Source organism: Melopsittacus undulatus, chromosome 8 (genome assembly GCF_012275295.1).
Source record: "Melopsittacus undulatus isolate bMelUnd1 chromosome 8, bMelUnd1.mat.Z, whole genome shotgun sequence".
NCBI lineage: Eukaryota > Metazoa > Chordata > Aves > Psittaciformes > Psittaculidae > Melopsittacus > Melopsittacus undulatus.
Window position 1 is genome coordinate 46218836 of NC_047534.1, and position 288358 is coordinate 46507193.

At 39.3% G+C, this 288358-nt stretch overlaps 3 protein-coding genes and 1 long non-coding RNA gene across 11 annotated transcripts in view; all 4 read left to right on the forward strand.

Annotated features, from left to right (window-relative positions):
* The window catches only part of LOC115947098 (uncharacterized), a 19487-nt gene extending 2083 nt beyond the window's left edge, over nt 1–17404 (forward strand). Inside the window, exon 2 of the long non-coding RNA XR_004081058.2 lies at nt 16868–17404. This is a non-coding gene — a long non-coding RNA (uncharacterized lncRNA). The remainder of the gene's footprint in view (nt 1–16867) is intronic.
* An 8253-nt stretch (nt 17405–25657) lies between these two features.
* Nucleotides 25658–176387, forward strand: RBMS1 (RNA binding motif single stranded interacting protein 1). 6 transcript variants are annotated; one of them, XM_031052086.2, is made up of 14 exons: nt 25658–25990; nt 108264–108439; nt 134795–134853; nt 137748–137839; nt 151409–151566; nt 154030–154109; nt 162368–162483; nt 163354–163403; nt 163494–163587; nt 166756–166806; nt 168912–169022; nt 169578–169658; nt 170909–170993; nt 173440–176387. In XM_031052086.2, the coding sequence occupies exons 1-13, from the start codon at nt 25916–25918 to the stop codon at nt 170984–170986; spliced, it is 1221 nt and encodes a 406-aa protein (XP_030907946.1). In that variant the 5' UTR covers nt 25658–25915; the 3' UTR covers nt 170987–170993; nt 173440–176387. The 6 variants fall into 6 exon arrangements, with proteins under 6 accessions (XP_030907946.1, XP_005152714.1, XP_005152715.1 ...); XM_005152657.3 differs by having other exon boundaries at nt 25659–25990; nt 173838–176387; XM_005152658.3 differs by having other exon boundaries at nt 25659–25990; nt 162368–162474; nt 173838–176387.
* Nucleotides 176388–206922: 30535 nt separating this feature from the next.
* On the forward strand, nt 206923–238762 carry ITGB6 (integrin subunit beta 6). Of its 3 annotated transcripts, XM_031052300.2 has the most exons (15): nt 206923–206983; nt 207733–207812; nt 210510–210714; nt 211602–211848; nt 213467–213632; nt 214181–214342; nt 215088–215183; nt 220207–220296; nt 226043–226177; nt 226517–226934; nt 228250–228472; nt 230994–231091; nt 235611–235730; nt 237159–237325; nt 238480–238762. In XM_031052300.2, the coding sequence occupies exons 1-15, from the start codon at nt 206923–206925 to the stop codon at nt 238579–238581; spliced, it is 2370 nt and encodes a 789-aa protein (XP_030908160.2). In that variant the 3' UTR covers nt 238582–238762. The 3 variants fall into 3 exon arrangements, with proteins under 3 accessions (XP_030908160.2, XP_030908162.2, XP_030908161.2); XM_031052302.2 differs by lacking the exons at nt 228250–228472; nt 230994–231091; XM_031052301.2 differs by lacking the exons at nt 207733–207812; nt 210510–210714.
* A 7593-nt stretch (nt 238763–246355) lies between these two features.
* Nucleotides 246356–282127, forward strand: LOC101875397 (secretory phospholipase A2 receptor). The gene is made up of 30 exons (XM_034065737.1): nt 246356–246452; nt 249759–250142; nt 252324–252491; nt 253568–253741; nt 254855–254968; nt 255584–255727; nt 256717–256905; nt 258397–258554; nt 259884–259991; nt 262981–263093; nt 265085–265254; nt 265551–265753; nt 266034–266179; nt 266497–266581; nt 267471–267603; nt 268066–268101; nt 268633–268790; nt 270031–270095; nt 270486–270589; nt 271735–271877; nt 272672–272789; nt 273668–273798; nt 274428–274572; nt 276921–277159; nt 277680–277848; nt 279198–279338; nt 279757–279873; nt 280262–280438; nt 281111–281140; nt 281372–282127. Exons 1-30 carry the CDS (start codon nt 246356–246358, stop codon nt 281587–281589), a joined length of 4377 nt encoding a protein of 1458 aa, XP_033921628.1. The 3' UTR covers nt 281590–282127.
* The last annotated feature ends 6231 nt before the right edge of the window (nt 282128–288358 follow it).

Sequence of the window (288358 nt, forward strand, 5' to 3'; positions counted from 1 at the left end):
ATGGGTAGAAGAGGAATCTATCACAGTTCTCTGTTCTGGAGGTAGAGGAGGGAGAGGATAAGAAAAGGTGGTGTTACCTACTTGAAGGAGGATCATTTGTTCTGGTAAGGAGACACACAAGAACCTTAATAGATTGGGTGTTGCAGATACTGATTTTTCTGTTTTGTCTCATTGCTCTCTTGTATCCAAATATTAACAAAGACTTACTTTTATAGCAGTTTTGCTATGGATCCCTGTACCTGGATATTGGCAAAGCCAAGCTGTGACATGAAGCAGATATTCATGAATCTATCCAGTGGCTGGGTTTTGGGGGTTTTGTTTGTATTAATGTCAAAAAAGTTCAGGTTTCTCTATTGTAAATCACAATAAAGCTAACAAGTTTGGTAAGAGATTACACCTCTGGAAGTGAAAACTGATTCTATTACCCCAAATGGTAAAGATAGAGAAATTAACATGGGAATTAGGAAATAATTATTCAAAGCACTGTCACTGAAATAGCGATCTTCTTCTGCTGCTCTGAGCTTTATTGCTGCTTTGCTTTGTTTGGTGATAAATTTCATATAATCCAATTCAAGAGTTTTTTGCTGCTGTGAAGCAAGTGTTACAGGCAGTCTTGATTCATTGCTGTGATAGCAGAAAACTTCTATTCCTAGTTAAGATGCTGCAGTGCGACTTCTGAGGCACTGTCAGGAAGAAATTTCAAAGCTGATTTTTGGCCAGAAAGGAGAGAAATTCTTTTATCTTTGTGCTACGAAAAAAGTGGGAAATGCTTTTAGATCTCTTCCTCTAAGATGTAACTAAGAAAAATTATCATTGTTATTTAGGAAACTGGGGAATTTATAGATCATTGTTAAGAACAGTAACCTGAATGATGGACTGCATCAAAAAAGGTGTTGTAACAGTAAAAATGGTGAATTAAATAGAAAGTGCTTGAGGGCTGAGAGCTGGAATTTAGTCTTGGAATATTAATTAAAATTATAAAAGTATGTGGCATTCCTATGAAACAGCTAAGTCTATTGGAACAGACTAACTCCCATTATAACACTGCTGAAGACACATGAGTCACACAGAATAAATTTGGTTCACTGAGTTAAATGCGGCATCACCACTATGGGAGACAACTGTACCTATTGCACCAGGTGCAATTATAGAACTCACAAGATGCCTAGTGTTACTATAATAATGACTTTTCTTTCAACAGTGAAGAGAATTGAAACAGAACTGCATATAGGAGGGTGGGGTGAAAGCTTATTTTTATATGGTTATTTTTCTTCCCATTGAAGTGAAGGGGGACAAAAAAGAATTGTGTGAAATGGCTGTTTTCTTCCAAGGCAAGTTTTGCAGAGTATTGGTCCAGCATGTTCATTCTTTATCCAGTATATTGAGGATAATAAATCGTACTCTTTTGATTTTGATTTTGTCAGTATTTTTGCAAAAAAAAAAAACCCCACCCAAAACATCCACAGAAATGACTTTCTGGTCTTGATCAGCTTTGTGTAGATGCTAACACATCTCCATAGTAATCAGTCTGTAACAACTAACAATCTATTATTTTTTTTGTATTTTTTTCTTACAATGCCTCCTGATAAGAAGGACAAAGGAACAAAAGTGTGGAAAGAAGCACAATCAGAAGAATTTATTGGTAGGAAATAGTCTCAGTAAGAATTTGCATATGTTTTCACAAGTCCAGAGTTATTTGGCACTGTGCAATGAATGCGTAAGGAGGAAAGAAGTATATTCTCTGACTAACATAAAGGTAGGGAGCTAGGCTTCAGTCTTTTTCTTGGAAAACTGGTCCTAATACCCTTCAGTCTCATGATAGGATATTTGCTACTTAATATGTACAAGTGTGTACTCAATGGTCCCTTCTTTGGCAGACTCCCAAAACCTCTATCCAGAGCCCTATTCATGGTTAGCGTAGTATAAAATGGGTCAATTTAACAGACTTTAATTGGATCAGTTTTCAACCATGAGTTACAAATATGGGTCTCTTCTTTTTTCACTTAACTCTAATTGCTGCTTGCTGTATACTACATGCCTGCATCAACTTGAATGCTGAAGTACAATTATATTGCTGTGAACTGAGCATCTCATTCTGAAAAGGGAGGCCTACGCTTGTTTCTCAGCATAAAGCATAGAAAACCATTGAACAGTGGGTTACTTAGTCTACAGAAAGATTAATTTCTACTCGCACTTATCCTTATAAAACAAAAGTCTTCTCTATTTTCCAGCTACTTTTTAAAGCCTCTTGTTAAATCAAGCACAAAGTCCTTGATGGTGGGAAGGGGAAATAGCTGGAAGATCGCTGATGATCTGCTTTAGGATGACTCATTCAATATGAGCAATTATGAATCATGAACAAACTATCTACAGGCAGCACACATAAGGCTTAATATCTTCCATGTTACTAGATGCTTCTAATGTTCATCATTAGTGTTGCTTTTTTCTTAAGAGCAGAAAAGTTCCCAATGTGGAATTGAAGAATCACTGATTTAAAAGTTGCACAGAAATGTCTGGGACACTATTTACCAGTTGCCATTGCATGGGGGTTTAACCAATTTTTTCAGATTCCTCCATATGTAACTTCAGAATTCTTTAAAAAAACAAAGAAAAACGTAAAGGTTTATCCCTGGGCAACATATCATTACTCCTTCTGCATGTGGCCATCACATGTTTGAACTTTGTGATGCACTGTTTCAGCTATGTCAGCTGCTGTAGCCAGTAGCAGGGTGTTCTACTATATGCTACTAGATGGTGAAGGGACAGTGGCAGAGTGGGAGAACAGCTCAGTAGGATTAACAAGTGTTGCTAATAAGAGAGAAATTATGAGATTTTAAAACCTTCAGGCTTATAATGGCTCCGGTATGGAGCATCCAGTAATGGTAATAGGAAAGTACACACACATATTTGATTTCTATTGCTGTTCCAGTCTCTCTTTGTCCCAGTACAATGTACTTTGACATCTAAGTAATCCATTTAATTTCTCAGCCTAGCCTTTGTGGTTTTGTTCAGGCAGACTTTTTTTTTCCTGATGTTGCTTTCTGGCACTAATCCCGCAGTTTCCTAGTCCTTCTGGTACTACCTGTCATGTTCCAGGCTTTTTTTGCCTCACCCTCTACTCCCTTTTTAGTTTCTTCATTCAGATTTTTGCTCTACTTTGTTCTCCTGCCTCTTCATTCACATTCTTCTTTACTTTGGGTCCCTATCTCCCTCCTCTAGATCTCATTTTCAGTCTTCACCCAGCAATCAGCCTAGCTCATTGTCCCAGTCTAATTGTCCAGTCAGTCTTATCTCAATAGGCTGTATATTCTGGCTCTGTATGTAGGCTGAATGGCCTATATTCTTGGCTGTTATCAAACCTGCCTGAGCTGTCCTATCACTTTCCTATTCTCTTTACTTCCTATTTTCAGTTCACTTGCTGAAGGAATCAGTTTTTGGTTGTTTCTACCTCGAGGTCATTCTCCCTCAGTGAACTGATTCCCAGGCCTCCATTTGTCTTACCAACTTCTTGTCCCTAGTTCAGACAATCTTCCTTCTTATTAATCCCTGTTTCCATTTATGAGCCCAGTCTCCATATCACCACATTCCTTGCTCCAGATTTTCTTTCCTCTTTACCTCTTTACACTGCCTGGTATTTTGCCTGCATTTAAATCCTGAAGCTTCCTGTGACATTTTGAGTGCCAACAGGACAGTCTCGGAGAAGGTAGCTTATCTTACAAAGTTACTTTTCCACAAGGATCCCTCTCCTGCTGTGTACCCAGCTCAATTTATACAATTCTCAGTCCATTCCCTGAATGCGTGTGAGTTACCTCAAATGAAGAGGGCAACTGGGAACAGGCTCCATGACCTTCCTGAGTGATCTCTTCTCTCAGACAGTCCTGGAGAACACAGGATTCAACTTTGGTGGATGTGCTTGCAATGCATATGTGATAAAACTAGTACTTGTACTCTGAATACAGTGTCTCAAACATGTTCAATTGCTTGCATGGGAGTGGCTGAGTCGTGCAGTGTCCCTGATACTGAAAGGAGCAAGGAACAAAAAGGTTTTGTAGCACTTCTGAAATAATTTATATGGTTTCAGCTGGGTAACCACTCGATCTTAGGGAAACTTTAAGTCTCCTAAGAAATAAAACCTGAGGTTTCCTTTTATGTTTTATGTATCTGTTTACTTAAATTAGTGAAGTGATTCATTTTAAGCACCCTCATCTGTGGTTACATAGTAAACACTTTTATTAGTAGAAGTGTGTACAGAACATGAGAAGCGAGAGAGTATAGAGAAGACCATTAGGAAAAATAGCTTCTTATGACAAGTCAGAGAAGGTATGCTCTACTTTCGAAGAAAATTAATTTCCCTTCATAAATTGGTAAGGCTTTTGATGTTCCTTGTTCTGAACATATACTCCCCAATCATCTTATGTTGCCAGTGGTCCTTTATGCAAGCATCCCCAGATTAATCCTAAATGCTGCTCGCGTATATCCAAGCACTACACGATAACTAAACATTTTGTTTCTGATAGTGCCCTCTTAATGAGTTGCAGGTGCCACAAACTTCATGTTCCCTATAGTGCTTTACTGCTTACTAGATGCAGTAAAACAGTTGGCATGCTGTAAATTATCAAGTGATAATTATATTCATGGCCTCAATACAAGAAGAAAATCCTCTGCTAACAACATATTTCTTCCAAAATGTGGTAATGAGATGTGTTGCACCTCCTAAGAAGAGCTTGCAGGGTGACTCTCTATTTAGAATACTGCAATCACAGTTCTATTTTTGGCCAGCATCTCTATGGTCAGAACAGAGAGTGACTCTCTACTCCCAAACGTGTATTTCTCATTCACTACACTCTTAAATTTTTACTCATCCACTAAAAGAAAATAGTTCTGTGGTTAAAATTGGAAAGATGTGATATTTCTTTACCAGGAAGGTATCAGTGTGAATTTTTCATACGATCTGATTTTAAAAGGTTGACCTGTGAGCCATAATAACCTGATGGCTTAGCCAAACTATTCTAGTGTTTTTCCACTCTTCCAAATGTCTTCTGTATGTGAACACTTCATGACAGCCACATCTCAAATGGTAATAGTTCTCTGAATAGCATAGGATGCTTCCTATCGCTAATAGGCTCCTTTAATATACCAGTCATATAATGATGCTCATCAGTACAAATTACCACCGCAAGGTCAATGAATGTTAATGTTTCCTGCAACAGAACCTTGAAGAATAATATAACCCCCTCCTCCTTTCGAGCAAAGATAATTCCAGGCTGAGTACTGTCCTACAGCAAAATAAATTAAGGAATACAGGAGTGTGTGGTGATGCTGACCATGATTTTGTAAAAAAGAAACCTCATCTTAGAATTCTTCTCAAGTGCTATAATAATTATTATTTTTTGATGATTTGTATTAATCTGTCAAAATTCTGCAATATCTGCAAGCAACTAGAATATTTAGGGAGCAATATTCACACAGATTTAATTTATATCATTTCAATTTTAATGTTTGGAATCTTCCTCCAGGCTGCAAAGCTCTATACAAGCAAACAGGCACAAGGGGTAAATATATTAGTTACACAATGTGAGAGAGATGCAAGGAATTCTGGCTTAATCATGAAAGAATTTAGGGTTTTTAAAATAAATTCTGTTTTGGGGTGTTTTTTTTGTGAAACAAATTTATTTTATCACTTTTTAAACAGATTATCTGATTTCTCATTATTTCTTAGGTAATTTATGTTGCTCTTTGGAAAAATAGAGATGTACACTGAAGCTGTTAGTCATTCCATCTGCAGGCACTAATTCAAGAAAAATTTAAAGCTGTGTTTTGGTGCATCCCTGTTTAGGACAGCATGTGAAAAACTAAGAATAAGTTCTGAACAGGTGCCTCACACAGTTTAATTTTAGTATATGAAGCTTTAATTCAGTATTGTCACCAAAAGTTGTTTAGCAAAGAAAAAAGGTTTTCTGAATATTCTGTTCTGTTTTCTTTCACAGCTAACTTAGCCACCTGTCATATTTGTAGCAGATAATTAATTTCAGAGCATACAATTAGTCTAGCTAAGAATAGTCTTTGCAGCATACTACCTTCTTATTATTTCTTTATCATACTTCCCAGCCCATTGACTCATTACTTCTCAGCTACTACATTTACATTTTACTCTTGGGTGAATTCACAAAATAATAAAATGATAAGATAACAGACTGACACTGCTCATTATGTATTGTAATAACCATAATAAGAGGGATAATCATATCATGCTTATATTTCACGCACACTTCATTGCCTTAAACTCTGGCCTGTACTCATTGATGATATTGGGTTTTTGTTAGTGCTTTCTAGAAGAATTTAATATTAAATGATAATACATTAAACAGTAATGGAAAATTTATTGGAAAACATAATGGTAAAACCAGGATAACTAGCTATTTGAAAAACACTTCTAAAAAGAATATCTTTAATTAAAAAGCTATTTCATCATTGAAATGATAGACAAATTAATAAAAATCTTTTTTACTTTACAGCATATATTACAGTTAAAAAGGGACTCTCATGAGAACAAAAATGCATAAACCATAGTGTACTGCTTTTTACCCAATACATAATTCATACATGCAAATGTTCTGCAGATATTTCACTATAAATATAATTAATTGCTGCGGATTCACAGATGAGGCTGTGTGACTGTGCATGCACATATTGCCAGGCACACTCATTTATGTTGATTTCAGGCTAGAGACTCCTGTGACAAGCATAATAGGTAAAGAGGGGAAAAAATCAGCATTTAGAGACACACAGAATCATGCAATATCTATGCAGACAATTCCTTACAGAAATGACAGCATTCACCAAGAAACTGATGGAAGTGGCCTGAGGTAAATAAGGAAAGGTCTCCCATGCTAATAAATAGATGTACGGTGGAACATTGCATAACATTAACATCCGGCAATTTAGTGGAATTTACACCATTATCATTATCTCTTTATGCTGTTGCTGATTGTAACTATTGGGGAAACACTGAAAAGGAGGGTGAGAAGTTTTAACGATTACATCTGTTAAGAGCTTTGCAAAATAGAAAATCTATCGCTTATGTTATTGAAGATTTTGTGATAGAAAGCTACATAAGAGTTTCCAGATAGTCTTGCAAAATGGGGAAATTAGGTCCGTAAACACATAGGGGTCATTTGGAAAATTCCAAGCAGGGAGGATCTATTCAGCTTTGGAGGATGGAAGCAGACATGAGATGATCTCTTCTTTCTTTTCTATTCTGTATGACTTCATCACTGACTACACAAAGCAGCTGCTGGCACCAAGTAAAATAAATTATGTAGTAAATAGATTTTGCTGTCATTTCATAATCTCAGTATCACCATTGTAAATACCTAATCATATTTTTGCTAAAATGTCAGTAAGACCATGCACAAAGAAAGAGATTCTTCATGTGTATGGATTTTTAAATTTCTATATAGCATTGTGTAAAAGAAAAAAAGAAAATTAGGGGTTTGCATTAGTGATTTATTGCCTATGGCATGAACCAGTGGAAAGGATATGCTCTGAAATTTCATTATAATTCTACCATCAGTTACATCTCTGATCAGACTCCAAACAAGATATTATTTTGAGTTCATACTCTTTAAAATCAAGATAAACACCTTGATTTTTAGAAGTTTGATCACCAAAGGCTTCCAGTGCCTTCAGTAGAAAATCAGTTATTCCCTTTTGAATCCTAATGCATTCTCATAAATAATTAGAAATCATGTTACCATCCACTTTCCAGCAAAACTCCAAATTCATGTTGGTATCTAAAAATTGATGCCCTAGTAAATTCCTAGGGTAGGCTTTTTGGAATTTTCATGACTGCTGTGCTCAATCTTGTCCATTTCTGAACATAAAGTTTACAGGAATTCTCAGATTTATGACTTCACTAGACTTCTACAGTGTTCAGGTAATTCCTTCAGCCTTCCATTCTAGACCTTTTCTAATTACTTTAATTACTATATTTAATTTCTTAGAATTTTTTTTTTTATTATACTTGGAGATAGGTTTGATAGATCAGCATAAGCTTCAGTTCCTCCTATTTTATTATTACCCTGTAAATATCTGTTCAGAACACATTTGATTTCTCATGGCTTGTATTTGGTTCAACTTGATTTAAATTTTGAAGTCTTCAAGATGTCATTTAGGTTTCTGAACCTTTGGGTTCTCACACATAAAAGAAAATAACCTGTCACTTTTCAATGCTTAGTTGGTTTTTACACCAAATCAAGAGGGAGTTAAAAAAGGTGAATTTATGATGTTTACCTACTGGTTTGAAGGGGTCTCCATGCCCAAGGTGCAAGAATGCATAAATATTTGTAGATGAATGGGAATTCTGATACACTAGAAAAGCCAAACAGCAACCAAAGAAGAAAATTAAGAATTACTTTAGTAAAGGCTTTCTTCAGATACTTAGGAATATTGGTCAACTCTCATTTTGTTGTGTAATTTAAAGTCATAACTCACAACAGCTTTGGTTATCAGGTCTGAACAGGAATGGAAAGAGCTTCTCATTTCTTTGCCTGCTTTTTTTTCTTCTTCCTGTTTTTATTTGCCCATTTTTTAAAATTGCAAGATTTTGACTGTGTCAGTAAACCAAGAGAGAGGAAACACAGATATGAATTAGGTGAAATAGTTTAGTGTAAATAAGAAAAGCAAATAGCCAAGATAAAATTTAATGGATTGAAATTTCCTTTCAAATCTGAGTACTGCTGAGCTGATAAATGATGGAACAGGACAAAACCCCATAATAATAAAAAACAGACACCACCCCCCCAAAAAAAAAACCAACCTAAGTTAGTTACACATTGTTTTCAGTAAAGACAGTTTTCTTTCTTTCTACTGAGTCTGAATAACTGCTGTTGTCTTGAGTGACTTCTCTTGAGTACCAAAGTGACGTACTGGAAATGCTTCATTTTTTATTGTTTTCTGTACAATATTTAAACTACTATATATGTTCTATATAACAATACATGTTGTTTTTCTTGATAGTTTCTCTGGTTTATGAGGTTATTGATGTTGTCTGCATCTTTAGCAGCTTAAGCACAATTTCACAGAAGTAAATGGGACACAGATTCAGTAAATCTGCTCCGCTTACACTGACATTTCTGACACAGTATCTTTCAGAAGGAAATCCCTATTTTTGTGTATTGTTACTTAAAGGCAAAAGAAAAATTAAATAACTTCCCATAGTCTATATGTCCTAAAATGTGCAAAATATCCTAAAGCGTGCAAAACAAACCCTGATCAATGTAAAATTTTTGTCAGGTTCTCTTCTTCAATCTGATTCTCTGATGGGAATGTGAACAAAAAAAGTCTTCAGAGTTTCCAGTGAAATCAGAACCTAGCCATTAGTCTTCAGCACTCAAAAGCTTCTTGCAAGTGAAGATGTGTGGGAACATTTTTTGTCTGGCCACATCTCTGTTCTTGCTATAAAAAATTGCTTACTATCATCTTTCCTTACAAATAGACACCCCGCAGGCTTTTCTTGTATATCCTCTGAAAAGCTGTAATACTTGCTCTTCCACCTTTTCCAAGCACACAGAATTTGTAGCCTACTATTCTATTATCTCAAAAGGTTTCTTAAGAACTGCTTAATTATTCCAATCTTGTCATCTACTTTTTTCAGCTCTTTGTTTGAAAAAAACAAATCTATCCTACCTATAAGCTAGAATGATCTTCCTCTGGTGAAATGTTAGTGTTAGAAAATAACCATAACTCCATCCTGCCTTTGATTATTCTTCTTCGGTCACTGTAGATCTTAACTAAGATACTGAAAAACCACTCATCCTTTGTAAACACCATAACTAAGATACTGCAGCTAGGAATCTTAGCAAAGAGTAGAGGAAAAAAGATAGATCTGCTTCTCTTTAAAAGCAGATCTTTTTCTGATTTTCATCAGTTTGCTCTGTCAAAGAGAGTTACTGTAGAGCAACCAATGGAGACAGAGAGGTTTTCCTCAGAGGAACAAATGCTTGGAGAAACCACAGCAAACATGAGAACAAATGGCATATTTAGCAAAGATTCACTGATCTAAATCCCAAGTCCTGTCCAGAGAGATGCTAAAACTAACTTGCTCAGAAAGTATAAATTTTCCTGAAACTTGACTTCATCAGTTCAACTTGTTGCTGTGTCATGCTGAGGCTAAGCTATTCCACTGCATTAAAGTATGGGTGGTAACTAGCAACACAGCTTCATTGTTATAAGATTGCCCTATAAAAAGCTGTCCTTGACTACATTAAAAATAATTCATAGTAACACTATTCACATATGAGAAATCATCATGGTCCTTCTAATAAGTAGGTTCAGTAAAGTTACACTACCATTGTTTTATATTATGCCTATCATTTATATCATGAACCTATCACAAACTCAAAAGACGATTGAGAGTATCAGCACTGATCCCATTATTCTTGGTGTTTGGTACCAATGCTGGTGAGCAATTTAATCTCTGAAGAGTCTTTACATGCCTAATGATTTGGATGTCATCAGGAAACAAAGTTCTGCAGTTGCATTATGTGTGTGTCCCTTAGTAATTCTTGAAGCTGGTGCTGAAATTGTTGAAGTTTACTTGAAATTAGGAAGAAAGGCAGAAATCTCTCTGGTCAAATTCCAACAGGTTTTGAAAAAATAACTCGAATGAAAAGGAAAGAGACACCAAGCAGTGCCCCCAAGAATGGAGAGGCTGCATGAAGAGCTCAGCAGTGATCAGTCCTGTTTAGCCTGTTGCTAGTCAGTCAGCACGCAAATGCTGGCTGGCCAGTAATCGCTTTCCTGACTAGAAACCAGTGACTGGTTATGCTGCCTCTGGCCGAAGCAGTTGTTGCAGGCAGAGAAGTGCTGTGGAGATAATGTCAGGGAATGTGAGTGGCTGAGACATAGTTGGAACCGGCTTTATCCCAGGACTTGTGCAGTCAGATTGGATATGGAGCTGAGTATCTGGTGAAGGGAGGTTTCCAGGGTACAGACGCACAGGAAATCAAGCTTAGGTAGTTGTGCTCTTTGTGGAATACTTCGAAGAATTTTATTCCAATATATGCAATAATATATTTGCTCTGAAAAATTTCTCCATTTTGTACTCTCTTTGTCTTTCATCACTCCCAAATTCTTCCACTTTGCAGAAAGGCACAGATGTTGTTATTTGTCTTTTATCTCTGTGTAGAAGTTGATCTGGATTTCATGGCTCTGATTCTTCCTACATTAATTAACTTGTATTTGGATCTCTCCTGTATAAGAAAGCATTATGTGTACCTACTTTCATAGTATGATGTATAGCTTACTTTGCTGTGGGGCCTTCAGGAAGTGCTTTGTAAGTGAAATTGTCAGTGCACAGTTTCTGAGTGATGTAAGCTGTTAGCGGAAGGAAGTGAACCAAGGCCAGCTAAAACACAAGAACATGTATTTTGCAGGTTGAACAAAGAGGCAGCAGATCTAGATTTACTCCCTCTGTGTCATTCATTGTCATTTATCTTACGTGCTCTGATGCAGGCACACTAGGTTTGAGTTACTCTGGATTTTGCCTTCAATCAAAGTCAAGTACTCTTCAGAACTGAATGCTCACATGCTGTTGAAAGGGCCTTCTGTGGCTATGAAGAGAGGTCCACACCACAAAACTATAAGGTTTTTCATCACTGAAGTGCCATTGCAAGCTATAAAGAAAGTAAAGTACCTTAGGTTTGAAAAGAAATTTCTCTCTGTTCTTGAAAGCGTAGGTGCATTGCCCTGTTCAGAAAGATTCCCATTGTGATAGATGAATCACTGTAATTACTTCTTACATATTAACATTGAATTACGCTCAAAATTTCTAGTGGGTGGTCAGGATAACACTATGGACAATGACCACCTTTTCATTCTATTCCCTCTGCATCTGTCCCTGTGAAGATGCCTGGGAATATTTTTTTGCTGAAAGAAAGCACACTGCAGAGTCAGCATTTTCTCCCTCCACTCATGGGCTTCCGTCCTGATCACATGGAGATATTAATTTTTATCTACAATGAAAGGTAATGAAAGCATTCACATTATTTTTAGAAGGATGTTAGATGGAATATAGGCAGACTGGTTATGTCTATTTTTCCTCACTCTTACCTTCCCTGTTTATCCTACCTGTTCCATGTCTGTGTTGGATTGTAAGCCTTTTGGAGACAGAAATAAAACACCTTATACAAAGCATTGTCAGTGTACAGCCAATAATAATGATGACACAGGTGGGAGATCGATTAGTACCCTACTATTATAATTCCCTACATACTTTTCTTAATGTATGTCTTGTGATGTACGCAATTCAGGTTTGGTTTCTTCACTAGGTCCATACATTTATTGCACGTTTTCTCTAAAAATATTTATAAGGCAAGCAAATTTTTAAAAATTTAAAGCATCATAATTTTATGCTTTATATTCAGAGAGACGTTCTCTCTTGTGTATATTTATGTTTATAATTCAATGGGACTTCTTGGTTTTTGCTGGCAGTGGAACTGGCAGCAACAAAATATAACGATAAGGGTTGTTTATGCAATACTTCCTGCCTTACCAAAGCCAGGAAGTGCTAACACCCATAGAAAAATTACACAAGCTTTGTAATCCAAAGTTGTTCAACAAAGCTGCTGAGCTTTCTGGATGCTAATGCTAACTGACCTTTTTTCGATGGTTGCCTACCATTAACACTGTGCTTAAAACGATGCCAGTTTGTCCTCTTGAGTTGTTGGCTGTCCTTGAAGACTAAACCCTCTACTTAGCTGAACTTTTCAGTAAGACCTATGAGACAACTACAGATCGCCAGCTTCTTTGCACTGTTTGTCCAATGTATCCCAATTCATTTGTGGAACAACCATCTCAGGAAGACATTTAGTTTAGGCTGAGCTTGTTAATTCTTTACGGTGTGACTGATGGCAAGCCAGTTGGGATAAGGCATTGTTGAGAATATTCCACAAGCATAAAAGAGAAGTGTCTAGCATGATGGTTTGGAAAGAAAAATACTTCTGTGCATCTCTTTTTGCCCTAGTTTGTAGGAATAATGCACAACCAAGTATCTTCAGTTGCTGTGAGTGTATAGGTACTGATGGCTGGGTTTAGACTGTCATGAGACAGATTAGTTTTACCTTACTGATGCTGTGTTGTTGCAATAATAATCCTGCTCAGTACGAGAGGAACCACAGGTTCAGACCCCTGGTGTGTGCACTTGGCTGAGGAGCCACAGGTGCGAGGCTACCATCTGTGGGCTTATGACTGAATGCCTCTAAGTCAGAATTACACCCTGACGTAGCGATACGACAGCACTGCCAACACCTTGGTGGGCTTGTGGTAGCGGTTGCTGGAGATTGACCCAGGAAATGACAGTGTTGCTCAGAACATAGGAGAAGGAGAACTCCTATCTTCAAACCCAGGCTGATGGAGCTCATCCAGCCCTGTATAGTCTGCCATCTAACAGAAGGGCACTCTTACAAAACCTATGACCTGCAGACTTTGCTGTCACCGTCCTAGCTCGCCAGGCCTGGCAGTTAAACCTGAGGTGTAAAGGGTGGGACCAGTTCTGTGCATGCGCGGGCTGGAAGGGCTTGACTCTCACCTGTCGGTATGGACAGGTGAGGGTTGAATTGGCAGGTGACAAGGTGCACGGGTAGCAGCAGATTCAACCTTGCATGCGGGCAGACCAGGGCATGGGTAGCTTGAGATTACCCAGGAGATGACAGTCCTGGTCAGACACTCCCTGATTGCCTAAAGCACCCTTTTCAAACCAGATTTGCATATCCCACTTGCCTTTGGTCATTGTGCTTGAAGTAAGAGTGGTTAAAGCCCTTCCCAAAATCTTAGCTCATGAAGCCAAGCCATCAATAGGTACTGAGAAAGGGACAGACATCTCATTTAAGATCATTAAAACTTTTTTTTTTTAAGGAGCAAATGGTTTGGGAGAATTGTAAGTCCATGGTAAATTATTACTGTGAACAGTACAGCTGAGAGTCAGCATTTGTCATAGAACTTTCAAAACTCTTATTCTGACAGAGGTCTCATGGAGTTTTGTGATACGGAAAATGCAGGACTGTCCACTATTTAGTGCAATGGGTTTTTACTTTTGCATGTAAGAAAAGACTTGATAGTAAGATTATTTGTAACCCATATGAGAGCACACATGGCAACTTCTGTTTATAACCCAAGAAATTAATGTTTCATCTTTCCACCTAAGAACCAGGTTCAGTTTAGGTGTTTGTGTATTTGTGAGCATACTTAAATGAAATAATTATAAATGACAAATCTGCAAGGGAATGCAGTTCTTTCCTCATAAGCACCTGCCCCCATCCCTACTTTTTCACCTGTACCTATCAGAACCCAAACTCCAGAGCTGAGAGCAAAAGAGCCCAATGGTATTCTTCCTTGGAATAATACTCCCTGAAGGACGGAGTCATTACAGGAACACAGGACACTATAATAGCAAAGTGACACAGAGAAAGCAAAATCACTTTTTCCATTCCTTGTGGGTTAGGTGCATAAATCAGTAACCTGCATCTTGCTGAGATCCTCTGCTCTTTCTTACTGGCAGTCTACTCCCAGAAGGACGGAGTCCCAAGTCCATGACATCAGCTTCCTCTTTATGAGTAAACTGTTTACAAGTTGTCTGCTTAAGGGGTTTTTCTATCTGAAAGAAATACCTTATTCACTTACCTTTTTTTTTTTTTTTTTACAAATTGCAAGAATCTATATTTTTAAGACCTAAAGAACCTTATTATAAGTGACCCTGTATCTCTGGTCCTTCACCAACTGAAACTAACCTGATAGGAATGGAGCTGAGGGAAAAGATCAGAGATGAGGAGATAAACAGGGGCACAGACAGCAGCATATAAACAGTTGTAGAAGTAAAAATAACTGGGTAACTATAACACCCAAATGAAAAGGACTATTCATAAGAACTGGATCATCAGACACAAGCCAAGGCCAAACAACCTACCAGTGTCAAAAGATGTGTAATGCTTACTTTTTAGCAATAAAATAAATATTCCTCATGAGAAGATATGATCCTTCCTAAGCAATGTTCTCAGTGTCCTGAATGTACAAAGCAAAGGAAAAATTGGGACAGAAAATTTGACTTTTGGATTTGAGTCATGCCATAATTGAATGGTAGACTGAAGAAAGGTCATTATCAAGGTTTTGTCTGTGAACAACTATATGAGTAACTGGGACTGCAGTTATCCTTTCCTTTGATAAAGTGAAGAAGCTCAGCTCCAACATGAAGTCAAATAGCAGCATTCTTCCTGTAAACATGTAGTCCCTTGCAACTTTAACTCCACTCTGTTTTGAAAAAAAGGCTTCTCCCTGTTTGAAGGCTTTTCAAACCCATGGTCTTAGACCAGACCTGCTTCTCTGGGTTGAAGATGTCCATATCTGTTTATGCCTACAAGAATAACCATGCACACACCCACAAATGGGCTCACATGCTCCCAGCTGAATTGATGCATAGACACATTTTGCAAAAGGACTCTATATTGAGCATGTGCTCTTTTAGGAATATCTTCACCTCCAGCATCCTACTGAGAAGTTCGTTTACGTTGCTATCTTACCATATCCTGGGAAGAAAGAAAAAAAATGGTATTTAAAAATCAAAATAGAAGAAACCAAAGAATAAAGCAGCTCATCCACCGATTCTAGAATCTGTATTTAGAAAAGACGTTTTCCTAAGGTGTTTAGGTTTTTTGAGTTGTTTTTTTTTAAGTATTATTATTTTTGGCAGGAACTTCGACTGGTAAGAATCTCAGCATCATACTAAAAACTTACATCCCTATTTGAAAGCTTGTATAAATATAACATACATGATTAATTTGCATTAGTCCTGTTAAATACTCATGTAAATGTATTATTAACAATGATTAATTTCAGTTCTTTTAATTATTCACTTTTTCAGTTCTCTCAGATTAATTTACTTCCTTTGTGGGTGTTCTGAATACCTAATTGGATTCTGAGATGGGGAATATGTTCAGAGCTTGTCAGAAAAATACACAACCAATAGCCAAAGAAACTTCTAAAATGTGTGATATTTGATAACAGTGACTAAAACAATATGAAAGAAGAATATGAAAGGTAGAAGGGCTGAATAGGAATCAACTATGTCAGTTACTTTTCAACATGGGATGCTGTTTTTTTCTTTTTAAATACAAGAAAAAAAGGAATACATTTTATTTTATTTAATGTGCAGAGATAATGCTGTAATAAGCTTCAACATATTCTTAATAGAACCATCATCATGGTGGTATGTGGGAAATTTTAGAATATTAAATAATGGAGCTGATCATGAGATAGGCCATGTGCAGGACCGCAAATTTCCTACAAGGTGCTGCATCCCTCCGGTGGGAGACAATCTCCCTCCATCTGAATCCAGTGGGAATGAGAAGCATGCAGCGCTTTGGAGAGTCAACCGTTTTAGACACCAAACTTGTAATCAGAATTGCAGCAATGGTGTTTCTCTGGGTATACCCATGATGGCATCACTCGGGATAGAGCTTTTGCCGTTAATAAGTTTCTCGTGTTCTTTAAATCAGAACGACGTACCTTTTGACACGTTGCGTAGTTACATCCCCATGGAATGGGAGCGAGCTATTTCCGCGGCTAGACCCGTTGTGAAGAGCCGGAGGAGGAGGCGAGCATCACCAGGTGGCACTGTTACCCGCCGCCACCGGCACCAATACCAACACCGGGCACCCACCGGCACCCGGCTCGCCTGCCCCAGCAGCACCGTGGGGACGTGGCTACCGGCCTGTCCAGCGGGGCTATCGCGTGGGCCCTTGGCCTGTGAGGAAGGGAGGGGAGTCCCCCCAGCGCCACTCTTTATGGGTTTAACCTTGCCGCATTCTTTCTCCAGGCGTTACCGGCAAGCCTTGAGAGCTGGGGATGCCCGTGGTGCGGCGAGTCAAACACCGGGTTTCTGCAGAGAGGGCATGGGACTGGCCGAACAGCTACGGCGCTTGGTCTCCACTTCCACCCCTGGCAAGAGTCACTTCCCGAAGGACCCTTTTCTTGAGGGATCAGGAACTGGTACTGGTCTGAGATTCCCGAAAAAAAACCCCAGACTGGCTGTGTTAAAAACACTGTGGCCGTGTCTGCCCATGCACAGAGTTGCATGCTGATATTTCAAAAATGCTGTATTGCAGGTGCTGTCACACATGTTCATGTTCTTTTTGTTATGCCCCATCCCTGGCCGTGTTCAAGGCCAGATTGGACAGGGCTTTGGGCAACCTGGTCTAGTGGAAGGTGTCCCTGCCCATGGCAGGGGGCTGGAACTGGGTGATTTTAAGGTCCCTTCCAACACAACCCAGGCTGGGATTGTATGATTCTATAAGTAGGGAGTCTAGGGTTGCAAATAAACTAAAAATCATAATAAAATAAACCTGTAAAATCATTGTGAGTCACTAACGTGTTTCACCAGCCAGTATAAAAATATGAAACTCCAAGCCTATCAATCTTAAGGATAATTGCAAAGTTTAGAAAACACTCACTAGTCTCTAAGTCCTCTGAGACAAAAATTATTAGCATTCTTCATTGCTAGAGACGTGTTGATTACAGCTCAGACTTTGGCTTGTTTATTTACAGATTTTAGGTCCCATAGGAACATATGTTTGGAGGTTTTATATCTTTGTGGCTCCCCTAGTGAAAATGGAGGCAAAAAATGCTTTAGAAACATCAAATTATACAAAAATGGATCAAAATTCATAAAATTATGCAATAAATACTACTAGCATCTGATAGAAATATTATCCCACGATCAGTGAATACTTGCTTAAGTTTCTCAGTGGATTAAAGCCCCAGAGACCAGAACTGGAAATGCAATATTTTTATTTGGGTAACTTTCCAGCAAAGTAAATACACACGGTTTTATAAAGAGTTGTTGCGAAACACAAGATCTGGAAATAATTTTGAATGCTAAGGACATTTTGGTGGACATCTGAAACACTTTTTTGATCCCACAGTTTCTGATATGCATGAGATCCTAAGGAAGAGCTATAGTAAAATGAGACTCTGACAGTTTTGGAAACAAGAAAGATGCAAAATGGTTAAATATAGTCATGAGAATTCAAAGCTTTTATTCTCTCATTTATGTTAGCAACAACTAAAACTATTAAGCTGGTCCAAAACCGGAGATCTAGCCTTGGAAGCAAAAAACCCAAGATTATTTATGTTATTTTTATTTTCTTGTATTTTTATTTTCTGTTATTTGCAACAAAATTTGTCATACATAATCTTGTAAAAGCCACATAGTCCCTCCACATCTCAGTGTTGTATGTGTAAATGGGCTCACAAAATGGGTTCAGAAAAGTGTTGTGAAAGTTAATAAAAAAAATACTGTGATATTTCACAGTATAAAGGGCAGGATAGAAACATCTTAAGTGTTTCCAGTTAAATAAAAAAGGGTTTCTCTTCTTAGTCCCAATAGCATGGAAATTGGCATGTCTTGACATAGCACAGAATGGACCCAGAAGAATCACAATTTATCAGTTTGACACTTTTCCACTATCAATTTTCAGAAATGAAAAAAACTTTAATCCCCTAAGAAATACACAGTAACTGGGACATGGAGCTGGGTCTTGCTCTTAGTTCCACAAATTCACATCAGCATTAGCATTACTGTCTGTGCTGAACAGAGAAAAATAAATGAAGTTGCTCAACTCTGCTTTGTCAGTGTTGCATGACTCAAGAACTGTTTTAGCAGGGAATGCTGTGTCTTCCACAGAAAGGGCAGCACACAGAGTGAACCACCCCAGCTTGACTGAGGCTCTGGTGCTCCATCTAGAAGACAGAAATGGATTCAAAGCCAAGGAGGAAGCTTCCATTTTTACAGCAGATCAAGGGTGATGACACTTTGCTTTTTGAAATATACAGTAGAGACACAGCACCTATTAGCTCTGACAATGTATTGCACTCTAAGTGTTAATTTGCATGTACATGGGGCTGAGTGTCCAGCATTTACAAATAATTTGTGATAAAGCTAAACATGATAAATGGCGAATGAAGCTCAAATATGTAAACTAATTCAAAAGGGCAATGTGTTGTCGTCCTTTTGTGAGAAAGGCATTCTCTCTGTGTAAAGAAAATCTAATACAAAAGCACTGAAGGGAAACTGTTGAGATACAGTTTAAGGGCTTGGTTCATATGGAAAAGGAATTTTTTAAAATGGAAAAGGATTTTTAAAATTATTATAATTCCTCATTCTCTGGTTCTAAAAATACACAATTTTAACAGTTGAAAAATATAGAACTTAACATTGTATACCTGGTAACAATTAAAAGAGCCTTTGCTTTTTCAGATGTGCATTAGTAAAAAGATGTTCTTTGACTTACTAATGCACTTTCTTAAGGAAATAAGGCTCATGCAATTGTTTGCCTACTCACCTTCTCGTTCTTCATCCCTTATGGCATTCTAACTTTTGAAGCCCATGGATAATTTCAGTGAAAGGTGATGGTGGAGCAGAGGTGTCACAATCAGGATGGCCCTAAGAGTTGAATGAAAATCAGTAGCTGAGAAAAGATGTGAAAGCTGGTGCTCTGCTCCAGCAGGTGAGGTTCAGCCTGGACCATTTGGCCAGACAGCAGCCTGCTGGCCGGTCAGCGCCCAGGTTACATCAGCTAACTGTGCAGAGGGTGTGGGACAGCTGAAGGTATTGCTGTGGGTGATGGAAGGAGTAGGAGGAGTTTGAGGCTTTGGAAAGACTTGTTAGATTTTTCGTAAGCTACAGAACTTCTCTAAAATACAACTGTATTTGCATTGGAAGGTTGACATTTCATGGTTGGGAATAGTTTTATTCAAAAAATAGGAAATTTTAGGGGTACTTTAGGATAGAAGCCTGAAGGATGTATCCTTCACCTTTTATTCAGAAATTGCTTAAGATATGCATAAACCTAGTGCAATGTGTCCCTGGAGTCTGTGGAAATAAGATGTCTGTTGTCTATGTTAATTAAACTTTTAAATTTTGTTTGCATGGCAGGAAAAAAGTGTTTGGACTGAATTATCCACAAATATTTAAAATCAATGGTTTGAATTTGATCAGGACCAACCACTACTGGTGGGTCAAGCTGGTTAAAAGACACCCACAAAACTTATTATGCTGCCGCCAGAGTAGCCTGGCCTTTGTGCTTTCTTCATCTGTTTGTGAAGGATGGGAAGGCATGGCAAATAGTGCCCTGAAACTGAGATGAGGAAAATGAAAGGGAATGTCCTAATGAAAGAATTGTAGCCGGTCAATATTTTATAGAGATACAATTATTCTCTTCCTTGTTCATCTGCTAGCACAGTGAAGACTGTATTGCTAGAGAGACTCCAGGGCAGTTAGGAGCTGCATGGGATGGAAGTTTCTGATAAATAATGTATGAATGGAAGTTGGATTCTTAACTACCTCCACCCTAGGATGAACATCTATAATACAGCTATTTTTTTGCCATCAGTGAGAAGACTGTTTAAATAAAATGTACATGTATTAAATAGATCTATAGAGCTGGACCCACAAGAAGTGCCTCACAGTTTTAATGAAGAATACCAGAAAAAACACCCAATTACTTTTAGCATGAAATAATTTTTATGAGCTGGGCATCTTAGGGTGAATAAAGTAAACCAGAATACAGAAAACTCAGAAAATGCAGTGCTTATGTGGGAAAGGATTCTCTCAGACATATCTGAACACAAAGAAAAGGTTATTACTGGCAATGTACCCAAATTCATGGTGATATGCTTAGTTCCAAATACAGAAACTGTTTTCCTGAGCAGTCTGGCTGCATTGTCCACCACCCATGGTGGAAGGAAGCATCGCCTGGACCTCATGAAATTTCATGAGAGGGGGAGCCTGAATGCAGAGGTATGTTAAAGTCCTGTATGTTAGTACCAGTTAAATACTTCAGTTGGGCAGCCTTAGAATAGTGTACAGCCCTGAAGATTACACAAGTGTGAATTACACTGACTGCAGCTGTCAGGAGCAGCTGAGGCAGATCGGTATACAGCTCAGCTGTAAGGATAAACAAGGGCACACCACACTCAGCAATGTTTCAGGGAAGCATTGCTATACCAAGAGAGCTACTGTAAAAATACAGAATTGTAGTCACTCTGTTCAAATAAATATTTAAGAATTTGCTGAAAGGGTTAATAGCCACTAAATCTAGAGAGTTGATTTAATTGATGAAAACAATCAAGTGCTTTTCATCCTGGTGGCCCATTAACAATGGCCGTTTATTTAGCCTTTGTGCTTAAGAGTGTGGCCTACTGCGACCTGAACTGAAGAGTCTTTCATTTGTGTTGCAAAGCAGTCAAGGCCATATGATGAAGCTAAGGGTGGCATTACAACAAGGAGGTTTTGCAAGTAATTGGAACAGTGTGTGTTGGGGGTGAGGGGAAGAGCAAAGAAGTAATTGGTTGAGAGTTTAAACCTAGCTGCATTTCTGTAGCCCTAACACACTGTTTGGGGGTATAAAGCAGATCTTAGGTTTGTTACCACTTGTATATGAATTAGGATGCTGCACCTGACTTCTCTGCATCCACAAGTGATGCACTGCTACTGCTTCTGTTTATCTTAGTCCTTTTATGTGAATCACACTAGGCAGATTCCTAGCAAATGATTGTGGTGCCCTGCATTCCTTACAAACTGACCACACAGGGCAGAGAAAGAACAGAAGAGGGTGAATGTTTGACACAGTTTGCAGACTGGGGAAGTAAGGCACAGGGTAATTCAGTGACTTGCTCACCCTCTTGCCTACATTCCATGGTAGATCTGGTATCGGACAAGTATCTCCCAAGACTCAAGCTAGTATCTTAACCAGTAAAAAAAAATATATGTATATATATATGTATCTCCTTGTTCAAATATTACTGACTGTGTCAAAGTAATCATGATTCCAGCATAAACATATCTCTTTCAGCTTAAACCAGTGCAAAGACCCCAAGTGGTGCAGAGTAAGGCAGCCCCCTTGGTTCCTGAAGTGAGGTGGATTAAGTATACTTCCCTCCTGTTCTATGTTGCATTTGACTTTTTCTGCCTCAGGGTAGAACTTGAAATGTTTGACTTAGTCTGTAAATCTTAAAAGGGATTTCTCTTCCAACACTCTTAAGAGTCAGTGGCTGACCATTGATTGCATTTACCTGAGTTGCCCTAAAACCCCTCTGACACAGCAGGACATACAGTGCTTCTCAGGTTTTTGCAGCAACAGCCCAGCTGTGCTCTCATCACGGTTTAATCATCCTTACCAGTTAAGAGTATAATCATTATAAAGAAGTAGTAAGTATAAAGAAAATAGAATTCAGTATTGTTCCATCCATAGTCAGGGAAATCTGGCCATGGACAAAATTATGGATTACCTTTTTCCTTAATATTGACAAAGCTGCAGTACCATTTGTAGTGGCACAATGGGCAGGGGGCATCTCTTAAAGAAGAAAAAATCTTTTTGTTACTCTTGGGTATCTACTTGCCTTCAGACCACAATTCAGTGTTTACTTTCCTTCTTAATTCTATACTTTGTGTAGTGTGTAAACGAGGGAAGCATTTTTAACCTTGTGGGTATTTAGTTATGATGGCAGAAGCTAGTACTGCCAGACAGCAAAAGCAGTTTCAATTTAAAAGTGTTTGTTTGCCCTTGCTATGAACACAGAATAAGCAATTAAAACCAAACATTTCCATCAGTATGAAAAGTTAAGAAATTAGTCATTTGGCTTAAAGTTTCTTCTGCAATGCCATCCTGTCTCTATTGCACAACTTGCCTTCATATTACTAAGCTGGCTGAATCATCAACATATTAAAAAGATACAAGCAGAAACTGCCCTGAGTGATGCTAAATTAAGATTTTTTTTTGACTAAGAATTCTTCACTGATCCATTCTTTATGCAGTAAACGCCTTCACTAGCATTTTAAAAAAACCTATATAAAACAGGCTCATATAAATGATTCCAATAAAATAATTATATTTTCTAACCTGATTTTAATACAAACTGATCACCATTTGAAAATTCTCATTAATTGTCAGTGGGATCAATGTACTGTAAAAGTTGGCAGTATTAAGCTGCAGGCTTATTTTTTAAATTCAATGATAAATATTAAACTATTCATCTTGAACTTCTGCAATATCAGCTTTGCTAAATAAATTAGAGCAGATATTCCAGTAGAAGTAGATATTTAATTAGAAAATATTCTAGTTGAAAATGGAACCAATTGGTTTCAACCTTACATTAACAGTGACACACGCCTGGGGATGAGCTTAAGCTTCTAGAGTGAAAGACCTCATTTAGGAAAGTTATAAGTCTCTGCAAGGAGAGACTGGGAAGGTACGTGGAGATCAGCTCTAGCTGTTACAGTTGTAATCAAATACTCTCTTAGCCAGATTTCTTCTTTCATCACTCTCAGGAACCCTTGTGGCAGAGTGCATTGCTGCTCCTCTTGCTGGCAGCCATTCTCAGTAACTTGACACAGCTGAGCTGGAGACTTGCAGTTGTAAGTGCTAGAATGTTATAGGCTGTATTTCGCCTCTCATTTCCTAGAGAATTTTCTTCTGGAAAATGCTTCTCTCCCCATTCACGATTGCACAACATACTTGTGACAATCAGAGTAGCTGTTTATATGAAGATGGATTCTAGGAAAATACTCTTCTGTTTCTAGCTGTCTTCAGCAGAATATGTGTTTCCTTTCAGATCTCATTCTTTCTTTCTCCTCAGAAAAATCCCCACAAAATCCATCCATCACCTACCAGTCTTCTTGCTTGCTCTGTTTTTTCTCAGAAGGAAACTAAGTGTACTAGCACCCATAACCTGTCAACTTAAGAGAGGCCAGCATCACATTCTTTGTAGTTCAACCAAGAACTTCAGACCACAGCTTCTTAAAGCAACCTACAACAGTATCATCATGTGTCTGGTCTGTAGCAACACATTTCCCTGTGAAGATCTGAAACTTCATTTCTACTATCTTTTGACCATGTGCTACCCTGGAGCCATGTTACCTTGCATTCTTCGGATATAACTGCAGCCTGGATGCTTTTTCCACTGCGTAAATGTCAGTGCAGTCAACAGAAGGCAGCTGATTTTGGCCATGGCCATTTCAGCTTTTCCAGACACGCATTCTTAACCCCCTCAAATACCTGATATTTCTGTTCTGCTCAACTTTTCTCTAACTTTAATCTTCGTCCCTCCAACAGAAAGTTACCATTGTGGACACAAAAGTATTTCCAACTCATATGCTTTTTGTGTTTGTCTGTCTTTTCCTAGTGAGTCTAGCTGTATATTAACAAAAAAACCCCAAACCCCAAACCAACCCTCACAAGCCTAGCTAAAACTCAAAAGCTCCCATGCCTCTTTCTTTGAGAAAAGGATGTCTCTGAAAGATGCAACTAGTCTTTTATATATCTGTGTGGACCATAAAGTGTGTACAAATGGCTTCCCTGCAAAAAGCATGTGAAGTAATCTGAATGGCTAGCAGGAGAGCTGCACTGGCATTTGCATAATTGTTCTTTGCTCAGCTGGAATTTGGTGGAATATCTGCAGTTACTTCTCATTGCTCTGCCTGCACCAGAGGTTCACGACTGCACAAAAGCTGCCTTTGCTATTGCGCTGGGATGCTTGTAAATCCATAAGGTTTTTTAATCTTTCTTCCCACTATTATCACATTTAGCCTGGCTGATGCCAATGCACTCAGGAGTTTGGATGGACCCCACATATATGTTTTATTAATAAAACAGTGCTGCGAGACAAAAATGGTTGTGATTCGTGTGACAAAGAAGGAGCATCTGCTTAATAGCCTTGAGAATCACTTTTTCTTTGGGTCAGAAAGAGACATTTGTCAGAAATAAACCAACTGGACAAAGTGGGTTTTTTTAACAAATAACAGTGGGTTATAGCGTGCTGCTGGTCCCTGCTTTTAACATTGGGGAAATTATCTTTCAGAGGGAAAAGACTCAAGTGAAAAAAATAAAAGTAACTACTGTCGACTAGAACTGAAACATTTCCTGTTTGAGAATTAAGTGTACTCGGCACCGCTGGCGAAAGTACAAATTGAAGGATGCACGATGGGCCAGACAGAGAATTTGGTCTGGTTTTGCGGTTGCTGTTCTCTAAACTCATTCTAGCGCTGCAGTCCCTTCTGCTCCCAGCACATAAATGGACCTTCTACCGCCAGGCAGAACCGAAGCCAAATGTAGTTGTTCGAAAATTGTATCCAGTTCTCCCCTAAAGCCTGCGCCTCACACCACTGCTCGGCAACGAGATGCACAAAGAGCAGAGGCGGTAACAAAGCGCAACCCGGTTAATTAGGTCAGAGCCGAGCCCTGTGCCGATGAGACCACTGCAGCCCTCCTCCTGCTGCCGAAAGTGGAGCCCCGCTCCGCTCCCGGCCGGGCACGGCAGGCTCCCCGGCGCTGAAGCGGCCCCTGGGCCGCGGGGCGCCGCTCGCTGCCCGCTGCAGAGAGGCTCCCCCTGCCCGCAGGGTTTGCCCGGCCGCCGGGCCCGGGCCGGGGCTCTCAACGCGGGCGCTGAGCGGGGCCAAGCGCCGCCCCTCGCCCCTCTCTCCCTCCTTCTCTGCCTCCCTCCTCCCTCCTTCCCTACGCCAGCCCTGCCCCGCCGCCTGGCACCGCCGCCGCGCCGGCCCCGAGCGCTACCAGCGCCGCCGCTCCGCCAGCCGGCCCGCCGCTGCTGCTGCTGCTGCTGCTGCTGCTGCTCGGCCCCGGCCGGGCGGGGACTTGGCAGGAACTCCCGGGGAGAGAGCGAGAGTGCCTGCCCCCGCGGCCGCCGCTCCGCTGTGGCTTTTGGGTGGAGGAGGAGGAAGGTCTGCGCTCGGCCGAGGAGCAGCAGCCGCCGCCGGAGAGGAAGAGACAGGAGGGAGAGAGAAACGGAGAGGCGGCCGGAGCCCCCCAAAGTGCCCCCCCATCCCTGCACTGCAGGCTACATTTCCAGCTTCATGGGCAAAGTGTGGAAACAGCAGATGTACCCCCAGTACACCACCTACTACTACCCCCAGTATCTGCAGGCGAAGGTAGGGTACGGCACGCCGGGCGGCGCGGCGCGACGGGTGCGAGGCTGGCCCTGCTCCAGGGCGGCTGGCCGGGGCCGAGCCCGGACCGGGGCTCCTGGGAGAGAGGCACGGCCACGGGGAGGCCGTCAGGTTGCACCGGAGGACGGAGACAGGAAAGAGCCGGCAGCCCGTTCCTGCCGCCCGCCGCCGCCCTGGGAGAGACGCCGGGCGCCCCCGGGCCGCCTTGCTCCCCGCCGGGCTCCCACCCTTTCCCTTGCTCCCGACTGTGCCGTCTCCGACCCGTCTCCTTCCCTCTCGCCTCCCCCTCCCTCCGGCGGGCCCTCCTCCTCCTCCTCCCGAGGGCTCGCAGTGTATCTCCTCCTTCCCCACCACGTCCCCGGCCACCCCACTGCAAAGCGCAGCTCGGCGAGCCCGCGGCCCCGCTCCTGCCGCCCTCCCCGGGCGCAGCGCAGCGGCCCGAACTGGGGTGGCGGGTCCAGGCCGAGAGCCGTATCGGGGTAGCGCTGACAACCCGGGGGGGGCAGGGCGGGCTGACTGCTGGGGGCGGATGGCCGTGATTCCGCTTAAATACGGACGCTGAGGAGGCTCCCGGATTCGGATGGACACGCATTGTCTGTGGAGTTTGAGCTTTGTGAGCTGCCACCTCGCAGTTTGCAAACTGGATTAAGGGTCCAGCGCCCGACGGCTAATGTTGTACAAGGGTGGCTGGCGTTTGCAGGCAAATTGGTGTTCGTAGTGCTTGTGGTGGGGGGTCCACACCTTTTCTTCTCTCCTTTCTCCTTCTGTGAGGGCAGCCAGCCCCACCGCTCAAGCAGCATCATGCTGCAAACTGGCAGATGCAGAGGTGGTTGCATCAGCTGTCTGGAACATTTAGCATAAGCCTCTCCAACCACCAGTGTCACTCCTCACAAATCAAAACAGACCCATATGAGGCTTCAATGTGTGAACTTTTCTAGGGGTTATAACCGTGGTGTGTATGTGGGGTTTGGTAGCTTGTCTTCTTTTTCCTCTTTTTTTTTGCTATTGAAGTGTCCTGCCTGTGTGACAATGACAGGACAAGATTTCCCTTCTCTTTATCTGCACCCTCATTAGGATCTTATTGTGTTCTGTGTTGCTATATTGTGAAATGTCATTTATACTGCTTGGCTTAAAACTAAATTCAGTTAGACGTGAAGTCAGCAATGAGGAGACTTTGAAATGTGCTTTCCTGTAGACAGAAATGGATAAAAATATGATGAAGGTCTTTAGGTGATTTGAAATGACAAATCTCTTAAATGTGTAATTAACATCAGGCTAAATAGCACAGTCTGTAGCCATCTAAAGATTATGTGGCAGAGTAATCACTTCAGTACTGTTTAGATGTATACTTTTAATGCATTGTTTTAAAGAAAGGTAGAGTGCCTGAAGGACAGCCTTTTGCATCACGTAGCTGTATAACTATATAAATATTCTCAATTGAAAAAAATGTCTTTGTTTAAAAGCTTGTACCTTCATGATATTGTGTGGCATTAGTAAGTAATGAACCAACTGCATAACATTGAATATATATAAAGCAATGTCACTTGGCTTTTTTGACCTGTAAATAATTGAAGAAGGAGATGAACTGTAATAGCTTACTGTAGTTATTAAAGTATGATCCTAGAAATCTATGATCCTATGAGAAAGCTTGATGGACCATCCTTTGAAAATGTTTCCTGTACAGATAATTTAATATTGATTTGTATTACAGTCAGTGACATCTTCAAAACATCTTGCAGTATTTGCTATAAAATTATACAGCCAGAAATTACATTACTGTGTTTCAGCAGAGCACACACAGCCATTTGACCTACACACATGAAATCAAATATCTGGGATCCAGTGAAAGTTCCCTGTTTCCAGAGAGATTGATTTTATAAGAGAAATAAAAGAAATAAAAGGTGGCCCCTTGGTATAGATAAAAGGAACAGTGGGTTTCAATATTCAGGTATGCAGATTTCAGTGATATAAGCAATCTTCTCACTGTTGATCCTCTTAGAACATATAGAAAAATTAATTTGATTCATACTTTTCAGCTGTTTTGTCCTTTGGGCCCTAAAAGAACCCGTTCTGCAGTACATGAGCTATTTCAGTAATTCTGGAGAAACCTTTGGGTTTTGTTAAAGACAAATGATATTAGAATTGAGTAGCTCAGTATATGGTGGGTAATGGTTATACTGGGAGATGGTTTTGAAACTAGATTTTGAAACTGGAAGTTTTGTATCCCATCTTATCCTTATTTAAATAATGATGGAAAATCTGCTGACTAATAAACTGCAAATTGATAATTAGGAGATGACAGGCATTGCCTGAAGATGTATATTTCTGTAGAGAGCTCAAAAATCCTCATTAGAAATTGCATGCATTCCTAATGGATCTTTGGGTTAAAGTGTTGATGTGGTCAACTATTTTAATTGCTGCAAAATATGGTATAGATTGTAAAAACAGATTTTGCGTTTGCCTGTTATGATCTTCACAATCTTATTCGTGAAGCATTCAAGCTGGTTCAGTCATATATTCTGGGAGGAAATACAAACATTTGCTGTGATTCAGCACCTCTGTCCCCCTAATCTTAGGGAGCTCAGCATCAAAAGAGATTAGTGAAAATACGGACTGAAATGAAACAAACAAAATAAACATTGGAAGAAGGTGTGAGGCTTTTAATATGAAAGATCATTATAGCAATGAAAATAGTTTCAAATTGAAGCATGTAAAACCTGCATTTTTGGGACTGCCACGGTTTTTACTTCAGTAAATGATATGTTTGACATATCTGTTAGATTTTTGTGTTTGCTAATGAATGTATGTTTTGGGACAGTTCCTGTATTGCAGCATTGTATGGCATGTCAGAGACCATCAAAATATTTTTCAAGTTCAATGGCTGTTTCTGAAGGTTTAGATACTTTCTTTAATAATATTTCCTTAACATTTCAACTCAGTTGTGTATCATTTCCTTCCTTAATAGTTTATTTGTAATGAAATGATTTTGTATTTCAACATTTTAGAAGACTATGTTAGTTAAGATTGTATGTGTTTTAGTAGTGCTCTAAGGCCCTTCTGATCAGGAGTAAAATCTGACTGTGCCAGGGAAAGTATTGTAACATTTAACAAGGCAGGGTACTCATAAGCAAATATAAATGTGTATGTGCATCTCTAGTCCACAGTCTGTTTGCTTTGGTCAAGGAAGAAATAGAGCTGAATTTATGTTTTAGTTTCCTTTACTAAAATATCGAATGGAATTTAGTGACATGATGCACACAATGATTTACAAATAAATTGTGATGCTAGCGGTATTACTGGATTTTCCCTTGGACAACAAGGAGATATGCAACAATATGATTAATTTTATTGATAGGCTTGTGTTTTGTAAAGGAAAGGTCTTTGTGTAAGAGAGATATAGTAGAAAATGACAACATTCCCTGCAGATAACATGGTTTATTTAAAGTGCAAGCATTTAATAGTCATAGGTCATCTTTATGTGGTATTTGAATTCTGTTCTGTTTCTTTTGTTCAGTATTGGCTAACAACCACTCAGAAGAAATGAAATCATGTGAATCTTGTTAAATTATCTTAGAGTGGGCTTCCAGCTGTATAATTTGGTAGCTGCAGAATTAGTGCCCTGGCAGCTATGAAAAGCACTAATATTTCTAGCAGTTTGTGTAGGTTTGTAGGCAGGACTGTCGACTGATGTAAACTTGCAGGCAGGTTCTATGTGTCACAAACTTCTTTCAGGCTGTTGACAGAGAATTTTAAAATGTGAACATTTAATTTTTATCCATGCCTATTGATGGCAACGGAGTAGGAAATCAGTTAGCAGGGAACTTACTGTAGGATGAAACAAAGCAGATATGGAACTTTTCATATTAAGAGATGCAGCTTAGTGTCAGTGTTTGAAGTTCACAGACTGAATGAAGAACGTTCTGGTGTAGATGTTTCTAATGCAGAAGTGGTAAGACCCTCTAATGGTTTCCTGCTAATGAAAACCTTTACTCACTGAATTCTATGCCAAGCACAGGTCTGCTACCCTTTAAAAAGTGATCCTAGCTTACAACCTGATTTCAATCAGCATATGCAATTACTAATTCTAATCAGTTTAGTTAGATTTATTCTGCATGCACTGTGACTGCAAAATCTGTGCATAGTAAAAGACGAGTTTACAGTAACACAAAGTGTGTGTTTATGAGGTCGGATAGAAATATCTTATTATAGGAAGTGGTAGTGTCCATAATTGTGATCCTGCTTGTTCTTGACTAGGCTTAGAAATCCATCAGTTACCTGATCTTGAGATCCTGTTAGCCCTTCAGCCTCTTGAATGTATTCTCTTCCATTCTGGGCAGGCTGGGATTTTATTATGCAACTTACAAAGAATTCCTTCAAAAAGTGTACCAGATTGTGAAAGTGTAAAAGAAAGAAGTGTAAAAGCTAGCAATTTCAAGAAAAGATTGAGCGTGCTGGTGGTGAGGTGATCCCTCTGGCTCTAGAAAACAATCTCAGGGGATGTAAAATATGGAGAATGTTAAATGTTCCCCAGGAAGAGTATTTTCTCTTCTTCCAACCATCCCAGTCCAAAAGTGGAAGCGCCTGTATCATACTTCAGAGAGACAAGTGACATTTTGTCACTGGTCACAGTGATTGTTTTATGTAGAGGTTCCAGCTAGCTTACTTTGTGTGGGCATCTCTATCCTTGTCGCAGTTACAGCTTCTTTTAACTTTTGATGCTTAGTTGAGGTGGCTTGGTACGAACTAGAAATATGTCCTTCAGACAGTATTTCTAGAAACTGTTGCTAGAATCATTCTTGTATATGCAAAAGGTGAAGCCTTTCTAGAAATGGGTCAAGTGAATCTCATACAAAGCTCTGCAAATGTTCATCATCCTTGCCTTTGAATTACTCCAGTTTTGAATTACCCTGTATCAGGGTCTCTCTTCAGAAGTAATGTCAGATTAGCCCCATGGGCAAATACACATTAGAAGCAGAATGTAACCAGATATGTTTTTAATAGTAGTGATTTCAGGAAGGTTTAATTCTAGATATTCCACACTGGAACCACTGCATTGTTAGGCAGGATCAAGAAGGATGTATGTTAATGTGTCACATACGTTAATGTACATCATTGTGACTGTCTGAATAACTCTGATAAAGATACAGGAAATGCAGGAACACTTCACAACATCATCTTCAAGACTGGCTTAATTCAAGACAACATGAGTTTTACCTTTGATTTCAGATGAGCAACATTTTATTTACTAGAAACTTGATTCACGCTTCTGTTATGATGACCATGCTTAATCTGGGGGTGATCTGCAATGACATGATATTCATAATCTTCACTTCGGAAGAGCAAAGGTTAGGCAGTGCGACATATAGATTGTGTGATGGGGGCTGGAATATAGGAGAAGTAGCAGTGGCATCCATAAGATTTGCAGATTTTTATTTTTCTTCTAGGGAATGTTTTAAAAAGAGTTTTTAAGATGCTGTAACTTTCCTCCCTTAATTCACTGCCTTAGAGAGCGGGATGATATATATGCACTGGAGACTGGATTCGTAAATGGCAAAGTGAAAAATATTTCTCCCACCACATTAATGGTAGAAATGGCAGGTTCTTATTAGCTTTGCAATTTCTAGAAGTTTGAAACTAAGCTCATCCCTAGAGTGCACTGTGCTCGGGGCTTAATTTGATACTGCGTGATTGGCCTCATTTAACAAATGTCAACAAAATCTTGGTCCCTCTCCTTGATTCAGTAGTAACTTTACTGCTGATGTATGAGTCAGATTCCAAGTCTGATAGTCTTATGGGACTGACTTTCCGAAAAGTTATAAACCAATATATGACTTGAAAAAGGCTCGAAAAACTTATTTAGTGCTGTTTTCCTTTTGTGTTTGATGGTTAACCCCCCCTCTGGGTACCTGGCATGCTCCAAAACCATGTCTATGAACTTTATATCCAGTAGGTAGGCAACAACTGTAAGAGACCAGAATGTCTGATGTGTACTGGTGTATTTTCTAGCTTTGCCTTCAACACAAGCTCCCAAGGCAGTCATGAAAGGTGTGCAATAAGCTTGTGGGGGGAGAAGTCAATTTTATTTGAATAAAATAGTTCTTTAAAGTATGTTTTCTTTCTCGGCTCAGCTGTTACCCTTGGTAATGAGTGTAGTTTCTTCTCATTACTTTTAAACCAGAGCTGAGCATGCTGTTTAGAATCTAACCTTCTTTGTAACATGAACCCTGTGCTTCACAATACTTTGCTTCTAGTTAGCACATAAAGCTTCAGGTGTCAAGGATGAAATCTCCTGAGAGTAAATTTGTGAGCTTCCACTTAGTGTTGAAGGATCAAGGAAGAGATAGGCAAAAACATTGAAATTTTCCAATGGAGAATGACGTGTACCAAAGCATGGTTTTCTAAGTCTACTTTTCTATAAACAATACCTTTCATAAACTTATCTATTTGGGATATACATCAAACCCCCACCTGGTATACATTTTTTAAGTTGCCCAGCAGTTTGAGCTGTCAGTGTGGATAGTAGGTACATCTGTCTTACTCAGAAAGGTAATTGATGCTACTAATCTAGTGCTCCTAATGAAGGACAATTGATTGTGATAGCAAGTTTGAACAAAGGTGTAGTAATAGTCTGGAAAATACAGCTTGATACAGTTACAGATTTAAGTTTCAGTCTTCCAAGTTGTCATAATCAAGAACGAATAGCAGTGGTTTAAAGAATAAATTGTTTTTCATTAAGTTATGCTTTTGGTGTAAGAAATAGTCCTTTGAAGATACTTGCTCAGATTTAGCCAAAAATATGCCACAAATTATATATTCATTTTTGTTGTATTGTATGGACTTTCTATGACCTGTGCAAAGTACTGATCACATCTATTTCAGCTGGAAAATCACCTGCTTTGTTGAAGAAGTGAGAAGTGTTGCACAAACATGCTGATAAAAATCTGTTCGTCTGAGTTCAATTAATTTCAGTCCAAACACAAGCACACAACAGGTTCAGGTCATACTTATTGTAGCTAATAGGTGATAATTAATTATCTGACTTCATGATTCTCTTAGTCTTCCTCAGCTGAAAATACTGAGTCCTGCATTTAAATGTAATTCCATTAAGTTCTAGCTGAATTACATGATCTCAGAATCGAGGAAGATGAAGAGCTTGGACATGAGCATAATCAGGTACTGTGGTTCACTTGTTTCTTGGTAGTTTTTGAAGCCACAGTGCTCTGTTCATGATGTGAGACCATAAGAATACACAGTCTTAACTGCTCTGACGTAAAGCAAACATTGCAAAACACATCAGAGCAAAATTTCTGAAATCTCAGCATACACCTCAGGCTGGTGAAAAGTGTTTCAGAGTCATTCCAGGGAGATAAACAGAGCTTGTTGATGCAAAATGCATCCTGGAATGTTCTGTGTGGCTTTTGTGCACTGAGAGGAAAGTATTGATCTGCTGTAGAGAGGTAGAGTGAATGGGCTCCACTTTGTGGGTTTTGCTGCAGGTTAAGAACTGAATTCCCTTGCTTGTCTCTTGGCAACACATAATTCCTATAGCAGTTTATAGGCTGTGGTAGTATCTGTGACCTCTTCTATCCCTCAGGCCATAGCTACATAATCACTTTAATTTTACATAACTATGTACAGCAGCCAAAAAGGGCCATCTTGTCTTTCCCCATTGCCCCTCAGCAACTCGTTCCTGTCCCTTGCCCTGTGCTGGCACTAGCATTCGTATGATCAGTCAGTGAGCTGAATCAAGAAACCAGTCTTGGCTGAAAATGAACCCCAAAACCCCAACTGCAATACATTTTTATAGTGGAACAACTGAGCTGTATTGAGAGTTTGACATGCATAGCTATGGGTAAAGCTGTCTCTGAGAGAAGTACACCCTCTTGGGTCTCACTTTTGTACAACAATATGGTGGGGCTTAACTTGTCTAAGTAAAAGGCTTTCCAAGTCCTTGGCCAAATGGGCCAAAGATCCAACCCAAAGGAAGATACAACAGAGCTCTTAGGTTACCAAAAGCTGTTGGTTGCATATATGTGCAGATAACTGCTAGCATAATTTTTCTGTGACTTTATTTTCTTTCCCTGTTTTGTTTTAGATGTTGGTGCACGAAGTGTTTAAAACCCACTTGAGTCTCTCTTTCATTCTTACAACCAATAAGCATGGAAGAGAGTGTGAAGTAAATTGCTGAGAGGGCTTAAGTTAGGTATAGGCCTGGGAGGAAAGAAAGAATCAAATGTAAATGTGACTTCTAGTGGCCTTGTAGCGTAGTGTTACATCTAACTTTCCATTTTCAGCACAGTGCAACATTGATATTTTATTTCATTCTGGGGAGAGAGGGGAGAAGGCTGGCACTTCAAATTAGCAGCAGCTGCAGAATTAACACAAGGGTGTTACTGACTCATTTGGAAAAGTACTAGCTAAAACAGTCTGTCTCCTAGAAAAAACATTTAAGAAGGGGTTATGATACAAACTTCGAATTTCATGTAAAGTGGCTGTGACCTTCTGGTTTCCTCTGGATAGCTTTTCTGATTAGCGACCATTTGATTGTGACAACTGCCTGTTAAGGGGAGAAGAATACATGGGGACATTTTAGAGGGGGAAGCATCTCTGTTAACAGGGTCGGACTCCAGAATGCGTCTTACTTGTTTTGACCCAACCAGTCAGCCAAATATTCAGATTCTTATTGTTCCAGGTAGAAGGAAAAAATGGTGATACTTAGTTGCTTCTTTGATACAGCTGAATTATTGACAAGGAGCAGTTTCCCTGAACACAGAGATCTTGAATAATAGAAGCAGTTTCTTAGTCCCAAATTCCTTTTCCCTATTCACTATTCTCTCTGCTTATGCCTTTTATGAGGATTTTATCCCCAGTATGCTTAGTTTGTTCTCTGCTCTTTCCATATCTGTACTTTGTGTGAGTTTTTTCCCCTCCTCTGATGAATATGTGTATTTCCCTGTTTTATCCCCAGGTCCTTACAAATGGCTTTATTTAACTTTAAGAATAGAAGGCTAAGGGGAGATCTGATTGATGTGTAAATCTATTGAATGAGAATGTATAGACAAGGTGGAGCCAGACACTTCTTGGAGGTGCACCAGAATAGGTTCACAAGATAATTCCAGCTGGAAGGGACTTTAGGAGCATTCTAATCCAACTTTGTGCTCAAAGCAAGGTCATCTAGAAGATCAGACCAGGTTGCTCAGGGCCTTAGCCAGTCTGGGTCTTGAAAGCCTCCAAGGGTGGAGGCGCACAGTCTGTCTGCACAACCTGTTCCAGTGCTGGCTGTCCTCATGGTGGTTGTCTTTTTTTATCTCCTTATTTCCAGTTTGAAGCTCTCTTGTTTCAGTTTATGCTCATTGACTCATTGTCACACCATGTACCACTGTAAGAAACTGGCTCCTTCTCCCTGATAACCTCCTTAAAGGTTTCCATTCTACAAATGGAAAGCTGCTAGTAAGTCCCACCAAAGCCTTCTCCAAACTGAAGAAGCCCAGTTCCTTCAGCTTTTCACAGAGCGTGTGATCCAGCCCCCAGCCATCTTGGTGTTCCTCCACTGAACTTACTCCAGCTTATTAATGACTTCTTTTACTGGAGGCCCAAAGCTGCATGTAGTATTCTGCATGCGGTCTATTAAATATGGGGATACACACTTCCCTCACCAAATACAGCCCAGGAGGCACACCTTACTGCCAGAGCATGCTGATGGCTCATACTCCGCTTGCTATCTGCCATAACTCCCCACGGCTGTTCCAGCAGAGCTGTTCCCAGCCAGTCAGTTCCCAGCCTATGTCATTGCAAGGGACTATTCCTTTCCAGGTGTGGAACTTCGCACTTCTCTGATACGAGTATGTTGAACGTGCAGTCCCAGGATAGACTCTTTTAGTGCTCCCCTTGGTGCTGGTCTCCAGGTAAAGTATAACCCATTATTGTGTGGCCATCCTGTTAGTTTCATTCCAGTCTAGTCCACTTGTCCAGACTATCATGTCTTTACCTTGGGTCCAATAATGTAGTGGGACACAAAGCCCTTGCTAAAATCAATGTGAATGACATTCACTGCTCTTCCCTTGTCTACAGATGCACTAGTTTTGTCCCAGGAGGGAATAGGCAGTAGGATGCAACACAGTGGGCACAAGTTGTGACCTGAGAAAGTTGTAATTAGATGTGCGGATTTATAAATTTTTTTTCCCATAAGGGTGGCCAAGAGTGTGGACAGGTGCCAAGAGAGGGTCTGGAATCTCTTGGAGAGAGACAAAACACAACTGGACAAGGTCCTGAACAACCTGGTCTAGTTGAACCTGCTCCAAGAGGGAAGTTGTACTAGATGACCTCCAGACATCCTTTCCAAACTACTGTGTGATTCTGTGAGGGAGGCCCTGAAATAACTGCTACTATTCCTTCTGTGTTTCATCATTGTATGCTGTGATAAGGTATTTGGAAAGGAAGGGTATTCATGGAATTCCCTTTTCCTATTTAATAGAACATGCATTCTACAAACATGCAAATGATATTTCAGTAATCTCTCCATCATGCAAATTCCCTTATCCCATTTTAGCAAATATCTTCTTTAAGCTGCTTGAAATGTGAAGTTTAGGTTTGTCTGTTCATTTCTCCTGGCAGAACATCATAGTGCTACAAGACTATGCTGTAAATCATGACAAACATGTATATATTCTCGTACCAAACCACTCTTTAGACTGACATTTCTTGCTCCTGCATCAAATCTGCATTTGTTGATAAGTGTTTGTCTTGGACATGGATTAAAAATGAAATAAAACAATAACCCCAAATTTAATCTTGTTTCTTTCCAAGTAGACATTATTCAGAAGAATAGCAGAGTACTGAGGAAGACAGTGTTCTGACTTTCTAGTAGTAAAAATGGGAAGAATTAACATGATACTGTTGCTCTTCACTGACAGTTCTGCTTCAAGTGACTTTTATTCCAAATTACTGTAAATCCATCAGCTGCAGAAGCTATGGATATATGAAGGGCCTCCAAACCCACCCACCCAGCTTCTTTAGCCTGCTCTGCTTTTATTAGCACTTCTTTCCAGTGTCTTTTATATACTCACTCCCACATCTTTTCTAAGGATTTTCAATGGCAGGTATAATAATAGGAAGCTCTCATGTTCTCAAACCCTCAAGTTAATCTTAAAGATGCTGTTTCTATTAGATCTTAAAAAAACACCAAGCAATAAAAAAGTCATGGCTGTAGTTGTCAGCCAGATTGATGATGAGGAAAAATCCAGAGGACGACCACGAGGATGATCAGGGGACTGGAGCACCTCCTGTATGAAGACAGGCTGAGAAAGTTGGGGCTGTTCAGCCTGGAGAAAAGAAGGCTGCGTGGAGACCTCATAGCAGCCTTCCAATATCTGAAGAGAGGCTATAAGGATGCTGGGGAAGGACACTTCATTAGGGACTGTAGTGATAGGACAAGGTGTAATGGGTTAAAACTTGGGGGAAGTTTAGATTGGATATAAGGAAGAAATTCTTTACTGTTAGGGTGGTGAGGCACTGGAATGGGTTGCCCAAGGAAGTTGTGAATATTTCATCCCTGGCGGTGTTCAAGGCCAGGTTAAGTAGAGCTTTGGGTGACATGGTTTAGTGTGAGGTTTCCCTGCCCATGGCAGGGGGTTGGAACTGGATGATCTTAAGGTCCTTTCCAACCCTAACTATTCTATGATTCTATAATGTAAACCCCACCAAATGGTCAGTTCATTTTTGCACTGTTAACTGAATCGTGATCATGGCTCTTCATCAATTCTGAAAACTGGATTTCTTGTTAAGTGCCAGAATATATATTTAGGGATCTAAGACAGGGTTAAGCTGGCCTTAAGATGACTTCCTGGTGGTCAGAAGGTTGCAGAGACAGCAGTGTTATCACTCCAAATCATTATCACAGAGCAGAAATTACCTAATTGAAGACTTCTTTATTTGCTTCTTTATCCTAGAGTGTTTACCTTGATGGTGACAGCTGTTTGAACATAAATAAAAGTGAAGAGTTCCACGAAAAGATAGGATTTGGAAGAAATGAAGAGGTATTTGTGGACTGGGGGTGTTTCTGCACTTATTGGTTTTAAATGCTATTCTTGGACTTTTACTTAGTTGAGGGCCTGAGACTAGGGAGGAGTGTTCTCCAGCATCTAAGAAACTAAGTAGCCATGCATCTTTCTGGGAGAAGTAACAAAAAAAACCCAGCCCATGGTTAAAAATGACAGAAGAATAACAGAATTTTTCTCTGCATATTGCCCCCGAAAGAGGCAGAAAAACAACTATGCATATTTTATATCTGCTACCACTTTCTGTCTTTTAAAACCCCAAGTGGAATTTTATGTCAGATGAATAATTGAATAATGAACAAATGAATAATAAATCCTTTTTTTTTTTTTTTTTAACTCATATAATGGGTCATTTTCAATGCTCACACTCTATTCCACTCTGTCAAGGTTAGTATAGCTGGCTCCTCTTCTAATGATGTTTATATGAAGTTTAGAAATGCATGTATATTGGACAACAGAACTCTTGGCATTTCCATAGCACACCTTTTTAGGAACAGGGATTTATCTGAGTGTTGTCTTCTAAACTGTGTTCTAGCTTTCTCACTGGTGGAAAGTGTGCTGCATCTCACCTGATTGCTTTTGTCATCCAGAGAGGATGCTGCAGATCCCTGTGCTCTGGTGGTGGTTGCTAATACTTGAATATACACACATTTGTAAGATGTGTTGGACCTGCAGTTTAGTTTAGATTGACCTGCCAGTTGTTACAAAATATTCACTGTTGGTTCAGTTTCCAGTTCCTTGTTATTGTTATTCATTGATTCTTAACAGTGTGGTGTCTACTCTGCAGGATAGCCTGTGCTTCAAGTAACCTAGATATTGGGCAGTCGGGTGAAGGATGTATGTATGTGCATTATTTATAAAGTATCCTGGGTTGCTGTCCGTACAATGAAGGCATTCCTGTGTAAAGTGGGCACTAGCTGTGATTTTTATTCATAAATTAAGAACTTAGTCTTTCTCTTGACACTGACACTGAGCTCCATGTGTTCTCTAATTTATATGGCCATAGAACCTAGGCTGTGCAGGAAAATCATGCACCAGAATCTTACTTCCATTTTATCCCAAGAAATCATAAACATTAATTTTCACATTTGTTTCATTACAGCTCCCCTTTTTTTCAGTTGCAATGAGCTGCAAAATCTCCAGGCCATACCATGCTATTGTTCATGCCAGCCTATACCTTTAAAGCGGGATTCAGGAGCCATTTGCTCTGGATCCTTTGGGGACAGCAGAAAGTAGGCTCACTGGCATCAAGGGTTCTGTACAATTCTGAGCAACTCTGGCTTGCCTAATGACTGGAGGATGTCAGGAGACAGAGCTGGGACTTCTGGGAGCAGAAAGCTGAGAGCCACATCTGGGAATGACAAATATTTTACAGTTTTAGTGAGAATCTTTTGATAATTGATACTTATAGGAATAGCATCTAGAAAAGAGGAAAGGAAAGCATGGCTCAGGATACCAATGTGGAAACAACACAGAAGTAGTCTGGCCTGTGTATTTTCATATGATCTTGGCTTCACTGAAATGATAGACACCTCTGGAAGAACTACCTGCTGTTAGTCCTTACTTCTACACTGAGACCTGTTGCAGCTGGCCCTGGGAGCAGTGGGTTTGCAGAGAAGGCAGGTGGTTCCACAGGGAGGATCCTCTTTGCTTTCTTTGCCCTTCCTGGCATGGAGCTTATCTCTGAAAGTGGGTTAAATAGGTTCCTAAAAGCTGGCTGTAGGCCTGTCTCTTGAGCCTTGTGTTGTCATTTGAGATAGGAAAAGAGGAAAAGATAAGTGAAAAATACAAAGCTGGACACAGGGAAAATGTAAGGAAAACTAATTTTGAAAATTGGAAATTGCTGTAGAAAACAGATAAGGGAGAAGAATAAGAGAGAAAGGAGCAGGGGGGAGAAAAAGCACAGTTGAGTGGAGAGGCTGTGGCATGTGTGCCAGAGTATGGCACAAGAACACGCCTCCAGCTGCCAGGCCATCCATGGGGAGTTGCATCTCCAACAAAGGAGACTGAAGGCAGTATTCTGCGAGAACTCAGTTAGGGGATTGCTAAAGTTCACCAAGAATTAAAGGTTATTTTTGCAAAAACAAAGGAGAGTTCTGGGGAACAGACAGGCAAGTCCTCTGGGAAAAGCCTTTTTTTGTATAGATTGTGAGAGGACAAAAGGTACTTGTGGGGCAAATTTGGCAGTTGTCTTTGCCTTGTAACTGGTACAGCCATATTGTGATACTGTAGATAAAGTTTCAGAGGTAAACTCCTCAGAATTTAAGACTTCACCATTTCTTTTTATTTCTTATGGATTTCGTATCTGTTTTCTTGTTACACTGAAACAAGAGTAAGTGCAGGGGCTTCCTGAACGCCATCTTAAGTAACATGATGATGATGTTGCTATTCTTTTTGATATCTTATATGTTCAGAAACTCATTTATCCCAATAGATCTGGTATGAATCTGATCCAAGAAAATATACAGTATAGCAAAGACTAAATGGAGTTAGCATCTACTTGGCAGCCAGAACGTCATTATTGGCAAAAGTGGCTAAGCAGTGAAAAAAAAATAATGAGAAGACATCCATCTCAATATAAAAAATTAGAAGAGTATGCATGAAAAATAGACTTCAGTTGACATTATACAGTGTATCAGCCAGAGTGAAACTCTGAGTGAATTCATAGCAACATGTTTTCCTGTCTTTTAAGTTTTACACATACAGAGGCATGCTTTCTTATATGGAAGTCTTCCTAATTCATTTGTGCTGTTTGTACAATGCCAGAACACTTATGTATCCAAGCACGCTATTCTGGTCAAGTGTTAATCAACTCAGAGACTAGGGTCAGTCCTAGCAGCCTGAGCAGATCCGGTGTTTGGGCTAGAAATAACATTCCAGCCTGCTTTGGTGAGCAGGGAGGTGGGCTTTCTATTTGGATTAACATCACTTGGAGGGAAAAGCAGTACCAAGAGGAGGATTGAAGTCCTGAAGTCACCACCAGAGAATAGCATTTTCAGTTCCTATAACTGAGATGGAATGATTTGTATATTTAAATTCATATTTTTTTGTGAAGTCATTAGAATCGCTCTCAGCTGTGCTGTAGCATTTGGAGGTGGTGGAGGTCATATTACAAAGGGGTAACACAGAGCTTGTTTTTTTCTGTCAATAGTCTACCCTGTGGAGCAACACAGCCCCAGAAAGAGCTTTAGTTTTGTGAAGAAGGGGTCACAAATAATAAATAGTGACTTTACACTTTGAGTATGATATTCTGAAACCACATCTGACCAAGAGACGATCCTTTTTATTTTGCTTAGCTTTAATGTCTCTTTTTTGGTAGATTCTGGTTTTATTTCTTTTTGTTGTTTTTTAATAATTAGCTCTATAAGTGACATTATCCCTCAAAAAATGATAAAATCCCAGAGTTTTGTGGCATATGGTTTCATTTCGCATCTCTCTCATGTGCAGAGATCCTCTAAGAATGGTATTTGGCATCTAGTTTCTTTATTCTGACAGCAGGGATCTTTGAGAGGTAATTGCTGTGCAAGCACTGCACACAGTGCTAGCACAGTGAGTGCTGGTGGAAGGCCAGGTATAAGGATTTATTTGGTATTCTAGAATAATTATCCCCAAATAATTTTAAGTGAGGAGAGCTTTCTTCTTGAATGAGTGCCATTGTCCAAAACAGCTTAATCACTTTCAAAGCCACCTGAACAAGGAAAATTATTCATATTCTGCAATGTGATTGCCTTCATTTATAGTGTTATTTATAAATATTGTTATGTTTTAAACTTAATCTGATACAATTTTAATGCATACATGAGGCTTCTGTTCCTACTTCTTTCCAGGACAAAGCCTTAAACGTTTGATGATACTGAAGTAAACGCACTGGAATGTTAGACTGTAAAAGCTATCAAAGGTGGAGAATATTGATGCCAACAAGATTTTGAGCTTGTCTACACTTAAAAATATAATGGGATTTATAAGGAAATACTGTTCTGGAATTACTGAACATTATAAATTCCCATATATATGTTCACATACCCTCACCTCCATATCAGGGGTTATTTGAGAGTAGTTCTGGTAAACTTCCAAAGGTAGACAAGACTTTTAATTAAACTGACTTGATGTGCTAAATTCATGTTAACTAAAACTCTGTTAACTGTATTGTCTGCTAATTCATAATTTTAATAGTTTCAATTATATGACTAAACCCAGTAATACCAGAAAACAATAAATGCACTATGAATATTTATTCACTTAGCAAAGTGAACATTTTGCCTGCATACAGTATTCACAACTGGGCTTCAGTGCACTCGGCAGAACACAGATGGGATCTGTCTGTGTTCTTTTAGATGTCTTTGTTCTTGAAGATTCCAAGTACTGAAGTTACACAGGTATCTTGAATTAAAGTGTAAATGGAAAGGTTTCTAGGATATGCAGTATTGCAAAACACAAGTAATAACATGAATATAGGTATCAACTATATTAACACTTTTATATTAAATAGTATACCACTAGTAGTAGTTTTATAAATAATAAGTTATGTTGCACAGAAGAATGGATTTGAAGTTGCTTAGCTTTATAAAAACCATGTTTACAATGATGTATAGATATACCTATATTTAACTTAATTGCACTAAGTGTTGGCATGAGAGACCAAACTCCACTCAGTTCTAACCCTCTAATTAAAATTGAAGGGGAATGGAATTAAATAAGTAACACTGAGTAGAATTTAACTCTTAATACAGAAAAAAACTCAGTTTCAGTCTGTAGCACATTCTGCTTTTGTACAGTATGAGCCTTACAGACTTCAAAGAGAATTGTACATTTGCATCCCAGGGCAGAAATTGGCTGTGTGCTTGGAAGCATGAAATCTCTCAAGGTAATACTTCATAACTATGGAATGTATCCCATGACTGATACGTAGCTAAGAACAGAGAATCAAATTACACATTAGAAATACTTGAAATTAAATATTTTTCTAGCAAAAGAGAGCATTATGCTGGGTAAACAATATATGTTTTATTTTTCTATGCATTGGAATATAAATACATGAAGTATTTAAATGTGTATGGTTTTATTTCCCTTTTTAATGAATTTTAGTAATATTTCTTTAAGGAATAAGATATTTTTTTCCCCTTGAGTTTATTTGTTAGAGTTTTATGCTTGATGCTTTTAGGGATTTTTAATTTCTTTTTACATTCTTTTCTGCACTCCAATTAAGTTTGGAATTTCTGATCTTAAGCAACTAATTTCCAAACATACAGACTTGTTTCAGCAAGGAAGGAACAAACATAATATCCCTAAATTCTCATTGGCATCTGCACAGAAGCATCCACTAACGCGTCTTTTATTAAATAAAGAATTAAAATTACTGAAAACAAAAAATTAATTGGTGAACTTTCTTGTCCATATTACTGCATTTAAGAGCAACAAGAATTACGTGACTATTCATTACCCTTGCCATTATAGACAAGCTGTTTTGTCCTCATGTGGATGTACATACTGTGGGGTCAACTCCACTCGCATTTCTTGAATCTATTTGCAGTAAAAACTTATACTGGTGAGGTTTAATTGGGGGCATTGAACACCATCCATCTTATCTTATTCCCATGATACTCCTCCCTGCCTAGAGTGTTGTTGTGCCAGGTGGGGAAAGGTGATGATCATAGTTTTGGCTAAACAGCTCTCATAGTTGGGGAGACCCTTTTCTCTTGCCTTTGATCAATGTAAGGAATTGCTGAGGATTCAACCAAACCTGCAGAAAGCAAATACTTGTAGGAAATAGAAAACAATGCTTATTTGACATAAAACACATAATAAAGGAAATGCAAATTTTCTTATATTTGTTATTTTACCTGAGGTTCTGTTCATGGGAGCCCAGATGGGGCAGGAGGGTTGTCTCTGGAAGCTGGGTTTGTCACTGCACAAGATAGACTACAAGGTACTTTGTAACTTATTTAGTTTACCAGCTGTTATTCTGTATATCATTAAAACATCCTAGAAGTCCTATGCCCAGATCAGGAATCCTTTACATAAGGTGTATGGCTGCCACAGGGGCCTTTCATGTCTCAATGAAACACAGGAGACAAAATGGATTTAGGAGCTTATAAACAAACTGAGTAGTAGTTGTGTTTTGTTCGATCATCTTTGGGTTTAAGATAGACATTTTTGGAAACTCTTGCCTAATATGCATTCAATACCCTTTAAAATGGGTACTAATAGAGAAGTCTCAATAGTTTATTAGGGAAATCTAGGAAGATAATATCAGGCTCCTTGAACTCCTGATAAAGAACAAAGCAACACATTAATCTCATTGTCAAAAGAACTATGTATACACCTCAGCTGCAACAAAGTGACACACTTTTTGCTAATGTTTCCTTTACGGTAACTTTTACAACCTTCAGCTCTGTGTCATGATTCTTCCAATGCTTAATCTTGGAACAGCATTTGGAACTATTCATGTAGTTGAGAATACTCACATGATTAAAAATTTGACGTGCTATTTGACCTTTGCAGATCAGGTCAGAAGTATTTTGCCCATATTTACTATAGCTCAGAATTGTCCAGATTCAAGCAAATACATTGATAAAAATGTAGGTGTGTTGAACTTTGTGTAAGTTTTTAGACACATGTAGTTGGTGATGGAGAAACACTACACTGGTTATTCTGTTATTTTGCAAAATAAAAGCCAGTTACAAAAAGCACATCATTCCCTGAAAAGGGATTTCACATGAAGACTGTGCATTTGTATGAAATCTAATGGCCATTTGTTCAGTGAAATTTCACTGCCCTGCTGAGCACAAAATACAGAAGCACTTATGAAATAGAAACTTGCAATGTTGTAAGTTACGCACTTTGAACAATAAATGAACTCTCTCCTTATACTGATCTGAAGTTTAGGAATGTAGTCATCTTTGTCTCATAATTTTCTGCCTACACACACCCAGTCTGCACTTCTAAGAACAACTCGCCATTGAAGAAGCACACAAGTCCTATATTTTTGGTGACAACTGTATATTTTTGTAGTGAAAAATGTCTTTACATTAACAAAAATAACTTCATAATGATTATACATTAGAGTTAGTGGTGCCAGTTTTGCATTATTATGTGCATGCATACTTGTTAGGACATGAATGATATTTTCAGAGTAACCATACAGTTTGTGGAACTACTAAGTGGTTTTGGCTCCATTCGAGTATTCAACAACATGTCTGTTGAATATGCACTTTTTTTTTCTCATTAATCTAATATTGCCGTTTGTTAGGCTGTGATGAGTATGTTCTCCAGACAAGCTAACAAAAGATAACAGATCAGTTCTCTGTCCAGGAAAATAACAAGACATAAACAAAATATTAGACCAGGGCTTTAGAGGACAACCTGTCATTCTGAAGAAGAAAAAGGTCAGCCCAGTGTGATGCCTCTAACTGTGCTTCAATACAGGTAAATACAAAACCATAAAGAAAAGCAATTGTCATTTAAAGCCAAGTGTAAGAAGCATAAGCTTCATTATCACTCTGATCTGGATGAACCTTAAACAATGTTTACAGTAAGGTTTGGATAGTTGCCTAGCACTGGAGTATACACAATTAAACAGCATAGCTGAACTTTTCTTTCATGTCAGTGTACTGCTAAAATGACCTCCATTGTACTCATATGATAGTAATTCTTGGAACTTACAACATAAACAGGAGTAGAGAACGTTTGCTTGTAATTCTATCCCGTGGTAGCTGAGGGCATGAAGGGCCAGAGCTGCATTTTAATCTATAGAGCTTCAGAAGTAAATGAGAGATACAAAACAGTGGTAAGGGCATAGTAAAACATGAACTCAATTCTGACATGTGAGCGTTTATACCTGAATGTGGGAGTTGCAAGTATGGACTAATAGTTACTTAACACTGCAAAACCAATTTTGATTGAGTCCGTGCACTTCTGTTTCTGTGACTAATAAGCATCTGTGTACTCATCTTTGCTTTGATATAGTAACCCAAGAAAGGTAAATACAAATTACTGAAGGACTAAAGGAAAGCTGAAACAACAAGCCAACTGGTACACTTTGAAAGTGGATCATCTGAATTGGAACTGCAGTTTGGCATGTCATTAATCTCAGAAATACTTGTGTTTGACATTGTAACAGTAGGGATTTCTAGAATCACCTATATGATTTCACACTTGTTCTAGTTATTTCTAAATTTTATTTTAAAAGAAATTATTTTGGATACCACTTTTGCATACACGTGCATTATAATAGTTCTTGTAGCCCTTGTAAAAAATGTTATCTCATTAATTTGCTGCACTCAGTTTCTATTAAACTGTTTATTTTTATGTGCAGACTATATATGAATGAACATTTTTAATGAAAAACTATTAATGGCTGTATGTAAAAATGAAACTTAATGTAGGATAGGAATTTAAATGTGCTGTATATGAGTTGTTTAAATCTACAATTAACTAGGCTGGGTGCAGTTGGTGACACTGCAGAAAGATGAATGCTAATTATACTGAATATGAAAGATGCTCTGAACTTTTACCAGCATCCAGAAGAGCAGTTCAAAACTTACGAACAAATTGTAAACATAAATGCTTCAAATAGACAGTGTTTTCTTTCAAATATTCTTTTCTTTTCAATCAAGACCTCTTCACCTTTGTTTTTGTAAGAATAGCACTAATCCTGTGCAATTACAGATAGTCACAACACTCACTCATCAGAGATTAAACTAGGTTTTTGTAGTATTAGTACACATGAAATCAAAATGTTTAAATTAGACATTTTCTTCACTTTCACTGAGCAGTTTTTACTGCTCATTGACCAAAATTTATTCACACTATTGTCTGAAATTGCAGTTTATTGCAGTTATGATAGAATAATTATATTCTACTTTGTCTGGACAGATATTCAGCTGAAGAGTGTATTATGTATGCCAGTATTATTGCTGTAAAAATACAGAATTTGGGAATAGTGCACGGGTTCTTGTGTGAGTAGTAGATAAACAAGTTTATTAGCAGTCCTGCAGCATGCCAGCTAACAGTGTTAGAAAGTGCTTTTCCAAGCACTCCCTATCACAAGTTTTTTTTGTCTGTGAATGTACAGCAACTTTATTAGCTTTGAAATGAATTTTCTCCTTTGAATTAAGCCTTTGTGCCAGATGCAATTGACAACATTGCCAGCTATTGCCAGTACCTTTCCCTCATATTCTTAATACAAAAAAAAGTTCTTCAATATTTAATGAATTCTTGCTTTTTAAATTAGATGGGGTTTTGTATGTCCTGGGAATCCAAAGAAAGTCACTGGATTACAAAGTCCAATTAATATGTTAGTTCTCTAAGTACATAAATCAATGGAAAGTAACTGTGTAGACTGTGAGAGAAATTCATCGTTTGCTACACATGCTTGGTACACAGCTTTGTGCTTGTAGGCTGGAAACAAGCACCCTGTGGGGACATTCTGGGTTTAGGTGGTGACTGGTATTTAGGTGTGCAAGAATGGTAGGCTGAGGGCAGTAAAAGAAAATGCCAAACCTAAAGGCATATGGCTGGTGAGAATCAGTAAAGTTACAGCTGTGTCCTCTGTAGAGGCTTACCTGCTAGTTTAGGTGGGGAGCATTTTTTGTTGATACTGATGGGTAACTTCACCTGTATTTCCACCAATTTGAATGGGCTTACACCTAATAGAGAAACTCTGAAAGCCATTACAGTTAGTTCACTTTCAATTTCAATTACCACATTTACTGTAAGAATATTGTGCTACACTGCACCTCTTGTGCCTGTAAATAATTCTGTATTAAGATAATTTTAATGTCTGCTAATATAATTCTACCATCTCCTCACTGGCAGCACAGTTTTCTTCTAATAATATCTAATGGAATGCATCTGTAGCTAGTTCCTCTGTGTAGTGGTGCCAGCCATCCCATGTGCAGATACAGGGTTGTCACTGCTTCTATGATAAAATTGTATTAGCTAGGTTTAGAGCTAGCATGTATTTTATTTGTTATGTTCACTTATAAACTGGGACTTCTCTCAAAATGAGTTTATAGAAAATAATTTGTACAAAAATATGTTTCTGGGTTTTTTTTTTAATTGTAAAAGGAAGATAGCATCCTGTTTAAGTCATATTTGCTTTCAACGTTGATATAAATTACCGTGAGTGACTGTTACCTGATATTTCATGACGTCCAAATGTCTTTAAGTTATATTGATAATATGGCTGGTTGAATTTTTCAAGACTGTCACTCAAACAGTAAAATAAGTGTTAAAACAACTATCAAAAGATAAACTGTATCTTCTGGTAGGTATTTTCTGCTGCATGTTTGGATCCAAATCATGTAAGGTGTAAGGTGCTACACAAAGATGAGGTCCTACTTATGTCCCAAAATAGGCCTGAAGTGATATATGAGTAATGCCCAAACATTGCTTTGGTCTGCTGTCCAGATCGATGAATGAGTTTCATGGCTATTGTGATTACCCCAGTAGACTTGAAACACCCAGTTGATATACATCCACGTCAAGATCATTTCAGCTACGCAAATCATGATTTCAGTGGAATTAATAGTCGCATGTTTTACCTCAGAAAGTCAGTGATATGTTCACTCAGTCTCATTCACTGTTCCATTGAAAACTAAAATGCATTTGTAGACCTTTCTGTCCAACAGACCCAGATGTGCAGGGTTAATTTTGTCCAAGTATTTTTTATTTGCACAGTCCATAACCACTGATGTGACTGGGATTAGATAAATGAAGAATCCAGATACAAATCATACAGTAGGTTTCCCTCCTAGTCAGTTTCCCCATAGAGTTTTGCTGCTTAGCCTATAAATTGTTTGAATAGTTTTGTGGGTATTTTTCAATAGATAAATTCTAAGTATGAATTGCTAGAATGTTGCTGTCATAAAGTGTCACTATTTAGTGAATTTACATGTCTTCATCAATTCTTTCAGAAATTTGTTTATTTTTTCATGACACAAAAAGCTTAACAAAAAAGGCACAAGCCAGTTCAGCTTGTAGGAGACACCAAAAATACAAACCACTGTAACCCATTTAAACTAATTATGATATTAAAAATTAACATCTCCAGACTCTATGCTTCCTTTGTTTTTTTAACTTCTGCATCAGGACAAATATGGATTTGACATGCCTGTGAATCAACATGAATTTGCAATCAGAAACAAGGACTATTAACAATAAACCTCCACAAATGCAGTCCTGAAGGACTTTCTTTCAAAATATGTCCTGTTGTAAAGCACTGGGATTACTCATAGTAGTAAGGATCTGTTCTGGGACTTTACAGGGTTGCCACCCAACCATTTTGTGGCTCCCAAGATATGCAGACCTTTCATAAAACACAGGAGCTGAAAAGCGAATGGAAAGTACTTTTTTATATGTAGCCTTGCCACTTTGGAGATGCTCGGATGTTTGGGCCTTACAGTGCCATCACATTTTAAGCAAACTCTGCGGTGCTTTCACTAGCAAGTTCTACTTGAGAATTGATGGCAAGAATATGACCCTGGTGTGGTGTGTGCTTGCAGGCTGAGCGGTGGTGGGAGGCCAGCTGTGGAATGTGGGAAAGCGGCTGAACTGCTGAAGTCATGCAGGGAATGTTAAATGTGTCTCCAGCTGGCAGTGAGCTGTGGCTTAAACACAAGCTCCAGGTCCTGGGTATTGCTGAGTGTTCCCAGCACCCTCAGCTCCTGCTGCCCTGAGCACGGCGCCAATACATGTTGCAAATGGATCGAGCAGAAAATGAAATGCCTGTCGCCTTTTAGAGGACTTTAATGGCAAATGATGTGAGGCAGCAAAGGCTTAAACTTTATTATTATAAACTATTACAGTAGCCCTACCCGGGCAGTGAGAAGCTCGGTCCAGGAAAGTTAATTGTGCAACTCTTAGTAGAGAGAAAAAGGGTTCTTACATTTTTCTTTTATATTTCCTTGGGGTATGTTCCTCTTAAGAGAAAATGCAATTAATCCTTCTTTAACAACCCTCTAGTTTAGTGGGGGTGTTCTCCATCAATTTAGCTGACAAGTTCCAATTTCACAGTAAAACCAACAAGGGAAGTGGTTGCTGCCTACCTGGCATGAAAAGGGTAGAGGGAGAGTAAGTGAGAAATGTGTTGCAACCTTTCTTCTGGGTGGACAGTCAGAATTTCCTCAGGTCCCCTGGTGTTCCTTGATTAGCAGGGCAGCTGCTGTGAATACCCCCTAAGGGATACCTGCAGGTATTTTTATAGGATTTTTGTCATGCTGACATAAGCTCACTTTGTCTCAGCCCTGAGCTAAAACGAAACCTTGTGGGGCAGTGCCTAACCTGAGCTAAAATGTCCTGCTGAGGTGTCAGCAAGGTGACTGCTGGTTCAAGGGCTCAGGCTGTGTAATCTGAGGCCTATTGGAAGAAGGCTGTGTAGACATACTCTATGTTGTCTAAAGGTATGCTGAGGAAAGAACTGGAGAGCAAAACTACTGGGGAGTAAAACTCAAGAGATGGCAACTGTGTTAAGAATAACAAAGGAGTATAAAGTCCTATCTATTAAATATGATGTAATCAACAGTTGCAAATGGGTTATTACAAACTGCAGTATCTAACTGCCAGACCATGTAAGGCCCTACCAACAGTCCCCAGCTGGAAATTCCTTGATGCCTTCCTAAGGCAAATTTTCACAATAAGATTGCAACTTTAAATCATCAAGAGAATGCATTGATCGACTGTTTTTCAGCTTTTGTTTAGCTAGAGGCTCCACCCAAGTAACTCTGGTCATAAGACATTTTCTTCTGTTGGAGTCATAACTCAGGATGTGTCACAAATGCCATTAACATTGAAACAGCAGTGGGCTGTGCCTCCTTATTTCTAATCCTGACCACAAACCTCTTGACTCTGGATCAGAAACAAAATGGGGAAACATTAGAAAAATACATTTTTTAACTTTTCCTATGCAAGCAGTAATTTAAGGGGGTTTAGAAATTAGCTCTGGTGAATCTTGCTGCACATATTTCAGATGTTACTTTCACCAGCTAACTGCACTTTCACCCTCACCTGCTTAGGCTCTCCCTACTCATATACCTTCCTATTGGAGGCAGCAAGGGGACATCTGCCTATGCCTCTGATCTTGCCTTGCAGAGTTTGACACTACCAGTCAAGTTTACTTTCCTTGATGCAGAACACTGCTTCCTGAAGCAAGGTGTTCCCTACCTTGGTAACTACAGAAGGCTGCCTGGGAGCAGAGAAGAAAGTTTGCTGTAGACAGCAGGTGAAAAAGGAATACATCTGGGACTGAAACAGAGCTGCATTGAAAAAAATCTAGTTGGGAAAGGGGATGGGGACACAGCAGCTAAGGGAATAAAGAAAAGCAGAAGCAGAAAGAGTACTTTGCAAGCTCATGAAAGCTCACCTTCCAGCCTCCTCCTCAGTCTCCCCTATGGGAATAAAATGCTTCTCACAGTCAGGAGGTGCACTGCCTGGAAAGTAACCCTAATGGTGAGGGAAGGAGGGGAGATGTGGGGGAAAAAGGTTGTTGAGCTGAGGTACCACATGTCATACTTGGAGCAGCTGAGGCTCAAGCATTCCCTTCTGCTTACTGCTAGTCAGGCATTTTTGGCAGAAGAGCAAAAAGGACACCTGGAGGCAGCAATACCTCAGACTACTAGAGGAAGGATTGTAAATGCTCATCTGCCAAAGCCTAACTTGTAGCAAGAACATTCACTGCTCTCCAGTAGTCAACAAAGTCATTGCTGTATGGTATCAATAGAAGCAGCTGGTGCAAGTGGCGGGTCTGAAGGAGATGAACAGGAGACGAACGTTAAGTGCTCGTAATTTGTGCTCGAAGGTCTGCAGCTCAATTCAGATCAGTATCCTATAACACAGAAGATGCATTGTAAAACTAAAGCTGTGTTTTCAGATGTATTCTTTTGTAGCAGTACCAACTTTAAGCATCCCTCTTTGTCTCCAGCTATTCTTTCTCCCCACATTACCCCATCAACAATGCCAGCAGAGCTGTTAGTGGGGCCATACAATGAAATAGATCTGGGAATCGGTCCAGGTTAAAAATAAACAGCAAAAATGAATACCAGGAACAAGGAGGATAAGGGGGGAAATGTTTATGCTAGCACTGTTGCTGAAAGAAATGTAAGAAACTTTGCACTAGTGAATTCTCATTTATGGTTGGGGAAAATGACAGTTGAAGATGTGCAAAATAAAACATCAGATCTCTGTCCTAACAGTATGAGAAAAGCAACTGTGATTATTATTTACCTTCATATCTTATAAAAATGTAAGCTAGTATTCATTTAGTACATAAATGTTACTGCCATGGAGAATGTGGCCTAGTAAGGCCCCCTGTAAAATCTGTAAGTAAAAAAGGGGCTACAGAAGTTAAATATTAAAAATTGTTTTTGTGTTACAGTGGAGGAAAAAGTAGTTGTGAAACTCAGACTAGAGTTAGGCAGTTTCTAGATAAAGTCCTGTGCTACAGTATCAGAATATTTTAATGCTAGATTTTGTAGTCTTTGGTATAAAGTAGACTAATAGTCATGATAAAAGGCTAATTGATATATATAAAGAATGGATATTTATTTTCATTACTACAAATTAAATGAGGAACTTAATTTAATCTCAAAGTATAGAAATAGGGGAAAAATGAGCTACCTTTTCCAAGTAGAGATTAATGACTGCTGCTGTACAGCATAAAAAATAATCCACTCAGTCAGTCTGTTCTTACTGGTGAAATCATACCACCGGTTGTGAAATAAGCTCATGATGTGAAAATGGAATGAGAAAAGCATGCTATATTTGGGGAGAGATCAGATTTACAAAGGCTAGGGCACCCTACCTGATGTATTTGTAAATAGGTCTTTTGATTCATGTAAATAGGGCATGCCACATTATATTTCATATCTGCAATTAGTTAAAAACAAACAAGAGAAACACAGCAGGGAACAACTGACTGGGTGCTGAGATGATGGCGTTTCTGTGTATATGGTGAAGCACAGTGCTAAAGGCAGAAGTCTTTCCACACCCAAGGAACTTTGCCAACCTCTTCTAACATCCCAACACCTTGAAGAAACTTATTGTGTCTTAAAGCAAGATTCTCTTAGTTTCAAACATAGCCTTATCTGTCTGGGTTTTATGCTTTATAAAGTGGATTAAAAGACTGGGTAGTTTAGGGGGACTAACACTTACGTGATAAGAACTATCTGAAGATTTTTTTTTTTAGTTGAAAACAGTACACCTATCATCCACTCAAACTGTAACATTTGTAGAGATTTCAGTGAAACAAGAACAATTCTTTGCCCCAATTAATTTGTAATATGTTTAAAGTTAATTTAAAATTAAGATAATTTTGGAAGTTTGTATTTAATGATTTAGATTTAGATGATTCAGAAAAAGGTTAGAATGATGTAAATAGGTGTACTGTAAATAACTTTAGTGAGGTTTATTCTTGTTGCTGTCATCCCTGATGCCACTGTCAAAATTAGCTCAGATTTGTTGGTCTCTGGAACCCTCCTTGCTCATTCACCTTCCAGATCAAACAGTTCCTTGTATATTTAAGAGCTCTTGTCCTTATTCTATGTCCTGATTTCTGGAAGATAGGCGTATATCCTTTACCTTCTTCCTGGCTAAAAAAAGGGTTGATTGAACTACATTGCTGTAAGATAAATAATTTTTAATCAACTTTTACCTCTGCTCTTCTTTGCTTTGCTTTTTGCTGCTTTTGCTTTCCACTGATTTTGCAAGTACTTCAGCAAAAATTACATAGTTTATGAGAGTTCATTTTCACTTAGTTTATGAGTGTTAATTTTTCACTTATTTTACCTCTGGTAAATTGCCTCTTATTTTACAGTGTTTAAGATTTGACAATGAGAATATAGTATATAAAGGTGTGAATGGTGTTGACATGGTTTTAGTCCAACCACAGCTGATTCAAAAAATCCTTAATTCCCCAAAATATGAAAGATTTCCAATCTGATGTAACTGTCTACGGACACAGTAGCTAGTAAAAAGTGAGCAAAGTTGTCACCATTCAATGGCTGTTTGTTGGTAATGTGAAACGAGATGCTGGTCTGCTGGTCTCAGGCTGTGTTTGTTGTAGTTACAGAGGCCACTGTCTCAGCTGTCATCCTTGGTATGCTCAGTAGAGAGTTAAAAAAGCAACATTGTATCCTCATTTCTTTTCAAAAGAAAACCTAAAAAGCAGGATTAAAGCAAATCCACTGGGCAGGTTGGGGAAGCTTGCTCTCCCACTGCCCACATTGTACATCCTTTTGTGGAAATTATCATAGAATTATAGAACAGTTAGGGTTGGAAATGACTGTAAGATCATCTAGTTCCAACCCCCATGCCATGGGCAGGGAAACCGCACACTAAACCATGTCACCCAAGGTTCTACTCAACCTGGCCTTGAACACCGCCAGGGATGGATCATTCACAACCTCCCTGGGCAACCCATTCCAGTGCTTCACCACCCTAACAGTAAAGAATTTCTTCCTTATATCCAATCTAAACTTCCCCCAAGTTTAAACCCATTACACCTTGTCCTGTCACTAGGGTCTCTAATGAAGAGTCCCTCCCCAGCATCCCTATAGCCCCCCTTCAGATACTGGAAGGCTGCTATGAGGTCTCCACGCAGCCTTCTCTTCTCCAGGCTGAACAGCCCCAGCTTTCTCAGCCTGTCTTCATATGGGAGGTGCTCCAGTCCCCTGATCATCCTCGTTGCCCTCCTCTGGACTTGTTCTAACAGTTCCATGTCCCTTTTATGTTGAGGACACCAGAACTGCACACAATACTCCAAGTAAGGTCTCACAAAAGCAGAGTAGAGGGGCAGGATCACCTCCTTTGACCTACTGGTCATGCTCCTTTTGATGCAGCCCAGGCTACGGTTGGCTTTTTGGGCTGTAAGCACACACTGAAGCTGGCTCATGTTCATTTTCTCATCAACCAACACCCCCAAGTCCTTCTCTGCAGGGCTGCTCTGAATCTCTACTCTGCCCAACCTGTAGCTGTGCCTGGGATTGCTTCAACCCAGGTGTAGGACCTTGCACTTGGCATGGTTAAACTTCATGAGGTTGGCATCAGCCCACCTCACAAGTGTGTCAAGGTCCCTCTGGATGGCATTCCTTCCCTCCAGCGTATCAAATGAACCACACAGCTTGGTGTCATCGGCAAACTTGCTAAGGGCACACTCAATCAAATTGGGATCTTGTAATTTCCAGATCTACTAAACTAGCTTTGAGTGAGACAAGGAAGGACTTTCATGTTTAGCTTCAAGATGAATTTAAGTTTTAACTTCAAGATTAATGTCTTAATTCAAATTTAAGCAAGTCCTTAACTAAAAAAAAACCCCAAACCCCCAAACTTTTTGAGATTTAATGTGAAAATCATGCAATGCTGGCTGTGGGGCAGTAAGCAAGGGCCCAGGCCAAATGCAGAACACCTTTTCTGTGAATGTCTTGTCACCAGTCCCTAAGATTTCAAAGGCAATAAGTAGGATCATGCTCAATGATAAAAAATAAAAATACAGGTCATCAGGTAAGTTTTAAGGCTGTAAAGGGGCTTACAATAAAAAACAGCTTCATAGAATCATAAAATACCACTGTTACCCTGGGATGATTCACTACAGCTAACCTGGGAGCTGTTAGTTACTCCCTATTTAGTCAGGAAAGTTTAACACTGGGGCCATTTATCTGCTGGCCCTCATCAGTGAGGTTGAGCATGCCATAGATGAGCAACAGATTTGATTGTGAAGGTGTTAAGATGCTAGATATTCAACCTGATAATGAGTTACTGAACAGGCTGTTAAAAACTGATGCACAAATGGAGAAAAGTCTTTAGAATCATAGAATGGTTTGGATTGGAAAGGACCTTAAGATCATCTAGTTCCAACCCCCCTACCATGGGCAGGGACACCTTGCACTAGACCAGGTTGCTCAAGGCCCTGTCCAGCCTGGCCTTGAACACTGCCAGGAGTGTTCATGACTTCCTTAGGCAGCCTGTTCCAATGCCTCACTACCCTCACAGTAAAGAACTTCTTCCTTATATCCAGCCTAAATCTTCCTTTTCAATTTGAATCCATTGCTCCTTGTCCTGTCACTACAGTCCCTGATGAAGAGTCTCTGTCATCCCTGTAAGCCTCCTTCAGATGCTGGAAGGCTGCTATGAGGTCTTCACAGAGCCTTCTCTTCTCCAGGCTGAACAGCCCCAACTTTCTAGCCTGTCAAAAAAAACTTGCTATCTTCCGCTTACTTTTGAGGATAGCTCCCTAGGATGGTTACAGATGTTCCACCATCTGTAAATGAAGAGTTTAGTAATAGTAAACAATAATAACAAATATTAATAGTAGTAATAATGTTGAGAAGATGCATTATTTGTTCAGTGCATCAAGAATGAAAAGTGTTAAGTAAATCCAATTAGAAATTAAAGTTTGTGTGAGTAATAGAAAAATATGCTCAATGAATTAGATTGGAAAATCATTAGCCAAAACTGAAATTGCCATTCCTTCTTTGGTCCATCTTTTGTGGAAAGATGAAACCCAGGATTGTTATTTTTATACACTGTGAAAACTGAGTAAAAATTAATGGGGGTCTTATAATTAAATGACAACACATTCATTAGCGTGGAGTTATGGAACTAAAATATTCCCATATGTGACTGTAATATATTTTAATTTTTCTAAAGCATTTATGTACTGAGTGCTGCACACAGGCACAACTTCTGCAAAGCACAACTTCTAGTTGCACAGTGAGATCTGACATTTCAAATACTGAGGAAACAAATTGCCGTCAACAGGCTTGCAGAACTTTCTACTTGAAAATAATGAATTCAGGAAATACCTTGTGCCTGACTCCAGCAACAATCTCTTCCTCCCTAAGAGTGATTCCTGCTCTGTGCTCCACAGTGATGGAAAACATGCAGGCTAGGGCAGGGAGAAGTGGAAAAAAGGATCTATATCAAATTCAAATGTCTTCTTTCTGTATGGATTCATGTCACCGTTTTTGTTTACATGAGGCAAAGTTCTATTTCTCTTAGGAAAGGTCTGCATTCTGCAACTTTTTTTCTCAAATAACAGGCAAATGCATCCTAAGCTGTCTAGGGCAGCAGCCACTGTGGGATAACATTTTAAATCCAATCCATCTCTGCTATTCAGCCACCATTTCCAATTCACTATTGAATTATTTCCATAATTCTCCTTCTCTCTGACCCAACTTATGCTCTCTATGACTAAGGGAGCAGGGAATCTATACATAGATCAAGAGAGTCAGCATCATTTTATGCTGTGAACTTGCCTTCAAATTTGGAAGAAAGTGGTACTGTGGAGTTGTTCATTTTAGCTCTAGTATTAGTTATATCCATTCAAATACCTCTGAAAGAAAAGAAGATACAAACTTGTTAAAAAAGCAATATTTTGTGTTGATGAACACCCTTCCCCCTCCCTATGACCCATGTATAAAAGAAAACAAGGAATGTCCTTATTATTATATGAGGGTCATCATGTTTTTTTCTTTGTGTTCCTAACCAGGATGGACAGGGGCTGTAATTCTTCATTGCCTTGCCTCTTATGAAAGTATTTACAGCAAAACAAAGTGGGCATAAGATGTCTGTTATTCACAACCTTCAAATTAATCTAAATCAAATCTTCAGTAGTCTTCTAACACTATCATGAATGAGGAATTCATGAGTCAGATCCCAGATCACCCCCTTCCCGGGCTACCTGTTTTGTCATCAGCTTGCCAGTAATGGACAGCTCAGGTAGTCTGTAAATAGCACAAAAGGTTGGTCCAAGAGTACAAGACAGTAGGGAGTCTAGCAGTAGGGACACCTCCCAGAGCACTGCAATTCCTAAATCATGTCTTTGGTTAAAACCCTTTTATACCTTCAAAGAAATAAATCCTGACTTCTGCATTTGTGTAGTCCTGATTTACTTTCAAACAGGGGCCTGATTTCCTATTTCAGGACTGACCTGTCAACACAATGTCTAGTTCTCTTGTCTAAACTAAAAATCTGTACTGGTCCACCAATATATATGTATCTTTTGTCAATCAGATGCTTAAATCAGATCTAATACCCATTATGAATGTTTGCAGGCTGCAGATGCACAGCTTCCTGTCTGATGACTGCCTCCATATTTCCATTTTCTGTATTTCATATAGTCATTATCTATTTCATAATATTTGTAGTAGCCTGCCAGATCACTTCAGCAAGGTAGACAGAAAAATGCACTTTTCCTTATGTGACTCTCATGATTTCTGTTTTCTCCCTTTGTTTCTCTCAGTTAAAACCAGCAACATACATGATTGAAATGACATATCACACTATTTTCGTTTGCTCATGTGTTATCTCTAGAATCTTTTGTATTCTTCTGTTGACTCTTGGGTCATAAAATAAATTATCCCAATTGATTAGCATATAAAAGTTTGAACAGTAATCTGTGTGAAGGAAACAATACTGTCTCCAGTTCTCCACTCAGCTCTGCAGTGCAAAGAACTTTTCAGTATCCCACCTGAATGTATCTTACCTAAGTCTCCTATGTTGACTATGTTGACAGAGGTTTTAAGGTACTACAGTAAGGATCAGATGATGGTAATCACTAGGGGTGCTGTGCATTCTATCGTGATCACCAAAAGACTATTGTTAACCTACTTTATGTTGTGCTTATACCTGGTTTATGCAGTTTTGATGCTCTTAAATGATTAAGATATTCAAAACCTGATACTATAAAAAGAATTGAAAAATTATCTGTGTAAAACCTTAGTGTTTTTCTTGATCATTCCTAAACCAGTGCTTGTCGAACAACTATTGATTGTGCATTTTAGTAACATTTTCTTTAGATGTCATTTTCTTTAATAGTAAGTGATGTTTTTGAAATACTGTAAGTATCCTCCTCTCTCTTCTATGTTATGAAGAGATCAAAAGCAGTACTGGCTTGAGAAAAAGATTGAATTGGATTCCCAAATATTGTGTGAGTCAACTACTTTAAGGAAAACATCAAGATTACAAACAGGTAACATGAAACATGGACAAAACTATCAGCTATTATACTGTTTGGGTCATGCTGCAAGTGTACAAGCCGAACTGCTCTAAAGTCAATATTAATAACCAATATCGGATTGAATAAAAGGTCAAAGTACATCAAATCCTATTTAAATTCCAAATGTAAAAAAAAATTTGCTAGAAGTGTATGCAAAACCAGGCTTTTTTAAATATCTTCAAGTATGAGTAGAAAAGTAGCAGCAGATAAAGAGCAACCATAGCTGTAATATAATAGTTTAATGCCTCCTTTTTCATTGCTATGTTCAAAATAGTTTTAAATTACAATCCCAGGATTATCAGTGTCTTTTACTACAGAGGAATGAGTTCACAGTGGAGGAATCATGCAGTGGCAGAAATAGAATAGAACGTAGCGCGCTTGTATCCTAGTGTGGTGCATTGATTACTAGAACCCTTTACCTTTTTTTGCTCACAGGCTCAAAAGGACAATCTTTAAGCTATGTATGTTGTCATCTCCCTTTTGTATTGGCTTTGGGTACTTGGATATTTGTACTGTAGTCCTTTTATTGAAACTTCAAAATTAGTGTACAAGTTAGAATCTGAGGAGTAGTAAACTGTACCGGGGGGGGGGGGGGGGAACAGATACTCAATTACAATGATAAATGATATTCCAAGCATACCAGCAAGCTGTTATGAAAGTTTTAAGCAAATTTGTAATAATACAGATTTCAGTGGATGCTGAAATAAAAGCACGTATTGTCAAACTTGATGTGAATAGACTCCCATATGTTGTCACAAAGAGTGCCTTTTTAATGCTCAAATGTATGGCTCAAGCTTTTGTGCAAAGTGGTTGGCTCTTTTCTCTTCTTGTAGCAACTGTATTTCCCAAGGAGCAATGTTGAATTGTAAAGGCAGAAACTTCTAGCTAGGCTCTTAGTTCATTTGCTGAAGGCGAAACTCCTCCTTTCTGCACAAACCCCACTTTGCGAAGGTGCTGAACAGCTGGCAATCAGGTGATAAATACATCCCAGGACCGTACCCATCTTTGAACAGCATTTTTATCTGATGGCCTGGCCCAAAAGCTGCCTCATTCTTGTAAATGATGGGAAACCCTAGAGCCTGTGGTTTGGAGAAGTGCATAGGGACCCCTCCAGTTCCCTGCATCTAGAGCTAAATCACAAGATTCAGAAGAAAAATGTCTGATGATTTTAACAAAACCAGAATGTACTCCCTGTGCCACCACATCTGCCAGCGCAGCCTTGCTAGGGCTGAAAAAAACGGGTGTTTTGTGATCTGCATTCCGCATGTGTTCATGAACATGTATCAGCTTTTCAGACTAAGCATACGCACATACGAAATATTTTAGAGAGAGTTTTGACTTCCATGCTATTTTTAAAGTGCATTATGAACTGGTGAGTTTATATAAATACTGCGTAACAGTGATAGCCTCAAAACTTCAAGGTTGCTTAATACGTTGCGATGAGTCAGTGAGGCTGTTGGCAATGTAGAAGAGGCAGTTCTCTGCAGAACTGGAGGCTGCGGGTGCGTGGTGAAGTGTTCTAAATACATCATACACAAACTTTCCGAATAAGTAAAAATGCGATTTTCCTAATTGAATATACTTCTATTCTTCCTACCGCGGGGATTTATGGGCTCCCTCTAGTGGGTAATTGCAGCGTACGAGCTTTTCTGACGGGTTTGTTCTCGGAGTTTACAGCCGACAGACAAGATGGCTGACAGGCCGTAGGAGCCTCGACATTTAAAATCCCTCCGTGCTTCTTGTCAGCCCATGCCTGCCGCCGCTCTCAGTGAAGTTAAGGGGAAAGTTACACAGGGCGTGCGATGCTCCCGTTACCACCCGGTTTGTGCGAGAGCGGAGGCCCCGACAGGGCTCATGGCTCAGGAGCCTGCGCTGCCCCTCCCTCGGCGGCCGTGTCTGAGGCCGGCCGGCACCAAGAGTTCACCGCCGAGGCGCCGGAGGAGCCTCCCCGCTCGCTCACGGCCTGCCCGTGCTCCCCTAGCCGCGGGGTATCCCCAGGCCGCGGTAGGAAGTGCGGGGCAGGACAAGCGAAGTGGCTTGGCCCTCGCGTAGCCGGCTGTGTGTCGAGGGCTGGGGCCGGGCTCCTCGCCCCGCGGTCGCCTGCCCTTCAGCGAGTGGGTTAGGCCGTCCGCTGAAACCAAATCTTAACAGTCTTAAGCCGCATTATATGATGAAAACCTTTTATTATTAAAACTGAGAGCGTTTTAGGGAGCTCGCTTACTCTCAGTTGCTTTCAGAGAAAACATTTCGTTGTAGAAAGTAATTGGTTTAGCTTTTTTTTTCTGTCCTACTTCCTGGTTCTTGTAACAGAGAGCTGGAGTGTCTGGGGTGCAAACGCTGCTGGGGAGGTTGGTTGTTGCCGTGTATTTCTTCTTGTCTTACATTTTAGTGTGCTTGGTAGCATTTTTCCGAGATTCAGAGGTTTGGAGATTGTTGTTTTTTTGGGGGGGGATTGGTATATGTGTTTGGTTTTGTTTAGTTTTCTTCTTTTTTTTAACGAGGTTTTTAATAGGGTTTTCAATGAGGGGTTTTATTTATGCATTTGGGGCTAATTTCACCAGATAGTGTCCTGCTGAGCTTGCATTGCAGGAAGAATATGTGCATGTCATCTGAGATATGCTTAAAACAAACTGTGGGTTACTTCAAGAAGTGAGTGTCTGGACTCTTGAATTCTGAATCCTGCAGTTACCTTAGCTGCAAAAGTAATTAAATTTGATTATTTTTTTCTCATTATACTGGCACAAAATAAGAGTGGGAAAATGTCACTGAAACAATTAAAACTGGCAGTGAAAAATAAGAGTTGGTTTGGGCTGGGTTTTTTTTCTTCGTTCCCATACCTCCAGCATAGTTACATTTATAACTGAGTGTGTGTCTCTTGTGGTCTCGATTACATCCTGTGTTTTTAGCTGGCAGCGTTTCCTCTGCAGAGGCCCTGTTCTGTATGCCGGCATGCATTTCTGTGTATATTAAAAGAACAGAATCAAGATGAAATAGTAAATGAAACTACACCGCCACCCCCTCACCCCCAGTAGGTGGGTTTTTAATATTAATGCTTGGAACAAAACAAGCAGTGTATCTATCATTGTGTTTCTTTTTGTTAAACCAGCGAGTGCTAGCTATGCATTGTCAATGAAGATTGAACCATTCATTTAAGTCATCAAATCTGTTACACAGACCTCTCTTCCATTCTTTTAAAGACTCTTATTTCTCCAGTAACATTTTTTGGTAGTGGAGCTTGTCTTCTCCGAAGTATTCTGTGTTTCAGAATCAGGATGTGAATCCTCACCTCCAGGAATGTCTTTTTATTTCAGTTTGCATAGAAGCATTTATGGAACAGTGAACTCCTCTAACAGCTGTATTCAATCTTGAGTAAAATCACTTCCTGAAAAAAGTGAAATTAAACTTAATATACAAGCTTGCTTGGAATATAATACCATGGAATTAGGTAACTTTGTGATTATGAAACCGAATCCATTCACCCTGCTGAGGTAATTTCTTGTAAATTGTACACTATGGAAATCTTTAATCAATGTCAGTGTTTTTAAAGCTAAAATTCATACTTTTCAAATGTGCTTTTTATTTCCCCTCACCCATAGAGTGCATTAGTTTACTGGGGTTGTTTTGGGGTTTTGTTTTTGTGTGTGTGTGTTTTTTTTTTTCCCAAAGAATTTTCAGCTGTGGTTGTGCAAGGTGGGAGAGGAGAGGAGTTAGGGCATAAAGAATGGCACTCTTACCTGCTCTAAGTGTTTGGCATCATAAATCCAGTCATGCAAATCATGCAACTGATTAATAAAAGGCAAGTATGTAAAAGCTGCATCTGATTTTGAAAAAAAATAGTAATTTAAAAATCAAGCAGTTCTTCAGTTTAACATTGCTTGTTACACAGAAGGGGTGGGAGGTATTCTGTATTTTTTACAAATACATATTAAATATGAAATATGAGATTCTGGATGTATTTATATTGTGATCCAGAGGTAGAAACTGAGCTAGCCTGCATACTGGTAAGCATCACTCATGTGGTATAGACTAAAACCACAGAATAATGCTCAGCTCACAGCCAGACTTAAGCCAGTGAAGCTAAAACCCACCTTGCGGTTACTAGTGCTCAGGGTGCATGGGCTTCAAAATGCAAAACATAACCAAAAGCATCCATGCAGTGAAGCTGCATGTTAGAATTGTTGACATAGGTCTGGCGTTCTTCTGACTTAATGATTCGGGACTTCAGAAAACAACCAAGAAGACCAACACACTAAACTGAAATTGCTTAGTTGTATTCAGATTTTAAATAGAGGAATAACATGTTTAAATTCTTGCAGGGGCTGAGGAGTTGACTCAGTCATTGGGGTCCTGCCTTAGCTGGCATGTAATTCTGTTTGTACCTGTCTAAATATATTTTATATGTATTTCTTCATTCAGAAGCTTGGGAGCAGAAAATAAGGCAAAGATTTGAATGTGGTTTTCTTGTATTTGGTATGATGCCATAGCCACAGGTTAGAGTCTATTCCCCTTCTTCCTTATTAGCATTTCATTATTTTACATAAATGGTGACCACATTGGTGGGGTGCGAGTGCTGGCCTCAGGTTGAATCTGGGGCTCTCATTTCCACTGGGATGTTCCAAATGTATGTTTTTTCTGCAACTCCTCGCATGTATGGTTTTCTTCTGAAGCATGTGTGGTTTCTCTTCCTTTTCCCTTTTCTCATGGCATGAGTAACCTAAGGGCCTACCTTGGAGCAGGAAATTCCAGGAGGGGGAAGGCCACCTACTATGTGCTACAATAGCTAGCCAAGTGACTGACACTATGCCATTTAACTTCCTATGCCATCAGCTTTTCACAGAAACCTTACTTTCAGCAGGAGTTTTGCTTTAAAATCAAGTTTTCCTTCCTGATTTACCACGAGAAAACAACAACAAAAGTAATCTGAAATCTGTAAAATACTCTGAATTCTAAGAAAAGTTGAATTTGGTGTAAATGCTGACCTTTGGCTGTATTTAGCTAACAGATTTCTCCTATGTGTCATGTTACGGATTCTGGAAAGTAAAAAAGGTAAATGTTCGCATATGTGCCCAACATTGTCCATTTGAGAAGGACAGTCTTTAACTTTAGTAATGTTTGCTATTTTTATGATTCATCATCCTAGAGAACTTTCAGGACAATTATTTAGTGTGAAGTGATGAGGTCCTCTTACTGCTTTATATGCTATTTTGCTTTATTTTTGGATTATCTGTATTTTTCTGTGGAAAAGGTAGGTGTAAATTGCAGTAATGCAACAGGCTACTCATTGCAATACAAATACTTTTGCACAAGAAAAGGTACACATTGACAGTTTTAATGCAAATAACAATAATTGCTTTCACCCCACTTGAGCTAGGTTATGGCTCTGAGGAGAGCAGAGTATACCTTAGGTCTTTGGCTGCTTTATGGTTGGAACACCCTATTTTAGTTGGCTTTTTTGTAAAATGCAGATTATATGCTCATCTGTTTTACGATAAAGCCCTCTTGGGAACAAAAATAGATTATTTCTTAGCATGATTTCTGTTTATTTTATCCAAATTCATATAACTACATTTAAATTCTGCCCACCCCAACCAGTTTCTTCCTTTTTATCACCGACAAAAGAACTGAGCATTTTTTCCATTCCTTGTCCAGATTGTTAAGATGCCCCTGAGGACCTTTGTTTACAGTGTCTTCTCATTCTTTTCTTTCCTTGACATTCTCCCCTCCCTTCAGCAGTGAGATACTAATTAAAGAGAGGACACGGTGACCCTGGGTTGTTTAAGAGTAGCAGGGGAGGGGTGGTGGCACAATGACAAAAACATCCCTGCAGGAAGTAATCAGGCTGGAGACCCAGTACAATGCTCAGTTCCATCACCTGAAAATCCCTTTCAGTTTGGAGAATCCAGCCCAGAAGCAGATTTATTTTCCCTTTAATAAAGTATTTTCATTACAAACAAAGCCTCCATATCTCCTTGTGTCAGTCTGTTTGTTTAACAGGGTCATTATACAAGTTTTTTTTTTGAACAGTTACTGAAAAATGTTTCTCTTCATCGTTTGTAAAGTAAAAGCAGTATTAATAGTAGCATGTTACCAAGTATCATCTACATTTGCCTTTAGTTTCAAGGGAAAATAAGTTAGCTATCATGATATCACCCAGCAGGATTACAGTCTTATATAGTAAATATAAAATTCACAATTTCATGATGGCTATTATTACTTAATTACTAATTCATCAGTGCTTATGGTGTTTTACAAGCATCTAGCAACAGGAGAGATCCAGGATTCTTTCCAAATTAGGTTTTGTAAACTGGTCCAAAAAGTCATCACTTTGGATTTACACCTGTGAAAATAAGAGTTCTGCTTACCCAGAAACCTCGCTGCATGGCATTTCCAGCATCAGATAAAGGCAGGGTCCTGCAGTGTGTGCTGGAGCACCCACCGCCTGCTCTCAGGCAGCATTCTGCTGGTGAAGCCAGGGAGGCTCTGTTGATATGATAGTGCAGCCAGTGAGATAAATCAGCAGGCTCTAGCCATAGCACTCAATCTTCAGTGTTATCTTTGCAGTTTTATCTTGTACCCATCAAAGAATCCAGCTGATTTCAGTAGCTATCTGCTTGGGCTGGCCTGCAGAAATCAGATTGCAGTGTTGAAGTTAGCAATATGATACTACCATTCCTGACCAGCATCCTTCAATCAGAAAAAAAAATCCCACTGTCTGGGAGCTGGATCAAACTGTAGACAACGTGCTTTAAAATGCATAATTGAGGTATTTCTTTGATTTTTACCTTTCTGGATTTTTTTTTAACAAGAGTAAAGTCAGCTAGGAGAGACACTTAGAAAAGCCCTGTTTAAGGCAGAGGAGAGAATATTGTTATGTCTTACTCAATAGTCTGGACAAATTGTTGCCTTCTTAAAGTAATCTCTTAACTCTGAGGTTTTGTCTGGTTTTGTTTTTCTTAAAAAAACCATAACAATCCCTGGAGGTGTGGTGCTAAGTTTTGTTATGCCCATTTTAGTGTGTGGTTGATTGTTGCATGGTCAATATGCGCAATAAAGTTTGCACTTAAAACATTGTTTCTTCAGCCCAATTTAAAGTCTTAGTGTAACCAGAATATGGTAGACATGGATCCAGGGGATCAGACAGTTCCAGGTATCTAACATGCCCTTCAGTGTTACAAGGTGTAAAATACACAACAAACAAACAAAAAAAGTCAGTGTATATTTTGTTATTTTGCAAAACCCTTTGATTATACCAGCCAAACCCATCCTGATTAAATACAAGATTTATGTAAGAATAGCTAGATTCTAGATAGCAGGCACTAGAACTTTGATAGCATTTGTTATGTAAACTCTTTTTTAAACTCTTATTAACTCTAACAGTCCCTCAAAAACTAAGGTGCTGTCAGTTTTGATCAGCTAAGTGATCTTGCATCTTCAGGAAGACACTATGCCCCAGCACCATAAACCAGCCTGAAAAACAGATGATGTCCTTCCCTGCAGTGACTCTGTGACCCTTTGCACCTACCCAGAGCATGAGCCGGCTGTGTAACTGGAGACCTGCAAAGTTATTGCTGTCTGGGCAACAGGAAAGACCTAATAGCGTCAAAACCTAATACTGTGGTCCCATGATCGTTAATGGCAGATCTGTGCCCTGTGGGACTGTATGGCTGTGCAAATGCGGTTCAGATCAGGTACAAGAACACATGGGCTGCATTGCTGCTGCCAAGGCAGTGTGCACAGTGCAATGCTTATGATTGTAGAGGTGAGCAATACCTGCAGCCTGCCTGGAGCTCCTGGCAGCGTTCCCGTACTGGTGCCCTCTTTCTCCGCTAAATGCAGCTCCTGAGCCAGGCGGGGTTTCCAGCACTGCTACGGGAACAGCCTTGCTGTCTCATGCAGCAGACACTGCCCTGGGTTAAGCAGGGGTGAGCAGCATCCTCCAAGGTGTTGGCTTTTTGGGAGTTTGGGTCATTTGTGGAAGGCAAAGACAGGCATGAATGCAGTGACTATCCAAGGGAAGGAGGTTGCTTAAAATGAGAACACTGACATTTGGGGTATCAATGGGGTTATGATGTTGCAGTAGAACAAAGAAAAAAGGGACTAAAAATGCTTCTGTTTGGGTAATACAGAGCAGTAAAGTTATTTGAGACTATGTTGAGGCATACATATTGCTGGACTAAAATTACCACCTTTCAAAAATTTGGGAAAAAAATTACATACGACTTGGTTTTAAAATAAGTTTTACCCAGGGGAGCCCATTTGTGCTGAGTATTCACTGCATCACATCACTTGTCTAGTGCAGCATTGATCCAGTACAGAGTTCCCCAGAACTTCATTTTCTATCTCAGAGAATCACAGCATAATGGGTTCAGATGAAAAAGTATCAGCCAGTGTTCTTGACATCACTGTTGGTTATTGCACTGCCCATTTGACTGGATTGTTATTGTTCAGATTCCTTTCTGGTTTTGTAATGGCTGTATTTCACATTAAAGTTCAATGCTTTAATTAAGGAAATGACTGAATAGGAAGTTACTGTAACCATTTCAGCTTTTAAAGAAGGAATTGCTGTACACGTGAGGAAATTTGTGAACTTAAGGTTTTTGTTAAATGTGCAGCATCTCCACTTTGCTTTTTAAACCACTGATATTCACATGGATAAATCCCTCCATTTTCCTTCTCTTTGTGCAGCTTTATTAATTTGTTTCCAAGCATATAGTATCTTGCAATTTTCCCTAAAGTATGTTTTTCAACAAAGATTATTTCATTTGCAAATTTGAGATCTGAAGACAAAACCAATTATACGTTTGCAAATGTCTCCTGAAATGAAAATATTTTATGTGCTGCTACGTAAAACCCTGAGGAGCTGCTTGCTTTCAGTTTGGAGTCTGGTCAGGGCTCTGCAGGCAGACTGCATCTCCACATTGCTGTTCCCTCAGCAGTTGGGTGGGATTTAGAAGTTCCTGCCTCTGTGCCTGGATCTGGCCAAGACTGTTACATGTGAAGCTGCTCTCAGCATCAGAATCGTGAAATTAACCAGTTAGGAAAAGTATATATATGTGTATCTGTAGATTTAAACTGTATCAATTTGCTTTTTTACTTCATTGCATACCCGCATGAACAGTTGGTTCAATCCAGCTAAGGAGTGTGGTAATATCTGCTATGAAGGGTGCATTAAAGGGCTGGCATGGATGTGGAGAAGGAATGCTGTGGCAGCAAGAGACATCTCTTAAATCAGATCTGATACGAAAGAACTAGCAAAGTCTCAATGAAAAAAACAAACTAAGGAGCTCACAGGTACTCACTACAAGTACCCACTCTGCTAAATAGTATGTTCATTAGTTTGATCAGCTACCAAATAATGACAGTGATACAGTAAATAGCACTAAGTACAATGTGTCATCTGAGGCCTGGAGTTTCTCAGCATGAAAAAGCATGGCTTTTTTTTTCCCCCTCTCTGTCTTTTCAGTATCTTTACAGTCCTTGAGAGGAGCAAGGAGCAGTTTAGTAGTCCAGCACAAACAAAGATCCATAGTTAGGTATCATAAAATAATTTCCATTGCAGTGTGAGCTGCCTAGCACTGACAATCAAGAAGTAGCTAGTAGTTTATGAGAGGCAAATTGCCTGGTTGTTTTAACATTTCAACATTTTAACAAAGGAGTTCTAGCACAGTTTTGATTCAATTCTTGACTTTTATCAGCCAAGCATAATAGAAAATCAGTAATTAGACAATTTTAAGCATTTAATCCAACTGTAGCTGAGGAATCTAAAATGCAGATTAGAAAAGGATGTATTATTTTAAATGGAAATGTTATGGTAATACATTCTAGAATTAACCTTTTAGTTAATTCAAAACTGCCTTTTGTTTTGTTAAAAAAATTAAAGGTTGTCTACATTGGTGACATTTCAAAGACTTACTCTGAATTTTTTAATGGAAAATAAGAATATTTTTTTCTCTATTTCACAATGACACTAGTAAAAATTACAATAAGGAAACTCACTCAATATTAATTACTTGTTTTGTGTGATTCTGCTTGCATTTATTTGTGGTCAGATTTTATGTGTTTTGATACAAAATATGTAATTTATTGTGTACATTTTGTTTAATGAAGGTTCAGATTGGACTTTATTTTGTGGTTGAAGTCATATCTCAAAGTCTTATCTTCTCCTTTTTTTTCTTTTTCATTCTCTGAGAATGGTTTGATCAAATCCAGTGTAGCCAATGCAGAGCCCACTGAATATAGTCACCAAAGGATTAATACAGCTCTCTGGCTTTTTTTCACTCTGGCCTAGTTCCTGTAAAATCATGTGCCTGCATGTTCTACTCATGTGAACTGTCATATTGTATGTCGTCTCTAGGAAGAAGGGTTTATTCTTCCTCAAGTTACTGAATACTAAAGTAGACAAAAAATCCCTAAATATCAAAGACATTAGTAGTTTCCACAGGTTTTAGTGGCTGGTGTCAGGAGTTAGAAATTAGCATTACAACATAAGGATTCTTCTTTACTCATATCTCTTGTCAGTATGTTAGTAGTTGGTTTAAGAACACTCCCTTTTCTCTAGGTAATGACACTAGATTGCACACATGCGAGCTCAGTAGCTAATGCATATTCTGAAATGGTCTGAGGCAGTGTTGGGAACAACCCTTCTGTGGAATGAAGTAGCAACTTTAGTGAAAATATAATGAACAAGGCAATTCAAATGAAAGCATTTAGGCATATTTAGATTTTAACTTTCTTTTATGTCTTTTAAATGATGTCTGTAATTCTGATAAAAATCCTTGAGTTGTGAAGCAGTGGGCTCTGCTCAGAAAACAATCAGAAATTTCTTGGATGCAAAATATGTGTTTTCATTTTGTGCAGAATATGATTTATATAACATCTCAGCTGACATGAACTGACATGTTTTTATGAATTCCTTTGCAAGGCAAAAATGCCTCTAGTTGCAATTTATAGTAATGAGACTGTCTGCTGTAAAGTAACTGATTACAGCAAAGGTGTAAGAAGCAAGCATGTTTGCTTTTCCAAGCCATTACCTTCTCCTAACTTCTGGAGTACCTAAGCCTGTCTTCTGCAGTGCTGTTAGCTGTGGGTCTCGAAAATCATCTGGTTTTCCAAACGTAACTCTGTGTGTGCTTCACCAAATATACTTGGATGATATTTTGGATTGCAGGTCAGCCAGTCAGGTTAAATAATGTATCCAACAGGTAACTGTGGCAAATACAGCAAATGTATAATTATGTAAGTGGATGTTCCTGTGAAAACTTTATAATGATCTATAGAATAGTTAGGGGTAAATTGTGTCTTAGTCAGAAACAATATTATGGTCCTATCCAGTTGTCTTTATTATGTACTTCTGGATTAGATTAGGGAACAACTGGATCAGAATTGGGCAGTTATTTGGTAGTTTTGATGGATTGGTAAAAAAAAACTGATGTGCATGCATCTATGTTTACATAGATTTATGTTAAAATATTATAGAGAGAATTATTGAAATGTGCTTCCTGCTAGAAGATGGTCATTTCCTCCTAGTAAGTAGTTCTAAAAGGTTCCCGTAGCCGTTTGCTGAAGTCCTTTTGGTCTTAGAGCCCCGTTCAGCAAACACTGCATGAGAGTTTTGCTCTGCTCAGAAATAAGTGCAGTGAGTTGTACTGCAGGCACTGACACTGTGAAGACCTGGTGCCCTTGCTTAGTGCAAAATTCTTTTTGAAGATCCCAGAGCGGAGAAAATGCTGGCTATGCAGAACCTCTGACAGAGTCTGCAACAGGGGAAGATAGGGGAAGGAGTTGCCAAGGCAGTGAAGAACTTCAAAGAATGCTGGAACTGGGGGCGAAAGTTCAACCTAATTCTTGTGTTATCCGAACTCACTCACCCAGCTCTGTTGCAGCACATCTGCACAAAATGGCTGGGGTCTGACTATTGCAATAACCTCACTTTTAATGTATGGTTAAAAAAATGCTTGCCAGTTAAAACTGTTCGATGTAAAATTCTATGGGGGATCCCTAGATGGAGAGAAGCCACACAGCCAAAATGCCACCCAGTTGCACAGCCAGCAGCACCTCCCACGGAAGCCACACCTTCCCCACCTTGCCTTTTCCTAGCTTTGTGCTCCTGCCACTTAACTTGTGATGGTCTTGTTCGACACCTCAGTGACCCAAGTCAACTCCCTGTCATGGCAGAAAGAAAAGCAGAAAGATTTCTGCTGGATTAGTGAGTTGAATCAGCAAGCAAAAGAAGCAGAGGGTCAAGCAGAGGGCCCAAAACCATGAAGCTCAAAGCAGGAAGGGGAAAAAGAGCAGAGATTTCCTCCTTTTCAGCATCCCTGAGTGGTTAAATGCATTCAGTATATCATAATAGCACAGTGTAAGTGCTTCCATTATGAGTGAAATCAGGGACTCACTGGTAAGGCTCATATTGACCAGGCCAGGATTTCATTCCAGGTTTTATCTTCGTGTGCATTAATACTGGAGAACAGACCTGTGAAATACGATGGTGCAGTATCTGATAGATACTTTGAATCCAACTTCAGAGAATGTGTTGAAAACAACTTTAAGAATCTATTTACCTAAATAAATGTAAAACTTAATTATGATGCAATGAAATATTTTCCCACAATGATTTGTGCTGCTGCCAGCCCATGACACTTAGTATAGAACAATTAGTAAATAACCCCATGAATTACTCCCTGAAATAAATTGTCCTAACCATCTTGATTAATTTACTGATTGCTGAGCATAAATATTCAGATCATCTCTGAATTTAAAATTACAGGAACTAAAATGATGAATGTGGAGACACAGACTTAGGATAGCAATGAATTTGTGTCTGGTTTAGCTTGGAGTGAAAGTGGCAAAACCCCCATCTGTAGCTGATGACTGTACAGTGTGTCAGAAGATGGCTTTGGTGTTCTGCTCCTGCTCTTCACCTGTCTATAGTGAGTCAGTCCTATCTTATACCTTCAGGTATAGGATCCTATTGCTCTTCAGGGAAGGGCTGCATCAGCAGGAGCAATGTCTTGTTTCATCTCTGAGAGTGGGACTCTGCAAATTATAGACAATCACAGGGCACAGGGAGCCTTCCATGATGCCAAGTACTGTGATGGTGGAGGTTTGCCATTGCCATGGCCACTGGCCAGATGACATTTATGAGTACTGAATTTAAATGGAAGAAGAATTCTTATCCTGAAATTTGATCTGTTGATGATTTTATTCTATGGTACATTGGTGTTGTGTGGGTGCTACAATGTAACAAGTATGCAATTTCAAAACTCAGAGGGGTAAAGCATGCATTTTTAGGGAAAAAAAAACCAGTTAATAGCTTCTTTGGCAGACTGAAACCCGTAATGCCTGTCAGAGAAGTATGCTACCCCAGGTACTTCAGGAACAATTCTGTCAAGGTTTATGGGATACTTTTATTTTAAAGGTATTGAAAATGAGATAAGATTCAGACTCATTATTGAATATTTGCTTACCTTCTGCTACATGATCCTATTTCTTCCCTTTGTACTCTAAATTAGGTCATTGTTTATTATAAACAAATGTCTCTCTGTTTATATGTGATTATAAAACAAACTTGGAGCGTAAAGGCTATAATTTTGAAACAGATAAAATTTATGTGCCCCTGTGAAATCTATATGGAAATTAGTTTCTCACACTCCAGCTGAGATGGTGTAAATGGATACCAGAGAGCGAGTACAGTGTTGTCAGTGTACTCAGGGGAGTTTGAGCACTGTAAAGACATTTGCAGGTCAGAAATGAGGTTAATTGACAGGGATGTGTGTGAGGACAGGAAAAATTTGCACAGTGCTTGTCAGCAGGTAGAGCTGTCAGTTCTTCACTTGACCACTAGTATTTGTTGAACAAACACAACTGGACTTGGTTCCAGGGAAGGATAAGGAAATACAAAGGGCAAAAAGAGTCACTTTAGGACAACAACATTGTTTGGAAAGAGTGTCGTTTTGTGGTTTTGATCCAAGTTACTCACATGTGTACACCTACTGTACACAATCTCCAGTCTGGCTTGTTGCTCCTGCCAGTGTGACTGCTGTCTGCAGCAGAGGTTGGCAGAGTGGCATCTGGTCTGGTTTTTTTCCTCAGGTGTACTTCAAGCCCGTAGCTTGAGTAGGTAAGTCTGGTTTTGCCCTAGTGACAATAGCTCCCATATATTTTTTTTCATATTATGTTTTAAGTGCCTTTTTCTGCCTTTTTTGTCTTTTCCTGTAATGACCTAGTTTGGATATAGCATATGTTGTGATTCCAGCCTGCTCCTTATAGCTCTAGTACAAAATTTGTTTATAATGCAAATACTGCATGTTTCATTCAAAGCTTCAACGTATATGTTCTGTTTTATAGATGTGGAAGAACCAGGTAAGGGTTTGATTTTCTTAATTTATTTTCCATAACCACAGAGCACTGACAAATCTGAAGCTATTTCGTGGATTTAGACTACAAGAAAACAGCACACAAAGGAATAACATGAGGAATAAAATTTATGTCTGGCTCATTTTCTGTCAGACCTTCCATCCTAACCACTGCACAATCATTGATCTTTTCAGTGTCATTAATTGTTCTCTATCTTTAAACGTATTTTAAGTGTAGGAGTCTTTTAATTTCTTTTCTTTCTTATTGCTGTGATTCTAGTGAAGTAGCAACCATTCAAGCCTGCCCCACATAATGAAAAATTTCATCCAAGAAAATCCAGCACACCAAAACTGAACTGCTTTAAAATGTAAATATATAGAGTATATAGAAAAATCAAATGGCTGCACCAAATCATTGTTTCCTAGGAAATATTTACCAAATATTTTCATTTTCTTCTTCTACTGTTCCATAAATTTACTCTGCACAAAGTGTAGAAAATACACAGTCAAGAAAGCGTGTTGAAACAGTGAGCTCTTCTTAGCAGTCTTACTTAAAACATAAATATGTTTTAATATAATGAACAACTTCCTACATAGTTAATAACAAAGCAGAAAAAACAATACTTTGTCATTTCAGACAGGCTTTATTTTGTTCTACAGTAAATCTGGCAACTGTTTACAGACTTTGACTGCTTTATAGTTTCAAACAAGTTTTTGGCAACATTATTAAGCTAATGGCAGAATTCAGATCTTTTAGAGTCATTTTAGTTAATTCCACAAATCGAGATTGGATTTTGTCCTGTGTTTTAATTACTGATTATGAACACCCTCCTTAAAATAGTAATCCTTTACAGTAATTCTGTTTCATGTTTGGGCTTCCCAGAATATACAGGGTATATTTAGGAAGGGGGTGTGTGTTTGACAGTGGAAATACTTCTATAAGAGAGTGTCTTGTTGGGTTTCTCAAAGAATAAATAATGCATTCCATAATATAGAATTCTGGCATGGCATTAACAAGAGGTTGTGTTGCTCTCTATATTCATATTCTTAACACCAATCATCAGTGAAGGAATGGCAACAATTACTTATAATTGTGCAATTTATAAAGCATCTTTCCAAGAACGTTTAAGGAAGTATGGAAGAAATGAACTGCAAGCTAAAATGAATAGGAGGAGTCAAAACATGTCATGGGAGGCACAAACCCAGGGGCCACAGCAGAGGCATTGTGTGTGCAGTGAAGGGAGCAGAGCACTGCTCTTTTTTCACAGGGAGCTGTTGGATTTAAGGGAAAAAAGATCCACAGTAGAGGTGATGGGAAAATCAGAGACAGGTTGGAGGATTCCCAGAGAGAATGATGAGTTTGAATCAAAAGAAATCTGTTATAGTGACTGTGCACAGGTATTTTATAATGAATGATAAAATTGCATTTATTTTTTTGTAGTCTAATCTAGAATATAAGTAATTTGGTCTCTCGATACCAATATTTGAAAAGATGCCACTGGAACAGATTATTGGTATTCCCCTTTGATTGTGATCGTCATGGAAATTCTTTCTTACTGTTGAATATGTTCTTGTAATTATTCTGAAAATGGCATTCTTAAACAACAGCTTCTTATTGTGTGTTAAATATCTCGCCCTTAGTAGATCCTATACTTCTGCAGAAGTAATTGTTTCTTAATGATATTCTTTTTCTAAAAGAAAAAGATATTACAGAAGTTTTTTATACAGAAAGTGTTTTGCACATTCATGGCATTACTGTGTCCCATTTCTACCTTTCCTTCTCATCCTCACTTAGCAAGATAGAGATTTGATTTCATTACCTGTGTACTGGGAATATTTAAATAACAATAAACCCAGCTAATTATAAGATTATTTATCTCTAAAGAAGCTTCCCATGTAATGAAGTTTACTTGATTCCTTTGGCTGTAATAAATGTTTCTCTTGCTTTGAGTTCTGAATAGATGTACTTAAGCCTAAAATTAAAAATCTGCTTCTGTACGATAGTTAGCTTCCCACGCCCCATTATTATCACTTCTCAGGAAATGCTTAATAACTCTCAATGTTAAGCCATGCATACTGTTTCCTTGGCTTGCATGGGGTATTTCAAAGTATTTTTGCATTGTTGTAGTTCAGCCTACTCTGGTTAGTATCTTTCCACGTATGACTGGGTGTGATGGGAGGTTGGATCCTCAGGGAACTGAGCATTGTGGTTGAAGCATTGTGGTTGAAAGTGTATAAGTCTTTTAGGTCCCGTTGAGGTACGGAAATGAGATGCCCACAATCACTCCTCCCCTAGTGGGTCTTCAGGAGGCCCTGAAGTGGCCAGGAGAGCAGGACTGATGATGAAATTCAGGAGGTCCAGTCTGGACTCACAGGGTTTTACAGTGGAGTGAAAGCTTCCCTTTTAAAGCAGATCCTGGGACCATCTGTCCTACAGAGGCTCTGAATGCCCTGAGGGAAAATAGCTTCTTTGGTTGAATTTTGAGATAAATAAAGGAAGCCATGGATTTGATTTAAAACAGAAATGGTGAAGTAGCAGCTTAAATGAGTAGAACTGTTTTTAAAATAATGGCTTAGTTTTGCCCATCTACTACTTGTTAAGATTGATAAACATTACTGGAAAGATTCTTGAGGGCTTCTGGTTGTTTCCAGGTTTTCAAGAGAAATCTTTCTTTCTGTATTTATGCAGTCTTTCTGCAAACCTAGATTTCTGAGCTATACTCAAAAAACCCTCCAAACAAAACAGAACATGCAGTTACACCATTGTAGCTCCAGAATGCACCAGATCTGCCCAGAAGGTTTTCCTTGTTCTGAATAAGCAACTCTGGGTAATTTAAAGAACCTCTGAACATAATTTATGCAGACACTAAGATTTTCTTGGACCCTATGGTCACATTTTCACTCAGGATCAAAATGAATTGCTCATTTTAACTGTAAGCAGCAAGATACCTGGCTATCTGCAAGTCTGTTCACAGCTGTAGTACACAGTTAAAAACAAAGTTACTGAAAAGATGATTTAAATTATCACATCTGAATATGTTTTATAGATAGGTGTCTTAGGTTTGGAATTACTACCTGAGTAAGACTGAGATTGATCTTTGCAAACAAGGCATGCTTCTTGCATCCCAGAAAATATGTATGGGAACTGTTATTGGTATCTTGAACTGAGATATCACTGTACATGTACTAAAAAGTCCAGGGACTTATCTCAAGCCTTATCAACTTAATCTCAAATACAGGGTTTTACACAGAAATAATTTTGTCTCTGTTCCGGAGTCAAGAACAAAGCAGCTTTTTTGTATGAGCATAAGTTCATGTTGGAAGGGACCTCAGGGAATCTCCAGTCCGACTTCCAGCCCAAAACAGCATCAGCAAAGAGATCAGGTCAGGTTGCTTAGGGCAGTATGCAGTCTTGAAAATGTCTGCGGATGGAGAACTGCACAGCCTCTCTGGGCAATGCCTGGCTGTCCTTATGTCCAGTCAGGAACTCTCATTTCAGTTTAAGTCTGCTGTCCCGATCCCTCCAGCCACGCTGCTGTAAGGAGTCTGGCTCTGTATTCTTGGTAACCTTGTCATAGCTGTTGGAAGGCAGCTATTTCCCCATTTGAGACAAAAATGGAGATAGATTACTCAAGCCTTTTTAAAAGAACAGAAAATTTTGGTAAGTAGGTTAACACTTAGAATAAGACATCAAGGTTTTCTTTCCAGAAAATTGTGTAATGTGTTTTTCCTTAATAACAATAAACAAGCAGATATCATTTGATTGTGGTCTGGTAGATGTTTACAGGTTTATATTTGTTGCTGTATGTTTTCCTAATATGTTAGGAGAGAATGTAACAGTAGCGGAGGGAAATGTGTCATGGGAAGCTCTAGGACATGTGGCAGCAGAGAGGGCAAAATGGCAGCGTTTTAGATACTGCTTTGGAATACTCTTGAGTGCCTTCCCTGGTATGACAGTGACTGAGAATAGGTCCAATCGAGCATATAGTGTTTACATCCCTCCAGCCTCTTCCCTGGGGGATGGGGCAGGAAAAGGAGAGGGAAGGAAGAAAGGGATGATTGATGGGTTTTGAAAAGCTTTTCCCTGCAAGGGAAAGGTGTGGTCACTATGCATCTCCAGCTAACAAAGCCCTCCTGTAGGTGTAGCAGACCTAAGCTTTGTCACCCCTTTGGTGACCGGAACACTGCCCAGAAAAAGATTGTTGCTAATTTCCGTTTGGGAATACAGATTTGAGTAGGAGAAGTAGCCTGTCACCATTACAGTTTATACTGCTTTAAGACAGTGTTTCACCACTGAATCCAATTGTGTCATCTGTGACCATGGGGCTATAATAAGTAAGACCGGAGCACAGATCGCCTACTGTATGTAGTACATCTCAGGAAGGCATGAGCACACAGCTACATTTCTGTCAAATTAAGCCACAGGTACGTGAACATATTAAGCCAATATAATCTGATACTGCTGCCAAAATGAGCAGTCTTATCCACCCTCTCGCCCCTGCCTATTTTTGCTCTCATGATACCTCCTTCATTACGCTGGCACAAGCAGTAGCACAGGCACACAAAGGAAATGATCTGGAAGAAAACTAACCTGATCAGAGAGAGAAAATAGTAAAAAATGGTTCACCCACAATCAGATACTGAACAGTTGCTTTTTTTCTGCAGTGATACCAACTGATGTTGTAAAGCAAGTATGAGGCTACAGCCTTAACCAGGCTAGGTAATGTGAATTTATCCTAGCTTTAAGCTTCTGTGCTACCTTTATGCCAGCAGTGGGAATAAAAATGGCCCGTGCTTCAACACAAAGTTAGTGTAGTACAGATGGATGGTAACTGATCTGGCATAAAGTCTGCTGGTACAAACTTACCCCATCAAACCCTTTTCGGTGGGAGTGACCACCATGTGGCTGCAGTGCTTTTCATGCAGTACTAGCAGCACTTAAACTTGTGTTACCAAATGAAGGCCAAACTGAATGAGATCCACTTGAGGACTTCAAAGAGGAAAAAAAAAAAGGAAAGTTATGCAGAATATGTTCTGCCAATTGACAGTGCTTTCTTAGTGTCAGTTCCACTCAGATGGGCTCTGACCTGGGGCGGCAATATATTAAGATACCAAAATACTCGGTGATTATTTCTAGGGAATTGAGTAGCTGAGGATTATGGTTTTCGTAGATGTCAGTGTTGTGAGATGGCTGTGTTACTTGGACTTTCAGTAATGAACTATCTGGCAACTTTTTGTTTCTCTCCAGCTGTTTCCCACTGTCATGTTTGTGTATTTGAGATTGGGGCTACAATATTAGCAGACAGAGGAAGAGAAACCAAAAGGTGCCTGTTGATGCATGTCCATACCAGAAGGTTTTCTGCAGTGTCACCAATCAGAAACTCAGGGGCTTGACAGAGCTGTAACTCTGGACTTTGTAAAAACTAGATTACCAGCATCACTAGGTAATGTAAATGTAATAATGTAAACAATGCAGAGCAGTAGTGCCTGAACCTCCTTTTCTCCATGTGCCCCACTCTTGTTGCCTCAGAACATTTCCTAGGCCCAGATTTTGCGAGGAAAGCCAGATTTCCCCCGTGCTTCCCAGAAAGCGCCTTGAGGCGCTGAAGAGGGCGTTCCTCCCCCTCTCCCCATCTCTCAGTTGCGGAGTTGAGCCCCACGCTATGTGCTGCGCTCTGTGGGGCTCTGCAGGGTGTTACACAGCACCCGGGCACTTGCGGGATGTCCGGACTTCTCTCGGGGCCGGCAGGACGCACCCCGCGGGGGTATGCGCGGCACGCGCATTCCTCCGCGGGGCCGTAGCCTCCCCCCCCCCCCACCCTCCGGTTAGGCGCAACCATTGCGCTCTGCGGGGGTGTCCGCCGCCCCGCGCCTCCCCTGGCTCTGCTCCTCCCCTGGTCCCGCGCCCAGCTCCGCACCGCCCCGCGGATCAGGGGGGCGGGGCGCGGACGCTGTGCCCACTCCCCGCTGCGGCTCGGCGGGTGTTCGTTTTGTCCCTCCCTCTTCTCTTTCTTTCCCTCCCTGTTTCTGGGTGGTGGTTGAGGCCGGCGGGAGGTGGGGTTGGTTGGGCCGGGCCGGGGAAGCCGGCGGCGGTCAATGAGAGCCCGTTGATGGCAGCCGGGGCTGCTGCGGCGGGGTAGGGTCGGTGCGGAGTGGGGCGGGGCGGGGGGCCGGAGGGAACCGAAGAAGCGCAACCGGCGGACAAGGCACGGAGGCGGGGAGAGCCCTGCAGCCCCGCCGCGCCGCAGTCCGGCGGCCGCCAAAGTTGCTCCCCATCTCGAGGGGGAGCCGGGAATCAGGCGGGGCGATGATCTTCCCCAGCAGCAACAGCAGCGCGGCGGGCAGCAGCCGGACCACGTATCGGAAGCAGGTAAAAGCCAGGGGAGGAAGGGGGGTTGTGGCTTCCCCACCCCAGTTTACACCCCACACCCTCTCCCGAGGTGCTGGGGGAGGAGTGGGGAGAGGGGTGGCGACTCGCCTGAGTTGCAGCCTGTGTGTTGTTCGAGCGCTGGGATGTGCAAAAAGAAACTACTTTCCCTTCGCGTCTCCCTTCCCCTTATCCCCCCGCTCCGAAAAGCTGCGCCGTGACCTTGCCGAGTGCCCGGGCAGCCGGCGCCGGGTGACCTTACCGGGCGGCGGGGCTCGGCTCGGTTCGGTGCTGTACGTGCAGCCGCCGAGGCCCGCGCGGCTGCCGGCTCTGCCGAGCTCGGCAACAAGTTAAAAAGGATCCGATGTTGCAACACGGGCCGCGAAGCGAAACTTGGGGCTGGATGTTCTTTGCTCGGCGTGAGATGAGCGGCAGGACGGCGGCGCGCTTTCTTTCGAGCAGCTCTCCACAAATCCTCCACCGCGCCTCGGACTTACCCTTTTCCCTCCCTAACCCCCCCTCGAAGTGCACAAGGGAAATCCTGTGTGACATTGTATAGGTAGACAGATCGCTCCGATAAACTCGGAGCACTCGCATCTGTGGAGCAGTGCTGGAAGAGGTATTTCTTTGTTTGTTTGTTTATTCTCTGGAAATAAACTAGTTGAAATAGCTGCGGCACAGCCTTGCCGGGCCGTTGTCTCCTAAGATGCACTTTTTACTTTTTCTGCCCCTCAAAACGTTGGCATTAAGGTTACATTATTTACCACAAAGCGTGTTATTATTGAGTATTTGACTGAAAAAAAATACTGTGACTTTTTAAGCTCCTCAGAAAGCGGGCTGTGTGTTTGTGTGCCAGAGGGTAAATGGAGTAGAGGTCACTAACAAGCTCCCGGCTCGACAAAAATCCTGTGGCAGGCTTCTTCCCAGGTGAGGCAAAATCCTCCTGCGTCTGCTGCTCTTCCCAGCTGGAAGACGGAATTGGACGGGTTCGATTCACAGCGCTTGGAGAGCTCTGTCCAGTTTTGCTAGGGGTCAGAATTCATGAAGGGCAGAAGTAGCAGATGGGCTGCCAAGCAGTGAAAGGTGTCATGGAAATAATGGAATATTCGAAATGTTAAAACCCTCTCGGTGCGTTGCTGGGCTTGGCGTGTGATCTGCGGGGCCGACTTGCGCCACACTGTGAGACTCGTTTTCTTGAAGCTTAAACACAAAATAGCCATTTCCTTTCTCGTCCTCCCCCATTTTACAGCAGTATCTTCCCGACAGGAATCTCTGGTGTGTTATCTCCGCAACACCCTGCAGATGCTGCCCGGCAGCGCGCAGAGTTATCTCTGCATCTTCTCCTCGCCGTATTCAAGTCCGTGCGTAATAAAATGCTCATTGTGTGCGCGGGCTCGGGTTTAGTAACTGCCCCTTGTCCGCCAACGGTGATGATCTTGTCTGGGGCTCCTGCGCACTTTGCAAATGAAGCCAGTGAAGGAGATGCTATTTTCTCACCCTACCTGAAGGGACCATGAATTAAGGAATGCTCTGTGGGGCTGCTGTGCCCGCGGGTGGGCTGGGGAGGGGCGGGGGGCAGCGGCTGTGCCTTCGAGAGGCAGGGAAGGAGCTCCTTCGCCGGCTGGTCTGGAGCAGGCTGATAAGATGCTCTCCTTTTCACAGTGCACTTCTTAGATTCAAAGAGCTAAAAGGGCCGACTGAATCAGAAAAACAAACAGACCCTTTTTCCCCAATAGGCAGTGAAAGAAATGAATGCGGGGGTATTATGTGGACTTAAGACCCTGGGTACCAAAGGTTCCTTTTGTTAGTGTGTAACTATTCTTCACTCAAACACTTCCTACATAAGGAGCCAGGGCCTGCCCTTTCTCCGTTTAAGTCCATGGAAAACTCCTATTAACTTCATTCATGTAGACTAAGGTCGTTTAAAGATTGACTTTCTGATCTCCCTTTCACTTGGGCTTCACCTGCAGGGGTGTGCTGATGTCAAACAATGCTGAAGAGTGTTAGAAGCCTAATTTTTCAGCTCTTGATAATTAAGAGTTGTCCATATTAAGTCTCTCCATGCTCTTTGTAACCCATATTCAGACAACTGAATTACAATTGTGTTTTAGTCAGAGACACTCGGTGCTGTTAGTGTAGGAAAAGTTGTCTACCATTGTCTCTTAAAAGAGAAACTATATTTTGAGTGCTAACAGCATGTAGTATATGAAGCTAGAAAAAAAAACCCCAAACCCCACCCCCTTAAAATGAAAATCTTTTGAGTAGCTTATGTGTCTCTATTGTAACATATATGATATAGAATAGCATAAGTGCATTTCAGTTTTAGTATTGTCCTGTTTAATTTTTAAGAGTCTAGGACAGATTCAGGTGAAAAGATGGGTGATTTATTGGTAAAAGGCAAGGTGATATTCTCTTGACTTATTGTTAAGGCACTGTAATGTAAAGTGAAATTATATTTGCATTTAAAACATTGTCAAAATACCTGTTAGCTAAAGTAGGTCTAGAGCTTTACCCATGCTTTATTTTTTCTTACAGTGTTAGGCTTGTTACCTGCTCTGTCTTATTTCAGTGTGTAACTCAAGGATGTAGGAGCCAGTTGACATTGTCAGTTTCAGGTCAGATTCAATTGGGTGCTGCCTAATCTTTTTCTTTCTATTGGTAGTTGTAAGAATACTGAAATATGGTCTCTGAAGTTGTATTTTCAAGCAATTTACTGTGTAACGGGCAGAGTGGCATATTAAAAATACTCCTACCAGCCTTAAAAGTTAGATATTGCTTAAATGAGTGGCAACTCATCACAGAATTGGCTTGAAATGCATATTCAGGTCTAGTTAAAGAATGAAAGCTGTACAGTAGCTGCAGTAATAACCTATCACAATGCTTGTGGCCATGCATCCTATCTTAAAAAGGCAGGTGTAAGCTAATATTTTTACTAACAAGGTTACTCGAGCTATGCAAAGAATGCAGATGTGTGCATCCGTAATGCAAAGGAAACAAAATGACATACAATATCCTGCTTAATACAGGTTTTCTTAGCTCTCAGTTTGTGTGTGCTGAGAACAAGATGATTCTCAGTCCCTCCTCCCACTTTTGGTATTCTCATGCAAATTGGGAGGCACTCCTCCGAAGTAAATATTTCTACACTCTGTAAAATTATCGTAAATGGAAAATTAGGCTTTCTCCTGCCATCTGCTCCTCGAATCTACAGCGCTAGTGCAGCTATTTGATTAGGGATTTTAAATGGCTTTGTTGCAGGGATGTGTCTGCTCTCGGGTTTCTTGAGAGGAAGCCAGAAGCAGCTCTAGAGACTGGGGATGGAGGCAAGCGTGGGGTCCTACCTACCCCAGCCTGGGTGCTCAGGAAGCCCGGCGTGTCTGTGCCTTTTAACAGCTCTACCCAGTAACAGTGGTTCATGTTAAGTTTTGATGAGTGTAATGTTTATCTTGCCAGTGTAAGGAGATTTACATAATTTGCTGCTTTTGAGCAGATTAACTGGGTGTAGCTGCACGTGAGGAATTTAACACTGATTTGGTGTTTGGCCTGTGTAAAAGGCTGTACAAAGCTTTTAATTAATCTGTTCATGCAGCTCTGTTATCATCAAGTGCTGTGTCACAGGTTGGGTTTTGTTAAAAGTTCAAGATCAGGGTAGGTTTCTAATGATTGTTAAGAAAGCTTTTTTTTTTTTCGCCAATCTTAAACTAAAATGTAGATTAGTTTTTCACTCTTTCCATCTATAGGTTTAACATATCAAGAAGCTACACCTGTAATCCTACTTTATTATTGCTCAGTTGGTGCTGCGTGTGATGTCTGTATGTGTGTGAGAAGGAACCTCGTTAAACTTGCAAGACCTGGGCATGGTGATGTTCATAACTCAAACCATGCAGCTCCACAGAGCAGTCTGTGACCAGACTCATATGACATTATACCACTTCTGTGTATAGATGGTGCTGTGGCAGGAGGCTGAGGAGCCTAAGACTGAAGAGATAGGTATCTTTGGTTACCTAAATAAATGGGCTTAGTTTATCTCAGTTCCTTTCTTTAAGAACTACAAGAACTATATCACTTTATATCATTATCTTGTGCTGACAGAGTAGGTTTGCCTTTACTCTGCATACTATGTTGGAAGGTCTGCCTGTATTTAACAAATCTTTTACATTAAGTACTGGCTATTTTAATATTTTTAAGTGCATCTATCAGATTGTGATGTTCTCCTTTATTCTCAGGGGAGCAAAAGTGCTCAGTCAGTGGATTTCTATACTTGTAACACAAAGGTGAATGAAAGAAATAAAAGGAAGCATCTTATCTTGTCAGGCATGATGTTACAGATTATGAAAAGTGATATGATTGTCTTATCTGTGTTTAGCAATGTGAACTTTTTGTTTAGTATTTTTAACAGGGTGAACAATATATTTTTATCTCTTTTTAAGTGTTAGAGTATGTATCTTTGCCATGAAGCTTCACATGGAAGGGAGAATAAAAGTCTGTGTCTTGAACATCTGCTGTTTTGTTTTGGCTTCATCTTTTTTTCCTGAAACTTCCAACTGTTAAAAAAAAATTGCTTGAGTTAACACATTTCAGAAGGGTTAGATCCTTTAAACTAGGATTATTGGCAGGGAGGGGAGAGGAAGGAAGGAAGGGAGGGGAAAATCCTTTCCTGAGAGCTTGAGATGGCTCCTAACACATCTGCACAGTGCTGCAACCAAGTAAAAATAATAGTTGTTTGACATGATAGCTGTTTTGGCCTATTTTTTCCCCCCATTTCTAAAGTCTTCCATTAAAATTGATCTTTGCTTATTGCATGAGATTGTGTATAACAAAGGAAGTCAGTGGAGAATAGGAACCTTTTTTACTGTCTTTCCCTCACGCCTCTGTTTCCAGCTCCCTATGAATGTTTTTTCTGTTTCCAGCATCATACAAATGTTTTTCTCTGTTTCTACCTCAGATTATTTAAAAAATAGCTTACTTAAGGGAGAGTGTGAAGGCTTGTGAGGCTGTAGTCCTAATGAAAATCTGCATGGAGGTGTTTTGATCTTGGATGAAGTGTGTTGGTCAGAAGTTTTCCAGAGAGCCAAGAGAACCTCTGCTCTCAGAAACCTTGTTGAAGTAATTGTTGGTTATTTTGCATACAGTTCAGAATTGCAGTGTACTGTGGTAATTATAACAGCCCTGCAGAAGCCACTGTATTTGCAGCTTCCTGAACCAACAGGAAGGGGAAGGGATAAGTTACAAATAGAGGAGAAATGTGGAGGGGGGAACCATGGGTTAGATAAGCATGAGCCTTCTAACTTAAGAAACATATGCACAACAGAAAAATCATGTGGTTTAGGGGCTGGTTACTGTGATTAGCATAGGTTTAGCCCTGTTTTACTCAAAAGACTGCAGTTGAAGCAGTGTAGCTGCAGCTGTGGATTTATGCATAAAGTAATTTTTAGTGGTAGTTGAAGGAATAGAATCCTGGGGAGGGATCACTTCAAACAGATTCAGGATGAACTAGGTTCATGATAGTTTGAGTTAGTTTATTTGTAGTAGTTTAAACGTAGTAAAATGTATTGCAGTTTATGTAGATTGATTTTTAACAATAACTTTGTACCAGTTTTAAGGCCTAACCCTGTGCAGTTAAGATGCACTGCCTTAAAAATACCTAGCAAATGTTTTGAAGCGTTGTAAGCTCTTGAAAACAGCAGTACAGTTACAACACTTCAAAAGAGTCCTTTTCTGAATTTATGATGTAGTATTAAGATATATCAGCTCCATGGTATGTTGCGAAATAAAAGCTGATAATTACAGATATGTATAAATATGAGTATAAAACATAATACCTTATTTGTTCATTTCTTCTCATAAAAGCAGTGTTGTTCCCTTAGCCATAATAGTTTAGGAAATCACTGATGCGTGTCTTTATTTGTTTAAAGTATTCTGCTTTAGAAAAATGGTATGTCAAATAAAGTAGGTGTTTTGATTTTACTTACTTGTTTGGTAGAACTGTAGAACTTTGAGGCTGCTGTGGAAACAAATAACACATTGTTCTGGAGAGCCTCATTTGGGCTTAATTTTCCTTAGTTCCTTGGTTGAAGAACAGCAGAAACAGCAGGGCAAGGTGAACATCAGGCTTAGTCTAGCTTGACATTTACCTGCTTGTGAAATGAAATGCTTCTTTAGAGTAACTAAATATATGTAATTTGTAATTTTATAATGGATTGTTTCTTACTGGCAATAGCACTTTCACACCTTATTCTAACCTTTTTTTTTTGTTTCTCCACTTAGACAAGAAGGGGATTTATTTCTTTTCTTACCTTCCATTGTTTTCTGTTCTTTTATGTCTGAATCTCCTACACCATATGGTGCTTTGCTTCAAGAGAGTGGAAACATGACTCCTTAGGTTAACTGCAGCTCATATATTCTGTCATCTGGGTACTACAGCATAACAATGTTAGAATTCAGTACTTTAGGATATTCTGAGGTATGTGTGTGTGGCACTTCCATTTTTAGTGTGCTCAGGGAGTGAAATCTAGGATTCAGGTGTGAGTTTGGGTGAGTGTTACAGGGAGCTTTTCTCAGAATTGTTAGTCACTGCAGGCCAACTCTTTCATGCCTGAGGTGTTAGCAGCTCCCAGGAAGGCTGCTGCAGCTTACTGGAGAGGAGTATCCAGTTACCTTTGACAATCTGAAGCAATGTTTGTAGATGTCTGAATTCTCCTGAGGTGATTTAGAATCCTGGTTTAGGATATGTCTGACTCACAGGAGCATTATCGGGCTGTGCTCATACCTGACAATCTGCAACAATTGGAAACCACTCATAACACCAGACAGGCAAGGGTAGAATCGAATCCAGATTCTTGTTTACAAATCCACAAACAAAAGTAGACATTTTTTAAAACTGAGGGATGAAGGGAGGGGAGAACCAAAAACCACCCAAACAAAAAAACCCCAAACCAAAGCAGTGCTGCAGGAGCTGAAAGTTTCCTTTAACTTGTGTGTAACCCTGTGACAGATGATCTCCAGTCTTCCCAGGGAGACTGGTTATTGTGCAACCCTGTTGCCTCAGGTTTTCTTCAGAGAAGAGACTGAAGGCTCTGTATTTACTTTTATACTTAACCCATTTGGAGGGTAAGGGGTAGAGGTTTCCTTTTGTATTTTTGAAGTCAGTGATGCCTTTTTTCATTTCACCTTCTTTCATCGGATCATAGCTTTTTTCTGCTTTGAATGTAGTAGTGTCTCTTGGGCATCACCAGATGTGATCCTGCCTGCCCAGGTGTTGGAGTGCTCTTCAGTTAAGCACTAAAGAGGTGGTTGGTGAGTTGCAAAGGGTTTTGCATGCTAGGATGGATGAATTTCAAGTCTGGTGGTGGTTTATCTTTCTCTTCTACCTGTATGTGTAATTTGTTAACAGTGCTTTGAAGAGCTGTGCAACAGACTTTTCTCTGGGCTATTACTGGGGTGGGGGAGATCCTGTTATTCTTACTGCTGTGACAGACTGTATAGCCTGTGTGCCCATCTTTCTGGATGGCAATGGTGACCCATTGTGAACCATTTGTATTGCTACTTGCATGTGTTTTTCTGGCTTAGCATAGCTATTCACTTGACTAAGGTTTTAAATAACCGAATATGACATGAAACTCTTTGAAGTATATAGTGTAGAAGTAATGTACAGTACAAACTTGTGTTAAGTTGGCCCACTGCAGCTGTGGTATGGGAGGGGATGGGTAGAGCAGGTGTGCCATGCATGTTTGAATGCATCGCATGGCCAGGATCATGCCTCCTGCAAGCCCAGGGAGGCAGCACCCATGCCAGATAAACCTGATCTTCTTGAGAGCTGGGCACACAGTTCCACCGATTTCTGTCCAGTATGAAAGCAAGCACCAGCAGGAGGAGATCCTTTGAAGTGTTCAGTGGTCTGTCTTCCAGATGAGTTCAAGGAGAGTTCTGAAAAATGTGGGTGTGATTCTTACTTATGCCAGTGCATATTTACGTACCTACTGGTGCCACTGCTGGTGGTGAGACTACTGACATGAGTAAGTGCTTATTGAGAGGAGGACAAGAAGACTTGAATTTCCCTGATGAGAAACCTGAGATGATTAGTTGGTGTATCCTAGGGCTGGAATTAGACTGACATTCAGCAAAATCAAATGGTATTTAGATTGCTTTAATACTTCATCTAATTTGCTTGGCTTAAGATCATCATTATGACAGTACTTGTGCTTGTTTAAAAATACTTTGCATAATTTGGGAAAAAAACATTACTTAGTAGCTGAGCAGTTGTATTTGATACGTAACCTTTGTAGCATGGGCGGTTTTTGGCTTTTCTTCAGCATTCCAGGAGATGTGGCTCTGAATGTTACTTCAGCAGAAATGCTTACCAAAACTGGATTTGTGAAAAAGCATCTCTGCAGTGTCTAGCTGAAACAAAAAGATAAATAATTCTTCTTTTATTGTCTCAGCATTAGTGCTTCCACTGCACACATATATACGTGTAAATATTCCAGAATTAAGGATAACTTTTGAAAGGAGAAAACCAGAAGTATACTGCAGTACTGAGGAGCTGTAGGATATGTTTGAAAACTTGAGTAATTTTTATGAAAAGTAATACTAAGATGTAATTCACCATGTAGAATTCAGTTGGTTAAAGGTGCTAGTGAAATTTAGGGTGCACTATGGCACCAGCAGAAGAATGCAGTGGCTTTTCTTTTTTCTGAAATGCCCTAGGAGCTGTCTTCATTTGCAGTTACAATATTTCGTGATCCTATGTATGTTAATGCAAGATGGAAATGACTGAGGAAGTCATTAATTGTTCCAGCATTATGTTGATATTATAATTGCTATAGTGACAAAATCAGGTTAACTTTTGAACTAGATTTTGTCAGATTGCCAACAAACATACTGTTCTTAGATCTGTCAGGTGTGGAGTGTCATGGTCTCATGGAAGTCACTAGGGGCTGAAGACTGGCTTAGTCATTAGGAAAGGCGCTTTGGCTTTTGATATAACTACTCTTTACATATTCCAGTGAGTTGCTAGGAATTCCCTTCTCTGAAGCTCCTGACCATTTTGTGCTTCCTGTTTTAATGTTTCAATTGCAACTTTATTGTTGTTTTAGTATTGTTAATATATGGGTTTGTATTCCAGTATATAATATCATAGAATGAAACATCTAGTCTAGCTGTATGTTTTATTCTCCTATCAAAAGACCCATTTTTTTGGTGTGACACTTCTCTAGTGACCCTCTTTCAAAATTACTGAATCCTCAGAGCTGGTTTCCATCTCCACCTTCTTCCTCCCCTGAAATAAGTGGTGTTGAGTCATTGTCTTAGATGATACTAAAGGTCCCTGGACAGCCACACCTATAGAGTTCATTCAAGGACAGCATAGGAATTAAGAGAGTGACATGAAGTTCAAATTGTGCTGTCAGCAATATTTTGGATTATTTTAGGTAAATTGTTTAGGTTTAGCTCTTCAAAAGGTATTCGTTAATAGTTTCCTATTTCCCATAGATTTTTGCACAGGAATGTACGAATGTCTGGAAGTGGGTCAGATATTACAGCAGTCAGGATTAGATATATTATATATATACACATGTGCACACGTATAGAGATGTTATATGTTTAAGTCTGTCTTCTAAAGCTCAGGATAGATCAGACTATTCAGAATGCTAAAACTTAATGTTCAAATTCTGGCTGTCATTTACTGGGCTAGTAGTTTCTTTACTGTCTGTGAGAATCTTCATGTGAATACTATTACTGATATTTCCAGATTAATAACAGTGGCAGAGTTTGTTTTGGCAGGAAACTGGACTGGTAAAACTGTCTAAAACTCTAGTTTTATGAAAGAGTAGATTTTGTTTTGCTGGTAGCAATGGTTGTCTTTATTTCTAAGCTGAAGTTTAATGTGCAAAAAGGCAGGCTTCAACCATGAAAATGTTACTCAGAATGGGAATAACTCTGAAGTTCTGTGGCCTAGATTTTGCAGAATTTTTATCTTGATGGCTTTAGTGGTTTTGTGGCCTTACCTTTCCTACTAAATTAACTTCTTCACCCACCCCACCCCCCCCCCCCCCCCCCCCCCCCCCGGGAAGTCCTTATTCCAAGGTTTTGTTCTCTTATCTCAATTTTGAAATCCAATGAAATTGTATAAATTCCAATATTTAGTTTATTTTTTTAGGAAATGCAGTGTAGTCTTTCAAGTTCAGTTTACTACGATTGTTGTAGCAAACTAATGGTGAGTTGCAGTATTAGTGTTAAGTATCCAGTGGTTGCAGGCTGATAAAGGTAGGACTGCAACTAAGAAAAGTGGAGCTGAATGTTCTTATTAAAAAATATAAAATGGCTGCAGTGGAGGACAAACCTGAAAGCAGTTGCTAGGGACTGTAGTTGTGCAGTGAGTAGAGGCAAGTGGTTAATTTATGTCAAAATGCTAGCTGTTAGCTGGGCAGATTCTCCTTCACTGCAATGTTTTAAAGGCAATTATCAGTTCCAAGTGTACTTATCGGAAGTATTTTTCTTTATCTGTAACTTTCGAATGTGTTCAGAGGTGTGATTCCTCAGTTGAATTCTTGTACCAGGAACAAGAACATGACTAATAAAGCTATGGATGAGTTGGGATTCCTGAGTAGTGTTTTGACATGGTGTTCTTCATCTCTAGGCATAAATAGCACTAGACATGGTTCAAGTGAAATGTCCCTTCCCCTTCCAGAGATGGAGGCTCTCTAACACAGGTGCTGCAGTTGTATGTGCCAGCTGTGCTCACGTGTGCCCTGCTGACTGCATGGGCTTCTGAATTCATTGCTGACTGCTGTAAGCATTGCTGGTATCACTTCTGTGAATTTAGCTGTAACTGTTTATATGTCTGAGACTATTTGTGCTGCCAGGACCAGTTCATCTTGGCACTTGAATTCCTCATATATTTAAAATGTTGTATTAGTAGTATATCTGGAAGCTTTCCGAGGTGTTATCTAATTCTTGAATTTTTTCATTTCAGAATTAAGTGATCTGTAGCATCTATGAAAATGATTCATTGTGCAGTCAGACACTCAACCCAGCAGCTATTTGGAGTGTTGCTTTCTTTTTTAATATGAACAAAAGAATGGCATTCTGCATTTGCTAAGCATGCTGTTGCTAAACATTTGTAACTTACCTTTAGAACCTTGTTTCTGGATGAAAAAGGAATCATTAATTATTATGCACTATGATTTTTAATTTTAGAGTAAGTTGTTGCTTTTATTGTGCTGCGTGAGTTTGACACCTGAATGCTATTCTTCACCACTTAAGCCAACTTTTACTTCAGAATTAAAAATCTTAGAGTTAAAAGCAATGTGCATGAGATAAAATTGTAGTCTGCAAAGGAAAAGTTTCTCTCTTGGTTCAAACCAAATAGTGAAGTTTCAAATTAGAATGCAAAATGTGAGCAAAATTGATGGGTACTGTGGGAGTGAGTTAGAATAGCTCTTCTGATTGCATTATTCAGATATAAATTATAGATTTCAAGGAGAACAAGGAATGACAAATAATACATAAGCATAAATGTTTTCTTGGATGTGCATGCACAAGGATTTTGGGAAGGTTGTAATTTGTAAAGAGAAAATAGAATGTTTTCAGCAGTCAGAAAGTATTGGATCTAATAAGTGATAAGCATCTACCAAAACATTATCCTTTAAAGAATGAGAAAAGACTGACTGGGTATGTTTCAGATAAGGAAAATCTGACCCTAGGGCCAGAGCAACATTGCTGCATATGGTACGTGGCCAGGGTTTCACCAAAGTTTAGCAGACAGGTTTGTGCATGCTGCTTGTTGCCTTACTTGTAAGGCTTAGTTAGAGATACAGGTATTATATGTATTTGCTGCAGTAGTGTTGTTTATGAAAAAGCAAAGTTGTTTTAATTCCTGATTGTTTGACAGCCTAATGCTGTTTTGTTACCACTTTAATGAGTCAGCACCAGTGGTAAAAAACAGCACTCTGAACCATCAGTCATGTCTCTACCCTGTTCCTGTCCCTTCTTCCTTTTCACAGAATCACAGAATCCCGAGGGTTGGAAGGGACCTCAAAAGATCATCTAGTCCAACCCCCCTGCAAGAGCAGGGTAACCTAGAGTACATCACACAGGAACTTGTCCAGGCGAGCCTTGAATATCTCCAGCGTAGGAGACTCCACAACCCCCCTGGGCAACCTGTTCCAGTGCTCTGTCACTCTTACAGTAAAGTTCTTCCTGATGTTAACATGGAACCTCCTATGCTCCAGTTTACACCCATTGCCCCATGTCCTATCACTGGATATCACTGAAAAAAGCCTAGCTCCATCATCCTGACACCCACCCTTTACATATTTGTAAACACTGATGAGGTCACCCCTCAGTCTCCTCTTCTCCAAGCTAAAGAGACCCAGCTCCCTCAGCCTCTCCTCATAAGGGAGGTGTTCCACTCCCTTCATCATCTTTGTGGCTCTGCACTGGACTCTTTCAAGCAATTCCCTGTCCTTCTTGAACTGAGGGGCCCAGAACTGGATGCAATATTCCAGATGTGGACTCACCAAGGCAGAGTAGAGGGGGAGGAGAACCTCTCTTGCCCTACTAACCACACCCTTTCTAATGCACCCTAGGATGCCATTTGCCTTCTTGGCCACAAGGGCACATTGCTGGCTCATGGGCATCCTCCTATCCACCAGGACCCGCAGGTCCCTTTCCCCTTCACTACTTTCCAGCAGGTCAACCCCCAACCTGTACTGGTACATGGGGTTGTTCTTCCCCAGATGCAAGACTCTACACTTGCTCTTGTTGAATTTCATCAAGTTTCTCCCTGCCCAGCTCTCCAGCCTGTCCAGGTCTCGCTGAATGGCAACACAGCCTTCTGGTGTGTCAGCCACTCCTCCCAGTTTAGTGTCATCAGCGAACTTGCTGAGGGTACACTCAGTTCCCTCATCCAGGTCGTTGATGAAAATATTAAACAGCACTGGTCCCAGCACCGACCCCTGAGGGACTCCACTAGTCACACACCTCCAGCTAGATTCCGCGCCATTGACCACAACTCTCTGCCTTCTTCCTTTCAACCAGTTCTTGATCCACCTCACTACTTGATCGTCAAGCCCACACTTTCTTAGCTTATCTATGAGAATGCTGTGAGAGACAGTATCAAATGCCTTATTGAAATCAAGAAAAACCACATCTACTGCTCTATCATCATCCCTCCACCTAGTCACTTTCTCATAGAAGTCTATAAGGTTGGTCAAACATGACTTCCCCCTCATAAAACCATGTTGGCTGTTCTTAATAACCCCCTCATCCTTGATATGCCTAAAGATAGAGTCAAGATTAAGTTGTTCCATCACCTTTCCAGGTATGGAGGTAAGGCTGACTGGTCTATAATTACCCGGGTCCTCCTTCTTGCCTTTCTTATAGACTGGTGTGACATTTGCCATCTTCCAATCATCAGGCACCTCTCCCGTTTCCCACGATTTACCAAAGATGATGGAGAGTGGCCCAGCAATGACCTCCGCCAGCTCCCTCAGCACCCGTGGGTGCATTCCATCCGGACCCATTGATTTATAGATGTCCAGATTGCGTAGCTGATCCCTAACCCAATCCTCATCTACCAAAGCAAACTCCTCCTTTTCTCACACTTGTGGCTCTGGGGCAATCCAGATCACAGAGCTCATTGAGCTGAGACACACAGGGCAGCAGTTGCCTCCATTGCACTTTGATTTTCTTAGCCAAACTGAGGGAGAGGTTGGCTTGAAAGCTGAGCTGCCAACAGGGCCAGCAAAGTCATCTTTGTTCTTTACCAAAGCCAATTTACCAGACCAGCAGATCTAACCACCAGTGTTACAGCTTTTTGACTTTTTTATAGCACCCTTTTCCCTTTCCCTATCTGCACATCATAGATCTCTCTAAGTGCAGTTTCTACTTCACAGCTTTATCGGGAATTGGCTTTCCAAGTTAAAACACCCTATCAATAACAGTTAAAAGATTTCAGCTTTTGGTGCTGTTCTTAATTGACCCAATGCCATGTTCAGATCATGAAAGGTCAGCACAGGCAAATCATCCCCTGCGTGCAACTAATCACCTACTGGGAAGCTCCAGCAAAAGTTACCTGCCCTTGGAAATCTTGCCCTAGTTCTTATGTATGAATCTTCAGTTTTAATCTTGCCTACCTTTGCAACTTCAAGAATATCATCCTACTGAAGGAATACTGGCTTCCTTATTTATAAAGAGAAGCAAACTAGTATTTATAAAAGCAGGCTTATGTGCTGGATTTTGTTATGCTGATCTTTGCAAACTCCTTGCTATATTTTATCAAGTCCCCAGATTTGATGGAACAGTTGTGTTCACAGTGTTGCGGTGAATTTAAGGCAGTTCACCATATAAAAAGACTACTCCTTATCTGTACACCCTCGATCAGTTGCATTTAGGAAGATATTTACATTTTAAATAACCTTACATAAAGAGGATTTGATTTACTAATTCGTTAAGCTCCCTAACTACTAATTTTAATTTAAAATGTGTTATGTTCCTATTTATGGCTTAAAATTCAGAAGTTCACCCACTGTTTGTCTTAAATCGGTACTCAGCAACTTTGTGCTTAAAACAGACTTCTAACGTTAGTTTCTCTGGGTGGTGGTGGTAGATGTGCTGCCTGAACTGGCTTTCGTCAAACAACAACAGAACGGTTTTGCTAGAAACAGCTTGGATCTGTTGAGACTGATGCTGAGCAAATGCCAACAAGCCCTGCTGGATCCAAGTTGAATGGAGTTAAATAGTATTTGTACTATAGTAAGCATTATGTTCTGGGGTATCCTAGTCCCTGTTTCCTCAAATTGTGCTGGAAAAGTGATCTCTCCATTAAGCATGCTGGTAATGAAACAAGTTAATATGTGTATTACTGTAACATCTGAAACTATCCTTAGAGAAACAAAGTAAGTGCTCTTTTTCCAATCCTGTGCTTAAAATTGTTTAGCTGGGGAGAGGAAAAAGATGTTGAAGAGCATAATCACAGAGTACTGTGAGATGTAATTGGCGTGCTGATAGAAATGGGAGAAGAAAATGCTTCCCTTCAAGTTCTAGGAAACTAAACCAAGCTACAGTTGCAGGTTAGGAATTTGGAGACATCTGGACATGAGAATTATGACTTCCTTGTCATCTTTTCCAGGAGAAAGTTGTCCAAATGTCAACATTTTCCTTGTACTCTTCAGAGTACATAGTTTCAAGAAAGCAGGTCATAAAAGCTTGTGGAAAGGGAAGGTAGAAAGTGCGTGATACTGACTTAGTCCTCAGTGTTCAGACAACCTGTAGTTTGGTTCAAGATTTGAGTAGATGTGACGCTCAAATCTAAAAGAACGTAGAAGGTCTAAGTGTGTATACTTACACAGACTTTTTAAGGGCAAAAGGGCAGGGTGCTAACTTAGGGAAACATTCATAGTTTCTTGCTGCTTGTCAAGCTACATTTTCTGCTACTATTTCCTGATCAGCTGAGGCCATCCTAAGTTGTCTGTACAATCTTAGCAGCATTTTCTGTAGTAATAGCAGCCACTGATAAGTATTGTTTGGTATCTGAACTGTTCATCAACCTGATGAACTGTTCTTGTTTCTGTCTTTCTCAGAAGTTAAACAGCTGCTTTTGTCATGCTAAACTGATTGTAATTTGTTCTGTGGTGCCTGTGCATCCGTGAGGCTCCACGTGTTACATAAGGGAAAGTTGTGCAAATCATTCTGGGCATGACAGACCAGTCCTTTTTTCCTGAAGAGCAGAGGGTATCCTGTGTGTGGCTGTGTATTATGTCATACATATGTAGAAAATGGACCTTTTATGCCACTTACACTGAATATGCTACAGTAAACACTTGGCCAAAAAGGCTAGATGTGGTGGTCTGTAGTGTAGCTGTGTAATAGTGCAAGATATGTCTGAGAAATGTCAAAAGTTGTCTGTTACCCATTTGCCCCAAAACCTTAGAAACAGTTGTCCTTGATGCTAACTTCAGGTTTTCCTGCACACAGCTTTTTCTCAGCTCTGGTTTTAAATCGCTTTTGCTGGGTATAAGGCATGCCTAAATCATTATGATATTCATCACCTTCCATGAGAATACAGCTAACAGCTTGTCCATTCTGGAGTTGTTAACACACACATAACTAAGTTGTGTTATAACATAATATAGTTGCATTAATGAAGAACTTTAAGTACTCCTGCCATGTCTCACCCATGCTGCGGGCAGCTTGCATGGTGTTTGCAACACTCCCCTCCTGAGTGGGAAACGATGCAAGAGGCAAATGTTTTTTAAAAGCAATGAGTTCAGCTTCAGTTCTTTCCTAATGAGATTTGAGCTTCTATGTTTTATTTTAGGAAACCATGGAGAGTCTGGAGAGTCATTTAGAAGACTTCAGGAATTTAATTTGCAGTCTCATATGTGCGACACACATTCTCATTAAAATGTGAAGATAAATTGGTATGCATGTTGCAGCGTGCAAACCAAGCAGAGTTTGTTCCTGGTCTCTGTGGAAAAGCCCTATGTTTAAAAGTTTTGCCAACACTATACACTTGTGTCTTCTGGTCTGTCAGCTTTATACAATGTTGAAATGTATAAAACTCCTGGACAGATTTTCAGCTTGTGTGAATGAATGCAGAACCATTGGGTGAGAGTGGAACCAGGCTGATGTGTGCAAGTGCAGGAAACTGACAACTCCTCACATAATGAGTCTGACTTAAAGAGCTGCTACCAGTCTCATTCTTGTTCTAAAAATGGTTGGATTGCTAATTTAGTAATGCTTGGCTGCTTCTGTTCAGTTAGGTGGTTTTGCCATGGGGGAGAATTACATTTATGGAGATGTGGTCACCCTGCCCTAAAGAGTTGCAAGTTCAGTGTCAGACACTGTATTAATGTGTGTGTGTGTGTGCGGGTGTGTGTGTATACATGCACCAGTTGTAGCAATATGGTCTCAACCATGGGCTCCTTGAATTTCAAAATACAATGGCAAATTTAGCACAAGCTCTTACTTTGACTAGTGCTGAAATGATTGTAGAAGGTATCTTACACTTCCCTTTTATGTGACTCCAGTGTATAGAAGGCAGTGGGGTATGAAATCCTGAAGTTGTATTTAATCTGCACTGTTAGTGCTTCTTGAAATAGGTATGTGCTTTTCTAGTTATACCTGAGACTTGTCTTAATACTTTACCAGCAATGCTGTTCATGTTCTCTTCCTCTGTTGATTATAATTAATCGTATCTGCTGCATTTTATCAGACTGCAGAATATATGAACGATAAAGGCAGTTGCTGAAATTGCTGAAAGAACAAAAAAAGAAAGGAACTTTCAGCCTAGCACAGATCATGCTGACCTTACTTCTGTGGCAAATACTATAAGGGACTGTGGAAATACTTGCAATGGAGTAACTAGGTAGAGCAGTGATGCTTTGTTTTCCCTGTTGTCCAGCTCCTGGAGTAGTCATTCATTCCCATGGGAAATGATGGAAGATGCTGCCATTCTCACTGAAGTCGGTTTAACTGTAACCTAGCATAGGCACATAACAAACTGCTGAGCAACAGAGTTGAACCTTTTTGGTATCAACGTTACAAGAACCTTTGTGTTGTACTTGTGCAGTGTATCTGCACTGTTTTGTTCTTTGCTGATTCTTCTGCGGTAGTTAGGCCTGGAAACACAGTAATGCATTAGATAATTAGAAAAGAAAAAGCGTTTGCAAATTGGGTAGGAAGGATAAAATATCTGAACTGATCTCTACTTTAAAGCATAAATCATGCAGCTCAAAGGAGCCTGTTCATGGGGTTATCTGGACTCGGTCTTTATGGTGAAGTCTTAAAAACCTGGCTTCTTTTTCTACATTCTTTCCTTCTTTGTTTTCTCCTGACATGCCACCTTTCCTCCAGCTGGAGATGCTGGCTGCAGTGAAGTGGGTGTAGTCTGTCAGAGAAACATTAAGATTTAGGAATGTAGAAGAAAGAGCCAGAGCCAGCTGCCTGGCACTGTCCCAACTGCATTGTCAAAGAGTGCAGCAGGAGAAGCAGGAATAGGCTGGGATGTACTGCACTAGGCTATTTACTTATTAAATACTGGTGTAATAGAAAGGTCGTATTGCCAAAACCAATGTACATTCTGCGCTTTAAAGTAGGAGGATGCACGGTAAGAATGCTGCTACTGTGATGAGTGTAATATGCTGCCCATAAGGAACCAGCAACGTAGACAAAGGGATTTTGATAGGAATTGACTCCCTCCTACATGGTCAGGCACAAGTTCTTCAATTTATTTTAACTTGCATAAACAGAAAATGGCATAGTGGATCCCATGTCAGCCAAAAGAGCCATCTGTGGTCTAACCCTGTCACAAACAGTATAGCAGTAATTCCAACGCCACTGACAGTGTGGAGTTTGCCAAAAAAGCAGATGCTTCTTCTGACATGCATCTTCAATGCAGTGCCGTTTCTATCCTATAATTGCTGTCTGTGGAGGGAGGGTGGGTAGGATAGCCAGATGAGCAGAATGATGAAATTGTAGGTTTTTTGGAAAAGGAGTTTAGAAAATAGTAACAAAAAATAGAAAGGAAACACTTAAAAAAATTGTTTGAAAAAGCAGAAATAAAAAACTGCAGAATTATTGTGTTTCATGAAATCCGTGACACTTTTTAAGTAAAACAATGGTTGCAAGAGCCAATGGTTGCAAGAGCTTATCAGAAGTCTGAAGTCTAATACAGTAAATAGTGCTTCAGAAAACTTTCTGCAGTGTTTTTAACTTTTCAAAAGAAAACATTTCCTTCTCTTTAATAATTTTAAAGAACTTGAGATTGACCAAACATACTTTTTTTTCCACTGGTGCTGCTAGTCTCTGTAGTACAGCTGTTCAAGCAGTACTCTGAATAGGCTGAGGTGAGTATCTACATGTCTGCACTGAGCTATTTTTAACATGATACGCTCATCAGTAGCAGCTTCATGAGCTGTACAGACCTAGCTGGACTAACCGCCAAACTACAACAATGGGTTGCATCCTTAATTAGTAAGAAAAGAGGATGGCCTCATGAACATTGCATTTTTATAATTTTATGAAATTAAAACCTTCATTATCTATACCATTAATATGCATTCTAACATTGCAAGTAGAAGTACTTGAAAACATTAAGTTTTTGATCACATTGAATATTGTCTGTGGCCCCATTTGCTGGCACTGGGGGCAGAAGTTCAGGGCACCTCATGACAAAACAGGTGAGCAAAATAACAGCTGAGCTGGAGACTGGCATTCTTCTAACAGAAGAGTCCGTCCTCTGTGCAGAAGTAACTGCCTTGTGAGATACAGGAAAGCCTCACTGCCCAAGCTTAGTTTTGCAGGATTCACTTAGGGAAATGGTTACCTGCTGTCTCTTATTTTCCTACAAAGGAGCCAAAAAATACCCAGATAAATCCACATCTCTTACTTTCCATACATATAAATCCCACCTCGTGGTGCAGCTTTTGGTTAGTTCTTCCCATTACACTCTCCAGTGCAGTAAGAAGTTAATACATATTATTTATTTTGAGTTTGCAGTACACTTGTTTGCAGTTTCCATGAATGAGAAAAAAATAATTTCCATTTTTCTGTTTTTTGTTTTTTTTTTTTTTATTATGGGAAATATGTTTTAATTTCTTCTTGAGAAAAAAACCCAGAGGAACTTTTTTACTTTGAGGTATTAGTTAATGCACCTTCTGATCTTCAGATTTATTTTGGATAACTTACTAAGCAGTGTTTAAAACCAAAGTGTATTAGAAGCACCATGAATTTAATGACTGGAGAGGAGGGGGAAGCCATAGGATCAGTGATGCCTTTCAATGTGCCTTTTGCTCTGCTTCCTCCTGTCCCATGACAGTGCATGCTGAGAAGCTAATGAGTTTATTAGCTTAAGCTCCACTGCAGTTCACACCTCACTTTTTGCTAGAGTGCTGTACAAAGGAAACTGCTGATCTAGGCAGTATTTCCTTATTTTGCTGATGAAAATGTCATGTGGGACAGTGTCAGAGGACTCTGTCAAGATCTTTAGGTGTTTACTGCTTCTGCCTTACCCACTAAGCTGGTTGCACTGACAGTGAAGAAAATGACATTTGGTTTGATGTGATCTGCTTTTGGCATATTTGTTCTGTCTGCTTTTTTTTTTTGCCTTTTTTTTTCCCCCCAAATCTCCTTACATTCATGTGAGATGATTATTCAATAATTTGTTCCAGAGTATTTCTGGGAATTGGAGTTGGGCTGACTGCTGTGAAATTCCCTGGGTCTTCCTCTTCCCCTTAAGAAAGTTGCAGGACATTGGCTGACGGAGAAGTGAAACTATTTATGGTAATTCTGTATGTGCCAGCTGCAGTTTGGCTGGATGTCTTTTTTCATGTTCTGGGAATTTTACAGCTTTCATGAAGCAGAACAATTGCCTGAGTACTTGTTTTCTTTGATTTGTCATCTGTTTTGGGATAACACCTGAAGAGTTTTTAAATGGGGGTAGTGAGTGGAAATTTTATTGTTTAATGAATGTTTAAGCAGAATCTTCAAGGAACCGCTATGACCTTCAGTTTAGGGATCTCTGAACCTCTTAACGCTGTGAGCACTGTAATAGTCACCTGTCCAAGAGGCATATGCAAATGGTTCACTTCTGCATGTTCCCCATTAAACTTTGAAACTGCTGCCTTCTGTGCTCTAAGACATCTTTTATGTGCTTATTGCTAGCATTTAATGAACTCCACTGGAAACATGGCCATAGGAGGCCTTCCTGCTGGCATATGACCCAGTGTTCCCCTTCTCCCATCACACAACCTGAGACATAAAAAGCTGATTGAGTCATTTTTGCTTAGAGTCTGTAGGCTGTATGTGATTTGCCAGCTCTAATATGATCATTCCTGGTGTAGTCTTACCTATTACGTGGCGCAGGAGTTTCTAAGTTAATTGTTCTTTCAGTGGAAGCATTTATCCTACCAGTGGTATCTTGGATGCTTCCTGTTGTAGAGACCATGGTAAGATTTTATACCCTGCTATTAACGTGTACCAGCAGATGTGTAATGCAAGAGAGAAATGATTTGTATTCATTGTTACGTGTTGGACTTGCTACCTTTCAGAGGCTTGCATAAACCCATTAGTATGTGCATTAAGCCTCTCTGAAAATGGATGTGTTTTCTTCTAACTGTAATTTGAATCCTCAGGCTGGAACAAAAAATTTAACATAGTGTAGGGATTCAGTACCCTTTTCTCTCTGGATCCTGATCAAAAGCCTTGGCTGGTTTCACTGAAGGAAATGGGTCTGCGTATTTACTAGAGTCAAGAAGGAAGTTGGCAGTGAATTCTTTTGTGTCTATTGCTCAATGAAGCTAACCACAAAAACACGTACATGCTTCTTTTTTCTTTCTGTTCTGTTCTTAGTACCGAGCTCTCTTTCTTCAGGTACTTCGCATCTTGACTTTCTTTTTACATTCTTTTAATGTAGATTAGATGTTGAGTTGCTACAGCCTGTTTGAATTTCACAACCTAAACCGCAAATATTTTTCTTCAGCTGTCTATAATTGTGTCATGGCTAGGGCATGGGACCTGTGTGTTTTGTTGTTTTTTTTGTCAGAGGATTGTCCAGGGAATCCAGGTATAAAAGTGAAAGGGAAGAGGGATGCTGCGATTCATGATGGGCAAGGAGAAGAGTTGATAGCATCTGCAAAGGAACAGGACATAGCTCAGTTCAGCACTCCTGTCTCTCCCTTTTGTGGCTAGTTTCATGTATCCCTGATAGGGGATTAAGTCAAGGGAGTAGGTGAGCTCCTGGGAACTTTGAAGCTTTTTCGTTATCTCTGAAAGCAGCATCTCCTGCTGTCTCCAAGTTAGAGGTTTTTATGTGTGATAATAATGAAAAGAACTCCAACTTATCCTTGAAGGAAAAAAAAATCTGTTCGGTGGCATCAGCATTGATTTTTGTCAGATACTTACAATGCAGCCAGGATTTTGCTCCCACTTTTTCAAGTGTTTTAGTAAAAAGGAAATACATAGATTTAGAGCTTTGTTTCATTGCTAGCATAAGAGTGGTGTTATGTTAAGTTTTAATATGTGTAATTTAAATAATACTGGTTCAATTTCCTGTAAAAAAATATGGGAATGTGACATTTTGTCAACAAACTGGAATGCTTTACTTCTGTACTTTTTGTTCTTAATTGTAGCTTTCTAGTGAGAACAAGTTTAGTCCTGCTATGTCACTGTGAAGGGTGGCTTGTTCTCTCACCATCCTGAGGGAAAGGAAGCAAAATAGCTGCCAGTGAGGAGAGAATAATCAAAATCATCTAGGGGTGAAATTCTTCGGATCCTCTGAGCTGTGGCTAAGGGTTTATGCTAGACTTTGTTGTATATCATTGCTGATAGAGCCACTCTTCATGAAGATCTTTTAAAAAGAAGCTGATAGAAGCACCTATGCTCTTTTACATTTCTGTATTTCAAGGAAGGACTTCTTAAATGGCTCAGAAATAAAAAAGTGTATTGATTCCTTTCCTGGATTTTGCTGAAAAATGTTTCTTGTTCTTACTGGCAGGGTGGTTTAAAGTAGTTAAAACACAATGGACTTGAAAAGAAAGACAGTATAATAAAAAAAAGTCAAAGTTTTCATAGACTTGGCTATAATATCCAGGCAAGAAAAAAGAGCATAGCCCTCTATTTTTAAGAGGAGTTTTGCATGATAGCACTTAACTTATATGTTAACAAATAAAATTAAAGCTGAGGGTCTGCTTATTTTTTTCTTTTTCCCCATTTCAGTATAATTTATAATATATATGTTTATTTTAGTACTTTATTTTCAACCTGGTTATTGCAGTCCATCATTATCATAATGCCAGGGGTAGTATTTTGGGTGTAGTTTTCTTCATGCCAAGATGTAGAAGGTTTAGAGAGTTTTTTGGGGAGAAATCCCATGCTGGATCTCAGGATGTTCCTGGGCTGTCTGTGATATTTTGTAACAGGGAGAGTCTCTGCTTGATGCCAGCTTTCACTCACTTTGTCTTGTTTCTTCCCAACACCTAGTTGTTTCTGCTCCACTTGACTGGAGCCAGGAAGATGGAATAGGCTTGGATCCTGGGTGTGCAAATAGCTCTGTATGATTGCAAGACATAATATCCATGGTCTCAGCCTGGTGCAGTGAGCCAGCCCTTGCTGGAATAGTCCTGTTGACTCTTGCAGCATCACTGTGATAAGACGATGTTCCTTACCCATGCAAAGAGAAGTTAGGGTTGGTGGTTTAAAGGATGAAAAGGGGGCAAGTCTCGGGTTTTCTTGCCTAAGGAGATTTTCAGCAGGAGTCCGGAGGACTCAGCTTCTGAGATGCTCTCTACACTTCATCCTGAAAATGTTTAGAAAGCAGCTGACTTGCTTTATCTTGCTGTGACAAGTGCTGGTTGACTGAAGAAGTCGGAGAGACTACCCTAAGGCAAGAGATGTGAACACAGCAGTGGCACATCTTTCTGTTTCTACTGGTTGACTCATGTCCCCTGAGAATTGGTCTTGGAGAGGCCTCCAGAAATTGTTTTGCTTGCCGTAACATTTCAGACATGATGATGGAAACTATGAAATAGAATAGTGCAGGACACTCAAAATGGCATCTCCGCTAGAGAGATGCAGGCTTAGGCTAAGTGTTTAATGTTACCTTATCTATAGGAAAGTGATAAATCAACTGTTTCCATCAGTGAACACTAATTTCTGTTAGACATTTGGAGTTCTTTCTGTTCAGGAGATGATTATATTCCAAACAACCTCCTGTTTCTGAATTTGTGCACTGAATATGGCAGTGTCTTGCCTCACTGTATGTGGCATCTTCTATTTTCCTGAGCCCTTGCTTTCATTGTACGTATAAAGTTCTGTGTTAAGTAGATTAATAAATAAATAAAAAATCACCCCCTAACTTAATAAAGGGTTTTGCTTTAGGGTTTTTTTTTCCAAATTAATGTAATTTAATACTTTTTAACAGTTACATCTACAAAAATGTGTGATAATTTTTATATCTCCCAGTTACTGAAGGTGCTGTTTCAAAATGCTACTTAATGAAATCAGGAAGGTTAGGCAAAACCAGGCAGCATAAGCAGGTACTTGAAGCTTAATCACCTGAACCAAAACTAGGCAAACACCAACGTCAAGATTTTGAAACTATGAGATGATCCAAGCAGCAGTTCAGGATAAGTCAGATTGTTAATGTGTGCCGTAATTTATGGTTTGAGTTTTGAGTATATGTGTGAGAACTCTGTTGTTAAGTCATGGTACTTTTCCCATCAGGAATTTCAGCTGAGTGAAAGAACTCATAATTAAATGCTAGTGTGTTGTATAACTTCATAAACATGCTTTTAATAATGCAAAGTTAGAGACTTGAATGGAATGCTACCATAATAATCAAGCATTGTTTTCGGGACAGTTGTTACCCAAGTTACCTTCTGCTTGTTGGAGTTTCCTTGGACTTTGGTAGTCTGAAGGCAACAAGGATAAGTATCTCTGAGCTCCGAGGTCAAAGGAATTTCTCAGTGTTATTCCATTTTGTTTTGGTTGCCTTTTTTGTTGGTTTTTTTTCTTCATGTGGCTTTTTCCTGTTGACAGCAAAGAGATACTTCTCCTTGGCAGGCAAAATCCTGCTCTGACTCCTTTCCAGTCCTTAAGTATAGAGTGGTTTATAAGAAAGACAGGAATGGTTCATGCAAAGATGGGTATCTTCTCCAGTTGTTTTTCAGTACTTGTGATCGATTCCTGTTTGGGTTTTATATTGAGAAGAAAACACAGGCAGACAGTGTTCCTTGGTTTAAGGCATTCCACAGGGACTCTTCTGTTACTGAGCTTTTCCTTTTTCTAGTGAGTGCCTGTGGTTTTCCCACTGCTCTGGTTGGACTGTGAGGGGTGGAGGGAAGGTCCCTTGGAAACCAGGCCAAGGGTGTTGGGAGCTCCTCACAGCTGGCTCCAGAATGGGATGGAGTGGTCATACAGTATATGGGATGATTATTCTGTCAATGGTTTTTTTTGCTTAGTTGTTGAAGATGACAGGGAGGAAACTACTGAGGAGAAAGAATGATTGCTAATTACTTAAGGGAGTGAAGACTGAAGAGGAGATGGCAAACCAATGTGGCAATGGTATTTCTTGTGTACAGCAATGTTGTCACAAGAAATAATGGTCTGTTACTTAGTTTCATTCCTCCTCTACTTTTGTCCAGTCTTTTAATTTAAGATGCAATTACTAATAAGGAAAATTATTGAATGTGGTTTTATGTACATTACTGCAAATTGTTGTGAGGTCCATATGATTTGACTTTAAGAACATATTTTGATATGGTTTTGCAATAAAGACTACAGTTTGCGACTCAAAACTCTTCACAATTGATTTCAGATTTTATAAAAAGCCTTCAGTTCATGTTTGTGAAAGCTGTTTCTAAACAAGCAACCCCAAACTTTGGCCAGGTCTCACTGCAGAATGTCTTGCCAGCAAGCACTGTATCAGCCAGGGGTGTGGAAAAAGTCATACATCCTTGCTGACATTGATACATTGTCAAAACCCCAGGTGTGGATGCAGCTGTGGCGGCAGAAGAGAACTTTTATCAGCTTAGTTTGTGTTGTTTGGGGATGTGATGCAACTATGCCAGCAGGAAACTCTTCTCTTGGCATGGGCTGTCAGTGTAGGAGGCTGTGCCAGCACAACTCCAGTGGTGAGGCTCTGCGCTGCCGATGAGCCTTTTGCAGCAACTGGAAAAGCCCCTTTAAAGAAAAGAGGGACCCCTCCAATTTAGTTTTTACAAGTAGCTGTTGATGAGGAACAGAATGGAAGGAGTGATTCAGATTCTCAAATGAAGTTCTAATGTAAAAAATGTGTTTAAGTCTTACGGCTTTAAGATGTCACTGTCCCTTTAATGATTGCCTGTGTCATTGGGTTGCAGGGTTTGAGAGCTGCAGTCCCCAGCATCTGTGTTTTGTAAACCCTTTAAGGCTGGTAGAGGTATGAGTTTCTGTGGAAGCAGTGAAAAACCTCCAATCTGTAAACTTAGGAAGACGGCTGTAATCACATCTACATTCCCATCATATTTGGATGTGACTACTAGCATGAGAGCATCTTCATGTTTAAATAAAAGTTTAAATTTCTCAGAATGGAGTGTTTATGTTTTACAGGAAGGCAGAGTTAAGATTCTTGCTTTCTTGAGACACATTTTTTTTCCTCTCCTCCCTTTGGCCAGCTGGGAACAAGATTTTACAAAGCCCCAGTTCTTCATAGGGTGGAAAACCAAAGATTTTTAAGGGGAAAAACACTGTAAGAAGTAAAAACAAAACCAAAGACACTGAAATACAGAATAGAGGCTCTGAGTCTTCTGTAGTAATTACTGTTTAAGATGAAAACTGGTACATGTACATTGACTTTTATGGCAGCTGTACATGCACAAAGGGAAGTGTGTATCACAAAAGCTTGAGCAGAGCACTTGCGTATTTGATCACTGCGTGCATTTTGAGAACTCCATTGAAGGCTTCTTGAAGAGAATAGCAGCACCATGCCAGACCAAGTTTGTTCAGCTTGTTATAAAGATGTTTTGAAAGTAGTTGCTTTGTCATTCTGAATTGCTTGTAACCCTAAAAATAATTGCCTGGCGTTACTGGAAGCAGAACAGTCTGACAGCCCGACTTGCACTGCTATAGTTAAAATCCGTCAATGTTTCCATTACAAATTTGGAAGGAGGATTTAATCTTTTTCCCATTTTAAATTGCGCCTGGAAAAAAATTCTAGATCAGTGCTTCAATTCCAAGTGTAAATCTTCTGGAAAAGCATTTGATGTTTCTAAAAATCTTAGTTAAAAACCAACCAAAAAAAACCAAACACCAAACCGCTCTAACTCTATGGCAATGAAACACCAGTTTTCATTTCTGAAATGCTAAATGATCAGGAATATATTTCATTCTTTTTGGTAATTTTAAATTCTATAAGACTAGGCAACAACAATGTTTCTACATATCAGTGTTGATTTTACAGTGAGTTTTCTTTTTCCAGGCAATTACTGTTGCATAATTAACTTTGCAATATGCTGAACTGGAAGATTTTGAAACCTTGTTAGGGAAACACAAAGAAGAAGGGCATAGTTATCATGAGGTTTCTGATACAAGGGATGCCTTTGTACTTTTCTCCCACTCACAATTTCATTCCAATTTCCTGAGGTTATCTCTGAAATAGTTTCACTTTTCTTGTGTATGAAGGCTGTAGTTTCCTGGGTGCTTTAAACCAAGCTAAACTGCAGTCCCCTCCTCTCTGCCTACATATTCCTGTTCCCTGCCTTGTGACAGCCAAAGCTTTTTGCATAGCACAAAGCCACATGTGGTGAACCAGATCAGGGAAGATAATATTTTGGTTCAGGCTGTGGCTACGCAACTGTTTGTACTAGTCCAAAGAAGAGGGTGGCACCAGGGAGGGAACAAGTGAGTCTCCAGTGACATCTCACTTTATATTCCACTTTATTTCCACACACGCACACACCCTCCCTCTGCCTTCCCTCTGCAGTTCACAGGGTGGTTCTTTGCTATGAGCTTCTTGAGCCATAGAAGTTTATTCAGGCTTTTGCAGGACAGGGGCTGCATGCAGCCAATTCTTTTTGTCAGTGAAAACCTTGTAGTCTCAAGACTTCTACTGACAGCTTTAGTTCCCTAGTAATTTGTTAAAGTATTCCTCGGACAACACTGCAGACCTGTTCATAACACTTTGTACAGTGTCCTGTTGTACTGTTATTAATGCAAGTGATTAAGACTGCTCTATTTGCAGATTTTCACTAGGATGCTTTTATGTTCCATTAGGGTCTGATTTCAAGAACAATCACTTTAATGCCTTGAGGACTAGGTAGAAGTGCTTATGTGCTTATCTACTTCTGAAACTGTATTTTTTTTTAATTGTCATTATACAGATTTTTTTTTCTTGACATGACATAATCCACACATACTGAGATCAGTGGCAAGGTGATAGTTCTGGCAAGGCAACACAGTTAATTCAAAGTCTGGTCCTTAAGCTGTCTGTGGTCCCTCTCTATCTTTAAAAAAACCCAATTGCAGTATTGTATGAAGTACTAAAAGCATGAAGAGATGTCAAAGAGGCTTATTTTTGTATTTCTGCATAGTTTAAGAAAATAGCATATTATTCATGTCTGCCACAGGAATTCATTTATGGACATGTGAAATAGTCATAGTGATGTAAACTTTGTTTACACTTGCTGTAACCTAGAGGAATGATATCTCCTATTTCATATTCACATCAGATGCCACAATTAAGAGTGCAAGATTCTATGAGTATTCCGCAGAGGCTGTATGTAATTTAAGCCTGGGTCATGCATTGAGCGTTCTTCACATGGTGGTTGGGTATACTAGAATGTGCTTGTAAATCCTGTCCCAAACATGGTATGAAAGCAGGTGTATTTAAAATATGTGAGTAATTATGTACTGATTTAACACAGCTGCAAATGGTAAGCAGGCTACTGTACACTGAGCTAATGTGCATACTGCAAGTGTTATCTGTAGTTTACTCAACATGCTTTTTTCTTTGCAGCAGTCCATTGTACCAGCCCACCCAATGGCTCCTCCTAGTCCCAGCACCACCAGCAGTAATAACAACAGCAGTAGCAACAGCAACTCAGGATGGGATCAATTAAGTAAAACAAATCTTTACATCAGAGCACTGCCTCCAAACACCACTGATCAGGACCTGGTAAAATTATGCCAACCGTAAGTACTATACTTAAATTTAAATTATAATGTCATACCTTAAAAGCTTATAAAGTGAAATTGGAATGAGTGTTTGGATTATGAGGAAAGAAAAACAGATTTGTAAATAAAAATTCTCATGCTATAGTGTGATGGCAAGCTTGAACTTCCCTGTCAATCAGAAGGAAAAGAATGTGTTTGTCACTTTGGAGAAGTGGTGAACAGAAGCAACCCATTGGTTTAATAAAAACTGTAATCACCTATACTGCTGCCTGATGGTGTTGAAATCGCAGATAAATGAAAATCAACACCTGAATGTGAAACATGCTATCAAGAACCTGCAACAGAGGGTCTCCTCTGTTCACTAGGATAATCTGCTGATACAAACTTCTCAAGTAATTGTTCTGCATCACTGTATATTACAGTGTGCATTTGAATGCTTATCATAGATTCAGACCAATTTGTTGGCTGTACATTTCTGCATAATTACGTTTATCATTAGAAATGTTTGATCTGGGTTATAATCCTGTCTGGTGACTGGAGTTGTGGGTAGACTTGGCTTAGCAGAGGGTTTTCAGGCAATGTTGTTAACATGAGATTTTTGTTTGTTTGTTTGTGAGGTTTTTGATTTTACTTTATTATTTTTTACAGCAGCACATGCCTTTTAGTCACTTTCAAATGTGGTTCAGAAATCCAGAGACTTGCATTTACGTTGTTTATGCACTTTTTAAAATCACCTTTGTTAGATATTTTACTGAATTCTTAAAATCTTCACTCCAGAATTCATAGTGCACTTTCTGGGTTATTTTGGAATCAAAAATACTCAGCTAAACTTTCAGCACTACCTGTAAGTAAACACCCAGCTGTCTTGAATGGAGAATCACTAAGATTTGTGTGTCCCACTGCTGTTTGAGATTCTCAAAGTAATTTAATGTTCAGTGTACCAGATCAGTAACTGAGACTATACAAAAATACATGCTGAAGACCACAATGCAAGTTAGTAAAATAGCTAAGAAAATCGTGTAAATCGTGACTCTCAGTTTATATGAAGTGCCTTTGGTTTTCAATGTTGGAAAACAACCTGGTACATAATCTATAGAGGAGATTTCTTCCTTTTTGTTTTTGTCTTTTTTCCTACTTTTTAAACAAAACTTGGATTTTCAGCATTGTAGCCACGTCTCAGTCATCTGAGTATTGTAATAACAACTTGCGCTCAGGTCTTTAAGGAAAAAAATTTTCCATTTGGTCATTTTCCCAAGAGCAAATGAAATCCACGTGTTTTACAGAGAAGAGAACAGATTATCAATCTGAAAAGATTCATTAATAAATTAAACACTTTCACAGCTTCCCATGTGACAGTGACCTCTTCACTCGCATTTTAGTGGCATACGTATGTTTTACAGAAATGGATTTTTCCATCCCATTTTTGTTTTTTGAACTGATGAAGAAACTTTGGCCTGTGTACTCATGTTATGCTAGGACAGAGGTGTGAGGTTATTTTGCACTGGAGCCACCCAGTAACTACTATTTGTGCAGTGGTTACTATAGCTCCTTAATCTCTTTCTGAAGACATTTTGGTTTGCACAGTTTTAGATGCCATCGATGCATGAATATTCGAGAAAAAATATGTTCAATTCTTTGCAATAACCGCTCCTTTCCCACTTGGACCGCCACAGATCCCAATTTTTTTGTTGATGTTCAATATATAATTGTAGTTGGACAGCATGAATTTTGCAACTAAAAGCAAGAGCTGCAGCCATGGAATTACTAAACCAATTCTGATGTGAATTTACAGACTTGGAAGGCTGTGGCATTTCTTCCTGTGAGATAGTTCTCTCCTAAATGTCTTCCTTGGGAGGAAAGGAGGCCGTGTCTCAAAATTCTCCATTTCTGCTGAGGAACTAAGTGAGATGCCCAGAAATTTTAGCCTTGGAACAGCTTTAAAAAATCTGGGCAATCTATTAAGAGCCTTTAGGCTTCTTTGCCAGACTAGCCCTTTAGCAACTAACTTGATGCTGCAGTAAGGTAGAAATGACAATTTTCTCTCCTTGTTCACAGAAGGTCAGTAATCCACTTTTATAAACTATGGAAAGTTTCAGATGCAAAATCTGCCTAAACTTCTAGGACATAGAGGGCAGGATATTCTTGAAAGTGAGTCTGCCATGTTCATTGTTGAAGTTGAGACAACACCAGATAAGTAGAGAATAAAATCTGGGGCACATAGAACTCAGTGTTGAAACTGCTGTTTACTCCAGATCTGGAATATTTTCATTAGCTTTGTCCGAATGCCTGAGACTTTTCTGGGAGGCATTAGAGTAATTTTAGCTCCTTTTACTGATATGCAGTGGATCTTGTTATCCTAAGAAGGTACCCACTGGAGTGCTTGATGCTAAGAACGGATAGAAAGACTGCTCTGCATACTGTAGAAATGATCTTGCTGGCTGGCAATAACTAGTTTTCAGTGGATGTACAGAAAAATATTACTGGCTTTTGTTTTAATCTTCTGGCTGTTGTCAGGCAAGGCAGAAAAACACCTGTGGGTTCAGGAAATAATTTTAAAACACCATCGTCACTACAAATGCCAGAAACATCCCATCTGTTCATATTTTCCTTCTGATCCTTGTGGACTTGTATCATATACACTGTACTGAAAAGTTATTTTCAGTAATGGTTATTGTAGAGAAATACTGCTTTCAATATAATCCTCGGAATACAAGGTAGAAGAATCTAGAGAGTTCTTTTGTGGAGGTCTGGTTATACAGTAACTTTGATCTGCTTTAGTCAGTGTGTTTCCTTTAGCTTTTGCTCACGACAGCTAGCAGTGCTAATTTTGGCCATGTTTTCATTTTGATTAATTATTTTTGGTGAATCACTAGAGAAACCTCTTATCAAATGATAGGCGTGTTGGGCTTGCTTTCCTGTTTTAGCACAGCTGTGCAGTATTTACGAAGACAGCAAATGTTCACCAGTTTAGTGGAAAATTAATTTCTCGGCAAGAGCACAATTTGCCAATATACATCTCTACAGATCTGCTCTCCACCTTTATCTGCTCGGTTCTTTATAGTTTTTCTATTAGGTGAAGCTCTCTCCTCTTTTCCAAGATGAAAAGGATGTATTATAATTTTGTTGTGAAGGCTTACCTGGAGTGCAGCTACTTTCTGACAGTATTATTTGCTTTTGTGTGGGAAATGAAGCTGCCATGTTTTTGAATAGTTCATTCAAACATGAGCCTGCTACTCCAGTTCTGCGTTGCAAAAGCAAATTTCTTCGTATCAGTTGTGCCAGAGGCAGAAGTGTGGGGAAGAATAAAGTGTAGGTATTATGTTTGTCACACCAGAAGGATGTTGTAACAGCTAACCCAAAATGAGTGTTAGGGGGACACCACTGTGAGTCAGTCCTGGCCATAAGAGCTTTTCATGAGGTATGTAAGGGTAGGCAAGCAGTTGATGCAATGACTTGTTGATACTATCTTTTCTGTGGAAGGCTAGACAGGAGCGATCAGCTAAGTAGAAGGACAGAAGCCATCAGCTAAATAGAAGAACAAGAGCAGAAGAAAGAAGAAATTAGAGTTAGGATCCGATGAGCGTGGTTTGGGAAAGCCTGTAGGAAGCTGCCTGACTCTGCTGTGCAGTTTTGTTTCCCAAACTGCATTGTGCTATTGCATGAGATCTGTACTGAGCAAAACCTCTGCCATGAAGAGCTGGTTTTACAGGATTGCTGGAACAGTGGCAGCTGCAGCCTAATTGTACTCTCTTCCCCTGGTGTGGCTATCAGTACTTCCTTGATGTGCCCCTTCAGCTGTTGGGTTGGATTTATGAATACATTATTTAGGCTTTAATGGGACTTTCTTATTTGGTGGCTGTTAGGCAGTAATTTTTTTGTAGCTTATTTAATATGTGGATCTGAAGAGGCAGGGTTAAATCCATGTCAGCTATTCACTGAAATTGTTGAGACTGCTTATGTGATTAGGGTCTTACATGATTGGGTCTTAGGAGATTCAGCCAGGAGTTTGTAACTTGCTTTGACATGTTTTCTAGGTTCTTTCCAGACTCTCACTAAGAGCTGTGCTTTGCTGTGCATGACCTTTATGTCCAAGCCATACAGTTCCAAACACTGTGCTTTCTACCGTCTTGCTATGATTTACTTCCTAGACTGCAGCATGGCATCTCTGTAGTGCTGAATTTATTCAGAGACCTCCTTTTGTGCCATTTACATCATTAAATGAGGATGGTGCAGCAGACCCTTCATCCTCCTGACAATCCCCAGTCCCACGGTGAGATTTCAAGCTTTGAGGCTTACCCCAGGTCTCCCCCATTCAGCTGAGCATAAATCATATTGCCAGCCTGCTGTTTGGTGTGCTCTTTTCCAGGCTGTTTGCTCGTACTTCCTTTGCTGCTTATATCAAGCTGTTTGTAGTCTATATGATATTTTTGAAATCTGTTCTTGCTCTGGACAGTTTCACTTTGGCCTTCCCCCTTAAGTTATCGCTTTATGGTTACAATGCTGTTTTTCTATGGGATTACAAGTAGGAAAGCAGCTGCCTTAAGGATATCAAATTATATAATTAGAATGACAGACCATTGTTCTGTACTAGGATGGTCAAAACACTACAGAACCTTGTGGTGACTGCCTTTGCTTATATGCATTAGGAAATAATGTATCACGTTGAAAGGGTATTTTAAAGGATTCCTTCCTAAATAGTCAGCATTACAAAATGAATGGTGGGCTAATGGTCGTTTTGAAACATTTGAGCCAGATGTGCAATACAGCTTTGTTTCCAGAGCATGAGAACTTCTATTTTTTTTATAGTTCCATACTCTGATGTTTCCCTGTTCTGTGGCAAGAGCACCCAGAAGTTGTTTCAATTACCTGTTCTTCATAAAACACGTTTTCATTAAGTCGTGACATCCATCAGCTTATTAATGTTTTTATGTTCTTTGCTTGCTGTGTAATTGTGATCTCTCCTTGTGACGCTATTTCCCATCTCCTTCAGACACACTCAGGACTGAGAAGTGGTGACTGAAGCTCAAATATTTACTGTAATGGGAAGCTGTCATTGTCTGCAGTCAGTTAAGAGCAAGAAATCTGCTGATTTTACTCATCTCATTAGAAAAAAAGACGTGTCTCAACTTCAGGAAGTAGTCTGATTGTCTTTTGCATTTAACTCTCTGGGAGAATGGTCTGCCCAGGTCACTAAGGGAATATCTGTACTAATGAATACAATGCCTTTAGATAGATGATGTAGATAAGGGAAAGTGCAATGGAAGATTTCAAACCTAGCTTCTCCATTTTTTTTGAAGTATTTTTTATTAATTCCTTTCTCCTTTATTCTCCATTTTCTGTGCATTTTTCTTTCATGGTTTGTCAGCTGCAGTTAAATATTGCATTCATAATTATGTGGAATACGATTTGGTGTCATATAATTAAGTGTGATACGTCAGTGTCTCTGAAACTGCTCCTTTTAAGACGAGTATTAATAGTTATTATATATTGAGCAGAAAAGCCTGTATCTATTGTCCTTTCTTTGGTCTTCTACAAATTAATTATTTTAGAGGTTTAGGTATGCATTTAGAAAATTACTGTTATTGCATAGATCTCTGAATAAATAACACCAGGCGTACAGAACATCCTTTGGTTATAGGAGGAGGTAGATTCTTTAGCAGTCAAGCAATATGTCATTTGTAATGTTCATCTCTATATTGCATGGGACCAATGTCATCTTTCTCTTTATGCATTCTTTAAGGACTGTGGCATGGTTTGGGCTTTCTTAAATACCAGTATGGTATGTAAATAGGCTCTGCTAACTTCTTTCTTAGCTGATGATCTTTGAAGAGGTTACTGTCAAAATTAACTATCTTATTTCTTCTCTACAGAGAAGAAACACTATTCAGTTTTGTGTCTCTTTTGACAGATACACTGGAGAGATGTAGGCTTGACATGGACACTGGAATGGTCCTTTTCGTTAGGACTTGATTTCCAGTCAGTTTTGAGGCATTTGTGTGGTATGCCATGGGAATTGCAATTGGCCTGGAGACATGATGTTTGGTTTAAATAGTCATTTCCTTTATTTTTTTAGTAACTGCTTTCAGCAGTCATGTTATGAAGTGACAAGCCTGGCATGGGGTGAAGGAAGACTTTCTATCTGCCCCTTAATATTTGCACTTTAATTAGACAGAAATAAAATTCAGACAGCTTTAAATTCAAGATCAGATGAGATCCTCTCGGAGGAGTTCCAGGGGTTTTGAGGGATTTTGGGGTTTTGGTTTCTTTTTTAGCAATAGCGCCTTCTTGTAGAATGTCATTAGGAACCCATAAGTATTCTGGGGAAAATTTTAATTGAGGAAAAAAAAAGAAAAAAGTTGTCTTCTAAAGTCCTGTCCTCTGTATAAAGACAGTCTCTTGAGATTCCTTGAATTTAAAACAAATAAAGTTTGAATTTTCTCTTTGTTTTGTGATTAAGCAGAGATTGACATTTCTCAAACTTAGTATTTCATTTAGCCTAACAGTAACCAGCAGTTCCCTCTCAGCATACCCTGTTAAAAACTAGCAATCTGAATATAAATGCACTGAGGAACTCTGTGTCTGCACTGTCGTTACAGATGTTCCAGGGACCCAGCTATTGCACAACCTCCATCTCCCCGAGGAGATGAGAGTTTTGTTGCAGTGTGGGGCTGGAGGAGAGGTGATCCCATGGAATTTCCTTTAGGAAGTGGGGGCGAGGGAGGCGAAAGAGAGTGGAAGGAATGTTTCAGCTGCAGCTGCTAGTTAAAGAAGCACTAGGAAAACAGATTGGTAAAAGTTACCGCCATTGAAGCTCTTCTGTTGGAAAACAAAAAGTTGATTTGGTAGTGTGGGGCCTGTAAAATCTGCGAGTGTTTGCAAATCTGCAGGTTTTTGTTGTACAGAGAAGCAATCCTTGTTCCATATCACAGAGCCGCAGGAAAGAAATGTCCTGTGGCAGCTGATGGAATGCCTTTGATCAGTCTTTTGGTCCCCAGCTTCCCCAGTGGCAGGGGCCCGACTCAGATGGAAGGTGATAGCAGCGCAATTATTCATTGGAATAACCAGTAATTCAAGAACATTTTGAAGGGGGTTGTTGAATTTTAGTGGATTACTGAAAATGTTAACAAGTACTCATCAGGCTTTTTACTGGGTTCCATGGTGCCAAAACTTGTCCCTTCTGTTGGAAGGGACTGCTTAGGCAGGGATCTCAGAAACCAATTCAGATTAAATCAGTTTACAGCCCAAGCTGATTTCTGTCCCTGCATGCTTACATTAAGCTTGCCCTTTTTCTCAGGTTACCATTTAGTGTAGAAAGCAGGATCAGTTATTTCAAGCAGAGCCTTATATCTTATGTCTAGTATCTCATGTAGTTTCACATAACTCAGAAATCTTGTGAAGCCTTAACTTTATTTGCTGAAGGTTACTTCTACTTACCTCTGATGTCTGTAATATTAATGCCTTGAAACAAACAAGAAAAAGAGCCATCTGATGTTGACACATTGAAAGACCAGTCTTTTTTGTAACCTTTCAACCTTTTTTCCCTATGTTGATGCCAAGCTGTGTTTAGGATTGAGAAACTGACACCTCCAAATTGTATGCAACCCAGATATTAATATGCAGTAGTAAACATAGGTAAACAATTCAGATCTTGATGCCTCCAATAAAACCTGTAATTGAGGCAATAGGGAGAAAAAAATAGTATTTATCCTTGAAAAATCTATAAAATGTTAAACGTTGGTTTGTAATTTTTTCCCCACAACTGGCTAAAATTCTGCCCTCTTTTGACACTCAAAAAATATCCACTGCCTCCGTTTAGATTGAGCAGTGCCTTACTCAGGACTCAGAACAACTCTGTACTAAATTAAATTAGTAAAGGGCTGCTGAGAGAAGAGTTAGCATTTTGTCATATAAATATCCTGATTTTTGCAGGTAGATGTGCAATACCTGGGGCAAAAAGTAAAATAATTTGAATGTTGATAATGTTGATACATGGACACAGAGCAAAAATCACCAATAAAAACACACACGCACACACACACACAAACAAGACTTTGATTTGGGGTCTGTTTTAGCACTTACTAGTACAAATATTCCACTTGAAATACCCATGTGACTTGAGTTAATCAGTAACACAGTCAATTTGACTGGAAGAAATATGTTCTGATTTGTACTCCTATTTCCCATTCCATTTTAGTTCTTCTCATACTTTAATTTCTTGTTTCCCCCAAAGAGGAGAAACTTGTAATCTGTTGCTTTTCTGCTTCAAGAGAAATCCACCAAGATAAATATTGTGTGAAACTTCACTTTTGTGTATTAATAATTACATTTAATGAATTGATCGTTTTGGCTATCTTAATGGCAATATATTAGCCCAAAATGTGTTTTCTTTTTAAATGTTTGTTAGTTTTACTTGTGCAGTTGGGTAATTTTACATACTGTCTTTAAAAGACAAGAGTATGGATCATTATTTTTGCCTAGGAGAACATTGTGGACTTGGACCTTTCACATTATCGATATTTCAAATCCTGGTGATGCTTTTTGGCCTATATATAGTCACTAATAAGCTTTCAAAAGATATCAAAATATTGGCAATTATTCTGGCATTAATAAAGACTTTAATGTCCAAGTGAATGCAGTAGTGAAATAAGTGTTATGTTAATAAAAGATCTAAAACCAGAAGGAAAAAAAGGGACCTGCTTCATGCAGGGAAATACAAATTACTGGAATAATCTCAAATCTTTTATATGCAAACCCTAAATGTCAGAAATAAAAAAATCTAAACACCCAAAATGGAGACAAACTACTTGTTTCTGGCTTCAAGGACTCTGCTGAAAGGGTAACTGAAGAGCTTTTTGAGCCTGCAGACTAGCATGGTTTTGCAGTTCAGGACTGTACTTTCTTTAGTGTGTATTTAAAATTACCAAGGAAATGGTGTGTTAAAGAAACCAACTGGTTTAACACAGAAATGTGTACCTATGCCTGTAAAACAGTGGCAGGCTTGACTGCTGTTTGTTTGCAGTGTGCTTGCAGAGGCCTGATACTAGGAAGCATGGAGCATCTACAGGACCCCACCACTCCTATAGAATCATAGAATTATAGCTTGTATTAGGGCTTAAACCCACTTAGAACTTCATAGTGTGGACTTAAGATTCATTTCACAGTGAAGGCTGAACTTTTCAGCTATGTAATTACACAGTGCCAGATTAATTCTGTGGTTCTTTCCTTTGGTATTGGGTTTTTGGCTGGTTTTTGTTTATTTGTTTTTAATCCTTTTCAGTCTGTAGCTGTGCAATAGTACCCCAAGGCAGAAATCTCCCCTAGTTAAGTCTGAATGCTCTGGCTGAGTCCTGGAGAAGCCACTTGGCAAAGACAAGAGACTCTTTCCGTGACAAGATGTGGGGTTATCAGCATGGTGGGGATATCCTGTGGAGCTGATAGAGGAATGCATTTTCTTCCCTGCACTGCTGTTTGTGGTACTGTGATCTGAAATGGAGTGTTTGTAAATATCTGCTTTTTTTTTTTTCCCTCCAGAGAGTCTGTATTAAACACCCTACAGTTCCCACACTTGAAGCTGGTTTTATTGTGTGGCAGGCTTTGTCTTAACTTTATTGTCAAAGCTTTTTTATTTGTTGCCAAAAGTCTATTTGCTCTATTTTGAAGATCTCAAATACTGGAGGGAAAGTGTTGTTCCACATCCCTTTTTCTCAGTGGCAGCTTACAGGGCTTCCATGTGGCAGTACAGAGGTACATACAGTACTAGGCATGAAAGACCCTTAGGCACGATGGCTGCTGAAAAAGTCCATCCTCAAACCAAGGACTCAGCATGAATGTACTTTTTATTATGTAAATTAGGATCAATTCTTTTTGAACATCTTCCAAATATTCAGAGCTAGGACATTATGAAAATATATAGTAATCTGTCCCAGTCTTCTGTTCTTCCCTAGTGAATTGCATATTGCTTTGTTCTATGAGAAATTCTGATTTTTTTCCCATCCATTTTATTAATTGCCGATTCAGTTAAATATTTGTTAGTTCTGTTTGAATTCTAGGACTCTCACTCTGAATTATACTTTGCAAATGTCATTAAATATTTTGAGAAGAGTGGCCTTCCGAGGAAGAGGGAACAGACCTGACTGTCACTGATCAACTGTTTCCTATCTAACGCTTGAACTGAGATTGAAGTGGTAGTCTAAGGAGCACAGGCTCATTGTTTGGCCATCTGAATTCGGTAGAATCGGTAAGGTGCCATAAGTAGATAGGCTTCAATAGACATAGAAAGGCCCTGAGTTAAGATGTTCTTTGGTAGATAGGGTAATAAAAATTATTGAGTCTGATTACTTTTTTTGAAAACCAAGAAGAACTTAATTTTTTTCCATCTGTTTCCAGTAAATTACACTTGAAGCAAGGACCAGAAGCAGACCCAGTATTGGTTTAAGTCATTATGGAACATGGGACTTCTGCTTCATTTATGGTGACTCTTCTGGTCTTTTCTGTCAAAGATAATTGCCCTTTTAATTGTTACTCAAAATTCAGTGATAAAGTGATGCTGTGTTCTCAAGATAAAGCCCTCACCTGAACTCATTTGGTTTTGAACCCCTCACTTAATTGGAGGATATTAGGGATTTGAACTAGTTCATGGTTGTAGCTGAAGGGTGAAATGCACCAAGACTTTACTTTCAAAGGTAACCCGTTACAGACCAAGCATCCTAGTGATGTTTGCATAGTGGATATAGGTTTGGGGAACACTGTTAGTTTCTTTACCTTGTGGGATAAAAAGTTAGTGAAATTGGTTTCTCTTTCTGCAGATGAAAAGTTATGAGTTCCTGTGATAGAAGACATTGTAGCTTTACTCTTCTTTTTGTGGTGGTTGGAGTGCCTTACCTTAAGGGAAGAGGAGGAAGGCCTCTTGGAAATGCAGAGGAAAGAGTAAATGTTCGTAATTTTAAGTTGTAGTCAGGAAGGAGTATTCCTGAGGGCAGAGCTGTCTTCTGCTCATCAGTGACCTTTCCCAACTTCTGCTTTGTTCAGTGGGACAGAATTTGCAGAAATTTAAATTGTTCCTCAGGGATTTAACTGGATTTGTGTTTGGATCTAGGTCACTGGTGTTCTGCCTTCTCCAGGATCTTACAGTTGTCTTCTACTCATGCTTGTGCCAAAGATACTTGACAAATCTGGAGTTCAGCTTCTGCAGTGGTGGGGGAAATGAAGCTGTTTCTCTCAAGTTGCTTTCCTCTGGTGGTAGAGGTCAGTGTTTGGCTGTGACAGCTCTCCTTTATTTTTTTGGCAGGCAGTTCTCTGACATTCGTATTGCTGAGATCATCCCCACGAGGGCTTTCAGAAGAACATCTGACTGGGGCTCAGGTTCTTTGCCTTCTGCTGTTCTGATCATATAGTACGCTATAGGAAAGGTGTCTGTCCTTTGCCATTAATAATCAATTTGCTTCTAGATGCCTTCTGTTGACTCAAAGATCTATGATGGTTTCGTGTTGAGGGTGTGGATTCTTTTAATCCCAATGATGATTTAAGAGAAAAAATATTGTTAAATTACTGCAGTCTGAGTCATACTTGGTCTGTGAGTTTAGTTCCCTGGCCTTCCCACACAGCATTTCCGATACGCAGTGAGCTGAGGGTGTGCAGGAGACTGTAGAGTGACCTAGATAGTGTTTAACTCTTTACTAGTGAGTGGCTTTCTCATATTGGATATGGCTATTCACTCTTTTGATCCTCAGATTTTTTTCTGTGTCATAGCTGTGTCCATTCCATTTTCTTGCTTCTGAGTGATTTTCATAAAAAAATATTTTAAGATTTTTATTTAGACTGTTTTAAGAATCTTGTTTAGATAAATTGATCAGAAATTAGTAAATGAACTATTTAAAAATCTGAAGTGTAGGCACTGAGATTCATACCTGAATAAAACTTATAGCTTCTTTTGTTATAATACTTTATCACTTCTAAGACAAAAGTTAGTTCTGCTGCCCTCTTGCAGGCACAGAAATAGTTGTCTCAGGCTCTTGATAATAAAACGGGTGTAAAGCCCAGAAACACTGTGACCGTGTCATACAAGCTCCCTTGTTGGCATGTGTTGTTGAATCTGTTCAAGAAAGATTGTGATACAGAACTGACATTACTGACTTTGGAGTTGCCTGTCAGATTTGCTGTCATGCAGTGGTTGGTTAATTTCACTTGGCTCTGCATGAGATTGTGTTTTTTGAGTAGTCCCTTCTGTGGGTATTGGTGCTCTGAGTTTGTGACCACCACAGCTGTTCCTTTAAGAAACTTTGAATCTGTGTCTTACCCTGTTCAATATAGATTTCATCTAAGCATGCAGTTGATACAGCCAGATGGAAGATCCTAATTTTTTTTTAGCCCAGTTGACTCAGTCTTGAGTCACCCCTTTGCCCATGGGCTGGGTTTTCTCTGGTAGGTTAGGATTAAGCTCCATTGTCTGTGTTCTTTACTGTGAAGCCCATTGATCCAAGTGCTTCCTCAAGCATACCAGCCAAAGCTCAGTCTGTGGCACTGGATTTATCCTTCCGTGATGTCACTTGACATAGTAATTGCACAAAAGTCACTGGAAAGGAGGGTCTGTGGAATTGCATTAGTTTCAGCCAGCTTGGGTAAGTTCTATAGGACAATCTGGTAACGCACTGCAGGTCCATCTGCAGCTGAGGGCCCAGAGTAGGCGGTGGTTCTAGAAGACTTCAGTTGTACTTGGTTAACTGCCTGTAGTGATGGGATCAGAACAGGTTGATGATGTCTTTAAGAAAAACTGGTATATGTAAGCTACCAAAAGCAAATTTTCATATACGTGTCTATAATATTCTGTTTGTAAGACTGTGGAAATCAAACACTGCCTCCTGCTTATTTCAATCAATATTCAAAAGACTGTCTTAAGCAGTGTGAAACTGAAGGAGTGTCACTGAATATGACACATCAGCCACAAAGGTCACACTTCAGATTTTGTGTTAGCTTGTGATTGCTCATGTATCTAAAATTTGGCAACAGATGGATAGTATTTTTTTACATGCATGACACTCCTCTGTCCCTATCTCAATACTTAATAGTGCTACAGACATCTATTCAACGGAGCCACGTGGTTCTAATCGATAATATGTGAGCTGATGTTTCTGCTCAGTAACATACAGGCACTTAAATGCCCTTCTGAAGTATTTTGACCCCCGGAGAGAACTACTTTAGTGCAACCATTTCCCCTATTGAAATGGAGATATTTGCTATTCAGCACAGTTGGGACTTCAGACTTAGAGAAGCAGATTCAAATAGGGATAAAGTCTACATGCCATGCTATTAAGGGGGCAAGGCCTCTGGAAGGCTTAGCAATTATTTAGAATAATTTGTTCATTTAATACTCTTCTAGTATGACTGACATTGAGTTACCAGAAATTTAGGGAGATCAGACTCAAATACTAATTGTATTTCATTATGAGGTGTTAATTGCAGTATAAAATAGCTATTGAAAGCAGGATGCTACTATGAGTATTTCATGACAGAACTGCTGGTAAAATTCAGTTTAGAGAAACTGGATGTTATTTGAATGTATTGCTTTTTTTCATCTTTTAGACAGAAGGGAGGCAGTCAGAACTTTCCAAAATGGGGAATTAAATTAGTGCAGGATGCAGGTAAGAACATATAGGTATCTTGGTGTAGAAGGTATTTTAACCCAGCAGGCCAGGTCTTGGATTCATCCTGTTGCCTTTATGTTGTTTTAGTATTACAAAAACAGAAGGCAAATATTCAACACGCATTTTTAAAAAGTTATCAATGACAGGCACTATTCCAGTGATGAGGCATCTTCTATACAAGACAAATGCAAGAAAAAAGCATTGTGTGTTTGTGTACATGTATATGTATTATTTAATACATGTGTATACATAACTTGCACAATATGTGAGATTTTTTTTGTAGTGAGTTGACAGATGGGTCAGGGCTTAGGAAATGGGATGTGGCTGAAAGTGCCCATGTACTTTGGCGATCTCCAGTTCATGGTTTTCAGGACTTTGCCAGCATATTCCTGAGGGTGTTATTTGCTTAAACTGAGGGTAAAAGACTTGGTTAGCAGCCTTCACTAGGAATGAAATTAATAGACAAGAATAAATTAAAAAGTAATCTTCTTCAAGTGTACAGGCTAGTGGCATTAATAGGTGACTGTCTATCCAAATAGGAGGTAATCTCTTACTAGTTAGAATTGTAGTCAGAATAACACCTTTTGATTTATACAGTTCTGAATAAAACAAGGGGAAAAAGTATTGGGAGGTGTTGATAAATAACCTTATTTTCCCCTTGCTTTGTCCTTAATTCCCTCCTACAAAAAAAGAAAATATGCTTGGAAAAGCCAAAATAAAGTCAATGCATCGTATGCGTGACAACAGCTGAAATTGTCTCCCTTGGCTGGAGGAGGAGGAATAGAAAACTAAAAGGTCTTCAGGTGGGAAGAGTAATTTATGCTTCCAAGCTGATCTGTACTGTTTAGTACAGGGAAGAGAGAGGAGGTATGAATAACAAGAACTGCTCTCATAAGTCTTCATACTTTTATTCTTTCAAGCTGTTACTATAGGCTCTGCAAAATTGGTGAGGTTGAGAGATTTGCAAAGATTTATGGCTGGGTGCAGAAATATTGCCTTACTTTCAGATTAAAACAGCTAGCACTTGGTAAATCAATACATGTATGTCTGCAGACCTGTCATGAGCTTGCCTTATAAATACATATTAGCATCCATCTGGTTTAATTTCTTATCTTCTAAAATCATTGTCTTGATTAGTGGTCTTTTCGCAGTATGAGGAAAAAGGATAAAAGTAATTGCTAGACTGTAGAAATAATATCCTAGACGTGTAATTTGAACCTGGTTGGCACTTCATAATCTTGTTTGCAAATGAATTATGTTTTTTTTTTTTTAAACACCTTTATCTTTCATGGCTATGTGAAACTGTGGTCTCATTTTTTGTATTCTTTCTGGGAGCCAAAGGAACTGTGATTATTTATTTTCAAAGACTATTCCTTCAGTTTATGTTTTCAGTTGTGGGTAAAATGCATATTGCCCCCCTCCTGCCCAGTGCATTAGTCTTAACCCAGGCATAAATTGTGTCCTTTCTGTAGCATTAGGGTAAGAAAACCACAGGGTGAGACCATTTACTGTTTGCTTTCTTAAAATAACATGGCTTTGTTCTTCCATCCTGTAGCTGTAAGGGAACTGTAGCCCCTTCCCATATACCTGAATAGCCTTGTCAGTAGATGTGCAGGCAAATTCCTGCAGAAAATCTCAGTCCTCCTAGGTTTTCTTGAGTAACAATGATTGTAGTACTAAGAAGTGGGTTAGTCAAGAATTCAAAATATCTTTTTAATGATCTCTTTTTGTAAAATAAGGATTCTCCAGAATTTGCTCTTCTAAACTGGATGCTGAATGATACAGATTAGAAAATGCAGCCTGCTTTGTGAGGCAGGAAGTGAGAAGCAGATGTCTTTGATTTTTATTTCTTCTTTTTATTTCCTAATGCTGTAGCATTTACTATTAACTTGTGTGAAGGTCTTAATATATACTATGGTAGTTGATTTATTATAATTATGAGATTTATTGGTTTGACTATCTGAATAACTGCATAAACTATTTTCATATCAATTATCCTCGGTTTGGTATCTTATGGTAATGCTTTCAGTGTAAGAGTACTTCATAGAAATTACCATATTAGAAGTAGAATAGTAGCAAATCAGTTTCTAAACCATTCAGTCTCATTTATGCACAACACTTCATATTCCATGAAAATATAAAATACTTTTCTCAAAGAACAATGCTACATAATTTATAAAAAAAACATGGAATGGTCTTTCACTAATGCTGGTCATCAAACTCAGTAGAAAGTTGGCAGGAAACAACACTTTTAATGTCAACCAGCATTTGTGTTCCTGCATACAGATGTTTGAAAATGAAGTGTGGTTTTGCGTAGTTCACGCCTTTTAAAATACTTCACATGTGAGTTTTCAAATGGGTAAATAGAAAAATCTCCTAAGAGTTTAGACAAAATAAGTTATGAAATATGTACATAGCTCTGCAAAACTGTTGATTTCATAAACTGTAGAGAAGATGATAAACAATTTCCTTGTCTGAAAGAACAGACACTTTGGTTAATGCAGTGCTGTGATTTTTAGCCTCTCCAGCAGAGGAGAAAGCAAGCTATGGTTACTTAGGCAATACTTGCACTTCAGAGTGTGTCAGAGGCAAATCCGTTTGTGTTTTCTGATAGGTTATTTATCCTGCTTAACCTATAAACTGTAAAGTAACAAGGCTACTGAACTGATAGATAGCCTAGCAGATGGTTCAGAGATTATGCTAAATCACCTCAGCTTGTCAGAAGTTAGGTTGGGTTACTGCAGGGGCAGTGGCTGCAAGAAACACTGAATGGGATCATTTTTCTCAGTTTGCTTGCAACTCTGTTTTTCTTCACAGCATATGACATCTTATGTCTTTACAGTTAAAACAGATACATAATCAACGAATTTAGGACCAGCATGTTAGCATCCTGGCTTTCGTAAGAATCATTAGGATGATGACAGTCTTTAGGTGTCTACAAAATATGAAAAACGATGTGCAGAATGTTGGCTCTGCCACTTTTGCTGCTCTTCCTCTCTCTTTTTTCAGTGGTGGGTGTTCTAATCTCCCATTATTTCAGTTCCTACTGCTATTCTGTTATCTCAAAGTAGCAGCAGCTGAATTCTTCTCAGTGCCTGCCAGGGAAGAATATAAGAGCCTCTTCCTTCATCTCCAAAAGCTCTCTGTGGGAAAAACTTTATGGATTATTTCTTATTTCTGCCCCCCCCCCCCCCCCCCCCCCCCCCATCATCATCATAGTACTAAAGAATAACTGCTTTTTTCACATTACAACATTCTTAACCTTATAAAATAGGACTAAATAAACATGCCATTACTTTTTTGTTGTTGATATAAGATTGACAGAGAAAACACCTCTGCAGGCAGTTGTTAGAAATCTGCTCATTTGCTAGACACTAGAAAGCCATATTAGGAGTGCTGGTTTAGTGTCAGCTGTAACATGTCTTAACTATTTGAAATACTCAGAGATACTAAAAAAAGAGTTCCTCAGTTGTACTAAATGAAAGGGCATTGTACAGTGGATCGTGCTTTTAAGATACTCAATTTGTTGTGCAGGAAGGAGTATACCAATTGAAAAACCTTTTCAAAATGTCACAAAAATAGCTGTAGGATATTAACAGGACTTTGTCCCCTTGACTTGTCAGCTTGTAAGGAATGGATAGATATTACTCACACCTCTGCAAAGCAGGAGGAAGCAAACATTTCCTGATTCTAAAAGCATTTCTTCCCTGTCTCCACACCTCATCCTTGGTTAAACCAGGAAATAGCTACTCTTAAGAAAACCAAAATAGGTAGTTGAAAAATTATTTCCAAGAACTTCCTGTGTATCGATTTGCTATTTGGTAGGGCTTTTTGTTTCTGCTTCTTTTTAGCTAGAAGGAGTAGTTACATTTGTATAGACCCTATGCACTATAAACCAAATATATATTCCTAAAATAATGCTTCTTATCTGTTAAAATTAATACTGTCCAAGAAGCTAAGAAGGCATTTGTTCACACTTCATCATATTGTTCATTCTGCTAAGCATCTGCTCTTCTAAGGACAGATAATTGTAAAAGCTGATAATATATCAGATTTTTGTCTGGTTTTGGTGCTTCTGGTTACTTCTCAGTGAAATCTGGAATTGTAACCCACTGAGCATGACTAAAAGATCATTTGTAGCACAGTAATACCAGTTTGAACCTCTCTTATGAAGACAGGCTGAGAGAGATAGGTGGTTCATATCCATAGTCTTGGAGAAGAGAAAGCTCCTGGTAGACCTTACAGCAGCCTTCCAAAAGGGGGCCTACAAGGAAGCTGGAGAGGGACTATTTAGAGGGGTATGCAGGGATAGGTAAAGGGGGGGAATGTCTTTGAACTGAAAGAGGGTAGATTTAGATTAGATATAAGGAAGTTCTTTACTGAGAGGGTATTGAGGCACTGGCACAGGTTGCCCAGAGAAGCTGTGGCTGTCCCGTCACTGAAGTGTTTAAGGCCAGGTTGGATGGGGCTTTGAGCAACCTGTTCTAGTGGAGGTGTCCCTGCCCGTGGCAGGGAAGTTGGAACTAGGTGATCCTTAAGGTCCCTTCTGACCCAAACCATTCTGTGATTCTATGAAAACAAATTCATGTTGCATCACTTCTCCCTTGTATACTCCCAGTATTGTATCAAATGTAGTTCACAGGAAAAATAGGAGGCTGTAGTAAGGAACTTGGGAAACCATTGCTCCATTTCCAATGATGCTGCTGATTCTGGCCAAGGGAGTTGCTTTTTAAAAAATGAAACTAGGATTTGACTTTGAAGGAAAATTGCAAGTGTTCACAAGCAGTGACAAATTCTACTCAAAATTTGCTCAAAAACCCTAATGCAGATGAACTTTGCAGGGCACTTTGGAAACAGCAATTATATTCCTGTTGCTGTCCACCTGTTTCCCAAGCCTTATTGCTGTCTGGTTGCACACCTTTGGACTGTGTAGCAGGTTGGCACCTGGGCTTGCCAGTTATGGAGAAGCTGACCCAAACCACTCTTATGCTTCTATGAACTGTGCTGATGTTGGTAACTGTATCGGTAATAATGATGGTATATGCTTTTATCCACTGATTCTTATTAGAACATGACTATGCAAAACTTAAATGAAGATTTAAAGATAAGAGAGGTTGTGAAGAAAGCTTTGTTGGTCTTTTGAAGAATTTACGTCCACATGTAAGACTATTGAGACTGTTGAATTATGGGTAAAGTAAGGATCTGAGGGGTTGGATTAATTTTGTTGTTGTGAGGTGTGTTTTGGGTTTTGGTGGTTTTGATTTTTTTTGGGGGGGGGGTATTGTTTGGTTTGTTTGTTTGTTTTGTGATTTTTTGTTTGTTTTTTTAAAGTACACAGATCCTGACTCCTCAAAAATAGTTTTACATTAATGGAAAATTGTAACTCTTCATTTTCAAACAATCAAAGCAGTATTGGTTTCCATAAAAATAAACTGTAATTTATTTGGAGGTATTACTTATCTCCCAATTAAAATAATAAAAAAAGACAATGAAAACAACTTGGATATTTTAAAATACTGTCTTTCTCTTTGAAGTACCAGAGAGACAAAGGAACAATTAATAAGAAAGGAACTAGCTTTTATGTCAAAACCACATGACTATTTAACAGCGTGTAATCAAAGCAGTGCTCTAACTTGGCTTTACAAGGAAGCTCTATTTTGCACATAGTGATCCAGTGCCTGAAATGGAACACATCTGGCTGAGTTAGTTAACCCAGTTCTTCAATTTCTGAAGCTAGTAAAGGAGATTTTGCTGAACTGAACAAATTAGCCAAATCTGTAACAGTTTGAAAACACAACTCATACTAAGATAGATTATGCGTACCCATCAACTCTGCAAATAAGAAAAATACAACTGCAACCTCTTGTGTAATGTATAATGATACACTAAAAATGGTTGGTCCAGCTTTTGGTGGTAGGTACTCATCATGTTCTGGTAGCAAATATTTAGGCCTATGATGGCCATAAAGCAACTGAGTGATTCCAAAAACTTTCTCAAAGAACTGTGTGTGTCTTCCAACAACAGAAAACAAAATATGGACAAAATGTTCTCAGCAATGTCTCCTTCTACACTATGGCATAGATGTGGTGAAGAATTTAAAAATGGAAACCATATGGTTTGATTCTGTTCTCCAAACTCAGTAGTCTGCTGGATTGAATACATTTCTCCATCAAGTTTCTGTAGAAGAACATTTACTCATAATTAAATAGCAGGATTAGAGTAGGCTATCATAAGGACTAGCAGTATTTTATTGACAGATATTTTCTGAAATTCCCCTTATTGGAAAATTAAAAATTTGATACATGGAGAAACAAAAGTCTTTGTGTTTATCTAAGCTTAAAAGGGGTGAGGAGCTTAAGGTTCAGTACACCACTTTCCCAAGATGCAGCAGGGAAAGGGAGGTATGAGAGCCAGATAAAACCTTTTGTACTGCTTAGAGAATGCTCTGAACTTGTTTTTTGGATCCAGCAGGAAAGATTGCTGGGGCTGATTATGTTCCCTTGGCTGTCGTGTTGGCTTAGAAGTGGCCTGAACACTGGAAAAACAGTGAGGAATGGGAGCCAGCTGTACCAAGTCAGCTCTTGCTGACAACTCCCTTCAGTCTTTTCCTCAGTTACAGGGGATTTTCTTTGCTCCTTTTGCATCAGGTGGTATAAAGGAGCTGAGAACTGCAGCACAGATGAGGCCTTCCCATGGACTGTTCAGGCTTCTCCTCTTTAGGTCTCTGTTGAGAGGAACAGGTTGGGCTTCTGCATACTCTACAAGTGAGATAGACTGTGATGTGGGCTTGGCAATTAAGACCATCAGTTTCACATAAATGTTCTGAGTTATACTGTCCAAAATAGAATACTCTGTGTTTGGGGAAGTAAGGGTGTCATCTTAAAGTTGCACATGGCATTTATTTCGGGTTATACTGAAGCATAATATTCCCTTTCAAGCTGGGATTTGCTGCATTCAGAGCACATGCAGGGTGCCACAGACAGTGTTGTATACTGAATAAAGCCACGTTTGACTAAGAAGGGTTTTTGTTGTTGTTTTACTTTTTTTTTCTTGAAAAAAAAAGCTGATCCATAGACAAAGCATCCCCACCTGTGTGTTCCTTTCAGTGTTATAGCTGATGTACAGGTATTGTTTTGGAAGTATTTGCTTCATCCATTTTGTTCCATTTATTTACCCTAGGCTAAAGTGAGGCTTATTCTGATGTGAATCGTTCAGCCACTGCAGTGTATTTTAGTATTAGCTGATCTGCTCTCCCATGTGACACTCCTTGCTGGATCTGCCTCTTTTGTGTTCACTCTTGTCTTTGGGTCACCTGGTGAAAAATCTGCTCTCTACTGAAAGTCTTGTGTTGAGCCATGTTCTCTTTTCCTTTCACAATTTCACCTTACAGTGAGTTCATGTACTCAGAGCCACTTACATGTTATGAAATCCATGCCTGGTTTTATCACATGATTCTGGCTCTTAGGAATAAAGAGCATTCCATGAAGGGCAGTGATAAGATGCTAGGATGTGAAAATTAATCTAGAATAAACACAGAAGATATGTGGCGTTGTTTCTGCATAGCAGAGGAGTTTGACAGCACCACAGTAATGCAAGGATTACAACAGCAGGATCTCTAGGAATGCTCTTTTTACAGTGGACTGGACTTCGGCAAAGAAGGAGCACTGTTCTTCAACACCAAGTTCTGGATAGTTCAGCTCTAAAAGTCAAGGACTTCTCATGGTAGCAGAGATAAGGACACATCCTTCTGATGTGTTAGTATCCAAGTCAACATCAGGAAGAGAAACCCTTTGCAGCATAAGCTGGAGCACAGTTTGAAAGTACTGCAAAGGGAAGCACTGTGAGTGAACTTGGTAATATGAGGTATATTAAGCTTTTGTGGGTGAAGATTTCAACAATTAATTCCAGACAAACCTCTCACTGCCTGTTCTTACTGTACCTCCCTTAAGGCACACACAGATAAGTTCTTTCAACACTCAAAATAGCACTTGTGGCAGAGACTTCAAGCTACTTTGTTCCCCATTCTTTGTCATGCTCATGATGGCATTTTATCGCCCTCACATTTGCAAGTATGTTCGTTATACTAGCAGATGTACAAAGGGAGTAAAATAAACAGTGGTTCATTTTGATCCATGTACTTAGTTTTTTAAGGACCCTTTTCTTTCAGCATCATGGACGTTGTCAAAACTAGGCTTCAGAGATGTTTTAAATGTTTTGTTTTATTTAAAACTAAAACAGCTATTTGCAATAAATCTGTCAGTGTGATTATTTGCACTGTCTTTGTCTGCGTTGCTGAACAATATGGTATTTAAAAAGTATAAGGTGATGCTTTGCTTCAAGTCTTCCACTTCAAAAGTATCTAAGACAAATGTATAGTGCTGTATTTTGACATTCACACTGCCTGGCAGTAGGTCTTAGAGCAGCTGAGTAAGTGGGGCTTACCCTTTCATTTCTGCACAGAGCATATGTAATGTGCAGTGGTAAGCATAATCCTGTTAAGTGGCAGTACTGTGTATCTTCCTAACCTGACTTTTGAATAAGTTTCTTCATCTGCTATACAAATATACATTTGTATTAATGCTCTGTACTATAATGATAGCCTGTACACAGATGTACTGAACATAGCCCTTTTAATCACATAACCAATACACTCTGTCAATTTCTCACCTGCCTCATATCATCTCTTCCTTAATACCTTAGTTGACGTTGGTACAAGTGTCTGTGGAAAAGAGATGCAAAGCTGAAAACGTCTTTCCATCTCCAAAGATGGTTCAGACTGAAGAGAGAATATGTTAATAGAACTCAAAGAAGACCAAACAGAAACAAGAAAAACCAGCAACCAACCAAAACCACATACACCTCCTACCCTCCACCCCAAAGAAGGAACTCTGTTGCTGCTGGGAGTTTATTTGATGGTACTCTGGAAAGAAAAATAACCTCCTTAATAAGGAATACCTAGTTGCTTGTCACCAGCCAGATTAGCAGTTATATTTGAAGATTAGCACTTAATCTAAAAGAAAGCATATTTTTAAAATAATTGCTTCATAGGACAGGGAATGAATAATTACTCATCATTGTTGAAATGATTCTGCCAACCATAAGAGATGTGCTCTGCCTGGGGTTGCAGGTCTCACTAAACCCATGGTAGGGCTTTGGAGCAGGAGATTAGCATTAGCAGGATGCCTAAGACAACTAGATGTGCATGAGCTTTGAAAGGAATGATCGTCTTCCTGTGAGACCTACCATCATAGACATCTTTGGAATATAAATTTTCTCTTGCTTGTTGTATTCCTTTTTGTAAGCAGGTAATACATATTAGTTTGCACCATGACTGATGTGCTTTATAGGTCACTGATTTCTGGTGGGTCTTAGCTGCAGTTGCACCCAACAAATGAGCAGTCAAAGACAAAAACCCGTTTTAACAGCAGTATTGGGACTGCAAAATTCAGGAGGAAGGAAGTAGAATTTTCATGATGGTCATCATTTGAAGGAAGCACTTAGGAGGAACCACTGAGGGTGATTTCCCCTGGTATCAGATCACAGGGCAGGAGCAAGGAGGGGATGTATCCCTCTGCCCAGGTGCTAAACTGCATTTCTGTGCATCATGGTGTGAGTATTCACGTTATGGGAGGAGTATTCATAGGGAAAATCGTAAGAGAAATCCTGGTGATAGCTGCTATTGTTACACTGGTTCTCTGAATTGTTCCTAGACTCACACTGCTGAAACTTCTTGGCAGTCTTCCATGGCAGCTAGCTCTTTGCAGAAGACATGCAATCTAGGACAGTGAATTAAATCATTACTGGTTTTGCACACAGGAAGATGATCCACAAAATGGCTGCAAAGAACAGACATGCAGACACTTACTTATGGGCTGGTGTTTTTCACTGCAGTGGGCCACTCCAGTCCACAGCCAGCCCATCACTCCTCTCTGTGCCAAAGGGTGGGAGGGCTGCAGTTACTTTGTTCACATGGATACTCAGTGCTGTAGCTTTTCATCACCACCACTTTCTACACTTTCAAGAGCTGAAACAGTAGCAGGACAAGATCATCCTTGAGGGATTTTTGCCACTAAAGGTTATGTAGCTCTTCAGTTTAACAACTTGCTGAAGCTGTTAGGGTACAGAGAATGGCTGCTGTCAAATGTAATGATGGGTGCAAGTGACTTGGGACACAAGAATTCAGTGGATCTTAAAGAGCACTGTTCCTGAACAGTTTGCCTTTTTTCATGTAAGTTTGCTCAGCACTCAGCAAAATTCTGGAGGTTTGGGAAGTTTTGACTTCCAGATGATAGAGGTTTCTGAATGGAATAATATATTTAAAAAATAAGTGGCACTAATAAGGAAGTACCTGTTTCAATAACTAGGCACAATTTCTATTGCCTTATTACAGCTTCCAGCCTAGCAGATTCAGGTGTGCACTCATTTTAGTTGATGTTTTGTTTTTTGTTTTGCTGCTTCTTCTCTTTTTTTTAGGCTACACCTGGATAGCTCAGTTTTATATCAGTCTGGATGCTCATAATTTCAGATGCAATAGGGAAACAAACATTTACTGTCTCAGGTTTACCCCTTTGCAACTATTTGAAGCCATACAGTAAGACATTGAACAAACAGGAGGTTCTTGAAACTGGTCACAGAAAGTGATGATTATACTGAAACATGCATTTAACCGTTCTTTAGGGGCAAAGTTCTTTGTAAACAGGCTTCATCCTTGACTGTCACTTTGCAAGTGAACATTTGAGTAATCTAAGCTTAACTTTACTTATTAAACTTCTTATATATTTTGAAGAACTTTTAAGACTAACTATTGCACAAATCGAGTTAGTTGTCTTTTGAAATAATAGCTTCTTGAATGATATTCACTCTGTTGAAGTTATGTTTAGCAGGTGAATTGGGAAAAATTAATTCTTCCCCAAATTCCACTTTCTTATGCTGATAACATTTCTTAGAATTTTTGGTTCATTCTGGGCTCCTGCAGGATGATAAAGAACCTCTTTGTACACAGCGCCTAGGTATACCTGTTAATGTAATATTAAGCTACATTATATTTGAACTAAGAGCATCCCTGAGGAAGCAGACTTCATTGTGTTAGTTGATGAGAAGCTCCACATGACTCTGCAGTGTGCATTTGCAGCCCAGAAAGACAACTGTATCCTAGGACACATCAAAAGGAGTGTGACCAGCAAGTCGAGGGAGGTGATTTTTTCCCCCTCTACTCCATGCTGATGAGGCCCCACCTGAAGTACTGTGTGCACCTCCGGAGCCCCCAACATAAGAAGGGTGTGGACCTGTTGGAGTGAGTCCAAAGGAGGCCACAAAGATGCTTCAAGGGCTGGAGCACCTTTCCTGTGAAGACAGGCTGAGAGTTGAGCTTGTTCAGTCTGGAGAAGAGAAGGCTCAGGGGAGACCTTATAGCAGCCTTCCAGCACCTAAAGGGAGCCTACACGGAAGCTGAAGAGGGATGTTTCAGAGGGCATGCAGGAACAGTTTAAGGGGGGAATGGCTTTGAACTGAAAGAGGGTAGATTTAGATTAGATATTAGGAAGAAGCCCTTCACTGTGATGGCAGTGAGGCACTGGCACAGGTTGCCCAGAGAAGCTGTGGCTGTCCCATCACTGACAGTGTTCAAGGCCAGGTTGGATGGGGCATTGAGCAACCTGTTCTAGTGGAGGTGTCCCTGCCCGTGGCAGGGAAGTTGGAACTAGGTGATCCTTAAGGTCCCTTCTGACCCAAACCGTTCTGTGATTCTATGAAAACAAATTCATGTTGCATTGTTTCTCCCTTGTATACTCCCAGTATTGTATCAAATGTAGTTCACAGGAAAAATAGGAGGCTGTAGTAAGGAACTTGGGAAACCATTGCTCCATTTCCAATTATGCTGCTGATTCTGGCCAAGGGAGTTGCTTTTTAAAAAATGAAACTAGGATTTGACTTTGAAGGAAAATTGCAAGTGTTCACAAGCAGTGACAAATTCTACTCAAAATTTGCTCAAAAGCCCTAATGCAGATGAAGTTTGCAGGGCCCATTGGAAACAGCAATTATATTCCTGTTGCTGTCCACCTGTTTCCCAAGCCTTATTGCTGTCTGGTTGCACACCTTTGGACTGTATAGCAGGTTGGCACCTGGGCTTGCCAGTTGTGGAGAAGCTGAGGAACAGGCAATGAGGAAAAGGAAATTGAACCTTCCTGAGGGATGTTTTGATTTTGGCTGAGATGTTTTGCATCTCAGTTTTCCATTTAAAAATACAGAAAATTGTTTATCCTTTGCTGATCGGGTTTCATAAACCTGTCTGCACTTGTCATCTTCAAGATAGGAGTATTGAATCTTTTTGTGTTTGTCAGTGGGGGTGGAAGAGATGGCTGATTTTTGTTACGTTGGTTTATTTGTATATATACTAAGTCCAAGCTTATGTCTAAACTGTGGTTTCTTGTATGTACTAGGATTTTAATTGTATTGATTTTTGATTTTTTTTGGTATAAAGCACTTTCTCTATCTTGTTCTGTGGTAGTGCTGTGCCACTGAGAAGATAGGGAGAATAGAACAAGATCATGTTTGAAGTTGTTTCTCTTGTCACTTCCATCTATGTATGATTTTTCATTACAGAATTATATGGTCTGTATATTATTTCATTTTGTTAAAAGTAAAGCATAATAGCATGTAAAATTATGGAATTGGGTATCTGTTGTAGTAGGACATTCTTTTCTCATTTTCCTTACATATGTGTAATACATTTTAGGTATGGGAAAATTGTATCTACGAAGGCTATTTTGGATAAGACAACAAACAAGTGCAAAGGTATGTATATATGCCTTTATATTACATTCACCTGAAAGTCCTAATTGATTCTCTAAAATATGCTGGTGTATTTTAAGTGCTTTTAACCTTTTTTTCTTTTATTTTGGAGGGTGCGGGGGACATGGTGCTGCCGTGTGGGTCTTTCCCCCCCCCCCCCTTTTCCTTTTTCTTTTTTATTTTATTCTTCTTCCCATTTTTATTCCTGAACTAGTCTTATTCAATACATTTGTTTCCAGTGGAGCTGGCAGACAGCCTGTGTCAGTGGTGTAGCCAAGCCAGAGTGGAGCTGACATGCACAGGGCTGGCTGGCAGTTTGCCTCTATTTTAAAAACAAAAATGGAGTTAAAAGCAGCTTTCCCCCTTTTGCCTGGAGAAACCAGGGAATCTTACAGAAGACCATTCAAATGTACTAAGCATCTGAAAAAATTACACATTGTGGAAATCAGCTCCATTGACTAGAGCAGTTTAAAGCAGCACTTAATTGCATGTTCTAATACTCTTAATTGTGTTTTGTTATATGCTTTTGAATGTATTGGGAGCAAAGCGAGGGTTCGTTTTCACCGCAGTAATTGCAGCTGGAAAAAAATTAGAACTCCTTTAGATAAGCTGGATGCATCAGTTCAACTATTTTCATCACTCATTGCAATTGTAGTGAGATCATATCCCAGCAATGTGCATCATATCCCAGCAATGGGAGAAGGTGTGGTAATATCAGGTTTCAGACTTTCTTTTTTTACAATTAAAAGGATAATTTCTGAGCAAAGTGAAGAATTAAGACAACTGATTTAGCAATGTTAATAAGCGTGAAGCTCGTGAATGAGCATAAAGGTGATAGGCAGAGGCAGGAGAGGAGAGTTCATCATTAATACAGAGTTTTTGTGCAGAACGTGGAAGCAGCGGCATAGCTTCTCAGTTCCGCTCCTCATCTTAGTCAAATAAAGGGATTCTGACAGTTCAGGAACTGAAATTCCTATAGCTTTTTTTCCCTAGTTTGTATGCGGATGTCATCTGCATATATTGTGACTAGCAAAGAGGAGATGCCCCTTTCAATTATTTTAATTCATTAATATCTATGACAGCACTTAGCTGATTTAATCTGTCCACTCCCACCTTTCCTGAAGGCTGCAATAGCTCTGTCAGTGGTACAGAAATTCTCACATTAAGAGATTTAAGCTGACTTTTCCAATACAGATTTTAAACTTCACTGGTGAAAAGCAGTAACTAACATTCTGCTGAAACAATATTCAGCAAGGTAAGGCTGTAAGGAAGCTCCCTGCATGTCATTAAAATTACATAAGTAGGCAGAATGCAAATATCTGACTGGAATTTACCCAAAAGATTTGACAGCATCTCTGTCTCTTGCCAAGAAAACATACCATGGAATTTGAACTGACTGGAACACAAGCAATGGAGTTTATATAACATCTAGAAGATGGCAAAGCCAGCTTTGATGGCATGCTTGGTATCAGTATGTAACTTCATCTGTATTTCACCCTGCAGTGTGGTGGTGTTGATAACCTGTGCTGTCATTGGTATGGAAAGCTAGTTTTGGGTATGGAAAGTTAGTTTGCCTTGGCAGCACAAAACTTGATATGAGCTAATTCACTCTGTTTCATGTCAAGTTTTAACAGTCCACAGCACCACGTGTTACACAGAACAATATGCTGCTTTCTTCAGCTTCTTGGCAGGTTAAATAAGCTAGCACTGATGTACAAGGCTGCTCGAGTTGTTTTTCCCAAATTAAGGACTTCAAAGCTGGTTCAGTTGTATCTCTACACACACAACCTTTTTGTCCTCAGTATAGATATATCGTTGTAAGAGAATGCTATTACCTCCTGAAGAAAGAATTCAATTTTCTGCTCCCCCAGAGTTGTGAGGTTTTTTTATTGTTGGGGTTTTTTTTTGTTTTCTTTTAACCCAACTTAGACATTGGAGAGGGATTTATTTAATATTTGAGGCAGTTCACTGGTGGGAAAGAAGGGGTTGAAAAATACAGAATGATGTTTGCAATAACATTATGGGGAAGTAGCTTCCAAACTCTTCCTGCCTTTTGGTCAGACTTGAGCATCCAATTCCCAAGTAGCATTAAAACTTGCAGCCTGTAAGGTCGGTGCCTGTAAATGCCGAAGTGTATGGCTGTTCAGATGTCCTGGATTCCATTAGCTATATGTTGTTGTTTGGAATGAGAAAAGAAGTTATTGCAACTGTATGGAAATATACAATTAACTTCGGGTTTACTGTAACATTTGAAGTCTGCATTATAGGGCATAGAAAATGCTTTTAGGACAACTTTTTACATTCTGGTTTCAGTAACAACCATGGAAAAACTCATCTGCTTTCTCTGAAGCTGGGTTTTCTCTTCTTAAATTTAACTTTATGTATATACAATGAAGTAATTCACGAAAAATTGGGTTATGATACAGTAGATAAGTATCTTTTAAACTACATTCTCTCAGCCTTGAGTAAATTACACGTAACTTGGAGGATTGTCACTTACTTTCAGACTGGACTAAGAATTTAGTTTAGAAAAATTAACAGATTATGCTTCACTCTGATCTCTATGAAATGAACTGATGTTGTCACATTTGCTCTTGGATGATACATACCAGGTAACAAGAAGCAAAGCACCATGCTGCTTGTTAGCAATTTCTACGAAATCCTAATAATGATTGGGCATGGAAATTGATTTGTTCCAGTGGGGTAGGTCCCCACCAGTGCAAGGTTAAAAGACTTCAGTAGATTGGGTTTTTTTTTGGGGACGACATGAAGAACTTTGGAGTTCAAATTGACCCTCTTCCCCAACAGGAAAATTGTATTAAATAACTATGCTAGTAGCATATGACCTCATTATAAGTTGGTTGCTGTCTTGTTAATGAGTATGCTTTATATTTCAGGTTATGGTTTTGTTGACTTTGACAGCCCAGCAGCTGCTCAGAAGGCAGTTTCTGCTTTAAAGGCTAGTGGAGTCCAAGCACAGATGGCAAAGGTGGGTTAAAATACTATTTTTCCATTGGCTTCATCAAAAGAAAGATTAGCAATTAATTTTAAGAACTACAGTTCTTACTGCAGGCTTAATGGTTTAAATACATGTTAATTCCTGAAGCAAGTCAATACCTCAAATAGTTTACAGCACAAAGGTGTGAAAGGTTTTATACGCCGCCTGCTAGTTGTTACTGAGGTTATCAGCCTCTCAATTTGGGGATGAATATTTAAGCACAGCATGGCAAAATCTAACCTTGTGCCTTCTAGTATATTTTTCCCTCGTGAGTAAAATCTAAATCTGGCCATTCATGATAGGTGTCTTGAAATTCTTATCCAACTCTTTGACAACCTATTTCTGCATCAGGGCAAACCTAAGCATTATTAAAAATACAGAAATGTGATCTTTCTCCCTTTTCTCTCATTTTTACTGACCTGCCTCTGAATCAGCTTATTAACCAAAAAGTGATCTTCAGAGCAGTGCTTTTTCTGCCTAAGTTTCTCAGATCTATAAAATCAGGGAGATGATACATTAGCAATGATTTTGTTATGTGTTCTTATTAGGTCACATGGCCCGGTTCCAATAGAGTGCCATAAACACTGCTACAAATTTATTAAATAAAGAAAATATTGCCAACGTAATCTGTCCATGTAGTTCATGGTACCTCTTCAAGCACTTTTTCTTTTACTTTGAAAAATATATTCTAATCAGAAAAAATAATAGTCCAGTAATTAACTAGTAATCTCAGAGGCTTTTTTTTTAATAAAGTAGTCTGCTGCAGATCTAGCAAATCTTTTATAGTCAGCTATTAGGTACAGATTTTTTTCAGATGAGAGATTTTTCCACAGCTTCTCAGCTGAGGAGAACAGTTAAGCTAACAACATTAAATGTCTTTGGATGAATTCCAGAGCAACAAAATGGAAACCATATGTTTCATACTTAATGCATGTTTCATTACAGCCATGACACAAACATATATGCTTACTGGAAAACATTTGGTGTGGTGTGTTTTTTTTTTCTTTTTGTCTTTTTTCCTTCTTTTTCTAAGGTTTTATGTATGGTAAATAAAGAGCTTTTAATCTTTAGTTTTTAGGTGATTCCTTTAAAATACGCACTGGATTTTTCAAAGCCTCTGTCTGCCAGCTTATGGATAAGATACCTAGGTAGGAAGGTAGAAAAGAGAATGTGAAGTCATGTAAATTCATTTTGCTAATGAACTTTGAGGTCTGATTTAATTGTCTGCAATAGATGAAGAAGCACTAATAATTCACCATAGTAATTTAATTAATAGTTTCTTATTTTTTCCCATAGTATATTTTTCTGACTCATTTCCTCTGACAGTTTCAATATTTATAGAATCATAGAATGGCTTGGGTTAGAAAGGTCCTTAAGATCAACTGGTTCTAATGCCTCAGACCATGTCACCCAAGGCTTTGTCCAATCTGGCCTTGAACACTGCCAGGGATGGAGCATTTTCCACTTCTCTGGGCAACCTCACCCTCATAGTTAAGAGCTTCTTCCTTATATCTAACCTGAACTTCCCCTGTTTAAGTTTTAACCCGTTACCCCTTGTCCTATCACTACAGTCCCTAATGAATAGTCCCTCCCCAGCATCCTTGTAGGCCCCCATCAGATACTTGAAGGCTGCTATGAGGTCTCCATGCAGCCTTCTCTTCTCCAGGCTAAACAGCCCCAACTTTCTCAGCCTGTCTTCATAAAGGAGGTGCTCCAGTCCCCTGATCATCCTCGTGGCCTCCTCTGGACTTGTTCCAACAGTTCCATGTCCTTTTTATGTTGAGGACACCAGAACTGCACACAATACTCCAAGTGCGGTCTCACGAGAGCAGAGTAGAGGGGCAGGATCACCTCCTTCGACCTGCTGGTCACGCTGCTTTTGATGAAGCTCAGGATACAGTTGGCTTTCTGGGCTGCAGGCGTACACTGACACTGGCTCATGTTCATTTTCTCATTGACCAACACCCCCAAGTCCTTCTCTGCAGGGCTGCTCTGAATCTCTTCTCTGCCCAGCCTGTAGCTGTGCCTGGGATTGCTCTGACCCAGGTGTGGGACCTTGCAAAGCAAACTTCATGAGGTTGGCATCAGCCACTTACCAAGTGTCTCAGGGTCCCTCTGGATGGTGTCCCTTTCTCCAGTGTATCAGTCAAGCCACACAGCTTGGTGTCATTGGCAAACTTGCTGAGGGCTCACTCAATCCCACTGTCTGTGTCTTCGACGAAGATGCTGAACAGGCTCATTACCACCACCGACCCCTGAGGGACACCACTTGTTTCCGGTCTTCAGTTGGACATTGAGCCATTGACCACAGCTCTTTGCGTGCGACCATCCAGCCAGTTCTTTATCTACCGAGTGGTCCATCTATAAAATTTATCCAGTTTAGAGACAAGGATGTCATGTGGGACAGTGTTGAATGCTGTTGTGGTGGTTTAAGCCCAGCTGGCAACCCAGAACCACGCATCCGCTCGCTCACTCCCCCACTTTCCTCCCCCTGTTCCCGAAGCGATGAGAAGGATAACAGAAGGAATGTAACTCGCACAGGCTGATATGAGAGCAGTCCAGTAACTAAGGTATAACACAAAACCACTGCTGGTACCACCTGTAATAATAATGATAAGGCTAACTGCCTTCAGTTTATATAGTGGCCATGATGTGCCGTGGTATGGAATACCTCTTTGGATCAGGTGTCCTGTCTGCTTCCTCACAGCTTCCCCTCCTCCCTGGCAGAGCAGGAGACTCAGAAAGTCCTTGGTCAGAGTAAACATTACTGAGCAACAACTAAAACCATCGGTGTTACCAGTGCTGTTCCCAGGCCGAAAGTCAAAAACACAGCACTGCACCAGCTACTAAGAAGGAGTAAAATGACTGCTACTGCTGAACCCAGTACAGCTGTGTATGTGTGTTGTTGCAATGTTGTTAATATTTCTTTCTGTCAGCATTAATGAAAAAATGTGCACCATAATACCTGACAGTTTCAGTTGATTTTTCTTACAGTGTATCAGGCCTGCTGACCTTTGGGAAATCTGTAACTAGAAAGTTTGCATTCCAGTGAAACTTCTTGTTCTGCTTCTAAACATTGGAAGTGTGTTTGAGTTAATAAAAAAAACAACCCCAAAACTAACCCAATAAACAGAACCACAACCAATGATCACAACACAAATGACTAAGAGCTATTTTTTTTTAATTTTTTTTGTCTATTTTGAGCCATTGGATTTTTTTTTTTTTTTCTTTCTCCTGGGCAGTGCTGCTCTGCTTTTATCTGAAAAATCCCATCTTCGCTTGGATGCTCCAAGCTGGGAAGTGTCAGTCACTTACAGTTGTTTTGGCAAGATTAGCAAATTAGACTTTTCACATGCAAGACACTATGCAAACACAAATTAACTTCTATATTTAATAATCTGGTTTCTTTATGTGTTGTCACCTGTGCCATGAGTGGTCTTTTTGCAGTGAAACTGCTCAGGCTTAAGCCTGAGTATCACAGAGAAGGATTGGGAGGACAGTATCTCAGCTGTCTGGCTGATGGATTTCCTTACTGACCACTATGACTGCTTCAGTTTCAAAGAGAAATAAATGCTTGTTGGCAGGATTTGTCTGTAGGAAGGCGTTCTTATGCTGTGTCCAGAGTGTCAGCCAAAAGCATGGCTCCTCAGTATTCTTGCCCTCCTCCCAGACGTGATGGTAGTCCCTGACCTGCAACAACTGAGGGGGAAGGAAAATGTTATTGCTGAAGCCTTGTTCTGACTCTGGCTGCTGTAAAGCAGTGTCTTTCTGTAGCTATATGTTAGTCAGTTAAAAATTACATCAGCAAGTTCATCTATAAATCCTAGTTTAGTAGAAGTGGTTCAGATTATACCTATTAAAATCTTTGTTTCATTTGTAGAGATAACATCAAAGATTTTACTGTGTGAGCTTTTCCTATCCATGGTGTACGATCATGCTGTACTTGGCAGTCTGGTTCCAAGTTGATCTGACTCCAGAAAAATCTAGTCTCAGCTGCTATGTTTCTGCTATTGCTGAGCAGCCAGGAGGGTCTGGGGCCTGAGATGTGCCTTCAGGCCAAATCCTGCTAAATCTGTTCCAGAGGGGTCGCTGCTGGTGACACCTTAGGAGATGTCATGATGGTGGTGTCGGTGAAAGAACACAGTGTCAGATGACTGCCGCTACTCAGGAGACATTATGTCTTCAGTTACTCTGCTTTTTCTGGATCTGAATTGGGAGTGCTTGACTGAGATGAAACAACCTGAAGTGTTTTGATCTGTGCTATGTAACAGCATCTTCCTGTACCCACTGAAAGGGAAATGCCTGCAACGATTCTTGTTGGTCAGATAATGCTGCGGAGAGCTTACGTAAGATGATACTGCATTGCCAGGGCATGGGAGTAGCTTTTGGATGGAAATTTAAAACAGGAATACTGGGCTGTTGTCTTTCTTCTCCCTTCCAGTTGACTATTACCGGTGCTCAGTCTTGTCAGAGTGTATAAGCAGCAGCAGAAAGGGATCAGGAGGTGATGTGAGCTGTATTTGTAGCCAGCTTGCTTCAGTACCTAGTACAAAACCAATAGCCTGTATGTTACTACAGACATGAGGTACAGAAAGAGCAGATACATGCATTGCAAGACTGTTTTAATTTCTAAACTGGTTAATAACTAGTGAGTGTCTAATTTTTATTTTCGTTCATTTTAGTTTCTTGAAATTTCTTTAATGCAATTAAGTTATTTGGTTATAAAATAATAGTAATGGGTTAAAAAGCTCTTATTTTGCAGAGCTGTGCATTTTTAGATAAGGTTAATTAGTAGTATTGAAAAGCTCTGCCCATTTTCTTTAGTAGAAAATTTGTTACAGTTGAAAGATGCATAGAAAAAAAAAATCTAATGTATATTGGCATTTTGAATGAAGATTTAAAAACTCTTGAGTATCTGTAAGGAGTATTTTGGAGACAGTGAGGTCTAAATGGTGTAGACATCCTAGTAATTTAAATTCTTACGGATTTTTGACCTTGAACTTAACATGAAGCATTTAGTTTTCAGGCGTAGTTCTGCCTCATCAAACTATTCAGCTGAGCTCAACTGTAGTTTCTTAAGTAACTTTGTTTCAGATGATTGGAAAAGTGGCCCTTTAAGATGAAGGGTTGAATATCATTCTTATTCTGAATGTAAACTAATGTGTAGATATAAAGCAAACTAGTGAATAAGAATAGTTAATAAAAATATAATTCTTCTAATATTTCTATTTAGCAAACTGAAGCCAAGAGGAGAATGATTGTGTTTGCAGCCCAGATAAAGTCAAATGGAGAATGTCTGTGTTGTACTGACAGCAATGTAGAGATATGCAAGCTAGCTAGAATACCAGCCTGGCTGTGGCAGCTCAGAGTTCACTTCCTTCCTGGTGTGGCAGTGACATTTGTATAGCCATATTGTCTAGTTCGTGATAGGTTAGCGGATTTCTGAGATAAATAGTGAAAGGCTTGTACTAAAACTGTTCTACATATGGAGTTACCATGTTTTCAAAGAGCTTATAATGTACTTTGGCCATCACAAGAAGGATTAACGTACACTCCTGTGTTCTCACAACTGTATCTCAGCTGTGTCCTTAAAATTGATATAGTGTCCTCCCTTAAAAATGCTCTAACCACACAAGTCAGCACAACTGATAAAGACTCAATGAGCCTGATCCTCCAGACTAAGTTGTTGAAGACATTACCCTCCCTCATGTCTTCTCTGTTCTCTCTCAATGAGATTTTTAGTTCATTTCTATGTAAAACTTTAAGATTGTCAGAATGATTTGTAACTCAAGTGATATTCATTCTGTTCTAGTTTGTGTTTTTCTATTTTTTTTTCTCTACAGAAGCACAAACTTACCTTTAGTAAATATATGCTACTTATAATAGAAACCGTGACAGTAGTCTATGGCGATGGAAGATTTCTGTGGTCAGTGAAACTCATTAATTTAAGCTAAGGAATGCTGTTCCATGTACTAGTGTGTGTTTTGGGGGAAAGACTCATTGTTTATGCATTCAAAGATTTCCCCACAGCCGCCCATTTTTAGGACTTGGGGCTTCAGATTTATAATGTTACAATTTCCTTCTCCTTAAAGTCTTTATTTCCACTGACACAATTAAATACGCTTCTGCTTATATTGTATTAGTTCCCACAGTAACAAATCACTAATTTTCTAATATAACATCACAAATTTTCACAGTAACAAAACACTATTTTCAGGTATTTTAGGTTTGTGCAAAAAATTAGGACCATCTTCAGAGCTGTTTCATATTCAAATTGTGTCAGAAGAATGGCCACAATTACAATGCGCAGTATGTTGTACCGTGGTTACTGACCTTTCTGCCATTCTTAATTTACGATTTCTGTTGTGGAGAGCAGTCTCTTGGCCCTGAAAGTAACTGATCCAACTCTGAAACTCATTACATGAGGGTGGTTTTCAGTTTGTGATAAATATTAGCCTATTGCCTAAGTTTCTGTTCATCCTCCAGAACTGAGATGAGATAAATTTGTAATCTTTGTATTTTTTACTACTGGTTACAAATGCAGAACTGTGAAGCACTCTCCATGGGCTAGTAGCTTGATCTTCCTTTCCAATTAAGCTCAATGCAGGAGCATTCTTTTTATATTCTACAATTACTTTAGATAAGCATATCCTTTTGCCAAGCATATTTGGAAAAGATGGATGCCGTAATATAAAGTGTGAGCTGCACAGCAGGTTTGGGGGCTTCTGGGGAGGGAAAGGCTGCTTAGCCACTTGTCCTCATCTCTGTAACAGAAATCAAGGCTTTTCCACAGCTATTAAGCATAATGCTTCAAAGGCAATCTTCCTTTATGCCACTGATGAATAACATGGTTTTGAGTTAGCAAAAATGAGAAATAGCTAACTTTTATGACTTCTAATAACGTATTGCGTTTCGTACTTGTCTTCACTGTGGCAACCTTCTGGGTACCAGTTTTCATTCCTTCAGAGTAAAATAAGAGCATAAGTTTAGGTTACCATGTGTCCTGGTTTGAGCAGTAGCAATCATTTTTCTCCTTGTTAGCTGGTGCAGTGCTGTGTTTTGACTTTTGTACTGAGAACGGTTGCTCATAGCAAGCATGTTTTGAGTTACTGCTCTGGTATTTGGTTTGTCCAAGGCCTTTTCTGAGCTCATGCTCTGCCAGGGAGGAGGGGAGGCCGGGAGGAAGGAGAGACAGGACACCTGACCCAGGCTAGCCAAAGAGGTATTCCATACCATAGCACATCATACCCAGGATGTAACCGGGAGAAAGCTGGAAGGGCTGGAGCTCTGGGGGGATGGAGGAGGTATCGGTTGGTGCTCGGTCAGGCAGGGTGGGGTGAGTTATGGGTCAGCGGCTGGTGAGGTGTTGTATTCTCTTCACTTGTTATTGGCTTTATCGTAGCAGTAGTGATTTGTGTTATGCCTCAGCTATTAAACTGTGCTTATCTCAACCCGTGGGGGCTACATTCTTTGGATTCTCCTTCCTAACTCTCCGGTAGTTGGGGGAGTGAGTAACGAGCTGTGTGGACTTGGTTTAAACCACGACACCATGGTAGCTAGTGCACTTAAGCTAACTGGTGAAGGTAGGCATATTGCAATTTTTTATTCTGCAGCTGGGCTTCTGAGTACCAAAGAACACATGATAGGCAAACAGGAGCTAACACAAGCAGATTTCTAAAGCGCTTTTTAGCAATTGTCTTGTAAGAAAAGTTTTCTTTCCACCTAGTTTGTAATGCTTTCTATAGGTAGTAGAGTTAAAACCTACTGTAATAGAATTTTAACAAAATACTTTTCCTCCTTTTATTTGTAAAAGTTCTTAAAAGTCATTATAAAATAAATGGAAAGTAATCAAAATTTTGCTTACCTGGAAGATAAATGACCATTTCAGGAGTTGCATGTGTATTAAAAAAGACAGGTAACAGCCACTTCCCTTGAGTACACAGCTCCAACCCACAGTCTTATCTCAGTTACTAAGCAGTGCTGTGGCTTGTTCAGATGAGTGCCCCGTTATGAAGTGTGGTGGCATCATTCAGCTTTCTAGGGAAAATACAGATGTCAGTGATCAACATGTAGAACTCCCAGGGAGCACCTTGCTCCCCTTCGGGCAAAGGGAAAACAAGAATACCAAAGATTAAAAAGGGAATGTATGACTGCAGTGATAGTCTGATTGCAAATTTAAACATGGTGCTTACTGTAGTTAAAAATTCCTTTTCATACAGTTCTTATTCCTCTTCAGAATACAGATGTGCCTATGAAAATATTTAGTTTATTCATCATATGGAGAGTTTATGCAGTCCTGGAGAACAAGTGAAGATCATGGTAGTGATTTTTTCCCTCGAATTGTCTTGTTAACAGTCTGTGGTCAGGCAGTATTAAAACTGTGGCTAAAACAGACATATTTCAGTGAGACACAGGCCAATTGTAAATTTTAAAGTGGTTTCTATAGGAAGGCAGACAAGCATTTAATGCCTATCAGCCAGGATCTTCCATGCTGTGAGCGGTGCCTCGTCACATGTTTCTGAATGGCTATGTGTTCACTCTGACCTTACACAGAGCAAGAGAAAACAGATGTCGTATCGTTTTGCCAAGTTTCTTGCTTGCAGTTTAGGAACGGTTCCACACGCACAGGGAGGTTTTCGTTAATTTCTTTCAGATGATGGTAGAGCATTTTGCATTATTTAAGACTCCTGATAACCTCTTTCTACAGAAATGAATATTAGCACTTGATTATTCCTATCTCTTTTATGAGAAGTACTGTGTCTTGTTGTCAGCTTATTAACTTAGTGTTGTAAGTGCTTTTTAGAAAGTGCATTAATCTGCAAGAGCACTGTTCTGCGTCTTCATATTATTATGTTCTGCTAGAATTCTGGAGGCACAGCTAAAGGTGATGGAAACTTGGTATGAATTGCTAAAACCAAGGCTTCCTAGCTTCCTCACTAAAATGGATGCTTACAGTAGCCCACAAATTCCCTGACATTGCCCATATTCAGCAAATATTGAGCACTTTTAGCAACTTTCAGGAAATGCTGAAAGTTCTGTTAACTGGGGAAACCCTGCGTGACTTATGAAGACCCAAAATAAGCAATTTTCCTAAATAATATAGAATTAAAAATAAAGAATCACCAAATCCTCAATGGTTCAGTGGTCTTTATTGTAATGTTAGCTTGCTACCTGGGTATAGGAAGCTTTCAACTGACTTCAGTAATTCTTTTTGATAATTCCTTAAAGTGGTACAAATATTTTCAAGAGATAAAAGATTTGTAAGATGAAAGCAGAGTCTATGATTTCATGAATTTTAATCCTAGGAGAAAAACCCTACCTTTGAAAGCACTTAAAACAATTACAGTGTATAGGTAAGGTTTGAGTTGAGTTGTGTTTGCAGATAGTTTTGTCAGTTTCATTTTTTTGGTGGAATTCCAGAATAAGAATTAGAAACTTGAATATCAAACAAATTATTTTTTCTTCTGAAACAGAACTGTAATAACCATGTGAATTAAACTATGGTGAGGCAAGTTTCGATAAGGAAGGAAGTCACAGTACTTAATGTATTAAACTGCTGTTTGCCAGGGAGATGGGGGACAAGTTAAAGGGTTTGTCTCTCTCCTAACTTCCTGAATTTTTAACTTTTCAACCATTTTTGATGCCAGAATCTTGTATAAAAGCAAACATCTGTTTGTATGGTGCCTTTTGTGTAAGACAGGATAAAGATGCCTGGGGAGTCTTAGTTGTGGTTGCCATTTGGAATTCAGCTTGGAAATCTAGCATGTTCTAAGGGGAAGGAAGTTGCTTGCTGCTTATGATCTCCCAAAATGTACTCAGATAGCTGTTTTAAGGTTTATTAGTCTTGTGATGACAGAAACTGCACAGTGACGTAAGTAATTAATGAGAGGAGGTGTTTTGCACATTCATCATTTTTCTGCTGCCAAACTATATATAAAATTTCAAATGCAGTCTAGAAGGAGTTCAGCCGTGCTTTAGATGTACCCCAACAGTACTATCCCACTGTTGTAAATGAGCTTTTTAGAGGTGGCAGGGTTTTTTTGTTTCGTTTTTTTTTGGCTTTTCCCTTGCAAAGTGAAGAAGTGGGTTGTGGATTAATTTAATCTATCCTGACCTAGTTGGAGTTGATGACCCATATGAGTCCCTTCCAACTTGAGATATTCTGTGACTCTGATTTGTCCTTGTAGCTGAAATGCTGCTGCTCCCCAGGATGGCTGTGGGTTTGCTCCTGCAGTGCAGATACAACCCTGTTGCACTGTGGAATGTGTTTGTTGACATTTCAACTACTTTGTCCTGGGAGAATTGCAGATGAATGAAATTTCAACTCATATTCCAGTATTTCAGTTTGACATCCTCATCCATTGGCTGCTTTTTTGTTCCTCTTCTCCCTTGTCTGCCATCTTACGTGTTCTAGCTATGGATATATGTAAAAGTATTTTCAAGCTCCTCTGTGGTCAGTATGTTCTGTCGAAGGATCAAAAGCAGAAATAACTGAATCCCTGGTAGAATTCAGGCTGTAATAGACTGTAACATAGAGGAAGGATCAAGAAAGCAAAGTCCTTTCCAGTCACCTATTCATCCATGTACCTGACCAAAACCCAGTAGCTGCTAATGCAAAATATGGATTGTTAAATGGGCTGGCCACAAGTCAAATTTTTCTATTACAATATACTTTCTGTTCAGAGAATGCAATTTCTTTACAACAGTTTCCTCAGATGCACTTCCTTCTCACTCCCCCCTGCCACCCCATTCCTAAGGGATTTGCAATGTAGGTTAGTGGTAAAGTTGAAAATGATCTTTCAAAGTAGAGCATTCCCTTCTCACACAATGCTGTTACTTGATTTTTATGACTGAAGTTCCCTTTGCTAGGTGCATAGGTACAAGAATTAAGCTTCCCAGCATGTACAGAGGAAGATCTTCATGTTTTAACCATGAATTGTAGTAGGTTTTTCTGTCCCTTTTGGAAAGGAAAGCTCATGATCTTTCAATCTGAATACAATGACTGCATAATGTGAAAGTGTGGTAACCCCCTAGGCTAGAATAGGAGCCCAAGAGAAGCGCAATGTGATCTGCCCAATTACCTAAATAAAACAGATTGCTCTGACATTCTGCAGTTGACAGTTTTTTTCTCTATTAGGTGTTTCTGAATGTAAGCATTTATTTCTTGCATGTAAATTACACTTTTATTAGTGTGAATAAAATGGGGCATTTTTTTATCTCTCCCAATGTTGTTAGGCTTTTTAATGAGAACATTTTTATAACATAATTTAAACCTTTTGTTATTATAGAATAAAAACACGAGGAAATTAGATTACAATATGCAACGGATCTGATTTCCCAGCTTGTAGGTTTAGGTTATTTAGAGAAGTTTTAAGATATTTGTGTGCAATGTATTTTACAGCCAATAATAAAAAGTAAAGATTTTTTTCTTCCTTTCAAATGCTACTTAGAGTTTCAGGAAATTATGTTATAGCTACAAATACAATTTTATAATGCTCATAGCTGAAAGCTCCTTATAAAGCTTTTGCTAATAGTGCTCATTAAAGAAGGAAGTAAGCCTGCATATCTCAAAGTACAAAACAAAACTGGCTACTGCAGTCTAAGGAACAAGCTAATTCCAAAAACGTGAAAGCTGTCTTCATTTCAGATTCCTTCCTCAGGAAATTTGAATTGTGTATAGCATAGATTTTCCCTCATGGTCGAACACTCCCCAGTAAAATAAGAGTTAATGTCAGCTGTGACCTCACAATGAATCCATTTTCTTGTGTTTCTGCTGTTTTTTCTAACTTGAAAAAGAAGTCAGATACTGTAAGATAATTTAAATCACAAACCTCTGTGCGTATTATATAGGTTCAGTATTATTATGGGAGAAGGAATATTTCCAGTAGATACCAAAAGGAAAAACATACATGATAGTCAAGTGCCATTTGTGATAGACTGTAGAGGGAGTGATGAGGACAGCACTTGGCACTTGGAAGAGTTTGTGCTTTCTAAGGTATGTGGGATTTCAGTGTGGCAAGGCATAGCAGGTCAGAAGAATGTAATGGGAGCTTGTTTCCCTTTTATAGGTCCTTTGATGCTGAAATTCCTTAAAAAACCTTTACAGAAAACTTCAGAACATTATCCCTTTCTAGTTCAGTCTCAGGGTAAAAGTGCAAATAGTGAAGGTCCAGAAACATAGAATTTGCTTCCCTATATTTAGCTTTCATTAGGTTTTGGAACAGGATAGTTCATTTCTACGCCTAAAAGGGGCAATCTCACCCTCCCCTAGCCCCCAACTCCTTTTCTTTCTTTTTTCCTAGCAAAAAACAACCCCAGCTGAGAGGTGGCATACAGGATAGCAAGTTACTAAATCATACGATATGCCACCAATGACACTGAGATATTGCTAATATAAGGACAGTTTAAGGGCAGATTGATACCTGATCTGTATAAAAAGGTATCATTACCCATGCAACTATAATCACTTCAATAAATGCTTTCATTCCAGTAGGCAAGTGTTGTGGTTTTATTTTTTTGTTTTCTGGTTTGATTTGAACTTCTTTGTGAGTTAGTTAGCCCTCTTGTACAGAATGGAGATATGCTGAGGAATGTTACGACCACATAGTGTTTGTTTCAGATTGCCTCACTCCTAATGCCAAAAAGTTCTGAGTATCATGCATCCTTATCTGTACCGGGAGCCACAATGATGACATCAAGGTTTTGCACAACTGTCAGGGCCAAGTGAGATAGTTCTGTGTAGCTTAAGAATCTATTTCATCACATAGCATGGCCAACAATTAGCAGTATGAGAGAAAATCTGTAGACCAACACTGGAAATTATAATTTTCAGCAAAAAAATGTTTCTTTGAGATGGAATTTCATGCCACATACATAGATCACACAATGTAGATACCCTAAGATCAGGGGAATGGCAAAAACGTGACTACATTTATCTCTTCCTAAATCGCTCCTCTCAAGGCTGCCCTACTCTGTCATTTTGTCTTTCTATAGAGGGGTTTTGGAAGACTTTTGTCTGTATGCATAATGTAAAAGTCAGGTAAAAACTCAAAAACATTATGCGTGGGAGAAGATGAGAGTGTCCCACTCCCTTCTGTATCAGCCTATTCTTGTGGTAATATTTTGTACATACTCTTAGATGCATTGTTTCCAGTAGTTTCTCTTTTTCATTTAGCTCTGGCATTTTTCAGCTCTTTCCACCATTCTTGTATTGCTTTGTCAACTAATTCCTGGTTTTGTCTTTTTTTTTTTTTCCTTTCAGGAAAATCTGAAAGATGAAAGTGTAATACAGACTATAAACTAGTCAATTATTCACCTTTATCTCCCCTTAAAAATGTTGTTGTCAGCAGTAATAGGAGGAGGGTAGCTTTCTCAGGAATGCTGTAGAGAGTTATTGAAGATGGAGGTCACTAATCCTAGGGAAGAACAGCCATTTAAAAAGGGGCATGAGAAGTAAAAATTTGTACCAGGAGTAGTTATATGTAATTGTTGTTATATCTTATATTCAAGATGTCTTTCTAGTGGCAGCAATAATAACAGTTTGCTTTAATTTTCTTTCAGCAACAAGAACAAGACCCAACTAATTTATACATTTCCAATTTGCCGCTTTCAATGGATGAGCAGGAGCTTGAGAACATGCTGAAACCGTTTGGGCAGGTTATCTCTACAAGGATACTGCGGGACTCGAGTGGGACAAGCCGTGGTGTTGGCTTTGCAAGGTATTTCAGAGGCATTAGCCATGCTGGCAGCTTTCTCCCTTTTTCTTTAATTGAAAAGACAGGAATAGGAGGAAAAGGCAGAAATTACTGAAAATTAATCAACCTTTTAAAGAAAACTGAGATCTAGATGGAGATACCAGCAGGGTTTTGTTAATTATTCGTTTGGTAAGGCAAATATGGCTGTGTCTCATCTTGCTTAGATGGCTAAATTTGAATCTATGGCTCTTAATGGACAACTATCTAGAATAAGCGTTCATTCTCTACTGCTTCCTTCTGTTCTCTGTACTTCTCTTTTCTGGTCTATCCCTAAACCAATAAGCAAGAGTTATGCAGTGATTTACAGAGACTTCTTCTGTGACTGTTCTGGCTTTTGAGGCTTGAATTTGAGAGCAGACTGTAGGGAGGAATCCCTTTCCTCCTACCCCCATCCTTTTTTTTCCCCTTCATTAGTTCCTCTGAGAAAATGAACTCACCATTGCCCTTTGAATGTCAGCTCTTCGAATTTTCTGGCTCATTAACATGTTGTCATCTGAGAAAGAAAATATTTTCATTCACTTACAGTAAATCTCACCTTAAAATATTTGCCAGCTCGGTCAAATATCTCTCCCAAATCAACAAGAACAAATATTTTCTATAAATTAGTAGATACCTCCCACATATTCTGTCCGTGTGAGCTTACTTTTTCTAGTTAACTCAGTTATTCTGGGGTCTCTTGATCAGAGTCTTTTATGTGCCTTTCTGGTATTTTTCTCTCTTTCTTTAAGTCCTGCTTTAAACATATCATGGCAATCAAAATTTGGAGGCTTTAGATTGGATATTTCTATCATCAAATATAGGGGCATTGAGTCTTTTCTCCCTAAACTTGCTTACTAACTCTGTCTTGAATCGGTGGTATTTTAGGAATGGTTTTATTTTAATATAGCCAGAAAAGTTTTAGAATTGTGTGTAAAAGTCCAAAAGACTTGTGTGTATCCAAAACCTCACTTGTATTAAAGACTTTAAAAGTGATTAGAGTATTTTCTCAATAGGTTCTGCATTATGCATTGTTATATATGTGTATAAACTTGGTTATTTTTGTACACATATTTATGCACATACATACACATAAGTTATAGAGTGAAGGTTTGCTGTCATAGCTAATAAGAGTTTTTCCCCTTCTTCAAGCTAGGTATTGGAATATTTTTGGATAAGTATTAGTTCAAGTTAAAATTGTCCCGAGAAACATGTAGTCATTAAATAAAGATTTTAATTTCTTGCCTTTGGGAGCATTATGTTAGGTTAGTAAGCAGTAATGTATTTTATCAAGTCCAAGCTTGAGTCTGAAGCTAAATTACACTGTTTGTTCCATGGAAGACAAAAAAAAATAATTGTTTGATGCAGATCCAACAATCCAAAACTTCTGAAAATTCCCTAGAAGGTATTTTTGAAACCATGAGGAAAACTTCTTGCTCAGTCTGGCATTTTGATGATTCTGGTTGCTGTCTGTGACTGTATTTTTGACAGCCTGTGCAGAAGGGCTATCAGAATTTAAATGATGCCAAAACTTCATAGTTTTTGGTACTTCTGCTTTGCTGCTGAGGTTATTGGCCTAATTTGTGAAACTGAATTACAGAACTTAATGAACAAATAAAAAGGAATATCCGTTCAGTATTACCCAAACATGGTCTTGCAGACAGCTGCAAAATATGTTATTCTTTTAAAATAAACTTTGTTACACTTGCATGTCTCAGCCATCTATTGCAACTTAGTCCAAGCTAGTACACTGCAGTGCAAGGATGTAGCTGCAGCCTATGGAGCCACTCCCAGATTAGCTCTAGCTCACCAGTAGTCCACCCAGCCTATTAAGTCTAGTTTTCACAACACAAGTGCACAAACCTGTTCAGGATGCTGGATGAATTCTTAGTAGCAGTCACAGATATTCTGTTACTGGTTCCTGTTTTGAAGGTAGCTTGGAGACAAAAAAGAGGCAGGTACATAGGTAAAAACTGAAAAGGCAGTTTGGGTCGTACAGTCAGGCATGTTTATATTTGCATTTATTACTTTTAAACCATACACACACTTCAGAATCCTTGGCAAAAGTGGCATTAATATTTGTTGTAGAAATCATCGACTCTTAAGGATTCAGCTATGGTTGATTATGAATCAGTCTTTGCTTCCTTCACAACAGCATAGGTGCTTTGTTCTATAGCTGTCCAAGTTATGTTTTGCCTAATTTATAAGTAAATAAGGATATTGTATTGGCAGTTTGGCACTGACTTGGGCCTCAGAGTGCATAAAATGTTAATGGAGTTAGTGGTAATGGAGAGGTAGTATGTTCTTAGAAGGCATCTTCTCTATTGCTCATACATGGCAAAGCAAAACACAAAATGAAGCGAGAAAAAGCAAGAAATGTGCTTTAAAAATCACAAACATGGAAATCTGGATGAGTGTTTAATTTATGCAAATTATTCTTTATTTTCTTAGGATGGAGTCAACAGAAAAATGTGAAGCAGTGATTGCTCATTTTAATGGAAAATTCATAAAGACACCAGCAGGAGTTTCTGGTATGTTGCATATATTTCTAACAAGATGTATGAATGGGTTACAGCTTGTGGAGTGGAAGCCTGATTGTTTATCTGGCTTCTCATTCAGAAACAGACTTATTAAAATTAAACTGTGTCTTGTTGGATGACTGTAATGCTTGCTCACTTGTAACACAGTATATCACTTCTAGAAACCTTTTATAGGAATCCAGTAGTGTTTTCTTGTAGCAGAAAGGCAAGTGGCTAAGATGCCTTATAGAATCATAGAATAGTTAGGGTTGGAAAGCCTTAAGCCAGCTATGCACAGCTTTACATCCTACATAATTGTAATTGAAGTCAGGAAACAAGTGTGTGTTGTATGTGTATCAGAACAGAATTTGGCTGACGGTCCATGGACGGATTTGGTGGGGTTTTGGTTGGTTGGTTGTTTTGGGGTTTCTTTTTGTTTTGTTTTGCTTGTCTGTTTTGGGTTGGTGGGTTTTTTGTTTGGATTTTCTTGGTTTTAGTTTTTTTTGAGAGGCAAAAAATGGACTACTTTTGCCATCTGTTGATTTTTTGAAGTAATTTTCAATAAAAGATTTGATTAAAAAAACATTGATTCTGCAGCAGTGCCTTAATGCCAGGCACTTCCATTCTTTGGGAAGCTGTGACTCTCAAGTCTTACATAGTCTTTGAGACTCTTCAGGAAGATTGAAGGGCAGGTCAGTGAATGCTACTTCTGGAAATATTGTGCAAGGCAAAGTGCAGAGCAGCTACACAGTGCATTTTTTTTGGTCACACTAAGTTCCTCATCAGGTTGTTTGCTTTGTCAGCATTGTTTCTAAGAGACAAAATGTATATTCTATAAACACTTAAAAATGAGGAAAGGAAATTCAGAGCAGCAGAGTAAAACAGAACAAGGACAATAAATGAGGAAAGAATAGATGCCTGACATTCCAGGCAGCTTTTGGTAACCATTTTATTGAGAATCCCAAGTGGGGATTTTACAAATTACATTGGTGATGTGGTTGCTGAAGATGCCTTTATCCCGCTGGTGAAATGTTCTCTGCAGCCAGACCCTAACGCCAAGGAGGAGAGCAGTCCTCGGCAGGCAGACAAGAATGTGGCTTGTTTAGTAAAACTACATACATGCCTCATCCCTGAAAGATTACTCCAGTTCGAGGCAGTCTGTTCTGCAGTGGGGATGGAAAGCTGCTGCAGAGCACAGGAAACCACTCCCTTCACCAACACTAATCTCATGCAGGGTTTTGACTTCCCTGTCTTGGCTTTTGCAGACCCTTTGCATTTGTATCGATTGCTGGGATTCTTTAGGTGAAACTCTTTTATATATAGGGGCTGTAAGATTTATTTTTCTATTTCATATATTTAGCAATCTGTGTTTTATGAGATGGAATATCCCTTTGGGGCAAAGAGATCATAGAACCATTTTCTCTGAATTCTGACTGTGCTCTGATCCACCCTGTGTGATTAGTTTTATAGTGCTGCTATGGTTTTGGACATAAAATGCAAGTAAAATGTATAGAGAAACTAAGAATTCAAATTAACATGTAGGTTTTTGGTTTTTTTTCAGTTAGAACCAGTAAAAAGAACTGTCTCAGAACTCACTATTAGTGCTTTTTAGCTTGTGCATTTTTATTTTCAGTTGTATTATCGTGTTCTCAATGAACAAGTTATCAAGTGTGTCATTGCTAATCATGCTGTCTCTGGTGGGCTATTGCTGAAGTGGGAGTTGCACCCTTATATAGTCAGGTCCAACCAGGTAGAAATAAAAAGTTACTGCATGGAATTCTAAGAGCACTTTCTGCATTGTGAAGGAAAGTTTAGCAGTAAAGTCTGATTAATTAGGGACAATAAATTTGCACAGAACTGGTGATTGTCAGAAAATGGAAACTAAAGATGTAATCCACCTCATGGACATTAACTCCTAATGCTTACTTGGCAGAGTATTCACCTAGGCTCTCTTTCTAGAATAGGTAAAGCAGCACACACCTCCAGAGACTCATGTGTCTTTGCTATCAGCTGTCCTTGTGGTTGCAAAGAGTTTCTAGATGAGTTGCTCAGAAATAGGTGACTCTCAACATCTGAAAGTCAGCTGAGATGAGTCACACCTCCATGGTGCTGAAAACTGCAATAAATAAGGTGCATAAGGGTGTTTTGAGAACCTTCGTTATTAAAGACCATCAATTCTGTTGTATAGGGTACAGCGTCAACTCTGCTTTTCCATGCTGGTGCTGTAAAGTCAAATTGCTTCTTTGAAAGGCTTTTATGGAATTCAGATTCTTTCTGTAGTTCCTCACCACATCACAAGCATATGTCAAATAATGCAATCTTTTTAGAGGATGCAGCTTATACATAATAATATGCTGCAGTATGCCAGAAAGCAGGACAGTTGTGAGGTATCGGTGGTCTTGGGCTACCTGCAGAAAGAAAAGTGGATACAGTGGGAAAGCTCTTGGACAAAGGTTAGGAAAATGTTTTGAAATAGATTAGCATCCTTCAGGGTTGTAGAGGAGCAAGTTCAAATAAATGCAAAATAAAACCGTAGAACTGGAACTACATTTAAATTAAAACATTGTGTCCTAGAAACTTGGCTAAGATCAGCAAAGAGAGCTGGCTATAAAAACACTGTTATCAGGATGAGGAGGGTAGGAGAGACTGGCCTGTAATGAAATAGGTGTGGGAGGAAGAACATCTGTTCAACAAAAACAAGCTTTCATAATGTAGTTTTGTTATTTTAATCAAGTTTGGGTTTAAATGGAAGAATGGGTTAAACACAGTTACAGGAAGCATAGGTGAAACCTCCTGGAGCATGAGAAGACAGAACAGAAAAGCTCTCTCAGAATCTGAGAGGAACAGAGGTAGCACGGGGTGGTCACAAAAGTGTTGACTGTAGAATTGAGAGAGTGACTGGGCATTGATGATACTGAGCTATTCAGGCTTTATTTCCCTGCTCTGTAGTAGATTAATCAAATATAGTCAATATTTAATATGTCCTCCTTTGTCTTAAGTGAGGAAGAAGGAAGGTTAGCTCAGAGAGCAATTTCAAGTGCACTGCAAGTTGGTGTAATCTTAAAACTCCAAGGAGTGGTGTATTCCACTATTTGTTCTAGCTGGGGTTTGTACTTCTATTATCTAAGTTACTGTAATAGTTCGTTCTGGTTTATGGACTGTGACTTGCTGTCCATTTCTCTTACGACTTTGATTTTTGTGTTTCATTCTTTTCTCAACTATATATTTATTACATGATTGCTATAATCTTGAAATAACTTGCATTTAGTTCTACTTTTCTCTTTAAAGAATTATTTTCAGTGAACAATGTGATATTTAAAGCCTTACTATCCCATGAAATATGAAGCTCATGACAAGAACTGGAGGAAACAGACTAGGCTAGTTTAAGGGAGCAGGAGGCAGAAGATGAGTAGTGAGGGCAGAGCAGCATTCATAGCCTCCTTCCCCCAAAGGTGGTACTTAAAGATGATATTAAAGATGATACTGGCTTTTTGTCTTGTATTGGTCCTGTAATGATGATTTTGCTGGGCAAAATCATGAAAGGCATCTCCTCCTTATCACAGCAGCATGATGATGTCTCAGAATAATAATATAAATGATTACATGAAGCAGTTGTGCTGTAGAATACATAAGGTATTTGTAAGTCTGAGTGTATTTGGTTTTGTTGCATTTAAAATAAAAAATACAGAAGAGAAGGTTGAAAGCTACGAAAGTTTTATGCCTGTTGTACAGGCTTTATAGGTTATTTAATACTTCTTTTTCTGAGAAATAACCTGAATGATTTTGTTTTGATGGGTGTAAGGTGGAGAGCGTTTTTGATGAGCAGCTCTTACTATTTTTGCTTCAGGAATGGTGGGTTATGGTGATGACCCAAAAAGTGTAGGTTGTCTGTGACCCACTCTTCCCACTTACGGTAAAGATATTGCTCACTCAGATTATTATTTTCAGGAGGGTATTTGAAGACAGGTGAGAGAGCCCTGCTTCTGCCTGTTCACTTGAGTATAGGTTAGGAAGAGGGCCACCAGGTGTGGTGGATACTACTGCTTGAAATTATTCTGATCCTACTACAGGAGAGGAGCAAAATGGAGCCTTGAAGTAGTTATTTTGTGGTAATAATTTTTGAGTATTTTCTATTTGCTTACCTTTAAAAAGAAAAGAACACTGCGATCTCTATGTAGTGAATTTAAATAGCTTGACCATAAACTCATATCTCTCAGGTATATTTCACAGATCCTTTGGAAATAATCCAGGAGCCACTGACTGAAAACCACAGCTAAAAAGTTTCAAGAGATCACAGTGCTGGTGTTACTCTTGATTGTCACACTGAAGGCAGAGAAACCAAAATTTTGCACATTAGATCAAAGATGAGAAGCTTTTACTGCTCTAATTCTCATAGTTCATAATTGCTGCTTAAAGAAGCAACGCTGGAATAGAAAAATACTGCATAACCTCACTAAAAATATGCTCCTGTGACAAATTATTAAACTTTGTGTGAATTATTAAAGAAATGTGTCCCTGAGCACTGCATTTAAGTGATGATGAGAATGGTAAAGAGTATATATTTAGTTTCTCTGTAAACACACAAAGCTACTGAGATCTTGGGTTGCCCAACTTTTTCATTTTGCACAGCTTCTGGCAACAGTTGTACTAGCTGTACAGGCTTGCTCTATCATTCAAGCAATGTTTTAATGTCAGAATTCAGTAGACTTACATGCTTTGTCACTGGAAAAGAAAGTCACTAAAAATGCTATTTAATTGAGAACTTATTAAAACAATGGGATTTTAATAGTCTTTTGTTGTATTTGTTTAATATCTGAAAGCAGGGTTTATTGAAAAGTTTATAAAACTGGCCATATAAAGTTAAGGGTATAAACGTAAAGTCCAAAGTAAAAACATCAATTTTTTTTCTTGTATATATGTATCATTGTCTCAACTCTCAGGGGTTGAAACTACATGATCTTAAGGTCCTTTCCAACCTTAACCATCCTATGATTCTGTGATCACCTGGTATGTATTTGGGTAGACACTGAACAAAGACTGAATTCTGATCTGCATGTGTGTATGACAAGGGGTATTTACTCTGTGGACAAATACTTCATTCACATCTTTCTTCTGTAAAAGAACCCTAGAAGAGGGTGATTTGGGGCAGCAGGAGATGGTCAGCACTCCAAAGACAGGTTTTAAAGCCCTGACCTGCTGTTAAAGTGCAGGAAAACATACAGTTACAGAATGCCTCCATAGCAGCACCTCAACAGACATCTACAAATCATTGAGAGTGTCTGTTGCTTTTCATTGCCAGTAGAGTTGTCATTCTAAATGTGGTGTCTTAGCTGCTTAGCTTAGCTAGAAGTAAGTCCACTCTAAGTTGTAGCCTTTTACATCAGCAGTTTTTTAGTGGTTAATGCAACTCTGAATATTTATACAATGCTTCTCTGTCTTGCACATACAGACAAGTCACTGAATGATTAATGATCCCCTTCATCGCTGAGGCCTGCACACTTCCCAGCAATTAAACAATAAAAATGACTCTCCCTTCCTTCCTGGACCACAAAAAAGATTGCTTGACTGGTCTGTAGGACTTGCTGGAGTTTTTTGTTTATGTATCTATTATATACATGTTTGCATGTGCAAGAGAAAGTATGTCACATATTTGAAAGATAGGAGGGAAGGTAAGCTGAAGAAATAAATTTCAGATTTGATTTTGAAGAGAGTATGGGCTACACTCATTCTTCGGTGAGAGAGACATCAACAGGTCATACTTGGCTCCCATGAAGGTTTATCTTCTCATAACCCTCCCTCTGATGACCATCAGTCATTGTGTTCTGAAAGCAATGAACGCAGTAGTACTCAGGTCACATGTATCAAAGAGCAGCCAAAAATTGGAGTTAGTTGCAGCAGTTCCTGCTATCAGCATTCAGATCTTAAACTGGAATCAGGGAAGGCAAATGCTATAGAGCCTTTTCACAGCAGTTGGCTGTATTAAATAGACAGTTTTCGTGGGGTATTTTTGGAGGGAAGTTGTTTGATTGGTTGTGGTTTTTAACCAGCTCCTGCGTTTGGCTTCATTTATGGACACAGTGAGGACCAAGAGAAGCTGGAAGATACAAAAAGCAAGGGTTGCCATGATCAAATCTGTGCTCAGTAAGATGGAGCACTAACTCCAGGCAAATCACAGATTAATTCCTTTTCAATATTTTTGTCATTGCTGCAGGTTTTTGCATATGCAAAGTCCAATACATGTGGATAATTCTTACTCCGTTTTTTCTTCCTCTCTCTCTCAAGAGAGTGTTTACAAAGGACGACAGAAGATGTTTCAGCATTTAAAATTTAGCTGGTTTCAGTTACCGACTCGCCAAAAAAACCCATTCTTAAAATATTTTTCTGTGAACATTTTATTCTAAGTGTTTGGACAGGTTTACTCAGACTTTTAAAAACAGATATCTTTGTCTTGAGACAGTGGTGGGAAATGTAAGCACAAATAATGCTTTCAAGAAAAGTTTTATCCAATTCACTGTGGTGATTTTTCATGAAAGCATAATGCAACTTTGAATATAGTATTTACTACCTGTGAGTGCTATAATACAGAATCACAGGGCTAGAAACCTTCAGGTGTTTCTGACGTCTTCGTAAGCCATTCTCATGCCAGTTGCTTTTAACTTCATCCAGAATTTTATAGTGTGTATTTTGGAAGTCACACGTGCTTCCCACAATACTGGTAGGTTTGAAATAATTTATAAGTAGCCAGAGATATTCAGCTTGGGAAGACTTTTTTCATTTAAGGCAGTTAACTTCAGTATTGGATCTCAGCTCTCCCTTTCTGATGGATGGGTTTTCCACTGCGTAAATCAAGAGTCAAAACAATTTCAGACCACACCCTGACAGTTCTGCCCATATTGACTAAAATCTGAGATTATCTTCTCTTACTTCAATGGAATCATATGTAGTTTAAAATGCTCTGTGATATGACCAAGGTTTTTAGCATCTAGTTTTTATAAAGTAATGTCAAATTATCCGTCAGCATATTGCTATAGTACCTTTTCCCCAGTAGAACCAGAGCTAGTGCTTTAGGTGCGCCATCCAAAGGCAGGGATGACTTGGCCATTAGTGCTGGTTTTGTGCCAAAATAGTAAAAGTCAAGCTCTTTGCCAGGTTACAAGTCTCTGAGGTTTTCAGCCATCTCTTGTAAGTGCATGCAGAATGAAGAGCACATCAGCTCTTTTTGTTGCATGATACAGATATATTAAATCTTTTCTTGGGGGTTTTCTTTTGTGGGTGGCCCTCCCGCTGCATGTGTTTACTCTGCATTTGGAAACTTGCATGTTTTCAGATCCAGCTGTGTCTTATGAAGGTGTTTCCAAACAGAGAATGACTGGAGGAGTGTCACGGTAAAGCTTAGACAGCTCATGCGTCAGGAATTACTGGCAGAGTAGCACTCACATCCAAGTCATAACAGTGCTTCCACCCTGTTATTAGGGAGGGTGTGGTGTGATGTAGCAGAGCTGTGCTTCAGCTATAGGTAGTTAGAAACTATTGCAGTTTAAGTTAGTAACAGGGAGAGAATACTGTGCAAAGTTTTCTTTTTCTTTAATTTTGATGTTATAAGTTGAAGTCATTGTCAGGCTTATCTTACAGAAAAAAAAAAGTGATAGCATTTTGAGACAGTGGAAAAAAGCAAAAGAAAAATATTGAGGAATTTCTGTTCATTTCATGCTCTTTATAGAGCAGAGGTAAAAAGGGAATGGACAGTTGTGGCATTTTTTCAGTGCAAGGTGGCAGAAGGTAAAGGTGCCTGCTCCACCCTGCTGGTTAGCGTGAGTGGAGGCGCATTTGGCTATTCTAGATGGGCAGAGCAATTTAAGTTCTGGGACCTTACTAAACCTCCAAGGGGTGGGGGGGGGAGTATATTGAAGACCTTTGGCCAGATTTATTCTCCACCCTCCTTAGATGTACCTCCTAAGAGGCAGAGCTCTGAGTTCAGATGGTAGTTCTCATTCGTCCCCAGACCAACAGCCGCATGCTCAGGATGTATAGATCATGTTTCTTTCCAACAGGTTGTAAAGCAGGAGTTTTAAATCAAAGATATAAGGCATTCCAGATGCTCTCTTTGTGTGTGGCAGCTGTCTTTGTGCTATGCAGAACAGTTGATGCTGTGGTATGAGTCCATGTTATTTAACTGTCATATTGGGAATATAACTTAAAAACCATACCTCATTTGAAGCACTGAATGTCTATGTATGAACACTGCTTCAGCTAATACTCTTTCTTCTCAGTCCCTGCAGAACCTTTATTGTGCAAGTTTGCCGATGGAGGACAGAAAAAGAGACAGAATCAGAATAAATATATACAGAATGGAAGAGCATGGCACAGAGAAGGCGAGGTGAGACTTGTAAGTCCTCCCTTCAAGCTTTAGTGTGGGTGTACAATAATGAATACTTAGGAAAATGATAGGCATTGAGACTTCTTGGCTTGGCTCTGTGGTGTATTAAAAATGTGCAAGCAATTCTTACCTGACAGCTTGCAGCTTTGTAAAATACTGTATCTTTCTTAAGAGGAAAAAAGGCAAAATGTGAAACGCTAAATCCTACCTCATTAAAGTGAACAATAAAATCTCCTTCAACTTGGTCAGGAATATGCGTGAGATATGTCTCAAATAAAACCACCTGAGACATGACTTTATTTACATGTGGTAAACAGTCCTTTGATTTATACAGCATTGAAATGTACATCACTTTCATAAGATGAAAATAGTATACCAGTGCAGTCCAGCAGTAATTTTTTTTTTAATCACAATTCTTTTCATCTTTAATGTTCAAGATAATAGTTTCATAGGCTTACTGTGGTTAGCAAGCCTAGACACCTCATTTATATGAGACAGAAAAATTCAAATGTGTCTTCTGAAAAACAGCACTCCCCATTCATTCTTCTAGTTAATATATTGTAGGCAACACCCTCACATAATCATCTTCATGCTCTGCCTCTCAAATGCACACATTTTCTCTTAGCCAGGTATTTCATAGACTGCATTTTGTTCCTCATGCTGGGAACTTGGAAACTTGTATTCATAGCCAATATTGCTGACTATCTTCACTGTATAATTGGTTTTGTCTGTTGACCTTTCCCGAACTTATAGTAATAAACTATTTCAATATAATTTTTCAATTAAAAAATACAACTAAAGAAAGAGTAAGAGAAATAATTTACTATAAAAGTTAATTTTGTCAACTCTTTTTTTCCTTTTTTTTTTTCTCTATTAAAGGCTGGAATGACACTCACATATGATCCAACCACAGCTGCTTTACAAAATGGGTATGTTAAATACTGGTACACTTAAGCAAAAGTCTGCATTATGAAGGATGCACAGAACTGGCATTTAATTAATATTTCTTAATTTTCTAGATTTTATCCATCACCCTACAGTATTACAGCAAACAGAATGATCACTCAGACATCTATTACGCCATATATCGCTTCTCCGGTTTCCACATACCAGGTTTGTATTTGGAACTTAGTAGCTGAAATGGTTCATTGGAGCTTCTGTTTATTTATCAATTGCTACATCTGGTTTCATGATTTCTCCAATAATGCTTCAGTTTGATGAAGGGGGTTCTTTATGCTGAACAGCACGAAAAAATCGCCTTGAAAACTGTGTTTGTTTCAGGAAGCACAGCAATAGAATGAGATACATGGTGTTTCGCAAAACAAAGTCACTGACTTATGCTGATAGCCAAGATATTTTTGTAGACACTTCTGCTTTTCATGTATGATTTTTCATTTTTTTTGGTCAAGTTCTTTTAATGCCAGTAATCCATCTTTAAAGTAATTATTCTTTGCTTAAAGCCTTCTTGATTTAGTCAAATTCTCTTTCAGAGATATTTCTCCATGCTTTTTGAACTTTTCTCCATTTTTTTTCAGTGCAAAAGAAGGCCCAACAGTAATGTATTACGTGGTTGTACTAAGAAGAGTGCAGAAACTTGCTAGACAGTAGAGAAGGAAATCTGAAAAAGAGTTCAGAGCACAAATTACATTAGCATTCAAATTCAGTGATTTTATACTAGAACTAAAGCATTTAATAGCATAGAACAGTATTTCTAACCCAAAAGTTACTTTGTTTTGAACAATAATTTAAAACTTGAACCATGCACATTTTTTGTTCCTGGGGATCCGTCCAAATCTTCCTGGAAAGGTATTTTGATAGATGGCATCTTGAGTCCCTACTAGGGGATATTGACAAACAGTTCAGCATATTGGGAAATTACATGAAATGGTTGGATACAAGTCCTAAGAATGCTAATTTTAGGACATCATACATTTCAGTTTACAAATAACTTGTGTTTAATGCAACTAGTATGGCAATCTCAGACATATGCTCTGTAATTACTGCTTGAGATATGCTGATTATTCCAATATGAACTAAATAATCAGCTTTTTTGGCATTTTACATTTTAACACATAGACAAAGTAAAAATCAGTGAATCAGGCGATAAATCACCAAAACTGATTAAATTTAGAAAATTCTTAGCTCTCTATGTCAGGGGAAGGAGAAGAGGCTGCTTGTTTATTAGTGAGAGAGATGTGCTAAGTTTTCTAGGTTTGGGTGAAAATTAATGTAGAAGGCTAGCAGAGGCATTGCAGGCCATTTGGTCAGTATTCCCTTGCAGGTATTTCCGTTCTGTTCCAGATGAGAAGAGGAAGAATTGTCTAATATTAATTAGTCTGGAGGTCTAGCGCCTTCTTGCGTGAGCAGAGTGTTAGGTAGGAATGAAAACAGTGTACTCTGGGGTAAAGGGTAGCTGAATTAAAACTTCATATTAATTTCTGAGGTGACTTATGCAACACAATGTTTGCTCTTGGCAGACAGTGCCAGTACTGTATTTTTCAGTCTATTGAATCATTCTGCTTTGTACAGCAGTTCCTCAAAAATGACAGCAAGTTCTTACCCAGAAAAATATTCTAGTAGAATTATCTGCTATTCTTTATTAAAATATAAATTATTTCTCAATATAAGTTTCTCAGATATTCATAAACCAAGTAAAAGTTGGAAGTTGGCTTGAAAACATGCTTAGCAATATAGTCTCACTTTCCTGGGCTTACGAGATAGGCAGACCACAATACTGTACGTTTGCAGGAATGTTGTTAGCATTATCGAACTAGACATGGCATGGAGCTTGAATTATTGTAGATGGAGTTATTAACAACATTATGCTTGAGCAGCGCAGTAAAAGGAATTGAGAATTAACTGAAGTATGCTGTACCGGGGAGGGAGGAGGTTCTTGGCCAGAAGAGTTTCACAATTTGAGCATTAGTCACGTCTTCGTTACTGAACCCTTCCTGCTGAAATGTGCAATATTCTGTCATCTGCAGAACAGGACGTATCATAAGAGCATGATTTTTTTTTTCTTTGAGGCATGGTATAACCTGTTCCTAGATTTATTCTTATTAAAGGTAAACAAATTTAATAAAGCTTTGGCCATTGTTTGTTTCTGCAACTCCCGTATACCCAAATGACAGTAGTAAGCCAGGTACTATCATACTATGAGTAGATCAGCCAAAGCTTTAGTCAGGCTATACCAGTATTTTTGCCATTAAGCTCTCGCCTGAGGAAAGGGAGGGTTCAGGTGTGTTCCATTTTCAAACTCCTGTTTGCTCTTCTTCTGTTTGAAAACGTAAAAATATTACTCAGATTTGAAAGTCAGTAGCAAAAGGAGGGAAGAAATACTTCCTTCTTGCAGAAAATACCTACCTGCATTTTTTTTCAAGACTGTCTGCCTGTCCTGTGCCAGAACTCTGAGAATGATGGTAGTGGCTTTTAAGGGGCTTTACAGGTCTGGCAGCAGTGGCGAGTTAGTTCTGCATGTGTAGTGCAAGTCAGAATCCTGCCTTATCCTACACACCTACAGGAGATGGGGAGGAAACATTCTAATACCTACCTTTATATATTTCTTGGAGCACACTTTTTCAAAGAGCTGTTGCAATCAGCTGGGGTTTGTGTTGTTTTTTTTTAACTAAGATAACCACGAAACCTATTAGTTTACCTTTTTATCTTTTTCCTTTACCTTTTCATGCAGTTAGGCATGCTACCCCGTTGTGGAGAGAAGATATGTTAGCTTCAAGAGCAGGGAGGCTCGTCAGAACTTTCTCCTCTTCCTGTTCATACTGCAATGGTTTTGGAGAATGGATCTCTAAATCTTCTCCTTGTTCCTAGAATAAAGAGTCCAACAGAATTCCTGTTTTCTTTTTCTCATTTGAAAATACATTAGTTTATTAGAAAGCAAATGATTCTGTAGCTTCTGAGGTCCCAGCTACTTTTCCCCAAGGGAATTTCAAAGATGGTCCTTTTTTAACACATCACAATTTTCTCGTGGATATATCTGAACCCCTTCAGTGTGCTTGATAAAGTTTTTGAGACCTGCACTTAAAACATAGTGTATTGTTCTGAAAGGTGCATGTGGTATATTGTCTCCAAATCTTGTTTCTGATGTACAGGTACATTAAATACAGTTTTCATAGATATCATTGTTGCTCCACAGAGTGACTGCATTAAGAAATTACTAAATAAGGGAGAGGGCTTGTTAACATTATTTGTTAAATTACTGATGTATCTCAGTTGGAGTATTCAGGAAAAGAATGACTAAAATGAAAAATACTGCTTTTGTTCTAGGTTCAGAGTCCTTCTTGGATGCAGCCTCAACCATATATAATGCAGCACCCAGTAAGTCTCTATGCTTCTTCATTGCTGTTTACTGTTTGTATAAACACTTTGCATACTTTAAACAACAGGAAATAGATCAATTCCCACTCAATTACTTCCAGACAATTACATCATGACTAAATAATGGATTCAAATAAAAAGTGAAACAATGATAGTAACCTGAACTGGGGCTTCGTTAGGAAAAAAAGAAAGCTTCCTTCAGGGTATCAAAGTGATGAGAACAATCAGAGTTACCAAGTCAGCATCCTGAGGAAACTTTTTTTTATTAAATGAAAAGCACTTTGCAAATACCATTGTTTTACATACTGTTTATCTATCAGGAGCTGGAATTGAAGACCCAAGGTTTTAAAATGGGTCTGGAGTAGTTCAGACTGGATAATTTGTGAAAGACAGATGGATGTAGTGATATGGATGACATTATGGGCACCCACTTAAGAAAACCTGCATAGCTGGTTCTGGCTTCACCACTCATGAGTAATGCTAGTCTCCCTACACTTTTGGCTGTGGCATCTGTACCAGACTGTCAGGCATTCTAATCTATACTCTCCCATGACATTTTGCTTCTTATCTATGTCATTTGCCAATTAAGTACCATAATATCTGAGACTTTGTGGGTTTCTTGAGATGAGTATTACAAATAATAACAGGAGCTTTAATATATGCCCTCCTGTAGTTAGCAAACAAGTCTGTTTCCAGATATAGAAAGGATATTGTCTTGACTTTAATTAACCTCTCCATGCAGATTATAGAATGTAAATCTTCTTGGCAGAACATTTTCTTCTTATGCATGCAGAGAAGGTGATACTTAACCAGAACACCCTCTCGCAAGCTTAATTGTTGTATTTGTGGTTTTTGATGCTAAACACACATGCACACAACAGGTTTTAACTTTTTTGTCAGCACAGATTTTCTTAAAAACAAAATCTTGCACACCATGCTGTGAAATACACAAATTGATAAATTATAATGCTATAAGGTGCATTAGTTTCACAGGTATACAAAATGAGATTTCACAGTTGAAAGTGAAGATCTAGATTTCTGACTTAAGTTCAGTTTTGGCCTGTGCAAAGACTGATGCTGTCTTGCTTATTTGCTTTGCAGAGAAGCCTGCAGTCTACAGACAGGAAATTCTTTTAGTGTTTGATGTGCCTGTGACTCATTTAATCTACACTGATCACATGGCTGTTTTTCCAACTATACTCTGTATGGGTGTTTTTTCTTTTCTTTTTTTCTTTTTGTTGTTCTCAAGGATTAGTTATTGAATCAGAGTGCTGGCTTTCAGTACACTGCAGTTATTTCTGTTAGTTTTGAGCCTCTGTCAGTCTTAATCAACACTTCTGCAAGTATAAGTCATACAAAGTACTTGGAAATATCTTTTTGTAGAGCATGGTTTGTAAAATTAAATTTATTGATAATCCTCCATTTCAGATAACTCTGGAAACCTTACAAGTGTGTCCTCCATATTTAGCAATCTCAAGTGTTTTAAAATTCAACATATACTTTCGATGAAGTTAACACAATGGTATAGGAGTGATAGGGATCATCACAGCAGCTAGTATTTAGACAGTCAGTGTTGCTAACCTGCTCTTCCAGAATGTGTGTTCTACTGAATCCAGCCATTAAGTGAGCAGCTGTCTTGTATGTGAACTTCACATCTGACAGGTAGAATTTTTCTAATACAAATGTTCCTCCAAAGCCTTCATTCCTAAAGATGAGATAAGAATTTCTTCCTAAAGCCTGAAATTGCAAAGCTTAACCTGAGTGAATCTGTGACAACATGTGTAGATTTTTGCTGTAAAGTTAGCATCTGGTTAAACTCATGTTTTATGAAGTGTTTTTAGCAGGTGTCTCGAGCACATTGTACTTCAGTTGTGTGTTCAATAGGAAGTCAGTGTAGTTGTTAACCCATTCCCAAACTGTACAAAACACATCTGCTGAAGTAGAATATTCAGAATGCTCCAGACCTGCTCCCTGAGTCAGTGTCTCAGTCTAAGGAGGATTCTTATGGTGTATCACATCAGAAGGACTTAGACTTTCAAATGCAAAATGTAATTAAAATCCAAGTGTTGCCACAACCATTTCCTTCTTTCTCTGTTTTTTAATAGGGTGCTGTACTGACTCCCTCCATGGACCACACCATGTCACTACAGCCTGCATCGATGATAAGCCCTCTGACACAGCAGATGAGTCATCTTTCATTAGGCAGTACTGGAACAGTATGTAGCAATTGAATGCAAACTAGAATTTACACAAGTAGAAAACACTGCATGTAGATCATAGTATGCATGTTCAGCCTGCGTGCAGGGAAAAGTAGTCCTTCAGTCTTCCATCCAGTAAAATATTAATAGCTGCTTCCATTTTTAAATCTTACTCAGCTCTTTTTTGTCAGTCTATTGTTTGATCAGAGATTGGAAATTAATAAATAAAAGTAGATCAAACCAAGTGAAATGAACTTAGGAGACAGCTCCAAAGTTGTATTGGAAAGGGAAAAGCAGTTGTTTTACTCTTCAGGAGAAATTATGATGATTTGGATTAACAGAGAAAGAAAAGCCCTTCACGCAGTATTTGAAGTCTAAATTTGAGTATTCTTGAAACAAGTATCTCACTTTTCTGAAAAGCCTATTAATGTCAAACACAAAAGTCTTTTTGTCATGTATGTTGCTTTAGGGAAGCAGTTAATATCTGTTAAATAATATCATCATATATATTCTGAGTACTCTTAAATTTACATTGGGCTTGAACTCAACTTAATTGACTCCCTGTCTTTTTAGTACATGCCAGCCACAACAGCTATGCAAGGAGCCTACATACCCCAATATACACATGTCCAGACAGCAGCGGTTCCTGTTGAGGTCAGTATATAAAAGACCAGAGATGAGAGACATGAATATGATACTAGGTTTTGGGGGTTTTGTTTTGTTTTATTCCTAGAAAAACTGCTTTTTAAAGCCTAACATTGTAACTGTGAGTGCACTGTGAATACACTGTATATTAAAAGTTACAAAGTATCATTATTCTTTACTAATATAAATAGTAGTATAACAAAAGAATGACCTGTACTTGTAGCAGTACAGTACTTGAAGCAGTATTCTGTATGAGCATAACTAAGATGAACTTTATGGATTTTGAAGCCTAACTTCCAATAGGAAAACTTCAGGGTATGTTGTAGTTTTCTTTCATTTAGTTTTCCTGCAAGCAAACTTCTCTGCTAACAGACCATGATTGTAACTTTTAGCGAAGAATCCTGATTTTTACCCTGGCATCTCAGGGTACTTGTTTATTAGGCTATTCACGTAAAAAAAAACTCCTCTGCAAGTCCAGTTGAAAAGCATAACTAAATGGTACACAATAGTTTGTCTGCTATATCTTACACCCTTTCATAGGTCAGTACTTCTTTAACAGAGAAGCTAGGCAAGTATACTGCAGCTCTTGTATTCAGAATGAGTGCTAGATAGTCTCTTCCAGAGCCTGTAAGGAAAGCATTTTATTTCAAAGTCCGTTTGCCCAGAAACTCTAGAAATTGTTTGGTTCGGTTTATTCATCTACCCACATGCAGATAAGGGCTTTTGGTAATAGCTGGTAGCACTGTCTGCCAGAGCGTTATCAGCTGAATTAATTCCCTGGTTTCTTGGGGGTCTGTGTGCAAAGCCCCAGCTACAGTTCTTTGTGTTGCCTAGTGCCAGTCACACCACAGTACTTAAAGCAACAGTGTTTGTACATGTGGTGAGTAGATCTCATTCTTCTCGCTGACCCTCAAAAGGAGAGGGGCAGAATGATCTTTAGCATTTTCAGGTGGAAAATGTACTAGTAGTTATTTGCTTGCTCTGTGTATTTATTTTTATAATGTTAAAGGTTTGTGGTTTATTTTAGTTATCAAGGCAGCTGAGGTAACACAGGGTTTGCTTGATCATTTTATTTCTTTGTTTGCTGAAAGTGTAAATCAAGGCAAAATTAACATCTCTAGTTTGGAACATCCCAGTTGAGAAAAATTAGAAAGAAGTTAGATTTGAAGACTGCTAATTGCATGAGTCACATCAAAATACAGATTGCAGCTAATGCTGCCTGATTTTGTCTCATGTCTTGTCTTCCTTTCTATTTGCAGGAAGCCAGTGGTCAGCAACAAGTGACAGTAGAGACGTCCAGTGACCATTCTCCATATACGTATCAGCAAAATAAGTAACTGTGAGGTAGGGGTTCATCCTGTCACATGAAAGATATGAATTCAGAGATACTTTATTTCATAACTTACAGTGCTCTGTATTGAATTTCAATTCTTTCTTTAATGTCATATAAATAACATTGATAAATCTGAGGACAGGCGGTGAGGTTAATTTGAACTTGGACAGAGTTAGAAGCCAGGAAGGAAAGCACAGGTTCTAGAAGTGAGTTAATGAATTATGAATAATAGAGTTTTAATAATTTTCTATAGCATAACTGGATTATGTTGGATTTTAATTTGTTCATCTTGGCAGTGCTATATACAAGAATAATAATGAACTAGTGCAAAACTATGAGAATCACAATATAAAGGGAACTGTATTTGCACCGAAAATATCCCCTAGTTCTGTGGTACACGTAAGATTTGGAAGCAGCATTGCGACTGACTTACAGACCACAGGCACGGAATTGGTCTGGTAGAAATCCTTGCTTGACCTTTTCCCCTGCAGACTTCCCTGTTCATCCTTTACTCTGGCAAAAAGCAGTTTGATCCACAATTTTGACAGTTTTGCTCTAATCCACATTCTTGTTTGGCTCCAACTCCAGAGTTTCACTTTCCTGCTCCAGTTTTGCATGGCCTTTACTAACCAATGATTAACTTCACGTGAACTCCTTCCATGCAAAGATTTTGCTTTCTGTAGATTGCCAGCATGTGAAAGTATTGTTTGCACTAACTGTTCCCTCCAACATCCTCCATGTTTTGAAATTCTGGAGTTTAATTCTTTCTTACCTCATCTTTTTCTGAGTGCTTTGTAAACCAGGCAGCTTGAATGCAAAATCATTTTAATCAAACTTCGAAGACCTCAAGTGAAAAATTCTGTTCAGTTGCAGTAATGTGCCAGAGGCTGTTAAGAACGGGTTTCTACAGCTTTCACAGCATTTATTAGATACTAAAAAATGATAATCAGTTATGTGTGAAGAATTTCCAATTGTGTGATATTCTCCCTAACATATATATAGATCTAACGATACACACATTTTGGCATTACCGTGGATTTTGCAGGTCACATGTGCTGTTTGACAACAATGCTCTCATTCCCATTTTTGGCAGAGCAACTTCTTACATGCTCAAGAATGTAAAGATAAAAACAAACCAATGGGAAGACTTCGCACATTCAACAGAAGGCACAGTCTGCACAGTGTAACACATGACCTGTGTTTATTATTGTAGTCTAGCCAAATGCTGGTATCTAGAGAAAGCCCATATCCTTGTTTTGCTTCCAGGGCAGGGAGAAAGCAAAGCCACAGACTCTTCCCATTATCCATCACCTAGTGTTAAAATCATGGCTCCTGCGCGTTTCCTATGCCAAGGCTGTTGGCTGGTGTTAGCTGCTTTTCAATGGATTATTTGTTTTGCCTTAAGTCTTCCCTGTGGGCATGTAAAACCTCCTTACCAATAGAGATCTGTGGTAGATGATGAAGTGTAATCCTGCATGTCATCTCCCTGTCCCGCCTCTCTCTCCCAGTCTGTCAGTGTCTTTCCCATAGAGTGGGACCAGGCAAGAGTCTCCTGAAAGGATGTGTTCCCATCTGAGACACATTTAATAATTACGACCGTGTGGAATACCAAGCTCTGTGAGCAATCCTGTTCATTTGCTGTAAGGCAATCCTCCATATATTTTATTCTTAAGAGAAGTACTTTTATCTGTATTTATATGCAGCGAAAGCCGGAGGAATCTATGTCAGCAGTGGCTATGGCAGTGAGCATGTGGGGAAGGTTAATATTACTCAGCTAATTTCAGCCTCAGAGTATGGCATTTGGTATTTCTGTCCCTAGAACATGTTGGTACTTGTTGGCTTTTTGGACAGGTGAAGGGGAGGGAATTGAGTTATTTCTTGCCCTAAATACACTGCAGTCTCTTAATTGTTGTGCCTTTGTTACTGTTGTCAAACTGAAACTTCAGTCTAAATGTACATGCAGCACTTTTGGGAATGTCCTATTAAAAGTCAATATGCATATTGCCATAAATAAGGAGTAAATGACAACTAGCATATTGGCACAAGTGGATACAGTCAATCAGAGATACATAGTGTCTTTCCTTTGTCAGCTGCATTTAATCACTTTATAGCTTCTTTTCAGAAAGTTGCCATGTGAAAATAGTCAAAGGGACTTGAGAAGAAAGACATAATTATATATACACCTATAAATGTACCAGCCTTAAAATAGCAGACTTTGTTTTGTGTTGAGAAATTCAACAATTGACTAAACTTTTTTCATTAGCCATGTATTTTTTTTTAATCCATATGGCAATATAAGCCAGTGCAGTAAATTGAGAAGTCTTCCTTCAAGTTTAATAAGCCCTGAGTTGCTGTTAAGTATTAGCAGTGATGGAGGCCCGGTAGCTGTCTCTGCATTAGCTGTTGTACATAGCCTCCCTGAGGCTGTGCCAAAAGAAAGTTGTGTTCTTTTTCCAGACATCAAAAGCCTTGGAGATGCCACGGGAGTAAACTCACGCACTCAAGCACTTTTGGTCAATTAAAAGGAAACAACAATAACAAAACAACAAAGAAGGGAATAGCTTTGAATGCAGTCTCAGGGTTCCCCAGTGGGAACTCCGCATGCTGAACAGGTATTGGAGATAAGAGGGGGGGAAGTACAATACAGGCTGTATCCTGGCAGAGATACCCCTTATCCTGGGAAGGGCCAAGCACCTGTATCGCCACCTGTGTTACTTCTCAAATTTATACTTGGATTCACTTACTCTTCTCACAGCTCTCTAAAATAGGAAATGATTTAGTTTTGTCAACAGCTGCATTAGAAAAAAAGGGTGCAATTGTAACTCTGCTCTAGCTCTGACCTTTCTGTGTTACAGATGTCCAGTGTTGACCTGGCCTGGAGAAGGGTGCAAAGGCTGAAACAATCATGGATTTTACTGATCAATTGTGCTTTAGGAATTATTGACAGTTTTGCACAGGTTCTTGAAAATGTTATTTATAATGAAATCAACTAAAACTATTTTTGCTATAAGTTCTATAAGGTGCATAAGAAAAACCTTAAATTCATCTAGTAGCTGTTCCCATGAACAGGTTTATTTTAGTAAAAAAAAATTTTTATCAAGTGTTATGACGCAAAAAAAAAAAGTTGAATTTCTGGGTATGCACAGATGACCACGAAGACTTATTCATGTGCATGACAGAATTTGTGGTTTGGTTTCTTTTTATTTTGTTGGTTTCTTTTTTTATTATTTCTTTTTTTTTTCCTTTTTTTTTTCTTTCCTTTTTTTTTGTAATTGTATGAAATGGGTTTTCTGAAGTTTAAAATAGTAAAACATCTAAGATGATGTTCTGTGCTTGCAGTGTGTGAGTGTTGCTTTAGTGCAGTGTTGCAATTATAGTGTCTGGTCTTTTAGCTTTCTGTTTTTCTTTTAATGTAGTGTGAAGTGTCTTATCCTTTTCTATAAATTCCAATTTGCCTTAAATCTTTCAATGCTGTAGCTGTTTCAGTAAGTAGTCCAAACTAATGGTGTAGAATGCTTTGACCAAATGAGCTGGTCTATTATGCCTTGTAAAACAGCAGCATAGGGCTTTTAAAGGTAGTCAATAAAAATTGCTGAAAATTTGGCTTTTTTAATGTGTAGTAAGTGTTTTTAATGATTTTTCACATAATATGTAAGGTAGTGAAATGCAAGAGGGAAAAAAATGTTTTGTGTGAAACACATTTTCTGACTGGGGAAATTTTAATAGGATAAATTGTTTGTAAGGCCATATGCCAATAGTTCCCTCTGGTAGTTTGAATGATTTAGGAACTCTGCTGTATGATGCAATGTAAAATCTTTTTTTGCCTTTTTTCAGAAACTAACTTGATGTTCTAGTTTTAGCATAGGTAGAATAGGGAGTTTGGGGTGGAGATATCACCGAATGTTTTTGTCCTTCCTTTATACTAATGATAGTGCTTTAGGATGAGGATTGTGCTGAGACTTAGCAAACAGAAAAGTTGCTATTACAGCAAAATGGCAAAAGCTAAAGGACTTGTTTTCAAACATACGCTGAGATGTAAGTAGAAGCATAATTGATTGGGTACTAGCTCTCTATAGTAGGTAAATAAAAATAAAAAGACTTGGCACTTTTAAAAGGTAACTTTACCAAAGAACAAAGAGCCAGTAACCAATAATTCTGATTTGTCTCAGCATTACGTCTTCTGTACTCTTTATTTTTGCCGGACCAGTTTGCGGTTAGGAGAATGTGCCTTTTTTGTACATTTGCATTTAGGTTTTATAATTTTAATTGACGTATGGACACAAAAGCATGAAGGAAGACTTGGATCCAAGCAGTGCCACACTTTACATCATCACTACAAGTGTTAAGTGTAAAGAAAACCAATTTTGAAACTATGAAATTCCTGATTCATAAATACACAGTTATTTGTACTTCACATATTAGATAATTCACTGCTACTAAAGCTCTTTATTACAATTGCATATGTTTTAAATCGAATGATAAATTAAGTTGTCTTCCAAAACTGTGTACTTCTCTGGTCAGCTGTATATGATCAGTTATCTACCTCAAAGTTTATTTCCTTTTGTATTGGGACAGGTTGCTGGCCCTCCCTGTTTCCACAGACCAAATCATCCTAGCTCGGGAGCTAGGGCTAAGCAGTTGTTTCTTTCAAGTATTTTTTAGTTTTTAAATTTTGTGTGAGTATTGGAGTATAGATGTCGGTGACATTTCATAGTTTCAAAAGTAAATTGCTGCTCTGAGAAGTGTAGATTCTAGTGAAATACATAGTCATAAGAGATGTGTTTTTGTTTTTTCTTTTTTTAAGAAGTTGTGGTATTATTGGTTCTATGCTCCCTGGAATATTACTGCTTTGTAAAAGTCCAGACTTCCTGCAGCACCTTGCCTGTATCTGGTAACTTTCCAAACCTGGATCTCTCACTACTTGATATTTTTGCGTTAATTAAAACTGCAGTATGATAGCTGTGTTAGAGGGAGGGAAGAGCTGCTGCCAGAAATGTCTGAACTAAGTGCCATACTCATTGTCTGGGTAAGATTTGGGAAATTTAACCTCTGTACATAAAGAAATAATCAGTTACTTAAACATCACATAGTAGACAGCCATTAAATTATAAAAAATTAATTTATGAAGAAAGACCTTTTGTACAGATTGAAAAAAAAAAAGATTTTCATAGAGATATCTATATGATCAAGAGAGTTAATTTTTTATTTTTGTTTTACTAGTGCCACAAACTTGCCAGTGGTAACTTATTTGTCCGGTTCAAGATAACTCTGTAGTTTTGTTTCCTAGGACTTGTTGTTAAACGCCAAAAGACATTTTTGAACTGTAAATTTGATTAGATTGTTAGCTTTTTTCTGTTTTATTTCTTTGAAAACTTTTGAATAAAAAAGATCCAAAAAAATGAAAATCCATCGTCTTTTTCCTTCAGCCTTTCCGTTATTGGGGGAAAACCCAACAGGTTGTGGTAAAACCTCAGTGTTCATTTTGAAGTGCTTGAAGTAGCTGTCTGCTTTACAGTCTGGATTTTTCCCTCCTGCCTTTTGGTAAAAGCAAATTTTCACTCATTCAAACCACATTCAAGTCACTTATGCTTTCAGGCAAGACAGGAAAAGATTTAGGAAAAACATATGATGAAATATCTGATTTGAATGCAAAAACCCTGTTGCCCTCTGTGTCAGCCTGCACAGTTATGTGTAACCAGGGCTGCACACTGTAGCTGTAAATGCAGGCCACTTTTCTAGAAGGGTGGAGATGTAGGTCACTTCGGTAGTTCATAGCACTGAACTGCTGCCTGAAAGTGCTTTCACCTTCCCACGTGCAGTGGCATTGGGTAGCATGCCCAGTTCTGGAGAGCAGAGGTGATGCTTTACTGGAATTCAAAATGATCCCAAGTGTTTGCCTTCCTGCTGCAATCTCTAAACACTTTATTTCTTTAAAGATGGTCTCTGATTTTTACTACCCTTTTGGCAAGGTCAGTGCTGATGATGATGTGTGTCAGATAGAGGATTGCTCTGCCTAAAGTAAGGCCTCAGGAAAAAAAGACAGGAAAATGTGAACTATTGCATTACTTCAGCCAAATGCTTTACCAACTGTGTGGTCCTCAACATAGTTGTGTGTGCCAGGAGAGGGGCTTTGACCTAGTCTTGGGCACTCAGGGGTGCACCCAGTGGCAGAGAGCAATGGCTAGGTGATCCAGTGGGTTCCTGTGACTTGCCACCAGTGCTGAATAGGCAAAGAGGAGGCTTGTTTGCCACAGGCTGTGCTGCCCTGGAGAGCTGCCTCCCTGTTGGGAGACAGTCCTTTACACTATACACATGGTTTTGACATACACCAAGGGTTCCACTGACCTTGCAACAGGCCAGGCAGCCTGCTGGGTGGGCAGCCACAGCTCTGAGCAGCCTGTTCCAGTGCCTCCCCACCCTCACAGTAAAGAACTTCTTCCTAATATCTAACCTAAATCTAACCCAATTTAAAGCCATTCCTCTTTGTCCTGTCCCTACATGCCCTTGTAAAAAGTCCCTCTCCAGATTTCTTGTAAGGCTCCCTTTAGGTACTGGAAGACTGCTTTGAGGTCTGGAATATTCTCCAGGCTGAACAAACCCAGCTCTCTCAGCCTGTGTTTGTAGGAAAGGTGCTCCAGCCCTCTGAAAATACGTGTTTTTCCGGTGGAGCTAGTGAAAGGGACTCACTTAGAAGTTACATTAGCTTATGCAATAAGGACATCCTTAATAATGATGGCTCTTACTATTAATGAAGCAAAGAAGTCCCAACAAAACAAGCAACCCAATCCCTCACACTATGTGGTATTAAACATATTTAGACTTGTAACTGAAGAAAATGTAAGCATTTTATGATAATTTAAATAGTGGCACGCTGTGTTTCCTGTATAAAATGTGATTGATGACAAGATGAAGACTTTTAAAGGGTTTTGTTACATTATTCTTGTTCACCACGAATCTGAATTAATTTCAGATCAATAAGCAGTCTTTGAATTAAGTGTGAATACTACATCACAAAATCTGTATGTGGTACATTCAGAATAATGCAGGTTGGAAAGCCTTTTTGCTATCTATTTGCTTTTCCAGTTGGCCGTATTGTAAACTGACATCTCTTACTGTAGCTCCAAATATATTTGACAAGAATGGATACTTTCAGATTCGTACCCTTTACCTGATACAAGGTTGTATCATTTTTGTCAGGCAATCTGCAATAATCATAGAATCATAGAATAGTCAGGGTTGGAAAGGACCTTAAAATCATCAAGTTCCAACCCCGCTGCCATGGGCAGGGACACCTCACACTAAACCATGTCACCCAAGGCTCTGTCCAGCCTGGCCTTGAACACTGCCAGGGATGGAGCATTCACAACTTCCCTGGGCAACCCATTCCAGTACCTCACCCCCCTAACAGTAAAGAATTTCTTCCTTATATCCAATCTAAAACTCTGCTGTTTAAGTTTTAACCCGTTACCCCTTGTCCTATCACTACAGTCCCTAATGAAGAATCCTTTCCCAGCATCCCTATAGCCCCCTTCAGATACTGGAAGGCTACTATGAGGTCTCCACTCAGCCTTCTCTTCTGCAGGTTGAACAGCCCCAACTTTCTCAGTCTGTCTTCATATGGGAGGTGCTCCAGTCCCCTGATCATCCTCATGGCCCTCCTCTGGACTTGTTCCAACAGTTCCATGTCCTTCTTATGCTGAGGACACCAGAATTATATAAAATACTCCAAGTGAGGCAATGTCTTTATGTAATGCACTTTTGTTATATATAATAAAGCTCATATTTATTACCAACTGGCTTGTTCCAGCATTGTCTCCATCCTCTTGCATTCAGCCTGTTTTGTACCCTACCTGCAAACATGCTGTGAATAATTTTTTTACCTATTAATAAATATTTCTAAGCATCATTTTCTTGTAGGATGATTTTGTACCAATACAAATGTGTTATGCAAGATCATGCACAGACCCTATTGCTTGTTGGCTGTTAGTGATCAGAAAGTAGCCTTTCTTTAGGCACTGAACAAAATCTTCTCTATTTTCTGCACTAGGCGGGTCCAAGACTAGTGCAAGTAATGCATTAACAGCAGTGTGGCGAAGTAGCAAAGTCCTTTTGATAGCTGAGCCTGGCTAATGACTGTTTGCATATATTAGGCTAGAATATTTGTGGAGCTCTTTCCTGGTACTCTTTGTCAGTTTTTCTTGGGAGGAAAAAAGCATTACTTTGCTCTCTCCTCCCAGCTTTAATTTCCACTGTGGTACATCCACCAATCCAGACAAACCTGGTCACTGACTAAAGCTCTGCCACCTCGTTTTCTGCAGAAACATCTTATGAGAAATGCATTTTGTGTGCCAGAATATTTATACGAGTTTGTACTCCTACTCCTCCTATGCACACTTCACTGCACTTGTTTCTTTTGCTTTGATCAACTGCTCCATGAGCATTTGCCAACTTTCACATGCGTTGGAATAAGATACTCAATCCTATCCTGTCCAGCAGTGTCTTATTGTGAAAGCCAGGGCATTATTTGGTGGCATTTAAGACATGTGTGCTATTACCTTCCAAAACACTTGCAACACTGACATACTCTTTCAACTGTGAAAGATCAGCTGTGTCATTCCTAAGCCAACAAATTCTGGCATTGATTAACCCAAACAAATCTGAAGCTTTTGGCTTTCAGACTTGGTCCATTAATTCTATCCAGAATAGGGGTTAGGATATACAAAACCTATTCTGTTTGGCAACTTCTCCTCCAGCTGAGAAAAGCCAAACTGATTTCAGAACAGCAAAGATTTACAGTGTGGTGACCAGAGGCAGTGTGGAAAAGCCTGCATGTGGAATGAGTCAGTCTTTCCTTTTCAGGACAGCTCTAACTGCATCAACCATCTGAGAAACCTGTGGGGCCCATTTCTGTAGTAAAGAAGTCATATCACAGGAAAATATACTACTGGAGTATTTTTCCATGTCCAAGAAGAAAAGACAGCTTGTCAGCAGCCAAGCTTTAACTGTTGAAGTTATCTTGCCTTTTTCAACAGTATCCCCTCACTCAGTACTTAACTTCAGTGGTGTTCTGAATTCTGCTGTGTTTTGTTGGTCTCCCTGCAGCTGAATAAACTGATCTCTTTCGACAGCTTCACTGGGATGGAAAGATCTTTGGAGAAAGTGCAGAATGAAGGTATGTGGCAGCCTAAAAACGTCTCACATGCACACCACAGGTGTTCACATCAACCTGCTCAGGCAGCTTTCTAAGCAGCTTTATTGTTTTAGAGTCTAACATGCTAATGTTGCAAGGGAAAACACATTTGGGAAATGATTTCTGCATGTACACACTGCTGATCCTAAGTAGTCATCTGCAGTAGGAGTTTTCCCTGGTATTTTCACCACTCAACATTCACACACAGGGCTGATGTTTTCAGGCAATGTCCTTGAAGCACTTAAGGGAAATGGGATAAGACAATGGTTTAAAAGAAAGCCAAGAGAAAATTTAGCAGTGAGTAGGATTTTTGGTAAATAGTTTTAGCTTTTTGCAAGCACAGATAGAAAATGACATTTCCTTTGTGTGCCTCAGTCTTTACACACTAGGAAATACTTGGGGGCTTATGCCTTCCAAGGAATGTAAAAATTATGCAAATTATTTACAGGTATTTGTCACAGCCTTGCTTTTGTATCAGTCTGTATCATTAGCCAGTCTGAAAGATAATCTTTAAGCAGAATATACATAACTAGGTGCATAAACCAGTTACTTATAGACTAGCTCACAGCAAAAAAAGTAGGATTTCACAAGCCATTAGGCTAAGCATGAATACCCTTACCGAGCAAGGGTCCTGCAGTGCCTTCGCTGGCCAGGCAGCCACCAGGCAGGAGGGAAAGGATCTCTCCCTTCAGCTCCCCAGGGCAGACCCACATTTCCACTTCCAGCCAAGCTCCATCAGTGCCATGGTCACTGATTGCTTGCCCCAACAGACCTGGTGCTTCTTGACTAGTCTCACTCTTCCTTTAGATTTTGTACATGCTTTCCCTCCTGAACCCTTGAGCTGCTGGCACCCCTGTCTCAACAGCTCCACCTCTGCCTGTGATTTTACCTTTCTCATCTCTCCACAGACTTTCTCACAGCTTTGTTCTGGCAGTCTGAAGCAGGGTTCTGCAGCTGGGCTGGATCAGAGCTGGGCCTTTTTGCACAGGCAGCTGCAGCCCCAGGAGAGCAGAGGGGGTTATGGCATGGACTGGACAAGGGGGTGATGTACTCCAGGTCTTCCTCGTGTCAAGAAGACATTGGTGAAGTGCTGTTGGAGGGGTGGGTATTCAGGATCTCCAAGTGGTGCTGACTGTGCTAAAACAGAATGAAAACGAGATTTCAAACAGCTTTAAGAGAGGCCAGTGCAGCTAGGTAGAATACAGTGCTCCAGAAGTTACCAGCTGCTTATATTCTGAGTTCATGACCTCCTTCAGCTCTGCTCGTCTCGCTTTCCATAGTTCAACAAGTTCCAGCTGTCTGTAGGCAGAGGGTTCATACGTGAGTGGGAAGGAGGCAGCTCATCAAGCAAGGCACAGGCTTCACACAGTAAAAAGCCCATTGCCACTGTGCCATGAGCTCTTGAATCACAGAAGTTACTGAACAAAGACAGCAGTGGAGAAGTTGTGGAAGTAGAAGAGTGGAAAACCTCGGTTTTAAGTTGTTTCTTGGTAAACTATTTAACAGAGTGGTCTAGCTCTATCTTCACTGTAGTGACCCTATGAACAGCAAAGCTTTACATTCCATTCTAGCATTCTAGAGTGAATTTTGTACTAAAACATTGAAAATCCAGATTTCAGCTATTAAAAAATTTTAAAAAAGGGAGAATTGTGCAGTTCCAGGAATTCTGCTCCTGAAAATATTTTGCAGATGAAACTATCCAGTCATCTCTGGGAAAACAATTCGGGAAAAAACATACCATTCATGTGTTACCCTAAGTGTATGCACAGCTCATCTATTCCAGATGGTGCTCATCTGATCAGCCCTGCAGTGTGCAGTGTGCCCCATGTCAAGGCTGCAGTTCATTTCCTAAACAGCATTGTCCTCATCAGCAAACCCAACCTTTGGGACCCATCCTTTTCTAATCGGTCTCACACAGGTGAGTGAGCGGAGCAGAGCCCTGGGCTCAGAGGGGCTCTCTCTGCTCCAGCTGCCTTTGCCTGCTGGTGCAGGTGGGTGCCCACAGCTGCCCCACTGCTGCTGTCCTTACCCAAGAGCTTAACTAACATTTTACCTTGCAGCCACCAGAGGGCATCTTCGTTATAAACGAATAAGAAAGGTGAACTCCTTTCTTTAGTGTCTAATTACTGTGCATTTATAATTATCTATTATTAAAAGCAAAACCTCATCCTGCCTTTGCACAATGCGGTGCAAGTGCTCACATTTCTAATCATGTGGCTTTACTCGTCATTAAGAGAGCAATAGTATTGTCTTTTTCAGAGGGGGAAAAGAAAAAGCCATCATTTTCTTTTGGTTAATGCAATGTGTGAGGGTGCCTTCGCTGCACAGCAGGCAAGGGGGGAGGGAAGTAAAAAATTAATCTAATCAAAACCACAACATCACCAAAACCACAAGTGCTCCAGGCAGGGTCAGGAAGAATTGACAAGTAGCTTGTATGTGACAGACGAGCACAAGAGGAGCCAAACAGCAAGGGAATTCTGGAGAAGTCTAGCTGACTGCAAGGATTCAACCCAGGCCAGACCAAGAAACCTTTTTCTCATTAACTCAAAGCCAGTCTATTTGCATACACTCTTGGGAGCATACTTTTTAGTATTATATCCTCATAAGCACCAAGACAGTTGAAAAGACATTTATTCAAAACAGTGTAAAAAACCCAAATACCTTTTCAGGAAGTAAATAAAGCTCTGAAAATAAACTGGTGTCTTGGGGGCTAAATGAAAAATCTGTGCTACAAAACAGACCTATGTGAAGTATTTGGAGTGGTACAGAAAAGGCTGCATATTTTTGCAGAGTTAATTCAAGAAGAGCTTTCAGTGATCATTACAGATGACTTCTTATGTATTTATCCAGATTACTAATACAGATGGGGCAGGAGGGGACAACAGAAATAGTTATTATTGCTGCCTTGTCTCTATCTGTAGTACAGCTTGAATCTAATGAATAAATTAACCATAACCCACAGAGTATGTCAGTGCTTCAAGTCTCAGAGGCTTTTTGTAGCATCCTTTTTGGCCAAGGAGAATGAGCTTGCCTACGCATTTTAGCCAGTTGTGTTCACCTCTGGTTCTGCTGCACATTCAGCCTTATGCTGCTTCATCAATGCCCCAGGCAAGGCCAGCAACTGACCTACACAATTCTGCTCTTCGATGTGGACTACAAGAAGCATTTGTTAATCTCTGCTGAGGATTTTGTCGCTCTTCAAAGTAATTAGATGAATCACTTCTAGACCAAGCCAAATTACTCTGTTGGGCACAATAAAAGACCCAAACAGCAACCAGAACAAATAGGAGAGTTCATAGACAGTCATGAATAAAAATACTGTAAGTCTGGAGATATAAAGTATTTCTCTGTTTTGCACACACCCTAGCCTTGGGCTAAACAGTGCACAGACACAGACTTGAATTTCTGGAAAAGGATCTCATCCAGGCGTGTGTTTGCAATTTTTGAGGCTTGCTTTTTATACTGAATGAGGAGTGGGGAGAAAAAGAAACGTCCTATTTTTTAATTTTATTTTTTTATTTAATTTCAGACCTGCTGGGTCTGTGGGGGTTTTTTTGTGTGTGTTTTATCTTTTTTTTCTTTGCAGTCTCGAGTACTTGTGATTATCTTTTTTTGGCACCCACCTCAATGTCAGCATGACTGTGTTTGTCACAGGTTTTATGTGCTGCTGCAAGCAGGACTCAAATTAGGATTGGTGTGACCAAAGGACAATAGCTCTGCCAACAAGACAGACTTTTTTTGATCTAACTAGCAGATGCTCTGCTAGCGTCTCTCACTTTTTTGCTTCTCTCTTGCCTAAACGACTGAAACCAGCCTGTCAGTGTGATTGTATTCGAGGGAGCTACAACTGTTTGCACAAGATCTGAATCTAGCCTAATACCTACTTTAATAACTGCTTCCAACAGCTACTTGTGAAGGCTCCGATGGTAAATTCCATTCAGTATATCACAGCTTTAAAAAGCAGAGATTTTTCCAGAAATGGCTACTCTTTTTATAGAGGCTATTTTGCACCCTAGTGGTTTATTTTAGTCAGTAACAAATTGTTCCCGCATAGCCCCGGTCATCAATCACTTGCAAGAATAATATCACAGGGGAAGGAGGCTGGAAAGAGCCCCTGCTGCCGTTCAAACCTTAAATTCCCTTTTTTCCCCCTCTGCTGTTACTTGAAAGTAGTTTTGGAAGAGGAAAAAACTAACAGACATATTAAAGACCTGGCATAAAATATTGGACCAGCTTTCCAGGTGTCACTGAGGGGCAGCAGGTCTAGAGGTGTCTCTCCAGCCCAGACTTAAGAAGATCTTAACTAGCTTTAGCTTTTCAAGCAAGCCTGAAGGCTACTGACTGCCAGTCATCCTGACAAGGTGATGACTAATGGGGACAATTAGCTCCCTCCCCTAACGTGCTGTCTGTCATGGCGATTTCAAAGGGAGTAAGAACACTTTTCCCTAAGGAAACAGGTTGGCAAATGGGTTTGGGTCTGCTAAAGCTTTAGCGTAGTTTCATATTAACAAAATGTCAAAAAGTTGCTCCAGTGAAGGTTCGAGCCCATATTGTCTGTTCTGTAAATTCCTATTTGATTCATGATCACATATTGAAAAATTCACTCTATAGCCAACCTGCAATTCCACACGAGTAAGCTGCAGAAATACACATTTGTCCACTTAAAAAAGCAACAGCTTTTTATATTTTAAGTAGAAAGTAATTAACCCATATAGGATGAGTTTAAAGTAGCAGCTGTAGTACTTTATCTTGTTTCTATCTCTTTTAGAATGGTATCACCAGTTTACAGGCAAAATTGAGACACACCTGACATTAGCACCATTATCTAGCTGCTCATCTTTAATGCTTACAGAAGTGCCCTGCCTCCCTGACTAATTGATCTTAGCACGCATCTCTCATAGAGCTGTATTTTCAGGTCTGCTCAGTGCCCAGAGCACTAGGGCCAGTTTGTGATGCATATTCACTGCTGGATTTTAAGAAAAATTCCTTCAGTTGGGCAAGTTACAATTTTTCCTTAGTTCACATTTCTTTGTGAACAAGCTCTATTATAGCTGGCTGCCTGGATCTCAGCAGAACTTGCTGAAAATCAAGGAGAAAGACAGAGGAATTGCCACCACTGACCTAGACTACTCTTTACAGTGACCAAGAAACAATCAGACTATAATCTAAGGGCCACTGTGAAAAGCTACATGACTAAACTGTATTTTCATTGTGTGACTGGTGGGAGGAAGAAGGGTGTAGCACAATAGTCAATTTATTGGAAGAATAATGTAGTCATTCAACAGGGCATTATTCTGAACTAATTTAAATGACAGTAGAGCAGCCCTCTCTTGACTTCAGAAAACACAAGTCATTCAAATTCCATATCTAATAATGAAATTGTTCCACTGACTTATTTGTTGACATAAATTACATATAGCTAATATGTTCCTGTTGCAGACCCTGAGGACTCTCTGTTTATGCTAAATGTGAATGTATTCTAGCACATGAATTACTATCCTCCTGCTTGCTTCTTGGGTGCCTCTAGAATAAGTAATACGTTGGCATAACTTTGCCATTTGTCAGCCAGCAGTCTGGTAGCACATTTGCTCGTCAATCTAATTTTAACCTTTTCTCATACAAGCATTGGTATTCCATGTAAATCAACCAGACAGGCTGTCATTCAATGGGATACTGTCTTCATAGTCTTCTAAGCTATGTACTCTATCATGTGTTCATTTTTAAGTAGCAGAGGAAAAGTAAAACTAATATATTACTTCTGGTTTCTTAATGCCAGAATGCCAGGAATCTCCTTATTACTACAACAGAGACAAATGATACGTCTAGCAGAGGTTTTGGACAATGGGCCTGGTAATGCGAATGCTGAATAGCACTTTCTGAATTGAAAGGCTTGTCCTGAATGGTAAGTAGTGAAGGGCACGTTTAAAGGCTTCATAGAACATATTCTAGGTCTGTCCCTATTATCACTGTAATTTGCAATTAAGGATACAAAAAAAAATACATTCAATGATGAATTAAACATTTATTTATAAATTATTACTCTCTGGTTCCAACAAGTTTCTTCATGAAATACTGATGCTGACTGCAAAAGAGAACATAATTAATTTGAAATATAGATAAGTTTGTGAATGCTCATTTCTTATGATAATTTGTGTAAATAACATGAAAGGTTTATTGGCATATCCTTTATTTTGTAAGGCTTTTCAGAAATAACTTTGGCTATAAAAATAGTATGCTTGAAGTTGAGCTGTTTTGTCAGGGTTACTGTAACTATGCATCACCTCAGTATCTTCTATTTTTTAAACATGAATGAAGGTCCATTTATGCACCCTAAACCACGTTCTGGCTTCTTCAGTTATTCAGTTTCATTAAGAACACTTTAAAAAAGCAATTCTGAAATTATACTGCAATGATCTGTGGTGTCTGCTAAGAATTCAGTCTCACACAACACCTTTAATTGTTCACTGTGTGGTACAATAGTTAACTGGTTTAATAATTATTAAAATTATAGTTTTATCTAAATTTTCCTTATTAATATTTTGAGACTATTAACACTGCATTACATTTCACTCCACTCAGGCTGGCAAAATAAAGCTACATATATTTAATACTAGATTCTATTCTGGACAGTAATTTATGATACTGGACTTGGCCTGGGGCAGACCCTTAATGGTGCCTGCATGCCTCCCCAGCACACTGCTTAGTAGTCCCCTTACCAAAGAGCAGAAATTTGTTCACTCCAGTAGCATTTCCTCAAGCCATACTCTCTTGTGCTAGTCCATACTTTCTTGTGCTGCTCTTTACTCCATCACTCTTTGAGTCCATCCCCACTGCCATGTTTCTAGCAACAGTATACACCCCAGATATGCCTCTCTTGCTGTGGAATTAATTAACTTGTGTTGATTTTCCAGGTATGAGTTGTATCTAATGACAGTTGTGCAATTTCTGCCACAAAGTTCTGTTTCTGATTGAGGTAATACTGCAATACAAATAACACATATACTGCTTCTACCACCACCTCGAACATCTTTTGTATCTACAAATTAAGTACAGGTAATATTTGCCCATCATCAACTGAAGTGTTGTAAGACTTAATTTAACACTAGTTTGACCCAAAGTTTTAGCCATAGATTAAATAATTTCTGGCTATCTTGAATAAATATACATTAGAAGAATTTATCCCATAAAATATTCAGGTACTTCTGTTGCTTACTTTTGCACAGCAGGGGTAAACATGAGTTTATCCTCCAGGCTCCGATGATGTTCTCACATGGAATTTGTTGGGCTTCTATATCTAGACTTTATGCCAAGCAGCTTTTATTCTCAGGGATGCATCTAGGGAATTTCAGTACGGTCAGTAAGGTGAGCTGTCATAAGCACTGATCTCACTTAGCTTGTCAAAACTAATTTTACATGTAATTTGTCCATTGTGTATCAGTTCCTCTGCTTTACCACCACTGTTCTTCCAGCTTCAAGCTTTACCTTGTTCAGGAAAGAGTATATTACATATAAATATTTGCCCTGCAGAAAAGCAGTGTTGTTGTTTTTTTTTTTTTTTTGGGGGGGGGGTGGGGGGAGAGGACTGCATTTAATGACAAGAAAAATATTTTCTGGTCTTACTGTCTGTGTATTAAGGCACATATAGTTGTGTTTAATAAACATCCTCTTTCCCTCTTTTCCACTCTTGATCCTTATGGATTACTGAAGAAATAAAATCAATCAACAGGATTAGAAGTTGCAGACTTAAATATGGGCTGAATCCAGCCTCAGGTCTTCCTTTAAGAAGGAAATTAATCTTTTATGTCTGTGCTTATATGAATAAACAGGAAAAATACAGCGATAAGTTGCTAGCACTGCAAACAGTGTGGGTAATCTTTTTCCCTGGGGTACATATCTAAGGACAGACTTGGTTCTAGTTATTAGCAGTGTATTTCTCCAGGAATCAAAGGCAAAATCCAGCTGTCTCTATTGGAAGGTGTGATGGGCAAACCCAATACAGAAGAGAATAGAGTCTTTTTCTTTTCATGTGGACTTTTTATATAATTAAACCCCCAAACCCTTAAATGCGTTCTCAGGTACCACTACCAAGACAGCTCTAAAAATTATTTCCCCAGAGCCATTAATCACACTATCCTGTTAATGTCTATATTTTTTTAATCTTGGCTCAGTCCCACCAATTAGATGTCAAGTCTACGTATCAAAGTCGAAATTCAGCTCACTCCATTGTTTATGCAATACTACCTTCAAAAAGGGAAAGCAGATGCCACCCGTGGGATGAGTACAGCTCACAATTACCATTTCCAGCAACCTCAGTACTGAATTGGTGCACCAAAGGTGAGTGCCACAACAATGTACTGTCAACCTGAGTCACACGTGTGTGGGCCCCATAATGAGAAAAGAGGATATTCTGTCCTCCCCAGTATGTATCTGGCATCCTGGCTGGTCAGAGTCTGCGTACCTGTCCTTGAATCATCAGATTGAAAAAGAAAGTGAAAGAATAATGTAGTGAAACTTACTTCAGCTAGAATCACTCTGCTGAAAGGAAAATTTAGCAAGCTGCACTTAGGAAGAAACTACAGTTATTTAAGGAAATAAAAATATTAAAACCGAACAAATAAACCTTCTCAGATCTAGTAACTTACATAGTATCTGAGGGGTTTGGTCCAATATCTTTTGGTAAATTGACAGTATGTTTATGCTAAAAAGATCGTAACGGTATATTGTGCTTTCCACTGTACTGACCATGGCCCTGAAATTCATTTGAGTTTTATTCCTAATTCTCATTAGAAAGTCATTCTGTGCACTTTTAAATTCCATTTTTAAGGGGATGTTACAGAATTAACTAGTGTGCCACAGTCCTAGTGCCACATTGATGTTAAAAGCACAGGAAAAGGGTCTTTATGATTTGTATTATATAAATACATATAAATGCACATTAGCACCTGTTACATGGAGCTGGACTGCTGGGTTTGTGTGAGGTCAGGGGAGGTTTACAGTGCTGCTAACGCACTGGGTCACACTCAGTCTGTGGGACAGCTCAGCCCCTCCTCATTTCATGTCCCCACGCTGCTGCAAGCAGCTTTCTGTTCTTTTGGCACATGGAAGACACACTGCTTGGTGACACACGTCTTGCCAAGGTGATTAATAACTCACTGTATCTGACTAAGTGCAACTGACAGCCAGAAATGGGGGAGAGCAGGGAAGTACACACAGCTCCTGGATAGGGGATTGTGGTGTGCTTTCTTGCTGCATCCTTCCACATCCGTGTTCTTCTGGCCTCTTAACCAACTGCCAATACACAACTTTAAGCCCTAATTAGCTTCCAAGGATATACTAAAGAAAAGCCATGATGTTGGTTTATAAGGGGGAACAAGTGTTACTCTTCCTTCAGAGCAGGATTTGTCTTCTGCTAGTTTTTACATCCAATTCTAAGGGACTCTTACAGTACAACTTCATACTCCTATATTGACCTGACTGTCTCTCCTATCAATTCCACTTCGGATCCATGCCCAGCTCCTTGAAGCTCTTCTGCTTGTTGTTTGCTCCCCTTCCCTCTGAAACACCTCTGCAGCTTGGATGCTTTTGGAGGAAATTGCCTTCTACCGCTGTCTTTCACACCCCAGCAGGGGATGGACTGAACACAGAGCCATCTCCAGCCCATGGCAACTTTCTGTCAAAGAGCAGATGCAGGCATTGGTGACAGTGACATTATAAAAGTAACCTCCAGCAGTCCCTATGGTGTACTTTCCTGGGGTCTGCTCTCCAGACATGGTTGTCACCGAGTGCCACATTGCATCTCAGATGGCCTCATCTAAGAGCAGCTCAGGACAGGGACAGGCTGAGCAGAGCTAGAGTGGGGCAGAGCTCTGTGTGGGTGTCCTGCAGCACCCTACATCACCCAGCCTCCAGGGAGCACCACAGCTGTGCCACTAGCTGCTGGTGGGAGTCACCCACAGGCACAACACAAGTGAAGTCTGCTGAGGGACCTCATTCCTCTGGAGGCAGAGAGGGGAGAGGGCAATACCGGGTGTTTATTTTGCAGCAGCACACCCATGTGCTTGCAGCACAGGGCGAGTCAGTGCAGAGCCCCATTGCCTCTCGACCTGCGTGCATCAGTCCAAAGTGCTGTGCCCCGGGCAGGGCGGGGTGGATGTGATGAGGGAGGGTGGAGCATGAGCCAGTTGTTGTCTTCCTACTTGGGTCTCACAGAGATGGGATGGTGGCTTGATTTATTACTGCAGGTAGAGGGAAAGTGGCAGTACTGATGGTGAGGGTTTCCCAGAGTGGGGCTGAGGCCCCTGAGGTTTGTGTGGGGCGACTCTGCCCCTGTAGCAAGGCACCCTGGCTGTGGGGAAGAGGCCATTGCTGACACCCCTATGCACCACAGGGTGCCGCAGGCACTGCAGCTCCCAGCGCTGCTCTGAGTAATGCCCCTTTCCCTTCCTCTGCTCAGGTTTTTCCAATCATCTACTAAGTGCATCCCCAACCCTACATCTCATCCCTGCCTGCTTTATCTCTGTTTCCCATTTTCTTACAGTGTTTTCCCAGCTCCTCATCTCCTGCTCAGGGAAAAAAAATACATATACTAGGATGTTTCTGCTCTTCATGCCAGCTTCCCACTTAGTACCTTAGAAGAGAGTGTTATCGCTGTTTCCTGCTCTGATTCGCAACCCAGCTGGTACTGATGCTTCCTTGCTTATTCCCTAAGGTAATTCTGCCTCCCTGCAACTTCTGGTTTTGTCTAGGGCTTGTCTGGGATTCATCTGTTGTTTATCCTAAACTAATTGTATTCTGCTACTCAGATCAAAGAGCCTAGTTCTGCGTCTGTTAAGATAAACTTGCATTGCAGTTTATGGGGAAGAAACACCTTCAGAAAGTGTGTGTGATCTGAGCAAAACACAATTGCATGAGTGGTGGAAGCACTGTGCTACAGAAAGAGTGCAGATTAGGATTATAGTGAATAAAAGACTTTCAGAAACCAGAATAGCTTCAATATTATTCTTAAAAATAATGAATTAATTATTCCAGTGGCATTGTGCTGTGTGTCCTTGTGCTAAGAGGGCTTTTGTTTCTTCCCTCTCTAGTGGAGAAAGAAAATGATTGCTTAAATCACTATTGACATACAGCACATGAATTTCCACTTGGCTTTATGAACAGCCCCTATCATCACGTCTTGTGTGGACTGCAGCATGCTCATTGTACTGTGGGGTTAGACACGCTGTCACCATTGCTATAAATAGCCTGCTTGGTTATGAAGGACTATTAGTGTTTCCTCTGGGAAGAACAGGACTTTCACTGGCATTTTAGGCCAGATTTCTTGAAACTTTCTGGTGGAGATAGGGTTTGGAGAGTCAAAAACTGTGCTGAAAAGAGCCAATAATCAAGGTATTAATTCTTGAAACACAGATGCCCAGTGAGCCTGGATAATCCACAGAGAAAATGGAAGCGTGATGGTGGTGTGCTTTTAAACAAGGAGGATTGCTTTCAGGGCTGGCAAGGAGCAAGGCAGCTGCCATGTGGAGAAAGAGAAGTTCCCTATGATCCAAAGGAAAGCTGAGCTGCGGCACAAGGGCAGCTGAAATGTTGGAGAGTTTGTTCTGCACCTGGAAGATGCTCATGCATACTGGGGAACAGCAGGTAAGGAAGTGTGGTTTTCCATGTGTTTTTGGAGCAAAGAAAGAAGCGATTATGTGTACAAAACCCTTGTGTTTTCAGCTGTCAGCTGTTCAGCTGTTAGTATGATCTTTAGAGGATGGAGAGCACCTGCAGGCAAACATTCTCAGGTTGGTTCAGTAGGGATGGGTGTTTTTAAGCTTATGGTGGGAGTGGGGTTCCCTGGTTCTAAGGATATAGGTCTTTGGGCTGTGCAATCCTGTTTCTGTGAGTAAAAGCACTGGAGACACCAAAGACAGTAAGTACGCATCCTGCTGGCCAAGCAGTAAGGAAAGCTTTATTGCATACCGTGTGGGAGGTCAAACACAGGACAGCAGTGAATGATAGGTAACAAGGTTTGCAAGGTGTCTCCTGACTATTAAAAGCAACACCACCTATATATTTAGGGGGTTTTCTTACAATTAGCAACCAATCTGGAATTCAGACCCCACCTTCCACAGTCTGGGAAGTTTCCAAGAGCCCAGTGAACAGCACCCTTTGTGCGAAAAGCAAGTCTGTGCACAAGAACATTGCCCTACAGAAAAGAAAGGAATAAATCATTACATTTGGGGATATGACTAACTTCTTCTGAACAGTGAGGAAAGCACCACACTTGCCAGTTATCTCTTCTGTGCGTTTCCTCAGTTGTGGCTGTGGCCATCTGATGAGTGTTTCCCTTTCACTCCCAGCACAGAGCAGTCTGTCTGCTGTCAGCAGTTAATGAAGTCACTTGCAAGACGCCATTCCCTGGGGAAAAGCAGTGCTGTGAATAAACCTGTTACTTGTGTCTATGGTAGCAATGCTCTCAGTGCTGCTTTTGCCATGTGCCCATCTCTGATGATTGTGCCATTTTCAACAATGGTCTTTAGAGCTATTGCTATTCTGGATGCCAGGTCCTCTTCCTCCTTGCAGAGCTGTAGAGCTCAGCAAGTGCTTCTGCACTGTCCCCAGTAACAGATGCAGGTTCTGAGGTACACAGGCTCACCAAAAATGCGCAGAAAGTGAATGAGTAATCTTATTGCAGTAAGTACTTTTAATAATAGTCCGCAGTGAATGTCATCATCAGATACTTCATCAACGCACATTCTGAGAACAGAATATTTCTATGCTACTGAAATAGAAAGAGAAACTGTTAATCTGATGAGAAGTACTAGAGAAACAAAATCAGCAAAAATACAGATGAAGAATGATGAATCATGGTAACATATCATCCAAAGTATGTAAGATCATGTAAATACCTATTACAATTTGTAAAGCATACAGTCCTTGTTAGTGATAGCAAAGTCAATGACTTTTCAATGCATTTTATTGAGTTTGTGGTTGAGATCTAACAAAAAATAATTTTACGGTTGAATACCTTTGTAAGAAAATTTAGCCAACAATGCCAATAAACGGTCAAAAAGAGAAGAACTGAGTAAAGTAGCATTCAGTTTGAACATTATCTGTTCTCTCTTTGGGAGCTGTGGGGGACAACTTCTTTTAAATGTGTGTGGGGTTGTTTTAGTTGTGTATGCTGATACTTACTTTTTTACAAGACTTGATGGTCTTAATAGCCAACTCCAAATCAAGTTGGCAGAATTTTTGTTCTCAGAAAGCTAGGATGAAGTCTTTTTAGTATTTTGTTGTTTTTTCTGCATTGTGATCTAAGTGTCTGAACCATTCCGACATGAGCAGAGTTAAAATTGTTGTCTCATATATATCTCTGTTCAGGTGTCTCATTCTCCTGCTTGTATAAAAGCAAAACAAAAGAAGCCCTTGTTACTCATACTTTTCATGTTAATTATGGATGGATGAATAAGTTTAAGTGATTCATGACCTACATTAAAATTTGACATCAGCCTTTAATGTGTTCAGCCTGACACATGGTGTGCCTTATAATATTGATATATCTCATCAACCTGGCAATCTGCATCAGCTTGCCATGAAAGGAAAATGATAGAGTAGAACTGATCTACTTATCTGCCAAAGCTTTAATTAAAACATTCACGCTATCTGTTAAGAGTGAAGGGGCCTGGGGAAAGTCCCAAGATGTTTGCTCTGTCATTAGCAAGATTTCATTTTGAAAGTTTAAGAGGATAGGAATACCCCTCTTAAATCAGACTTCTGTGACCTGGTCAGCATCTCATTGGCATTCAAAACGCTCATCCAACTTATTCTCTGCTATCCTATGTATAAGAGAACAAAACCTAATTCATCAAATTTTCCCACATGCTTGCCTAGCACTTTTCTTCAGGAACAACTGAAGCAGCTGGGGTGGGTTCAGCAAACAGGCAGAGCAGGAGCATGGCTGCTCTTGCAACTGTTCTTGTCCTTTTCTTTGGGGCACAGAAGTGCAAAACTGAGGGTAAGTTTCTCCTTAAGGGTTTGTTTCCCATTGCTGGCACCCAGACAGCCTAGAGGCTGTAACAAAACAATACTTGTCCATTTGCAGGCTTGTCAGCTGAGAGGTGGAGCCTGATCAAAATGAGGTCTCATTTAGTGCTAGCTGCCCCTGAAATGAGACCTTGCCAGACTACCTAGGAACACCACTTGTGTGATAAAGCCTCCTGGCTGTGTCTGCAGAGGTGTCTTATTAAGGTCATATAGAGACTGTTTTTTCTTCTCTTAGCAGAACCATTTGGAGGGTAGGACTGCAAATGCTGCTGCCTTCCTCAGGGCAGAAAACCTACTTGTAACAATGATCTTTATAATTCCTAGAAGATGCTTCTTGCCCTCTTCAGTCACATAGTGCCCTACTAGCTGCAGTTCATATCATCCAGTGGCAACTGATATTAAAACCACAGTCAAAACCTCAAATGGTTGTTTAAAAATCAGCTTTAGCAACCTTTGCGCTCTCTCTCTGACCTTTTCCCTGGTTTCCATGTGTCCTGTGCTTGCCTGTCCTCCACCCAGGCTTTCAGGCTCAAATTTGGAAACCCTCTGCTCCTGACACAGGACTGCTATTTTTCTGGCAATATTTACCAGCTGTCTTTGTAGAATTGAATCAAGGTCTTCATGATGCCTGTGCATTCAGAGTATTAATAGACATTATAAACAGAAAGACATTTGTCAGATTTCTCCCACAAGAGCTGCACTAAGGAATCTCTTCAGCCAGGAAGGAACCCAGGTGATGCTTGTGATGCTCTGTCTGATCCTGAGCTTTGACCAGTTCCTTTCTTCCAAGGCACGATCTTCCTCAAGCACCACTCTAATAACAGAAAAAGCACAGTATCAGGATCATAAGGAAAATAATATACTAGGAAGACTGTGAACTTAGAAGAATGCAAGCAAAAGGCCAAGTCTTGAAAGATTCGTTAATACATAAGTTCAGAAGCATGAGCTAAATCAAACTATTGTTACTCAACATGCAAGCATAGCAAATAAATCTAAGAGGGTTTTTTTGAGGCAGCAGGGGAAGAAAAGAAAATACTCCTATAAAAATGGCAAGGATGAATCAGCTGGGAACACATGAGAATATAAATATCAGCTCAGGATAAGGGAAAGGTAGGGTTTATTATGCTGCGGGAGCAAACTGATTATGTAGGAGATGTAGTAAACATGAGTGGTTTTATCAGTAATGTGACTGCAAGTATTGTGTGTGTCAGCACAGTCTGAATAAATAACTGCAATCTTGTGTTTGCTTTTATATATGTTTAGAACTGTAAATACTGAACAACTTTTACAGAATGAGATAGAAATTGAAGATATCATGAGAACATGTTAAATAGGTACTTTCCACAAGACAATGTTAGCATATTCAATCTACTGCTGGCATTATTTATTAGATAATCTTGCTTGAAATCGTTACTATGATTCTGACTTGTAGGTCATGTACCCATCCCCTTTGCTCTTCAGGTTAACATGACACAGGTAGAAGGGAGCATTTGTGTTTTTCCTACATGTGGGAAAGTTCACACACTACAGAATAAGAAAGGAACCTCCCTAGCTTCAAAGTCCAGAAAGACAGAGTGAGACGGACACGTGAGTGAGACACGGAGTGAGGCACCTCCTGTATGTTAGCCCAAGGCCTATGTTTGGTGCTCCCTGGAGGTCTGCTTACCACCATGTTCGTGGCTTGGCACTCTTCCCTGGTGCAACTGCAGGACCAGTATTTGACCTGCTTGAATTCTTCCTTGGTCTCTGCTGCTGCTCTCAGGCATTACTGAGCACAGCTGCCTGCCATTCTCTGGTGTAAAAGGGCATTCAGATTCCTCTTCGAAGTTAATGTTCACTCATTAAGCTCTTCACCCTTAGGTACATTTTTGCTTTAAAATTTTGCAGTAACCTTATGGTAGTTAGACACTCAAATGTCTCCCTGGTTTAGGGTGGGCAGCATCTTGCTTTAATTGAGAGAGTCTCACCCACCAGATCAGCACCTCACTATAAATCAAAAGTAAAAATGATTTCTTGAAAGAATCACATCATAACTGACAGAAATATAGTAAATAACTGACAGCTATGACTCGGCATCTGCGTTGCTTCCCTAACATAACACTATGTTGTAGGCTGGCTTTGAGAAGGTTTTTCACATAATTTCAGGTAATGATTAACTTCCAATGACTAAAATACCTCCAGGAGAACTGATGAGACATCTCATCTAGTTACTCAAGTTAGTATATTCAAGCTTTCACTTTACCTAATTCATTCAAAATTGGATTTATTTTAACTGAAGCTATTTCAAATCTACCCCATAAATGTGAAGTCAGCAGTGCTATTACAGCATAATTCCAAGCTGAAATGATTGTATTCCAGGCAGATGCACACACTATGTCCATGCAGGTTTTTTCATTTATCCAATTTACAAAACCGAAGGCATTTTAGCATCTGTGGCAATGCAGTCATCTCTGGGATGAAACATAACTTTGTACCAGCTCACACTGTAGGATAAAAGACTGAGGGAAGGAGCACTAAGAAGAACACAAAGCAGGAGAAATCTGTTTGAGAAGTTTGTTCAAAAGGAAAAGCTCTCACTGCAGCATTTCATTCCTGAAGAGGGTGTGTTAAAGCATGCAAGATAATAAAGTGCAGCAGATGTTTTAAGAATTGATGTTATGAGGAGTGTTGTAAGGCATTTGAGAAGAAAGAGGATTTTTCACGCAAACTAGATGAACTCCATCGAAGCAAATATGGTATTACTTTTCTGGAACCAACATTGCTATAACTAGTGTCAATATAGTATAATGTGATTACAACATGTAGCAGGCTACAAAATAACACATCATAACAATATATGCTTATGTAGCAGTATAATCAGTAAAATGTTTGTAAGCTAGCAATTAGGAGAGAAGTTGGGGAACAAGTGTAAATAACTTCCACGCCTGCCTCTAAAATACCAAATAGGAGCAAAATGGACAGGAAAAATCAGTACTGACACTGGTGGGAATGTGCTGAGAATGGCCCAGATGTCAGGAATAAAAGGGATGTTGGCAATGTAGTTTAAAAAATTGCACATCATTATAGATGAGCAGAGATGTTTGTGTATGAAAATTGCTTGGAGGCACAGGCTTGAACTGTATCACTTCAAGATCTTCAGTTCTTCAAAGAATAGCAAATTCTAGTGGATGGGTAATCTATGATTGAAATGCATTTGAGCCAATGTGTGAGCTTATAAGATAACTAAAAATAACACCAGAGGTATAGAGGCATGACTTGGTAACAATGAAGCTGCCTACAGAGGCGGGGAGAAGTGGCATGGGCAGAATGGAATTTGTCAAACTAAAGGTCTTTTGAAGGACCGCTAAGGAACTGTTACACATATATCTAACACAAATGACTACAAACATGAAAGATCAGCTCCCAAGCATTGTCTCATTGTAGGAGATTTTAACTGCTCAGAAATAGAATATAAAGCAAATGTTACTGATAACGGTAGAGCCAGTTATTCCAGGGTGTAATAGCTGGCAGATTTCATCATTAAGCAGTCATTGGACTACCATGATGCTATTCTAGGTGGTCTTTGTTAGCTAGCGATGACATAGAGCAGCTGGTTGTAGAAAATAACCTAGCTAAAGTTATTCCAACTTGATTAAATTGAAAAGAAGTGAAAGAAAGAAGAATAGGCCTGTTGGATTTCTCAGAATTTGTCCTTTTGAAGTGTTGTACCTAAAGAAACTAGTTAGTGATGTCAAGTGGATGAAGGTTCCAAATCTGAATATTAGAATCTCTTTAATTTTCATAGTATTTTTAAATTTTGCACTTTGCACTGTAAGTAGAGAGTGAAGGGTCCACCTTCACACTCTGGATTTATTCATCCACCTTATTGGATTAATAAATCCTTAAAGAAAAAATAGATATTAGGAGAGAGCAAAGAGAGTGAAAGTCATAGGAGAAGAAAATCCCACTGGCAAGGTCATCATTGAAAATGGTTTCTTGGGAGCCATGAAGCAGAGGGTGCAGTCAAATCTGTCACATTTACAGAGTTACCATCTGTAAGCAAAATTTGAAAGACTGAAAGTTTCTTTTACCACACAAATAAAAGGGGGTCTAGAACGTGGTAAGGATGGGATAGAGTTTAAAGATTGCGTGGATACTACTCAAGCCGAATTAATTATTTTCCTTCTTTTCTATGAAGAGGGTGGTATAGATCATAGATAAAAATAGATCAGGATGGGAAGAATCTGCAGAAATAAAAGCTAATATTTTCAATCTTGAAAACTAAATCCATAGTCTAGTAGGCCCATAGTGGAATAATGTCCATTATCGCAAAATGCTGAAGGAATGAGCAAAAATTTTAGGTAGAGGAGCAAGCTTTTCTTGAAAGATCTGCTAAAACAAATGAGAGAGGAGCAGAGGAAAAAGTGACTTCACATCTACAGCTTCATTAATCTGACCTGAGTAATACGGAAATTTTGTACACATTCTTACAAGAAAGAATAAATAAGGGTGTGGAGATAAAATAGAGAAAATAGGTTGAAAGCTATAAATACTTAGTACAATGTGTTAAGGCTGATGAAATGTCTGTATGATACCATCTGCTCTGGAAAGAGAATTACTGGGCTACCTAAAGTTTTGGTAGAGAGTTTCATCAGACTTTAATCTAGTCTCTGAAAGTATTAATACTTTCATTGCTGCTAAAAGTGGCATGGTCAGATGAGAAAAATATCCATAACATTATATATACACATTGTGGGGGAACTTGAGAGCTGGAGGTGTGGGGTAGAATTTAATAGCATAAGTGCCAGCCCACACACAAACTGAGGAGGAAATGGTTTCTGTTTTAAATTGTGGTTTATCAGATGGTCAAGAGAAGGACCATAATGTCTTGGTCAGTCATAGAAGGATGTTGAGACAGCTGGGATGGAGCCATGGGAAAGGCGAAAATTACTCTCCTTGGGTATGATGCAGGAGACTTAAGGAGGAATGCATTAAGTAAGGACACTGTTGTACAATGCACTGGGGTACTGTGTATAGTTTGTCACCCATAAGTAGGAAAGGGCACTGAAAGAAATGCATAGTAGTGGTAGCTGACAAAACAAAGAATGAGGGATACACAATTGCTATCTATAAATACATCAAGTGGAGGGGAAAGAAGGGCAGGGCAAATACTAGGAAAGGAAAGGAGTTATTTAAGTTACCAGACAATGTTGTCATTAATACAAATGGATATAAATTGAAAGTCAGTCCATCCAGGCGGGAGCTGAGGAGGTTTCCAGCCATGAGAAGAGTGAAGTCCTTGAAACAGTCTTCTAGTAACAGTGACAGGAACAAACCGCTGTAGGTGAGGATATCACAATAAAATGGAACTTCTTTGCTTGCAAATTGGATGATGCAGAATTGACTTAGTTGTTGCGTATGCCATAAAGGTGAGTAGAGCCACTTCCTATTTGTTTCCCTGCAGAGAGTTAAACAGTCTGAGTACCCTTGTGATGAAATTTTTGTAAGTTTATTAACACAGTTGTAAGATGAAAGGACACATCTTCAGTACCTATGAGATCATTTGCAGTCTTGTGCCTTCTGCTTTGTATTGTTGTGGCAATGGTATTTGAAATTTCTGTTAACTCATTGGTTTTGATAGAAGGCACAACTCTGTGGCCTCCTGTGACATATTGACATGCTACAAAATATTAAGAATTCTTTTTTTAATTGGTTTAAGATTATGGAATCCTGTATGCTAAGTGTCCATGTGGTTGAAAATACAAGATAAGAAGCATAAGGTATCAGTGGAAAAATATTATTGACAGTATTTACACGATTGGTCATCTTGAACTCCTGGAAAACATTGTTAGGGAAGATCTGCCTTGCTTTATCTTTTTTGTTATTACTTATCCAAAATACTTGGAATTTATTTAGTTGATTTTATTTTTATTTAGAGATGGTACTATTTACATGTTCTTAGTCTTGCATGCTTTTAGTTAGGTATATAATATTAACACTTCTTATCAGTTCTTTAAGAACTACAGAAGCACTAATCATTCTATGTAAGATGGTTTTTCCAATGTTTCTGTTCACATGTGAGTAGTCACCGTTGGTTTAAATTTCCTTTCTCTTTCCATAAGAGACACACACATAAAAGTAAGGCAAGATTTTCAAAATACAGTAATAATTTATACTGACAAAGATATTGGAAACAATTTCTGACATTTCAGAATATGTAACTGAGCTTCTAACAAAGACACTAGAAGTCATGTTCTGTTTAATGTGAGAGATGAGATGGGAATTTGGAGAAAAACATGCTAACAGAAGATTCTAGCTGTAGTATAACATAAATAACCAACATTTTAACAGAGATCTGAATACCTCCAAAGGTTCTTACATAGGTAGCAAGGCAAAATATTTCTAAAAGTACCTGAATACCTTTTTCACGTACAAGTTTTAAAGTAATAATTTCTGTACTCTAGCGTAACAGTGTAGCCATAAGATGGCAGCACTTTGTGCAAAAGACTCCTGAAACCCTAAATCCTGCTTTTCCTAGAAAACCCACAGGCAGGAGTGAATGGCCTGAACTCTTCATGATGTGAACAGAAACCATGCTGGCCAAGTTCAGAACAGCTCCTGGAAGGCTTCAGAAATGTAGCTGGTTTCAGGCAGTGCCTGAGCCCATTTTCCTTAGTAATTAGCAGCTGTTTGGGTGCTGAGCTAAACATGCTTATCTGTTTAGGTTATGCTAGATTATCCTTATTCAAACCCTGTGTTTCAGCAAAGCACTGGACTTCTCTAGGTCTAAGTACCACAAGGTCAACTATAAGTTTCTGTGTGTAAGCGCAGAGTGGAATCGCTTTTTACAAGTGATTTAGTCCCAGCTCAGTGGTTCATAATTTACACCTGCATGTACCAGGTGTGAACACATCATTGTCTGCACAACCCCACCAGCTTTCTCAAAAGCAAATCTTCCCTCTGCATTGTTGCCTACCCCAGCCTGCTGCAGGACTGGGTTAAAGCTTCACATTTCTCTTGGTGCCGCTGCAACCCACCTGTCTCAGGACTCACTTTGGCCCTTCTGTAAAGGGTACAACAGGTCCAGTTTTGCATTTAGCATTCATCTGAATGGAATAAGTTACAGAAAGATCCTCAGCTAAACTGCAGGAGGTCTGAGGTGCTGTGGAGTCAGTGCTCAGTGCGGTTCTCACCGCACAGCATACTCAGCCTTGCACCAACACTGAACAGAGGTGCTTGCTCTGGTGCCCCAGTACCAGGCTTTTATAGCATAGGAAGAACAAGGTGCACTGTATAACTGCATAAAGCAAACAGAAACTAAGGCTAGATGTGATAGACTGTGTGGAAATCCCCGGCAAGTTTTAAGTGCTGTGGCTGGCTGGCAGTCCTGCTGGAATGCCAGTGATTTTCCCACTGGTTTTCCTTGAGCCCTTCTGCAGTTCAGAAGTTTGACTATTTCACTTTGAGTGTGAGAATGTATTCAAATCTGAAAAGCAAACAATTCATGGTGCTCACCCATTGAGGGAAACCAGGAACAAAGGTTTGCTCACACCCTCAGCTGGAGCCAGCCAGGTCAGAGCTGTGGGCAAGGTAAATAGGAGTGGAAAACACCCCAGGTGTTGCCTGCCTGTTCATTGCTCACTTGGTGAGCAATTCCTTCTTCCTCCTTCTCCTCTCTGTTCAGAGGTAGGTTGTTGACTTCAGTCTCTGCCCTCGTCTAGCAGCAGCAGCACACTGCTCTGGCAATGAGAAGAGACCAGAGCATGAATCATGGCTTGAGTCATGAATCCCAAACACCCTGCTTTGCTCAGAGCTGGAGGGGGGAAATTCCTTTCATCTGTGTGGCTCTTCAGCTCCTACAACCCACTGGAAGGAGCCACAGACACCCCTCATCTTCTTGTAAAACCACTCTCAGCTGAGTGTAGCTGTGCTTGCAAACAGCACCTGGAGAGGAGAGTAAGAAAGGCCTTTGCCTTTCCACATACCTATCCACACCTTGGGTGGACTCTGTGGCTTACCCCACACAGCAGTGTTTTGGTCCTAGGCCCCTATCAGGGTATGATATTAGTACACCACAAAACATGGAAGCTGGAGTGAAGCTGCTCAGTCACTGTACACTCAGATCTTCATTTACTACAGGCTCCATGTTATTTATAGGGGACCCAAATGCTTCCTCTCTATGTGTTTTAGCCAGCTCTCCCTAAGTATTGACAGGAGCTACGCTGCAGCAAAGTTAGAGTCAGGACAATCTTTCCAGTGTCATTGCAGTACTTGTGTGTGGTTTCTGTCTGTGCTGGCTTGGCCTGTTTGCAGGATATTCATACCACTATGTGGCTTCCTTAGAGAGGAACCTAAGTTCCAAGCTTGGAAACTTTTTTCCAGGCTTCTCTGCTTAGTTAATTGACAAGCATCCTCTGAAACATCTGCCATTGGCGTTCCTTGGAACTGGGTCTGTCAGGCTGCTGAGGGATATATTTGAGGGTAGACTTTTTCTGAAGAAAATGCCTTCCATTTCTGCTGGCCCAAGTCTGGAAGCTCTTGCCTGTGCAGCTACAGAGCATATTCTTTGGGAGAAAAGTATTTTAAACACTCATTGTGTAGACTTTTGCATATTCTTCTGTTATCTTTCAGGTTAAAAAGTTTGACCAAAACTTAGAAAGTCTGCTCTGATTTCCCCATTAGAGATCCTCAGGACCTTTCTAGATGGATTTGATTTGGAAGCCAACCAGGGAGAGAATAAATGCATCAGATGTTTCAAATTCAAAGCAATCTGCCGCTGACCTTTTGCCTCTTGTGGATTCATTGAGGAGGTGAACGTTGCCTTATACGATGGAGAGAAAGGAGACACCACCTCACTGCTTCCACTCCCACAGAACTCTCTGATGAAGGGCAGGAAGTAAGAAATGAAGTGTAGGAGACACTTTCCCCACCTTTATCAATACTCTGAGAACTGCCTCAGCCCATGGGACCTTCAGACTTTAAATTGTTCTGTATTTTTCCAGGGTTTTAGGGTGGAGTTTGTGCGAGAAGAGCACTGGGAATTAAGAGCTGGTTGTGTGTGAGGCTGAGAGATCACTCCCAAGAATTTCTCCTCTATATGGATAGCTATCCAGCTTCAAATTAAGAGTTTTCCCTTGCTCTGGTGAGCTTGGGACATACTGATCTCTTACGTTGACCAATAAGCTTTCACTGGAGCTAACAGACCTCCTCTTCCAGGTTTTGTCTAGCATAAAAGGAGCTAATTAATGTTTTCTCCTGGGAGGGTCTCCCTCTATGTGTATCATTATGCTGCTTCAGTTTATAAGCTAATCGCAGGAGATGCTGATATTTTTTCTAAAATGAAGTAATTTTTAGATTTGAATGGGCCAGTGGTGAGGAGTGCTTCTATAGGCAAACACCTCCCATTCTGGAACCTTTGCAGACCTGTCACAAGGCTGACTTGTGCATTCAGCTCAGTGTGAGAGAAAGGATACACCACTGTTCTAGAGAAAAAATACCCACTATTATTAATGAAATGCAACTTGAGTCTAATATTTTTTAGTTGATTTCTTCTTCCCTGTCCCCAACATTAGCTTGCTTTCTTTCTGTACCTCAATGTTCCATGTTTGTTACCTGCCAGAGAATTTGTTAATGATTGATTGGACTCTGTCTTCCAAACCTTATAAAGAAGGGGGACCTTGCTGTCAGACCAAGCAATGCCAGGACCACAAGGACTTTCATACATCCTCCCCACATCAGCACTCCAAATTGCAATTCTACTCTTCCAGCATTTGTGGTAGTTAAAGACAGTAAAGCATTAAATGAGAGAATTTCCTGGTCAAGTTACCTTTAGGTATAACACAAGGTATTTATTTGGTGACGTTTCAAAACAAGAATCATCAGTCAGCTTCCTGCCTAGGTTTCCTTGCCTTGCCCAAGATCTACTCTCGGTACATGCTGTCTCCCTTTCTGGACCTCTCTTAACCTCTTGTTTCCCTGTCACTGAGGGGATTTTTTGCCCTCTGCCCAGTCTTGTAAGCTTCCCACTGTGTGAGTTTTTAAAAATTAAATCTGACCTTGATTTTTCTCTATTTCTCCCTGTGTTTCTGTCATTTTTTTTCTACTACTTTCTTCTCCTTTTCTGCTCTCTCCAGGCAATCTGGGGAGGTATGTTCTTAATAATTTGGAGAAACTCCCTTCTTTTATTCAGGCAAGACTTATCCAGATAGTCTGGCCGCCATCCTGTTCAGAGGTAGGCACTTAGCCTCCAGTCATGCTGTCCTTGCCAAGACACATATAAAATTTTACCACACAAGCAAATGGGGAAACTGATAGTATCAAACAGAATTTGTAAGATTTATGTAGGCTGTATTATTTATTCTCCCTACACTACAAAGTTTGATATCATCTTGAACCTAAGGATAAGCATTTGCTAATTGCCAGCTGTTGAGCTGGCTGGTCTTTAATCTGGGACACTCCTGGTGTCTGGCACCTTTTGGTGGCTGAAGGACTGCCACCAAGTCATTTGTGCACATGGATTGAAGTGTTGCTACATTACCAAGGCCTAGTAAGACCTACAATAGTGACCTTCTATGTTGAGATGGAAAGCTGTGGGTTTCGGAGCTCTGCAAGGTTGTAGAGATAGCAACAATATTAAAGAACATGTACACAAATGTAAATTTAAAACAGTAAAATAAGATTCTTTGAATTGTACTTAACAGGAATATTTTTTCCTAGTATGAGCAAACACGTTCAGTTGACTCCACTTCCTTTTGACCTTCCATAGTTACAGGGTCCTCACAGAGTTGCATCTTCACCAGCTGAGGGAGCATAATCTAATCCATCTGTTTTCATGGCACAGAAAATTGCTGTAGCTGAAAAAGTGCCTTACAAAGGACACTCCAAGGTATAAAAAGCAATTGAAGGAGGCTTAGGAATGCTATTGTAAACAGAAGTGTTGAGATATTGTCCCACAACAGCCTAAACTGGGCTAAATTCAGCCTAACATATTCCCACCTTTGCTGCCACCTCTGCCTCTCTGCCTCTTCCCTAATCCCTCCCTTGACCTTGCCACTCACTCTGGACTGTGCAGCCACACAGTTCAAGGAACCCACCTAGATGAAAAGCAGCCTCCCGCCTTCCCCACGGAAGGTGACTGGATTTCAGTTGGATCAGTCTGAGTCATCTCACAGTTTGTTTGGGCATGAGTACTGGTAGGAGAAAAGGGGTGGGAACACAAGGGCAGAGCAAAGGTAGGCTTGACGTAATCCATATTGAACTGCTTTGAAACTACCCATAGACTGTGTAAATACTAGTAAAATTGGATGTGCCTGGGAATATTTCCAGGCACTAGAATGAGATTGCCGAGATTGCCTTTGCTATTAAACTGTTAAAATGCTCCCTGGCATGAATTTGACCTCTTTCAATGAACACTCTGCAAACAATTTCTGAGCACAATTTGGTTGCTAGAATGGTCCCAATAGGCAATTTGCAAGCATAAACTCAGGTCTTTCTGTCTGTGCCAGTTGGCCTCAATGCCCAGGAATGTTTTCAGGCATGTTGAGTTTAGTATAGACCTATCCCTGCCTACATATCCTGCCCCAAGATTGCAGCTACCACTGGTCTGAAAACAGAGGTCTGAGCCTGCCAGTTCCCTTGGTGAGAGCAACCTAGTCCTTGTGAGCTAACTTTGGTAGGATTTCTGACTGCAGAAAAAAGGATACATATTTTCAGGCTAGTAGCACCCACAATGAAATTATAATTTTATGCTGCACTGTATAGAGTCTCTTATGATAAGAGAGGGGTTATCCTGAACAAATGATTTTCAAAACAGACAATAGCAGAGCGTAAAAGATGGGGAGAGATGAAATCTACAAATAGGAAATTTTATTTCCTTTTAATAAGGTTGTAAGAAATGTATGTTTTACTTTTTTTTCTGGGGGTTGTGGGGGAAAGAGAGATATCAAAACTTGTATATCATTGTATCTAAACTGTAGAATATTTAGTTACTTATTACAAAAAGTTAAAGGTGGCATGAAGTTTTCTCCAAGTCAGTTGCATAACTGAGAATACAATTATTCCTCTTTCTACACATTAACAAAAATCCACAACTACAGCATTCCGTTTTCAGTTTGCAGCGTTAATAAAATAAACGTACTCTCCATCTTGAACCACTGAAGCCAGGTCCTCAATTATAATGGGTGACTGGTTTTGCATTTGTTTTTGTTTTTTTTCACAGGTGCCTTTAGAAGTTTCGCTCCACCACAGGAAATCTGAAAAAATGGGATTTTTACATCTATCCAGGTATACGCACTCAGCAGTTGTAAAGCTCCATCTAGCTAGCACACTCCCTCAGGGAAAAATAAAAGGCGTTATTTTAGAGGAGCCTTTAAAGAGCTGCTATGCACACAAAGCCCCTCAGCCTTGGCCGGGTGGCTCTAGGACCCAGAGTGACTGGGACTGACAGAAATCTGCACCTGAATGAATTTCCCCTTATACCTTATAAGGAATCCAGGGAAACAAGGAAGTGATAACCATGTTCACGTTACTTTATGCACAGCTTGCCTCTTTACCTGCCCAGGTAACCCTTGTTTTCACTTTTAGTCATACTCTGTGCTGGTAGGGCTGAAGTTTCCTTGCAATCTGGTGTAGGTGACACCTGAAAACATATCCTCCAGGACCGAGTGATTTTTACGACATTCTACCTTTCCGCGGATGATAATTAACACTCTAATACTTTCTTGTCACGCAGCCAGCACTGAAAACGAATGGGGATTGAATTGCTTTGCCTCTGTTTCCTATTTCTGCACAGAAATAACTACGTGCAAGGTAAGGCTCAGGGACAGATAAATCCATTTCAAAACCATTTTTGCATTGTTTCTTGCTTGAATTTGACACAAAATCACTTTCTGTCTTCAATATTTAATCATTGTTTTTTGTTTAATTACTTTTTTGTTTGTTTGTTTGACAGACTGCTGTAGGGCTGCCCTGCAAATTCACCTAAGATTTATGTGGTCATTATGTAGCACGACATGTATGGAAGAGATGGGCATTTGAGAAATTTTGCTTATATTAATCATGGCTAGGTTTGCTGAGAAACCTGATACTATATATGTGACTGGATGTTTCATTGGTACTTGTATGATAAATTAAATTCATATTAAGTATCTACAGACCTGAGTGAAGCAATTTTAATCATATAGAGTAAACATAAATCTGCTCTTTTAGTATCCTTGATTGTGCTGGAAATGTCTTACCTACACCATAGCAGGAACACATGTAATGCTATTAGGTGCACTGGAGAAAACAAGTAACATTTTCTCAGTGAATGGCATCCATAAAACATGCAAAAGTAAGTATGCTGATTGCCAGCAATTATGTGATTATAATTTTAATTAGATGATAAATCTTCTACTAATAGAGATACTTTTATGTAGGAATTTTATCAGTAATCCAAAATATGGCTAAAAGCATTCATTTTTCACCTCTCACATTCTCTAAAAGCCAACATTCTTCATGTATTGAATGATTAAACACATTATTAATATTTTTCTTTATCTTCTTGGATTTATATTTAGGGACCTGCTCTCAGGAAAGTGCAGTGACTTGTGAAGATTGTTTGCTTTCCGGACCACACTGTGCTTGGTGTTCTCAAGAGGTAGAGTAAATGATACAAAAAGATTTCAAAGTAAGACGTGAAGTGGTTGTACTAGCTCTGAATGATGAAGTATTGATTTAATTGGGTCAGTCTGTGGTTTTGTAATGCATGCAGTGCTTAGTGAAGCCGTCCTGGGAATCAAAAGTGGAATTTGATCTACCCTTTACCGTCTATTATTCACAGTTTTGGTGCTCTGTTTTTGTTTTGTTTTGTTTTTTGAAGACAACTTTCCTCATCTAAGGCAGAAATCAAAGTGCTAGCAGAGGGGCTCAGTTCACCAGCCTCAGGGCTGGTGCTCATGGTGCTGCTGCTGAAGAGCCAGACATCAAGTCAGAGACCAGACTGCATCCTATACATTACATGAAAGCCAGACAGTGTAAACAGAGGGTGCTTCAGTCAGTTAGCATTATACAAACGACTAATGTGTGGTTGATTTTAAGTATGATGATACTGTCAGTTTAATAACTAGCATGATATAGGTGTAACTGCTTAGGTTAAAACATAAGGCTTAAAAAAAAACCCTTTATCTTTCCCCATATATCTGCTGCAGACTTTCATTGTAACCCCATACAAGCCATTTAACATCTCTGTTTTTAAAACTTTCACCTGTAAATGATGCTAAATAATATCTCCCTACTTCACAGTAAATATTCTAGGACTTAATTCATTAGTGTTAGCAAGATATCAGCTATCACAATTAAAAACTTGAAAGAAATGATAGTCTTTTTCATTGTAGTTTCTGATTTACACCTTTGCTGTTAAAAATATTTCTTGCTTTTTAGAATAGCAAAATGATAGCTAGGATGAGACTAACAGAACTGCTTCATGAAGTAGCTGGCAAACACCAAACAGCACTTTTTTTATAAAAAAAAAAGTTTTCTAAAAATAATATAGCAGTTTGCAAAAATATGTTCCCATGGGGAAAAACCCAGCCACAGTAGTGTGTTTGCAGTAGGTTTTATGTTTGTGTTTAACAACCAAAACTGAAATGAAGTTTGATCACAGAGCTTTGATTCCTGCCAGGGATCTTCAGAAAACAAAAATGAAACACAATTTCATGATTTAAAAAAAAGAAAAAACAAACAAACAGGTGGAACCATTGAAAACTTCAGAGTAGTAAACATGATTTTTTAATTTGTTTGTAGGCTCATTCACTTGTTTCCTAGACAGCAACACATCAAGAGTGCCAAAGACGTAGGAACTTTAGTGTCAGAGTAAACAGAGGTGCCTCCAAAGAAACCACTGTTTTCTGTAGGATAAAAATGCACCTTGTAATTGTATTTGAAACATGAGTTTGCCTTTTCACATGTTTTGAAAAGTCAGAAATCATGTAACTGAAGGAAATTATAGGGATCTCCCTGTGAAAGTTTTATAATGGTACATGACTTCTATGCACATTGTATTCAAGAAGTAGTTGGTGACATTGAACCACTTTTCAAATCAGGTGTCTCAACATCACTTCCCATAAGGTATATAAGATCCCTGATAATTTTCAGGCTGAAGGGTGGCATTTTGGTGGACAGAAGGGTCCCAGTTCTGGTTTTAATAGGTTCTAAGTAAATTTGTTTTGCTTTGGATGGGAAGATTTTCAGTGGACTGAATTCAGGAATATCTGTGGCTTAATGGCTGAAGCCTGGATTCTCACCCAAATCCAGGAGAAAAGAGCAGCCCCATGTATGGGCTCATGACCGTTATCCAGCAATTGAATGTTTTGGTGCCATTTCTGCTGGGCATTGCTGAGATTTTGATGAAAAGGCCTTGCAGGCCAGAGCAGTGTCCAGTTCAGAAGGCAGCTGATTTTGAAGATCTAAACTCTAGACATAGCTCTAGCAAATGGTAATAAGGCACAGAAGCCTCTTTGTAACCATTAACTTCTCTACGTGGGATAGCACCTACCCTGCAGCAGTGTTGTGGAAAGGAATGCATATCAAGTGCTTTGAAATGAGTAACAAAAATAAACTGCAAGCTATCTAACCAATATCGATAGGGCTTGTGATTTCCTCCAGATGAGAAAAGGTCAAGTAGGACAGTGGGCCAAACATAACCAGATACATGTGGACATGCCAGCAGCCTTGCTGATGCTGAGGAGTGAGGAAAGGAGGCTCTGGAGCTTGTTGGGCACCAGGCAGAGTAACAAGTACTTGCTACCTGCTTCAGTGAACACATTAAATGAGTGTTGAGGAGAATGAGTAAGTCAGAATAAAACCAGTTAACACTGGGTACCACACTGTTTGCAAAAAAATTTGTAGGACTCTCTTAGCTGCAAGACCTCTTCTGTTATTAAATGATGCTCTTCCATCAGCAGCTCAAACTTGTTCAGGAAAGACTGATGAATTTGTGGCATGATCCTGTCACAGAAAAAATATGGACTTGTAGGGGCTTTGTGTTATCATTCCCAGTACTGTAAAAAGCCAAATGTAGTGAGTGGCACAATTCCCATTCCCCAACAATAGAGCAGTTTCTCCCAGGATACCAAACTGGTTGGTGTAAGTTACATTAATTATACACCTGTGTGACACGACCCATGAAGGGCAAATTTAGATTTCTGTGCCACCTATATTTCTTTCTGCACTAGTTTACACTAACTTGCACCTTTGTTTCTGTTCCCTGCATTGGATTGACCTTTCATCAGCCAGATGCTTGTGGCTGGTCAGTAAATATGTTTAACTCATCCCTTCCTTCTCCTGTTTGCTTTAGAATTACACAGACTCAGTTGGAACTCACGGGAGGTGTGATACCCCAGAAAACCTTTTGTCAAAAGGATGCCAGTTGAATTTGATTGAATTTCCTTTTTCAGAAGTAGAAATTCACAGAAACAAGCCCCTAACTGGAGCATCCCAGAAGACAAATTCTGATGTTACACAGATATCTCCTCAAAAACTAACTCTCAGGCTGCGACCAGGTAAGTCATTCAGTTCATAGATGTGGGATTTAAATGTTTTTATACTCAAGCCTATCAGACTGATTGGTCTTACAAAAAAAAATCTTTATCAAATAAAGATAAAAACCCTGTGTCGAGTCCAAAATTATCTGTTGACTCATCAGATGAAAACTAGGTTTGACTGAGTGAGTTCAAAACACTTTAAGAAGTGCTGGGAACATTCAGAAGAGCTGGGAACTCTATTGAGGTTGCAGGGAGAGAATGGAAACCCCCATATACCTCCCCAACCCTGTGCCTCTACCTTGCAGGTCTGACAAACAGCATATCTCAGAGGCAGCATAGAATCTTGCTTTGAGGATTTACAAGATACCAGTGACAGTTATGGCGACACTCCAGACCTACTCTGTGGTCCTTAAGATGTGAATTTTTCTGGAGAAAATTTGTTATAAAGAAATGTAGGAGACACTCAGTTAGGTCATATCATAGTGTTGGAACTGAGAGTAAAATCTGTGTGTACACTTTGGTTTTCTTCGAATATCTAAAGTATATGGTATGTCCCATTAAGTGCTACCTTTAGTTTTAAATAGCTACGTAAGTAGTTTTCTGAAGCTGCATACTGCTGGAGTGTTGTTCTCCTATTTCTTTCAAACAGCAATTGGTTGTAAAGCTGTGTGGCTTTACTGAAGAACAGTTTAGGAAAAAACCCACTAGAACTGCTTTTCACTTTTTAGATCCCTGTTTGAAATTTTTGTTGTCAGAGAGTTTTTAAGATGATTTTCTTAATTCTGCTAGTCATTTAAAATATTAGATGATTTTCACCATACATATATTTATGAAAAAGTTGGCATTGCTCATAACTTCTGTGTAGAAGAGCTAACAAGTATCCCACTTTCTCATGACCTTAACAGGACATGAAGAAACAATACAGATCAAGGTTCAGCAAACTGAAGATTATCCGATTGATCTATATTACCTCATGGATCTTTCAGCCTCCATGGATGATGATCTGAATACAATCAAAGAATTGGGCTCAACTCTTTCTAAAGAAATGTCAAAACTGACAAGCAACTTCAGACTGGGCTTTGGATCTTTTGTTGAAAAACCAGTTTCACCATTTATCAAAACTACAGCTGCAGAAATAAGCAATCCTTGCAGGTAGGCAGCAAAAATACTCACATCTGTTTGCATCACAGCATTAAGTCATAATATTAATCTTTAGGATAAAATTCAATTCAGCAGCCTCACTGGAACCTCTTCCAGCTGTAAATGAGTCAGTTTTGGAAGCAAGATTTGGGTTTTATTAGTTTCACACTCTCCTCAGTATTCTGTTGAGTCTTATGTTATTTGGAGAGAGGAATCTGGGAATGATTCTGCTTTTTAGCTTTTGCTGTTAGTCATAAATGACCTTAATGGGTTAACACACAGGTACACAGAACATGTATTTTTATTTAATTTGCTAGAATATATACATATATATAAGAATTTTGTAACACTGCTATACTAAGCAGGTGCAAGCTCAAACCCAACACAGAATAGCAGTTTCATTTACCCATCAATGTTGTTTTCCTGCTTTTTTTTCCCCCTTAAGTTCTAGTAGTATCCCCTAAACTGCGGCTGCCCTAACCCTATTTTAATTTACATGGAGGAGAAGCTGTGCTCTACAGCCTGAAGTAGGACTGCAGCAGCTTGGTGATGCTCTCTGAATGTCATTAAGGGACTGAAGATCCTAATGTGCTTTTGAGTACTAAAACAAAGCACAGCAGGGAGCATGGCAAAGACTGCATGTGTTTAAATGGCTGAATTACTCTAATCTCAAAGACATTTCCCAGGTTTTATGCAGACCGCTTTGTATTGCCCACCCCACTGTCTCAGACACAGAAGATACATGACCAAAACTTAATCCAGACAGGCCCACAAAGTAGCTATTGAAGTGATTTTTCACTCTCTACTGATGGCTTGGCTTCGTGAGCTAAGATTTTGAGAAGGGCTTTAACCACTCTTACTTCAAGCACAATGACCAAAGGTGAGTGGGGTTTGCAAATCTGGTTTGAAAAGGGTGCTTTAGACAATCAGGCAGTGTCTGACAGGGCTGTCATCTCCTGAGTAATCTCAAGCTACCCATGCCCTGGTCCGCCCGCATGCAAGGTTGGATCTGCTGCTACCCATGCACCTTGTCACCTGCCGATTTGACCCTCACCTGTCCATACTGACAGGTGAGAGCCAAGTCCTTCCAGCCTGAGCAGTGGAGTTTTTAGGTGAGGCACAGCTTGTGCAGAACTGGTCCCACCCTTTACACCTGAGGTTTAACTGCCAGGCCTGGTGAGCTAGGACGGTGACAGCAAAGTCTGCAGGTCATAGGTTTTGTAAGAGTGCCCTTCTGTTAGATGGCAGACCATACAGGGCTGGATGAGCTCCATCAGCCCAGGTTTGAAGATAGGAGTTCTCCTTCTCCTATGTTCTGAGCAACACTGTCATTTCCTGGGTCAGTCTCCAGTGACCGCTATCACAAGCCCACCGAGGCACCAGTGGTGCTGCGGTATCGCTACGTCAGGCGGGATTCTGACCTAGAGGCGATCAGTCATAAGCCTGCGAATGGTAGCCTTGTGCCAGTGGCTTCTCAGCCAAGTGCACGCACCAGGGATCTGAACCTGTGGTTCCTCTCGTACTGAGCAGGATTATTATTGCAACAACACAGCATCAGTAGGGTAAAACTAACCTGTCTCACGATGCTCTAACTCTGTATTATCCATAAGCTGTCTCACTTATCTTGTAGAAGTGTTCCATACGAGTGCTTACCCACCTTTGGATACAAACATGTTTTGTCACTAACAAATGATGCTGAAAAATTCAATGAAATTGTGAAAAGACAGCGGATCTCAGCTAATATAGACACTCCAGAGGGAGGTTTCGATGCAATTATGCAGGCAGCTGTTTGCAAGGTAATTGAAACTTCTCAGGTATTTTATGAATTATTCTGTGTATTTCTACTTCTGGTATCATATGGTTGTATTTCAAAGCAGCAGATCATTATTTTTCAGGATTTTGTTTTAATGCAGTCCAAGAGCCTCATTAGATTTGTGTGAAAATGCTATTGGCTCTATCAAGTAAAACATGAGTATTGCAATATTTCAGTGTTTCTTTTTAGTCGCCAGGGATTAAAAAAACCTAAACAACTGTGTAATTACTGGGTTCATTTTCTTGATTGTTTTTTTCTTTAAATATTTCTGATTAACTGTGTTTAGAGTGGTGAGCAAATTGCAGCTAACGTGGACAGCCCATGTTACTAATCACAAGAATGGGGAGACAAAATGTTAACCAAAGACAATGGAATGAACATTATCTCTTAAGAAAAGTTGTGATGATTTTGACATTCCCTTGAAAGTTATTCTCTTCATTTATTTTGAGGTGCTGTTCTCCAAATCTTTTGCTGCTTTTCTCTATTGTGAGTGCAATATAGCCTACTAAACTAATGCATTTTAAATAACAGGAAAAAATTGGGTGGAGGAATGATTCTCTACATTTGCTGGTGTTTGTGAGCGATGCTGATTCCCATTTTGGGATGGACAGCAAACTGGCAGGGATTGTTATTCCTAATGATGGGAACTGTCATTTGGACCACAATAATGAATACTCCATGTCAACTGTTCTGGTAATTTATTATGAATTTTATACAACTCCTACATTCTGGAAATTAAAGGATGGACATGAGAAAATTAGAAAATTAATCAAAGTATACCTTTACCACTGAAATGTCAAAGCTGGGGAATCCAGATATCGCATGTAATGTATTTCATTTGTAATTACAGATTTCAGTAAAAAGTGTGCTTCTGTGCAGCTAGGATAGACTACAACTAGGAAAAAAGGAAGCACAAATCTTATTCCCGCTAACCTGGAAAACACATGGAACGGGACTGACTGATATTTCCTTCTACAGAAGGAAAATTCGCATTAATCTTGTTCCCTGTAAAGGTGTGGTTTCAGGAGTTCAGGAACTTGTAGGACAATGTGTAGCAGAATTTACCATCTTAAGATTTCTATTCAAAAATACTGAATATATACACTACAGTGTCCAGTGTAGGACAAATTCCCAGTTGCTCTGGTGCAGTGTTATTCTTTGGATTATATATATGTATCTTACAGAAGCTACTGAGCCAAGTGTGAGTACTGAGGCCAACACTGTACTTTTCTCAGAGGGGTTTCTTTAAAAACAATGCAAGGAAATTATATACGCTATCTTTTATTTTGTATACTTGTATTGCCTAATTATAGTTTATAGCACACAGAGAACACAGTGCTAATCATTCATTACTTGAATGTGGGTTTCATGGGAGGTAATTAGCAACTGGATGCACATGAAAAATAGGTTAATGTGGCTCTCTTCTGTCTGTTTGCAGGAGTATCCCACAGTCGGACAATTAATTGACAAACTTGTGCAAAACAATGTTTTATTAATTTTTGCTGTAACAAATGAGCAAGTTCACATATACGAGGTAAGCACATTAAAATGTTCAGTTCACCAGTACTTGTTTTAAAGGTTACCCTTTTTCACAGCTGATACAATAATTCTAGTACTAAGGATTGAATGTGGCAAGATATTTATGTAATAAAAATAGCTGGGAAGTTATATATCAGAGTAAGACTCTTTTACTTAGGAAGTGCTTCTTCATGTAGTGAATTTGATATTCTCAAGTAATTCTTATGCTGGATTCTAAGTTGAATCACACTAATCCTTTAAATCAAGGATTGTCAAACTAAGCAATGCTTAATTATTCAGTGTAATCATTATGATTAGCCTTTTGTATTTTATAAGGCTAAAGAAGGACAGTTGAGCCTTTTCCTGCTTTATAAGACACATACGGATTCTGAAAGATACAATTTTCTTCAAGCCCAACTCTGAGATCATGATAGGGTTTTTTTCTGCTAACCTGAGAGTTTTATTAATTTTTCTTTGTTTCTGTGTCTCCTTCCAATGAGACAAATAGGAAACTAGGGGTGAGATTAAAAATATCGAACACGATGGACAAAGTCCTCTTCCTTCATGTGTCATTCCTTGTGTCTACTGAGGGAAACACTTCATTACAGGAATTTTTGACATTAGGATTGGCAGAATCCTGCTCTGTGAATTAAACTTCTGCTCTGTGAAGTCATGTCATGGGAAAAGGCAGCCAGAAGAGAGGAGAGAGTAGAGCAGCAGTGCTCATGGATATGCAGAAGCCTTATTTTTCATTAATTTAATAGCATTCATACCTGCAGCTCCATCAGTCATCTGTGCAGGCACCCGTTTTCTGCCTTCACAGATATAAACCCTCCTGAAGCCCTGTGCTTCTTTTGGCCTGTTGTATATTCGAGCAGTGAGTTGAAGCAAAGTCACAAACAGCCACTTGAATGCTTTTTGCAATGAATATTAGCAAAAACCCTCTAAGATATAATAAGAAGGGTATTGTCAATTCTCATTTCTTTTTCTGTCCAGTCCTGCTGCTGGGAAGAAATCTTCACATGCACAAACAGATTTTAGATAAGAGTTCAGTGAAGATAAAAAGGGTGTTTGCAGCCTAAGCTTGGCTGCCTGGCCACGTGCTGCTGTGTGAGAAGGGGACAAGAGAAATTGTGCCTCTGAATGTATTCAGGTTGGTTGAGAGGGAGTCAGCAAGGGTGATCCTGCTGATGCAATAAATGTTACTTTCCAAAGGAAAAACCTTCACTTCACATTCCTCATTACAAACCAAAAGTAAAGGAAGGAGAAGAAAAGTGCTCCTCTGGTGTGATAACCTCATGGAAAACAGAAAAGCTAGGGGAAAAGGACCTGTGTTACAGCAGAGAGTGCAGATGAGTCCTTGAGGTACTTACCAGTATGATTGTTTTCTCTGTCTGTCCTCTCTGTAACCCAGGGAAGACCCCCCAGTGCTTCTGCAACTGATTCCAGTTGTAGAGCCATCTTGAGTAAGACTAATGCTCCAGGTGTTTGAGAAGAGTTACAAGAGTCACATCTTTCATGAACTGTTTCTCAGATTACACACTTGACAAGGGAGAAAACAATCTGCATCTTGGAGCACTGACTACCTGACTGTGTTAAATAATGAGCTGAAGTGTGAAAATGTAGACCAACTATGTAGAAGACAATCACTTAAAAATGAAGCAGGATTCTATAGTCATTGCATAGATTAGATAAAATTTGCACATTAAAAAACTTTCCTGAATTTCATTCTTGCTTAACTGTTTCTTAATAGGGGCTCAATTAATGACAAGTGAAAGAGTTTTCCTGATTTTAATAGGAACTGCATGAATAAGCGCTGTTCTAGGAGATAGTTCAGAACTCTCTCTTCGATTTACAAAACCTTATTTAGTCCAAAGAAACTTTCTGTTGCTGATAGCATTATATTTTCCCTTAGAATTGGTGGCAGTCACCCTCAGAGTTGGCCAACAGTGCTCTTATCAGGAAGGCTCTATTTCAGCATCCCTGTGTCAGTGTTATACCAGTACCAAAGTTATCAAGTGGCACCCTTTGCTTGCTGGGAACACTAAACAAAGATTTATACCTAACAATAAATGCAAGCCATTGTTAACCCAACTGGGGAATAGTTTGTTCCTGTTACTTTCTTTGTTAGGAAAAAAAAAGTGCAACTATCTTCTATCTTGTAGGGTCTATAGTAATCTCACTCAGTATATTCTGTCTGCAGCTTTCATCTTTTAATACTGCTTTCACCTTTTAATACTGCTTTCATCTTTTAATACTGCTTTCTGTCACTTAATTGAATAGCTATAGTTGTTATGGTCTGCTTTCTGTCCTGGAAGTGATGCAGAAAACCAGTCATAGCAAGCACAAAAATCATGTATGTCTCACAGCGCAGATTTTCCACACTACAGTATACTTTCAAGGGTATATGTAGGACCTGCAAACAGAATAATAGTGCTGTGTATTGATTTGCATGGTTCAAATTTGTAATATAAATACAAATAGCAAGGTATTCATGCTTAGGACTGTAAAAAGAACAAAGCGAGACTATGAGAGTTATTCTGGTGTTATGACAACTGAGGTAGCCTGGAAGAGCTGGGAGAGGACTCTAAACTGTCACTTGGGCACCACAATTAAAGCACTTTTGTCTTTGTGTTTTGTATTTTTTCAAACACCTCAGTGATGGAGATTCTGCAATTTCTCTCAGAAAACCCTCCCAGATTTAATTATCCTTTAAGGTGGGAATCCTCTCTCCAGATATTTCAAATCTACTTGAACTCAGCATCTAACTATATCATACCTCAAAACCTGACCACTTCTATTCAGTTCTTAGGGGAAAATGTACATTAAAATGACTGTCAGGACTTAGAAAGCACCTCTTGAAATAGACTTGGTAGATTGCATTAGTCTTAAATGCAGTTTTCTGATTGTCAAATATACATTTTATATTTCTAGCCCTGTATAATCCCCAACAATTTAGCCCAAAATAAGTCAGTCACCTAATATTCTTGATCCTCTTCAACTGCATTTTCAGTTTATCCACTTACATGTATGTGTATTATTATCTAACACAGAAATACTACTCACTGCACAAGCACAGAATATGCATGCTTGTAACATAGCTGGTGTTGGTTTTGATCCTTCTATGCAACTAAACAGCTACTGCACTACAATCTAGCTGCTATTATTGTAGATACTTGTTTTCAAGTATAATTCTTAGAAAAAAATTATTCAAACTTAGATAAAGGAAAAGACTCCCTCTTTAGTCCTGACTAAGCACCTCTTCTCTTGAAAGAGAAATTGCTGTTTTGGACAAATGATTTTCTTTTTATATCACAGGAGAATACATCTTGAAAATGAGGTTTTCAGCCTGATTTGCACTGCTGAAAATTGAACTAAAAATACTCCAGTCTCCATACTTGTGCAGAATATAAACTATTTTTTATAAATTTGGCATGACACTCTCTTATGATGAAAATCCTGAGCTATGACAGCACTGAACTGAAATACATAATTGTCAAAGCTCAGTAACACTAATCAGAGTATCTACATAATGGCAGTTCACCTTTTAATGAGTATTTGTTGAAAGACTAAACTCTATTACATCCCTTGGATGTTTTACAACAGTATCACTCCAAAAGCATCAGTCTGCCTCACCTTATTAATGGTTAAACAAAAATATCTGCTAAACGGTAAGATTTAACCAGTGGAGATACACACTTAGACTGGGCTTGCAATGCCATCCTTGTGTCACCACGCGGGAAATCTTTGTTCAAAGAGGAAAGATCAAATGAAGTTTACAGAACAGTATATCCCTGCTGTTTGGTTTGCATACCACAGATTAAAAGGTACTATACTTTATATTCCAGGTTTATTGTATTTTCTGTAATTAGCTTCCAAGTGGTCCACGTGTACAAAATGAGGAGTTTCAGTATTCTAAGAATTCTTGAGAGAGCACTAATCACAAGAGGAGCCAGGAATATAAAGTCACCGGCTGTAACAAAAAATGCAGTTAAATCCCATTGATTTACAATAGCACTTTAGAAACCTAATGAGCTATAAGTATTCATTATATAACATATAAAGTAATCACAGGGCTTTTGGAGATATGAAGTATAAAAGAGTAGAGTAACAAAATATCCATGTTTATTAAAAGCTCTCTGGATTTTTTTTTATTAAAACCACAACATTGATATGATAAATTGAAAAAGAAAATGAACGTTACAATGTGTTTCTTTAATGATGAACACTTATTACTTTCCAAAGCATGGGTACAAGCAAGAGAAGTTCATGTAGTTAACAACCAGACAACGTAAATTTTAATTAAGCATATTTAAAATCTAGCTGTCATGTTAGAATCACAATGCAATTTAATGGAAAAAGAAAAAATAACTTATCATTAAAACAAATTGTTAAATTGGCACTACATTATTAACACAAAGTTAGCATACTATTAATAATAGCCACAGACTACTGGGATACATGTGGGGTGTGCATCAACCATAAATGAGCAACAGTTTTTAAAGGGTCTTTGTTCTAAGTTCTTGTAGCTCTTAGTTTAAACTCCTTAACTTCTGTGCCCTCACTAATCAGAATCCAAGATTTTCAGTTGCTTGCAAAGGTAAAAAAAGTGACTGCTGTTACTGAATGGAGGGTCCAAGACTCTTGAATAGTACAGCAACAGTAGAGCAGCTGAATCTGGTTTTGGTTATTTTTATTAGAGAAAAACACAGCTGTTGAGAGAATATATCTTCTTTCTAAATCTGAAAAGTCGGAGCTGAAAACTACCAGAGTATCAAACCTCCAAGCACACAGAGGTGATTTAGCAATATATGTCCCATCAATTTTCAGTGAAATCAGAACTTCTCCATAGGATTTTTTCTATAGGACGTGTGTTACTGAGACTGCAAGGGTCCTTGAAAACACCAAAAACTTCACTATTGTTTATTTTAGTTGGCTTCAATATATTTTATTGTTTGTTTTGGTTCTGTTTTTTCAGACAGTAGCTTCTTGTCACCTAGTCTTTTTTTTGTGCTTTAAATTCTTTCTTGTATTTTCAGAATTATGCAAAACTTATTCCTGGAGCTACTGTTGGACGCTTACAGAAGGATTCTGGAAATATTCTCCAGTTGATCATTGCTGCATATCAGGTAAGATGGTTACGATATGTTTTCATCCTGCTTGTCTATATTTCCAAAATTAGATTGCAATTTGGTAAAAACAAGTGTCTGATTCTTTCTATGCACTGATTCCAAGAGCATAATTTTTTATGCTTAGGCGATGATCTTAACAGGAACAGTTTTGTTCACTCTGAGTTTTAAGAGCACAGAAACAAAATCCCGATAACCTTACCAATAATTCCTTAGTTCTGCTAGAATGATAAATTCACACCAGTGTCTCATCTCTCTTGCCTTCTTCATAGTCTTGTATTTCATAATTACTTTTAAGCCTTCTTTAATATAGCTGTTTAGTTCTATATCTCAACAGAGACTTAACCTTCTTTGTATCAGCAGCTGTCAGCAGGGCAGATGCACAACTGGTGTGTGGAAGTATGTGGGGGAAAAAAGCACTATCTTCTGCTGAGTGCTCTTCTCTGCTTTAGCAATTTGATGCTGCCCCTGTGAGGCTGTTCTGAGGTTTTCTAAAAGCAGAATTCAGGAGCTGAAGTGGGTTTGTTTAGATAATACCAAGAAATGTAAGGATGACAGGAACATAAACACAATGCTGCTCTTCAGAGCTTTGTTTGTAAAACGCATCCTGGCTGCCTGGTTCTCTTCTGTCAGAGGAATGTTTTTTGACAGTTTCACACGTCTTCCCACAGATATTTTAATTCACATATATGCTGATATACCATGGATCAGTGGTGACCTTGGTACAGCTCAGCTTGTTTTGATCAGTCCCGGTTTCAGCTGTTCTTTGGGCAGGGTTTGGTGGGTGCTCTGAGCTCAGTGCTTGCTCTGATCCCATAGCAGCAGGAAGGAAGCTGCAGGAACGGCGCTCCTGCCTTTGGGCCATGAGTCATTGTGTCCTCATTCAGGTACAGCATGTCTGGACTATGTGCCAGAGGTGCTCATAGGTTCATAAAATCCCACACATGTATAAAGTGACAGTAATAGCATGTCACACTCAAAATTTCCTGGACACCATTTTATTACACTTAAAGGTTAACAGTCTTTTTGCTTCATGATTTAAAATGTTCCAAGCAGGAAACACTGAAAGCCACCTTATTTGACATAAGACATCTGAATTTCTGGGGACTGGGAAGGGGGAAATGAGGACAGACCTACAGTTAAAAATCATATGCAAAGCAGAAGATATAATTCCATTTTTGTCAGTCTTTCCATGATACTCTCAGCAGTGTAATTCAGTGCCTGGTGTCTCTGTTTCTTTACTCACAAGAAAGGAATAAATAACTATTTGCTCCCCAAGAGTAGAGAGTTAGGCTAAGTCTTTTAACACTGAAAGTGCTTTCAAGTCTTTGCTTGCTGTACAAACACAAGGTTTGCTAATGCCATTCACCATGTGTTGCTATCTAAAAGCTTCAGAGGAGGAAGTAAGCAAGTTAAGAAAGTCTGAGCTGTCAAAATATTTGTTACAAGGAGATCTTGTGTTCTTTCCAAGTATGATTCATTTTCTTCTGTAAGCACATTTCTGCCCGCTTTGTTTAACATTGAATTCTGCATAGCTTTGCAATGCAGAGCTGTGGGTTAGAATGCATTGTGACAGATATCAGGCCATTTGATTGAAGTCATTCCAGGATTTTAAAAATGCAGAAAAATTCCACTCTTCTTTTTTCAGTGCTTGTCCTTTCACTTACAGGAGGATAAGACCAGAGAAACACAATATGTTATAAAGGACAGGTAACACATGGACACAAGTTTGTAACACTGCTTCATCTGTTTCATTCAGAAATTCTTTTGAACCACAAATGCTTCTCTGCATATGGCTTAAAGCTCACAGAATATCTGCAATTTTCCCTGAAACTATGGCCAGACATCTTAGTAGATTTAAAACACCATTAGAAGTCCTCACATATACTGAGATCTAAGAAATTCGAGTTTGTCACAGTTTATATGTTCATGATGTAAGGTGTGTATTTTGCCCTCCCACAACAGTAAGGCACATTCAAATGACCCTCTACAGACGCCAGAATTCAATGTGTTATTCAATGCACATTATCATTCAAAGACTTGGTGTCCAGGAACATTTAATTTTCTCTCACAATTGCTTTCTGTTTGAGCCTTGTAGTTTTGCTGCTGGTAGAAGAGGGATTATTTGGTGATACTTCCTGCAACATTAGCACATACCAGCATTCGCAGTTTTATCTAGAGGTTTGTGATATTTGGTCCTTTTGTGAGAGCCCAGCTATTGTGAGCAAACTGTTTCAGTAGCAACATAAGCACCTAACTCTAAAACAAATGCAAAGGCAAAATTGGACATATCCAGAGCTACCAATATTACCAACCAGATGCCCAGGGCACATTTCTCCTGCTTTGGCTGTGTGCTGGAAAGAGCACTGGGTATTGCATGATTGTTGTCTTGCTTTGGTTTACTGACAAGACTTTCCAAATGCAAAGACATTAATGAAAAACCACCAAAGACAACCCTAAGACACATTTCCAGGGAAGCCAGAACATGTACAAAGGGAGTTGTCAGCCATGCAGGTTTACACCTATTCTACTTTTAGTTTGTTTTACCACAGCAGACTTTTATTCCAGTAAATCACCCCGATGCCTTGACTAGAATGACTCACTGAAGTAAGGTCAGTGAGCTCTTCATGGGGGTACTTTGTAAAGCAGTTAAGCTGTAAGAGCACAAAGCCCAGCCAGTGAGAATTTTCTCAGCGATTGCTAAGGTACTTTTGAAAAGATTCCACTGACTGGATCCACAGCCTAGTGAAGTCATAGGGAATTTCCCCATGGTGTGCTATAGGCTCAGATTAAGGTTAAGCTGTGTAAGCAAAATTGCTATACAATATTTTAAAGAGCTGAATATAAAACCTTGGTATGAGAGAGTTCAGGAAGTAAGATTTTCACTTAAGAAATGAAAGTTTGATTGGACAGATTGATTTAAGAAATGAAAACATTTTAGAATACAACTTGAAATACCACCAAGAGCTCGTGAGGCTGGAATTTTCATGAGAAGAAAGGAAGGGAGCAAGCCTCCTGGCTGTGGGATCTCAGCATGCCACTCCACTCTGGCTCTGGTCCAGGAAACATTGGGCTAACTCATGGAGGCCCTGCACTAAGGCAAAACTGAGCTCAGAGCCTGCACTGCCGTGAAAGAGATTGTAATGTTTGATTCATATAGTCACAGAATACCAGGTTGGAAGGGAAACAGCCTAGACAAGATGGCCCAGTGTCCCATCCACCTGAATCTTGAAAGCATCCAACATTGGGGAATTCACCACTTCCCTGGGAAGATTATTGCAATGGCTGATTGGTCTCATTGTGAAAAATTTTCCTCTTGTGTCTAATCAGAGTCTCCCTGGGATAACCCTGTAGCCATCACCTCCTGTCCTTTCCATATGACTCCTTGTAAAACAGGAATCTTCATCTTCTATGTAGCCACACTTTAAATACTGGAACATGACACACTTGTGAGGTGGGCTGATGCCAACCTCATGAAGTTTAACCATGACAAGTGCAAGGTCCTACACCTGGGTCAGAGCAATCCCAGGCACAGCTACAGGTTGGGCAAAAAGGAAATTAATTGTAGTCCTGCAGAGAAGGACTTGGGGGTGTTGGTCAATGAGAAAATGAACATGAGCCAGCTTCAGTGTGCACTCACAGCCCAGAAAGCCAACCGTATCCTGGGCTGCATCAAAAGGACCGTGACCAGCAGGTTGAAGGAGGTGATCCTGCCCCTCTACTCTGCTCTCGTGAGACCTCACCTGGAGTATTGTGTGCTGTTCTGTTGTCCTCAACATAAAAAGGACATGGAACTGTTAGAACAAGTCCAGAGGAGGGCCACGAGGATGATCAGGGGACTGGAGCACCTCCTTTATGAAGACAGGCTGAGAAAGTTGGAGCTGTTCAGGCTGGAGAAGAGAAGGCTGCGTGGAGACCTCATAGCAGCCTTCCAGTATCTGAAGGGGGCCTACAGGGATATTGGTGAAGGACTATTCATTAGGGACTGTAGTGATAGGACAAGGGGTAACAGGTTGAAACTTAAACAGCAGAGGTTTAGATTGGATATAAGGAAGAAATTCTTTACTGTTAGGGTGGTGAGGTACTGGAATGGGTTGCCCAGGGAGGTAGTGAATGCTCCATCCCTGGCAGTGTTCAAGACCAGGTTGGATGAAGCCTTGAGTGATATGGTTTAGTGTGAGGTGTCCCTGCCCATGGCAGGGGGGTTGGAACTAGATGATCTTAAGGTCCTTTCCAATCCTAACTATTCTATGATTCTATGATTCTATGATAAGGTCTCCCCTGAGCCTTCTTTTCTCAAGGCTGAACAAACCCGGGTCTCTCAGCCTTTTCTCATGCAGAAGACTTCCCAGGCCTTTGATCATCTTTGTGGTCCTTCTCTGGGGCCTCTCAGTGTATGGCTCCTGAAGAACCCTTTCTTGCAGTTTCTGGCATCTCTGACCAGTTTCAATCAGAGCTGAGATTTTGCTTTTCTGACTTCATCTCTGCACACCCTGACAATGCCTTTATAGTTCTCAGTGGTTAATTGTCTGATTTTCCATCTCTGATACACTTCGCTTTTGGTTTTGAGCAGACTCAGAAGCTTGCAGTTAAGTCAAGCAGGTCTCTTGCTCCACCTGCTTCTCTTATCTTTAAAGGTGATGAACTGGTTTTGTGCTTTGAGAGCATTCTTGAAAATCTCCCAGCACTCACTAGCTCTTCTATACTCCATACAAACTTACCATGGAATACCTCCCAGCTGAGCACTGAATGAGCTGAAGTTTGCTCTTAGTACTAGCCTTCAACAGGTTCAGCCAGATCCCAGACTCCACAATATTTTGATTGCTGCAGCCAATATTATCACTGAGACATTACAATGCAGGTTTTCTCTGTTTGTGAGCAGCAAGACCGGCAGTGCCTCATCCCTGTTGGCACATAAATATTTGTATGAGGAAGCAGTCCTCTGTGTATTAAAGGAACTTGATAGATGACATGTGAGCTGCTGTATTGTTCTTCCAGCAAATGTTTGGATAGCTGAAGTCACCCATAAGAACGAGGTTGTGCTGACCTGATGCTTGCTCAAGTGACCCAAATTTTGATTCATTGACCTTATCACCTTGGTTTGGAGGTCAGCAGCAGATGCCTACTGTAAGATTCCCCTTGGAGACAACCTCTCTGATATTGACTCACAGGCATTCAGCAGGACTTCCACAGTCACCATAGTTGACTTTTATACATCCAAGGTTCTTCTTAACACAGAGTGTGACTCCTCCTCTTCTATCCTGCCTTTGTGAAACAGCCTGCCAGGAAATTCTACTAGAAGAGATAAAGGGGGAGCAATATTGTCATAGGCTGGTTAATCAGGAAAAGCTGAGTTCTAGCAATGCAATCGGGGAGACAAATCCTTTCCTCAATAAGACCAGAGCTGAAGGAAAACCTGTATCAGCCAGCAGAGCACTTAATGATGAAAGATGATTTAATAAAACATTGAATTAATTCTCCTGCAAGAGCAGGAAATAAGCCACGTGATAGTGGATATTAAACTGATACCACCATTGCTTCCCACTGAAAGCTGGTTCTGTCAGCACTTGCTTTGTTTCGTCCATTCCCCATTTTTTGCAATAGGGAAGTTCTGTAAACAAAGTGCCAAATCCACAGATTTACATGTGTAAGTCAGGATAAGTTACAGTCCATCTTCCACAGACTTGGAGCAGTAGTGCTCTTGCAGTGTTACTGCTCCATTCATCTCACACCTTTTTCCTTTAAGGAGCTGCGGTCCGAGGTGGAGCTGGAGATTCTGGGAGACACAGAAGGACTCAATCTCTCTTTCACAGCCATCTGTAACAATGGGACCTTTTTTCCGCATCAGAGGAAATGTTCTCATGTAAAAGTGGGAGACACGGTAAGTAAAGCACATATTCTCAAAAGACATGAAGCCCAGAGAAGGTAGGAGGCAGAGAGTTAGCTCTTTATTAAGAAATCTTATTCTGAAAAAGTTACAGAAACATAGGTGGTATCTGTGACCCTCCTGTTCTGTGCTTCCAGAGTACCCTGCAGAGCTACATGTGCTGCAGCTCTGAACAGACACCATCTTCTGGCAGTGTTCAAGGCCAGGTTGGATGAAGCCTTGGGTGATATGGTTTAGTGTGGTGTCCCTGCCCATGGCAGGGGGGTTGGAACTAGATGATCTTAAGGTCCTTTCCAACCCTAACTATTCTGTGATTCTATGATTCTCTTCCAGGTCTCTTTCAACGTGACTGTAAGTCTCTCCTCTTGTGAAAAAAACAGGAGGCATATTGTGATAAAACCAGTGGGGCTCAGTGACACTCTGGAAATGGAGATAGATCCCCAGTGCAGCTGTAGCTGTCAGGCAAAGGCTGAGATGAACAGCCCAAAATGCAACAACAGGAAAGGATCGTTCGAGTGCGGGGTGTGCGTCTGCAGCCCAGGGTACATGGGGCCACACTGTGAATGCGATGAGAGCTCCCTCAACACCAGCTCCTGCAAGGGCTCAGCAGAGCAAAGCTCCTGCAGTGGGAGAGGTGACTGCTACTGCGGGCAGTGCGTCTGCCACCCATCCCTGTACGGAAAGGTGTATGGGCCACACTGTGAATGCGATGACTTCTCATGTGTAAGACACAGAGGGCTCCAGTGTGCAGGTATGGTCCCTTGATAGTATTTTTCATGTCTGCATTTTAGAATTTTATTGTCTCGCTCTTAGCTATGAGCTTGTGAATCTGTATTTGCATCATATCTGCACTTGCACTCAATGCTGTATAAAGTGTAATTTACCATTTCTGAGTGATCTTAAAATGAGAAGCAATTTTTAACTCTGTTTTCAAATTTAAAAATGAGACACCTTTAACCACTCCATAGCTAGTCTAAGTTGGTATGGCTTTACTGGGCCATATCAGCTACCATCACACCGGGTCAGACTTCTAATGGCTATAAATGATTGTAGCTCCAAGAAAGTTTAGCTAAGTATATTGACATACATCTGACATATATACATGACATTAGGTAAGTATATTGGCAGTGTACAATTTCACTCCTGCAGCGGAATGGACTCAGTCAGAGATCAATATGATCAGACCAAAAGCCATTTATTGCAAAGCATTAACTCCTTATATACTATTGCTTACACACACCTACAGCAATTTGGCATATCATGATTGGATACTTGTCTTGAAGACCCTTAATGACTAATATATAATTGGTTAAGCACAGGTGTGAGGACTTGACCTCGAAAGCTTGACAACAGTTGACAGTTCTTATAGCTTGGTGAATTCCAGCTTCTTATCTTGCTTGCTTAAGCTTCCTCGGGCCTCTCATGGCCTTGCTGTATCTTTCAGAGTTGTTCAGAGTTCATGTACCAAATACCCATTCTCCCGTGAGAACACTGTCTCCACACACTCTGACATCATTATCAATTGATTTATCTTAATCACTTTTTTAGGATAATTCTGATATCTTTAAAATTTTAACCCAGTAACCTCAATTATTCTTGGTTTGCCTTAGTGTCCCTGTGAGTAGGATATAATCAGAATTTGAGATTTTTTGTTTATAATTGTTTTCCTGGGCTATATCATTATAAATCAGAAGTGATTCTACTAAAAAAATGGGAACAGTTAAACTGTCAGGAACCAGCAACAAGACTGCTGAAGAGATAGGCTGAAATTCTGCTGCTATAAATGAAATAGGATTTACTGATTAGGTTGTGCACTGTTGGGAGATATGATCTGTGTGGAGGACTCCAGTGAAGAGAATGGAGCTGCACTTGGCTTACAGCCAGTCTAAGTGAAAATTTGATCCTCTGGCTTACCACTGCAAATGCTGTAGGAGGAAGAAAGACATTTAAGAGTGAGAAGAGTTGGAGAGGGGAAAATATCTGCTATTAAGGGGAACAATTTTAAAGGCTATCATCCAGGTTCATACTAAGAAACTGATCTGAAGTATAACAAATGTTTTTTCCAGGTAATGGTGACTGTGACTGTGGGGAATGCATGTGTCACAGTGGATGGTCCGGTGAATACTGTAATTGCACAACTGACACCAGCACCTGCATTGCTGAGGATGGGACATTGTGCAATGGGAGAGGCGAATGTGTTTGTGGGTCGTGTGTTTGCACCCATCCAGGAGCTTCAGGCCAGACTTGTGAAAAATGTCCTCTTTGCGGTGACCCTTGCAGTTCCAGGCGGTAAGGTGCTGGATTTATGTTTGTATCATCCAGGTGTCTCTTTCCTATGCTGCCTCAGCAGTGTGCTTACTGTCACTATTGTAAACTGGATATACAGACCAGAACCCAAGAGCTTTTTTGCCCTTTGAGAGGCACAATCATGACTTGTACACCTACCATTTATTGGTATTACTCTTGTAAAAGAACTTTATGGAAAACAGTTTAATCCCCTTCAAGCAGCACAAGTAAAGCATCAAGCTTCCACTGCTGTCCCTGGCTGTCCAACTAACCAGAATGGTGACTTTATGTGATAACATCAGATAAAACCAGATGAATCTCCTTCCAGTTCACAGTACAGATTGAAATCATCTCAGCATAGGTGATACAGCAAAAATGAGGACTTGCAGAAAAAAAATGGCATTTGTATTACTGTTCTCATGAATATGAATAAGGTCACACTTCCTGCTCAGGCTTTATACATGTGAAATTCATAGTCCAAATTCTGTTAACTTGGGTGAATCAAAGAGGCCCAACTATGATAAATTAGGTCACAGTTGGGGGATGAAATCAGTGGGTAGCTGTACGACATATATAATTTGATGATAAACTGATTGTAAATGGTGAAGTGTCTTCTGTTCACTGAGCATACAAAATTTATGTAACTTTCCTGCTGTGATGCATGATGTATGCTACAGTGCATGATAGGAAAAGTGACCAAAAATATGTGTGACATAAAGCTGACCACTCAAAGTAAACCCATGCTTATGCTTGTATTGTGTGAGCTCTTGCAGGGCTAAAGTCAGTCCAAAATGAGCAGTTTTCAGTAGAAATTTAAGCTAGAAGTCAAATCAGGCTTCACAGAGCGCATGTTATTAATGCCCCTATTTTTGCTTGCTGAGTGCCAAGTCAATTTAAGTTGCATTAATGTTTCATGACGATGTCATGTCTACTTACTCAGTTGAAGCTCCTTTCTTTTCCAAAGCCACTCTCCATCACTGTTTTTTGCATGTCTGCTGTTGCAGCCAACACTATATCTGAGATGAGAAACCATTCTATGGCATGTGATCAAATTGCCATTTATATTAGTGCTGAATTTGACCCACAAAAGTGAGCCTATCAGTTTGTTCAAAGCTTTAAATAAAGAGAAATTCTGCATGCAACTACTCTAAACATGAGGGACAATGCGGCTGCTTTCTTCTGCCCAATTTGGCAGAGAACAAGAAATATAAAGTTACATGATGGGCATTACATTAGCCTATTTAAACATGTATATTGTATGCAGCATTAGATCTTTCCTCTGTTTCAGTGTTTTTCCTTGCTGAAACACAGGGCAAGGAAAGCCAACAGAGAGAAAACACTGGGAATACCTGAGTAGGGTAACTGAGAAAGCTGAAAGACCAGGTCAGAGAGGGTGGGGATCAATGGCTAGGCAGCTGAGAAAAAGAGTGGTTGTATGAGAAACATGGCAAATATGACAAAAACACCAACAACACTGAATATGTGTCCATGAGATAGAGGCTATCCCATTACCTGCTTGCTTTTACTATTTGGCCATCTCCAGAGCGAGTGATAAGGTCATCTGCATCTTGTGAAGATAATCTCTTCAGTCTCAGCACGTTCCCATGGATATATGTAACTCAGTGCAACAGGAGATGGCCAAGGGTTTTGGGGATGTTTTGTTGCAGTTCCTCCCTTTTCTTTTCTTTAAGCAGTCAGTCCTTCAGGCTGCTTCTTAAGAGTCTCAGCCCCTCAATCCAGCTGAAGCTGTTTGTAAAGAATCAGCAAGACACATTTTGCATCAGAAATTTTCATATATGAATATTTCACTGTTTTTTTTTTCCATGAATAAACTCTGGATTTATTAAAGTCCTCACTGAATTTCTGGGAAGATTTTCAATGTTTTCTAAAAGAATTGGTTTAGATTCTGTGTTTTTAAAGACTATTTCAGTCATTTCACCATTAAATAAAGTAGACAATTTTACAGTAAATTGCATTATTATAATTAGGATCTAAGTAAATAACTCCTGAGACAAAGAATTGCATTCAAGAGGCATCTGTTGAGATACCTGAATAGTGTTTTAATACATTATTCAACAGACTTTCAGCAAAGGAAGAATCATAGTAGGTGCCCCAGCTTGATCTCTCTGAAGTCTATTTCAGATATTGTTCATCCAATAGACATTCCTTTGGCTGGTATTTAAGCGTGAGCTTAGTTCAGAATATTCCTTTTTGAAAATGAATGTTATGTGTGAGTAACCTCATGTCTTTGATAGACCGACATGAATAATGTTGCCTGGGGTTCTGTCTGGTAGCTAATTAGCTGGGAGAGAAAAGAGGACAAGAAAGAGCTTATCCACAATACCTTTATTCAGGTGGGGGGGTTTTGGTGGCAATACCTATCATATTTCTGAGAACTACAGTATCCATAGTACAAGACCTTTTGTTTAGCTTCCTTTTAGAATGCAGATGCATACTTTCAGGCTTTTATATTGTTGCTTTGTGACAGGCAGAGATTGATGAGCTACTGAATTATTTTATACAGGAGCTGTGTGGAATGTCACTTGGCTTCCGATGACAAGTCACCGGGAGAATGCAGTGAAAAATGCAAATTGGTTGATGCAACTGTCAGCACCACAAAGGGTTTGTACACTCAGTCTTCCTTTTCTGTGTGTGTGTGATTAGTGATAGTTTCCACTTTCAGTAGCAGAAAGTAGCCTTGTTGTTCTGCCATGGAATTATATTAAGGCTTACGAGGCAATTGCTGCTTTTCTACAGTTCTGTGGTAAGTAGGAAATATGGACCATGGCTGGTATTATCCTTCCAGGTTAACTCACTGGATCAAGCCTGCTTTCTAAGCAGTTTATGTAAAAAGCATAGGATTTAATAAATACCAGTCTCTACAATTCAGTGGCTGATGAAAGCCCCTCAGTTTATGTCACGCCTGTACCATGAGCTCCATTGTGTCTTTTTTTATCATACAAATGCAAAACTTGACTCCAGTCCTTATGCAGACTCTTGATTACAGCTGGCAACCAGACACAGCCCTTTAACCTGTGGCAAAGATGTTTATAATATTCTAGAGACTAAGCACATCTTTCTGTTGTTTGCTTTAATTCAAAACTGCCTTCCATCAATTGGAATTTGTGGAATAAGAATTAACCTTGAATAAAATATTGCTCTCAGGAAAAAAAAAAAGTAAAAGAGAAAAACGACAACCAAACCCCCACCAAACTTTAACTGAAATAGTGCATCTTGTTCTTTACTCTAGCAGAAGGGACTTGCCTGTTCAGTAGGCAGTCTGTATTTATTCTAATGGTAATTCTAGTCTCAATAGCATGGTAAAAGGCAATTGTTAGGTGAGGCAGGACATAGCTACAATCTATCGACATCACAGATGTACCATAAGCATTAAGACAAATGTAAGAACTAGGATGGCAATGCAGAATGTTGTATGCACAGCCTACAAACTGTTGGAAGCCCATTCAGAGCTGCATGCATGTATAAATTTTACTGATGTACAACAAAGATCTACCTTTTGGTTTTGATGTCATTACTCCATAATACAGAGCTCAAAAGTTGCAAATGTTGCCCTAATGAAAACTAATACTAATGTTGTGTTTTTATGAAAATTATTATCATGCTTTGCCTTCCTAGACATCAATATTTGTTTATAAACATAAAATTGTCTTTACAAGCTTTGAAAGCATATAAGCACTATTTAGTAAAGTTTTGTTGTTGCCAGATGGCATATATTTGTAGCTAGGAATATATAATACATTCTACTTTCAAATATAATGAATAATAATCAAGAACAGAAAGAGCTGCTTATGTGGCTCTGTTCACATACACAGAGGTCACAGGAATATGAGCATGACAACATCATCTCCTGTTCCTGCTTATTTCCTTTTTTCCAAGTCCTGTGCTTCACTGATCAGGACTGTCAGTTACTACTTTAGATTTAAGATTTACTTGCAGCAGTTACAGCAACTGCTGTAGTTACAGCAACTGCTGGGCAACTGTTCCCTTCCTAACCCCTCAAAGAAAACAAAAAAAACCCAAAAGAGGCTGTTGCAAACTCTGTTTCATCTTAAATGCTTGTAATTGTAATAATAGCTCAGAGGATTTGGCAGAAAGGTTGCCTCATTAAGAAGTTCCAAAAGGGAAAAAATAGTTTTCAGACAGATTATTGAGCAGTTTCATACAGTAGCATACTGCTGCTTTTTGGTTTATATTTCAGCTTCTTTAACACTTCAAGGCTTTTTGAAAACAAGAAATAGCTCAAGGTTAAATAAAATATTAGCACTTTAAAGATTTACTTTCTCTTTTGCATGAATATGTTGCAACTCTGTGACTGGAAATGTGGAGCAATAAAAAAAGCGTAGGCTTTGCATTTTCCTGTTTCATGGGAATGCCTGTTTTGGCCTCTGAGGCTCCCTGGGGATCCAGCAGGACACAGGATGGTACAGCAACTCTGGAGGTGCTGATGGCTTCACTTTTACTGGGCTTATCTCCACAGCAGGCATCACTTTTGAGTCTTTATTTTCAGCCATTTTTAAGATTTGAATATTAAATAGGGATAATCCTCCTTTGCCAGATGGGTGTAAGAGGAGTCCCTGTTGCTCTACTTGCTACCCAGGAGGAACCGCAATTCCTCCTAAGTGGCTCCTGCCACCACCGCAGCCACAGGGCACCAGGCTGCTCCTGTCACAAGCTCAACAGGGACTCTTACACTTTCCTCAGAGAAGCTGGGGTTTTCCTACCCCAGAGTGTTGACACCACAAAAATTCCCAGTGCAGCAACAAACTGGATGCTGGAGCCTGAATAAATCCCCGTGTCAGTGCTGCTCTGTTGGTCTGACTCAAAGTGACATGAAGCTGTCCAACAAGGGCATTTTGTTGAGCAAAGGACAAATAAGAAAGGGCATAATGGCTTTTAAATTTACAGTCAATTTTTTGTTGTTGTTGAATCTTTTATCTAAGTATCTGTTAAGAAATAGTCTTTTGCACCTTGGAGCTCCAGCTTACCACTCTTATGCAATTATTCTTCTAGTGATTTTAAATACCACTGAAATTAATGGAATTAGGTTGCAGGTAGAAGTGGGAGAAGTATGATGATTTACTGCAGAATGCAGAAAATTACGTAGGTGTAAATTACAGTAGTTTACCTATCTAGGCAAATCTTGGTGCTGATGAACTGAAAATCATGTATGCAATAGTCTCTCTCAGTGATCCTTCATCCTAAAAATAATATCAGAGAAATGAAAATACTAAGCGTAAGCAGCATTCTGAATAGCTTAAACTGGCATCTTTGCTTTCATTTCTTCATCCTTGCACACGATCAGATTTCTGCTCCCCTTGGTCTCAAATTAAAAGTTACAATTTAGATATAATGAATATATTTGCAGTTACTGACTTCTGGATGATATTTGGAATACACTTGCAAGTCTGTCTCTGCCTTCAGGATAGCTAACAACCACCCTTTTCCTTTTTTTTTTTAAGCTAGCTAATATTCTCTGGATGTTCTTGCTTAAAAGAATTGGGAAATAACCAATATTGCAAAACTTGTGACAGTGTTACTGGAATTGTAACTGGTAACGAGTGCCATTAAATCAGCGCACTCAGTCTGCAGTTTGTGGCTCTTCTAACAAAACCAAATCTTGTTAAATCAGCAAGTCTTGTCTGTCTGTCACCTTGATAGATAACACATTGCTCTGCCACTCAGGACAGGCAATAGGTTAAATACAAGAGTATCACAAATCATGAGCATGTTTCCATTAAAATCTACCCAGATGAGATTATCTTTTATAACAAGCAGAGAAAAGGACTCTAGGGAGGTCCCTTATTTATACTTCCATATTTTCTATGGTGTTCAGCAGTGTTGTCTGTAAGACCAAACTTTATGACAATAAGCAATATAAAAAAAAAAACAAAACACCAGAAAGAAAAGTGAGCACTTCTTTATGTACCACAGGTTTCTTTAAAATCCATATCCTGTCTGGTTCCTACTTTATATGTCATTACTAATTTTGAGAACTTAAAATTTTCAGCGCAGCTGCTTATGAAATTTTACAAAAGAGTTTTAAATGGCTAAGAAATAATGGAAAGTGAGGACTATTTTTAAAGAAATGCTCGAGAAATTTACTGGTTTTTCTTACCTCTAAAAATAAAATCTAACAAGTTTTTCTAAAAAATGTACTGAAAAGCATACCTAGATTTCCAGTGCTGTGAAAATACTGGGTTATATGGCAATATAGTAAGTCTTCAGCCCCAAAGGTATTGCGAGGTCAGACGTTTTGCTCTATAAAAATGTTATGTAATTGTTAGGCTTCAAATTACAGTATTTCTGGCTCTGGACCTGCAGTCTCAATTTTCAATCATTTGCATTACATTGTCTCTTAGAGCCAGCTTCCTCCTGCCTCTCTGTTCCCTGTGGATGAAGTTTTCTCAGCAGAAAAGGCTTCCTGGTTAGAAATCATCTGAAATAAAATAAATAAAATATAGATTAAGTTATTGTGCAGACCTGCATAAAATTGAGAGACAAATAAATGGGGCCAGACTGTCATCTCAGATCACTTTTTACCTGCTTCCCCCGGAATCATGTTACAAAGATCCCAGAATCACAGTTTCTGTTATTAATCTATATTTACCATTGTGACAGTGCTGGATGCAGTAATCTTTGAGAGGGCTATTGTGGAAGAAATAAATGCAGGGCTTTTAATGTTATCCATTGCTGTATGTATGTCTACTTCTGAAACATAATCTAGACATGGTAGGAGTAGCTGTAAACCAAAGAGAACATACTGTTTACTTTGTCCTGTAACTGGGGACTATTACATTTCCTAGACAGCTGGTGGTAAAGCATCTTGGAAGCACTTCCAATTCATTGAAATTCACAGTACATTATATGGTCAGTGCAGATTGACAACACCTGAATCTGTTCTTTGAAGACAGAAGTGAAAAACTGGAAACAAAACAAATCTTGGGTTAAAAGAAAGGTTGTTACATTTTGTAGAATTTCTGAGGTTATTTCTGCTTTCATCCTTCACTCTTTACCATCCACAGATGAGGCTGTGACAAACACAATGCCAGCAGTCTCTCTTGTTATTACATGTTAAATTTCATTTGATTTGAACAATGACTTTCTCTCATTTCCTCTGCAGATTATTCAGAGGATAAATCCATTCCCTGCTCTTTGCAAGGGGAAAATGAATGTATAACCACATTTCTACTGGCTGTGGATGAACAGGGAAGGACAGTCATTCACAGCATAGAACAGAAAGGTAAGCAGTGAATATTGCTTTTTCTACATAAATCAAACTTAAAAATGCAGGCAGGGTGAGCTATCTAGAAGCTGAGCATTTTTAAGCAGCACAGAACTTCCTTGTGTTTATAGCTCTTCTCTGCCTAGTTAGAAGACCACCTCCTCAAGTACTTATTTCATGCACTAGTAAAATAAATACGTGGCGTTTAATGAAAGATGGTCAGAATGATCCCTGGGCTGCAAGAGTAAGTTATTTTTTCTAAATCCTTGAGTAAATCAAAGATGGTAATACCAAATGTGTTTTGCATTATATGAGAAAACTACAAGTCACTTTGAAATTACATATATTTCCAAGATGGACAAATATCCAAGACAATCTAAGTGGGTATACCTGATGAATACATTTATAATAACCTTTATTGTTCCAGTACCATTAAGTTTTGAATATTGTACATAACTGATATTCAACAGATCTCTTTATATCCTTTCCTTTAACATTGCTACTTTATTTGCTGCTGTTTCACTGCTGATGTTTCATTATAGCTTCTAATCATGTAAGACAGGAAAGAACACAGACACCACTTTTCATTTGCCAAACACTTTAGTTTCCAGGCAATAAAAATACTTTTGTTTGTTTGCTTGTTTTGACACGCCCAGTGTCTCAGGGTTAAATGTTTTTTAGTTTTAGAGAGAGCAGATTTGTAGCCCTGCTCTGTTAGCACAAATGGCAGTGATTTTTTAACCCTTTCTGTCGCCTTTGTCTAGCATACATGTGAGAATAAAAGTGATTTCACTGCACAAATAAAAGCAGCTTCTACCATAAGAGGAGTGTTCTGCTGTAATTGTAACCTATATGAAATCAAGGATAGTTGTAACAAAGCTAGTACTAAAGAAGCACATCCCTTTGTAAACTACACCCCTAAGACTCAAGAATTTAAGATTTTTCTCTTTATTAAATACATTTACTATGCATTTTATGTAGATCTGAATAAAAGAAAAAAGTGAAATAAATATCTTAAGGGAGACCCAGCTCATTAAACCCTGTGTAGTGGCCCTCCCATCACTCTACAATAACCAGCTGTGCTGTCATCTGCTGCTCAGCTCCTGGGCCTTGAAGCTACTGTGCTGTGGTAGCTGCAATGTGTGCAAATGTGAACTAAGATAAGACCTCCAGAAAAGCTCTATCCAGCAGCTGTTAACTGACACAGTAAACTACCAGGGGACAAAGTTAGCAATTAATTTTTGTAACATTTTAATGCAATATTTTTCAACCAGTTTCACAGTTACCCAGTTTAGCAGCTAACAGGAGAAAAATAACATGGACTTGAAGTAAAAGGCATGCACAGTTCTCAGCAGATAAAAAGCACAGCATGCCTCTTGGCTGTCTTTAACTGCCTAGAATTTATTGATTGGATATCCACAGTCATGAGTGTTTTTGTTTCCACAGATTGCCCACAGCTTCCAAATATTCCAATGATAATGGTGGGTGTCATCCTTGCTATCCTTCTCATTGGCATTGTTTTACTTTGTATATGGAAAATACTGGTGTCAGTTCAGGACCGAAAAGAGGTGGCCAAGTTTGAAGTGGAGAAATCAAAAGTTAAATGGCAAACGGTACGTTATGAATTGATTTTATATGCGATTCTTTAATTTGGTTGCATGGTGCACAACAGCCTTTAAAATCATCTGTCTTGTTTTGTTCTTTTACAATGATAGATTTTACTTGCAACTTTTCACTACATTTAGTATTCCATAAATTGTAATCGGGATTTTTTTAGGTATGAAAAGTAGCTAGAATTTGATCTCCTGGTTTAATTCCTTCCACATGTCGACACATGTAGATAACATTTTCCATTAGTTCTTCTTTTAATTAGTACCTTACCTTTGAGTAATCTTAGCAAAGTTATTCACTGCCTATGTGATTATCAGAGGTGTACCCCTCTTCCCAGAAACAGAGCCCATTTTAGGAAAGAGACATTACTGGTGACTCCTGTGTAATAATGTAAGCTCACTTACGCAGAGCAGCAATGAATGTAGGCTGTCCAAAATGAAGGTAAAAGGACAAAAAAGTTCAGGCCTTATTTCCTATCTATAGCTTGTGGGTGCTTAATGCAAGCTTTTACCACAGGTTCCCTTTTCTTCTTTCCTCTCTGCCGCTGGCTTTTTTGCTCTTTGCAAAATCTTTAAGACTTCTGAGGCTCTTTGGAAAAAAGCATGTTGAGCATTTTTGGTGGGTGTCAGAAGGACAAGTGGTATGTTGGCTTTCTCATATTAGTGAGATAACAAGCTCCAAAGAAGTCAAAAGACATTATTACATAATATGTGCTTAGGGCATACCATTTGTTTCCAAAGATATTCTGGATGATAAAGTTTTGCATGGATTCAAAATGTCTACAGACAAATCCATAAGAGGACAGTCCCTCTAACCCAGGAGGTTTGTGAAACGTTTGTCAGCTTTTCCTTGGCAGCCTGATTTGCCCACTGTTGGAAGCACATTGCTGGGCCAGGAAGATCTCTGTCCTGAGTTTCTCACAAAGTAGAATACAAATCATCTTCCGCACATCGGGAAGCAGAGTGATACTGTCTGGTGCATGTACAATCTGCACTGTAACGCTGGGTCAGGAATCATGGACCAAAATGATCCCTTTACTGAAAAGGGACGCTCCAGGCAGCAGTGTGCAGCTACTTCTGCTTGCAGCTGAAGCCATGACAAAATGAGTTAAACATTGCATGACTCTGTCTTCTTCTGTTTGTGTTTTCTTTTTTAGGAAACAAATCCACTGTACAGAGGCTCAACAACCACTTTTAAAAATGTAACTTACAAGAATCAAGAAAAGCAGAAAGGGGCCATGGCTGCAGATTCCTGTTAGCACCTCCAACACTACAAACTTAGTTTTACTGGCAGGAAATCTAAAGCCACTTGTTTCTTCTCAGCTGATTAGGTGATGTTTGTTTACACATCACAGCGGTATAACCATTCTGTTAGAGAAAACCTGTCTTGTGTTGGCAAAACTATAGATAACATATTAGTGGTAAAAGTTAGTAGAAATATTTAAATAGACCCAACAACTTTAATATTAAAGCCCTCAATCTTAAAAAAAAAATAACATCACAAATATTTATATTATTTCATTAATATCAAGGATTTAAAATCATCATATGTATATCGTATAGCCTATTTTGTGAAAATAGGTATATACAATGAGCTGTATACTGAACTCAAATCCCATATATTTGTATTTAGGAATGTATTTGTACCAGTCTATTTGGTGGGCTGGATTAAATTTTAAAAGATATTTTTTTCATGAATGCAGCTTAAAATACTGAGGTTAGAGGTTTCTCATAGCACTTGTGTGACCGAGTAGTCTTTCATCAGAAACAAGTAGTATTATTACCCATCTTCTATGCATCTAAGGTATACAGGTATACAGAAACATCTCCTTTCTAATTCTTTCTTGTTGTGTTTCCCTCTTTCCTTGTCCTTGTTGCTGTCTGATGTTCTTTAAGAAGCCAGTCCCTGAGGTTTTCTCAGGGAAAGCTAAATCAAGCCCTTATTCACTTGCAGAGTTGTTTTCTATTCCAGACATAAACTGTCTTTTCTTTTTTTCCTTTCTTTCTAATTTTTTTTCTTTCTTTCTTACCTTTAAATTCCAGTAAATAGGATCCAGAGCAAAAGAGGAACAATTGTAAATTAGAGACTCTGGTAGAGAAACTTTAAACCAGAGAATTACCAGAACTCCATTTCACCATTTAGGCACTCAAACCTTGCATGCTGGACCATTACATGAACCATTGCAGAAGCCCTTTAGATGCGGGAAAAGATCACACACAAAGACTCAGTATCACACACAAAGACAGTACTCTTTTGTTGATATATCCAAAATTGTGAGGTTCTTTCAATGCTCAGCACTCAAACCATTTATTCATGTGTGAAATAATGTATTCAGCTCTTTTGGGACATTTTCTTTTTTTTTCCCAAACTGAGTAACAAATAAATCTATAGATTCCACTTCATATTAATTTCCAAGACAATAATGAGATTTTTAAATCTCAGTTGTAGCTAGTTACTACTGACTTGCCATAAATTCTTAAATTGTAATGCTGTTATCATGCATAGAACCAGGGGAAAAAAAAAGCCCAACAAAATCAGCAAACATGCTGGCATGAAAAATTACAGTATTGGGCTATTTTAAGCCAACAATATGTACTTTACTTTTTAATACCACTTTTCCTCTGTATTTTTCATACTCTGGAACAGACGGTCAAAATGTACACATGAATGTACTTACAAAAGAAGACTTCTTAGACATCAAAGGTACATTAACACAGTCACAGACAAACTTATGTACATTCCCTATAGTAAATCATATATTTGAACTAAAAAACTTGATGTCCATTTTGTAGTAAATATTTACAAAGTCTGTGCAACTTCAGTCTCTATATCCTCTACAGTTCCTGGATGTGAGACTGATATATTAGCTAGCTCTGACCCATGCCTGTTTTAGGGCCTGATCCAAAGCCTACTGAGTCAATGGCTACAGATGAGGATCTAGTTTCAGTGAAACTATTAGTTTTGGTTTACAAAGATTGTTTTGTTTAAACAAACTGGTTAATACTGTCTATTAGTGGATTAGAACCTATAGTATATGTTTCTGTGCAAAGATAAATAAACAGTATCAGATGCCTTTGGAAAGAAGGTGATACTATAACCACATATTAAATACAAAATTATTGCAGTGTGAAGGAAAGGATGGCTGTCATTAAACTGGAACAGATTAGTTACATCTGTACTCTTCAGTATTTCTGCTTATCTCATAGTGGAAACTGTGCACAGACAAAGGCTTGCATCTGCAGCCCTTGCAACCACTAAATAGCCACAGATGTCAGTGCAAGTTACACGTGGGACCAAATCCTGTTTTCCTGGCACATGGATAAACTGAGAGGAGGCAAAAGTGGACCCTGGATTTTATCTTGGATTCCAATTGGGTCAGCATTGCCCTAAGGGACTAGGGAAATCTGGATTTTGTCCATGTAAATTATCTGTTACTGTTTTATTTTTCAAGTAGAAGTTAACAAATAACAAACATTTTCTGAAAGAAATTATAATATTTTTATTACTTTTAAAGTAACAAAAAGCTATACTGTTTATTAAGTACATTTTAAGTTCTGTTTCTGAGAAGGCTGATTCTGCTACTCAATATTAGGGTTCAAAGTCCTTCTTCCGTAGGTCACTCATTTCAATATTGAAATGCATTTCAGTATTCAAACATTATTAACAAAATGGTGCCCACATTTCATATCACCTTCAAAGAATTCATCAGAAGAGAGAAGGGCTTGGTGAGGAAGGTCTCTGTTATTGAGGGATACTAAAGACGTAGGCTCGTTCATATGAGCCATCTTTTTAATGGCAATAATTTAGATAATAAATTTTTACTAAACCCCCAGATCTCGAGAACTTTCAAGACCTTACATGGCATTCAGCCTTAAAACAAGAGTGGTGTTCATCTTATTTTTATTAACTATATTATTTTAATCTTCTAGCATTTGTACCAAAGTTCACCTTTTTCTTTCATTTTCCCTCCGCCAAATGACGAATGGTTTTGTGTGTGGTGAGTGGGTCTACTGATTTCATGAATATTGTTTTGACCTGAGGCTGGACCTTGAGAGTTGCCAAAACGTTTTTTAATAGTAATACTTTTATTCACTGAAGAGTTAAACTGAATAAAAGAATAATCATTAGCAATTTCATGGTATTTGTGTATCTTTTACACCCTGTAGAATGGTAATTTCAGTAATACATGTTAAATGGGTAATTTTTCATTTAATTTATAAAAGTTGCATGTTAACCTGTATTGTATGTGTCCAGATTGCATTTAACTTTGTTTTGTAATATAATTAGTGGGCATGGAGCCCGGGATACAAGACTCAGACGTCAAGTGCAATACTCTCCATGTCTTGTCTTCTTTTATACAGGAGTTCAAGTTTGGCTTGCAATAGGCATAAGGGAGTTATTGCCCCATAAAACTTATCACACAAAATCTAAAAGTTAAAAAGAGACAATTTTTATTGTAGTCTATTTGAAATAAACAGGTAAATGCTCCAACTGTTTTCTGAAATAAAGGAGCTATTAAACCTTGAATAAAGATTGTAAAGTCAAATGCATTTTAAAATGTATTTTATTGTTCTTTCTTCATTTTTCATTTTGGCGTGTGTCTTTATCGTTGTTTTCACATGATTCGATGAATCTTAGCAAATTTATCATGCTTTGGCATACCTTAGATCTTATAAGTCCTCCCCCTGCTTTTTAAAGACAGCACATGAGATTCCAGTTCTGGACTTTCTTGTATTTTTGATCTTTTTACTTTTCAAGGAAATGCGTTAATAGATGAATGCTGTAAGCAACCTATTTCTGGAATTCTGATTGATTACATATGGCATTCTTTTATAGAGTGATCCCTAAATTGCGTAACTTGCTTAAAGCTAACAATCCATCCATTCCTCAAGTTTAACAGCCATAATATATTTTTGGAGCTACACAGCAAAATGCATATTTTCTCCTTAATCTCTTCCTTTTCTTTCTCCTCTAATGAAAAGTCATGTATTTTGATGTCTGCTAATTTCCTCTGAGAAAGAGAACATTCCTCTGCACTCCTGACAGAACTGCACTTAAACTCTGTTGTATTCTCCAGGGAAACAGTAAAATCATTCTCTTGCATTGCACAGTGGATTGTAAAAACTGAAACTGATACAATTGCATAATTTATACTCATGGCAAGTAATTTATAATGTATTCTACCCTCAAAAGTCTGTACTTTTTTGGTGGGTTTTGTTTGGTTTCAGGAATGGTTCATGCTTAGAAACTTTTATGTTTTCACTGACATACACACGTATCAGTTAATATTGACAGACAGATAGGTACAATAATGACAGGTATTGTAGATAACTATAAAGGCTTTGGCTTTTCAAAGGCCTTGGTAGATGACAATTCTGTTTCTTGAAGCTGGCTCAGCCTCTCTCTTCTGCCAATAACTAGGCCAGTGCAAGAAAGAACCAAAACCTGATTTTCATTGCAAGCTGTCCCTTCCTCATGCTATTTATGCTGCAGTTTTAGCATAAAACTCTTTAGTTTTTTAAAATTTAGTTTTATTTTTTTTATTTATTTTTTTAAGTTTTTTTTACAAAAAAAAGTTTTTTACAAAAAAAGGTTATTTTGATCAAAATAGACAATTTAAAACAGTTTTAAGACATTTCTGTATTCAGCTGGATGAAGTTCTCAAGGTATGATGCATCTTTTTAAAAAGCCATTTCTCCACAGGGAACTTTTCTCAACAGTAAGTTTTTTCATTGCTGTTTCCACATGTAGAATAGGTAAGAGTGTAAATAAAACCAAGGTCTTTATGTATGAAGAAACAGGAAATTTCTATTTGCTGTTCAGCAGTTGAATGTTACCTGTGTTTGGAAAAGTATTTACCACCGACTTCAGGCTACAATGTTAATAACTCTAGTTCAAAGGCAAATTGTTCCTCCCGTCCATCTTCTTAGGTGAGAGGTTAAAACTTGCTTTCTCTAGGATCCTCGGCTGACATGAAAAATCAGACCTATAATTATAGTATAATTATCACGTAATAAACTTCCAGTTGCTTCTATTTTATGTTATCGTAGATATGAAGGAGAACTGATTAAGAAAGGAAAAAACAGGACAACAAAACCTGGGAATTTTACTGCCTTTCTCTATATCAAAGGCCAAGATATCTGGCCTGAATGGTTTAATAGCATCGGTGGCAAGTCATTCCCACTGGTTAGAAAATATTTTTGCCTTTTCTATTGTCTTACCAGCATAAAATTCAGAGAAGAGAGCAGAAATTTTAACAAGTGGTTTCCTGGTGCCTACACATATGTGTAAGTGTGGATGTAGTATAAAAATATATAAGTAATGAAGACACATTCTACCACCATTAAGGTAATGGGAGCTCTGGCTTCCAGACTTTCTTAAATCCCAGCTCTTAAATCCTCAGATATGAGACTGACTGTATATCTGATTTACCACAAAACAAAAAGATAACAAACAAATAAATGTCTATACCTTCCTTTGTGTTCAATAAAATGTATCTAATGCAAAAAATATCCCACTTGAGAAGAAATTGTTAAAGCAAAGAGGAAAGTAAAATTGCTTTGGGTTTCTCTGTGTGAGTATTCTCTCATGAGCACAGTAAATGTTTCCATTACCTGCAGAATTTCTAAATGTAAACACACAGCTGGAAAAAAAGATCAGCTCTTCTAAGGGGGAGTGCACAAGGTGCAAAGGCACACCTACTCCTGACTTGTAAAGTCATGTCAGCACTGGGTACACATTGTTCCCTAGAATTGCTGCAAGCATATATCCTTACATCCAGACAAGTCTGTCAGTTTTGGGAGTTTGGTTTTGTTTTGGTTTTCCCAACTAGACTGACATTATGTTGTTAAGAGGTTGACAATCCTTCCTAAATTGTAGTTCTTTGTCTTTTAGTAAATAACAGAGATTAAAGCTATGCTCAAACCCCACTTCTGCTGAGTTACTGTCTAAGCAAAGACAGAGGAAGATGTTGAATGGCTGTGGAGAGTACCTAAATAGCAACGACAGATCAGCTCAGACAAGTACACATATATATATGGGTCCACATATACACAAAAAGAAAGAGAACGGATCATTGACAGACAAATTAAGAAAAAAATATTGACAAAAATTGAGTTTCAGACAGATAATGAAATAAAGGAGCCAAATCACTACAGCAAGTGCTTTGGAGGAAAGCAGGTAAAGCAAACAAATACAATTGGAAAGTTATGCAATCTGATGTGTAAGATAATATAAACTATGTCACCAAGTTTACTTCAGAAAATGTTGTCAACCACGTTGGTTTTACAAGCCACTATGCCAGCAAAAATGTCTTACTATGGTAATTAAGTAGGGATAGCTTAGCTGTAAATACCCAGGCCGGTATAAATGCAGCTAGAAAGGATTTACTGGTTTAGAAAGACTACAACATATTCAAGACAGCAAGAACATGTTTAGTCGAAGAGATTCATCTGAACAGCGAAGAAAACCAAAAACTACTCAGAATTAAATGATTCTTTGCATTTAGTAAAATATTTACAAACACATTGTTGACATGTTCATTATTGGGAATCAGAATGTGCTTACGTTGATCTTACTTTGATGCTGAGTTAAGCAGAAAAACCCATCGGAGATCAGGCTCTTTCCCTCTGAGCAACTCACTGGCATCTTTCAAATACGGGATCACAAACACAGCATGCTCTCTTAGTGTGACCCAAGAGGGGGCTCTGGAGCAACAGAGCTCTTTGCTGGAGCTCACGACTCAAAGCAATGGCCAAATACTCTTGAAGAGCTGTAGACAGTTCTGAGTGGTCAGATCTTCATAAATGGCCATTAGCAAACTTCTGTCTCAGAATCTGAAGTTCTCCAAAAGCTGCAGCTTTCCTGAGAAGAACACTGCAGTTGCTGTAGGGTTACAACCCTTCTGTCTTGCAGAGCCAGGTCACTGCTTGAGCAGCTTGTTCAGCAGTGTTTCCTGCTGTTCTCTGCCAGACATTTTTATTGTCTGCTAAACTGTTCGGAGAAACCCTTCCAGTTATCTGCTTCTTTCCAAGTGTTTGGCTTCACTTGTTTCTCAATTCCTTCTACTAAACTACCAGTGAGAAACTCTGCCCAAGCCCAGAGGTTTCTGTTTCCATCCTTGTATTATGATTGAGATGGACATGGGGGAACAGAGGCTCAGTTCAATTATGCTCCAACACTGTACATTTATTTTTGTTCATTTATGAATACATTTGTATACTTGTCTGCTACAAAGAACCATGCAGAAACATGCTTATGCAGATTAAAAACACTGTCCTGCTGATTCCAGTAAAACTGCTCTATCTTTAACTTAAAGTTCTGCTTTCAAGTTTCCCTCTGCTATTCATAGCTTCCGTAAGACTCAAACTCAACCCAGGTGGGGCAGCTCCTTCGAATATTTTATTGAAGAGTCTAACAAAATGGAAGAAGGCAGTAATTTTTCCCCATTCCAAAATGTAAAATGACTTCAAGCTGACAAGCTGACCTAGCTAAAAACCCAAGTCACTCATGTGGAGTGTCTAGAAGTGAGGCTGCTCAGGGACAGAGCAGCAAACCTGCAAACACGGACTGTGTTATTGATGATCTCCCACCTCCAGTGTCTCTGGGTGTTTTCTGGTTCCTTTTTAGGATAAAAGTACCTGGAGTGTAGGCATGAGAAAGTGTTTTAGGATGGAAAACAATACTAATACAGAGCCTTCTGTTCGCATGAATACACAACCCTGATTTGGGCAAACGGCCCGAGCTGCATCAGCGGCGCTTCCACCTCCGGCCGCCTTTCGTCTGCGTTCCCTCTCTGGGACGCGGGACAGGCGGCACCGACACCACTGCCGCGACCTCCCCGCAGCCCCTCCCGCGGCCGCACGGGGGAAGCCCCGGGCCTACCCCCAGGGCCGGGCCGGGCCGGGCAGGGCCGCCCCTCCCCTCCTCCGCTCCGCGGGGCGCCGCAGGGTGGGATCCTCCTCTGCCCTCCCCGGGGCAGGGCTCTGCGGCCGGTGCGGTGCAGTGGAGCGGGTGGGCGCAGGGCCGCGGCGATGCTGGGCGTGCGGCTGCTGGCCTGCTGCCTGCTGCTCGGCGGCACTGCGCGGGGCTCCGCCGGCCTCCGCCGGGACGAGCTGCCCTCCCTTCGGAGTGAGTGACGGCTCCGGGGCGGCCCGGGGAAGGGGGGCGGTGCAGCGGGGCGGGGGGCGGCATTGGTCGTGTAGCGGTGCCGGGATGAGCCGTTCGCTTCCCGGACGCCTCCCAGCCCCGTCCCTCTGTTCCCCGCTTGCAGCCGTGGGGAAGCCCGAGGGCCTTAGTGCAGTGGGCGGCCAGGAGGTGGCAAGGCGGGGGAGACTTCTGCTGGGAGACCCCGACTAAGAGGGGTTGGGTAGGGTGAAGGTGACCCCCGTCCTGAGGTGAAAGGGTCTGGAAGCCCTTGCTATTCCACTGCCCATCGGTTTCTTTGCACTTAGAGGCACTAGAGGTGACCTTTTTTTATCCTTTCCAATAAATTCCAGTTATTTTCTCAATTGCCACATAAGCAATCCTCACTGCCTTTTGAGGGGGAAGGAAGTGGGAGGTGAGGAGGAAGGAAATGAACATATCTTGGTCTCCTAGTTTTGCTACAGCCGTTTATTCACTGTGTTGAACCTAAGTAAACAGGAACTTGGAGGGACTGGTCAGCTATTAGCTCTCATCTATGGCTTCGTGTCAGGTTGAAGCTTCACATGTGCAAGTTTGTTTCTTGTCACCTCGTTGGTTTATGGAAGGACCTGGGTGTAGGAGAAGCTGGCTGTTTCCAACTGGCAGTTTTAATCCACCCTGTCAATTTCTAAAGTATGAGATATCTTTTTCTCCTTGGGTCCTGTGGGGCTTGCAAGTTTATAAAGCCTTTGACAGCTCTTCATATGGAAGACTTTGGGCACAGGATCCTCCCAGCCCCAGGGGCTTTGTAACAAAACCCTTTAGTGAGAGCACCTGTAAAACAGATGGCATAGCTTCATAAGCTGAAAGAATGGAAGCTTTGGAGGTGTTCTGAAGGCTGGGAGCTGTTCCAGTTGTCTCACTGCCCCACTTGAGAGGACTGGGGCCCATGGAGCTGCCACTGAACCTGCCATCTCTCACGTCTTACTTTTCCCTTGAGCTGGCAGTTACCGGGCAGTCCTTGGGCCAGGATGGCTCCCTTGCTAATTGCATCTTCTACTTGGGGAGCAGAAACCACACTTGGAAGGGGGCTGTGTGGCACAAGTGTCAAAGTCTGGCAGTTCTTGGCATAAGTTGCTGTAGGGTGCAGAAGGGAACCATGTATTATTCACAGATATCATCCAGTGGAGTTACTTGTGTAGAGTGTATAAGACCTTTATCTTTTCTCAGCAGTTTCTGCAACTCTAAGCCTTACAGATAAAGGCATTCAAAGGTTGAGAATCCTTCATCTTTGGGTTGATGGTGTTGCTCCCGCCACCCCCAGGAAGCTGCTGCATGGGTGTTGATGTATGGTGTTGAGGCAGAGGTAGACTGGGAGTTTGCATAAGAAGTTTATTTAAGTATGAATCCCAGTATCATGGTGAATTAACCTCATTAATCAATGTTTACTGGTGCTAACAACATTGCAGCTTCCACTTAACTAGCAAATGAACAGTGTATTTTCTTGGCTAACCAAGATAAGACTGCTGTGGAAAACATACCCTAATGTGAGAGACAGAAACCCTTTCTGGACATGTGGATAGAGCCTGCATTGCCCATGGAGGATTGGGTTAGATAAGAAGGATGAAACCAGCACAAACTGCACAACTTGGCCGAAAACTCGGAGATGAAGGGCTAGACAGGCAAAGTGTATCTGGCACAGTGTTGTCTGATGGTTTTTCAGTGAATTTAGACACCTCAGAACTGTAGAGATACAGTGATAAAAGGAACCTTGCTCAGCCCCAAAGGGTTAAGGACTTAATGTCAGACAGCTGTTAAATGCTTGGGAGCTGCAATTCTATATAACAGGCTGGTTCTCATCTGCTGTCAGTCAGAAAGGCTTGTTCCTGCTTTCTCCACCATTGCAAGCTACCAGTGTCTATAGCTATGTGGAAAGTGCCCTTGCTACCAGTGATACCATTTGCAGTGTGACTGTCTCTTTGTAAACCAGACTTCTTGATGTGCTTTGTGCAGAATTTGTAAGCAAAAACCTCCTCATAATTTATATCCTCTTTGTTCTGCTTGTTGTGTGTGCATCTTATTGGTGAGCTATCTCCTGTCTGTTACAGCGCTGTCCCACTGCTGCTCGAGAATAATCTTTCTTCTCTAGAGCTACACCTAAGCTGTATGTGCTAAACCCAAAGTAGCACCAGAGTGGACCTCTGTGTCTTGTATTTCAGATGTGGGCTGTGTCAGTTGGAGAGGGTTTGGATTGTTATTAATTCTAGTTACTGCTTCAGAATGTTAGGTGGAGTGGATTACAGTAGCTGGAAAGCACACGTGGCAGAAATCATCGCTGTGCAATTTCAAGGTAAAATGGAAGTATTGCTTGGGTTTTCAGCACATAGTCTCCTGAGGCATGCAATAAATATTTCACTTATAAGGTGAGAGGAACTCCATGGGTTAATTACCATTGGATTTCAGAGTGAATAAAATAGATGAGCTGTTACAGGTTAATGTTTTGCTGATTTCCAGTTCCTCAGCTGCCCTTATTTTTTTCAGTCTATATGCTCAGTTAAGCATTTGCTCCAAGATATTAAAGAGTTGGCTTTTTTTCACATACTTAAAATGTTATATCACATAATTCAGGGAATTTCTACATGATTCCAAGAAAGCTGGGATGTCAGGCTTACCCCACAACATCCATGGTAGTTGTGTATGGTTGAACAATATGCATTTTGTAGGGAGGGCATACTCTAACCCTTAGCCACCAGCTCTTGTGGTATAGATGAATTCTACCCTTTCTGTATACTCTTTACAATGTAAAATAATTTCTTTCTACCTCTTTAGTTGCAGAGGACAAAGAATTAATATGGCAGAGAATCTGGCAATATCAGCCTTAAACTTTTCAGCTTTCACTTTCATTGCACTCTCTAATACCCCTCCCTGAGAATTATTTTACAATCTACAGTATGATTTCTTGTAACACATAAACCTGTACTCCATCACTGGGTGTTTCTTGGTGGCCAGCATCTTGGGTTTTTTTCTTTGAATAAGTCTGATGTTTCTGGGCACCCCTTTTTATGGCTATAGAACTTGAGAAATACTACCTAGCCTTATTTTTGTGATCTTGCAATGGTCCATGTATTAAAATCTCAGCTGGCAATGTTGTTAGACCACTACTGTTACTTTGTGAAGTGACAGTTATTCTTATGGATATTTTTTGTTTTCTTCCTAAATAGCTCCAACTAAAATATTTGTCTTTTAAACCTATTTGATCAATTGCAGTGTTCTACAGAACTAAACATATTTTATTTTCTTTATTTCCTACAGATAAAGGGATATTTATTATCCAAAGTGAAGATTCCAACTTATGCATCAAAGCGGACACCCTTGGCCTTGTTCTGGAAGACTGTGATCAACTATCCAAAGACATGTTATGGAAATGGGTATCCAATCGCCGTCTTTTCAACATAGGCAGAAGTACCTGTCTCGGACTGAACATCAGTAGACCAGAACAGCCATTAAGCATGCTCGAATGTGATTCAACTCAATACTCATTATGGTGGAATTGTGATGGAAAAGCATTAGTTGGTGTATCAGAGTACAAATTAGCTGTTGAAAACAGCAAACATATTGTGGCCCAAAAACAATCTGCTTATCAGTGGAAACAGTATATGTCCTATGATGAAGACCTCTGTGAACACCCATTTCAAGGTAAAAGTCAAATCTTATCATAGAAATATAGATGGGTATAGCTTTCAAAAGTTCTTTTGAAGCAATGTCAGGTGCCTGTGATCTGCCTTCTATTGTGGTTTGGGACTAGAAGTTTGGGGTTTTCATATGCAACAACTGAAGTGAGCATATCGCCACTTATCCATGAACCAAAAAAAGCACTAGTATCCTTGCGAACCAGGAAATGCTCATTTCAAATTCCTTATAAAATAAAAAGGGGACCTAAGGATTTGTAGTTGCCTATCCTGCAGATTTCTTTCTCAGATAAACCCAAAGAGAGATAACAAAGGATTTGGAATTCCCATTGCTGAAAATCAGTCCATGATCACAGTGTGCTTGAAATGAATGTTTGCAACATTCAGCACCCAGACTCTGAACATGCCAAACTTTGGGGCAAAGATCAGGCTTTTGATTATTCCCACTGTACATCTAGAAAAGGCCTAGGAATGTGTGTCAAGATCCAGGTCTGCAGACCTGACCAATTTTCCAGATATAAGGACTAAGATAAACCCATTGGCTACAAACAGCAACAAACTGTTCCTTGACCCCTTCATTGGCATTTCTGTAGAAGGAAAGACCTAATATTTGCACAGTGTGTCTCAGACTGGGGCTGTTTATTCTCCCCTTTTAAACTAGGTGTTTGGGTTGTAGATCTGGTCTCAGTGGTTTCCTCTGTAGCTGAGCTTGGCCTCTGCTTTCAGCAGTTCTGCCTTAGGGACTTGGGATACCTGGTAAAGCACTGTAGCATCCAGACTCTTCTTCAAAACCTGGTAGAGTTTATATTGAGACCAGACAGAAAATATTTAAACCCATGAAAAGTCTTACTCATTTCCTATGTACACCCAGGGAGATGAATGTAGACCTGCGTTAGCCCTAGCACTGCAATACGTGGGAGAAGAGGATCAGCCTTAAGCAGGTGCTTCTAGCCTAGTGTCAGGATCAAAGTAGTGGATCGCAATTGGCAAAATCTCTTTCAACTCCAGTTTCTGTTTTCTTCCTTCTGCCTTAGTTTATGCACATGTAAATGCAAGCCAGGCTCTTAGACAACCAGGCTGGGGGAGTACCTTTAAAGAAAAAAAATGTATATAAATGTGGTGAGAGGTTTATAGCTGACAAATTTAGTTTCTTGCCAGGACTTACTATTTTTTTTGTGTACCCATGTCCTTTGTAGCATCAGTTCATATCAGAAGGCTTTAAAGCGGATTTACAGTGTGTAAACTGCTTTTTTGTATGTGCTCATCCAGTCATTAACTCTGGAAACCTCTAAGAACCTGGCAGTATGAACCAATTCTTTAGCTGAAGGACTTTGATCTTTAAGCTATCAACATGGGATCTTTGACAAACAGACAAACAGTTTCATTTAAGTGTGGTTGTGGTTCTTTGACCTTTTGCAGAAGCTCTGAGGTTAAGGAGACACTCACTGAGATAAAGCTTTTGCAACTTTTAGTTGCACTGAATTGTCTCCATGTTTTGGTACTCGGTACAATAGGGAAATACTGAAAATATTTGGTAAGGCAGTAATTGATTGTGGCAGCAGATGTATCTAACATTAGTTCTTTAGCTAGGTATTATTCCCCTTGCTATTAAAACCTTTAAAAGAAAGGTTTGTTTAATATTCCTTTGTCTTTCACGTTTCCTTTCCCATAGAATGACAAAGAGAGTGGGAAAAACATGTGAAATCCACTTGATAAAGAGTGGGAGGAGCAGGGGAAATAATCCTAAATTGCTTGTCTATCACAGACTAACAAGTCGAAAAAAAAGACAAGTAAAAAAAGAGGTAGAGTTTGTATCCCACTGGTTTATGTATTTGTTCTGAAGTGTAAGTGCAGATTTTATACATTAATTGGTCAGCTTTTGGCTTTGGGTTTTTTTGGTGGTTGTGGTTTTGTTGTGGGCTGTGGTTTGGGTTTCTTTTCACTTTTACTAAGTTATGAGAATGTGCCTTGATTCATGGTGACAAATTTCATAAGCTTATCATTCCCCAATTCTGTTTACTGAAGTCATGCAGCTCATACTTGTAATGCTGTGTTATCAGCTATAAATTGAAATTAGAAAATAACTTTAGACAATTTATTGCTGCTAAAAATAGGAAGAATGAAATATGGGGATGAAGAAATTTCTGTGGTCTACATTCTTTTAATCCCTGCATTTTGTTTATTCCAGAAACATACACCTTGTTCGGAAATTCCTTTGATTTCCCGTGCATTTTTCCATTCAAATATAACAACAAGTGGTATTATGAGTGTACCAGAGATGGAAGGGAATTTGACTGGTGTGCCACAACAACTCACTATGAACAAGATGAAAAATGGGGGTTTTGCCCAAATGCTGGTAAGGTGGTGTTTGTCTTCTGTTTCCGCCCACCTCCCAGGAGTATCTTTGCTCTTTATTAGTAACTCTGAAACACTCTCTTTTTTGGATTAATTCTGTTCTGTTAGAGTGGAATGTCTTTCTTAAAAATGCAAATGAAGACTTTAGCAAATTGCATCGTAATTTATCATGTTTGGCCTTTGGAGACCCAAGTCCTCATCCCAAAAGCAAAACTATGGGGGCGGGGGAGGAGGGGAGGAGCAAAAGGATGTTATTCCACACAGCCTGCTGATGTAACCCTGCAGCTAAAGCTCTCCTCTATCCCAGTGACATACATAGAGCATCTCTGAAGCATGTAAAGTAAAGGCTGTCCTTCCAAAGTCATGTTTTGCTTTTGACTGTATTACATCTTGCACTTTCTTTTTCTGTGCATACTCGGACATATCTTGGGCCTAGAACACATGGAAGCAATAGCCTTAAAAATAGTTGCTATCAGAAATATTTCAGATGTATGATCTCCATGGATATTACAGCTTCTTTCATAAATGAACAAAATAGTATTTTCTCTCAGCAGAAGTGGTTTGGAAAAGCCCTCCCTGCTTAAACTACTTTTCAGATCTTTGTTCCAATGCATCTTAAAACCAGCTGGGCAACCATTATAATAGATCGTACTTTCAGCCTTGCTTATACTCTGTAATTACAGTAAGTTTATTGTCTTGAGTACAAGATAGAAGGACCCCCAGTGACTGCTTCTCTGCAGGCTGGGTGAGGTGTTCATGGTTTGAATATTTTAACATTCAGCTTTAGGATCAGCTGGTATAAATTAAAATGTAGCTCTGTGGACTTCTCAAGTGCTGTGAAAATCACCACCACTTGCAGATCAACTCCCAGGTATTTTATCAGCTGTATTAAATATGGAGCAACATTTTATTCTGTTAATGCCTTATTTCCATATGTTCTTTAACAAAGGAACATGAAAGGAGTTCAGAATTGTTCTTCCACTGGGATGCCATTGTCATTAATTCAATTGTTCAAGTTACTGCATTTCTGATTAGCTTGTGGTCTCGGGCTGTTGGTGATGGGTCTGTTTTTAGCAGAGAGTGGCTGCGACGTTTTTTGGAAGAAGAACCCTGACACAAACCTTTGCTACCAGTTCAACCTTGCATCTGTGCTGACCTGGCGTGAGGCAAGAGCTGCCTGTCAGCTGCAAGGAGGAGACCTGCTGAGTGTCACCAGCCCTGCAGAGCAGAACTACATAAGTGACTTAAGCAGTGAGTAGACATTTCTCTGGGGACCTTGTACTAACCAGAGATGTAGGTAGATTTCCTCTTTACCTGTGAAAAAAGGATAAGCATTGGAGCTTCTGATGTCTCTCTCCCATTGCTGCTTGTGAGTCTTTGTCACGTAATGCACCTCAATAGAGCTGTTTGAAAAAGCAAGGGTGAAGGTAAGCTACCATCTTAACAACCTGAGTGTAGAAGTGGTGGTGTGTGTTAAGTGAGGGTGTAATTGTCTTAATTATCCCTCCCCACAGAGAGTCCCATTCTTTCTTGCAGCTGTGGTTATGGAGTGTGTTTGTTTTCTTTGGAGCATTATACAAGCATTTACCTTCTCCACAATGTACCCTCATGTCCCTTTCTTCTGTTAAGCTTTCTTTGCAAGAAAATAAATTATCATGGGAATGATGTTCTCATTTTTCAGGCTTGAAGTAAATATCCCATATAGGGGGAAATGGCAACTCTGTTTCTATAAATGGATGGTATTCCTCCTCTGATAAGCCATTTGTTTTCCCGTGTACAGCAAGCACCTCAGACAAATTTTGTGGAGCCTTCTAACAGCATGCCTTCTGTGGGTATTTTAGCATGTGTGGAGAGGACCAAGTGGAGGAATGGGTGGGAAAGCTGTGATGCAAAAGGCTGCCTCAGGTTTCTTTCCCACTGCTTCCCATTATTGATAATTTTCAATTGCAGGATATAAGCCAACAGGAAGTTTTTACAATTATTTCATCAGCTGCTTGATATGCCTCTAGGCTGTAGTGGGACTGAACATGGTTTATGGAAAGCTGGAACAGGCTAGCATTTATGTATCTGCTTGTCTACATTAACTTCTAAGGTTGGCAACAGGAAGGGTTCTGCAGGAAGGGTTTGCAGGATAAGTAGCTTTTGAAGGATGCAGACTTATGAGTTTATTCCTTTTCATCTATGTTGATTAACAGTGTAGTAGATGTTTTCTAAGGACAGAGAAAACAGCCTGAACTTTCTGGAGACTGATCTGAGGTTTTGTTATATTCCCACTGTAGTAAGTCAGGACAGCAGGTCTATACCTGTAGGTGTTTTAAAACATGGGGAAAGAGTGAAGTATTACTTTATTTTTTTCTGTTTCAGGGCAGTTAAATGCCACAGATCTGATGCTGTGGACAGGCCTGAATCGCCTGGAGGAAGATGCTGGCTGGCAGTGGTCAGATGGAGCACCGCTAGTGTTCGTGAACTGGAGAGCAAGTACTTGATGTTCCCCTTGTATATGTTATAGCAGTGCAATTATTTGCTGTCTGTAACTGCTGCTTGATACAAGACTGCTGTTCCTACAGCTGTGTTTGAAAAGTGAATCAAATGAACAAGTGTACTTCTTTTTTCAGTAGAAATATTTATTCATATTCATGAACTAAAAGCTCCTAGAGATGTAGCATCACTTGAAATGATCTGTTCAAAGCATTGATCATCTAGCCCTTTTGTCATTTGCCTTTAAAGGCATTTTTAAGATTCCAGTTGCATATTTAAAAGCTATGATCTAGCTAGTTTAATAAAAAAAATTACATTGAATTTGTTTATATTAACATCCTGTTAAAGCACATTAGCATGAGCTTTGTAACTTGGTTTGCTCAGTTTTGAGTCTGCCCACCAACAGATATAAATAGACACTAGAGCTTATTTCAGCTTCTCATCTCATAGCAGGAGCCAAGGAGGAATTACTACACATGTATAACTCATGGTCAGTTTTCGGCTGTTCATAGTATTGGCATTTGGGTGTGCAGAGGTGCATGTACGTTCCTTATAACACCATTTTGTAGGAACTGATTTTTTGTAATTTTGTGCTTCTCAAAAATGTGTTTGCAGATGTCTCTGATAACCGGTTTAGAGAAAATCATTGTGCAGTGATTAATCCAAAATTGAAGTATGGCTGGCAAAGTCATTTATGTGAATCTGGATTGCCTTTTGTGTGCAAAAAACACTTAAATAAGACAGAGCATGAAACACTGGGTAAGTCTTTCAGTATTACTGTATCCCGTTCGTGGGTGTGGCGGGAGAACAAAAGAAAGCCACATGAATATGAAGTCAGCAGAACAGAGTCTTAGCTGGATTAAGTGTATAGGTTTGCAAGTTTAAGTTGAATGCAGTTTACTTGAAGTGATGTAATAACACTTGTGTTTATATGCAGTCCTGGAAAACATGTTGAGAGTCTTGAAGCTAACAAATACTTTTAATATTAGTAGCATTTAATTGCTTCCTTACACGACCAGAGGCTTGAAGAATACTCATCCTTTTTATATTACAAAAAAGCCATGCTTTTGAGTTTAAAACCAGGTTTTCAGCTTTGAATGGAATTAACCAGGGGCCCACAGTGAATAAAGTTTTATAAATGCAGCACAAAATTTGCAGTTATTTTTATGGCATGCTGTACTTCTGATGTACAAAAAGCACTGTGCATATATTTTTTTTGGAGTGTTAATATCATGAGTGTAGGGTAGATAGTACATAGGATGCCTCAGACTCACATTCTGTGGGGAAGTTAAACATAGAATTGAGTTTATTCAGAAATTAGTTCTTATTTTGATAAGAACAGCTTACATAGGTTCAACTTCTTCCTGATAACTGTGCAGAAAGTTTCCCCACTTGTTTCAGATAAAGGACTTACCCAAGCTTTTTGTAGCTAATGCATCTGAAAAACCTTTAGCTGGCTTTGAATCAGGTTCAGAGGTAATAAGGGAGATACAACCTCTTTTAAATTGGGTAACAGATTCATTAGTGTGTTTGCACTAGTCCAGCAGCCAAAATGGTTGAATCATAAAATAAAGTGTGAGTAATTTAATTTTGTTTGGTATGTGATGTTCCCTAGGGTATGGTTTTGGCCTTCTTAAGTCATCTTGGTCAACTCTGATTTCAGTGTATGAAGATTAATAAAGTAGCTCTGAATAAGCATAACCTTAGTAATTCTATCTTAATATACACAAATTTTGTATGCTTAAAAGATACATGGAAGTATTATGCCACTCGTTGTGATTCTGGCTGGTACCCGCACAATCGCAACTGCTACAGACTTCATAGAGAGGAGAAGAGCTGGAATGATGCTTCTGTCTCATGCCAGAGTGACAATAGTGGGCTCATTAGTATATCCTCCATGGCAGATGCAGAGCTGCTCCTTAACTTGCTTGAAAGTGGTAAGTTTTGGGAGTTAAAGTGTTCAGTGTTTCTTGATGTGTTTTGTGATGCTGCTTTGTGCAGCCCTTTAGCATTGTTAGCCACTTCAGCACTATATTACATGGCTCACCCAAATGATGTTTCCCAAACAAAAAAAAAGTGTGACTCCTATTCCTTCCAGGAGTCTTAAAAATACATAGCATCACCTTCTCTAATAACCATACTTAAATTAAAGAAATTAATTAACAAAGTAACCACAGTGAGGCTATAGTAAACAAGCTGGCTTTTCTTCTTCCCTGTTCTCAGCTGGTCCCTTGCAAAACTGTTGCAAAATACTCTGTGATCATCCTTAGGCAAGAATTCTGCTTAGAAGCTACAAGCAATTCAGAGTATCTTTTGCTTTCAAGCTGGCCTTGTCCACACTGCAAAGCTGCTGCTGCTGCTATGTTGGCAGAATCCGTTTTGATGGCAGCAGGGTGTATCAAAGGGGTCCTGCTAGTCCACATTGTCCTAAGAGGTGGTATAATTAAACAAAGGACATAATGAACAAAAGCTCTTTGCAGCAATGCCAAGACCTTTGTTGTCATAACAGCAGCAAAAAAAAAGAGTACTTTGTGCCTGCAGCTGACATCAGTGTGCTGGCAGAGCTGCACAGTTTGACGATGAGTTTAAGCTTCCTGGACCTGGGGCACAGTGACATGTTTTGTTGCTCTGTCCCATCAACTATGGTTGCAGAATGGTGTGTCAACCTGGGTTTACTGGACATCATCTTTCATTATCATCCCTCTCACCTCCTGTCCTCTTTGCTGCCCTGTCTTTCTTATGGGATTAACCACTGCATCATCTTCCTCATCTGTGTTAATAACCTCCATAGATACCAAATGCAATTATTTCCAGAGATGCCGTAATGGATAGATGTAATTGTTCTCAGCTTGTATTCATCTTCAAAGTCTGCTGCTTCTATTTCATCTCTGCTTCAGACTTCTCTTCAGGAGAAGGGCTTACATGCCTGAAAGTCTGTCTGCTTTTTCTGGCTGTTGTAGCTGGCCAAGTAAGACATTAGATCAAACCACAAACCCTGCCTTTCCTGTTTGCCAGCCACTGTGGCTACAACTGTGCTGTCACTGGAACTTACAAACACCACTCAGAGAAACCTGAAGCTGAGTATGCCATGAAAGATGATACAAAGAAATCATTCCCTTCCATGTCAGGCTTTCTCCCACATACACTTCAAAAAAGTGCGTGTGATCTTGATTTGTATTTTTCAGCATTTCAAAGCATATTATTGTGTACATTGATCTATTTTTGTAACAATTTAGCCTTCAAGGGCAGTAGACCATTATCTCAGCAATGTTTTCTTAAGGTTTCTACAGCTGTCACTCTCTCCCCCCCAACAAAAGAAGATAATTCTTATGAAAATTCCATTAATAATTTTTAATGGTGGTATTGATGTTACAGGATCAAAAGGCATTATTTCTTCACCATTAAAATCTGAACTCATTCTTTTACAGAAAATGTAACAGAAACATGGATTGGGTTATACCGTAAGAACACTTCTGCTGTTTTTGAGTGGTCAGATAGCACCCCAGTAAAATTCTCTAACTGGCACAGCCAAGAACCTAACACCTTTGGAAGAACAGGACAACTCTGTGTTTCAGCACAAGGACCTGTAAGTTTCCTTTTTCTTTTTGAAAGAATGAGACAAACACTTTCATTTTAGCTCATGATAATTTCTCTTCTCACTGCATATTTTTTTAAACCATGACCTGTAATATGACTTGTTTTTTACTCCTAATACGTTTATGTTCTGATAAATGCAATGTAGCCTTTAGAAACTAATGCAGTTTGCAGTGCTGTTGCACAGGAAATTAGTCATAGATTTTGAGCTTATGTTCAATAAAAAATGTTACATACGTAAAGCTTCCCAAATGGAAGAGGACAAATGCCAGTAGGTATTTTAATAGACAAAGCAATTTAAAACCCAAGTAGTGTATCATAATTTATGATGCATCAGTTCTTGCCTTGAAAGCTTCAAATTCAAGTTTTGACTGTCAGCTGCATCTGTTTTATCTTCTGGTCAATAAATTTTATGTAGCATCTTTCAAAAGTAGATAGTAGCCTAAACCTGCATAAAATTATGAAAGTTGACAGCAGTAAGACTGTCCCCAAATTGGTCAGGTGTTATAAAAGTAGGAGTAATGTTCAGATAAGACTATGTCCTGTCTTACTGGTATTCCTGGCCCTGTTGGTTGTGTGGGTTTTGGTTTGGTTTGGGTTTACTTAATAATTTGGTCATAAATTTATTTTACAATTAGTACTTAAATTCACTAATACATGACTTATGTAAGTAGCACTATAAACCTTTATTCTTTTTTTGAAGTATGTTTTGTCTAAGTGTGAAAACTGTATCAAAAAGAGTTCCTGTTATCTCTCTAGTAGTGGATTCATACTGCAATCTTAAACTCACGGGAAAGCCAAGACAATTACAGTGACCTGGAAAAGTGGGTTTCCATTGGAAGCAGTAAAATTGTGGGGGTTAGATACGCAAAACCATATTTTACTCAGCTTATAAAACACAAAGGGAAAGGAAGTTTAAGATATGTGCGGTGTATAGATACTTGAAAATTATATCATACAAACTTTGTAATATTTTGCATAACAGCCGTTCAAATATAAAGATTAATCTTACAAAGAACTAAAAAAATAGGAAGGAAGTTACTATCTATTCTGAAAAATGCTCTGGCATGGCCATAGTGTTAGTTAATTAAGATAGATTACATCCCAAATAGTTATTCAAACAGACATTATTGATTTGCAAAGTCCATCTGACAGTGTTGATAGAAATAAATGATCCAGCTAAGGATAAATAAATGGAGTGAGAAAAATTCTTTGGTTTTACTGAAAAGTTAAAATAGGAGGAAGTGTAATAATCTGATGTGTGTATACATATGCATGACAGTATAAGGATGTACAGGATATGCTTCTTTTTATTCCTTAGGAGGGACACTGGAAGATTAAAACATGTGAAGACAGATCTTTCTATGTTTGCAAAAAAGCAGGAGAATTCAATAATGTCTCTCCTGAGCTGGAATCAAGTTGCCCAGAGGTAAGTGGTTTTGTGGGTTTTGTTTGTTTTAAAGCCTTAATATTAAAATAGAATTCTATAGGGAGCCTCTAAATGTAGCTACCAAACACATGGATGTAAATCGGTAGATAGTTTAGTTTTTCATTCTAAAGACACACATGTTTTGCTAGGAAAAATCTCACTGTTTGCCTTAAAATATGTAAACTAAATTTTAATGTAAGATTAAAAGCTTTCTCAAGATGCCTTTCATGGCTTGTTGCATTGTCAGCAGTTGTGACCCAAGTTCCTATTTCTTTCTAGATCAAAAGTGAAAACCCTTTGGTCCACCATCTGTGCAAATAATAGCTGTTATACGATGCCTTATCCCACACATGGTTTTCATACATTGAAATGGAATGTCAGGGTGAAAAACAATCACTTTCATTGACACGGAGAGTGAACTTTTCCACTCGTATATTAGCATTTCTTTTGCCTTCAAACACAAATAGGAAGGAGCACAGCTATCTAAATAGGACATTGCAGCAGATTTTCAGGTTTTTATGCTCTGCATTCTGGTAGTAAAAGGTAATGTGTTGAAGTATGATTTTATTTACCATTGGCTTCTTTTCACAGTGTGAAAAGTGCAAACTTGGAGACTTTCATTTTGTTCAAAACTCTGGAGGAGTTTTGAGAACCTCCTTTCCTGTCAACAAAAATCTCTCTAACTTGCTTTACTCTTTAGCTCAGTGTCTTCCTTTTTTAATTTCCTGTTCTTTTTCTTGAGAAATCAAGAAACCCAAGCAGTTCAATTGAACTATAAGAAGGTTGAAGCTGAACTGTTTGGAGTTGCATGCAGTTTTTCCGCAGATGTACAGTGATCAGATCCAGCATCTGGTCATACTGTTATGGAGGCAGAAGTTACTGCTTGGTTCTAACTTAGGATGTCCAATAGTTTAGTGTAACTGTCTTCGTTTCATGTGGACTGATGTATTCCATCACTCATGAATGCTGTGTCTTATTAGTGTAAAAAAGCTTTGTCACAGTCCTCAACATGTGGAAAATGTGCAGAGTATCCAGACTTCCAGTTGTAATTAGGAGCTTGACAGCACTTGAACTTTTGGTACCTCACGGAATTGAGACTCAAGAGTTTGAGTCATAAGTAGTTTGGTCTGCTCCGGCAAACTTACTCAGGATAAATGTCTGCTTGTTGATGTTTTGCACCCTGTAAAAATATTTGCTGAGTCCTGTTGTAGTCCCTTGGTTTTGGTAGATCCTTTTCTTTCTAAAGTGAAAAGTTATATTCATTTAAATAAAAGAAGTTGGTACTAAGCTACATTGCATTTCAGACATTTTGTACTCACTCACTCTTTTACTGTTCAGTGTATCTGTTGTTCTTAGTTATTTGCCTAATTTTCTCAGGCTAAGTCTTTATTTTATCCAGATTTACCTTTTTTTTCCCCCCTATTTTTCTGTGGCTGCCTTACCTCAAATGTACATAGTATCTATTTTCTCACATTTGATCTTTTGCTTTGTTAACCTCGCACTGTCATTCATGTTGGATTGCTAGTAGATTCTCAGGGAGCTTTGTCCTCCAGCACAGTTGTTTGCTTTTCTAAAGCTTTATAGTCTTACATGTTATTACTGAGCTTTCATCTCATGTTGATTTTATGACTTGTGCATCAGATGAACTGGCCTTTAACATTTTCTATGGTTCTGCTGATGGCAGTTTTTGCAGAATGTCCATATCAAGTTACCAGAAACCTGAGCCCTCTTTTTTTTCCCCTACTCCTCTGTCATCCTAAGATGTAAAAAGTGCTTAGCACTTTCTTCCCTTAGCAGGTCAAATATTCTTTTTAGTCTGCAGGCTGTTACTGAGAATAAATATTTTATTGCAAAGGTCAGGTTCTCTGGGCAGTTTTCCCCAACACTGTAATAGCTGCTTTAAACATTTTCTTTCAACCAGCTTTTGAAACAGGTTGTGGAACTGTCAGCTGCTTAATATTCAAGTTGGAGGTTTCTGTGTGCAGAACTTGACTGTGATTGTACTGGAGATATTCTCCAGTCCTCTGCACTTTAATTAGTGCATCAAAAGATAGCAGTATAGTACTAAATCAAGCATCTGTCTTTACAGCTGCTGTAATGGGAGAGAATTGTACTTTTAAGAAGAGAATCGTTATTAAGGCTACAAAGCCTCGTAAAGAGCAGAAGAGCAGCTGATCAGAATAAGTGTCCATTTGGCTTCGTGTTCTGCCTCCCACAGGTGATGTTTGGGGAAGAGCAGGACAGGACAAATACAGATAATGCTTCCCCCAGTTTTATCTTGATCACCAGCCATTCAGGGGAATTCCTGAGCCTTTTAAGATCTGTGGTATCTAACAGCCCACACTGGGTATCTCCTCCAAGTGCTTGCCAAGTTTCCCCTTAAATTCATGCTAGCTCTTCACATTCACAACATTACTTAGTAAAGAACATTATAAATATACTACTCTTGAATGACAAAATGCCACCTTCTTTCCATGTTGAACCTTCCTCCTGCAAGCTTAGCTTTCTTTGATGTTCCCAAAGTCTTGTACTGAAGTAGCTGCCCACCTTCACGGCACTCATCAGTTTGCAGGCCTGTGTCTAGTCTACCCTCCCTAGAGCATCTCCTTTTCCCAGGTTGAAGAGTCCCAGCCTGTGCAGTTGCTGCTTATGTGGAAGCAGCTCCATGCCTTTCATTATCCTTGATGCCCATCTTTTCTAATATCCTTTTCACACAGTATAAGGATTTAAATTTTAGTAGCTTTTTCAGACTGCCATCTTGTGCCCTTCACACAGGGAGTTTCTTGTTTTCATTTCTCCATCATTAATACAGTCTTTCTTTCCCCACATTTTCAGCGACCTTGAGGGTAGCTACTTTTGAGCCATGACAGAAAAGAAAAGGGATATAGGCATGTCAGTGATGATCAGACAAAAAGTACAAAAGGGGATCAAGCTTTTAACAAGTATATAATAATTAATAATCTATAAAATAATGTTCATTTCTTTTAAGGGATGGGAAAGACATGGTGGATATTGTTACAAAATCGACAGTACCCCTCGAAGTTTTGAACATGCTTCCAGTGGTTATTTCTGCCCATCTGCACTTGTATCAGTAACGAACAGGTAGTCAATCCTAATTGACAGCAGATACCTCTAACAAGAGCTACTCTAACTTTATAAAGTATTGCATGGCAAATATATTACCGGTATGAAATAATGTTTGTGTGAGAGGCAAGCCTAATTACTAACATTGGCTAAAATCAAAGCTGTGCTTTGCTTTGTTGTTTAATTGAAAGTAAATTTAGTAAAAAGCAACTGTTAGGCTAATAAACACTTGTAACAATATGCACACATGGGCTTGCAGGAATCTAAGCAAAATGCTTTCTACAGAGATATGTAACATCTTTAAGAAACTTTATCATTGCACTTGGAAAAGATACTGAAAAATTAAAGTATATTTGATTGTTATAACCAAAATACATAAAATTTTAATCTAAATTAATGTTTTATAAGTGTTTCTATTTATGTATGCATTTTATACAGAAACTATGGGGAGAGAATAAATATTTGAAAGCATCTGAGCTCTGTCCTCCCTTGCTTTGTTCCTCTTTATTTGTATTTGAGCTTCAGCAAAAGCTTTCTCCTCTGCAGATGTCCAGATGCCTGTGTTTTCTCTGCTCTCTTTGTGATTTACCCTGTATGTTGGATTCCCATTGAAATTTAGGACATAGTGATACATATATTTCATACGTGCTTTAACATCCGCATAAAAAAGAAGGAGGAAACCTCCCCCGCGTTTAGGATGTGGGAAGTATGTAACCACCAGCAATCAGTGAATGATAGCTAGAAATTTTAGAGGCTACCCCACAGAAGGATTTACAATGGGAATTGGGCCAGCCAGGTGGTGTCAGGATTGTGCACAATAGCACTGTACTGTGGTACGGCAATAGGATAAAAAGGGTAAAGCACAGATTTTCACAGCTAAGCATTTGCAGCTCAGATGTCACAGGGAGATGAGGGCACACTCCACACCACTGGAAACACATCTGCTGTCTTTTTCTGCTTACTTCTCCTTACTTGATTTTTGCTGGGTGTGAGCATCACTGTTTATGATGTTAGTTTCCAGTTCCAATGCTGGAGTGGCAAAAAGAGCTAGTTGTACTTTAGGTTTCTTTTTTTAGTTACTGCTGAGGTTTGTTCTCTGTTGTGTAAAACGCGAAAGCTTTTCAGTGTATTGATCCGTTGATCCTAAAATGTTCACTAAAAAATAGGTTGTAGAGGAAGGAGAGTTGGTACAAAACCAAGAACACACGGGAAATAAAAATACTGAGAGTTTTCAGTCACTCTCAGTGTTACCCATACATTCAGATTTTTACATTAATGGCATCCTTATGGTATTTAGCTGTTCTTTTCACAATGTGTGAAATCAAAAGGTTGTATACTCTTTATTAGACCAGGCATTTACCTTATATATTTTCATAGGAACCTGATTAAATGTGCTCATAAAAGAAAGCATTTTTGTATAATGCTATACCGATTATATATGTATCAATTACGTTTAAGTGACAAATGGGTTACTATATGCAACAATTACTACTTGTGAAAGGTGTAAATCTCTCATATAACTTTAATGAAGAAATTAAAGAATGAAAAAGTGATTCTTTCCATAGACAGATCAGCTTGAGCGTTGAGTAAACTCTGGTTTCTTAGTGCTGGTTTTTGTGTCTGATTCCAATAGGATACATCTATGCAGAGCTTTTTCTTTTCTTTCTCCAGTAGCTCTTTCAGACACTTTTCTCCATACAGGGAGTATCTTCTTTTTAGTTGTGCATCACTGATATATTCTTTCTTTACCTCTTTTAGTTCAAGCACTGAGCTTATATCTTAATCTACTGTTTACATGCCCAAATGCTGGAAAAAAAAAAGTCAGGAAAAATAGTGATTTATACTGCAGACTTGTGCCTGAAGTTCCCCACAGCATTCTATGAAGAAAATTAAGTACCTTAATTTTTATTTTCTCACATAATTTATATCATTTTGTGAGAGCTATTCACTGAAATACCAATTGATCTGCTTTATTCTAACAAATTTTTTGTCTTGATTGCTTTATTAAGGTTTGAGCAAGCTTTTATCAACAGCATGATCCAGAGCATAGCAAAATCTGAGAGCACTTATTTTTGGACAGGCTTGCAAGACCTTAACAACACAGGAGAGTACTTTTGGCTGAGTACAGCGGGAAGGAATCACTCTGTGAGCTACACAAACTGGAACAAGCACCAACCACGTGAGTAACAGCCAATAGTAAAAGAAATGGCAGGGGGGAGGCGAGGGCAGTGGGCATGGGCTCTTTCCCCAGTCACCAGTGGCTTATGTTTTGTGAGTGGAACTTGTCATGGTTCATTTACAAACTTGTCATCCAAGACAATCTTATCAACTGGTTGCTGATGAAACCATTTGCTACTTTCATAAGTTCATTGAGGATTTATCCAGAACCCAATGTCAATAAAACAGTTACTTCACCGAAAATTCACAAAATTCAAATGTTTTGTTCTGAGACTCAACACTTATTCCCATCTCTAGGCCATTCTGGAGGGTGTGTGGCTCTACGAGGGCAGCAGCCCATTGGTTACTGGGAGGTGAAAAGCTGTGAGAACTTCAAAGCAATGTCATTGTGCAAGCAGAAAATCAACTCTTATGAAGAACCTGAACTTACTTTTCAAAAGCATTTGAGTTCCTGCTATTTTGGATGGGAGTCGGAAGCTCATCTGCTCAGCTGCTACAAGGTGTGTGACAAACTTCCTTTGGATTTTCTTGATGCTACATATCAGCTTAAGGATAGTCTGTTCCTAAAACATTTTTGGTAAGGCCTTATTGCTTTCAGCCAGCAAACAAAAATTAATTGTTGCCATATCTCTGCTTTTGCAAGTCCTAAGAATCAGGATGGAAATCATATGGCTTTGGTGTAGGAAAACCTGCGAATAATAATATCTGATTTTTATGGGTTTCTGAAACAACTGCTCTCCAGAATCAACAGCATTTATGGCAGTGTTTATTTTATTGCAGATATTTCACAATGAAAAAGTTCTGATGAGAAGAACATGGGATGAAGCAGAAGCGTTATGCCAGGATTTTGGAGCACATCTTGCAAGTTTTAGCAATATCTATGAAGAGATATTTTTAAACAATTTATTATACACAATTTTTGATAGGTAAATCTGTATTTTTAACAACAGTAAGATTTATCTTGGTAATAGTAATATATAAAAATAATTCACAACTTTGATTCTTCCGTCCTTTTTACTAGTGGCTGAAGATGTTTTCATCTTTTAAAATATAATTCAACATTTCAGTAGGAAAACCAGAGTTTACTTTGAGGGTACTAAAATGTTAAGAAATATATTACAGAATGATCTATTGAATTCAAGAAGAAATGACTATGGGTGTTTGCACTATTTAGAAAATAATTTCTGATATAATTAAGGAAAAAGTGCATAAGAAATGACATTTTTCTTTGTTTCCATCATAGGACAGAAGAAAGACAGTTCTGGATTGGATTTAATAAAAGAAACCTGCTTTCTGGAGGGACATGGCAGTGGTCTGACAGAACACCTGTAACTATCTGCATACTGTGTATTTTAGAAACCATTCAAGTCATATCTGAGCATAAGTTCACAAAAATTAGCCTTGTGATCACAGGTTGGCCAGGAAAATTGTTTGGTTTTCATGCCCACATAGTCCAAGTAATTGTTACAATAGGATTAATAGTACACAACTATGAAAATAGTCTGTGCAAAAGGGCCGTGCAACTGTGAAAGGAATTTGGTAGGATTATGAAGTTCTGCAGATGTGTGCTTTCCTGCAAAGCACGTTGTGTTTAGCCTGGGACCAGGCATACACAGAGTGAACATATATATATATATTTACATATATAGACATGCACACACATTGGAAAGACTTTGGGCTGTGCTTACATATGCTTTATTTGTTCTGCAACTGTTAGGTTGATGCCTGCATTCAGAGCTAAGTCTTTCCTTTTTTAATACCACTTTTTATTTTGCATCCTTGAGCACTAATGCTTAGTACCTGGGGCTTAAACATCAAACAAGAAGGCAATTGGATTTCAGCCTCAAAGAGCAGTGCCAGCTCTGCCATTGTTACTTAAGTCATTTCAGAATGCGAGTGTAAAGTTCAGTTATGCGACATGTTGAACCTAAGCAAAGGCTTTTATATGTGCTAATCATGTCAAAAAATTGTTAGGTTTCATAGCTATTCAATTAGTCTTACAAAGATAAAGATAGGAAATTTGAGGATATTGAGAGAACATGACTGTTGATCCTAGTTCTTGGATTCTACCACCATAGTTGAAGTGGACTTCTAGTTATTGCGTATGATTTTCTTACCATAGACTCATCTCCAAATGCTTCCTTTTTTTCTGTACTGAGATTTTTAAATGCTTCATCTGGAATTGTTGGCAAAAGATAATGAATGTGCTGTTTTCAGGTTGTATCTTCATTTCTGGAGGGCAAGTATGTTGAAGATGATTCAAGAAACTGTGGTGTGTTCAAAGTAAATCGAACAGTCTTCCCAGCACACTGCAATGAAAAGCGTGAATGGATATGCAAAATACCAAAAGGTGAAATGTTAATTAACCTACATTGTCTATTATACCAATTACTTACAATTCAGGAGAGTCAAGGAAAAAAATACCTAAAAGCCTGCTTTTTAGTCACATCTGGAGTTCTCGTTGGTCTTCTATGTGAAATCATAGTGAAACTATATATGAATAGCGTTTCTTGGCCAGTTAGCACATCTAACATCCAGTCGGTTAAAAAATGGATAGCAATGATCAGCAGAGAGTTATCAGGAGTTAATAAAATGTCTTATTTATAAAGGTTACTAAAAATGTTGTTTAGTAAGTGTGACATTTATTTTATTGTATTCCATGTTAAGATCTTTTTTTTGTCCCTGAACAAGAACAGCAATATTCCTAATGATTTTTATTGAATCCTTGTGATGCAGAGAAAGCAATTTCCATGAAACACCTCTTTACATTTGAAATCAGCAATGTTTTGATATATTTTATGTATTTTTGCAGGTGTTAAACCAAAGAACCCAGATTGGTACATAGCTGGTATGAAAACATTTTCTTTTTCACATCTTGCAACATTGTAACTTGGAAATACAATTCAAGTCACTGGTTAAAAATAACTAAAATGTCCTGAGTTAAAAATGTACATTAAAGAATTTTGTAGAAACTAGTTGTGCTACTGATCAAAATCTGCACTCCTTTGCTTAGGAACACTGAAGCATCAGGTACTGCTTCGATTAGGTAAAAGAATGTTGCCAGTAATAAGACAGCAGTTTGAACACCTCTCCCTTGCATTAGAGATGCCTTTTTGCAATGGTTGAGCAACCCTTTTAATATTACTGCACTACAGAATGATTTTTAAATATTTATTCATAGTGCATTTTTAGTGCTTCCCCTCCTCCTACTCTCCTCCCCCCCCCCCATAAATTTGTGTGTTAATATGGCTCTGCTGTTAATCGTGGTGTATTTGTCTTCTGACACATGGCTAAAATCAGGCCATGGTGGTTACAAAGAAAAAGACTTGAAATGAGTTTTTACCTCTTCACACCACTGACACTTTCCATTGTTTTCTAGAACTGCCATGGTCCTATTATCAAGGAGCAGAATATCTCTTCCATGTCAGTCAAACGGACTGGGAAACATATGAGTTTGTCTGTAGCTGGCTTCGCAGTGGAATGGCAACAATAAATAATTCTGGTGAACAAGCCTTTATTCAAAATAAAATTAAGAAGGTAACAAAAACTACCCCTTTGAAGAAATAAACCCTCAGGCAGTAACTACTTTCCACTCCATCTTTTGGAACGTCTGGTTGCTAGTTGCTCCAGACAGAATCCCAAACACAATTTACTTTAGAAATAATTCTTTTCCTGTCTTCATTTCCCACATCCCTTCCTGAAGCCCTATTTAGCTAAAGAAGCCAGTAACGTATCAGAATCATCTCTGCTAATGTGCAGGTGGGTGGCTCTGCCTCAGAAGACCCTGGAAGGTTTTAGCATGGAATTTGAAATCACATTTTTCACTGTTTCTTCAAAAACTGTAATGTGTAGGCTGAGTGCTGTGATTAGAAAACTAAACTCAAGGGGCAGGCAATACCAAATTGAACGGCATTCCTGAATCTCTTCTTTGTCAGAAATGTGTAATTCCTTCATTTGTGACTGCTCTGTAGGCTGTAGGCTGCTGAAATCCTAACTGTAACTCCAAGGACAGTGTGTGTACCACAACATAGGATGCACTTCAGTTCTTTCTGGAAAAAAAAATATATATGTTTTTCAGGGTGGCTTTTCCAGTATCCTGCACATTCAGAACTTTGTTGTTGTTGGCAGCTCCTTTCCAAAGATCCCAAAACTGTGACTATTGAGTGGCTAACCCTGACAGTAAAGCCTGTTCATAGCTTAAGGTAGAATCAAGTCAGCACAGTGAGTGTTTGAATTACATTATTTCTGTGATTTTCCATAATACTTTGCCTCTTAGGAGTGAAGGTCTAGAGCCTTCAATGAGAGCTACAGCTGGTCTGGAGAGGATCTCTAGGAATCTCTTGTATGAGATATACAAACTCAGTAAACATTCATAGAAAATGCCTTGGAAACATTAATAACCAGCAGTATATTAATGCTAAAAGGAAATATTTGCTATTGTATTTTGTTTAGGAATTGGGGAAAACCAAATTCCGATCTAAGTGTACAGTCCTTTTCAAGCCAGATAGGCTGCAAATCCCTAAAATCGTAAATTCCTATTTTACAGCAGATACATCAGCAGTCCAGTGGAAATGGGGCTAAATAATGCTCTGCTTATGTGAATAACCTTACTGAAGTGACATAAATTAACATGGGCAGGATTTAGCACCTGTTCTTCTCACTGGAACCGAGTAGAAATGCTGTTAGTCTGAATACAGAGTCTGAGTTTAGAGTTTGTTAATGCTTTGGTAAGAATGCAGCAACAGCTAAACATATGGCAAAATGTTTTTTTTTATAGCTATCAAACAGTGATGTTCACTGGTGGATTGGATTGCACACTGAAAACTTCAGTGATGAATTTCGGTAAGAATACCTACACTTCAGCTGCTGTCAGTAGCACTTGGCATGCCCTGTTTGCGGGCTGCCATTCAGTCTGATGCACTAAAATGGTTCGATAACTGAGTGGGATATCCAAGAGATAACATTGGTTTTCATTAAAGATAATTCAGAATATATTACAGTTAATTTATCTCTCCGTGTTACGGTATTTCTTCCAAAAGGGTTATAAAAGAGACAAGCCAAATGCATGAATATCAACCATGTTGTTGTTGGTTGTCTGATTTTTTTTTAATGCTTAGTTAATAAAGTGGACCTTTTTATCTTGTATCTCCCTTACAAATGCTTGTAATGGAGGGTATATTTTTAGGTAAAGATAGGAGAAAGTGTAACTTCACTCTGAACATTTCTGTGCAGCTGGAGAGATGAATCACCAGTAACATACCAGAACTGGAATGAAGGGAGGGAAAGAGATCAGGAGAAACCAGGGAAAAGATGTGGCTTCATTTCATCAGAAACAGGTTTATTTCATATTTCCTTTTGCTGCTAAGTTGTTGGCCAAAGGGGTTGTATATATTTTAGAATTGCTCTGAGGAAGTGCAATCTGCAGCCAAGTCCATGGTTATAATTTGCATAACTGCTTTTATGGTTATGAAAAGAATAGTGAAATATCATTAATATGCCCAGAGACTAATCTGTGGGATTTAAAAGTATATTAATAGTTCCAGTTCTCTAATCTCAAAATACAAAGATTCCAGTGATACCAATACTTTAGTTTTTCTTAAGAACCTGTTATGTGGCACAGCAAAAACGTTAATGCATTGCTGGTTTTCACAGTTAGTTTTCACATAACCAAATGAGCCAGATGGGCTGAGCAGCAATTTTTCCTACATTTTTAAACTGTTTTTACATCAGCATACAACTTCAAATACTCAGGTTTCTAGCTTATTTCTGATCCATCAAAGTCATGTCCTGTGCCCCATCTGCTGAGGGATTTTGAGGTACTGTGTTCTTGGTGCTAGCCTTTACATCACCACATAGCTCTGTGTTTCACTATAGTAATTAAAAAACAAAATAAAATACGGTGCTGCTGGTTCCAGTGATTTCTTTTTTTTTTTTTTTCCACATGTAATCTTGGGGTTTGATTCATGACTTTCAAATTGTTAAGTTTGGCGTTACTATAGCTAATATCAGACAAAAGGAAGAGATGCCCACCCTAACCTCTCAGCTGGCCGGCAGATGGGAGCTGGTCAACAGCTTGTTCAGTGCGCTGAGAAATGTATTTTCCTCCTAAGCAGGTCAGCATTTTATGTCAGTACCTGGATCTTGCCAAAAATTTTCAATATTAAGGCAAACTATTTTATCTGGAAGGCATCATTTCTATACATTTTTTTTTCAAATACATGACTGTACAGGCATATGTTATGTGGCTTAATGCAGAAGAATTAGTTAAATTTAATAAAATCAAACTGGGGATAAAAGTATGAGTGAGCTCCATGGACCATCAAATCCAATGTAATGTAATTTGTCCAAATGCATTTGATGTGGAATGTCATCTTACTCAACTACTAAAGGATACCCTTCCTAACAACATCTAAGCTACCTAAGGAAAAACCCATTCCAATTCTTAAGCCAGTATTGAACTGTGATTTTTCTTTTTACACAGGACTCTGGGGTGACGAAAACTGTACTGTCTCTCTTCCCTGTATTTGCAAACGTAAATTTGCATGGAAAATAGAGAAAGAGATCCCAAAAGACCAGAGACAACAAGGAGTATGTCCCAAAGGCTGGCTGCACTTTGGATTGAAAGTATAACATTTTTTCTGCTGTTTGATTATTCAAATGCTTTCCATGTTTATGGCAGAAATGGGACACTTAAAGATTATTTAATGTTTGAAGATTTTCTCCCTTTTTGAAAGCTGGGCCCTTAGGTTTTAACTACTGAAACAGTGATAAAGAGGTTTGAACTGATTAAGTAGCTTTGCACAGAGAATAAGGTGTCTTAATAAGGTGTCAAAAATTTTACTTTAGTTCAAGGAAATTAATACTCAGATATGCAAAAGCTATCTTAAGTGTATTTGTGCATTTGGCATAAAAAATGTGCTTCATCCTCTCTTTTCCACTTATGACAATTTGAAGAGTCTTTTACGCTCTCAAAACAGATCTGTGACCCCTTGTTGTACTAAATGGATCCCTAGTTTCTGTCATCCTTGCCAAAATGCTTTTTCAAATAGGATTTATCAAAGATAATTATAAAACAAAGTCTATTTGCAATTGAATGTCAAAAGGCAATTATTTCATCACGCTTCTCATAAATACACACATTCCTAAACAGCAGTATGCATGGAGGTGGCCAGTTTATCCCAGTGCTGACCTGCAGTGACCACAAGGATAAATTTAACCCAGATTGTGTTTGCCTTTAAACAGCTGATTTGAATCCAAGCCTGATCACAACTGAAAACTGATACCAAGCACATAAGAGAGGTCCTTTCAAGGACAGAAACTAATGAAATATTTGATATTAAGTGAAATGTTTTAGTCATTACTTTTGGTGATTGATAAATAGCTTTCAAAACCAGCCCTGTTTTTTGTTTTTTGAACAGTGCTTTTTGATACAAATTCCAAAGGATCCAGAGCATCTAAGGAACTGGTACTCTGCACAAATATTTTGCAATAGCTATGATGGGTCACTTGCTTCCCTTGAAGATGAACTGGAACAAGGTTGAGTACTGAAATTATTGTTAAATAGATAAAATTTCTTCTTTGTTAGGATGCTGTGGTAAAGTTTCATCTTGGATAGTGATTTAGGAAAAAAGATCATTCAGATCTTACTCGTGGTTCCACTGCTTTAAACAAATCAGCGTTTCTCTTTCCCGATTTCCCAAAATATAAAGGTTCACATATTCACTGAGCTGTGTGACAGGTACACTTTGAGGAGTAGTTATAAGTTCTTTTATGCTTACTACTATGCATTAGAAATACAAAAATACAATGAAATGCCCATTTAAGAATTTGATATGTAAGATTTTACATTATGAATGCAACGTCATACTGTTATGAAAGCAATCTCTTTTTTTTCCTTTAATAGTGCTTAAAACCTGAGCTATACTACAGCACATAAGCACAGTGCTAGACTGGAACTGTCAGAACTAAATGCCAGTACTTTGGGAAGTATTTATATTCCCTATTTACAAAAATCTGGGATTGAATTTCATATATTTGTAAAATCACTTATTTGAAGGTGGGAGGAATCTCACTGGCTATCTTTAGTTGAGAAATCTTACTTTCAACTGAAACTGAGCAAGGCTTTTTCAATGGGACAGTACCCTGAACTAATACATAAATTGTTCAAGTTGCTGTGAGCATTTCTGGAAGACTTTTTAGTTCCTGGACTAGACCTTAACTCAACAGAAATTAAGCAGCTTAACTGAATTTATAGTTAGATGACACTGAAATACTGCTCATGTTCTTACTTCCCAGTACCTATGTAGTGTCCTTGATTAGTAATGAAATCTGTCAGTGCTTTAGTGTGTTGGAAGAGACTTCATCTATTCATAAGTGGTTACCTGTTAATATTTTATTCCTGTTTCATTTTCCAGCTTTCATAACAATGAATCTATTTGGACAGAAAACTAACGTTTGGATAGGTTTCCAGAGTGATGATTATGAGAAGTGGGTGAATGAAAATCTTCCAATGTATTCCAACTGGTCTCCAATTGAAGTAGTGCGTGTGAGTATTTCCATGGGGTTTAAGGACAGCACGAAGTTGGTTTAGCCATCAAAATTGTATCTCAAAGACGAGGCCTAATTTGTTAGAGCAACTTCATCTTCTCTTAATCTTTTCAGTTTCAGGCAGCTGTAGGCACAAATAACAAAATAACAAATAACAAAAACAAATAACAAATAGCAAAAACAAAATAACAAATAACAAAATAACGAATAACAAATTGGGTAGAACTACAAATTAGGTATAACTACAGGTAGCAAAAAAGAGACAGTTATTTATGCAATTTGTGGCTATAGTCATATTCTCTTGCAATTGCTTTTAAGCTCCGAAGTTCGAATTATATGGTTAGTACCATATGCTGGGTCTGAGCAAAATTTAGGAATAAGATTCTGAATTTGATATTTGTATTGTTTAACACAGTGTTAATCCATACTTGTTTCAGCATTTGAGTTTATTCAGTGACAGCTTATTGTTTCAAATTTTCTTTATTTGTATGTGTATTACATGTTCATTGTTCTACCTAAATATTTGTAATAGTGACTTTCAGATAATTATTCTTTCAACTTTACTGTAATAATTATCTATTGGTTTTAAACAGTGTCTTTTTTAATATAAGGCTCTATTCATTGCAGAGACAGCGCTATAACAGTGCAAACGTCGAAGAACAACTTCCACTATGTACAGTGGTATCAAATAACCCTAATTTTTATTTTACTGGAAAATGGTACTTAGAAAACTGTCAGAAAAATTTTGGGTTTGTCTGCCAAAAGGATCAGGGTAAGGTTTTGTTTTGCTTTGCTTCTCTTTTCTTACTATACTGAATTCATTGTACTTTATTTTCATCCAGAAGCAACTTGTTACAGGTGTCTGTAAACCAAGAACATAAGAGATTTCTAAGATTGTTTGGTGTTCAGACAGACAAGCTCTACACTAACTAATTAATAGCTGTGGTATAGAGTTGTTTTCTTTTGAGCTTTGAGCTTTTTGTTGCTTATCTTAGAATCAGGAATAGAGATGAAATTTCATGTTTTCTGTCATGGCAGCAGAGGTACTGCATGAAATCACAATAGGAAAAATGAGGGTAATTTTGAGGAATATATGATTACTGGGGGGATTTGCTATGTTAGATTAGAATAGACTCTAGAAAATGTATTTCTATGTACAGTGGAGATGGGCGGGTTGATCAAATAGATTTTGGCTTTTCTTTTCACACTTGTCTAATTCTATTACCATAAAGGTCCCTTGTTAGAAGCATGAAGCTTTTGCAGGGACCATACATTATTTGGTTTCCTCCAGTCACATTCCTGTATTACCTCTGGGATGGGGAGCTGCTGGCTTCCCCAGGGTGCTGGCTCAGCTTTGGAGCCCTGTCCCGGGGGCAGCTGCAGACCTGCCAGTGGGAAGCTGTCAGGGCATGTTACCGGAATAGATCAGAGGCAAATTATTAACCGTAAGCAAAAGGGGGGGCTGTAATCTGAGCCTGTACAAAGTGTTCTTGGATGCTGTGTGTACTGCAGGGGTGGTTTAATGTGCCTCATCTTCATATATCACCTCTTAGTTAAGCTCTGAGTCTAAAGAGACGATCTCTCCTGCTGGCTGCCTAGGAGGTGCAGGAGAGGGAGTCAAAAAGTAGAATAAACAAATACAAACTTTGGGCAGTGCTCAGGTGGTGTTGTAGCAAACCATAGCCATCATTTAATGTGAACTGCAGTTGCAGGGAGTGCTGGAGTAATCCTGCACAAGGTGTAGAAAAAATAAATAAATACATTTTCCTGCTGGTTTGTTTCATTTACCTCCTGATGGTTTGTATTTTAGCCCCTTGTAGCTGTTTCAGGCAGATGGAAAAGGCATTCAAAGGCAAGAAGGAAAACAGTAAGAAAAGGCAGCCAGGCTACAGGGCACTGGGGGGAAATGGGGTTGCAGTGAGTGCTCAGGACCCTCCCCATGTTTTCCTGGCTGGATGAATGTAAGATGTGAATGTAACAGTACCTGGAAAGAGGAATTAGTGCTTTGCTTCTGCCATCCTGTCTGCATCCCATTTCCCCTTTTTAGAATTGTTTTCTGTAGGAAACTAAAATTAAATAAACCAGCAGCTGATCTGAGCTGGGTTCTGATCTTTTAGTGATGCTTCGCTGAGGATTGTGGCACCGTTTTACTGCATTTCCTGCCTTTTCATTTTTCTTAAGCAGTGACATGCACTGTGAAAGCTGGAACAAACCAGAGTGCTTCAGTTAGCTCAAGAGCAGAACTTTGCAGCAAGGAAATTTCTAAGCAATAGAAATTTCTAATTTTAAATGATTTATGCATGACAAATAATTAATTAATTTACTTTTGTAAGGTACTTGACTCTTAGTTGTAAGGGGAGCCCAGTCTAAAAATGACTCCAGCTGCTAGTACCCCACTTCAGTTTGTAATCACAGAGAAGTTTTATAGAGAGAGGTAATTAATCCAAACTGACAAACAGGATTAAAACTGAGGCATTGCTTTATTTTAATAGTCTTGCTTAAAGTATACTGTGAGCATTCATCACATTAGGAAAGGCATTTGCCTCCTCTAGGAAAGCAAGCCACAGCAGCATCGCAGATGGGGCTGGGATGGAAATGGTCTCTTTCTCCTAAGCTTTTTTTCTCATGGGAGACCCATTTCTTAATAGGGAGACCTATTTCTTAAATCTAAAAAGTCCACTGCTGCCCTGCATTTTGTTTTTTAGACATTGCTGTGTTAGTTTATCATCAAAAAGAGATTGAAGTGTCTGTGCACAAAGGATTTCTCTTCAAGTGCCAATACTATGGTCTTCCATACATTTGCTCATGGATAGTAAAGATGAGCTCAAGAAGCTCCCAAGCACTTGTACCACAAGTGGCAGTTTGTCAACCTCTCATTGTGCCAGTGCAGTCATTTGTGAGGCCAGGCTTTGTGCTGTAAACTGATCTTGGAAATTACTAAAAATAATGTGTCAAAAAAGAAGTAATCTAAGTTATGTGCAAGGTATCTGGGGTAAGAGCGCTCTGCAGCCCATTGTGGCTGGGCATCTGGGTTGTGACCGGATCCCAGGTGATTTCTTACTGACCTTCAAGCTGCTTGTTTTAAAAAATGAATAACTCTTTTCTTTTTGTTTATAACAGACACATCCAGACATGTCATCAACACATCTGATATATACCCTGTGCCGGATACCTTAGAATATGGAAACAGAACCTATCAGCTCTTACGTGGGAATTTTACATGGTCTTCAGCTTTAAAAACCTGCATGGCAAACGGCGCGGAGTTGGTCAGCATCACAAACCAGTATCACCAAGCTTTCCTCACGGTCATTGTGAATCGCCTGGGATACAACCACTGGATCGGGCTGTTCACTTCAGATGTATGTAGTGGACTCTCTGGCTGTGAATTTGTTTCTGCAAAGAAGTGTTTCCAGAAGCAAGCTAATGAGCTGTGTCACTCATTTGAAGTCACAGGAAGTTTGCATCTGGAAATGAAACCCAGGAAAATTTGAGCCATAACAAGGTTTTTGCAATATAAAGTGTAAATCTAATGAGAGCCAGTTTGGTGCAATGAGTACTGAAAACTAAAAGCCATAGAAAACATTTAAAAACATGCAAAAAAAATCCCTTGTAAGGTCAACAATGAAATTACATTGCTTCATTTGTAGTGGCTCAATGGCCCAAATAACCACTAGCTGAAAACAGCAGGTTAGATGTAGTTTGTTGTCTGCGAGAAGTTGTGAGGATCCTTGGAGCTCCCTTTTGTAGATCCTTCTAGATCTACCCAACCTTTGGAAAAGTAAAAGCTATTCTGTAATAGCTGGGGAGGATGCCACCAGAAGATGAACTTCTGTGCTGCTAAAGCCTATCAGGAAGATAACCTGAAGTTTGTTTTGGCAGAACGGGCTTAACTTTGAATGGTCGGATGGGACAAGGTCTTTGTTTACCTTCTGGGAAGATGATGAGTCCCAGGCCTTTGGCAGCTGTGTTTACATCGATACTTGGGGGCACTGGAAAAGTGCTAACTGTGAAAGACTTCTGCAAGGAGCCGTTTGCCATGTGCCACCTAGTAAGTCAGAGTCAAGTTTTGTATTAAATCTTTGTAGCTATACATGTGTGCATTGCAGTGGAAGTATGTGAAAAGAAACTCATTAGTTAGAGGATAAACAGTGATGATAGTGTTATGCAAAACTTTCTGGCATTTCCTTGCTGCATCTCCTATTTGTGAAACCATTTTTTCCCCATGAAATATTGACCATAAGGTCTGATCCATAGGGAAATGGAAAGAGAACTTTCATAACGGAAAAAGACACGGGAAAATTACTTTGTCTCTTCAGTGAACACTATACTATCTGTGAAAAATGATGGTTGCTAATAACCTAACTTGAAGGGAAAAAAATTCAGTTTGCTGCAATTAACTATAGGATGGGAGAAGGGAAGCATTTAGAACAAAGTGAAAAATTAAAGTCACATCTTCACTGATTGCACATAGAAGATTTTGCAGCTTTTTTCTGGAAAGATAAGAATATTTTCCTGTATCCTAAAACATGTTTCCTGCACTGCTCTGTCAATTACCTGGGCTTCATTTGAATCCAGAATTCTGGTCTGGAACTCCTTTCATTCCAGGACTACAGAGTCTTTGACAGCATCCAGTTCCCAAAATAGTTCTTGTTTGGTGGTATTTGTCACCAAGGGTTTGCCTACAGCTTTTTATAGCTTAAGGATCTGTTGAGAAGAAAGCTGTTTTGGAATCCTTCAAGACAAACATGATTCCTTGGCACGTTTTTTGTGACTAAGCTGGCTAATTTTCTAATTTGTTTATGTCAAGTTCTGTAATCATATACAGCCTAAGGTTTATTTAGTTATTTTTAAATGTGTTCTGTGGCAAAGTAGGAAGCATGGGAGAGACCATAGGTAACATAGCCAGATCTACAGCACTGCCAGAAAGGGATACTGTAGTGAGCTTGTGGAGTTGCCCTGAGTCAGAGGAATCTGATGCAGCATGTTGGCCACTGGAGAGGCTGCCTGCTGCTTACTGGGGGAAACCCTCCTCTGTGCCACGGTATTTGGCATCAGTCATCTGTGCAATGCAGTCCTTGGAAATTCCTAGCCCTCTGGGAGGTGTTGGGAAGCCCTGAGCGCTCAGATGTGCCTGTAGTTAGCTCATGACACCCTCTGCACATCAGCACCGGTTAGATTGTCCTGGTACTGCTGTTGCAATCCAGCGAGGATTTTGATCAGAAATAAAGCCAGCTTTACAATTCTGATACAAATATATACAACTGCTACATTTTCACTTTGAAAAATAGAGGCATGATGCAATAACATGCTTATTAGCACTACTCCAAAACAGAATGTGGAATGTTATATTAACATGTATATTGTGCCAGTAAAGCCATGCTTTTATTTCTGTCACAGAAAAGAAACTCACTGCCTATAAGGGCTTGTGTTCAGAAAACAGTGTTCCCTGGGTCAAATTCAAAAACAGTTGCTACAGCTTTTCCACAGTTCTGCAGGCCACAACTTTGGATACTGCATATGAAGTCTGCAGAAATCAAGGTAAGTAACTATTTTGTAGCTACAAAATATCATTGTGATATATATTATCTGAAATTACTGAAATCATGGCATGAGTTTTCACTAATTCAAGATGCTGATAGTGAAGTTCATAAGCCAACTACAAAGCTGGATGCAGTTTACTTTTTAAAAAAAACAAAGTTCCTTTCTGTCCAAAATATTGATTTCTGGAATAACACATAAAATTAGTTTTTCCCTTCAAACTTTTTAAAGATCATGTGAGAACAGTTTTGCATCAGCATAAGCATTCTCGAATTAACTGCAAATTTAAGAATTTATAGTGGATAACCAGACTTTTCAAGTTTTTCAGTTAAGGCTCGTAATATTAACATTTTGAAATGCAGTATTACATTTCAATGGCATAGGTTGTTTGAAAACTTGTTCTGTGTTTAATTTGTAGGATCAAATCTTCTGACTATTCAAGATGAAGACGAAAATGCCTTCATTTTGGAGGAATTGCACAGTTTTGGTTATTCTGTGCAAATGGTTTGGTTGAACATCCTGCTTGTTACAGACAGTAGGTTTTGAATCTGTTCTGGGGTTTGGTTATTTTAATGCTACCATCTTCCTTTGAGGTTTTTTTTTATGCTTATTACTTGCTTACGATGTAGTAAAACCAGTCAAGCTTTCCTGTAATCGTTACTTCTTAGTATACTGAATACTCAGTATGAATGTGTGCATGTGAATGCTTTTATTGTCGTCTTAAAGATGCACTACAGGCTGTCTTACGTCAAATACATAGAATGTTTTTAAATCCTTCAAGTAAAAAAATGAAGTGATATAGTGGTCAAACAGACAAAATCCTGGCATTCTGTAATACAGCCTTTTTTATGTAAGTCCAGCTGAAACAGATATTTATCAAAATGCTGTGATATTTTATAATGATTTATGACTTCTGCCTGTAGATGAGACAGTCTCCTGGTTCGATGGCTCTCCCTTAAACTACTCCAACTGGGGCATCAGGGAGCCTGAATTTGATCATCTCAAAGGGAATTTCTGCATCAGCCTGAGGACCACAGATGGTGTCTGGCAATTGTCTTCATGCAGAGAAAAAAAGGGCTTTGTGTGTAAAATGGATGCAGGTATGTGCTTCCATAAAAGAAGACAGTTGTGCCCTTGTAACCGTTGTTTTACATGTTCCTTGTTGCTTACTTACTTGCTCTTAGTTTTCATTAATAATTCCATCCCTTGGTGTTATTAAAAATAGAAAAAAACACCAGCTGGGGTACCCTCCTTTTGAGGAACCTGGGCAGCCATTGTGTTATTGCTGACTGCATCAGACTTGCTGTTGTTTGGGTGAGCCCTGTGCAGAGCATCAGGTTGACCTCCCCAGACCCTGCATAATAGGAAAGCCACAAAGACACTGCATTAGTAAGAATGCCAGTCTGTGAGAACTGGAGTGTTCCCAGAGCCCACCCCAAGTGCCTGAGTCACTGTGGACACAGTAGCTACTGCTGCAGGCTTCTGTTCATGCATTTATACTTTAAAAAGTCAATAAATATTGCTGCTCATCCTTGCACAAGTGTCAGTTAATATACCCTGCCAAGTTTAAGGGATTTTAGGTAACAGATTAGATCATTTTTAACTTGGCCATTTAGAATCCTATTGACATGAGTCAAATTAAACAAAGAACAGTCTGCTCTTGTATGGTTTTACATAGATTGTCTTCTCAGTATCAGTTCTACAGTGAATATGTGTAACAACTTCTGTTATCTCTGTGGGCAATTTTATGATGGTTCTGGATTCTATTTCAGATATTGATGCAACAGAACCCTCTGAAAAAGGTAAGTTGTCTCTGTACTTTCTTTTTTTCTTTTCTTTTTATAAGAAGTAATAAAATATTTTGAGCTGGTATTTTGTGAGGTGACATTTTATACTGTTAAACCTGTAATTTAAAATGTGTGACATATGGGGCGTAATAATATGTTTCCATAAAACATCCATGTGTTTATATTTAGAATTATCTATAATTATAGCTATATTTTCTTCTGAACAATTTCTATCCTCCCTTTCAGCATCAGACCGGGGACTTGTCACTGTGGCTGTTCTTGTGACATTGGTGATGCTGGCTGCCATTTCCCTTTTTCTGTGGTGCCTCTACAAGCAGAATAACCAGCTCTTCCACAGGATACTGTGGGTCAGAAATGCCTATTTGCCACAGATCAATGCTGATGTTCCTGCTTTGGAAGAAAGCATCCTCATTTCTGATTTTGAGAGAAGTGACAACAATTAATTGATCAGAATTAGCAAGCAGTCACATCTTCCATGTGAAACTCCATGATCTGCAGTGGTTTTCTCCTTCTTGGGAGTTTCCCCAGGGCACCCATATCCAGGGAAACTCTTGCAGTCATTCGTATGAATACCATAGGGGCTCCCTACCTTGGAGAGCTTTTGCTTTGTGTTAGGATGAAGTGAGGATGCAAGGCAGAACCACTGAGAAATTGGGTCCTTTGGGGCAAGCTGGGAACTGAAAATACTCCCACACTATAGACTTCCAACTGCTCATGTGAGGCAGTCATACCCAAGGCCCCAGAGAAGCAGGCATTCTCATGAAACTTTTTCCTTTGGGAATGATTGGGCTTTTGTTTTGGTTTTATATGTTGCAGAATCTGCTCATGAGCCAGCATTAAAATTTGGCATCAAATTTAGGAACTCTGAAACATACCCCAAGGATTATGGGATAGATTTTATTTCCTTAATAGCCATTCCTTCTGCAGAATGAGCAGTTACTTTTCAGACCATAGATTCTTGCCAGGTGGATTTCCAAGCTTGCAAAGTCGCTTTTGAATTGAGAGTGCCAGTGTTTTGGTCATTTGGCCCACGATACCTATTCTGTGTTATAAAACAAGTTAGTCTAGAGATATAATGGCATCTGGGCTTTGTCATCCCCAAGGTAATATATTCATTTGAGATGCATCCAGTCTCCTGTTAAAATGTAACTGGGTGATATCTCGCCTAGGTTATTTCAGAAATGGAATCCCATCAACCTTTTTTCAAGACACTTTGGGGCAATATCTGTTTGAAGAAATAGAGCTGTTGCTGAAGTTATGGTAATAAATTGCTTTACTGTACACCTACAGTATTTCTGCAAGCAGTATTAATGTGTGCTCTTCTGAGACCCTGCTCTCAAAAGCTACGGATGATACGTGGGAAAACTGTTCCCAAAGTGTGCTATAGTCCTATAAGCTGATGTAGCAGACCCTCAGAAGGACACTTTTCACTTTCAGTGTTTGTACTAAGGTGCTAAAAAGGGAGGTAAACTTGGCTGACCAGTTGGTCTGCAGGCTGGTGGTTGTGAAGGACCCAGCTCAGGTCTCAGCACTACCTCAGTTGCAGCAGCCCAAGACAGCAGCGCTTACTCTCCATGGGACCACCCTCACCAACCCTTCACCTGTGTCTCTTAGAAGTTGCTGGCAGGTTCTCAGGGATGTTATTTCTTGTTCTTATTGCAGTGTGGAAAAACAAAAGGTTGGTCGGGGCGAGCCATTTCAGAGAGGATTTACTGTGCCTTCAGTAGCCTCTGCGAGCTGCTGCGCAGGGCTGCGTTTGTTGTGGGGCTTGTTGGTTTGCTTGGTTTATGATGACTCATTCTAGCAGTTTAGCAAGAGCCCTAACATGGAGGTACATTCCTCTGAATTAAACGAGCAGCCAAGACCGACTGAAATGTTTTTGCACACAGTTTGTGCACATGCACAGGAATGTATGGCTGCCTTTCAGTTACATTTCACATGGCTAATGCTAGAAACAAAAATTGCCTGTTCGTGTCATGATTACGTATAGGGCTATTTTTAAAAAGTATTTAATGCAGACAGTATTTCTGTGTCAGTTTACAGAACTGTTCAAAAATGTTGTCAAAGAGGCTGCAGATGGTTTTGATCCCAATATAATTTTCAACTTACTGTTTTCTGTAACTTTTATGGGTGTAGCTATCACAAGTTCTTAGTCTGAGCATTTTCCATCGTATAAAATATAAACAGTTTTTCTGTGTATATTTTGGCTAATGGCTTGACCCCATACATTAGTATTCAGTAATGTTTTAAAGGTTTGGGTTTAGTCATCTAGATTTGTCTATGGGGCTGTTTTTATATGAAGTCTGCCATTAGAGTTTGTGGACTGAAACTTTTGAGTGCAATTGCCAGATCATCTGCAGTTTGTATGTATGAGCTATGATAGCTTCTTTACCACCAAGAGAAGAGAAGGAAAAACGTTGTGACCATTTCCTCCTTCCCCATGAGAATTTCACCTGTTTAAACTACAGTTGGAGGAACTTAAACCAACAAATCCCATTCTTCACATTCACTGACTAGCATGTAAATGCTGCCTTCTCACAGTACAGCAAGCAGAGTGGCTTACAAGGTGGGTTTCGTTTGTCAGAGTAAGCTGTGTTTTCTCCAAGGATGTGTATTCATCAGGTTACAGTGTTGTTATTATTTATGCAGGCTCTTGTCAGATTTTGATGTGGTTAATGAAGGTGTACATTCTTTTTCACAGAACTTGACATAGGCATTTTATCAGTTTTCCTTGAGGAATGTTGTAATCACTTGAATATGAATGTTTGAAGGGCAGTGGCATAATAAATAACCCTAACCTCAAAATAGTGATCGTTGATTAGCATTAACTCTGATGTAGGTTACCTTTCATTAAGGGAAAAATAGTTCAAGCAGTATTTTCTCACTACTTTGAAATGGTTTTGAGGGAACAGACCCTTAAATATTTATTTTTAAATCTTTCATCATTAAACTTGTATAATTGCAGGTATTATTCACTCAAGAATGTAACTGTTGATTGCTTCCTAGTGTTTGTTCTGGGTTTTGTTACCCGTCTTTTGTTTTCCCTTAATCAGAGGTCTCCTGTACTGTTCCTGATGAGAGTATGTGGTGACTGTGGTTTCACTGCTGATCTCGATGATGCTGGCAGTGAGTTTCACTGTATTATTTCAGCTGGAAAATTAAAGTGTCCTTAATAAATTTGTGTGCTGTAATTTTCTTTAATCTTTCCCCAGCTTTAATTTGCTGCAGGCTTTAGTGTCTCATAGCAGCAGTCCCCAAGCTTCACACCAGCTCATCCTGGTAGAAGAGGAACAGCTTGCACCAACCTCCTTTCTCACTATGTGGCTGAACATAGATCTGGGCATTGTAGACGATCTCCACATGTGGTGGTCTCAGTGTATAGTCGCCTCAATGTTTCCCCAGGCATGAACAAAGATGTCCCAGAATGTGTGTGGAGGATGTGCTGGGAGGAAGGAGCCACAGCATCATCAGTAAGAATGAAGGATTAGAAGCATGACACTGGCACACCGATATTCTCCCAGCCTACTGCCTGTTCCCGGCAGCCCTGGGAGCTGGGGCCATTAGGGATGAGTGATGGGATGGAGGAGTTTTCCTGCTGGACTGTAGAGGCTGTGCTGTGTGGGAGCTTCTTGTTTCTGCCACAAACAAGGTAGAGATGCATGGATTGTAGCACAGTAGCTTCCATGGCTAGCACCGAAGTGCTTCCCATGTCAAAGAGCTGGGTTCACCACCTGAGCAGGTAAATGAACGTTGCATTTTCTTGTGCCACACCAGCTCCTTTGACAGAGTGTACTGAAAGGAAAGTGCTGGATATTTTTATACCACTCGGGGATGGAAGGGTATCTCCACCAGAGGTAGATACGTTCAGGTCAACATATGGCAAACTTTGTCTACCAGATGTTGGGGTCTGGAAAAAAAACCCATGTGCTTAATTTCTGTAAAATATGTTCCAGGAGAATATTTACCTCCTGGTCCTTTTAGCAGTACTTGCAGCATGTCTCTGAGGGAAGGAGATGCCTCATGCAGCTGTCACATTATAGCTGGATGGGACTCTGCAGTGGGAACATATGTACCCTGGAGATGTCCAGCATGAAAGGGCACAAGGCTGTAAGTGGGCAATGTGACCCTCAAACAAAGCCCCTTCCAGCTGTGCCTCCCCTGGGTGCAGTGCTGCCCTTTGTCCAGGGATCTTTCTCTCTTCTGCTCTCCTTCTCCCTTCCCCTACCTTCACCCACACTTCTGTGGATGGATTGTCACAAGAGAGGAGCCATGGGGCTGCTTGAACTCTGTGGGGCGCAGTGCGGAAGGTGTGCAGGGGAAAGGTAGGGGTTTGCATGCTCTGTGAGACTTGACCAGCTCTGGTTCCCAGGGTGCCATCGCATAAATTCCTATTTAATTTAGCCTCCTGGTTTTTTCTTTCATCACATTGCCCCTCCATTAGTGTAGTAAAAGGCATCCTCAGTATCTTGTAATAATAAACTCACTGTGATGAAATTCGTGGCTTGCTTTTCCTCCAGGGCATTTAGAATGTTTTGGTTAAAAGCTAAATTGCATGCATTCAGCAATGGGGCTCTAAATCCTCAGCTTTAAAAAATAAATTAATTTAGAAAGCACCTCTTCTTGAGCTATAATAATAATATAATATTTCCGTTGGTAATAAGTGGAATGTTGGTTTTAAATCCCCCGAGGCCAGCGCTGATCCATTGCAATCTGATGCAGCCCTCGTGTAGATGACTGTCAGGAGCAAATCCACAGGAGTTACGATGTCCTGAGGTGGTAACTATGTTCTGAATTAAAGTTGATTTTGGGGCCTGGAAAGACAGTCTCTGTTTTACCAGTAGATGGCACTGGAACACACAGAGCTGACAAAATGGGCTGTGCAAGAATAAAAATCAGGGATCCTTTGGAAGTTTTCATTAGATAAGCAGCAAAGCTCCCAAGTTACGGGACTGCAAATATCAGTGTCAGCTCTTAGCCACAGCTGGAACATTACAAAGCTGTGTTAAAACAGCTTTCCAAGTCTCAGGGTTCGTTCTCAACAACTTTTAAGGGGATGCATTGAAATGCTCAGGTTGGAATAACATGGGTCTTTACATTGGTCTGTGGCTTTTTCTTTTGTTTAGTGAGTGATGAGAAAATCCACTTGGGTTCCTGAGTATTAAATAAATAAGTAAGTATATCCTTGAGGTATGTTTTCATTCTGGTCCCTTTGCTGGAAAGGTAATTTGCAGAAAATGCTCCAGCTCCATTCCATAAGTAAACATTCCACAGCACTGTTGAAAGCAGATTCATTTTCTCCTTCTCTCAATTTATTCTGTAAAGTGCTCAGAATGCAAGAGTTGCTGATCCCTTTCTAAAGCTGTTATCTTTATGCAGGATGACTATGGTTTGGATTCTGATAATATAAATTTAAGCATAAAAAATGGTGCTGAGAATCATTTTGGAATAAAGACTCACTTCAAGGTCTTAGTTTTTATAATGTTATATCCTTATACTGCAGCTCTTCTCGACCTTCCCAATCCTCCTGTGATGAAGCAACTGCAGTTGTCAAAGGAAGTGTACTAGACCCAGCCTGCCACAGTACTTGCAAGTAACACCGCAATAATTTGTAACTACTGAAGTGGTTGTCAACTGCAGTCATTTCCAAAAGTGCACAGTTAGATAATAGCAAAAGCACTTCTACTACAATTTCCTTTATTTTTGATGCTTATTTTTGTTCCTTGGCTTCTTCTTGTTGTAACAAATCCTAATGTTTTCTTAACCTCAGCCTACAGACTAAATCTCTACCACTGTTCTCAGAAATAAATGCTTCGAAACATAGTTTTAGTGGCAACACCAAAATTATAGATACGAAGTAAATCTTGAAATGTGTAGTGGGCTAAAAGTCACTTTTCTCTGCATGGTAGCAGGGGAAGATTCTTTCTCTGAATCACATACATAAAGGCCTAATAACCTCCATGTCACAGAGGCAGCCAGCCTGCAGCTAATGGTGGTTGAAGGCCATCTACCACTACTGGGTTGACTGGTAGAATGCAGTTGCTGCACCAGTGTCTCAGAATACACATTGGAAAACAAAAACTCTTCCTATATCTTCTCAGATTTTTATAGATGGATGTTCATTTTAAAAAATCAATACTGTACAAAAAATCCTCTCTATTTTACAGAAAAGTAGTCAATCAGGTACTTTTGTAAAGCTATTTATTCAGGTCATTTATTCTGCAGCATGATCTTAGACCATTGAACCCATCCATAACCTGATTAAACCTGCTTTGCCACTTCTTCCTGTCCTAAACTTTGTGTGTGTTGTAGGTGAGAAGCTGTTGCTGGAAACCAAAAGCAAGCTTGCATGGTGCTGGTAAAAGGCAAACTCTACCTCCTCAGCAGCTTTGGGCTGCATGGCTTCACCAATGCTGGATTTGGGACTCCGTCCCAGGTCTTGGTATTTCCAGGTGTGCAAGCAGAGTCTCTAACATTGGACACTGCCAATAAGCTGGACTACATAAACTTTTAATATAAAGTAAAAGAATATTCTAAGTCATGTAAGGCTTCATTTGTTATGGTCCTAGCACAGGTTACCCATAATTCTGCATTGTCTGTACTATTTTCTTGTGGGATGTTTCTCCTGATCCTAACAGGTTTACCTATTATATATCTGAAATCTGTCACCTACCTAAATTCTTAAGTGACGTAGGCATTATATATTATTTAATATTCAAGAACATCGGAAGGATTCTTTCTGAAAAGGTAAGAAGGTGTTGTTTCTGCTGCCGCATATCATGTCCCAGTATTCCTGTGGGATGACAACTGTTGAGAGGCAAATTAATTGCTTTAATTGTTGTTTCAAAAACGAACATTGAAGATAGAGTTGTACATATGCGACACATTGTTACTATAAAAAAGTAAGGTTCTCTTCAGTTAAATGTGGAAATGCATCACAACAGCTTCAGTAGGCTTTCCATCTGGAAAGAACAAATTAATAGAATAACTACAGAAACAGCAGCTGCTTTACCCTTTAAAATAACTGTAGTATAAATAGCAGAGTGGCTCCTCCCCACACACCATACCCAGGAATGCAGCTGACATTGGTTTTACTGCTGCAGGCTTCTGCAGTGCCTTTCCGCACTGAACACAGCACCTCAAAACCAAAAGGATACATGCAAAGAAGGAACTCTTTTCAGTTTTAGTTCTGTTTTCCCCCAGAGAAGTCACAGA

What these genes read in the sequence shown, in the direction of transcription:
- LOC101875397 (XM_034065737.1), top strand. Translation starts at nt 246,356, where the DNA reads ATGCTGGGCGTGCGGCTGCTGGCCTGCTGCCTGCTGCTCGGCGGCACT. An exon ending in GGCTGCACTTTGGATTGAAA is followed by an intron (nt 271,878 to 272,671) that starts GTATAACATTTT and finishes TTTTTTGAACAG; the next exon opens with TGCTTTTTGATACAAATTCC. An exon ending in AACAGAACCCTCTGAAAAAG is followed by an intron (nt 281,141 to 281,371) that starts GTAAGTTGTCTC and finishes CCTCCCTTTCAG; the next exon opens with CATCAGACCGGGGACTTGTC.
- RBMS1 (XM_031052086.2), top strand. Translation starts at nt 25,916, where the DNA reads ATGGGCAAAGTGTGGAAACAGCAGATGTACCCCCAGTACACCACCTAC. An exon ending in CTGGTAAAATTATGCCAACC is followed by an intron (nt 108,440 to 134,794) that starts GTAAGTACTATA and finishes AATACATTTTAG; the next exon opens with GTATGGGAAAATTGTATCTA. An exon ending in GACAACAAACAAGTGCAAAG is followed by an intron (nt 134,854 to 137,747) that starts GTATGTATATAT and finishes TTTATATTTCAG; the next exon opens with GTTATGGTTTTGTTGACTTT.
- ITGB6 (XM_031052300.2), top strand. Translation starts at nt 206,923, where the DNA reads ATGGGGATTGAATTGCTTTGCCTCTGTTTCCTATTTCTGCACAGAAAT. An exon ending in CAGAAATAACTACGTGCAAG is followed by an intron (nt 206,984 to 207,732) that starts GTAAGGCTCAGG and finishes ATTTATATTTAG; the next exon opens with GGACCTGCTCTCAGGAAAGT. An exon ending in TGATCATTGCTGCATATCAG is followed by an intron (nt 220,297 to 226,042) that starts GTAAGATGGTTA and finishes TTTTCCTTTAAG; the next exon opens with GAGCTGCGGTCCGAGGTGGA.